Consider the following 287,146-nt stretch of genomic DNA (forward strand, 5'->3'; position numbering starts at 1 on the left):
AGGATGTCGCCTCACAATGACTGAAGTTCTGGTAAAATGTTTTTCAACCTTGGCAACTTTCTAGTTGGAGACTTCTCAGAGTTGAAGTCCACGTATCTTCAGGTTGCCAAGCCTGAAAAACCCTTTTCTAGCACAACACAACTGAAAGGCAGCAGAAAGTTTGTGACCTCTTTCCGGAGTTCCAACTTCAACAACCCAATTTCTGCATAAATATGACCTAAAACGTGATCTATTCTCCACATTAAGTCCTAAAGGTCGATGAAAAGAATTCCAGTGAAACGAGTTAAGTAAAAAAAAAAATCATACTCCTTCATTTATTTCTTTACTTGGATTGTTCATTCATTTATTTTGGGGGGGAAGGTTATCTAGTTTTGGGATTTGTTTGAACAGATGTTTTGGGTCCTATTTAAGTAAGGTAAAGGGAAAGATTCCCCTCGCACATATGTGCTAGTTGTTCCCGACTCTAGGGGGTGGTGCTCATCTCCGTTTCAAAGCCGAAGAGCCAGCGCTGTCCGAAGATGTCTCTGTGGTCATGTGGCCGGCATGACTCAACGCCAAAAGCGCACGGAACGCTGTTCCCTTCCCACCAAAGGTGGTCCCTATTTTTCTACTTGCATTTTTTACGTGCTTTCAAACTGCTAGGTTGGCAGAAGCTGGGACAAGTAACGGGAGCTCACCCCGTTACGTGGCACCAGGGATTCGAACCTACCTATTTAAGCAGTGGTGGGATTCAAGTAATTTAACAACCGGTTCACTGCCCTAATGATTTCTTCCAACAACCAGTTTGCCAAACTGCTCAGAAAGTTAACAACTGGTTCTCCCGAAGTGGTGCGAACTGGCTGAATCCCACCACTGTATTTAACTAGCAATACTGAAAATTCAAAAGGGGCCACAAAGCTTTAAATGCCACTGAATATTTCTTTGTATTATCTCAAAAGGGGAAATGTTTTTTAAACAAGTCGATACATAGTCGGATAAATTATTATCTGAAAGATATGAAAACTGCGAGAACAATATATTTAAAAAAAAACAACAACATAATCTTGAGAGACTGGGAATCCGGAGTGTTGCTAAATCCAAATAGAGGCAGATAAGGATAAACAGCAGGAAGTTTGGGGCCATCTTTTACAGAAGTTGTGAAGAAGACAAAACGATAACCGAGAATGTCACCATACTTAATGATCACTTTGCGTTTATTTGAATAAGGAGGGTAGTGTGTAGGGTTTTGTCAAAGGGAGGTTTATTCAAAATAGCTTGAAGAACAGGAAGGTACTGAATCTTAAGCAGGGGAAAAGGGCAAGGCAGCTTTGTGTAATTTATATCTCCAGAACTCCTCTGGTTATCTTGTTTTCCCTTCCTATTCATTATAAAGCAGAATTGCAATACTGTCAAAGAGATAATAGGCACATATACACACACACAAACATACACAAAGCATTGAGGAGGCAAAACATACATCAAATTACATCCAGCAATTATGAAAGTCATCTGTGTCAGGGCATCAGAAATAAAAAAGCCCAAAGTGACAGGTGTGATTCTGATTTAAGGTATTGTTCTTCAATTAAGGTGACAACGTAACTCAGCAAGACTCTTTGCGATACAGTAGATACCAAGCATAAACAGGTTGAAGGCCATATCTGAGGTTTGTTTTCAAACCCCAAGTTATTATTTGGCCTAAATGGAGCATAAGCAGACCGTCAGAATGAGGAAAACACACTTATTTTAGAGAAGTTTATTATTACGAACCCCCTCCCTCGAAGGAAGTTTGATCAGGAAACATTTCTTTCTTTTACAGGTGGGCCTCGGTTTAAGACCACAATCGGGAGAGGGAATCTCCATTGCTAAACAAGGCAGCTGTTAAGTGAGTCACATCAGATTTTATCATCTTTTTGCTAAGTGAATTGCCACTTTCCTAAATGAGTTATGCAATTGTTAAAAGTGAATCCAGCTTTCCCCGTTGACTTTTCGCTTACAGATTTATTTATTTTTATTTTTTATGAATCATATTTCTATGCCACCCACTCTCCGAGGACTCTGGGCGGCTTACAACAATCGACAGTATACTAAATAGCATATTGCCCCCAACAATCTGGGTCCTCATTTTACCCACCTCGGAAGGATGGAAGGCTGAGTCAACCTTGAGTCGGTGAGATTTGATCCGCTGATCTGCTGAACTAGCAGCCAGCTGAAGTAGCTGCAGTACTGCACTCTAACCACTGCGCCACCTCGGCTCTTACATCTGTTAATTTACAGATTAACAGAGCTGGAAGGGATCTTGTAGGTCACCCACTCTAACTCGCTGCCCAAGCAGGAGATCCTACACCATTTCTGACCAATGGCAGTCCAGTCTCTTGTGATTTGTGAGGATCAGCCGTGTGTTCCTTTAACATAGTCTTAACATTGGCCAACGTTAATGATAATGACAACGATAAACTCTATAAAAGTAGCATCGGGTATGGAATGTTTATTCAAGCAGTATAATTAGTCAGATTAACAAGAGTTGGAAGGGACCTTGTCGGTCATATAGTCCAACCCCCTGCCTAAACAGGAGACCTTACACCATTTCTGACAGATGGCAGTCCAGACTTTTCTTGAAAGCGTCCAGGGATGAAGCTCCCACAACTTCTGAAGGCAACTTTGTTCCATGGGTTGATTGTTCTCACTGTCAGAAAATTCCTCCTTATTTCCAGGTTGAATTTCTCCTTGTTCAGTTTCCATCCATTATTCCTTGTCTGGTCTTCAGGTGCTTTGGAAAATAGCTTGACCCCCCCTTCCTCCTCTCTGTGGCAGCCCCTCAAATATTGGAAGACTGCTCTCATGTCTCCCCTGGTCCTTCTCTTCACTAGACTAGCCAGGCTCAGTTCCTGCAACCGTTCATCGTATGTTTTATCCTCCAGTCCCCTCATCATCTTTGTTGCTCTCCTCTGCACTCTTTCCAGAGTCTCAACATCTTTTTTTATAGAAACTGGAATGCAGTATTCTAGGTGTGGCCTTACTAAGGCTTTATAGAGTGGTATTAATACCTTACTTGATCTTGATTGTATCCCTCTGTTAATGCAATTTAGGATTGCATTGGCTTTTTTGGCTGCCGCCACACACTGCTGGCTCATATTTAAGTGGTTGTCCACAAAGACTCCCAGATCCCTCTCAGAGTCACTATTAAGCCTGGTTTCACCCAGGCTTAAAGTATCTGTACTTTTGGTTTTTCTCAGAAGCTGGCTGGGAAAGTCACATATGGTGATCCCATGACCCAGGAATGCTGCAAACCATTGTAAATACATGCCAAGCGCCTGAATTTTGATCCTCGGACCACGAGGATACTATGACAGTCGTAAGTGCAAGGACTGGTGATAAGTCACTGTTTTCAGTGCCATTGTAACTTTGGGTGTTCACTAAGTGATTGGTTGTAAGTTAAGGACTGCATGTAGCTGTCCCAGTATATGCCAAAGGGTAGGTTATATATACATTTTTTTCAGAAAGTGTTAAGTCCACCACGGAAGGAGTTTTATTTCATACATTTATAGTCAATCAAAAGGGAAAGGAAATAATGCATTTGGAAGGGGAAAGGGAAGGAGAGACAGAAATGCTGGTATAGATTATGAGTGAGAAAAGGGTTGTTGTTTTTTTTAAAAAGAAACCAACAGTTTAATTTTGGCTTGACTATGTCTTCAACAGCCAAGTGTCATGGAGAAGGCATCAAAATGTCCCTTGCTATAGGAGTAAAATGTTTACAAAGGTCTCACTGGTTATCTTCAGAAATAAAACCTTTGCTTGTTTAATGTCTGTGGAGATTCAGTCATCCCAAAGGTGCTTTTTTCAAGAGGCAACTGGACTTTCTGGTTTTTCTTTGAAGACGTTTCGCTTCTCCTCCCAGAAGCTTCTTCAGTTCTCCCGCTTGCTTTCCTTCTTCGCGCCCAGACCTGCCGCCTCGGCTTCCTCTGCGGCTGGCCAAATTCCACCCCGGGGGCACCGATTCCACCCCAAAACTTTCAGACAGCCATTGGTCTAACTAACATGGTTGAGGGTTCCCCTGCTTGAGCAGGGAGGGGGGTTGGACTAGATGACATCTCAGGTCCCTTCCCTCCCCTCCTTCCTTCCTTCCTTTCTCTCTCTCTCTCTCTCTCTTTCTATCTTCTTCCCTCCTTCCTTCTTCTTTCTCTCTCTCTCTCTCTCTCTCTCTCGTCTTTCCCTCCCCCTTCCTTTTTCTGTCTCTCTGTCTATCTTCTTTCCCTCCCCTCCCCCCTTCCTTTTTCTTTCTTTCTCTCTCTCCTTTCCCTCCCCTCCTTCCTTCCTCACTCTTCTTTCCCTCCCCCTCCTTTTTCTTTCTTTCTCTCTCTCCTTTCCCTCCCCTCCTTCCTTCCTCTTTCTCTCTCTCGTCTTTCCCTCCCCCCTTCCTTTTTCTGTCTCTCTGTCTATCTTCTTTCCCTCCCCTCCCCCCTTCCTTTTTCTTTCTCTCTCTCTCTCCTTTCCCTCCCCTCCTTCCTTCCTTCCTCTTCCTCTCTATCTTCTTTCCCTCCCCTCCTTCTTTCCTTTTTCTTTCTTTCTCTCTCTCTCTCTCCTTTCCCTCCCCTCCTTCCTTTCTCTCTTCTTTCCCTCCCCTCCCACCCTTCTTCTTTCTCTCTCTATCTTCTTTCCCTCCCCTCCTTCCTTCCTCCCTCCCCTCCTTCCTTCCTTCCTCTTCCTCTTTCTCTTCTTTCCCTCCCCTCCTTCTTTCCTTCCTCTCTCCTTTCCCTCCCCTCCCCCCTTCCTTTTTCTTTCTTTCTCTCTCTCTCTCCTTTCCCTCCCCTCCTTCCTTTCTCTCTTCTTTCCCTCCCCTCCCACCCTTCTTCTTTCTCTCTCTATCTTCTTTCCCTCCCCTCCTTCCTTCCTACCTCCCCTTCCTTCTTTCCTTCCTCTTTTCTTTCCCTCCCCTCCCCCCTTCCTTTTTCTTTCTTTCTCTCTCTCTCCTTTCCCTCCCCTCCCCTCCCCTCCCTCCCTTCCTTCCTTCCTCTTTCTCTCTCTCCTCTTTCCCTCCCCTTCTTCCTTGCTCTCTCTTCTTTCCCTCCCCTCCCACCCTTCTTCTTTCTCTCTATCTTCTTTCCCTCCCCTCCTTCCTTCCTCCCTCCCCTTCCTTCTTTCCTTCCTTCCTTCCTCTTTCTCTTCTTTTCCTTCCTTCCTTTTTCTTTCCTCCTTTCCTCCCTTCCTTTCTCTCTCTCTCTCTCTCCTTTTCCTTCCTTTCTTCCTTTTTCTTTCCCTCTCTTTCTCTTCTTTCCCTGTCCTCCTTCCTTTCTCTTCCTTCCTTCGTGTTGCTCCAGGGCAAGGCTTTTTGCTGGGCGTCGGGCGCCCTTGCAGCCCGGTGCGATCTCCCCCCCATCCCCGGGGGAAGCGGCGAATTGAGTCGTGCAAAGCGCGGCCGCACGTACAGCGAACAAGCCCAAGGGAGGAGGGAGGACCCATCCCCGGCTGTTCCCTCCCGACCCCTCCATGGAGCAGAGCCAGCGCTGCCCTCCCGCTTCTCCTCCTTGCCTTCCAAGCGGCCGTGCAGCACCCAAAGGGTTAACAAACCAACGCGGCCGACCGGCCGCTCGCCCCGCCCCCTCCCCCTCCCTCGCTGTGACGCCGCTCGCCCCGCCCCCTCCTCCTTCTCCTCCTCCCTCCCTCCCTCCCTCCCTCGGGCTGCGCGTGACGTCGCCGCCGCCCCGTCCCGTGACGTCACGTCCGGGAGGCGGAGCCGAGCGCCAGGAGCTGCGGTTTCCGGCTGAGGCGCGGGACCGGAAGGGAAAGTATGAGTTGGTGAGTGGGGGGTCCCGGTGGGCGCCTCTTCCGTCGCCAGGGAGAAGCGCGCGGGGGGGGGGAGGGGCAGGCGGGCTGTGAGGTAGGTGTGTCGGAATAATGGCGGCCTCCTTGTTTCTGCTTCCAGTGGGGGAGGCTGAGGGAAGCTGTGTGCGGGGGGGGGGGGTTGCTAACTGGGGTCGGAGGCCCTGGAAGGGAGGAAGGGAGCAGGGCGGCCTAAGCGGTTGCAGGGAGCTGTGGGGGTGGGTGGGTGGAAAGAGGGGCTTTCGGACGTCCCCGCAGCAGGATTTGCCGTTTTGGTTGCCCCTGTTGCTGCTGCTGCTGCTGCTGCTGTCGTTGTTGTTGTTTTAATACAGTGTTGGAAGGGGACCTTGGAGGTCATCTAGCCCAACCCCCCCCCACCCCTGCCCACGCAGGAGGCCTGTCCTAGGGATTCGAACTGCCGAGCTTTCTGATGGACGAGCTCAGTGTCTTGGTCTCTGTTTCTGTTTCTGTCCTAGTCTCTCTTTCTCCCTCCCTTTTTCTCTCTCTTTCTCTCTCCCTCTTTCTCTCCCTCCCTCCTTCTTTCTCTCTCCCCCTCCCTCTTTCTCCCTCTTTCTCCCTCTCTTTCTCCCTCTTTCTCTCTTTCTCTCTCCCTCTTTCTCTCGCTCCCTCCCTCCTTTCTCCCTCTCTTTCTCCCTCTTTCTTTCTCTCTCCCCCTCCCTCTTTCTCTCTCTCCCTCCCTCCTTCTTTCTCCCCCTCCCTCTTTCTCCCTCTCTTTTTCCCTCTTTCTCTCTCTCCCCCTCCCCCTTTCTCTCCCTCCCTCCTTCTTTCTCCCTCTTTCTCCCTTCCTCTTTCTCTCCCTCCCTCCTTCTTTCTCTCTCCCCCTCCCTCTTTCTCCCCTCCCTCCCTCTTTCTCTCCCTCCCTCCTTCTTTCTCTCTCCCCCTCCCTCTTTCTCCCTCTCTTTCTCCCTCTTTCTCTCTCCCCCTCCCTCTTTCTCCCTCCCTCCCTCTTTCTCTGTCTTTCTCCCTCCCCCTCTTTCTCTCCCTCCCTCCCTCTTTTTTCTCCTCCCTCTTTCTCCCTCCCCTCTTTCTCTCCCCCTGCCTCCCTCTTTCTCTCTCTCTCTCTCTCTCCCCTGCCCTCTTTCTCCTTCCCTCTCTCTCCCTCCCTCTTTCTCTCTCCTTCCCTCCCTCTCTCTCTATCACACACACATACACTTTTGGGGGGGTCTACTTTTACACGTGAAAAGCACGTGAAAAAATGCAAGTAGAAAAATAGGGACCACCTTTGCTGGGAAGAGAACAGCGTTCCGTGCGCCTTTGGTGTTTAGTCATGCCAGCCACTTGACCACGGAGCATCTTCGGACAGCGCTGGCTCTTCAGCTTTGGAACGGAGATGAGCACCGCCCCCTAGAGTCAGGAACAACTAGCACATATGTGCGAGGGAAACCTTTACCTTTACTCTTAAATCAGGTTCTCCATCCTGTTACGCACCATTTGGCCTTGTGTGACCTGACTTTGTGTGTGTAGGCTAAAACATTGTTGCATGTTGTGCAGTGGTGCAAAGAACAACAAGCCTGTGGTTCCTCCCTCTCCTCTTGACATGCACAAATATTTATACACTGGCAGGGGTGGAAGAATCGCACCCCGCGTTCGTTCGTGGCGTGCAGAAGTTTTTTAGGGATTGAAAAAAAGTCTGTAGAGATTCTCAGTCATCCAGGTCGTGGTTGTCCCGAAGGTCCTTTTTTTTTTTTTTTTCAGGAGGCAACTGAAGTTTCTGGTTTTTTTCTTTTGAAGACTTTTCGCTTCTCATCCAAGAAGCTTCTTCAGTTCAGACTGAATGGTGGGGGATGGAAGGATTTATGTTCCTTGCAGACAGCTGGTCATTTGCATCCTTTGAGAGGGTCCTTGAAGCCCTTGGAGGTTTATCTGTGTCCTCAGGGTCACCTGAGTGGTGCAAATGGTTCCTGTAGTCTGCAATTTTTTCCCTCTGGAAATCCGTTCCTACTCCCACACCATTCAAAGGGTGTTCATCCCAAATTATATAGCTAAAAGTCTAGGGATTCTCAGTCATCCAGGTTATGGTTGTCTCAAAGGTGCTTTTTTCAGGAGGCAGCTGGACTTTCTGGTTTTTCTTTGAAGACGTTTCGCTTCTCATCCAAGAAGCTTCTTCAGCTCTGATTGAGAAGTTGGTGCTCCTGCAGGCTTGTCGTTTCCCAGGCATTGGGAATTCATCTCCGGAGAAGATGGAATCGCTCATGGTCTGGATGCTCCATTTTCTAGGTTCACGTTGGGTGGGCTCCCCCAGAAGGTGCAAGCATGGAGTTAGGAGGTGCTTCGGAATCCATCTCTCTCGGGGGTTTCCCAGACTATGCTTTTTCTAATCTTCTATCATCTTAGACTGATAGATTACCTATATATTTGGATGAATAATTTTAAAACCATGCCATTGATACAATCTGCCTTGCTTCCTGAGATGCCATTTATATGAGTAGCCTTCGCATCTAAACCCCTTGGTTAGTAAAGAATTCAACTGCCATGATGGTTTCTGGATAAATATTACGTCTGTGAGGAAGTCGTTTCACGAAATGTCACCTTGTTTCTGGGGTCATATAAACCATTGCTGATTCTTACCTTTAAACCCCTGCGTGGCCTGGGCCTGAATTATCCAAGCAGCTTCTTCTGTTTGATGTTGCTCCTAAGGCCGTGATGGCGAACCCATGGCACGTGTGCCAGAGGCGGCACGCAGCGCCTTCTCTGATGGCACGCAAGCCGTCGCCCCAGTTCAGTTCCGCTGCACACAGGGGTGAAATGCTCCCGGTTCAGACCGGATCGCCCGATCCGGTAGTGATGGCGGTGGGTGGTTCGGAGAACCGGTAGTTTTGTGTTCCCTTTAGTTGTTTGAGCAGTGTATAAATTACTGTATGTAAAGAAGAAAGTATTTAATAAGGCGATTTCATTCATTCAGATCTCGGATGTCTTCTGCTTCTGTTCCCTTTATTTTTTTGAGCAGTATATATTCTCTTTTTTAACAATCATTTCTTCGTGGTCTGCTTTCCACTGTAATTTCAGTTTCGGTTTCAGTTTTATTAAATTTTTATACCGCCCTTCTCCCAAAGGGACTCAGGGCAGTGTACAGCCAAGATAAAACCAACAATACAAAAGTTAAAAACAATTTAAAATTATTAAATAGTTTGGCCGATTCCCCTGCCCCCCAATGTCATTGTTTCGTTTCCTTCATTGTCTCTTTTTTGACCAATCAAAAGATGTTGATGCTGCTCTTGCATTATAATATTTCATTTCACTCTTTCAGGATGATTATTTTCCCCCCTCTATACAGCAATCATTCATGCAAAGAAATACAAGATAATTATGTTATTGGATCCATATATCATGCTAAAAATAAGTTTGTCTAATCATGGTTTATTGCAGGGGTCCCCAATTCCCCGGTCTGCGGCATGGCAAAAAATTGGGTCACACGAACAAAGTGATAACACATCCACAAAATGCAAGCAGAATGTGAAACCACATCCCCTCTGGTCTGTGGAAAAACCTCTCTCTACGGAACTGGTTCCTGTATCCAGCTGGTTGGGGGCCACTGGTTTATTGTAAATTATCTGGACCTTTATCAAAATGAAGCAAACCCTATGATGACTTAGTATAGTGTGAACCTAGTCTTCCCTAACTTACCGTACTTTTTGGAGTATAAGACACACTCCCCCCCCAAAAGAGGGTGGAAATGTCAGTGCGTCTTATACACCGAATACAGCCATTTTTTGCCTCCCGAAACCCCACCATTTTTGTGAAAAACAGGCCCATTTTTCAGAAAAATGGGTCATGCAGGGGCCTGCAGAGTGCTCCTGGGGGCTGGGGAGGGCAAAAACGGGATGTGTGGAAGGTTTGGGAGGCAAAAAAAACCAGGACCATTTTTCGCAAAAATGGGATGCACAGAGGGTTTGGATGGCTTGCAGAGTGCTCCTGGGGGCTGGGGAGGGCAAAATATTTTTTCCCCCTTCTTTTCCTCTTCAAAATCTTGGTGCGTCTTATACTCCGGTGCATTTTATAGTCTGAAAAATACGGTAGTTATTTGACATCTGGAGGAGTAATTGCTGTAATCATGGTCTGCATATAATCCTGAACTCAGGAACATTGTTTTAATTCTATTAAAATCAACTACAATTGCTATTGGTATGCATTTATTTTTTTATTGGTTCGATTTATATGCCGCCCTTCTCCGGAGACTCAGGGCGGCTTACAATGCGTTAAGCAATAGCCTTCATACTTTTGTATATACCTGCTTAGTAGGGCTTTCACCCTCCCCTCCCAAGCGGTGTTCTTTTTTTATACAAAGTCAGTTTATTGCTCCCACAATCCGGGTCCTCATTTTACCTACCTCGGAAGGATGGAAGGCTGAGTCAACCTTGAGCCTGATGAGATTCAAACTTGCAGTAATTGCAGGCAGCTAAGTGCTATTTAACAGCGCTTTAGTCCACTGCTCCACCAGGCTCCTGGTACGTGCATCCCACTCATTATTGCATATTTTACACTAACCATCTCAGGCATGGGAAAACAGCCAGACTCCGTGAGAAATGTTTAGATACAACTCCCATGGAGTCTCCAAATTGGGATGCTCTCTGGACTAATGAAACTTTGAACTCCAAAAGCCCAAGCCCTCAATGTCTTGATCACTGAATTTTATCCAGAAATATTTTTGCTTGTATTTCCTTCCTTTCCAGACCCAACCTTAGAAGAAGTATGGTCATTGCTTTCAATAAACCATAATACATTTTTTTTCTCTATATAGTATGAGACTTATCCTTAAATCTTTCTGCAGAGAATTGAAGAGATCAGGCTCCCAAGCAATCTGATCCCCAGATTACCTTGCATCAGAAGTGGGTTTCAGCAGGTTCTGACCAGTTCTGGAGAACCGGTAGCGGAAATTTTGAGTAGTTCGGAGAACCGGTAAATACCATCTCTGGCTGGCCCCGCCCCCATCTATTCTCTGCCTCCCGAGTCCCAGCTGATCGGGAGGAAATGGGGATTTTGCAGTAACCTTCCCAGGGAGTGGGGAGGGAATGGAGATTTTACAGTATCCTTCCTCTGCCACGCCCAGCAAGCCATGCTCACAGAACCGGTAGTAAAAAAAAATTGTATCCCACCACTGCCTTGCATCCTGACAGATTGCAGATCTGAGGCTGTTTACATACCCCAGCAAACTTTTGTTAACATGTTTTCAGATTACTCTTTGGCCTATTGATTTTGTATTTATAATGCAACTTGACTAAACACAGTTTTAAGTGAGTTGATCCATATTGAAACAAAGGAGAGCGTAACAAGTAAACAAAGTCATATTTCTATTCAAATAATAAACCAGTTCCTGTCCTGTGTCATCTTCATTTAAAAGGCTTGTCAGCGTGAGCCTTTTCTTTACTAGAGACCTTGGATTACTGCCAGATAGCTAATTTCTGACCTGACGGACTAATGTTCTAATCCTGCATGGGGGAACTTCAAAATCATTATATATCAGTTACAGGGAAATCCATTCGGGAACGGATCCCTGCTGACATTTCTCTGTTTGGAGGCCACCAGGTTGGATAAACATGGTTTACAGAATTAACTGCCTTTATTTTCTGATCCCTTCTTCCCTGGAAGTCCTTTTAAAATTAGCGACAGTGTTTTTCAGTTCTCAGATGAATCAAGCTAAATGCAGTGGAAGCAAACAACCTGCAGAACTCAAATTTAGCAGGCATTTGTGGCTGGGTTCCGAGCTGTAATATGGATTATTGGTTCCGGCATACCACAGTGTGGAAACCCAACTATTGTGACGAAGTGTGATTTACAGTTTACCATGTTGTATGGACTCGTCCAATTTGGGTTTATATATTAAGTCATGGTAAATACAATATATACTGCTCAAAAAAATAAAGGGAACAGAAGCAGAAGACATCCGAGATCTCAATGAATGAAATAGCCTTATTAAATACTTTGTTCGTTACATACAGTAGTTTTGTGTTCCCTTTAGTTGTTTGAGCAGTGTATAAACTATTGTATGTAAAGAACAAAGTATTTAATATGCCGATTTCATTCATTCAGATCTCAGATGTCTTCTGCTTCTGTTCCCTTTATTTTTTTGAGCAGTATATATACATTACAAAATATTCGTTGTGTTAACGTAGTCTAACACCCTGCCAACAAAAGTGCGTATAATCGAGGCTATGGTTTTCCTAGTTGCAATGGATGGCTGTGAAAGTTGGACCATAAGGAAGGCTGAGAAAGTCAAAGAATGGAGGACTTTGAACTCTGGTGCTGGAGAAGGCTCCTGCGAGTCCCTTGGACTGCAAGGCGATCCAACCGGTCAGTCCTAGAGGAGATCAACCCTGACTGCTCTTTAGAAGGCCAGATCCTGAAGAGGAAACTCAAATACTTTGGCCACCTGATGAGAAGGAAGGACTCCCTGGAAGGAAGAGTCTAATGCTGCGTGCCAAAAGCGGGGGAGGAGCGAGGGGGTCACTTACATGCATGCCCACACCCATAATTCAATGCCCCCCATGCATGCATGTGTGGCCCCCCTGTGCTCCCCCGCACATGCACGCACGACCCCCCTGCGCCCCGTTTTGGGCCTAGCAGGCCTACCTGAAGCCTCCAGAAAAACCTTAAAGGGTTTTTGTGCGTGTGGTCTTGTATTATCTCTGCTGGTTAACCCTTTGCCCCCACCCCTGCCTAGTATATCTTTAAAATAAAGGTTCCTCTTGCACATATGTGCTAGTCGTTCCCGACTCTAGGGGGCAGTACTCATCTCCGTTTCAAAACTGAAGAGCCAGCGCTGTCCAAAGACGTCTCCGTGGTCATGTGGCCGGCATGACTCAATGCCAAAGGCGCACAGAATGTTGTTACCTTCCCACTAAAGGTGGTCCCTATTTTTCTACTTGCATTTTTTACCTGCTTTCGAACTGCTAGGTTGGCAGAAGCTGGGACAAGGAACGGGAGCTCACTCCGTTACGCGGCACTAGGGATTCGAACCGCTGAACTGCCAACCTTTCGATTGACAAGCTCAGTGTATATCTTTTATTATTTATTATTATTTACTTATCTAGTATATCTTTATTTAGTATATCTTTAGCTTTTACAAAAAAAGCTTGGTGTGTTAATTCTCTTACTGGACAATCTATGCCTGCTGGAAAGAGATTGCAAACCAACCATGTTAAACACAGTGATAGATCATTCCAATCGTATCAGGCAATATATATCCTTGCCAGAGATGACGAGATTAATAGCCAAACGTATCTGGAGGATGCCAGATTAAAGAAAGTTGATCGGTAATCTCCTTTGGGGTGTTGATCTGGATTTTTAATTAGAGAACTAAAGCTGTCCAACTTTTTCTAAAGCCCTGTGAAGTTACATAGTACAATAAATCTATTCCTAGAATCCCACATATCAAATTAGAGCATGATGCAATAGATCATTTAAGGAAGTGATCTTGGCACACTTAAAAAAAATAAACAAAGAGAATATCGCCTTGAATGGATGTCTTAAAGACTTAAATATTATTTGTGCATTCTTCAGTTCCAAATACAGATGCGAATTATTATTTTTTTAAACGAAAAGATTGTTTTATCTCATCTTTGAGAAACAAAATCCCCAAGGGCCGCTGCTTATTTTAAGCATTACCACCCCCCCATCCCACCCCAGCATTTAAATCAAGACTTGCTAAAAGCCCGATGCTGCAATCTAGAATACCGATAATCACGAAATATATTTGCAGTTGCAGTACACAACACATTATAATAATGAAGTCGTTCTGAGTGTCTCAATGAAAAATAAATTATTCTAACAGTTACGATAATAACACAGCGGGAATGGGAAGTGCATCAAAATGGACCCTCTTCTGCCATGCTGCTTGGAAAAAAATCTTATTCTCCGCATTGATGTAATGTTCAGACACTAATTTGGGGTTTAAGTAACTCTTAGAACGTGAATGCATTCTAAGTGAGGTCGTTCCAGATACGTTATTGTAGACTTTGTGTATTGATAACTTTTAGGGTAGCTGGGTTAAGCAAGAAGCTCCAGTGCCCCTTTTCAATCTTCCTGTAGTCATAAAACTACGTAGCCCAGGGGTCTCCAACCTTGGCAAATTTAAGACTTGTTGTTCTGCCCCAGCTACGGACCCCAAAGAACGCAGCACACACAAAGTCTGTAAAAACCTTAATTTACTAAATTAAATCAGTCTTTTTCAAATAAAGGCTGTTAATTAACTTTCTTAACAGCCTCCAAGAATCCAAAGAATAAAATAATAATCGTAATCTTACTAGGGTTGGCAGAAAGCCCAGAAGCAATTTGCAGAGAACTAAGATCAAGACGCGAAGGAGAGTGAACTAAGTTGTTCCCTGCAAATTGCTTCAGTCGGCGTTCCTCCTTAAATAGGCTAAGGGAGTGGCCAATTAGCCCCAAGCCTTACTCTCGAGGAGACCTCCTCCTGAAGAGCCACTCCTGCCTTTTGGCAGTTCTGCGTGCCCGTGCATCGAGAAGAGGCTCCTCCTTTTCGTCCTCTTCACTTATGGGAGCTTCTGGAGGTTCTGAAGGCCCTGGCTGAATCCCCGCCTCTGGCACCACATCTTCTCCAGCCTCCTCATTGTCCGACTCAAGTGCCAGCTGCACAGGCTGCTGGCGCAGCACCACACCAGCCTCCTCGCTGTCGGAATCAGCTACTAGCTGCACAGGCCGCTGACGGGCCACAACACTTGTGGACTTCAACTCCCAGAATTCCTCAGCCAGTTGTAGCACCTAGTTGTATGACAGTTGTAGCACCCCAAGGTCACGTGACTGCCATTTGCCAGCTTCCCAGCCATCTTCCTGCAAGCAAAGTGAACGGGAGAAGCCGGGTTCACTTAATAGTCTCCTGATTCATTTAACAACTTCATTGATTCATTTAACCAAGCTTTGGCAAAAAAAAGAGTCATAAAACTGGGAGCAACTCCTTTAACAGAGGAACTTCTGGTCCCGGTTTGGTTGCAAATTGAGACTAACTGAAAACCATGGCTTATAGCTTATTGTCATGTGCAAACCAAGCCAGAGGAGAAGATTTGCAGCTCAGGGTTGACATGAGGGGGTCCTTGGTGCTCTCTGAGCTTGCTTGTGTTCTTGGAGACGTTTCGTTACCCAACTAGGTAAAATCCATCAGTCCTAGTCTAGTCATTAATCACTAGCACTGATGATTGATTCATTGATTGATTGATTGATTGATTCGATTTATATGCCGCCCTTCTCTGGAGACTCAGGGCGGCTTACAATGTGCTAAGCAATAGCCTTCATACTTTTGTATATTTTATACAAAGTCAGCTTATTGCCCCCACAAACTGGGTCCTCAATTTACCTACCTTAGAAAGGATGGAAGGCTGAGTCAACCTTGAGCCTGGTGAGAATTGAACTCGTAGTAATTGCAAGCAGCTGGAAGCTAAATATTACCTTTTAACAGTAGCATTAGTCTGCTGCGCCACTCAGGCTCTGCCGCCCTTCTCCGGAGACTCAGGGCGGCTTACAATGCTTTTAAGCAATAGCCTTCATACTTTTGTATATACCTGCTTAGTAGGGCTTTTGCCCCCCCCCCAAGCGGTGTTCTTTTTTATACAAAGTCAGCTTATTGCCCCCACAATCCGGGTCCTCATTTTACCTACCTCGGAAGGACGGAAGGCTGAGTCAACCTTGAGCCTGGTGAGATTCGAACTCGCAGCAATTGCAGGCAGCTGGCAGCTAAGTGCTACTTTAACAGCACTTTAGTCCGCTGCACCACCAAGGCTCCTATGATGTTACCTAGTTTGGGCAACGAAACATCTACAAGAAAACAAGCCAGCTCAGAGACCCCCAAGAACCCCTCAAGCCAATGATGCTTATTTTGTAAGCCCTTGTTCAAGAAACCAGTTTTAATGTTAAATATTTGAACCAGATCGTAGATAAGACACTTTCCTTACATAGGACCGTTGTGTATCAGAAACAGAGTGGCAGAGTCAGAAGGGACCTTGGAGGTCTTCTAGTCCAACCCCCTGCTCAAACAGGAGACCCTACACCAGTAATGGCGAACCTTTTCGGGACCGAGTGCCCAAACCGGAAGGCACATGCATGTGCACACGCCTGACCAACGGAAACCCGACGACCAGCTGGCTGGTGCACACATGCCTGTTTTTTGGCCATTTTCAGGCTGTTTTCAGGTTATTTTCCGGGCCATTTTTCAGGCTGTTTTCAAGCTGTTTTTCGGGCCGTTTTTAAGCTGTTTTTCAGGCTGTTTTTTGGGCTGTTTTCCAGGCCATTTTCAGGCTGTTTTTTGGGCTGTTTTCCAGGCTGTTTTTTGGGCTGTTTTCCAGGCTGTTTTTTGGGCTGTTTTCCAGGCCATTTTCAGGCTGTTTTTGGGCTGTTTTTTGGGCTGTTTTCCAGGCTGTTTTTTGGGCTGTTTTCCAGGCTGTTTTTTGGGCTGTTTTTCGGGCCGTTTTCCAGGCTGTTTTTTGGGCTGTTTTCCAGGCCATTTTCAGGCTGTTTTTCGGGCTGTTTTCCAGGCCATTTTTTGGCCTGAAAAATGGCCTGTAAAACAGCCTGGTTTTGGGGCATTTTCCGGAGATCTGGCGTCTGCAAAGAGCAGTTGGTGACGGTACGTGTGCCCACAGAGAGAGCCCCGTGTGCCAGCTGCGGCACGCGTCCCATACGTTTGCCCTACACCATTTCCGAATCAGCGGCTGTCCGGTCTCTTCTTAAAAGTGATGGAGAATTCCCAGCTGTTTTAAATCTGGGATGGCCGGCCGCGAGAAGCCGCTTCGTATCTTCAGGTGGCGGTTTGGCGAAGGATGACCTCGAATGTCCGGGCCCTTGGAGTGCACACGAGCCGCATTCATAAGCTGAGCATTCTTGGGAGGAATGGAGCGGATCTCGGGAAATGTATTTCATTGAAAAAAAAAAATAAGGGATCATTGTCAGAAGCGTTGCTTTTTAAAGATGGGCCATTCTTGCCTTCTCTCTGGCTGCCGGTTGCGCGTCAGTTTCCTTGTGCACATGGTGGCCTCCTTTTATTTTTTTGTACGTGAATGCCAGCGGGATCACACTGCGGAGATTTGTCAGTGTGTAAAAAGCACACAATCGCCCTCAGTTCAGTTTGTCAATAGCTGGCAGGGCCCGCCTTGACTTGCAACGGTCTCTCATTCATGCCGGGAGATGCATGCGGCCACTTGTTGAATGAATTGTCTTATTCATGGAGCGCCGGAATGCCCTACGTCTTCCGATGGGGAAAGGGTCCGGATGACGTACGGACCCAGTCTGTGGAAGGTCAGTCCCCTCGGCCAAAGATGCAGCAAACTCCGAAGCGAACAAGGCGGTTAAGCCATGAAATTGGGGTGGGGGTGGGTGGGGAGGTAGCCTCCATTGTCTACCCTTCTTCTGTTCCTCAAATGTCACTATAGAAAAAAAAAATCTTTTTTTTAATCGCTTTGTATTTTGGAGCGCTGCGCAAAAAAGAAGAACGAATGAACTTCGCTTCCTGTGTCCGATCCCCAATATTTTCTTTCTGCAGGAGGTTCGTCACCACTTAGTTTTAATCTGCGCCTTCCTCCAACTCTTGCTTCAGCTCCAGCAAAGTTTTGCATCTCAGAAACTGATGCTGGCATGGAGTAGTCCAAATATCTAGGCACTGTTCCTAACTATTTCTCTTTTCTTTTGGGTCTGGTTCCTGTTTGTTTGTTTCCATTGTCAATATTAGTACCGGAGAAATAGCAAAAAAAAAAAAAAGAGAGAGAGAGAGAGAAAGCATGGGAAAAAAATAACAGATGAAGGAAACTGATAATAATTGGGTAGTTTTTAAGACTTTAAAAAACGCCCAGAGTTTAAAATCTAAAACGGTTTTCAGCTGAGTTTCTAAAGAGCATTGATGTGGTTCACACTTTGGGGCTAAGCTATAAAATGTTTAGTTGAATTTGGCTTAATATGTTGTGTTAATTGGCCATGCGGTGTGTAACCATGATTTTAGAAGCGTTCTATTGGCAAGGCATTTTTGTGATTACGAAGCCGCCGGAGTGGAGCTTTTATGTTATGATGTTATTAATTTGTGATTTTTATTCCTTAGACTGTCGTTAGAGAAACTGTGGTTTGGCACAAACGTGAATTCAGATTTATCTATGGAGATTCTCAGGCATCCAGATCATGGTTGTCCCAAAGAGGCAACTGGACTTTCTGGTTTTTCTTTGAAGATGTTTCACTTCTCATCCAAGAAGCTTCTTCAGCTCTGACAGGATGGTGGGGAATGGAAGGATTGATATTCCTTGCAGACAGCTGGTCATTTGCATCCTTTTAGAGCAGTGTTTCTCAACCTTGGAAGCTTGAAGATGGGTGGACTTCAACTCTCAGAATCCCCCAGCCAGCGCTGCTGGCTGGGGGATTCTGGGAGTTGAAGTCCACCCATCTTCAAGCTTTCAAGATTGAGAAACACTGTTTTAGAGGGTCCTTGAAGCACTGGGGGTTTATCTGTGTCCTCAGGGCTATCTGAGTGGTGTTCCTGATTCCTGTAGTCTGCAATTTTTCTCTCTCTGGAAATCCATTCCTACTCCCACACCATTCCAAGGGCATTCATCCCAAATTGTATAGCTAAACGTCTGTAGAGATTCTCAGTCATCCAGGTCATGGTTGTCCCAAAGGTGCTTTTTTCAGGAGGCAACTGGACTTCCTTGTTTTTCCTTTTGAAGACGTTTCGCTTCTCATCCCAGAAGCTTCTTCAGCTCTGGCTGGATGGTGGGGAATGGAAGGATTGATACTCCTTGCAAGACGGCTGGTCATTTGCATCCTTTTAGAGAGCCATTGAGGTCACTTGCAGGTTTATCTATATCAGTGATGGCTAACCTTTTTGCTGTCGCGTGCCAAAAGCAGGGAGAGCGGGGGGGATTGCATGCGCGTCTGCCCACACCCATGATTCAATGTGCCCTATCCCCCCACGCATGCATGTGTGACCCCCCCGGCTTTTGGCACGTGATGGCCCTGTAGGCCCGGTAGGCCATTTTTTTGCCCTCCCCAGGCTCCAGAGGCTTTCTAGGAGCCTGGGGAGGGCAAAAACAGCCTTCCCCAACCCCCGGAGGCCCTCCGGAGGCCCAGAAACAGCCCGTTTCCCGACTTCCGGTCGGCCCAGAAGGCCTGAAAATCAGCTGGCCAGGGCACACATGCGTGCTGGACTGAGGTAAGGCAACGCTCGCGTGCCCACCGATATGACTCCGTGTGCCACTTGTGGCACCCGTGCCATAGGTTCGCCATCACGGATCTATATCCTCGGGGTCACCTGAGTAGTGCAAATGGGTGTGGAGCCTTCTTGAAACTGCCGAAAGGGCTGTATTGTAGACTGGAGATAGTTGGTGTCACATCCCTTCCCTTCTGTTGAGGGAGGGCTGTTCAATTTTGACACCGGTGGCCTCTTTGGCCCCTCTTTCAAACCAGCTATCCTCTCTGTCCAAAATATGGACTTTGCTGTCTTCAAAAGAGTGGCCTTTGTCTTTTAAATGCAGCTGGACTGCCGAATCTTATCCTGATGGGCTTGTTCTCCTGTAGGAGAACTCATTGTTGGCGTTTGACAAGCCTCCTAAGGAGAAACCTTCCCAAAACAACCACAAGGCTTCTGTTCTTACTGTCAGCTGTGCTCATCTCTGGCAAACAACTGTCTTACTTGTTCGGTTTAAGCCAGCTGAAAAACGGGATGGAGTGTTGCTTCACACGGTTTAAGCTGGATTAAGGTTTAATTAATGCCTGCAAGAGCACTTGATTGCAATTAGTAGATGGGTGTAACCGCCCTGAGATGCAGATCTTTGCTCCTCCCTTACCGCCTTCCCTCCTAAGACTTTCATCATCATCATCATCGTCATTCTCATAAAAGACCTTCCTATGTAAGTAGGCCTGGCTTGTTAACAGGGACGTAGATGGAGGATTGGTCTGGTTCAGGGGTGCGCAAATGTGGCCCTTTTACAACCTGTGGACTTCAACTCCCAGAATTCCCGAGACAACCAAGCTGCCAAGCTGTCTCAGGAATTCTGGGAGTTGAAGTCCACAGGTTGCAAAAGGGCCACATTTGCCCACCCTTGGTCTGGTTTAAGAACATGGTGCATTTCTGCCAAGGGTTTCAGTGCTTTTTCTCCAGCGTTTGGCTACCTTATATACTGGGAGAGGTGGCTTGCTCTTCAAGAACAAACTCTGGATCTGAAGATACCGTGTTTCCCCGAAAATAAGACCCTGTCTTATATTTTTTTGAACCCCGAAATAAGTGCTTGGCCTTATTTTCAGGGAGGTCTTATTATTTTGGGGCACATGGAGCAAGACGGGACTCCTCTTGCCGTCTGATTTCCAGCTCTGTCTTCCTAACCCTAACCAGAGGAAATGGTGGGGACCTGCTGTGCATGCGGTTAAATATTTTCGGGGAGGTCTTATTTTCGGAGAGGTCTTATTTTGGGGCGTGTGGAGCAAGACGGGGTCCTCTTGCCGTCTTACGTGATTTCCAGCTCTGTCTCCCTAACCCTAACCAGAGGAAATGGAGGGGACCAGCTGTGCATGCGTTTAAATATTTTTGGGAAGGGATTATTTTCGGGGAGGGCTTATTTTCAGGGGGGCTTATTTTAGTGCATGCTCTCAAAAGCCCGATTGGGCTTATTTTCAGGGGATGTCTTATTTTCGGGGAAACACGGTACATAAACAATTTTGAAAGGGTCTTGATGTAAAAACTACCTGTATTTTCTGGACCTGCTTCTAACTGGCGCATTGAAATCTCACAAAAGGTGCTTTTTTTGTCCCAAAAGCAACTGAACTTTCCTGGTATTTTTCCTTTGAAAGCATTTCGTTTGAGAAGCGTTTTCAAAGGAAATAACCGAGAAAGTCCAGCTGCCTTTTTGGGGAGGGCGGGGTGGGGTGGGGGCACTTTTGGGACAGCCATGACCTGGATGATTGAGAATCTCCATAAACGGGCATTGGAGTAGTTCATGGAAATAGTCGTGGGTTCACAGTCTTTCTCTAAGGCAGGGGTGTCAAACTCGATTCCATTGAGGGCTGCATCGGGGTTGTGTTTGACCTCGGGGCGGGGGGCAAGGGAGGCGTGGCAAGCTCGATGTCACTCGTGTCAGGGGCGCCTTGGCGGCTCGAGCGCTCTGCCAGCAAAAACGGGCTTCTGAGCTCTGTTTTTGGCTGCAATAGCTTCCTGCAACCCTCCGCCAGTGGTCCTCCCCAGCTCCGTTTCTGCTGGCAGAGGCACCGCGAGCCGGTCCTTTGCTGTTTCCAGGGCGGCCCTGTGGGCCAGATCTAAGCACCCCGTGGGCCAGATCCAGGCCTTGAGTTTGACGCCCATGCTCTAAGGCAGTGATGGCTAACCTTTTTGCCAAAAGTGCGGGGCCTTTTTGCCCCGCGTGCCAAAAGCGGGGAGAGTGGGGGGGTCGCGCGCGTGTGTCCGCACCCATAATTCAGTATGCCCCCCCTTCACACATATGCATACAACACCCCCACGCTTCCCAGGCTTTTGGCATGGCATGGTGGGCCCGGTAGGCCTGTTTTTCACCCTCCCCAGGCTCCAGCGGCTTTCTTGGAGCCTGGGAAGGGCGAAAACGGCCTTCCCCACTCTCCCCGGAGGCTCTCCGGAGGCTGGAAACAACCTGTTTCCTGACTTACGGTGGGCCCAGAAGGCCCAAAAATCAGCTGGCTGGCACGCGCATGCACTCTGGAGCTGAGCTAGAAAAACACTCGCGTGCCCACCAATATGGTTCCACATGCCACCTGTGGCACGCGTGCCATAGGTTCGCCATCACGGCTCTAAGGGATAAACTATAAGGTTACATATCATTTTCTGACATTTCATAAGGATGCAAAGTGGTGTTTCTTAAAAATCTCAGCAGTTTTAAGAGGCGTGGACATCAACTCCCCAAATTCTCCAGCCACCATGACTGGGAGTTGAAGTCCAGACGTCTTCATGTTGCTAAGAGTGAATGGCACTGCTCTAAAGCAGCTTTGCTGGCTGAGGAATTCGGGGAGTTGAAGTCCAAAAGTCTTAGAGTTGCCAAGGTTGGAGACCCCTCCTCTAGAGTATCTCACAATTAGAAAGTGAAGAGTTAGTAGTAGTTGCTGTATTTTTCTTGCATTAAGCATCTGGCAGCTTAATCCTGTGCAAAAAAAATAAAAATCAAAATCAACCACCAGGAGCCAAAAGGCTAAAATCTGGTTCCGTTCCCTGCAGAAACGCGAGCCAGTTCTTCATTTGCCAATATGAAAGGAAAATAACAGAAAATAATGGCTTCCTACCTACTTTAGGAGTCTATGGGTAATGCCTCTCCATTCCCAGAGGTAATAACTTCCTGTCACCGAAAAAAATTAATTCTAAGCCAGACGTGTAATTTGCTTTCCTGATATTGTAGGCTTAGTATCTATAACAAAAGTGACCTGGCCTGTTTCAAAAAGTCGTTTAGATTCGCTGGAAGAACTCTTCTGTTCTGGTGATTGGTCTTCCTTTCGAAGCTGCCCCTTCCTTGCTATTTTCCTGGGTGAATTCCAACACTAAATTGCTCTACCAGAGGTTATTATTATTTCCTCTTCTTCTTCTTGTTCTTGTTCTTCTTCTTGTTCTTCTTCTTGTTCTTGTTCTTGTTCTTGTTCTTCTTCTTGTTCTTCTTCTTCTTCTTCTTCTTCTTCTTCTTCTTCTTCTTCTCCTTCTCCTTCTCCTTCTCCTTCTCCTTCTCCTTCTCCTCCTTCTCCTCCTTCTCCTCCTCCTCCTCCTCCTCCTCCTCCTCCTCCTCCTCCTCCTCCTCCTCCTCCTCCTCCTTCTCCTTCTTCTTCTTCTTCTTCTCCTCCTCCTCCTCCTTCTTTTTCTTCTTCTTCTTCTTCTTCTTCTTCTTCTTCTTCTTCTTCTTCTTCTTCTTCTTCTTCTTCTTCTTCTTCTTCTTCTTCTTCTCCTTCTCCTTCTCCTCCTCCTCCTTCTCCTTCTCCTTCTTCTCCTCCTCCTCCTCCTTCTTTTTCTTCTTCTTCTCCTTCTCCTTCTCCTTCTCCTTCTCCTTTTCCTTCTCCTTCTCCTTCTCCTTCTCCTTCTCCTCCTCCTCCTCCTCCTCCTCCTCCTCCTCCTCCTCCTCCTCCTCCTCTGTGTACTATTGTCGTCGTCCTCCTCCTCCTCCTCCTCCTCCTCCTCTGTGTATTATTGTCCAGAAATGGGACATCTGTCAATCAAAATCACTCCATCTGCATAGCATGAAACCAAGTCAAAGTGTCTTTGTTCCAGGGCCTTCGTTCTTCCCATAGAAATATTTACTTCTTGCTGTTTAAGACCATTGGTTTCGGGTGTGTGTGTGTTTTTGAAGGAGCATTGCAACCATGTGCTTGGAAATTTTTATATAGCTGTCATGCCTCCAAGGAGGGAATTGGAAGCCAGTTGATTCACCCCAGCAGAGCTGGCAGCAGAGTCAGACAGTGAGGAGGTTGGGGAGGAATTTGGGCCAGTCCTGGGGGCTGGGGAAAACTCAGATGAGGGCTCTGCATCAGAGGCAGAGAGGGGGCCAAAGCCATCTGGTAGTTATGTGCAGCCTCCAGAGTCTGACAGCAGCAAGGCAGAAGAACAGCGGGAGCCTGTTCCCAGTGTGCGCATGCGCAGAGCTGCCAGAAGACAAGAACAATTAAGAAAACAGGGTCGACTTGGGAGTAAGGCTTGGAGATGATTGGCCCCTCCCATAAGACATAAAAGAAGAGCGAACGAGACGTGAGCTTTGGCAGGAAGCAATTAGTTCATCTGGCCGATTCAAGATTTGAAACTTCTGTTTGTGACTCTGTGCCAAGTTTGGCCTTGCCCTGCGTCTGGAAATTAGCTCTTTGGCAGCGTTCCCCGTGAGATAAGGTGGGTGTTGATAACCTTCCTCTGAAAGACTGTTTATCAAGCCTTGCAGGACTTTAAATGAAGGTAATTTACAGTCCGATAAGTAAAAAAAAGAGGTTTTGCGGGACTAAGACTTTGCTTCATGCTTTCTAAGGAAGCCTAGGTCATCAGAACACATTGGTGTCTTGCTTTTTAAGTTTTTGGTATTTTCTTGTCCTGAAAATACAAGGCTAACCTTGTGGGTTCCATTTTCCGTTTTCCACTCAAGTGGAGAAGCACTTAAAAAAACAAAACTGTTTCAAAGCGCCAGTTGCAGCCTGAGCACGGGGGAAACCTGCGAGGAGGAGCGTATAGCTTCTGCGGGGCGAGAAGGAGGCCGTTACTCTTTCTGTCACTTGCTCTACAAGTATCTAATAGCAGTGCACACTAATTTGAGTTTCCTGGAGTTATGGAATAAGTGCATTTAAAAAGCAAATGTTCAACCTGGATTAATTCTGTAGCTTTTCTACCTCCAGTAGGCAAAGTTAAAAGCTCTTTTTCAGAAAGGAAAAAAAAAAAAGGCAGCAGGAATCGAGATGAAAAAAAAAAAAGGTGGAGACAAGGAGAGATTTTAAGCACCACAACGGTGGGTTTTTTTTTTTTTGTATGCTTCCACAATGGCTGCTGTGTTTACTCTGGCAATAAAGCTGAAAATGCACACTGTGAATGTAGCTGTATTATATAAAGGCCTGTTCATGTAGCTCATTAATCAATAATTGGTTTTCATATTCTGTGGCTTGGGCTTTATCCGAGAGACCAGCTGGCAAGTTCTTATATAAACTGGAATGAATACTTGGCGTTAATTTTAAGATCAGGGGTGTATGTATATGGACAACTAGCATGCAGACACACTCATGCAACACTTTTTTCAAAGAATAGCATCTGGAATTCTTAAATTTGTTTTGATCTGCGTCGTTTTCTTTCCCCACTTCTGTGTATTCCCAAATATATATATACCAACAGATTAGTTGGAAGGGACCTTGTAGGTCATCTAGTCCAACCCCCCGCCCAAACAGGAGACCCTACACAGATGGCAGTCCAGTCTCGTCTTGAAAGTCTCAAGTGATGACGCTCCCACAACTTCTGAAGGCAACTTCTGTTCCATGGGTTGATTGTTCTCACTGTCAGAAAAATTCTCCTTATTTCCAGGTTGAATCTCTCCTTGATCAGTTATTCCTTGTCTGGCCTTCAGGTGCCTTGGAAAATAGCTTGACCCCCTTCCTCCTCTCTGCGGCAGCCCCTCAAATATTAGAACTCTGTTGTCCTGTCTCCCCCGGTCCTTCTCTTCACTAGACTAGCCATGCCCAGTTCCTGCAACCATTGCATCTGCCCATGAATTCTCAATGAGTCTCCCCCATGGGGTTATCGGCTTGTTAGGACCTGAAGGTAAATATTTCTTCGCTCTTACCTTGGTATTTTTGGCTAGAAAACAAAGGAGATGGAATATTTAGCCTGCAAAGTTCGTGGAGTGGCCCTTTCTTGATGAATCAGCTATCGCATCCTTGAGCCCTATCAGATTATATCGCATCCTGGACATAAACTGTTTCAACTCCTACCCTCAAAACGACGCTATAGAGCACTGCACATCAGAACAACTAGACACAAGGAGAGTTTTTTCCCGAACGCCATCACTCTGCTAAACAAGTAATTCCCTCAACACTGTCAAACTAGTTAGTAAGTCTACACTACTATTAATCATCTCATCGTTCCTATCACCCATCTCCTCCCACTTATGACTATATGACTGTAATCTTGTTGCTGGTAGCCTTAAGATTTATATTGACTGTTTCCCTATGACGGGTGTCAGCAACCTTAAACACTCAAAGAGCCACAAAGTCCTAACTGGAAGTACTCCGTTCAATTCTGGAGCCGACCGGAAGTCTGGTTCCCCCATGTCTCCTAGCGAGGCGTCCTTTTTCTTCTACCTGTCCTAACTGAAAGCCCTATCAATTATGGAGCCGACTGGCGACAAGGAGCCAAAGCAGAGGGATGAAAGAGCCACATGCGGCTCCAGAGCTGCAGGTTGCTGACCCCTGCCCTAAGACTATCATTAAGTGTTGTACCTCATGATTCTTGATGAACATCTTTTCTTTCATGTACTCCGAGAGCATATGCACCAAGACAAATTCCTTGTGTGTCCAATCACAATTGGCCAATAAAGAATTCTGTTCTGTTCTGTTCTATTCTATTCTATTCTATTCTATTCTATTCTATTCTATTCTATTCTATTCTATTCTATTCTATTCCCTTTTTAAAAAAAAAAAAAATCCATCATTTCATATTCTGTTCAGATAATGCTTGAGACCAAATAAGAATCCTCTATATTATCACCCAGAAGGAAATCCCAGATAATTTAGTGTCTCTTTACTTCTAAAGATGCTCATGTGAGTTCAAGGTTACAAAACTTGAAATAGGAGTTAAGCAGTTGTAAAAGCAGAGACATCACCCTGCCAACAAAAGTGTGTATAGTTAAGGCTGTGGTTTTCGCAGTTGCAATGTATGGCTGTGAAAGTTGGACCATAAGGAAGGCTGAGCGCCAAAGGATTTTTTTTTTAAGAATTTTTTTTATTTTTTAAGACAAACATTTAATACATTAATCTTCCCTTACGCCTCAGTGTTATCTTCTAGGCTTCTTTTCCATCTTCCATGAGTTTCTTCTATCTTCACATTCATCCAAACTATTCTAACATTTCATTTCTAAATCAATATTATAGTCATCATTTGTACACAATTATAGTATCAATCATTTATATCTCTTTGACCAACCAACTATAAAAATAATTCCATGTTTTAAAGTATTCTGATTCCTCCTTATCTTTTAATCATCAAAGTTAATCTATTCATTTCTGCACAGTCTAAAAATTTTTTTACTACTTCTTCTTCCAAAGGTATTTTCTCTGATTTCCAATTTTGAGCATACACAATTCTTGCAGCTGTTATTACTTGTATAATCAAATATACATTTTCCTTACTATTTTTTTCTGGAAAGATACCCAGTAGGAACAACTCTGGTTTAAATTCAATACGTTGTTCTATTTAAACCAGAGTTGTTCCTACCGAGCATCAAAGAATTGAGGCCTTTGAACTCTGGTGCTGGAGAAGACCATGAGAAATCGCTTCTTTTGTGTTGCCAACACAATACCGAGCCCTTGCGTTGAATCTGATTTGGGGTGTCCTTATCTTGGCGTGGATCTGTCCCTAGTCATTTATAATATATGACATTCAAGATGGACTCGGAGTTGTGATCAAACATCTAACATTAAAGTAATATTAGGCATTTAATCAGCCTTTGAACTCTGGTGCTGGAGAAGACTCCTGCGAGTCCCTTGGACTGCAAGGCGATCCAATCGGTCAGTCCTAGAGGAGATCAACCCTGACTGCTCTTTAGAAGGCCAGATCCTGAAGAGGAAACTCAAATACTTTGGCCACCTAATGAGAAGGAAGGACTCACTGGAGAAGAGCCTAATGCTGGGAACAATTGAGGGCAAAAGAAGAAGGTTACGACAGAGAAGGAGATGGCTGGATGGAGTCACTGAAGCAGTTGGTGTGAGCTTAAATGGACTCCAGAGGATGGTAGAGGACAGGAAGGCCTGGAGGAACGTTGTCCATGGGGTCGCGATGGATTGGACACGAATTCATGACTAACAACAACAACAAAGCAATACAATTATGTTCAAATGTACATGTTCACATAAAATGTACACTGAGAGCATATGCACCAAGACAAATTCCTTGTGTGTCCAATCACACTTGGCCAATAAAAAATTCCTATTCTATTCTATTCTATTCTATTCTATTCTATTCTATTCTATTCTATTCTATTCTATTCTATTCTATTCTATTCTATCCTATCCTATCCTATCCTATCCTATCCTATCCTATCCTATCCTATCCTATCCTATCCTATCCTAAAGCCATTATACTACGTTGGTTAAAGGAGCTCCAGTACTCTAATACAAAGGTTTTAGAAAGCAAAGTGGAGGTCCAGCTATTATCCCCTTTTCATCATATTATGGCATCTACCTAGCTAGACCAATTCTAGGTCTAGGTATATTGGGGATAAAAGGAGAGATTGGAAACTCTGTACAGCTCTGGTCATATCCAGCCCCCTAAATACTTTTTAAAAAAGAGGAATGAAATAGAGCAAAACGGGCCTTCTAGTTTTCTATTCTTTGCTCAGGATGCCACAAGTTGAAGCTAGGCAGCCTCTCTTCTTTCCCCTACGGAAAAGTGAAATAAAGTCACCCACCGTCGTTCGTAATGGGTGGGGGGAAAAAAATGTGGGTCATCATTTCACTTTCTTTGTTTCCAAACAGAGACGGTTAAAAGTTCCTCCCCTACTACCCGGTTTTTGAACAGGGTTATTTTTGTAGAAAAGTCAGCTAAAACAGCCCTGCAGATTTCTGCTTGCCCACATGTCCAGAATGAGTAATTTTCTTTTGAGGGTTGAATACAATATCATTAAGGCCTCCTTTTCCCCCACCTCCCTTTAATGACCAATTTGCAATAATTGGCTGCTTATTCAAATAATGTTTGAATAGCCCATAAAAGAAGAGGAGCCGCCCTGACCCCAACAAGCTGGTATAACAATTAACACAATGGATTAACCTGAAATAACAAGTTAAATAACAGATTATCCCACAATGGCTGGTTTAGGAATCTCCTTTGCTTGGAACCCCATCTCTTCCCCTCTCCCCCCCCTCCAACTTTCATATCTAAAATCCTGTCCCCCCCCCTTTTTTTTTTACATACAGCGTGTCAGATATCTTCTTTTATTAAGATATTTCTATACCATCTGACAGATATTTTTTTTTCCCCTCTCCAGATGGCATCCAGCATATTTTACCCCATTAAAAATGCAAACACATAAAACAATGCAAAGTTAAAATATAGTAAAACATAGAAAATTGCCTAAACTGGCGGCAGTGAGCAAGTAAGTCTGCTTCCATGAGCTGTCAAATGTCACGATAAATAAATCTCTTTATCGGATGATAGATCATCAGCATTTTTTTTTTCCTGGAGGCTGGTGGAAGAGATTTTGGAAAGATTTCTACTTTATCTCTCTTTTTTATTTATTTATTTATTTTGTCAAGCATGTATTGGATAACAGATATAAGTATAAACATGATTGTGAGTATGTGAGATGGATACGAATAAAAGGGGACAGTAGGACAAGGACGGTAGGCATACCCCTTACAGACCTCTTAGGAATGGGGTGAGGTCAACAGTAGACAGTCTTAAGGTTAAAGTTTTGTGGGTTTGGGCAGGGGTGAAATGTAAAATGTGTTACTACCGGTTCTGTGGGTGTAGCTTGGTGGAGTGGGGGGGTTTTAAAGTGACTGGGTAGGCGTGGCCGACTTTTTTTTTTTTTTTTACTTTTCAAAGCATTTTTTTCTAATGCTTTGAAAAGTCTCTGCCGATCAGGCAACTCAGCTGGGATCGTCAGAGATTTTTCAAAGCATTTTTTTTAAACCACCTCTTCGGCCAAGAGGTTGCAGAAAAAAATGCTTTGAAAAGCCTCTGAGGATCCCAGCTGAGCTGCGCGATCACCAGAGGCTTTTTTTTTTAACTTTTAAAAGCATTTTTTCGTCGGAAGAGGTTGTAGAAAAAAATGCTTTTAAAAGTAAAAAAAAAGCCTCTGATGATTGTGCGACTCAGTTGAGCATGCTGGAGTGGGGGGGGGGGGTGCAGGGATTTTTGCTACCGGTTCTCCGAACCACCCGCCGCCAATGCTACTGGATCGAGCGATCCGGTCCGAACCGGGAGCATTTTACCCCTGTTTGAAAAGCCTCTGAGGATTCCAGCTGAGCTGCGCGATCACCGGAGGCTTTTTTTTTTTTTAACTTTTAAAAGCATTTTTTTGTCGGAAGAGGTTGTAGAAAAAATGCTTTTAAAAGTTAAAAAAAAAAAGCCTCTGATGATCTTGTGACTCAGCTGAGCATGCTGGGGGGGCACAGGGATTTTTGCTACCAGTTCTCCGAACTACCTGCCACGATCGCTACCGGATCAGGCGATCCGGTCCAAACTGGGAGCATTTCACCCCTGGGTTTGGAGAAGAAACCACAGAGTCAGGTAGTGCATTCCAGGCACTGACCACTCTGGTGCTGAAGTCGTATTTTCTGCAATCGAGTTTGGAGCGGTTTACCTTCAGTTTGTATCTGTGGTGTGCTCGTGTATTGTTGCGGTTGAAGCTGAAGTGGTCATTGACAGGTAGGACATTGTGGCAGATAATTTTATGAGCTACTCTTAGGTCAGACCGAAGACGGTGTAGTTCTAAATTGTCTTAAGCCCAAAATTTCAATACTGGTGGCATAAGGTATTTTGTTGCGAGCAGAGGAGTGGAGGACTCTTCTCGTGAAATATCTCTGGACTCGCCCAATTGTATTAATGTCCTATATGCAGTGCGGGTCTCTTAACATTTATTACCTCTCTTAACATTTTTTACATGGTTTTTTTTTAATGTCAATAATGAGCTTGCATTGTTAGTATGGATCTCTTTATAAGAGAGGGGTAGGGAAGGACTTAAAAGTTTGCAGAAGCCTTTAGCAAAATCCTCAGAAATAGAAATTCACTTCTTCGAAGTGAATTAGGGTTAGGACTGAGCATGTCCATTGGCCAGGAAAAAAAAAAAAAGGTAATGGGCTTTTTTGGGGATGAGGGGAGAGAATTGAGGGACGACTAAGAAGAACATCAGTGATTGGATACCTAAACAGGAACTCTTGTTCTACGGCCAACTTGTCCATTGGCAAATTATTGCTGCCTGATTGCGGCCTTTCAGCTGACTTTCCTTCTCCAAACAGCCTAGGTGGTAAGAGAATTTAGATTGGCACTTCTGTCAGAATTAGCAGTTTGTGGCCTACTTCAATAATTATTTCCTCTGGTGCTTTCTCTGGTTGCTATATAAGGACGAGGAGTAGGATGGGATGGCTTATGCAGTTTCCATGGACACCACGAAGCACAGCGGCGAGAAACCCAGAAGGAGTGGGGAATCTGATTTCCACCATCTTCAGGTTTCCACTTGCTGCCCCAAAATAGTCAAAAAAAAAAAAAGTGGGGAGGGGGTTTGGACTTTACTTTGCTACCCCCCCCCCGTGAAACAAGTGAACTTTGCAGACATGTATCACCCACCAACAAGATTTATGATAGGAGGAAGAGGGGCTGGGTGACATGCAAAAATTCAGATAATTTTCCAAAGCTTTTTTGGCTTTTTGTTATATGGCAAAGCTCTTGATAAAAAGAGAAGGAAGGCTTAACTTTGTGTATCCTTTTAGCTTTGAACTCTGTGGTGAGGGATGCCCCCACGCCAGCCTTGTATTCCTGGCCTCACCTGCCAAATTCAAGGAATTCTCGCTCTGTCCGGCCAGCCAACGGACCGACAGGAATGAGGAAGGAGAAGAGCTGCGTAAAATTCCCTTTCATCGCCCAGAACTCCCTTTGAACCGGCCTATATCATTGTCGTGTATCTTAGTCAGGCTGGAGTAAGGGCAACAACATGTGTACGGCAGGCATGGGCATTTCGTTTTCCCGAGAGGAAACTGGGACCGTTATGGAGGGCAGCCAAACCAAGAGGCCGAGCTTAATTCTGTTCAGTTGCATGAGTGGCGTCCACTTTATTTACATTTAATTTCTAATTTTTGATTAACTTCGCACAGGTCGGACATGGGACAGCCAAAGGTCCAGATGTGGCTTGGGGGCAATAAAATGCCTAGGTCTGGTGTAGTGTAACACGGGGTCCCCGACCTCTGGGCCGTGGCCCATTACCAGGCTGTGGCCCGTGAGCGTACGTGCGTGTAGCTTCATTTGCATGTGTCACCATTCCAAGTAATGCACCCATAGAAAGCAGAACTCCGCGGCAGGCAATTTCCTCAAAGAACAATTCATTGGGTGCATCATATTGGCACAACTGGTAAAAGCCGACTCTGAAAGTTCCCACGGCTTTCACCTAATTAAAAAAGTAAAAAAGTTTCTTCTTTTCCGCCCAAGTCACTGGTCACGCTATCCAATCAAGGTGCTGGCCGGTTGCTTGGTTACTTCACTCCTCCCCTGGCCAAGCTACCTGTCGGAATGTCCTTGGTTCCCATAGGAAAACCTTCTTGTTTTGGCTACAACCCCCCCCCCCCAGCTATTTTCCACCCCCCACCCCCTTCCTGCCCTTTTGTCTGCTTTGTGGCAACCCGGAAGCCTCCCAAGATGGCCCCAGCCGGGTTTATTTATTTATTATTTATTTATTGGTTCGATTTATATGCCGCCCCCAGCAACATCTTCCCCACCCTGAGGAAAAAAAAGCATATTAACAGTAGCATTATTTATTTTTTTTCATTCTTCCCTAGCAACTGGTACTGAGGAGTATAACTGCTCTGAAAAAATAGAGGCTTCAAGTTTTTGTTTCTCAATTTCATTAGGCATCTTGAATATTCATAGCATAGAAAGAGGGTGTAAAAATCAAAGAAATAGATTAAATCCTTAGAGCCCATGGGACGTCTAGTTTCCTCTTTCCTAAAACGATTTCTCTTCGTTGTCATCCCCCCCCCACTACGTGTACAGTACAGGTAAGGCCCCCCCACATGTACGACCATAAACAAGCCCAATATTTCGGCTGCTTAGTGAAACATTCGTTAAGTGGATCCGCCCCATTTTAAGATCTTTCTTGCCACCGTGGTTAAGTTAAGTTTCTGCGACTGTTAAGTTAACAACACCGTTGTTAAGGGAATCGGGCTTCCTCGTTGACTTTGCTGATAAGGGGATTATGTGACCCCATGACCCCGGGGATGGTGCAGCGGTCATAAGTGTGAGAAAAACGGTCATAAGTCGCTTTTTTCAATGTCATGGTCACTAAGTGAACTGTCATAAGTCGGGGACCACCTGTAAATGGGAATATATCAGGGGTGCTATTCAGCAGGTTCTGACAGGTTTCTGGAGAACCGGCAGCGGAAATTTTGAGTAGTTCAGAGAACCGGCAAATACCACCACTGGCTGGCCCCAGAGTGGGATGGGAATGGAGATTTTGCAATATCCTTCCCCCAGGAATGGGGATTTTGCAGTACCCTTCCCCTGCCATGCCCACCAAGCCACGCCCACAGAACTGGTAGTAAAAAAAAATTGAATTCCACCACTGGAATAGATAGATGGTGGATGGATAGATGGATGGATGGATGGATGGATGGATGGATGGATGGATGGATGGATGGATGGATAGGCAGGCAGGCAGACAGGCAGGCAGGCAGATAGACTGCAGATTATAGATAGATTATAGATAGATTGTCTATCTAATCGATCTATATCTATATCTAATTGATCTATCATCTCTATATCTATCATCTATATCTAATTGATCTATCATCTCTATATCTATCTATCATCTATCATCTCTATCTATCTCTATCTATCATCTCTATCTATCTATCTATCTATCTATCTATCTATCTATCTATCTATCTATCTATCTATCTATCTAGGCAGGCCATACTTTGCAAAATGCATTTGCCCGAGTGAAGCACTTTTCCCAACCCTTTAAAGGAGCCGCTTCCTTTGGAAGGCTGCTATAGCTGCTTTCAAAGGCTGTTCTTGGCTATCGGTATGCATGGGAACATAGCAGCTTCACCTGCAGTCCTGGGTGGGCTTGGAAGGGTCCCTGGCATATCTATGCATTCAGTTCTGGGTGGGTTTCAGGGCATCTCCAGCAGGCTTCTGAAGGACACGGCTGCTTGCACACTCCGAGGACAATTGGTCCTGTGTGTTAGCTTGCTCACTCTCAAGCACCCCTTTTCAGTGTTTTGCACAGCTCGAGTTGGACACCTAACAAAATCCACCCTTTGAACTAGAGTTGTTCTCAGACATTTGGAAACTTGGACTGAATAGGAGCAACGCGTCAAATGCTTGCTCTTCTTTTCCCTTTTCCCATCATTTCTTAAAACAAAATACCGTATTTTTCGGACTATAAGATGCACTAGAGGAATCAGACGCACCAAGCGGTAAACAAGAAAAAAAAAAAGTTTTCGCCCTCCCCAGGCCCCAGGAGTACTCTGCAGGCCTCCCAAACCCTTTGCATGCCCTGTTTTTGGCGAAAAACGAGCCTGTTTTTGGCCTCCCACCCCCCACCACGCATCCCGTTTTTGTCCTCCCCAGGCCCCAGGAGCACTCTGCAGGCCTCCCAAACCCTTTGCATGCCCCTTTTTTGGTGAAAACGGGACGCATGGGGCGGGGTTTCGGGAGGCCAAAAATGGCTGTATTCGGTATATAAGACGCACCAACATTTCCACCCTCTTTAGGGGTGGAAAAAAGTGCATCTTATACTCCAAAAAGTACAATACCCTCTTTGTGAACTTAGCAGGCAGCAACAAGGTTGTCTTTGTTTTCAAAACATTCAGAAATGGTTAGGTGTTTTATCAATCTAATAACAGCAACAATAACAATTGGGAGTGCGGTAGCTACTTTATGCTGAATTAAACTATGGCTGTGTGTAATTTAGGACTGCTTCCAAGGTTAGATACAAGTGTTTTCAATATCAGCCTTGTTTATTTTCTTCCCAGTTTTAATCCTGTCCCTGCACTTGCTTTCTTCATAGACTTTTTTTTTTTAAAGCCAGCAATCTTGATGGCACTATTACTGAACATATCAATACAATTGATTTTTTTTTTAATGGGATGGGATGGGATGGGATGGGATAGAAGAATAGAATAGAATAGAATAGAATAGAATAGAATAGAATAGAATAGAATAGAATAGAATAGAATAGTGGAATGGATTAGAATAGGAGAGGAGAGGAGAGGAGAGAGAAGAGAAGAGAAGAGAAGAGAAGAGAAGAGAAGAGAAGAGAAAAGAGAGAAGAGAGAAGAGAGAAGAGAGAAGAGAAGAGAGAAGGGAAGAGAGGAGAGGGAGAGAAGGAAAGAGAGGGGGGGAGGAGAGGAGAGGCAAGAAAAGGAGAGGTGGAGAGAATGTAGAATAGAAATAGAATAGAATAGAATAGAATAGAATAGAATAGAATAGAATAGAATAGAATAGAATAGAATAGAATAGAATAGAATAGAATAGAATAGAATAGAACCACTTTTAAGATTAAAACCAAACTCTGTGAACGTAATTTCAATCGTTTTCTATCCTGAATTTAACTGTATGTAGTTCTGGCCTTCTGAAAGATAAGATAACTTTGATTGTCATTTTTTTTTACTGTAACTGCACTGCCCCATATTAAAAATGAAAACCGGTTGGTTAAGGTGCTGGACTTAGAAACCAGGACCTTGTGAGTTCTAGTCCTTCCTGAGGCATGAAAGCCGGCTGAGTGACTTTGGGCCAGTCCTTCTCCCAGCCCAACCCAAGTTGTGGTTATGCTCAGAATTGAGAAGCGCAAGCCTATTATTTATTGCACGCTTCCTTGAATTCTCAAATAAAGATGAATTTAAAAACAATAAGAATGTATTAATTCTCAGATAAATGCGGGATGCATTCCTGACGGGGTGGATTTGATTTAAATCGAGTTGATTTAAATCACGATTTAACTCATGATTTAAATCACTAGTAAAAAGGCTTGATTGAAATCCACTCGATTTAAATCATAATTTTTAAAGAGCAACTGTCATCTCTGCTACTCCTTTGACCCGCTGTTGACTCCCCGATAGTCCCAGTGTTGCAGAATATACAGCCTCCTGCTACATAACTTAAGCTCCATTTCATGCTGAATAAACTAAATTATTTATGTATCTTAAATAGAAAACTATCTTACGATAGATTTTTACCCCAAAAGTTTTTTATTAAAATAAATTCGATTTAAATAAAAAAAATCCGTTTAAAATCAAAAAAATCCGATTTAAATCAAAAAAATCATTGATTTTTATCCACCCTGATTCCTGATAAATACAAACGAAAAGTTTTCGTATGCCAGGTTTGCAAATTTTTTCTCTCTCTCCAAGATTGTGTTCGCGCTTCCAATTCCGATGCCTGCTTACGAACGGACTGTTGTGAAAAAGCGTTATCTGGGAGTCCCACGAGGTCTCCAGAACGATCTGTGCTCAGCCCTCAGCGCCCTCTTGAGGCAGATTAGGGATCACAGCCTCCGAAAAGCTCTTCTTTTAGATCAGACGAATAAAACATTGATAATGTTTTATTCAGTGATATTTGTTTTCTTTCTAGGAAGTCTACTTGGTGATAGCAAAGCCTCTGCCTGCCTTCCTTTACTTTTGCCTGTTTGCCAGCCTATTTTGTCAACTCTCTGAGAGCTGTATGCCACGAAATTTTCATTTTAATGTAGGCCGATGAGTGTACGTTCCAAGTGACAATAAAGTTACTCTAAGTTTAAGTCTAACTAACTGATGTCAAGTCATGTCATTGAACCTGCAAGTTTGTTTATTTATTTATTTAGAAATTTATATTGCTGCCCATTCCCACATGGCGACTCAAGGCGGCTTACAAGAATATCTATATCTATCTATCTCTCTCTCTCTCTCTCTCTCTCTCTCTCTCTCTCTCTCTCTCTCTCTGTATGTATGTATCTATCTATCTATCTATCTATCTATCTATCTATCTATCTATCTATCTATCTATCTATCTATGGACACGGTGGCTCAGTAGCTAAGACTCTGAGCTTGTTGATCGAAAGGTTGGCAGTTCGGCGGTTCAAATCCCTACTGCCACGTAACAGGGCGAGCTCCCATGACTTGTCCCAGCTTCTGCCAACCTAGCAGTTCGAAAGCAGGTAAAAAATGCAAATAGAAAAAATAGGGACCGCCTTTGGTGGGAAGGTAACAGCATTCTGTGCGCCTTTGGCATTGAGTCATGCCGGCCACATGACCACAGAGACGTCTTCGGACAGCACTGGCTCTTCAGCTTTGAAACAGAGATGAGCACCGCCCCCTAGAGTCAGGAACGACTAGCACATATGTGCGAGGGGAACCTTTACCTATATGTGTGTGTGTGTGTGTATAAACAATAACACTAATAAAAAAGAGAATCAATAAATTAATAAAATAACATCATAAAATAACCCCTCCATCCCACCCCAGCGACAACATATCACACAAGCCATTTAATGGGATCGATTCCATGCAGTGTTGTAGCCTGTAGCCAATTGACAAGAATGGGTAGGTCCAGTTACTGCTTAATTAGATCAACAGCATCCTTTATGCATGGCACTTAAGGCTTCAATTCTGATCCATGCAACTCTGGATTAGAAACCCAGTACGGTCTACTGGTTTCTAACCCAGAGTTGCATGGATCTAGTTTCAGTGCCACCATTGATCATAAAATACGGCACCTTTCTCCAGCCAGGTGCTTTCCAGACATGTTGAGACTATACAACACTCAATTTATATGAGCCTGGTGGCGCAGTGGACTAAGTGCTGTTAAAGTAGCACTTAGCTGCCAGCTGCCTGCAATTACTGCGAGTTCGAATCTCACCAGGCTCAAGGTTGACTCAGCCTTCCATCCTTTCGAGGTAGGTAAAATGAGGACCCAAATTGTGGGGGCAATAAGCTGATTTTGTATAAAAAAAGAACACCGCTTAGGGGGGGCCGAAAGCCCTACTAAGCAGGTATATACAAAAGTATGAAGGCTATTGCTTAACGCATTGTAAGCCGCCCTGAGTCTCCGGAGAAGGGCGGCATATAAATCGAACCAATAAATAAATAAAGAATAAAGAATTATCTGAGAATGGTTGGAATTCTGGTCTTAAGACATGTGCTAAAGTTTGATGTAGGATCTTCCAATGATAGCACAAGAGCAGATTCTTGAGTCTTTGGAAATTTATTGACATTGGGGCTTTTTTTTTTAAAAAAAAAAAATCTGTTAAATGTCTTTTGCTGAAACTTTTCACTGGGGCGCCAATGCCTTGGCTTTAGAAAGTGGCTCCAACGTTTTCCTTGAAAATAGCGTTGATTTAATTATTCTGTTAAACGCTCTGCTGCAATCTTCCTGCAGATGGAGAAGGTGCCGTTGAAAGAATCCTCCAGAACATTCTTCGTAGTTTCATAGATCGCCCTTTTATTTTCACTTCGTTTTGTTCCAAGTTCTTGGCTTTTTAATTTTTTTAAAAAAATCCTCTCTAAAATATCCGTTTTGAAGAAGAGAACTTTGTAACTTTGTATCCTACACACACACACACACACACACACACACACACACACACACACACACACACACATATATATATATATATATATATATATATATATATATATATATATATATATATACTTTCTTGCACTCTTAATTCACCTTTCCATTCATATACGGTATTGGGTGTCATAAAGAGAATGTGCTGGGTGATAGAGGATGGATGGGTTTCATTATCCCTTGGTTAATCGTTGAAGAAATTCTTGCCGTCTCAGGCTAAAATAGGAGCAATGCTATATAAACCCAGTCAGGCTACTCTAGAATTACTGACGTTCTGAAATACTAGCGTAATCTTCGATTTCATCTAAGCTTGCAAAAAATTGCTCAGCAACGGGCTTTTGCGAAGCTGTACGCTTGGTCTTGATCGGTATGAAGTGCTAAGGTCTAGGTCAAATGACTGCATCCCGCCAGAGAATGACCAATTAAATCACAGCTTTTTGCTACAGTTATTTCCATTCATTCGGCATGAATATGCATGTGTTCCGTGGGCTGCCTGTTCCAAAAGTTCCCATATTTGATTACATGCCTTTTGTTGTTGTTGTTAGTTGTGAGGTCGTGTCCAACTCATCGCAACCCCATGGACAACGTTCCTCCAGGCCTTCCTGTCCTCTACCATCCTCTGGAGTCCATTTAAACTCACGCCAACTGCTTCAGTGACTCCATCCAGCCACCTCCTTCTCTGCCGTCCCCTTCTTCTTCTGCCCTCCATCGTTCCCAGCATTAGGCTCTTCTCCAGGGAGTCCTTCCTTCTCATCAGGTGGCCAAAGTATTTGAGTTTCATCTTCAGGATCTGGCCTTCTAAAGAGCAGTCAGGGTTGATCTCCTCTAGGACTGACTAGTTTGATGGCCTTGCACTGTCTGTCTGTCTGTCTGTCTGTCTGTCTGTCTGTCTGTCTGTCTGTCTGTCTATCTATCTATCTATCTATCTATCTATCTATCTATCTATCTATCTATCTATCTATCTATTGTTGTTGTTAGTTGTGAAGTCCTGTCTGACCCATCGCGACCCCATGGACAACGTTCCTCCAGGCCTTCCTGTCCTCTACCATCCTCTGGAGTCCATTGAAGCGCACGCCGACTGCTTCAGGGACTCCATCCAGCCACCTCCTTCTCTGCTGTCCCCTTCGTCTTTTGCCCTCAATCGTTCCCAGCATTCGGCTCTTAAGTCAATCCAGACATGTATATTCACACATCACCTGATTTACTTATTTAAGAGAACATTGTTATGTGTGATGGGACCAATCTGGTACAATTTTCCAGCATGAAAACTGGTTTGCATTTTGTTGTTGTTAGTTGCGAAGTCGTGTCCGACCCATCAAGACCCCATGGACAACGTTCCTCCAGGGCTTCCTGTCCTCTGTCATTCTCTGGAGTCCATTTAAGCTCACGCCAACTGCTTCAGTGACTCCATCCAGCCACCTCGTTCTCTGCCGTCCCCTTCTTCTTTTGCCCTCCATCGTTCCCAGCATGAGGCTCTTCTCCAGGGAGTCCTTCCTTCTCATCAGGTGGCCGAAGTATTTGAGTTTCATCTTCAGGATCTGGCCTTCTGAGGAGCAGTCAGGGTTGATCTCCTCTAGGACTGACCAGTTGGATTGCCTTGCAGTCCAAGGGACTCGCAGGAGTCTTCTCCAGCACCAGAGTTCAAAGGCTGATTAAATGCCTAATCTTACTTTAATGTTAGATGTTTGATCACAACTCCGAGTCCATCTTGAATGTCATATATTATAAATGACAGATCCACGCCAAGATAAGGACACCCCAAATCAGATTCAACGCAAGGGCTCAGTATTGTGTTGGCAACACAAAAGAAGCGGTTTCTCATGGTCTTTTTCCAGATAACTTTCTTTTTTTTTAGTTTCCCACTCTGATCTTCAGAGCCCTTCTCTCATTCTAGTACTGCTGTAACTTGAATGGGTACACTTTGACCTGCCCATTAAGTTGCATTCATCAAATAGTTTGCAATTATAATGTAGGTGGCAGGCTCTTTTATTACTTTTCATCTAAATTTTAATTAGCATAACTGTTGAGGAGGTGTTTTTTTTTTGCTGCCTATGTTTTTTTTTTTAAAACATTTGGTTTTGTATGAATGGTACAATTTTATTTTTTTATCAGAAAGCATGCAAGTTTTATCAGAAAGCATGCAAGTAGCATGCAAGTAGAAAGCATTGCAACGCTGACACTTGGCTTGATATCATCTACGGTTAACGTGAATAAGCCAAGATCAGAAACTCTTATTTGTGGTTTTTTAAAAATTATTATTATTAATAATTGAATCCGTAGCTTTCTCTATTCTGTGTGCCAGGTATATTTCAAACCGAAAGCAACAAATGTAAGTTTTCTTTTCTTGCATAAAAGAATATTCACACGTGGATGATGAGATGCCAAAACTGGGCCTCTGACCTCAGTTATTGGGCAGAGGCCATATTGATGTCTTTTCTTTTTCTCAATCAATTATAAATTAAGCATACACACACATATAGCATCATCTTCTTCTTCTTTTAACGACCCCATAATCCCTTGCGGGGTTGAGTCTGGGCAATTGAATGGAGCTGAGTCTTTACTGGCCTGATGCCTTTCCTGTCGCCAGTGCGGAGTACTTTTTCCAGCAGATATATTCTCATTGTGCCCAGAGAGAGAAATAGCTGCCTCTACCTAGGATTGAACTCACAGCCTCCTGATTGTGAGGCGAGAGCTCCACCTCTAGGCCACCAAACCACGTATGTCTATGTGTATAAATATATCTCCAACCAGAAAAAGGCAGACACCATTGGATCACTAAAGCATAAGGATGAAAACAAAATATACAAAAAGGATGAAGGCTATTGCTTAGCGCATTGTAAGCCGCCCTGAGTCTCCGGAGAAGGGCGGCATATAAATCAAATTTAAAAAAAACCAAACACTGGATTTCATACTAGAATAGTAGTGCAAGATCAGAGGTGCGCGTGCGTTTTAAGAGCAATAATAAATGCCAATAGAAACTAAATGAGAAAAGATTTAGAGCCTTGGTGGCGCAGCGGGCTAAAGTGCTATTAAGTAGCACCAGCTGCCTGCAATTACTGTGAGTTCAAATCCCACCAGGCTCAAGGTTGACTCAGCCTTCCATCCTTTCGAGGTAGGTAAAATGAGGACCCGGATTGTGGGGGCAATAAGCTGACTTTGTATAAAAAAGAGCACCGCTTAGGGGGGACCGAAAGCCCTACTAAGCAGGTATATACAAAAGTATGCAGGCTATTGCTTAACGCATTGTAAGCCGCCCTGAGTCTCCGGAGAAGGGCGGCATATAAATCGAACCAATAAATAAACAATAAATAAATTAAAAATGAAAAAGAACAATTGAAAAGTATAAAGAAATAGCTTACGATCTTCTTCACAGCAGTTATAATAAGTACAGTTATATTTTAACCTCTCTCTCTCTCTTTCTCTCTCTAAAAGTTACATCATGACTCTCCTCTGGCTATAAACTAAGATCAGAGGCATTTGTTGATGTGCAGTCTAACCTGCTAGTTTCTTACTACTTTCCCACACTTCAAAGTATTTCAGCAGTGAGCCTGGCTCCAAATTATTGCATATATTAAAGCTCTTTCTTTCAACGTTGGGCACTTTCCATTACGAAATACCTTTAATCCTCTTTATCTTAATCTTCAGGGCTTTTTTGACCTGTCAAGGGCCCGTATAATACCTCCAACCTTCTCAGACGTTTTATTTTGCTCTATCTTTCACCCCAATCAGTCAGAAGACATAATCGCTTCCTTGCCGAAACATACCGTACTTGGAAGATACAACCAGAAGTATTTTTTTTAAAAAAAAAAAATTCTTGCATTCTCTTTAATTATCTTTTAATATCGTGGATCTCTGTCCTGTAACTTGGTGTCTTCCAAATGTCTTGGGGTTAAGTTTCCTGGAATTCTCTCTCAGACAGAATTTTGGGAGTTTGGGGAATTTTGGGAGTGATAATTCCAACATGTCTGAAGATTTCAGACTGGGGAAATTAGCTGTTTTTTCTCCCTCCCTCTTCTTCAGCGAAGAGGTGATAAAAATGCTTTCAAAAGGCTCTGACGATCCCAGCTGAGTTGCTTGATCGGCAGAGACTTTTTTTCTTTTAAATGCCTCCGACGATCAGGCAACTCAGCTTGGATCGTCAGAGGCATTTAAAAGAAAAAAAAGGGTTTTTTTTCTTTTAAAAGCCTTTGACGATTCCAGCTGAGTTGCCTGATCTTCAGTGGCTTTTTTTTTTTTTTTTTTTACTTTTAAAAGCATTTTTTCGGCCGAAGAGGTTGTAGAAAAAATGCTTTTAAAAGTTAAAAAAAAGCCTCTGATGATTGTGTGGCTCAGCTGGGCATAGGAGGGGGGGGGCAGGGATTTTTGCTACCGGTTCTCCGAACCACCTGCCTCCATCGCTACCGGATCGGGCGATCCGGTCCGAACCGGGAGCATTTCACCCCTGCCTCCCCTCTTCCTTTTGCCATAGATCTTTTCTAGATTTAGCTATTTTCTCATACCGCAGGATATTTCTATGGCTTATTATTCTACAGAATTCATTTATCACATCGGCAAGCAGATTTGCCTAAAACACGAAGACTTGGAAACATAATTTTTTTTAAAAAAAAAAAGCTGTCTCACATTCTGTAACACATACTTACCATAGTCATTTCATGGGGGAAGAATGTCAGAAAACAAACTGCTCTTGTAAGGTTTAATTAATTCCCTGTAAGAATAACTGTGGAACTACCTTAATTTCATGGCCCGTGTAAAAGAAAACTGGAAAGGATAAAAAAAAAAAAACCCCTTAGTATTTCTCGCGTCTAAAACCCCCCAAATTGTGTTGACGATGTCATTATATGCCAAACACTCGTCGTTAATGGAAGCCATGGAATTCATTGCTGTCGGGTGGGGGGGGGAGGAAAGCCAACAACCCTAGAAAGAGTTAAATGGACTAAAATTACATCAGCTTTCTTGCAGAACAATAAACAGGAAACGCAGCAAAAAATTAAATTTATACGTTTGTGACTAAGGCTGTTTGAGAGCTTCAGGCTCGGTTCGGAAGGGTCTGATTTTCAGCCCAGGTTTATTATTGGTGGCAAAATTATATACTTGGTTAGAAAACAATGGTGGAGACTTGGCAAAGCAGGAAAAAAATGACTCAAACCTTCATTTGTGACCCTTCTCTCTCTTCAGCCTCATTGGTCAGATTATATATATAGTGGTCACTGTTTCCTGTGGGGTGTAGTATTTGCGAAATGCGCCCAAAGTGTCCATGGCAGGTGGCTTCATGAGCAGACGGATCAAACGTCAAACGCATCATGTCAAATTTGGGCACCTGCTTGCTTGCCCAGGACAATTCTGGTTTTCCCTTTCAGAGCTGGTGTTAAGTACAGGTAGTCCTCGATTTGCGACTGCAATCGAGCCCAATTGCTAAGTAAGAACTAAGATTCTAAGATAAGGGGTCCACCTATTTTCCAAAGCACCCGAAGGCCAGACAAGGAATCATGGATGGAAACTGAAGAAGGAGAGATTCAACCTGGAAATAAGGAGGAATAAGGATGGTTGATGGTGAGAACCATCAACGCATGGAACAGAAGTTGCCTTCAGAAGTTCTGGGAGCTTCATCCCTGGAGGCTTTCAAGAAGAGACTGGACTGCCATCTGTCAGAAATGGTGTAAGGTCTTCTGCTTGGGCAGGGGGTTGGACTAGATCAGTGTTTCCCAAACTTGGCTATTTTAAGATGCATGGACTTCAATTCCCAGAATTCCCCAACCAGTATGCCTGGTTGAGGAATTCTGGGAGTTGAAGTCCATACATCTTCAAAGGGTCAAGTTTGGGAAACACTGGACTAGATGACCGACAAGGTCCCTTCCAACTCTGATAATCTGAATCTATCTAACATGATCAAAGTCCCAGAGACTAAAACATACGATGAACGGTTGCAGGAACTGGGCATGGCTAGTCTAGTGAAGAGAAGGACCAGGGGAGACAGGATAGCAGCGTTCCAATACTTGAGGGGCTCCTACAGAGAGGAGAAAGGGGGTCAAGCTATTTTCCAAAGCGCCAGAAGGCCAGACAAGGAACAATGGATGGAAACTGATCCAAGAAAGATTCAACCTGGAAATAAGGAGGAATTTTCTGACTGTGAGAGCAATCAACCCATGGAACAGAAGTTGCCTTCAGAAGTTGTGGGAGCTTCATCCCTGGAAGCTTTCAAGAAGAGACTGGACTGCCATCTGTCAGAAATGGTGTAAGGTCTTCTGCTTGGGCAGGGGGTTGGACTAGATCAGTGTTTCCCAAACTTGGCTATTTTAAGATGCATGGACTTCAATTCCCAGAATTCCCCAACCAGTATGCCTGGTTGAGGAATTCTGGGAGTTGAAGTCCATACATCTTCAAAGGGTCAAGTTTGGGAAACACTGGACTAGATGACCGACAAGGTCCCTTCCAACTCTGATAATCTGAATCTATCTAACATGATCAAAGTCCCAGAGACTAAAACATACGATGAACGGTTGCAGGAACTGGGCATGGCTAGTCTAGTGAAGAGAAGGACCAGGGGAGACAGGATAGCAGCGTTCCAATACTTGAGGGGCTCCTACAGAGAGGAGAAAGGGGGTCAAGCTATTTTCCAAAGCGCCAGAAGGCCAGACAAGGAACAATGGATGGAAACTGATCCAAGAAAGATTCAACCTGGAAATAAGGAGGAATTTTCTGACTGTGAGAGCAATCAACCCATGGAACAGAAGTTGCCTTCAGAAGTTGTGGGAGCTTCATCCCTGGAAGCTTTCAAGAAGAGACTGGACTGCCCTCTGTCAGAAATGGTGTAGGGTCTCCTGCTTGGATGGGGGGTTGGAGTAGATGACCTACAAGGTCCCTTCCAACTCTGATAATCTGTTAAATTTCTTAAGTGAGTTTTGCCTCATTTTATGACCTTCATTTGCCACTTTTGTTAAGCGAATCCCCGCAGTTGTTAAGTTAGTCACAGGGCTGTTAAGGCTCCCTCACTGACTTTGCTTATTAGAAGGTCACAAAAAATGGTCCCCGTGACCCCGGGACACTAAATATGAACCCAGTTGTCAAGCATTCGAATGTAAATCACCTGACCATGGGGGAATGCTGCAACGATCATAAATATGAAAAAAACCCGTCTTGTCAATTTTTTTTCAGTGCCGTTGTAACTTCGAATGTTCATTAAACGAACTGTTGTAAGTCAAGGACTACCTATAGAACGGTGTTCTACTGATAAAGGAGAATATTTGTTGCAATGAAGGGTCTTTGGTGCTCTCTCCCTCTTAACTTGGTTTTAGAAAAGGTGAGGAGTTAATCCACTATTCCTTCATCACGCTTTCATCCTCCTCCTCCAGTGAGGATGACAGAAGAGAAACTGAGGGCTCCTTGGTGCCCTCTGAACTTGGTTGATTTCTTGCTTGTTTCATTACCCAAACTAGCTAACATCATCAGTGCTAGAGCAAACCCCATTCCTTGCCAGCCCTGATGTTGTTACCTACTTTGGGTAATAAGGCAGCCGTGTGGTGGCGCAGAGGTTAGAATGCAGCATTGCAGGCATAGAAATAGAATAAAATAGAAATAGAAATAGAAATAGAATAGAATAGAAATTAGAATAGAATAGAATAGAAATTAGAATAGAATAGAACAAGAATAGAATAAAATAGAACAATGAATGGAATGGAATAGAATAGAATAGAATAGAATAGAATAGAATAGAATAGAATAGAATTATTATTATTATTATTATTATTATTATTATTATTATTATTATTATTATTTATTACTATTATTTATTGAATTTCTATACCGCCCTTCTCCCGAAGGACTCAGGGCAGTGAACAGAATAAGATTTCATATACATATAATATATATATATATATATTTATAAACAGTAAATAATAAATTGAGTCAACTTAGTGTATCTGCTAAGACCTTGGCATAGAATTAGCATAGAAATCTCCATTCGCACCCCACTCCAGGGGGAAGGATACTGCAAAATCCCCATTCCCACCTCACTCCAGGGGGGAAGGATACTGCAAAATCTCCATTCCCATCCCACTCCAGGGGGGAAGGATACTGCAAAATCCCCATTCCCACCCCACTCCAGGGGGAAAGGATACTGCAAAATCCCCATTCCCATCCCACTCCAGGGGGAAAGGATCCTGCAAAATCTCCATTCCCTCCCCACTCCAGGGGGAAAGGATACTGCAAAATCCCCATTCCCACCCCACTCCAGGGGGAAAGGATCCTGCAAAATCTCCATTCCTTCCCCACTCCAGGGGGGAAGGATCCTGCAAAATCCCCATTCCCTCCCCACTCCAGGGGGAAGGATACTGCAAAATCTCCATTCCCACCCCACTCCAGGGGGAAAGGATACTGCAAAATCCCCATTCCCACCCCACTCCAGGTGGTAAGATATTGCAAAATCTCCATTCCCACCCCACTCTGGGGCCAGTCAAGAGGTGGTATTTGCCGGTTCTCCGAACCGCTCAAAATTTCCGCTACCGGTTCTCCAGAACCTGCTGGATTTCACCCCTGGTTGGGTGTTTTTGGGGGGGTGGGTGCGTAGAGAGAGAGAGGATCTGTGTTCGCCAAGCAAAGACGGGAGCTCCTGTGCGATGCTCGGCTCCCAAATTATTATTATTTTTTAAATCCCCAATATCCCTTCTTGAAAAGGTTTATTTTTTTTTTATTTATTTATTTTTAAATTTGATTTATATGCCGCCCTTCTCCGAAGACTCAGGGCGGCTTACAATATGTTAAGCAATTTTAAACATGACATGCTGGCTTGTTTGCCCAGGATCTTATCTCTGCTGCTTTCTCTCCTCTTTTTTTCCACTCCAGGATTCCGTTCAAGATCGGGCAGCCTAAGAAACAGATTGTGCCCAAGACAGTGAGTAAACCAGTTTTTTTTCTCTCTCCCCCCCCCCTCCTCTCCTCTCCTTTTTTTTTTTTTTTAGGGAAAAAAAAAATCTTGTCTTTGATCATATGGCTGATGACTCAAGCCAAGCACACATTAACCAACCACGTTTTTTAATATGTTTATAGGCGTGTGGGTGGGAAAAAAACATGAGTGAGCTGAAATTGCTTCTGTCTTTGACCATGGCTCCCTTGACTGAGGGGGAGTCTCAGGCTTATTTTGGTACCTTCTGGATCTGTGTCCCTGCTCCTTTCTTAGCACCCCACTCCTCCCCTGCGTGTGTGTGTGTGTGTGTGTGTGTGTGTGTGTGTAAAGGAGGGGCTTTTGTCACTCTGGCATGGTTTTCCTAGGAGATGGTTGAGCAGGCTTCCTTCCTTCCTTCTTTCAGGCCTGGCTTGTTTGTTCCTCTTTTTTTTTTTCCTTCTTCTTCTGAGCAGATGGAGAAGGAGGCCTGCTTCGTATTACTGCATATAACTGTTTCCAAAGGCAGGCTTATTAGAGGAAGCTTGAAAAATGCTTAGTGCCCGGGTGTGAATTAATTTGGATGGCAGAGCATGTTGCTTTAAAAGGCATTTTAAGACACGCACATAACACCCAATGCCATTTCGTATTCTGGAGGCAGCCTAAAAGCATAAACGGGGATAGAATCAAGATCACGTGAAGTGTTAATACTCACTTTATAAGGCCTTGGTGAGGCCACACTTGGAATCCTGCATCCAGTTTTGGTCGCCACGATGTAAAAAAGATGTGGAGACTCTAGAAAGAGTGCAGAGAAGAGCAACCAAGATGATTTATTATTTATTTATTTATTAGTTTGATTTATATGCCGCCCTTCTCCGGAGACTCAGGGTGGCTTACAATGCATTTTAAGCAATAGCCTTCATACTTTTGTATATACCTGCTTAGTAGGGCTTTTGCCGCCCGCACCCAAGCGGTGTTCTTTTTTTATACAAAGTCAGCTTATTGCCCCCACAAACCGGGTCCTCATTTTATCTACCTCGGAAGGATGGAAGGCTAAGTCAACCTTGAGCCTGGTGAGATTTGAACTCGCGGTAATTGCAGGCAGCTGGCAGCTAAATACTACTTTAACAGTAGTTTAGTCCACTGCACCACCAGGCTCCTAATAAATTAGGAGACTGGAGGCTAAGGGGACTGGAGGCTAAAACATATGAAGAACGGTTGCTGGAATTGGGTATGTCTCGTTTAATGAAAAGAAGGACTAGGGGAGACATGATAGCAGTGTTCCAATATCTCAGGGGCTGCCCCAAAGAAGAGGGAGTCAAGCTATTCTGCAAAGCACCTGAGGGCAGGACAAGAAGCAACAGATGGAAACTAATCAAGGAGAGAAGCAACCTAGAACTAAGGAGAAATTTCCTGACAGGTAGAACAATTAATAAGTGGAACAACTTGCCTCCAGAAGTTGTGAATGCTCCAACACTGGAAGTTTTTAAGAAGAGGTTGGATAACCATTTGTCTGAAGTGGTGTAGGGTTTCCTGCCTAAGCGGGGGGGTTGGACTAGAAGACCTCCAAGGTCCCTTCCAACTCTGTTATCCTGTTCTTAATCGTCTTACCTTGAAGCACTGGGAGAGGGCATGGGGTATTCCCCTGCTCCCCACACCCCCCCCCCAGCTGATTGCAAATATGGAGCTTCGTGTGGTGTTTGTGCAGCAAGGAAATCTGTCTGTAGAGGAGGCATGGGAAAGCTGCAGCTTTCCAAATATTGCTCAGCTACATTAGTCATGCTGGCTGAGGCTGAATGTCAGGGTTCCAAGTAACACCCCCAACGAAAGAAGACTCCGAGGCTTGAAGTTCCTCAAAGTTCCATTTGATTAGAGATGTCATATTGGCACATCTGGGAAAACCTGAATCTGAAAGCTTCCAGGTTGTCCCCACCCAAAGGAAAGTTCAAGGCCCTGCCCACATGTCCATCACATGGCCCAATCAAACCCACTGTCCGAATGTTCTCACCTAGGCTTCTTGAGACAGTGAAAAGCACACGATTAGTCCCCAAAACCCTCTTTTTATCTCAACGGCTGTGAATTCTGTTCATTCACAGCCCGTAATGAGTCACAAATAGTTTGTAAAGAGTCCGACAGAAGTTTGCCACAGTCCTTTGGGATAAGGCTGATAAGCACCCACCTTTATCTCCCTTGACACCCTGCCAAAGACCTAATTGGCCATTAGCTTTGCAAGGCCACACGGAGCACAGAGTCAAAACGGAGCTTCAGAATTTAAACCGACCAGAACGAACAAAGTTGCTTCCTGCAAAGGCTCACGTGCCTTTGCTCCTCCTTTATGTCTTATGGAAGGGGCCAATCATCTCCAAGCCCTACTCCTGAGTTGTCCCTTTTGTTTTAACTGTTCTTCCTTTCTGGCAGCTCTGCGCATGTGCGCACTGGGAACAGGCTCCCCCTGTTCCTCTGACTCACTGATGTCCGACTCTGGAGGCAGCACATAACTCCCAGATGGCCCTGGCCCTCTCTCTGCCTCCGACGCAGAGCCCATGTCCGAGCCTTCCACAGACTCCAGGACTGGCCCATGTTCCTCCCCAACCTCCTCATTTTCCGACTCTGCTGCCAACTTCGCAGGCTGTCGGCGGACCACAGCAATACCTCCCAGTTCCAACCCTCCAGGTGCAAGGCAAGATGTCCTTGACTCCCTGAGAAAGGAATGTTATTTCTTCGGGCCTTCTGGCCTGCCACTGAAGTGGTATGAAGTTGTAGGACACCCCACCTCCCCCAGTTCTTCTGAAAAGAGCCTTGTTAGTACAGTGGTCTAAAGCACCCTGTTATTAAGACCAGCTGCCTGCAATTACTGCAGGTTCGAATCTCGCCAAGGCTCAAGGTTGACTCAGCCTTCCATCCTTTCTAAGGTAGGTAAATTGAGGACCCAGTTTGTGGGGGCAATAAGCTGACTTTGTATAAATATACAAAAGAATGAAGGCTATTGCTTAACGCATTGTAAGCTGCCCTGAGTCTCCAGAGAAGGGCGGCATATAAATCAAATTAAAAAAAAAAAAGGTTCCCCTTGTCCAACCCAGAATTAAGCTGGCATGTTCTGCCTGCACTCTTGAGTGTTTCTGAATTTAGCTCATAAAGTGGGTATAATAACTGAGTATCTAGCGAGATACTCTTTTCTACTTAGGAGCACCAAATTAATTCTTAATCACGATGCCTTGGAGAGCAAGTTTAGCTTACGTGGCTTCTGGAAATTGGGCAGGGTGAGAATAGCATGAAAGCTTTGGGGTGCTCCACTCTAATGACATTTTGTGGACAGGTAAGTGGCCTTGGGGTTTCATAACAGGAGAAAGCAGTTGTTGCCTCCTAAGGTTTTATATCTTATCCCAAAGGTGCTTTTTCTCAGGAGGCTACTTTCTGTTGTTGTTGTTTTTTCTTTTGAAGACGTTTCGCTTCTCATCCAAGAAGCTTCTTCAGCTCTGACAGGATAGTGGGGTATGGAAGGATTGATACTCCTTGCAGACAGCTGGTCATTTGCATCCTTTTAGAGGGTCCTTGAAGCACTTGGAAGTTTATCCGTGTCCTCAGGGGGTCACCTGAGTGGTGCAAATAGTTCCTGTAATCCAGTGGTGAAATCTGAACCGATTTACTACCGGTTCGCTGGCGCATTCACAGTGTGCACCACGCACCAAATGCGAGGTGCGCGTGCGTGCAGTGCACGCCAAAAGGAGACGTAGGGTAAGTAGAACAGCTCGCCGGGGGTGGGTGTGTGATCAGCTGTGGCGCGCGAATTTTTTTTTTACCTTTTAAAAACATTTTTTTACCACCTATTCAGCCAAATAGGTTGTTAAAAAAATGCTTTTAAAAGTTTTTAAAAAAACAAACCCAACGAATAGGCAGCTCAGCTGGGATCGTCAGAGCCTTTTTTTTTTTTAACCTTTTAAAAGCATTTTTTAAAACCATAGAACCCTAGAATTTTTATTGACCAAGTGTGATTGGACACACAAGGAATTTGTCTTTGGTGCACATGCTCTCAGCATACATAAAAGAAAAGATACGTTCATCAAAAATCATAAGGTACAACACGTAATGATAGTCATAGGGTACAAATAAGCAATCAAATCATACTAGGAAACAATAAACAGAAATACAGAATAGAACAGAACAGAACAGAACAGAACAGAACAGAATAGAATTTTTATTGGCCAAGTGTGATTGGACACACAAGGAATTTGTCTTTGGTGCATATGCTCTCGTCAAGAATCATAAGGTACAACACTTAATGATAGTCATAGGGTCAAAGTCAAAGAAGCGGCAAGCGGGCGACCGGGCGAATGGGAGGGGGGGGCAGGGATTTTTGCTACCGGTTCTCCGAACCACCCGCCGCCATCGCTACCGGATCGACCGATCCGGTCCGAACCAGGAGCATTTCACCCCTGCTGTAGTCTGCAATTTTCTTCCCTCTGGAAATCCATTCCTACTCCCGCACCATTTGAAAGGTGTTTATCCCAAATTGTATAGCTAAAATTTGTAGAGATTCTCAGTCATCGAGGTCATGGTTCTCCCGAAGGTGCTTTTTTTCAGGAGGCCACTGGACTTCCTTGTTTTTGTTCTTTTGAAGACATTTCGCTTCTCATCCAAGAAGCTTCTTCAGCTCTGACAGGATAGCTGAAGGAAGACAGCTCCTTCCATTCCCCGCTATCCGTTTTTTCTTTGGGGACGTCCCTGAGATATTGGAAGACTGCTATCATGTCTCCCCTAGTCCTTCTTTTCATTAAACTAGACATACCCAGTTCCTGCAACCGTTCTTCATATGTTTTAGCCTCCAGTCCCCTAATCATCCTGGTTGCTCTTCTCTGCACTCTTTCTAGAGTCTCCACATCTTTTTTTACATCGTGGCGATGTAAAAGATGATGCTAGAAGACTTAGATTCCCAGTAGGTGGAACAATTTAGGTCTGACAGGTTCCTCATCCTGTTCCCATATATAGGTACTTTCCTGACCACCAGTTGCTACCACATTTATGAAGAGTGTTTTATTTTAGGACAGGAAGATTGCCTGATGTCACTTTCAGTTCTGAGCTATGTATCTGTACCATCCTTTTAAAAAAAAATTCTTTGTTCTCCTCTTAAAGACCCCACTTGTCCATGATTTAAAACGGGAAGAAGCACATGGGAAAGGCTCGGTTTGCAACTGCCTTGTCCCACCTACCGTAAAGAAAAGAGAAGCTGGAATATCGTACATAGTTAAATGCTTTAGCCTCCGGTCCCCTAATCAAGTAGGGTGGGCTTGTCTTAGCATGACGAGATGGTTCATCGAGTCATCTGGACTTATGGCATAGTGGGCTTTAATGGTCCTAATCAACACATTTTCTGACAGTGAGAACCATCAACCCATGGAACAGAAGCTGCCTTCGGAAGTTGTGGGAGCTTCATCACTGGAGGCTTTCAAGAAGAGATGGGACTGCCATCTGTCAGAAATCGTGTAGAGTCTCCTGCTTAGGTGGAGGAGGGTTGGACTAGATGACCTCCAAGGTCCCTTCCAACTCGGTTACTCTGTTACAATATTAGGGGACTTGAGGCTAAAACATACGATGAACGGTTGCAGGAACTGGGCACGGCTAGTCTAGAGAAGAGAAGGACCAGGGGAGACATGAGAGCAGAGTTCCAATATTTGAGGGGCTGCCACAGAGAGGAAGGGGGTCAAGCTATTTTCCAAAGCATCTGAAGGCCAGACAAGGAATAATGGATGGAAACTGAACCAGGAGAGATTCAACCTGGAAATAAGGAGGAATTTCCTGACAGTGAGAGCAATCAATCCATGGAACGGAAGTTGCCTTCGGAGGTTGTGGGAGCTTCATCACTGGAGGCTTTTAAGGGGAGACTGGACTGCCATCTGTCAGAAATGGTGTAGGGTCTTCCGCTTGGGAGGGGGGTTGGATTAGATGACCTCCAAGGTCCCTTCTGACTCTGTTAATCTAATCTAATCTAATCTTGAATTGCACCCGGAAGCGAACCCGCAGTCAATGCAGCTCATGAAGCAATAGGTGTAACACTGTTACAGGTCCCAAAGACTGGTCATGCTGCCGATAAGGGTATACTTAACTGCCTTGAGTTTATTATTATTATTATTATTATTATTATTATTATTATTAATAATAATAATAATAATAATAATAATAATAATAATAATAATTTCATTTATATACCGCCCATTCTCCAGAAGGACTCAGGGCAGTGTATAGCCAGAATTAAAATACAAATATACAAATATACAATATCCTAGTTAAAATTAATTAAAATCATTAAATAGTTTTGGCCGAATTTTAAAACCCAAAATGAAAACCCTATTTAAAATCATTCAATTTGACAGCCCCGCCTGTTGGAACAGTAGGGTCTTGAGGGCACAGCGAAAATCCCGGAGGTCAGAGATGTTACGAATATCCGGGGGCAATTCATTCCAGAGGGCAGGAGCTCCCACAGAGAAGGCTCTCCTCCTGGGTGTCGCCAGCCGACATAAGTTGACCGACGGCACCCTGAGGAGTCCCTCTCTGTGGGAGCGAACTGGTCGGTGGGAGGCTGTTGGTGGCAGAAGGCGGTCCCATAGATATCCTGGTCCTATGCCATGGAGCGCTTTAAAGGTGGTGACCAACACCTTGTATTGCACTCGGAAGACCACTGGGAGCCACTGCAGCTCGCGCAGGAGAGGTGTTACATGGGCGTAACGAGGTGCGCCCATAACCACCCGCGCGGCTGCATTCTGGACCAGTTGGAGCCTCCGAGTGCTCTTCAAGGGGAGCCCCATGTAGAGAGCATGGGGCTCTCTACAATAATAAAGGTAGGATAAAAATAAATATAAAAAAACTGAAGCAAATACAGACAATCTGGATTTAGAACAGTTCATTTATGGACAGTTTGAAGTTATAACAGCACTGAAAAAAGCGATTTATGGCCATTTTTCCACACTACCATTGCAGCATCCCTAGGGTCACCTGATTAAAATTCAGACGCTTGACCACTGACTCCTATTTATGACGGTTGCTGTGTCCCTTTTGCGACCTGACAAGCTGAATCAATGGGGAAGTCAGATTCACTTAACGATCGCCTTACTAAGTTGAAACCGCACTGATTCACTTAACAACTGTGGCAAGCGAGGTTGTAAAACGGGGCAAAACTCACCGCAGACGTCTCACTTAGCAACAGAAAAGCTGGGCTCAGTTGTGGTCGTAAGTCGGGGACAACGCACGGAATGGGAATTGTGCAATTAACTTCTAAAATTCACTGGCCAACGGTACAGCGATGACCACTTAACAGCGGTGGCAAGCAAGGTCGTAAAATGGGGCAAAACTCACCACGGATGTCTCACTTAGCAACAGAAAAGCTGGGCTCAGTTGTGGTCGTAAATCGGGGACCGCACGGAATGGGAATTGTGCAATTAACTTCTAAACTTCACTGGCCAACGGTGCAGCGATGACCACTTAAGAACGGTGGCAAGCAAAACAGGGCAAAACTCACCATGGATGTCTCACTTAGCAACAGAAAAGCTGGGCTCAGTTATGGTCGTAAGTCGAGGACAATGGGAATCGCATGGGAATTGTGCCATTAACTTCTAAAATTCACTGGCAAACAGTACAGAGATGACCACTTCTTAAATATTTAAAAAAGGTTTGATTATGCACATATTTTGAAGGCTAAGGATCCGTCTGGCCAAGGCAACTCTGTCCTTAAGGCCGGGCCTTTTTGGCGAGGGATGGGGTGGGAACGTGCTTGTGGCCACTGCTGGTTTCCTGCCATTTGCAGAATAAATGGCCGGCAGTGGCAAACAGAGTGACATTTTTATTTCTTCTCACTGCGCTGCGTCTCGTCCTCCAGATGTTCGCCTTTAGATTATGTTTCAGGAAGTGGGAAGGTGAGGCATCTTTATGGCTGGATCCACTGTTGATCTGAGAGGGAAGTGGTTTGATGGAGAGGCTCACCCACTCGCCCGTCTAGATCACAAACATACACACACAGAGGGGAGCCTGAGTAGAAATTAACGGAGTAGAAATTAACTCTGGGCTATTTCCAGAGTCAGCTCCAACTATGGAGCGGCAGAGCGCGAGGGGTTTGGCTTAAACGGCAGGCAAGAAAAAAAGAAAATCTCATGCCAAGAGTGGCTTAGTAGCACTTTTAGGAGATGATCAGATACAGCTGAAAAAGACATTAGTTATATCTTTTAACGAGCCTCCTCAATTCCAGTCCTTCAAAGGAAGTCGTCGTGTCAATTGTATGGAGTCATTCCTAGTCAGAGTCCCCAGAGGTGCTTTTTTTCAGGAGGCAGCTGGACTTCCTTGGTTTTTCTTTTGAAGACGTTTCGCTTCTCATCCGAGAAGCTTCTTCAGCTCTGACAGGATGGTGGGGCATGGAAGGATTGATATTCCTTGCAGACAGCTGGTCATTTGCATCCTTTTAGAGGGTCGTTGAGGCTACTTGGAGGTTTATCTGTGTCCTCAGGGTCACCTGAGTGGTGCAAATGGTTGACCTACTCACGGGGGAGAATGTTAGGAAATGAGTATTACTTACCTTGTTTGGTTGGCAATATATAAACCATCAATATAGCTTTAAGATTGCTGTATTGCATCATACTGTGTCCTGATTGGTTAGCTCTGTAGCCAATGTCCTTAAGAGGGAGCTAGAAACATGGCTTCTTTCTCTTTGCTGTTCTTGCTCTCTGATATCTCTGTATGCTACTGTTTGCAAATCCAGAAGAACTGTTTATTGTGAATGACTACGACGACTGGTAAGAAGACTTTGTTATTGGATTATCCCTGGACTGTCGTTTTGCTATCTCCTGCTTTATATGTGTATGACCTGGACTGTTTATTGGACTGTGCCTTACTATTTCCTGAAAGTAAACACAACTCAGTGTATCTGTCTGTTGACTGTGTTTATTCGTATCTACTCTCAATCGCTTTCATGTGCACCCCCTTGCTACTCAAGGGTTACTCTGCGAATTCCTTAACACCGTAGTCTGCCATTTTTTTCCCTCTGGAAATCCGTTCCTCCTCCCACACCATTCCAAGGGTCTTCACCCCAAATTGTACAGCTAAAAGTCTGTAGAGATTCTCAGTCATCCAGGTCATGGTTGACCCAAAGATGCTTTTTCAGGAGACAACTGGACGTTCTTGTTTTTTTCTTTTGAAGATGTTTCGCTTCTCATCCAAGAAGCTTCTTCAAAGAAAAAAAAACAAGAAGTCCAGTTGCCTCCATAAAAAACACCTTTGGGACAACCATGACCCGGATGGCTGAGAATCTCCATAGAGTTCCGTTATGAGTTGATTTGACCTTCTCGGCCATCTCCTCCTAAACTGACTGGCTTCAATTCCAGACAGAATCATCTCTATACAGGCAATCCTCGACTTATGACCACAATCGAGCACAATCCAAATTTCTGTGGCTAAGTGAGACACTTGTAAGGTGAGTTTTGCCCCATTTTACGACCGTTATTGCCACAGTTGTGAAGTTAAATCACTGCAGCTGTTAAGTTAGTAACCATTGTGAAGGGAATCCGGCTTCTCCGTCGACTTTGCTTGTCAGGAGGTCACAAAAGATGATCCCGTGATCCAGGGACCGTCATCAATACATGCCAGTTTACCAAGCTTCCGAATTTGGATCACATGATCATGGGGACGCTGCAATGGTCGTAAGATTGGTTCGAAAGACAAAATCACATCTGGCTCTCTAGAGTCCCAAATAAAGCAAAAGAGTCCCAAATAGGGCAAAACGGGTCACGTCCTCCCTCTTTCCTCCTGGTTGGTGCAGTTGTAAATTGCTGATTACCGTATTTTTCGGAGTATAAGACTCACCTTCCCCCCTCCCCCCAAAAAGAGGCTGAAAATGTGGGTGCGTCTTATACTCCGAATGTAGCTTTTTTGAAGCTTTTTTTCAGCCCTCACAAGGCGCTAACAAGGGACTAGCAAGTGAAGCGAAGCGATCTTCCGAGCTTTGTCTGCTCCGACTCTCCGCTGTGCTTCAGAAGCTTTTTTTCAGCCCTAACGAGGCGATAGCGAGTGAAGCGATCTCCATGCTTTGCTCCGACTCTCAGCTGTTCTTCAGAAGCTTTTTTTCAGGCCTAACTAGGCAATAGCGAGTGAAGCGATCTCCCTGCTTTGCTCCGACTCTCAGCTGTTCTTCAGAAGCTTTTTTTCAGCCTAACGAGGCGATAGCGAGTGAAGCGATCTCCATGCTTTGCTCCGACTCTCAGCTGTTCTTCAGAAGCTTTTTTTCAGCCCTAACGAGGCGATAGCGAGTGAAGCGATCTCCATGCTTTGCTCCGACTCTCAGCTGTTCTTCAGAAGCTTTTTTTCAGGCCTAACTAGGCAATAGCGAGTGAAGCGATCTCCCTGCTTTGCTCCGACTCTCAGCTGTTCTTCAGAAGCTTTTTTTCAGCCCTAACGAGGCGATAGCGAGTGAAGCGATCACCATGCTTTGCTCCGACTCTCAGCTGTTCTTCAGAAGCTTTTTTTAGGCCTAACTAGGCGCTAGCGAAGCGATCTCCATGCTTTGCTCCGACTCTCAGCTGTTCTTCAGAAGCTTTTTTTCAGGCCTAACTAGGCACTAGCCGAGTGAAGCGATTTTCCCGTGCTTTGCCTGCTTTTCTCATTGCTGCTTCCTCTCAGCTGTGCCTTAGAAGCTGTTTTTTATCCCCAAGCAGGGGATAAGAAACCAGCAAACTAATGTGCTGAAGCTGACCAGGCTAAGGACGCTAGCCAGATGAATACCTGGTAGGCAGATTTCCCCCCCCCCTATTTTCCTCCCCCAAAACTAAGCTGCGTCTTATACTCCGGTGCGTCTTATACTCTGAAAAATACGGTATCTTCTACCAGAAGGTTCTGAGGAACGCAGCTAATAACAAGACTTCTTTCAGTGGCCCTTCTGCCACATAAATGGAATATGTACCTCTAGAGCAGGGGTCTCCAACCTTGGCAACTTTAAGACTTTTGGACTTCAACTCCCAGAGTTCCTCAGCCAGCAGTTGAAGTCCACAAGTCTTAAAGCTGGCAAAATTGGGGACCCCTGATTTAGAGTACTCATCATTTCATAACTAGAAACATTTCTGGAAAGAGATCAAAGAAGCCCATCATGGAAAGGACCTCAACTCTACACAGGAAGTCCCTGGGTGAAGAACAAGTTCTGTTTCTAGGTCAGGCTTGAACTCAACTCAATATGTAACTTGGAGGCAGCCACCTATGAATGGGCCGAATTATTTAAAAATAGTGGAAGGCATTCTCCTTCCTTGAGTCGAAGATCTGCTGAAGTTTTCACGAACTGCTGAAAACAGGTTGTACGTTGAAAAATATGTGGCTTCAGCAATGCAATGAAAACGTTTTGTTTTCTTCAGCAGTATCAATTCTTCAGCAATTTTTCGGCATGAGGAAGAAGAAGGAATTCTGGGAGTTGAAGTCGACAAGTCTTAAAGTTGCCAAGATTGGACACCCTTGCTCTAGCCTTCCAACCACGAGTAGGTGCAATAACCGATGTGTTTATTAGCAAAGATGTGAATATGGAAAGATAAAAGTAACTGTTCATTTGTTCCATGGAACAAATGCACACAGTCACTATTTAAATAATAGCCCTATTGGGAATAATCGAGAGGGCAGAAACCAACGTGCAAACTTTGTACAATGTGCAAAACAAGTTTTCCTGAACCCTCCGTTGTGAAAGAAGTTGCAAATGCAGGGATTGGGGGAAATAGCAGGAAAGTCACAAAATTAAACCAGCTGTTTCAGCCATGGGACCAGCAGCTCAAAATTAGCTTCAATTGGGATGGATATAATTTCTTTCTTTCTTTCTTTCTTTCTTTCTTTCTTTCTTTCTTTCTTTCTTTCTTTCTTTCTTTCTTTCTTTCTTTCTTTCTCTCTCTCTCTCTCTCTCTCTCTCTCTCTCTCTCTCTTCTTCCTTCCTTCCTTCCTCCCTCCCTCCCTCCCTCCCTCCCTCCCTGTTTTATTTATTTGAATTTGAATTTGTATACCGCCCTACTCCCGAAGGACTCAGTTTTCTACCAGGCCAAGAATTTGGGAGCTTTGTCTTTGCCAAGAGACAAATCTGTAAATATTTTCAGAAGTGGGTTAGATTATACAGTGACTTTCAGCTGGATTGATTTGCTCAAATGCATCCAGGTTACAATCCAGTTTAACCACTTTTAATTAAAAGTAGGCTAGACTAGACTAGACTAGACTAGACTAGACTAGACTAGACTAGACTAGACTAGACTAGAGAATAGAATAGAATAGAATAGAATAGAATAGAATAGAATAGAATAGAATAGAATAGAATAGAATAGAATAGAATAGAATAGAATAGAATAGAATAGAATTCTTTATTGGCCAAGTGTGATTGGACACACAAGGAATTTGTCTTGGTGGATACGCTCTCAGTGTACATAAAAGAAAAGATACATTCGTCAAGAATCATAAGGTACAACACTTAATGATAGTTATAGGGTACAAATAAGCAATCAGGAAACAATATCAATATAAATTGTAAGGATCCAAGCAACAAAGTTACAGTCATACAGTCATAAGTGGGAGGAGATGGGTGGTGGGAACGATGAGAAGATTAATAGTAGTGCAGACTTAGTAAATAGTTTGACAGTGTCGAGGGAATTATTTGTTTAGCAGAGTGATGGCTTTGTCTCCCATACTTTTAGGTATAATACATTATATTTTTAATCTGTACATTGCCCAAGGTTGGTATTGAGTTGACCAGCATTATAAATCTAAGCTGTAAACAATGAACCTGGTTTTCAAATACAGCCACAGATTTTTTCCCCCTATCATGCTATATACCGAGGCAGACAAATCACCTCAATGCCTGCGGAAAGACCGGCGAATTCAACCACGAAGTGGCAAACGGAAGGAGTTCAAAGCTGGTCAAAAAGTCAGCACTCTATTTGTGGGGGGAAAAAATCCCCGTGTCGGTACAAGTAATCCAATGCCACGGGTTTCTTTTGTTCGCCTGGGTCTGTTTCCTGCATTTTTACAGAAGTGGGTGTCAGGAACCTCCTGTGCGGACATGCCTGAGTAGGTGCTGGAATAAGATAATGCGTCTATTTCGAGCAGCACTGCAGATGTAGTGGGACCGAAAGGCATCTCTATCTCATTCACCCTGGGTTGACGTCAGGTGCTGCCACAAAGACCGACTTATCGGAAGTGGCGGGTGCTTAAAAAAAGACGAGGCTCACTCCTCCATCCAATGCTTAGAGACCTTGGGAGTCTCTCTTGTTTTTCCAAAGGTACAAATACAGGTTATTTGCGACACCTGGCTCAGAAACAGTCACTGTGAGAGGGACCTTGGAGTCCGAGTGGACAATCACTTAAACACGAGTCTGGCACATCAAGGACCCCATTTTGTTCCACGATTAATTATGCTGATTCAGTGAATCCATATGCATGAGACTGTTGCCTTTATGGTTGGGTATCGTAACAGTTAGATACATTAAAATCTGTTGTGGGAATTGTTTACTCTTAATTGTCTTTTTTTTTTTTAAGATTTTTATTTTTTAGACAAACAAACATTTAATCAATCAGTCATTCCTTCCATGTGACATTTCGGTGTTGTCTTCAAAAGTTCTTCTTTTTGTTGCTGCTTCTATCTTCCTTCTCGCCAAATCCATTACAACAATTCATCACTAGCACAATATTCTAATTATAGCATTTTTATACATAACTATTAATTACTTATTTGTATCTCTTTTCTAACCAATGGTAAAATTGATTCCATATCTTAAAGTATTCTGAATCCTCTCTTTCTTTAATCATCAAAGTTAATCTATTAATTTCTGCACAGTCTAGATTTTTTTTTAATTACTTCTCCTTCCAAAGGTATTTTCTCTGCTTTCCAATTTTGTGCGTAAACAATCCTTGCAGCTGTTACTACATGTATAATCAAATAGACATTTTCTTTAGTAATTTTTTCTGGGAGGATACCCAGTAGGATCAACTCTGGTTTTAAATCAACACGTTGTTGTATCATTTCTTCCAGCCATATCTTAATTTTATTCCAATAATTTTTAGCTTCTGAGCATTTCCACCACATACGATAATATGAACCTAGAATTTCCAATACCCTCATTCATTTCTCTAGAATCTAGGTGTGGGATTCGGCGTGTCCTTTATGACTCAGAGATTCCAGATTGTTATAATTTTTTTTTTGAGAAGTGTGTAGTAAATTGGAAATGTTGGTCTCATCCCTCCATGCAACAGAAATACTGTTAGGATAGAAATAGAATTTCTATAGTTTAGAATAAAATAGAATGATAGAGTTGGAAGGGACCTTGGAGGTCTTCTAGTCCAACCCCCTGTTTAGGCAGGAAACCCTACACCACTTCAGACAAATGGTTATCCAACCTCTTCTTAAAAATTTCCAGTGTTGGACCATTCACAATTTCTGGAGGCAAGTTGTTCCATTTATTAATTGTTCTAATTGTCAGGATATTTCTCCTTAGTTCTAAGTTGCTTCTCTCCTTGATTAGTTTCCACCCATTGCTTCTTGTCCTGCCTTCAGATGCTTTGGAGAATAGCTTGACTCCCTCTTCTTTGGGGCAGCCCCTGAGATACTGGAAGACTGCTATCATGTCTCCCCTGGTCCTTCTTTTCATTAAACTAGACATACCCAGTTCCTGCAACCGTTCTTCATATGTTTTAGCCTCCAGTCCACTAAATCAAGTGACAAATATTAGTGTGCGATTTGCTCATGCATTGTTTAGTTATTTGTAAATAATACATATATTACCAAGTCTGGGTAAAATCCTGGTGGTGATACTGGTGTCCTGGATATATTTTCCTTTTATATCACTTGGCCTCTCCAACTCGGTGCTGTTCCTTCTGGTTGCCAGCCGAGCTGCTCCAAATCCAGACATTCAGTTTTTCTTGGTCCTGTTACTGGCAGTTTCTTTTTAGCTCAAATGCTGGGAACTGAACCTTGGCGTTCGCTGCCCTCAAAATAATGTGCTCCTGCCATCAAGCTATGTATTTATTTTACTATATTTATATCCCTGTGCCTTCAGCAGCGCAGTGTTCCCGAGGCAGCCTACAATTAAAATGAAATTAAAAAACAACAACAAACATACAAAAACTAAACAAAACAGCAATAAAAATCCAGCAGATGAAAATGCGCCTGGGGATGGGGTTCCTTTAGGTGTCCTCAATTGCGGTGGGCAGAAGCGGTTGGGATCGAAAATGGACAGAGAGCCAAAATCGCTTGAAATTCTGAGAAGTGCTGTTTCCTTCATAGGTCAGTGATACAAGATGACGCAAAAGCCTTTTCTTTAGAGGAAGCAGAGTGTGTTAATACTATCTCTGGAGCTTCTAGATCGGCGTTTCCCAACCTTGTAACTTTAAGCAGCCTAGATTTCCAACTATCTAAAGTTTCCCAGCCGTACTTATTTCTTCCAGAATTCCGCATCAAATCAGAATTGGGAATTGCCTTTGCCAGCTTTGCAGCCTTCAACTGATGCTTTCAGAGGCCATCAAATTTCTTCTTTCAGAGGTTAAGGGGACACGGCGAGTTACTTTGAGATCCATCTGTGCCTTTGGGATTGGAAACTTAATGATGATCGCTTGGCGTAAATGACTAAAGGAAAGATTGTTAGAAATAATATGTAAACATTATTCAACTGATGCTACCTTTCAGATGTGTGCTTGGCAGACTTTGAAACTGGCTGAGTACGTAGAATCACCTTAAACGTGGAGGAGAAAACGGGAAGACACAAAATAGGCAGGGGAAAAAAAAATCTGTATGTACAGATGTGGGAAATCATTTTCAGCTGGAAGACTTTAATGTAGGGGTCAGCAACCTGCGGCTCTGGAGCCGCATGTGGCTCTTTGGGCCCTCTGCTGTGGCTCCCTGTCAGGTGATCCCACCATTGGCTGGCCCCACACCTCGCCTTCTCCTCCCAGTCACTCTCACCTCCTCCTGAGAAGGTAAGGGCAACGGCGGGGGATGGAGAAGCGGCCATGGCAGAGACAGAGAGAGAGGGAGAGAGGGAGGGAGTGGAGAGAGAGATATATCTTAGGACCTAGTTATCTATGGGACCGCCTACTACCACCAATAGCCTCCCACGGCCGGTACGCTCTCATAGAGAGGGGCTCCTCCGGGTGCCGTCGGCCAAACAATGTCGACTGGCGGCCCCCAGGGGGAGAGCCTTCTCTGTGGGGGCACCTACTGTCTGGAACGAGCTCCCCCCGGAGATACGGAGGATCCCGGATCTGCGCACCTTCCGCCGCGCTCTCAAGACCTTTTTATTCCACCAGGTGGGCCTGGCCTAATCTTTTCCCTCTTTTAAATTACGCAAATTTTAATTGGTTTTTAAATGATTGGGGTTTTAATATGTTTGGGCCAAATTTGTTTAATTCGATTTTACTTTGTTTTTAAATTTTATATCTATGTATTTTTACTGTTTGGCTGTTCACCGCCCTGAGTCCTTCGGAAGTAGGGCGGTATATAAATTAATTAATTAATTAAATTAATAATAATAATAATAGTGATAATAATAATAATAGTGATAATAATAATAATAATAATAATAATAATAATAATAATAATAATAATAGTAGTAGTAGTAGTAGTAGTAATAATATGATGTCAAAAGGGTTTTGTGGTTCCCAATGTTTTTTAACAACTGGTTCTCTGCCCTAATGACCAGCTGGGTAGGCATGACTGGGGGGGGGTGGGAATCATGTGACTGGTGAAAGTGAGTGACAGTTGGCCATGCCCATTGAGATTTTGTGGCTCCTGGTGTTTTCTTTTCTGTGGGAAATGGGTCCAAATGGCTCTTTGTGTATTTAAGGTTGCAGACCCCTGCTTTAACGGCTGATGGCAGTAATCTGAAAAATCAGGAAATTTAAAAGACAGATTGGTCGTTCCCGATCTCCTTCCAATGTTCTTTGCTCTGAATTAGATGACCAAAAAGTTTGGGAAACTCACACTCCCAAGTTTGACCTTGGTTGGTTGTAAAACCAACTTCAAACCAACAACCAAGAGATCTGAGATCTTTTGAAAAAAAGTCAATAAATTTCCCCCCTCAACTTTTGGTAGACCTGGCTGAACCCTTTTTCTTTCACACCTTTCTACGGGGAAGAGAAGGACCACCCAAGCAGGGAGATATTAAAACCAACCAAAAGTGCATTTCAATATGAGCCCGTCTTGACAGTATGATGCTCCTAGCAGTTTAATCAAGATGGGCTTAGAACACTGGAACGCACTAAATGCTACAAATTACTGAAAGCTTTATTAGTCATTCTTTTGATTTCTTCTTCTGTAGGCAAACAAGTGTAGGGAAATATATGCAAACAAAAATGAGAGCAATATAGATCAAAAGCAATCACGCCGATCGTAGTTTAGAGATGCTGCCTGAAGCGTCACGGATAATACTGTATTCATTTCCAGTCCTGCTGGGAAGATTCAGACTTCAGTTTTGAAACACAAAAGGTCGAACTTTGGCTAAGTCTTGGCTAGGACCAAAAAAAAAAAGCTCTTAGCAAATGGATCAAACAAGGATAGATTCTTTTGATGGGACAAATAGGAGCAACTGTCCAGAGTTCTGAAAGTTGGGGTCATCTCTACCAAATCCATTCAGGCAGAACATCATATTTCATCAGTGAAATGAAGCAAGAAAAGTAAACCAGAAAAGCAGAAGTTCATTGTTAGTAACAAAGCCTTCCCAGTTCTTTAACCAGCCTGTCAGCACTCCAAGCTGCATTCACTCCAGAGCTGACATAAGAAGGAGAAGGTGGGGGCATCTGGCAAGAGGACGCTTGACTTTTCACCTACTTATTTTCCCTGGAGATACTATCCCCTAGGAGATGGGTTGGGAGGGGGTAAATTCCTTTGAGCTGAAGTAGTAGATAACAGCAGAGTGACTTGGAAGATGGCCAATGAGAAGCAGAGCAGTGGGGAAAGGAAAGGGAGGGTTTGGACCAGGAAGTCAGTGTTGGCTGCAACTGAGTCGGAGTTTCGATTGTTGTGCCTAATAAATGAAAGATTTTGATCAAGGACTATTTGTTTGAAATGCAGTTTATTTGAGATGACACCGAATCCTGACACAGCCATTGTTTTGATCTGTTCAGAAGCCAAGCATCACCACTTCCTCTGGTCTTAACAGCATCCCAAAAGTGAAAAGGATGCTGGCCGGCCAAAGCTCTTGGATTAGTGTATAAACTTCCTAACTTTTCTGCCTTAAATGTCAAATATTCAGCCCCAAATATGATATTTGGAGCATGCTTGTTGCAAGTGAGCTTCTTAGTTATTCATTGAATGCAGCTCCTTGTAAAGCTGGCTTTGTCCCTGATTCTGCTAACTCTCTTTTAGATCCAAGACTTGAAGTCCATTAAGATTATAATATGATATCTAGTATCTGAAAGGCCTGACTTTTCCTAAGAGTAGAAAAGCATTTTTTTAGAACCAGGCTTTATAACTTCCTTCAACACTCCTGCAATAAATAGGTATGATGAAACTCTCAACAATTGAGAGAATATGTACACGTGGCAATGGGAAAGTTGAAGATATTTCACATGTCCTATTGCAAGTTCTACAGGGACCTCAGATCAACATACATTCTCCTTCTAGTAGATCCAGGAACTTCTACGTGAACCATCTCCTTCAAGGATTCCACCGCTCGAGCAGTAGCAAAATTTTGGGCTGCCGCAATGATCATAAGGGGAAAAACACTTAAAGAACTAAAGATCCTTATTCAGATAGCTATTTTTGCTTAGTTATTTTCCAGTCATTTTTAGAGAATGTATTTATTTTAATCTTTAACTTCTGTGCTGGTCTGTGACTGTAATAAAGATTGGTCCTGATTCTACTATCTGCTCTACTATCTACTGCTATCTACTTTGGTTCTGCAACCCAACAAGACAGACACAGACTTCAGAGGATAATTAGAACTGCAGAAAAAACAATTGCTACCAACCTGCCTTCCATTGAGGACCTGTCTACTGCACGAGTCAAAAAGAGGGCTGTGAAAATATTTACAGACCCCTCGTATCCTGGACATAAACTGTTTCAACTCCTACCCTCAAAACGACGCTATAGAGCACTGCACACCAGAACAACTAGACACCAGGACAGTTTTTTCCCGAATGCCATCGCTCTGCTAAACAACTTATTCCCACAACACTGTCAAACTATTCACTAGGGCTGCATTACTATTACTATTAGTTTTCTCACCGTTCCTATCATCCATCTCCTCCCACTTATGACTACATGACTATAACTTTGTTCCTGGTATCTTTGCAATTGATATTGATTGTTTCCTGATTGCTTATTTGTATCCTATGACTATCATTAAGTGTTGTACCTTATGATTCTTGACGAATGTATCTTTTCTTTTTATGTACACTGAGAGCATATGCACCAAAGACAAATTCCTTGTGTGTCCAATCACACTTGGCCTATAAAGAATTCTATTCTATTCTATTCTATTCCAGGCACAGGTAACATTTGGCTCTTTAGATGCTTGAAGTCCAAGTGATATTGTGCAGTGGTGGATCACGGTGGGAATTGAGGCCCAACATGTAGAGAGCCCCTAATACATGGCTGACTGTCGCTTAGCCTGTTCTTGCAGTTGGAAAAAAAAAAATCCTGAGTGCATTGGGTAGAATTCTTTTTTTAAAAAATAATAATTGCAACCCTGGATTTTTAGCATAATTTGGGTTCTTTTTCCTCTTGCAGGTTGAGAGGGATTTTGAACGGGAATATGGAAAGCTTCAACAGTAAGTATTCTTAGTCATTTCATTCGGGTGGGTGTTCTTTCTTGGCTCTTTTCTCCCGACGTTGCTTTCCTTCCTTCCATTTATGTTCCTTTTCAGACTGACAGGCTCTCTGAGCAGTTTACAGAATAATAAGAAATTGCCTGTAATCAAAAACGACATGATACCAGAGGAGAGGAAACAAGATAACTTAAGCACCAGTTCTTAAATGTTTACTGCTCCTGTACAGGCTAAATAGAATGAAAATGGGGCTACATAGAGAGACCTAGATGAAACCTTCACCCCCAGAGTTGATGATCTTCTCACTGACAGTTGTTTTGTTTAGTTAATTACAGGACTTGTGTGGCCGCCCATCTCGTACATTGACTCTAGGCCCGTGATGGTGAACCTATGGCACGTGTGCCACAGGTGGCACACAGAGCCATGTCGCCTGGCACGCCAGCTCAGGTCTGGCACGTGTTCGGGCCTTCTGGGCCCACCAGAAGTAGGGAAACAGGCTGTTTCCTGCCTCCGGAGGGCCTGGGAGGGTGGGGGGGGGGGAAGGCCAGTTTTTCTTTCTCACCTGGCTCCAGATCCTCTCTATGCATCTGGGGAGGGCGAAAACAGCCTTCCCCACGCCCTCCGGAGGCCCGAAATGGCCCGTTTCCCAACTTCTGGTTGGACAGGAAGTGACTTTTTTGCTGTCCCCAGCCTTGTATTTGAACAATACACAGGAAAATATGAATTTTTATTCATATTTCTCAACCTTGGAAACTGTAAGACGTGTGGACTCAAATCCCAGACTTCCTCAGCCAGAATTCCCCAGCATGGCTGGTTGGAAAATTCTGAGAGTTGAAGTCCAAGTATCCTACAGTTGTCAATGTTGAGAAAACCTGTTTATATTGATCAAGGTAAGAGTCAACTATCATCTTCCTAAATCATAATAATCATAATAATAAAGTATCATCTTCCTAAATCATAATAATTCCATAAGACACCATTGCTGTGTTCTCTGTGTGAAGGACAACAGACATACAATTTTATCTGAGGTGTGCCTTCCCTACATTAAATCAATTTACCTTTATTTAATGTTATAATGTCAGCAGTCTCCAAGATACAAAAGACTTACAGTATCGTTCTTTCTACTGTTCCCACCTAATTGACCAGTTTTCAGCAGTCTGAGGAGAAAAAGCTCTAGGAATTCTCTTTATTTCTTCATTGTTTGATGCATTTCCTGCTACTGGCTTGGTCGGACAGGAATTCTGTGACAGGAATTCTCTCCCAAGAAGAAGTTTGAGCCACTTCTTTTAACTCCTCACTTGGAAAATACTAATCTTTGTTTACATGCAAGGAGAATATAGAGAGGTCTCCCAAATCCATGTTGGTTTAATTAGTTAATTACGCACTAATTAATTCATCGGTTTAATTACATGGTGAATATGCAACAAATGCTTTTAGACAATGTATAGAAATGAACAGAATCCAGTGTCTTGGCACGAGATGGAAGTTAAGAGTTATGCAGGGGAAAAAAACCCCCCATATTTTTGTTAAGACGATACGGTAATGAGAGAAACTGCAACCACTTAGATCATATGCAGTTATTTATATGCTCACCTCCTGCATACTGAATTCCATTTGTGCTCTTACTTGATTTCTGTTCTGTAAGCTACTGGGGAGTATCCTTGGGAACAGGGATTTGCCTTGGTGCCTTTTCAGTGGTACATGTAGTCCTCAACTTACAGCCAGTTGCTTAGCAACCATTCAAAGTTACAAAGGATCTTCCTAGCAGGTATTTACAATCTGGATTCAAAGTTCTGACGGTCCTTCCACCAACACCACCATATTTATGAGGGTTTGTAGCATCACATTAGTGTATGTCTGTGGATAAGATAGATAGATAGATAGATAGATAGATAGATAGATAGATAGATAGATAGATAGATGATAGATAGATAGATAGATAGATAGATAGATAGATAGATAGATAGATAGATAGAATTGATAATAGATGGGTGGATAGATGATGATAGAGATGATAGGTGGATAAAAGTAAAGGTTCCCCTCGCACATGTGTGCTAGTCGTTCCCAACTCTAGGTGGCGATGCTCATCTCCGTTTCAAAGCCGAAGAGCCAGCACTGTCCAAAGACGTCTCTGTGGTCATGTGGCTGGCATGACATCAAAGGCGCACGGAACATTGTTAGCTTCCCACCAAAGGTGGTCCCTATTTTTTTACTTGCATTTTTTACGTGCTTTCGAACTGCTAGGTTGGCAGAAGCTGGGACAAGTAACGGGAGCTCACCCCGTTACATGGCACTCGGGATTCGAACCGATGAACTGCCGACCTTTTGATTGACAAGCTCAGCCACTGTCCCTTTTGATAGATGGATAGATGACGATAGATAGATAGATAGATAGATAGATAGATAGATAGATAGATAGATATAGAATTGATGATGGATGGATAGATGATGATAGAAAGATGATGAAGGTAGGTAGGTAGGTAGGTAGGTAGATAGATGATAGATAGATAGATAGATAGATAGATAGATAGATAGATAGATAGATAGATAGATAGATAGATAGAAATAGGATGATAGAGATAGGATGATAGAGAGAGATGATAGATAATGGATGGATAGATGATAGACAGATGGAGAGAGAGAGAGAGAGAGAGAAACTTCCCCACATTAGACTCATGTCAAAATGTGTTGAAAATACGGTTTTTCCAACCAACCTTTGGAAACCAGCATCTATACTTTGCTTTCTACAGTTGACAGTGGAGCTGCTTTGCGTTTTACTGATATGTTCAGAATTAGTATGATGCTTATGGGTTTTCCATTATTCATAGATTTGTAAGCCACCTCCAGACCTGTAATTGTGGAGGTGCAGAAATACTGTAAATTAAAAAAAAAGCAAAGAAGCAAGTTAAAGAAAGCAGGGCCAAGAAAAAAAGCCTGAACTGATTTACATTAACATAATGACTCCCCAGGTATGCAGGATGTTCCCTCTTCTGTCACATTAAGTATGATAGTTGCTTTGGGAGTTCTGTATGATTCTTTGCAAAGCATGTACAAAATAAATCTGCAGAAGCAGGGTATCCATAGGGAGATCAAAGGACCGCCTGGTTTTTTTTTTTTGTTTGTTTTTTTTTTACTGCAGTTCATTGCATGTGCAATTCATGTTAAAAAGGAACAAAGGATACAACTATACTGTCAACAGTCACCATCTGTGCATATACCTTTTCAGAGAAGGAACAATTTTGGTCCAAGTGTATTGGTCTTCCTGGGCTAAGGGCATGTAGTCGTTGAGTCCTCCATGACAAATGGATGGAAAAGTTAGAAAAAGCTGAATTCTTGTTTACTAAAAACTTCCATATCCGATGATCTCCAACAATTCTTCCAAATCATGGATTTATTTATTTAGCGTATGGCTGGTCACACACAGTATTATAATCCACATTCAGGAGCGAGATTGGTCTATAGTTCTGGATCAGAGTTTTATCTGTTTCAGGTTTCGGGATTAGGGAAATGTAGGCTTCCGTCCATGTAGATTCCGGGGTATTTTAGAGTATAGTAAAACCTCATTAAATAGATCTTTAATATGCAAACTAAGTGAGTCAAAGACTCCTTTATAAAATTCACTAGGAATCCCATCCGGTCCTGGAGTTTTGCCATTGGCTTGTTTCTTGATAGCTACTGCTATTTCCCCAACTGTAATTTCTGCATTTAAAATTTCTTTACAGTGATCCGGAATCAACTCCAATTGTAGATTCTGGAGATAACTCTTGAGTTTATCTTCCTGATAGATTTCTTGGCTATATAAGGAGGTATAAAAAATTTGCTTTTTGCTCTGTAGTACCTACCAAGTTTCCCATAGAGTCCTGTAAAAATTCAATCTTTCTAGATTCTGCCTCTTCTCTTAATCTATATGACAGCCACCAGCCCGGCTTGTTAGCATGCTCAAATTGATTTTGTCGACATTTCCGGATTTTATTCGCCAAATCGTTTTGGTCTAGGATAGATAATCATGGGAAAAAGTGCAAAGAGCAACCAAGATGATTAAAAGCCTGGAGACAAAAACTTATGAAGAACAGTTGCAGGAATTGGGTATGGCCAGTCTAGAGAAAAGATGGACCGGGGGGTGACATGATAGCAATATTCCAGTATTTGTGGGGATGCCACAAAGAAGAGGGGCTCAACTTATTTTCCAAAGCACCAGAAGGCAAGACAAGAAAGAATGAATGGAAAGTAACCAACGAAAGAAGTAACCTGGAATTGAGAAATTTCCTAACAGTGAGGGCAATGTTAACCAGCGGCTTGCCTTCAGAAGCTGTGCGTGCTTCACAGTGGTGAAATGTAAAATCTGTTACTACCGGTTCTGTGGGCGTGGCTTGGTGGTGGGGGTAATATGACTGAGTGGGCGTGGCCAACTTTTTTTTTTTTACTGTTAAAACCATTGTTTAAAAATGCTTTTAAAGCCTCTGACGATCCCAGCTGACGTGCCTGATCGGCAGACACTTTTTTTTTTTTAAGCCTCCCAGCTGAGCCGCGTGATCATCAGAGGCTTTTTTTTTTTTTTTAACTTTTAAAAGCATTTTTTCGGCCAAAGAGGTTGTAGAAAAAATGCTTTTAAAAATAAAAAAAAAAAGCCTCTGATGATTGCGCGACTCAGCTGGGCAATGGGGGGGCAGGGATTTTTGCTACCGGTTCTCCGAACCACCCGCCTCCATCGCTACCGGATCGGGCGATCCGGTCCAAACTGGGAGCATTTCACCCTTGGTGCTTCATCACTGGAGATGTTTAAGAAAAAACTGGACAGCCACCTGTCTGAAACGGTATAGGGTCTCCTGTTTGAGCCGGGGGTTGGACTAGAAGACCTCCAAGGTCCTTCCAGCTATATTCTGTTTGATATTGAGTGTGGTGTCGACTGCAATATCAGCTAGGCGAACCCAAGCATCATCTTCTGCAGCTTTGGCAAGGAAGTGTTTCCTTCCAGCACCCAGCCTTGTTTTAATATTAAATATGAGCCATTAAATATTAGCCGACAAGTGTGCAGCGGCAGCCAAAAAAGCCAGTGCAACCCTAAATTGCATTAACAGAGGGATACTATCAAGATCAAGGGAGGTACTAATACCACTCTATAAAGCCTTAGTAAGACCACACCTAGAGTACTGCATCCAGTTTTGATCACCTCAAGATGTTGAGACTCTAGAAAGAGTGCAGAGAAGAGCAATCAAGATGATTAGGAGACTGGAGGCTAAAGCATGTGATGAACGGTTGCAGGAACTGGGCATGGCTAGTCTAGTGAAGAGAAGGACCAGGGGAGACAGGATAGCAGTCTTCCTATAGTTGAGGGCTTGCCACAGAGAGGAGTGGGTCAAGCTATTTTCCAAAGCACCCGAAGGCCAGACAAGGAATAATGGATGGAAATTGAAAAAGGAGAGATTCAACCTAGAAATAAGGAGAAATTTTCTAACAGTGAGAACAATCAACCAGTGGAGCAGAAGTTGCCTTCGGAAGTTGTGGGAGCTTCATCACTGGAGGCTTTCAAGAAGAGACTGGACTGCCATCTGTCAGAAACGGTGTAAGGTCTCCTGCTTGGGCAAGGGGTTGGACTAGATGACCTATAAGGTCCCTTCCAACTCTGCTAATCTGAATCTTGTTGGCCATGGAATATATATTCCCTATGTTTGTCCCCTTCTGGTTGTCTCGGTTGGCTCCTACATCTCACAAACCAAAATCCAGCGACCGTCTTCTCACTTTTCCTCCCGTTCCTCCTTTCTTGTCATTTGCAGTTTGTTTTGCACTGAGAGAGAGAGAGAGAGCTTTAATTATATGCATTTTAAAACAAAACTATTTTTTCTATTTTTAGGCTGGAAGATCAAACGAAGAAGCTCCAAAAAGATATGAAGAAAAGCACAGATGCAGACCTAGGTAGGCGAATCTGCTGTACTGAGTGAGATTTGAACCAGTTTTGATTTTTTTTTCTGTGCCCTTTTTTTCCTAATCTATTTAGCCACAGTTCATTAAGCCTCTGTTGAGTTTTTTCACTGGTCAAAATGTCTATATATATATATATATATATATATATAATATATATGTAGGTCTTTGGTTATACGGGTTTTCTCCCTCGTAAAATTGGAGGTTTCTTGGCAACGTTTCGACGAAGTCTCATCCATCATCTTCAGGCTGGTGTCTTCGGCTTCGTGCTTCTAGGAGCAATGTGTGTGATCGCAGCTGTTTCTTCCTTTTAACTGCCAGAGTTGCCAAAGTAACCAAAGACCTACATACAAACACCCGCGAAAACCTCAGAAAACATATAAGATAGATAGATAGATAGATAGATAGATAGATAGATAGATAGATAGATAGATAGATATAGATATAGATATAGATATAGATATAGATATAGATATAGATATATAGATGATATAGATATAGGTATAGATATAGATATAGATATAGATATATAAAGTCTTCTAAACTATATCTTACAAACAGATTAGCACAAAGGAATAACAAATACTTTCCAACAGCCTGTAAAAGAAAAAAAATTATCCAGGGAATTCCTGATTAAGGCTGGATTTAACTTGGCTTTGGACACTGTGATCAGCGTAGGAAGCAGTGAGTAAACTGGCAGTCATTTCTTCTGTTTGTTCTTTTCCTACTGACACAGCTGTTTGCTTCTGAGATTTTGGAGAGAAACATCTGGACTCCAGGTGTTGATTTTCTCCTGCCCTTTTGTCCTTTCTGCGTTGCGTTCTGTGGCATCTCCAGTAGGAACTCAATTGTGTCCAATCCCATCCCATCGAACGTGGCGTCTGAGCGAACTGAAAGGAGAGGAATGTAGATCGAGAACCAATTAAGGGCCTTAAAATAATGGTAGAAATAGCCCAGCAGCTTTTTACAACTCCTAAAGTCGATAGTAGGTATTTTGCTGTAGCCGCAGATTGTAGAAAACAAAACAAAAATTATACTCCCATGCTCCTCTGATTCTAAAAAACGTCCTCGGTCTTTTTTGTCCTCACATTATTTTGAAGATAAAATTAATGCGGTACCAGAGCAAGCCAGGAATGAAATGAAATGAAAAGGCCAGAATGAGGGGGAAATGCATATTTTTCTCCTAGAGGAGAAAAAAACAATTTTTTTGTCATCAGTGGAACCATAAATGTCACTTCCCTAAATGAGAAAGTGAGGAACAGTTTTAAACTTCGGGGCAGTTCACTGTTTGCCTCCTGATAAAGGATAAAAACATTTAAATAAATGTTGTTTTCTTTGGTTTTCTTGGAAACCGAAAAAGCTTATGAGTCTGAATGTTTATGTAATTTTCTGAACACAGGAGTCAGCTATGCATAAATGCAGAATTTGAACTTCTTTCTGGTTCTGAGTTGACCCAGAAATTCTAGTAACTGCACAGCAATCATCTGTACCATTCTGGTTTTAAATATAAAAAGCTGGTTCTCTGCTTTTCCTTATAAATTAGCCCCCAAATTAGGAAGATTTTTTTTCCTTTCTCCTATTTTCTGTCTCCTTCCTTCCTTCCTTCCTTCCTTCCTTCCTTCCTTCCATCCATCCATCCATCCATCCTTCACTTCCTCCCTCCCTCCCTACGAATTCCTTTCCTTCTTTTCAAGGAGCATCGATAATGGATCAGCCCCAGAGGTTTTGTGGGAAGATGCTTCCCTCAGCCTGCTCCTTCTTCGGCTCTGAAGCATCATCACAAGTTTACCTATTTTACGACTTAAAACCCAAACATTATTTTGCATTTATAGATGTACCGTCCCGATCTCTGGAGCTGGGGCAACCATCTTCTAATTTGGTTTGCCCTTCTTGCTGGTAACAGAAACTGGAAACACTCAGATCTGTTCAAAGGGGGTTAGTTAGACAAATTCATCCAAGCCTTCCTTATAAGTAACTAACTGGACCCCCGTGCTTTGCTACGAAACTATGTGATCGGGCGTAATAAATTGACACTTAAAGCCCGAAACTTAATGTAGAATGTGTAACTCCGTAGCATCAGAGTGTGTTAATATAAGGCAACTGACAGTTGGAACAGAGGGGGAGGGGGAGTAGAATGTCCTAGCCCGCAGGCCAGATGAGTCACATGTTGGCCACGCCCATGCCCGGTTTTGCAAAGGGGTAGCATCGGAGCATGTTAACATAAGGCAACTGGCAGTTGGGACAGAGTTCTTTTCAGGTAGGGAGGGGGAGTGGAACGTCTAACTCCTTAGCATCAGAGTATATGGAATACTAATGATCCGATGGTCATTTCAAAAAATTGTTTCTTAGCGAGCACCTAGAAGCCAAGAGGAACATACATGCCAAATTTCAAGTTTGTAGGCTTTACCGTTCTGGAGTTTTCGTGATGAGTGAGTGGTATTTGGCTTTTATATACAGTATATAGAAGATTGAGAAATGTACCAATGTAAGCTGCTAATGTGCCTTTGCTAGAGCCAAGAAGTGAGGCAGAGACTCCATTCTATTCTCTCTTCCCTACTCTCTACTAGTGACATCAATTCCCTAATGTCATCAATGTCCAATGAAGGAAGATGAGCAGGAGAGCTTGTATCATTCTGGACAAATGGTTGTCCAATCTCTTCTTCAAAGCCTTCAGTGATGGAGCACCCATGAAGTTGTTCCATTCATTGATTGCTCTCACGGTTAGGAAATTTCTCCTTAGTTTTAGGTTACTTCTCTCCTTGGTTAGTTTCCACCCATTGCTTCTTGTCCTGCCTTCAGGTGCTTTGGAGAATAGCTTGACTCCCTCTTCTTTGGGGCAGCCCCTGAGAGATTGGAAGATGGCTATCATGTCTCCCCTAGTTTCTCTTTTTATCAAAAAAAATGTTTCTCGCCTTGCCTTTTGGTGCAAGTTTTGTGGGTTTGGTCAGGGGTGAAATGTAAAATTTGTTACTACCGGTTCTGTGGGCGTGGCTTGGTGGTGGTGGGGTAATGTGACTGGGTGGGCGTGGCCACCTTTTTTTAAAAAAAAAATTTTCAAAGCATTTTTTCTAATGCTTTGAAAAGCCTCTGCCGATCAGGCAACTCAGCTGGAATCGTCAGAGAGGCTTTTTAAAAAATGCTTTGAAAAGCCTCTCTGCTGATCAGGCAACTCAGCTGGGATCGTCAGAGACTTTTCAAAGCATTTTTTTTACCACCTCTTAGGCCAAGAGGTTGCAGAAAAAAAATGCTTTGAAAAGCCTCTGACGATCCCAGCTGAGCCGCACGATCATCAGAGGCTTTTTTTTTTTTTAACTTTTAAAAGCATTTTTTTGTCGGAAGAGGTTGTAGAAAAAATGCTTTTAAAAGTAAAAAAAAAAAAAAAGCCTCTGATGATCGTCTGGCTCAGCTGGGCATGGGGGAGGGGGGGCTGCAGGGATTTTTGCTACCGGTTCTCCGAACCACCCACCACCATCGCTACGGATCGGGCGATCCGGTCCGAACCGGGAGCATTTCACCCCTGTTGTTGGTTCAAATCTCTTGCTCTGTTTCTTACAGCAAATAAGTAGCTGTAACCCTAGTTCAGGAGCATTGTGATATGAATCTGAGAAACAAGTCCCACAATTTCTGAAGTCCATGTACTGTATCTCAAAATGACTGCAGGCCGCAAAATAATATTCACCAAAGGCAAAATAGTAAGAGTCCTCCTAGCCATCCCTTCTATCCCCCTGAGAATGTTCTCCCTGTCACTTCATCCTACATTTTCCTTTTTTTTTTCCTGGATAAGTGGATAACATCTGTAAACAAAACATTGTGCAATAGCTGACTTTTACATTTATTTTCCTGGAATGTCAATAGAGCTTAATGAAGCTCAAAAATCGATGGTGACAGAGGTCTTGCATACCAATTAATATTAATTCCCATTAATTTTAAGACGTAAAACTTATTTTTAAAACGTCTTAAGGGGCAGGGGCCCAAGGGCACCCAGAAAGGTGTACACATTTATGCCATAGCAACGTGATGGTGAATCTATGGCACGTGTGCCACAGGTGGCACGTGTAGCCATATCGGTGGGCATGTGAGCTCAGCTCTGGCACGCCCCAGCTGATTTTTATGGCCTTTTGGGCCTACTGGAAGTAGGGAAACAGGCTGTTTCCTGCCTCCAGAGGGCCTCGGGGGGTGGTGTGGAAGGCCTGTTTTTCTCTCTTCCCCAGGCTCCAGGGCCTTTCTAGGAGTTTGGGGAGGATGAAAACGGCCTTCCCCACTACCCCAGAGGCCCTCCTGAGGCCGGAAATGGCCCGTTTGCCAACTTCCGGAGGGACTGTAACAGTGGTGGGTTCCTTCCGGTTCGGCCGGGTTCCACCGAGTCGGTAGTGGTGACGATATGACATCACTGAACCAGTTCTGCGCCCCCCGCGTTATTCTTACCTTTTATTTGGCTCCACCCCCAATCTATTGCTGCCTCCTAAGTCCCAGCTAATCGGCTAGAAGGAAAAAAACTGTTTAAACTCTTGCCGCGGGGCTTCAAAGGGCCGCCCTACAGCTGATCAGTGTTATAAGGCAGTGTGGTGGTAGACCTGTGCCTCCAAAAACAAATGAGTAGACCGGTGCTTCCAAAAATAAATGGGTAGACCAATGCCTCCAAAAACAAATGGGTAGACCGGTACAGCTCTGCAAGCAGTTAAAAGCCTGGTAGACCAGTACCTCTGCTAAATCCTAAAGAATTGTCACATGACCATCAAGCCACACCCACAAAGTAAGCCACACGCACAGAACCGGTAGTAAAAAAATTTAGAACCCACCCCTGGACCGTAAGTTGGTAAACGGGCCATTTCCAGCCTCCGGAGGGCCTCCGGTGGGGTGGGGAAGGCTGTTTTCGCCCTTCCCACACTCCTAGAAAGGCCCTGGAGCCTGGGGAAGAGCAAAAAACGGAACCAGCATGCCAGGAGGGTGGGGGGGGAGCGGGGGGTCACATGTGCCGGGGCGGGGCGCATAGAATTATGGGTGTGGGCACGCATCTGCGCGACAAACCCCCCCTCCCTCCGCTCCTGGCACGCGATGTCCAAAAAGGTTAGCCATCACTGCCATAGCACCTGTGCAATTTGAACCCAGGTTCAGTTAAAATTCATCGACGCCCCTTGGTCCAACCTTAGTTCTGGGAAAGGATGCTCCTACGCTTTGACTCTGAAACTGTCCCCGGGACAAAATGTTCTAAAATGTGCTTACAAACACCTTAAGCGGCCTAAATGTTTTTCCCCCCGTATATAAACCTCACTGCATTCGTCGGGGTTTTTTACACCTTGCTAACTTTGCTTTGCCTTCATTATCTTGTCACAGCTGCCAGAGGATATATTTTTATTTTATTTTTTTATATTTTTTTATAAAAACTACCGAAAGCTGCGAAAGCTTAATCGGTTGCGATTTGTTAGCTTTGAAAGAGCTGCGGTGAAACTACGCAGCCCTTAACAGCGCTGAGAAAAGGCTGCCTTTCTGCTTGTCTAGCCACTTCTAGCCTCCGCTCGGGCACTTTTTTCTAAATGGCGCCTTTAAATAATGCGGACTTGATTACTTATGAGTGTTTATCCTGATGTTTGCACAAATTCATTAATAGCTCTTCTTCCAAGCCACCAGTTAGCGTTCCTGGAGAGTTTTCCCATTAGCATTTTATGCACTCCGGAGTGTCTCCGCTTTTATGTTTCAAGCTTATTGTGAGGTCGGGAGACAATGAATGAATTCCTGAAAAGCTGGACTGTGAATCCCTTGACCTGTCACCGGTTCAATTGAAGAAGCTAGCTTAAGAAAAGCAAAATTTGCATTCCAATCATTAAGCCGGCTGGCTCTGGGCAAGGAATAATATCAGACTCTTATTTTTGCATTAGGAAAATAGAAGTATGGTGAATGGATACTTTTTTATTTATTTATTTTATTTATTAAATTTTTATACCGCCCCCTCTCCCGAAGGACTCGGGGCGGTGAACAGCCAAGATTAAAAAACATACAATATAAACATTAAAATACATTTAAAACAAAATTAAATCCAAAATGGCTCCCCAATTTAAAACGCCTTACCCATAACCCTATAATTAAAACAAATTTAAAATTTCCACATTAAAAGGGGGAAGATTTAGGCCACTTTTTATAAGGAGAAATGTTTTGACCTAGGCTTCCCAAGAGCATGAAACAGACTCCCTGTCCTGACAAAATCCCCTTTTAATTAAGTGACTGTGAATTCTTCTCATTCACATCCAGCAACGTCTTTCAAGGGAGAATTTACAGTCACAGACCTTATCTGTCTTGGAGAGCTGCCAGGCCGATATCTTCAAAACTTGGCAAGGAGTCACGAACCAATTAAGCGAACTAATTGTCTCCTGCAAACTCCACTCCCCTTTTCGCTCCTCTTTTATTCCCTCTGGGAGGGGCCCTTCATCGTCCACCTGTGGCCTTACTCCCTAGTCGACCCTTGTTCTTTAGCTGTTACCTTCGTCTGGCAACTCTGCGCATGCGCACTCTGGGAACAGGGTCCAGCTATTCGTCTGCCTCACTGATATTTCACTCCGAAGGCAGCTGATAACTCAGACGGCTCTGGCCCCCTCTCTGCCTCCGACGCAGAGCCCTCATCCGAGCCTTCCCCAGACTCCAGGACTGGCCCATGTTTCTCCCCAACCTCCTTACTGTCCGAATCTGCTGCCAGCTCTGCTGAATTCTGAGAGTTGAAGTCCGCCAGGCTTAAAGTTGTCAAGGTTGGAGACCCCTGCTCTATAGCAGAGTTTAACCTTGGGGAATTCTGGGACTTGAAGTCCACACATCTTCAAATGGCCTGGGTTGAGAAACACTGCTGGGTAAGGCTACAGTCTGAAGTCACAGAGGTTAATTATGGCGCCAAATATTCTCTCTCTCTTTTTTCTTTTTTTTGCATCTCCCAAGGAGTCGTCTGATCACAATTGTTGTTTCATACAATTTTGAGGTAGGAAATTCAGGGGAGATCCTAATACAGGTAGTCCTCGACTTACGACCACATTTCTGCTGCTAAGTGAGACATTTGCTAAGTGAGTTTTGCCCCATGTTACGAACTTCCTTGCCACGGTTGTTAAAGCGAACCCCTGCAGCTGTTAAATTAGTAACACGGTTGTTAAGTGACTTTGGCTTCCCCGTCGACTTCGCTTTGTCAGTAAAGTCCCAAAAGGGAATCACATGACCCCGTGACACTGCACCCGTCGTAAATATGAGTCAGTTGCCCAAGCACCTGAATTTTGATCAGGTGGTCATGGGAGTGCTGCAACGGTCATAAGTGTGGGAAAACGGTCATAAGTCAAGGACTAACTGTATTGACTTAGTCCATTCTAAAAGAGGAAGGAGAATAGGGGAAGATCCAGAAGTCCATCTTTCAGGAAAAGCATATTTTTCCTTTCAGGAAAAGCCTACCGTACTTTTCGGACTATAAGACGCACTTTTTTCCCCCCTAAAAGAGGGTGGAAATGTTGGTGCATCTTATACACCGAATGCAGCCATTTTTGGCCTCCCGAAGCCCCGCCCTGCGTGTCCCGTTTTTTGCAAAAAACGGGTGTGTTTTTCGCAAAAACAGGGTGCGCAGAGGCTTTGGGAGGCCTGCAGAGTGCTCCTGGGGCCTGGGGAGGGCAAATTTTTTTTTTTTCTTGCTTACCTCTTTGAAATCTTGGTACGTTTTATACACCGGTGCGTCTTATAGTCCGAAAAAATACTGTATTTTCCAGCTCTATATTAATGGTGTTCCCCGACTACCAAAAAAAAAAAAAAAATTCCCCTTACACTTTCTACCATCTAAATCAACGTGTATCTCTTAATAGCATCAATCCTTAATCAATTTCTCCCTGAATTCTATCCCAAATATAGCCATGTCAAAGTCTGCTGTCAAAATCTCATCGGATCTCATGGCCAATCCTCTCTGTGAACAAGACCCTAAATTTCTCGAAATGGTGATGGCCCTGGACACGGCAATGAAACGAATGGATTCTTTTAACCAAGAGAAGGTAAGTTTTGCTCTGGATCGATTCCTGAGGAGGAAGGAGAAGTTCTTCCAAGTTTGACATCCTTCATTGTGAAGTTTTCCTTGATCGTTCCACACGGTTCTTGTCAAGGTTGTAATACTGACTTTATATATTAGAGGATGTGCAAAAGGGGGTACAGATGTTCATGACTGGTATTGTACAGCGCCAGCAGCTACACCAGCTGTGTACGCATCTTTCAGGATTTTAAAAATCACTTAAAGTTATTACGGAGTGAAATTTGAAATAATGACAAAGAACAAAACAGGCAATTAATTCTTAACAATTTTGAGATTTAGAATAGTAATTGCCACAGAACAGTAAATTCTCCAACCTGCGCTTCTCAGGCTGGGATCTGCAGCCAGGTGAATTTGCACAATTATTAGATGTAAATCAGAACTTCCTGAATTTATTAAATCTCAACTCTATCAGAGGTAATTCTTTTGGCTTACCTCTCGTGAGTGGCACAAGCTGCATCAACCCAACTTCTGTCGGGGTTCCCTGAGTTTGGTCAGGGGTGGACCGCAACCGGTCCACCGAGCACGCGCATACCTATTGCGCTTGCGCGTAGCATTCAAAATACCGCAATTTGAAGCTCAGCTGCTTACCTTCTAAGGCAGCCCGGTAAGTAAAACAGCGCAGAAATCAGCTGTGCTGAGCGAATCAGCTGAGCCAGAAAGGAGGAAATATAAGACAGGATAGGGCAGGGATGGGTGGGCGGGGCCATCTGATCATCGGAACTACCGGTTTGTCGGAACCCGTCGGAACCGGGAGCAGCCCATCACTGAGTTTGGTTGTTTTCCTGCACTGATGATGTTACCTAGCTTGGTATTTGAAATATCTTCAGGAGCCTTGGTAGTACAGTGGTTTAATGCACCCTGTAATTAACACAGCTGCCTGCAATTTCTGCAGGTTCAAATCTCGCCAGGCTCAAGGTTGACTCAGCCTTCCATCCTTTCTAAGGTAGGTTAAATGAGGACCCAGTTTGTGGGGGCAATAAGCTGACTTTGTATAAAATATACAAAAGGATGGAGGCTATTGCTTAACGCATTGTAAACCGCCCTGAGTCTCCGGAGAAGGGCGGCATATAAATCAAATAAAAATAAAATAAAAAATAAAATAAAATAAAATAAAATAAATAAAAACAACAAGCTCAGAGAGTACCAGAAAATCAGCGATTCAACCCTGAACCTCATCTGATCTCTATTGTTGGAATTCAACTTTTGCCTGGTATGCTTACTCGTAATGGCTTTTTTATATTTTGTTGTTTGTTTTTTTTAAAAAAACAATTTCATTCAAGGTTTTAAAAACAATGATTAAAAACTAATGCTAATGTAAAGTAAAAAAGAAAAAAAAAGATCAAAGGGAAAGCTAAAAGCACGAGAGAGAAAGAAAAACAGAAGAGCAAGAAAAAAAAATACAAAGAAGTGGCTTCCAATCTTCTCTAATATACCTCTTACCAGAGGTGGGTTTCAGCAGGTTCTGACCAGTTCTGGAGAACCAGTACCGGAAATTTTCAGTAGTTTGGAGAACCAGTAAATACCACCTCTGACTGGCCCCACCCCCATCTATTCTCTGCCTCCTGAGTCCCAGCTGATAGGGAGGAAATGGAGATTTTACAGTATCCTTCCCCTGCCACGGCCACCAAGCCATGCCCACCAAGCCATACCCACAGAACGGGTAGCAAAAAAATTAGAAAAAATGGGCATCAAACCCATAAATCATTGAGTTAATTTTGTTCTGTTTTTTCACAAAATCTACATAAAAGGTTTCCAGGCAGCTGTACAGATATTGTACTTTCTCTAATCACAGACGTCAATTTGGCCATCTCAGCAAGTTCCATCGTCTTCACCAACCAGCCAACCATTGTAGATATCGCTATATCTTTCCATCTTTGTGCACACAATACAAAAACAGAGTTCCATAACTTTTTCCCCCCAACTGATTGTCCATCATTCTTGGCTTTTTATATTTTGGATTAGTTTTAAGATTTTATGTTATATTATGAACCCCATTCCCGTAATAACAATCTCATAATATGAGTACCGAATATAATGAACACTGACAGAATTGGAGCAAGAGTAGATCCATTAAAAACCAAGTGAGCAAACACCAACGTATTTAAAGAAATCTTTACACTTAGCTGAACTGTTTTTTTTTTTGTTTTTTTTTTTGGTAAAATCCCAACAATTAAAAAGAAGGAAAATTCTGGTGAAGATTTAACATGCTCAGTAGCCACAGAATACTTAATTTAGCTGAAAATGAAAACATGGAAAGGAAACATGGAAACGACAAGAGTGGAAAAGAACATATTTGGAAAATACGGAGTTGGATATGAAGTTCCAATAAGTGCTTCTCAACCATGGCAACTTGAAGATGTCTGGACTTCAACTCCCAGAATTGAAATGGGGAATTCTGGCTGGGGAATTCTGGGAGTTGAAGTCCAGACCATCTTCAAGTCACCAAGGTTGAAAAACACTGGTTCAAGTGATCTGCCTTGCTGGTTATTGAAAACATTTCTTCTTGTTCTTCTTCTAACAGGTGAATCAAATCCAAAAAACAGTCATAGAGCCTCTGAAAAAGTAAGTTGTGATGTTTCCATATAAGCAACAATCTTTTGCAATCTTTTTTACAAACGAACGTGATTTAACATGGGAGCGAGAAACCTGCTTTCCCTCAAGGCTTATTGGGTGAAACCTACAGCTTGTGAAATTCTGCAGATCCCAACTTGTGTTTAGAAAAACAACAAACCCAGAATTTTTAGCCTTTGTTTTAGAGAGAATATGCAAGCAAAATAATATAAATTAGGAGTGAGTGTATATTAAAAAAAAAAATCACCAGCAAGGTATTACAACTCTTTTGCTCATTTGCTGATAGATTAAAACCTCTTCCATTATTTACTTATTTATTGTATTATTTATTTATTTATTCATTTTTCAAATTTCTATACCGCCCTTCTCCTTTCGGACTCAGGGCGGTGAACAGCCAAGTAAAACACTTTATATACAAAAGTTAAAATAGATTTAAAATAATTAAATAATTAGGCCCATAATTAAAACATTTCAATTTAAAACCAATTTCAAATTTTAAAAACCCCATCATAAAAATCATTGTATGGCATACAATGTCAGAGAATTCTACATAGAGTAGACACCCAATGTAGTCCTGACAGCCTAAATTACTAATTCATTTTGTTTGACACTTGCATGCCTATTCTTGGTGCACCATAGTGGGCGAACTAGGTTCATACCAGTTAACTCGTGGAGCTCGGGTTGCTCACTCTTCGGCTTGTCTCGCCTCGCCTTGTTTTGTAATATCTCACGTCTGGCCAGGTCCAGTGTCAGCTTCTGCTCTCCGCACAAATGAACGTAGCTAGATTTTTTTTCCTCCCACCGAAGTGGTACCCATTTATCTACTTGCAATATTGCCTGCTTTCAAACTGCTTTTGAACTGTTGGGTGAGCAGGAGCTACGGAACGAGTGACAGGAGCTCACTCTGTCTCACCGAGACGGACTCGAACCGCTGGAGTGCAGATCATTTCTGATCATTCAGTTCCAGCATCATTAAGCCTCTGAACCAAACACACCAAACCACAGTTTGGTTCAGTGATGTCAAGCTGGCCACGCCCTCTGGCCACGCCCCCACCCTCCCGAGGTCAAGAACAACCCTGATGCGGCCCACAATGAAATTGAGTTTGACACCCTTGCCCTAAGCTATTCCAAAAAGGGGTTGAACGTAACATATTCTATGTGAAAGATGTAGTCAGATTCATTTAATTAAAAGTACATTTTTGTTAAAAGGATTGAGTAAGTTTGAACAGATTTTGAAACTCAGTACACAATTCGTTTCCCTGCAAGCTATCCAGAGATCTCTTATTATTTGTCAGGCTTAAAATGGAATCAGTCATTCAATCCCTATCTAAATAAAGTTTCTTCCTCCTTTCTGAAACTGAAAAAAAAAAAAAGTAAAAATATTCTGTTTAAAAGTGCATTTTAGCCAGGCATATATTCAGATTTTTTTTTTAATTATTGCAAGTCTCTGAGCTTCTTTTTTCATGTTTCTTTTAAATCTTATTAGCATTTACTTGAGCTATAAGCCAAGCATCTGAGCCTCTTTATAGAGAACTTCTATTACTACAATCAAACGAGTGCCGAAATCTTTAGATTCACTTTGTTTTTATTACAAGGAAGTTGTGCGAGCGAGAACAAAATGACTTTAATAAGACAGCGAGTGAGGCAAATTGCTCCGTAACACCTTTTGTTTCACTTGACATTTTTTCCTGCTTCTAAATTAAAGTCTAAGGCAGTTATAGGGTTTATTGCCTGTTAGGAACGGATCGGGATTCGGGAGCAAGGTAGTTGAAAGTAGCTCTGGAATTTTGTTAGGATTTGTTTTTCCATCTTCTTCCTCCTCCTCCAACCGCTTGGTTGAAACCATAGACCGGTTTAGAAGCTTGCTAGGCAGAATTGACGGAAAGCTCCGGAGTTCACAAGAACAGTGCTGAGATTCAGCCGGTTCGGGCGAGCCGGTTGTTAAATTGCTGGCTGGCCCTGTCCCTTCCAGGAGTCCCCACGTGCCCCATTTTGGCTCCCAGGTAAGTGCAGGGAGGCCTACTAGGCCCAAAATGGGCCGCAGGGGGTGTGGTGCGCCCACCCCCTGCAGCCCAATTTTGCTCCCAGGAGGCTGCAGGGACGCCTACTAGGCCCAAAATGGCGTGCGGGGGGGAGCGCCACGCTGCCCCCCCATGGCATGTTTTTGCTCCCAGGGGTGTGCAGGAGGCCGAGTGCCGCCTGCCACACCCTCTGGCCACACCCACCATGGCCACGCCCACACAGCCGGTCATTAGGGCGGAGAACCAGTTGTTAAATTATTTGAATCCCACCACTGCAGAAGAGGACTTGTGTATGGCTTCTTGTCTGCCCTTAATGGCCTCCAATTGTCTTCTTCTATAGCGGTCTTCCTCCAGCTGATGTCCTTCAAATATGACGGGATTGGCAATTTCTAGGTAACGTAATTTTGCTGGTTAGGAAACTGGGAGAGCATCTTGTCTCCAGCCCCATATTTTATTGTGCTGTCAGCTCGAATATTTGATTCATTCATGGGAAGGCATTAAAACCGAACAAGTTGAAGCAGGTTGCCGATGTTGTACCGAATTGAGTACCAAATAATGTTTTTTTATTTGGGGTTTTGCAGTGAAGGGAAAAACCTGCCAGCATTTAACCAAAAGCTCATTATACTATCTGGAAAGGCAGATGCAAATGAAAAGGAATGGTCTGTGAAGCACATCTGGATGAGGAAACTATATAGAGTTTCCTGAGAATCATCCTGCAGATATAGCCAAGGTTCTGAACTAGAAAACATTTTTATCTGGTTGTGTGAAAAGATAGACCCTATAAGAGCTCTGAAAGAGGGACCCGGTGGCTCAGTGGCGAAGACGCTGAGCTCGTTGATCGAAAGTTCGGCAGTTCAGCGGTTCGAATCCCTAGCGCCGCGAAAGGGGGTGAGCTCCCGTTCCTTGTCCCAGCTTCTGCCAACCTAGCAGTTCGAAAGCACGTAAAAAAATGCAAGTAGAAAAATAGGCACAGAGATCAAAATAGGTCTTCGGACAGCGCTGGCTCTTTGGCTTTGAAACGGAGATGAGTACTGCCCCCTAGAGTCGGGAACGACTAGCACATATGTGCGAGGGGAACCTTTACCTTATAAGAAGGTAAAGGAAGGACACTTATACAGCTTCCTGTAGTTTTCTATATTGATTAGGACATATGATTGCGTGTGCAGACACAATAAAGAATTACGACGTGTGCCTATAAGAGGTACATTCTAACTGGATGAGCTATTGGCTGAGTTTTATGAAAATGGGCCATATAGCCAGAATGGGTTTAGCATTGGGGTTTCCGTGGGGAAGAAAGTTTAGAGTGGGATGGCTGCGTTCACTCTATCAACCTCTGAGTTGGGCATTTGCAGGGGGGAAAAGACCCCAGGCAAACATGATGCTGGCTTAGCTTTTCTCCCACTTCCCTACCCTGGTTTTTTGGGAGATCAGTAAATCTCAGAAATTATCAAATCTGAAACCTAATTCCCTACTGTTTATCTCCAGAGGCCTGCCTTCCTTCCTTCCTTCCTCCCTCCCTCCCTTCCTTCCATAACCGACTCCCTTCCTTCTCTCTTTCTTTCCTTTCTTCCTTCCTTCCTCCCTCCCTCCCTTCCATGACCGATTTCCTCCCTCCCTCCCTTCCTTCCATGACAGATTTCCTTCCTTCCTTCCTCCCTCCCTCCCTCCCTTCCATGACTGATTTCCTTCCTTCCTTCCTTCCTTCCTTCCTTCCTTCCTTCCTTCCTTCCTTCCTTCCTTTCTTCCTTCCTTTCTTCCTTCCGTCTGTCCATAATTTTTTTCTCTTCCTCTCTTCCTTCCTTCTCTTCCAATTGTCTTGTTCAGCTCCATCCAGTCATCCACATTTTATCCAAAATTAATTATTATAGCCCCCAAATTAGGATTTTTTTTCTCTTTCTCCTATTTTTCTTTCTTTTTCCTCCCTCCCTTCCTTCCATAACTGACTCCCTTCCTTCTTTCTTTCCTTCCTCCCTCCCTTCTATGACCAGTTTCCTTCCTTCCTTCCTTCCTTCCTTCCGTCCGTCCGTCCGTCCGTCCGTAATTTTTTTCTCTTCCAATTCTCATGTTCAGCTCCATCCAGTCACCCACATTTTATCCAAAATTAAGATATTATAGCCCCCAAATTAGGATTTTTTCCCTTTCTCCTATTTTCTTTCTCCTTCCTTCCTTCCTTCCTTCCTTCCTTCCTTCCTTCCTTCCTTGTCCTCCCTCCCTGCCTCCCTCCCTTCTTTCCATGACCGACTTCCTTCCTTTCTTCCATCCGTCCATCCATGATTTTTTTTTCTCCTCCAATTCTCATGTTCAGCTCCATCCAGTCGCCCGTATTCTATCCAAAATTTAAGATATTACAGAGTCATAAAAACAGGCCATTCTCATGTTTCTCTCTGCTTTGTGATCTTGCATCTTCTGTCTAGGCTGGCGGGAGAGGGAAGGAGTGGCGTCCAGACAGGGTTTGCTCTGCGTTCGAGTTGACTGTCCGCTTGGTTGCATCAATGGAGGATCTGGAAAGACAAGGGGGGGGGGGGAGAGGCTAAAGAGTATATTCATATTATCATCTATTTTGAAAAAAAGCTGCCGGAGCTATTTATCTGTTGCTGGGAAGCATTCTACTTCTCCCACCTAACACCCGGTAGGTCAGAGATGAGTGAGAATGGCCTTTTTTAAAATAAAATAAAATAAAATAAAATTAAGCATTGCTTTCCCCAGAGGAGATTCTCCTCCCAAGGCCTCACCCAAGCTTCCCGAGTCCAAGAAAGGATTTTTTAATTCCAACAGCTGCATTTCATTACTCCCCCTTCAATGGTGGTCCGTAGAATTTATTAGTTTTCTTTTTTTTTGTTGTTGTTAAAGATCAATGCAATTTGGGCCATTATCATCAGTGGCAATACAGCCTAATCAGAATCAGATGCAAAATCAAATGCTCTCCGCTCTGGCGCAGCCCCAGAAGCTGCGGGAGGGGCTTGGCCAGTTTGGAGGCTGAAACGGCTTTTCCTCCAAAGCTGCAGCGGCTGAGTGCGGGAGGGAGGCAGGCCCAGGTTCCCTACCTCTAACCATGATCAGAGACCCTTCTTAATCAAGCAGGACCATTTGAAGCAGGAACCAGGCATGGCTAGTCTTGTGAAGGGAAGGACCAGGGGAGACAGGAGAGCAGCGTTCCAATATTTAAGGGGCTGCCACAGAGAGGAGAAAGGGGGTCGAGCTGTTTTCCAAAGCACCTGAAGGCCAGGCAAGGATCAATGGATGGAAACCGAACAAGGAGAGATTCAACCTGGAAATAAGGAGGAATGCTCACAGATAGATACACAGACAGACAGGATGGATGGATGGATGGATGGATGGATGGACAGACAGACAGAGAAGATAGATACACAGACAGACAGACAGACAGGATGGATGGATGGATGGATGGATGGATGGATGGATAGATACACAATAGATACACAGACAGGATGGATGGATGGATGGATGGATGGATGGATGGATGGATGGATGGATGGATGGATAGATAGATAGATAGATACACAGATACACAGATACACAGACTGGATGGATGGATGGATGGATGGATGGATGGATGGATGGATGGATAGATAGATAGATAGATAGATAGATAGATAGATAGATAGATAGATAGATAGATAGATAGATAGATAGATCGATAAACAGACTGGATGGATGGATGGATGGATGGATAGATAGATAGATAGATAGATAGATAGATAGATAGATAGATAGATAGATAGATAGATAGATAGATAGATAGATAGATGATAGATAGATAGATGTGGGTGGATGGATGAATAGACGGACAGACAGACACATACATATTTTTTAAATATTTTTATATTTTCTAGACAGATAGATGGATGATAGCTAGATAGCTAGACAGACAGACAGATGATAGACAGAACAGACATATTTAGAAATATAGATACAGTCACTGTTTCAATCCATGCTCTGAAAGAATCTTGGATTGGCCTCGTGTATTTTCTAAACCTCAGCTGCCTCCCAAGAGCCTGGTGGTAGGAAGGAACTGTCCCGAAAGCTTGGTCTTAACTTCCGTACTTGCAGCCATTTCTGAAACCAAGGTGTGCCACAGGTCCGTGCATTGTCCTCCATCGTGTTTCAAGGCTGCTGCTGCTGCTTTAGAAACCCCCGAGGCTCTGGAGAGAACTTGAGAATAATACTAGACCCCCTTCCGAGTTCAGAGGACGGTGCATTAACGCCGAGGGGAAGGGGGCCAGGCTAGCAAGCTGCTTGACACAGTTGGCAGTTTTCCCTTAGAGATTCGGAACTGCGCTGGTCTCTGTGGGCAGAATTTATACCCAGGCCTGAGGCTGGATTGACAGTTCCATTTCTGAGGGTAACCATAGGAGACAGAATGGAAATAATAATAATAAAAAAAAACCTTTGCAGATGGGATATTTATCATATCTTGCACCCTTCTGGGGCAGCTGCTTCAAATCCAAGTGCATCTTAGCTGGTGTGGCTCATGATTTACGCTTGCTGTTTGTTAAGTAAACAGCAACATCGGCAGGAGAGGACTCCGAGAGTGAAGGAGAGGAGTTGCCAAGGCCTCCCTCTCCAGGACCCTCCTCTCTGGCAATGCCTTCGGTGTCCGCCGAAGGGCAAGAGATAGGGCCGGGGCCAAGCACGTCCACACAGCCACAGATGGACAGTGATGAGGGTAATGAGTCTTGGCTGGACCCACGCCAGCGTCGCAGAGATAAGCGCGCGCAACAGAAGAAAGGGCGTGCCCGAGATTAGGCTGAGTCACTGGACCACACCCCACAGGATATAAAAGGGAGTGTGGTGGCCAGTCAAACCTTGTGACGAACAAAGCTGAAAGCTTCCATGCCATTCTGCATTGCCGGACTTTTGGCTATAGACTTTGCTGGATTATCTCTGGACTTGATTAACTCCGTAATTATTGAGCTGTTTCTTTTGATGTATCAGAAGTGGGGAGAAATTATCTCTCCTCTTCATAAATAATAAACTCTTGGCAGGCAGCCACTAGGTTGTTGCCAAGTTCCGTTATCTTAAGGAAAAGGATTTTGCCGGCGGGTTTGGTCTTTAACTCTTGAACGTCTGTTGGTGTGTGTGCGTGTGGTTGGGGACAGAACAGGCTTAGCATAGGGGTCTCCAAACTTGGCAACTTTAAGACTTGTGGACTTCAACTCCCAGAGTTCCTCAGCCAGCCAGTGGTGGGATCACCTGACAGGGAGCCACAGCAGAAGGCCCAAAGAGCCACATGTGGCTCCGGAGCCGCAGGTTGCTGACCTGTGCTTTAGCCTTACTTTAGCCATCTTGAAATCCGTACTAAGAATTGTACTTAATACACACAGAGGTGAAGCGTGGATTGTTTTTTTTTTTTTTTCCTTCCTTTCATTCTCCAAAACCTCCTAAAATCTTCCATCAGTTCATCGGCACAGTCTTGGCCTGTGAATCTTTGACAGTGAAAACAGATGAGCCAACAGCTTGATTTCTCCCGGGACGGGGTGGGTGGGGGGGGTGAGGGGGGGGAGTTTGGAATTAAGAGACCGGAAGCTGCAAAAGCAGCTTTCCAATCCTTCGAGATCTTTAATGAGGATTTCGTACGGAAAGTTAGCCACTTGGCATTCATTGCCTTCCCCATCCGCTCATCCCGTTTGCTGTCTCTCTCTCCCTCCCTCCCCTCCTCCTCCTCCTCCTCCCTACTTTCTGGGAGCTCTTAGGTCTTAATCCCCGGCTCCCATTGGTTTGAGCTGCCCTCTTCTTTTTCTAGGGCTTTTTGCTGTAGCCTGGAAGGATGGTTTTAATTTCCCCTTCCTGGTGGGTGGACAGGCCTGCGACGGACGTGTGGGCATGGACTGTGGAATGGCATTCCTGAACGGAGACCAAATGCTTTGGCGTAACTCTGTACCAGCCTGTCTTTGTCCCAACCCTCACTTCCTCCTGTATATATTTTCCCCTGCTGCCTTTTCTGGCAGTTACTATTTTTTTCTTTCTCTTCTCCTTCTGATTCTCTTCTCCTCCTCCTCTTCCCCCTTTTCTCCCCTTCTTCTTCTTCTTCTTCTTCTTCTTCTTCTTCTTCTTCTTCTTCTTCTTCTTCTTCTTCTTCTTCTTCTTCTTCTTCTTCTTCTTCTTCTCCTCCTCCTCCTCCTCCTCCTCCTCCTCCTCCTCCTCTTCCCCCCTCTTCCCCCTCCTCCCCTTTTCTCTTCTTCTTCTGCTTCTTCTTCTCCTTTTTTTCTTCTCCTCCTCCTCCTCCTCTTCCCCCTTCTCCTCTTCTTTTTCTCCTTCTCCTCCTCCCCTCCCCTCCTCCTTTACTTCTCCCCCTCCTCCTTTTCTCTTCTTCGTCTTCTTCTTCTCCTTCTCCTCCTTCTCCTTTTTCCCCTTTTTCTCCTTCTTCCTCCTCCTCCCCTTCTCCTCCTTCTTCTTCTCTCCTCCTCCTCCTTCTTCTTCTCTCCTCCTCTTCTTCTCCTTCTCCTCCTCCTCCTCCTTTTTCTTCTCCTTTTCTCCTCTTCTTCCCCTCCTCCTCCTCCTCCTTTTCTCTTCTTCTTTTCTCCTCTTCTTCCCCTCCTCCTCTTCCTCCTTTTCTCTTTTTCTTCTTCTTCTTCTCCTTTTCCTCCTTTTCTCCTCGTCTTCTCCTCCTCCTCCTCCTTCTTCTCCTCCTCCTCTCCCTCTCCCCTCCTCCTCCTCTTCTTCTTCTTCCCCTCCTCCTTTTTCTCCTTCTTCCTCCTCCTCCCCTTCCAAATCCTCTCTCCACCCCGACCACCACAGTTCCCATATTAATGTCCTTTGAGCGACATCCATCCTTTGATTTCCTTTTGTGCTCCTCACCACATGTAACGCTTGCTCCAAATTACTCTGCACCCTGTTATATAGTTTATGGCTCTTTTTATTAGTAGCCTGAGGATGAGGGAGGGAAACACGTTCATTTTTGGAAACCACATAAAATAATTCCTTTTTTTTTTTTTTTTTTCTTTTTGGCCAGTTGAAACAATAAAACAACACTGTCTTTGTTTGAGTTGTTAAAAGCCAACCGTTTTCTGAGTCCACATGAAACCGGTAGACTTTGACTGTTCCAAAAATGTCTCATCCCATGAATTGTGCTTTCCAATTACATATAGTCCTCGACTTAATGATTACGATCAAGACTGGAACTTCCGGCATTAAGCAACTCGGGTGTGATTCTACAACTTTTTTTTGCCACCGTCGTTAAATGAATCACACGGTTATTAACCGAATCTGACTTCCCATTGACTTGGCCTGTCAGAAGCTGTCTAGGAAGGTTGCAAATGACAGTTATGTGATCCCGGAATGTCGCAACCCTTTTAAACGATGTTTGCTAAGCTTCCAAATTTTGACCCACACAACCACAGGTATGAGGACTGATAACGTTTTCCAGCAGTGTCATAACATTCACTAAACAAATGATTGTAAGTCGAGGATTACACATACTTTTTCAAACCACGATAAAAAAGAAACTCCTTAAAATCAGCAGAATGAAGACAACAGTTCTACAAATAAAGGTAAAGGTAAAGGTCCCCCTCGCACATACGTGCTAATCGTTCCTGACTCTAGGGGGCGGTGCTCATCTCTGTTTCAAAGCCAAAGAGCCAGCGCTGTCCGAAGACGCCTCCGTGGTCATGTGGCCGGCAAGACTAAATCACAGGTGAAATCTAAAATTTCTGGTTCTGTGGGCGTGGCTTGGTGGTGGGGTAATGTGACTGGGTGGGCGTGGCCAACTTTTTTTTTTTTAACTTTTAAAAGCATTTTTTCTACAACCTTCAGAGGTTGCAGAAAAAAATGCTTTAAGAAGCCTCTGATGATCAGGCAACTCAGCTGGGATCGCCAGAGGCTTTTAAAAGCTTTTTTTTTTTTTTACTTTTAAAAGCATTTTTTCAGCCGAAGACGTTGTAGAAAAAATGCTTTTAAAAGTAAAAAAAAACAGCCTCTGATGATCACGCGGCTCAACTGGGCATTGGGGAGGGGGGGGCGCAGGGATTTTTGCTACCGGTTCTCCGAACCACCCGCCGCCATCGCTACCGGATCGGGTGATCCGGTCCGAACAGGGAGCATTTCACCCCTGGACTAAACGCCAAAGGCGCACGGAACGCTGTTACCTTCCCACCAAAGGTGGTCCCTATTTTTTCTACTTGCATTTTTTATGTGCTTTCGAACTGCTAGGTTGGCAGAAGCTGGGACAAGTCACGGGAGCTCACCCCATTGGTGCACTTCCTTGGCACTGGGGATTCGAACCGCTGAACTGCCGACCTTTTGATCGACAAGCTCAGCCTCTTAGCCACTGAGCCACTGCGGCCCTTGTTCTACAAATAAAAGACATCTATAATATCTATATACATACAGACACACACAAACACATATTTATATCTCAGCCGAAGGCCAGATTCCATGCAGTTTTGACTCCATGCTGAATGCCTCTGTGAACATCAGCGGAGCGGGCTTCGGATAGTACATTATCATATTGGGAAAAGGCATCTGGCACGATTTCTCTCGCTTTTCACCGCTGCGTGAAGACACAAAGCGGCATTTTATCTACACCATCTACAGCTCGGTGGCACCGTCTCAAAGCCGCCGCGGAGAGCGTAAAGAATCTCTTCAACAAAGTGTGTTTTGGGAAGGAGAGGTAGCATTGTCAAGGAAGGCTCCCGAGTAAAGTGGCGAGGCCACTTGGAGCCCGCTAAGATAATGAGGGTACTTAAACATTTTGACGCAGCCCCTTGTGTTTTGAAAGTGTCAAGAAGTAGTTAGTCAATTCAGATTGCCCACTTGTGCTCTCGCTGTTCTCATCCCCATATTTAATGACGAGGGAATGTCTATTTTAGCAGGCCTCCTGGCTTTGAAGGCATCTTTATAGGAAAGGAGTTCCCAGCCTTTTTACTTATTATCTGCTTAGATAGGATGCTTGGGGCAGAGTCCCTATTCTCCCTGCATTACAGATGTGGATAAATTGATTGATTGATTGATTGATTGATTGATTGATTGATTTGATTTATATGCCGCCCTTCTCCGGAGACTCAGGGCAGCTTACAATGCATTAAGCAATAGCCTTCATACTTTTGTATATACCTGCTTAATAGGGCTTTTTGCCGCCGCCCCTCCCCCCCCCAGCGCTGTTCTTTTTTATACAAAGTCAGCTTATTGCCCCCACAAACTGGGTCCTCAATTTACCTACCTTAGAAAGGATGGAAGGCTGAGTCAACCTTGAGCCTGGCAATATTCGAACTTACTTTAATTGCAAACAGCTGAATGTTAATAACATTCATGTTAATAACAATGTGTTAATGTACACATTAACATTAATGTGTACATTACTCCCTGCATTACAGATGTGGATAAATGCTCAAGTAACATCCATACCCTTGTAAAGAAAGAAATACTAAGCAAAATATAGGAAGACACTTTAATGCTGTGAAGCCAGGTACCACCTATTCTATATCCGTGCATTTGGTTTTTCTTGCCTAAGTGTAAAACCTTACATGTCTCATCACCGAATTCCATTCCATACAGGGCCCAGTGTTCAAGTCTGTCAAGATCCTTCTGGATCTTGAACCTATCTTCTAAAGTGTAAAGTAGAATCTTTATCAAAATCTCAAAATCTAAAGATGTGGAGACTCTAGAAAGAGTGCAGAGAAGAGCAACCAAGATGATTAGGGGACTGGAGGCTGAAACATATGAAGAACGGTTGCAGGAACTGGGTATGTCTACTTTGATGAAAAGAAGGACTAGGGGAGACATGATAGCAGTCTTCCAATATCTCAGGGGTTGCCACAAAGAAGAGGGAGTCAAGCTGTTCTCCAAAGCACCTGAAGGCAGGAGAAGAAGCAATGGGTGGAAACTCATCAAGGAGAGAAGCAACTTAGAACTAAGGAGAAATTTCCTGACAGTTAGAACAATTAATCAGTGGAACAACTTGCCTCCAGAAGTTGTGAATCCTCCAACACTGGAAGTTTTTAAGAAGAGATTGGACAACCATTTGTCTGGAATTGTATAGGGCTTCCTGCCTAAGCAGGGGGTTGGACTAGAAGACCTCCAAGGTCCCTTCCAACTCTGTTATTCTATCCTATTCTAAAAGGTTGGCTATTCCCCCCCAGCTGGATGTTGACTGCACATTTCATGAGTTCCCCTTCTATCCCCTCATCTAAATCACTTATAAAGATGTTGAAGGAGTTGAAAGACTAAAGCTTAAACATAACAGATGGAAATGTTTTGAGTATGTCTTTAAATTCTTGCCTTCTGGCTGGTTTTAAGTATATTGTACTGGTAGATGTTTCTAAGCAAATTGATGCTTACTGATGCTCTATTTATTGTTGCTAATTGTCACAGACAGAATTATCTGTATATTTGACTGTACTTTTACCCAAAATATACCATATGCCAATGTTGGTAACAATTATAATAACAAAGCAGTAAGCAGTACATTCAAATTCAAAGCAATTGAATAATTCCACTTGATGAAAGTAGAATCGTTAAAATAATGGGGAAAGGTTAATTTGGCTCCAAAATGAACATGATGTCAGCATGACTCTCACAAGAAGGTGCTCTGAAATAGGTGTGCCACTACAGTGAAGGCCTCTATTTAATGCCAGCTTTAATGCACTTCCATAAATAGAATGTGGAAAAGAATCGTCTCCTCTGATTATTTTAATAGCGTGAACTGTGCAGTACTGAGTAGAGTTTTATTCTGGATATTTTGTAATTTAATTTTTGTTTTCTTCTTTCCTTGGTCTGTGCAAATAGGGAAAGATGCCTCTCCTTTGAATAATTGGAGATAACAGACGAGAATTTTCACTCTTATACTTTCCAAAACAGATGCAGTTTTGGAAATTTGCATCTGAAGCATTTGCACAGCCCAACTGTTTGGTAGGGAAGCTTTTCCTGATCTCTGGGTCCCAAAGTTTTTACAGATCCAGCAGCCTGAATTTGGTTCAGTAATAAATAGGCAGCCAATGTAGATTGTTCAAAACTGATGTGGTGTGGATATACCTAAGAAAGTCAATCAATTTAGAATTGACTTTAATTAAATCATTAAATTTAACTTAATGAAACATTTGGAATACTGCACTCAGTTTTGGTCGCCACGATGTAAAAAAGATGTGGAGACTCTAGAAAGAGTGCAGAGAAGAGCAACAAAGATGATTAGGGGACTGGAGGCTAAAACATATGAAGAACAGTTGCAGGAACTGGGCATGGCTAGTCTTATGAAAAGAAGGAGTAGGGCAGGGGTCAGCAACCTGCGGCTCTTTGGGCCCTCTGCTGTGGCTCCCTGTCAGGTGATCCCACCACTGGCTGGCCCCGCCTCTTGCCTTCCCCTCCCAGTCACTCCTCGCCTAGCCTGAGAAGGTAAGGGTGATGGCGGGGGATGGAGAAGCGGCCAGGGCAGAAACAGAGAGACAGAGATAGAGAGGGGGAGAGACATAGAGAGATACAGAGAGAGAGGGAGAGAGAGAGACATAGAGAGATACAGAGAGAGAGGGAGAGAGAGACAGATACAGAGAGAGAGGGAGAGAGAGAGACATAGATACAGAGAGAGAGGGAGAGAGAGACATAGAGAGATACAGAGAGAGAGGGAGAGAGAGACATACAGAGAGAGAGGGAGAGAGAGACATAGATACAGAGGGAGAGAGAGAGACATAGAGAGATACAGAGAGAGAGGGAGAGAGAGACAGAGAGATACAGAGAGAGGGAGAGAGAGACATAGAGAGATACAGAGAGAGAGGGAGAGAGAGACAGATACAGAGAGAGAGGGAAAGAGAGAGACATAGATACAGAGAGAGAGGGAGAGAGAGAGACAGATACAGAGAGAGAGGGAGAGAGAGACATAGATACAGAGGGAGAGAGAGACATAGAGAGATACAGAGAGAGAGGGAGAGAGAGACAGATACAGAGAGAGAGGGAGAGAGAGACAGAGATACAGAGAGAGAGGGAGAGAGAGACAGATACAGAGAGAGAGGGAAAGAGAGACATAGATACAGAGAGAGAGGGAGAGAGAGAGACATAGAGAGAGGGAGAGAGAGAGACAGATACAGAGAGAGGGAGAGAGAGACATAGATACAGAGGGAGAGAGAGAGACATAGAGAGATACAGAGAGAGAGGGAGAGAGAGAGACAGAGATACAGAGAGAGAGGGAGAGAGGGAGAGAGAGACATAGAGAGATACAGAGAGAGAGGGAGAGAGAGAGAGGGAGAGAGAGAGACATAGAGAGATACAGAGAAAGAGGGAGAGAGGGGCGAGAGAGATATGTCAAAAGGATTTTGTGGTTCCCGGTGTTTTTTAACAACTGGTTCTCTGCCCTAATGACTGGCTGGGTAGGCGTGGCTAAGGGGGGGGATCATGTGACTGGTGGAAGTGAGTGACATCGAGTTGGCCACGCCCACCCAGGGTTTGAGTCTCCCGGGGTTTTCTTTTCTGTGGGAAACAGGTCCAAATGGCTATTTGAGTATTTAAGGTTGCAGACCCCTGGCCTATGACAACATTCGGGGCAGGGGGCGGAGCCTCCCGCCGGTTTTACTACCGGTTCTTGCGAACCGGTCCGAACCGGGGGGCAACCCACCACTGTGCACTGCCCTGAAATACTCCCAATAGGTACAGTTGGATTCGGCAAATCCATCTCATGCGCCTTTTTTTTATTAGCATCCCAATGAACGATTGCCCTTGCTAAGAAACCTGCTCCTAGAATCTGTGCATACTGCAGACTTCAACTAACCCAGTTAGCCGGATCTCAGCTAAACGTACACTTGATAAATGGAAGGCAGGTAATTTGAATTGATGATGTCAGCTTTAAAGTGAATGGAAACGAAAGGCAGAAAGTGAATAAAAATAGAAATAATGATGATTATTATTATTCATTAGCTAATTATCGTGCAGTGATGAATGAATGAATGAATGAAAAGTTAACTGCCGCAGTTATTATACAATGGAGATATATTTTTTTTAATTCAGTACTTAACGGTGCCACGAAATATCAGTTATTATAACTGTAAGCTAAGTATACTTCCAAGATTTTTCTTAATTGTGTCTTCTGGCCAGAAGTCTCTGAGAGCTTACAGAAATATATCAGAAAGTAGGAGCTGAAGAAGCCATGGATCAAGTATACTCATTTGTCACAATTCCATTTCTTTTTGAAGGCTCGATCAAAGTTAGGCTTTAAAAGTTAGTTCACATCTGCGCTCCCTGGATTTGCCACTGTAAGCCTCCTAATCAAGATCTTTATTCTAGTTTAACTACTTGAAATTTTGGGAAGGCTAAGAAAGTGCTTGCCTGCCTTTAGACATTTTTGAAGGTGTAAAAGTTTTCTCTTCAAAGAGGGGAGACATATCCCTTCACCCAGGGGTGAAATCCAAAATTTTCCCCCTACCGGTTCTGTGGGAGTGGCTTGGTGGGCATGGCAGGGGAAGGATATTGCAAAATCGCCATTCCCGCCCCACTCCAGGGGAAGGATATTGCAAAATCTCCATTCCCACCCCACTCCTGGGGGAAGGATACTGCAAAATCTCCATTCTCATCCCACTCCTGGGGAAGGATACTGCAAAATCTCCATTCCCTCCCCTCCTGGGGAAGGATATTGTAAAATCTCCATTCCCACCCTACTCCAGGGGAAGGATACTGCAAAATCTCCATTCCCACCCCACTCCAGGGGAAGAATACTGCAAAATCTCCATTCCCTCCCCTCCGGGGGAAGGATATTGCAAAATCTCCATTCCCACCCCACTCCAGGGGAAGGATACTGCAAAATCTCCATTCCCACCCCACTCCTGGGGGAAGGGTACTGCAAAATCTCCATTCTCATTCCACTCCTGGGGAAGGATACTGCAAAATCTCCATTCCCTCCCCTCCTGGGGAAGGATATTGTAAAATCTCCATTCCCACCCCACTCCTGGGGGAAGGATATTGCAAAATCTCCATTCCCACCCCACTCCTGGGGGAAGGATACTGCAAAATCTCCATTCTCATTCCACTCCTGGGGAAGGATATGCAAAATCTCCATTCCCTCCCCTCCTGGGGAAGGATATTGTAAAATCTCCATTCCCACCCCACTCCTGGGGGAAGGATACTGCAAAATCTCCATTCTCATTCCACTCCTGGGGAAGGATATGCAAAATCTCCATTCCCTCCCCTCCTGGGGAAGGATATTGTAAAATCTCCATTCCCACCCTACTCCAGGGGAAGGATACTGCAAAATCTCCATTCCCACCCCACTCCAGGGGAAGAATACTGCAAAATCTCCATTCCCTCCCCTCCGGGAGAAGGATATTGCAAAATCTCCATTCCCACCCCACTCCAGGGGAAAGATACTGCAAAATCTCCATTCCCTCCCCACTCCTGGGGAAGGATATTGCAAAATCCCCATTCCCTCCCCACTCCTGGGGGAAGGATACTGCAAAATCCCCATTCCCACCCCACTCCAGGGGAAGGATACTACAAAATCTCCATTCCCTCCCCTCCTGGGGGAAGGATATTGCAAAATTTATTTATTATTTATTATTTATTAATTCAATTTGTATGCCGCCCCTCTCCGAAGACTCAGGTGGAAAATCTCCATTCCCACCCCACTCTGGGCTAGCCAGAGGTGGTATTTGCCAGTTCTACGAACTATTCAAAATTTCCGCTACCGATTCTCCAGAACCTGCTGGATTTCACCCCTGCCTCACCCCACGTAAATAGGTGGATAATACCACTGAGAAGTAATTCATAATTTCCGTCCCAGTAGTAGTCGTTTCCTCAGCGCCTAGTAAAAGCCATTAAGAAACAGAGACAAAAAAATAAATAAATACAACAAATCCAGATTTCTCAGGAGCAAAGAATCGGGACCATACGTTAAGTTGCAATTCAGAGATTTATTGCTCAAACCTATCCAAGAATCTAGTCAAGTAAAGTTCAACACTAAATTGGCGGATAAGAATCAATGGGATTCCAGAACAGTTCGGCTTTGTGGCAACATAACCACTCTAAGCTAATGACACGCTTAACTCCGCCCTCAGCTCTGCCTGCTCTTTTCCGACAAGACTGCTTTGAATAAGGGGGATAAGAATAGCTTGCTTTTAGAGGGTCTCCCATTCCTACCCCTAATCTTAAATGCCACCCCAGCCAGGTCAAAAGCAATGAGTAAAAACTATGAAGACCCTTCCAAATGCATGGAGATTTAACCTTTGAACTTCTTTACTTTTATGAAATCTATTCTGGTTGAGGGCATGAGCTGATCATTCAAGAGCCACGGTGGTGCAGTGGTTAGAGTGCAGTCCTGCAGGCTCCTTCTGTTGACTCCCAGCTGCCTGCAATTTGGCAGTTCGAATCTCACAAGGCTGAAGGTTGACTCAGCCATCCATCCTTCCGAGGTGGGTAAAACGAGGACCCAGATTGTTGGGGGGCAAGAGGCTGACTCTGTAAACCACTTAGAGAGGGCTGTAAAAGCACTGTGAAGTGATATATAAGTGCTATTGCTATTGTCCTTCCTTCCTTCCTTCCTTCCTTCCTTCCTTCCTTCCTTCCTTCCTTCCTTCCTTCCCTCTGCCCACTGCCAACAGTTCAATCCTGACTGGCTCAAGGTTGACTCAGCCTTCCATCCTTCCGAGGTGGGTAAAATGAGGACCCCAATTGTTGGGGGCAAGAGGCTGACACTGTAAACCGCTTAGAGAGGGCTGGAAAGCATTATAAAGTGGTATATAAGTCTAAGTGCTATTGCTCTTCCTTCCTTCCTTCCTTCCTTCCTTCCTTCCTTCCTTCCTTCCTTCCTTCCTTCCCTTCCCTTCCCTTCCCTTCCCTTCCCTTCCCTTCCCTTCCCTTCCCTTCCCTTCCCTTCCCTTCCCTTCCCTTCCCTTCCATCCATCCATCCATCCATCCATCCCAGCTCAAAGTTGACTCAGCCTTCTATCCTTCCAAGGTGGGTAAAATGAGGACCCAGGTTGTTGGGGGCAAGAGGCTGACTCTGTAAACCGTTTAGAAAGGGCTGGAAAGCATTATGAAGCGGTATATAAGTCTTAAATACTATTGCCCTTCCTTCCTTCCTTCCTTCCTTCCTTCCTTCCTTCCTTCCTTCCTTCCTTCCTTCCTTCCTTCCTTCCTTCCTTCCTTCCTTCCTTCCTTCCTTCCTTCCTCCCCTCCCCTTCCCTCCCATCCATCCATCCATCCCAGCTCAAGGTTGACTCAGCCTTCCATCCTTCCGAGGTGGATAAAATGAGGACCCAGATTGTTGGGGGCAAGAAGCTGACTCTGTAAACCACTTAGAGAGGGTTGTAAAAGCACTATGAAGTGATATATAAGTGCTATTGCTACTGTCCCTTCCTTCTTTCCTTCCTTCCTTCCTTCCTTCCTTCCTTCCTTCCTTCCTTCCTTCCTTCCTTCCTTCCTTCCTTCCTTCCTTCCTTCCTTCCTTCCCTCTGCCCACTGCCAGCAGTTCAATCCTGACTGGCTCAAGGTTGACTCAGCCTTCCATCCTTCCGAGGTGGGTAAAACGAGGACCCCGATTGTTGGGGGCAACTGGCTGATTCTGTAAACCGCTTAGAGAGGGCTGCAAAGCACTATGAAGCGGTATATAAGTCTTAAGTGCTACTGCTATTGCTCTTCACATTAGAAGAAGCATTCCCAAAATAACCCAAAGAGTCAGATGGTCTAAACGTGTTAAATACTGACAACTAGTAGAGTTTGGTTAGTCGCTCCCTATTTCAGCCGTCATGTCTGATCCATTATTCAAAGATCTTAAGAGAAGCGGTTGTCAGTTCTGCAAAATAACTTGCTGCTTCAAACTCTTATCCTGTTGCTATTTTTAAAGCAATCTGTTGTGCTTTGTCCCTCCATTAGTGACTGGAATAAACATCACTTTGATAAATCGAGGCTAGTTGCAGACTATAAAGAAGAGACACAAATACGCTAATTAGTTTTTAGGGACAGATACAACTCTGAAGGAGAAGGCTTTTCTGTACATTTTTATAATTTCTGATTTCTGACAAATTGATTTATTATGCATTTTGTGAAATGGGTTTCAGTTAGCAGAAAGTCTGGGTCTCGTTGCAGGTGTTAATTTTTAAGGTGCATGAGGACATTTCTGGTAGATTTTGCTAGCCGGGGACATGCGCAGTTTCCCCTCGGATAATTATTTCAAGAGCAGTATTAACATCTTTCTTTTTTTTTCTTTTTTTATTGAATAATATAATGAGGGGAAAAAAGATTTCTCCCTTTAGAAGGTTACAATTTAAATTTCATTTACCGCAGCAAATTCAAATGGGAACAGTCACTGATCTTTGAATTTTTATTATATTAAATTGTTGATTATACCGTTAAGATGCCATGTAATGAAACGTTGAGTAAAAAAATACTTGAGCTTCGTTTTGTCGAAGGTTGAAAGCTAAGCCAATAAATTCACAAAGAGAAAAAAAGATGCCACCAAATTAATTGATCTCCCGTTTTCCAAATACTGCATGTTCACATGTATAACTGAGCTCGGTATAGCATTGCAGATACAAACAAACAAGGAAAATTTCTTACAGGTAGTACAAATTTACAATTTGTATATCATACATTCAAGGTTACAACAGCATTGGAAAAAGTGACTTTATTTATTTTTTATTTTATTTTATTAAATTTCTATACCGCCCTACTCCCGAAGGACTCAGGGCAGTGAACAGCCACAGAGTAAAACACATAAATACAAAAATTTAAAATAGAATAAAACAGAATAAGAGTTGGAAGGGACCTTGTCGGTCATCTAGTCCAACCCCCTGCCAAAGTAGGAGACCCTACACCACTTCTGAGAGATGGCAGTCCAGTCTCTTCTTGAAAGCTTCCAGGGATGAAGCTGCCACAACTTCTGAAGGCAACTTCTGTTCCATGGGTTGATTGTTCTCACTGTTGGAAAATTCCTCCTTATTTCCAGGTTGAATCTCTCCTTGTTCAGTTTCCATCCATTGTTCCTTGTCTGGCCTTCGGGTGCCTTTATTATTATTATTATTTATTATTATTTATTAAATTTATATACCGCCCTACTCCCGAAGGACTCAGGGCGGTGAACAGCCAAAAAATAAAATACACATAGTACAAACGTTAAAAAGCCATTTAAAACATATTAAATACTTTGGCCCAGAAAACAAATTTAAAACACAAATTTAAGATTTAAAAGCAATTTAAAAGAGAAGTTAGGCCAGGCCAGCCTGCTGGAAAAGGAATGTTTTGAGGGCACGGCGGAAAGCGCGCAGATCCGGGATCCTCCATCTCCGGGGGGAGCTCGTTCCAGATGGCAGGTGCCTCCACAGAGAAGGCTCACCCCCTTGGAATATAGCTTGACCCCCCTCCTCTCTGTGGAAGCCCCTCAAATATTGGAAGACTGCTATCACGTCTCCCCTGGTCTTTCTCTTCACTAGACTAGCCGTGCCCGGTTCCTGCAACCGTTCTTCGTATGTTTTAGCCTCCAGACCTTTGATTATCTTAGATAGATTCAGATTAACAGAATGGGAAGGGACCTTGGAGGTCATCTAGTCCAACCCTCCACCCAAGGGAGACCCTGCACCGTTTCTGACAGATGGCAGTCCCGTCTCTTCTTGGAAGCCTCCAGGGATGAAGCTCCCACAACGTCTGAAGGCAACTTCTGTTCCATGGGTTGATTGCTCTCACCCTCACTGACTTGTGACTGGTCCTCACACTTGCATCCATCGCAGCATCCCCCCCACGGTCATGTGATCAAAATTTTGGTGCTTGGCAATCAGCATGTATATATGATGGTTGAAGCGTCCCCAGGTCATGTGATTGTTATTGGCAACTTTCCCAGACTAGCAAAGTCAATGGGAGAAAGTCACATTTGCTTAGTGACCGCATGATTCACTTAACAGCTACAGTCTAGGGTTTGAAGCCCTTCCAAATCTGTTATTCTTTTTGATTTTATTCTCTATTCTATTCTATTTGGTTCTATTCAGTTCCATATTCTATTCTATTCTGTTCTCTATTCTATAATTTTATTTTGTTTTGTTTGTTTTATGTTTGTTTTATTTGATTTGTATATCGCCCTACTCCCGAAAGGACTCAGGGCGGTGAACATCCACAAGATAAAAACACATTAGTACAGAAATTAAAACAGAATAAAACCGAATTAAATAATTTGGCTGAAGACCGATTTAAAACACCCCAATAAATTAAAACCAATTTAAAATTTGTATTTTAAAAGGAAAAAAGGGAAAAATTAGGCCAGGCCTAATTTTATTTTATTCTATTCTATCCTATTGTATTCTCTATTGTATTCCATTCTATTGCATTTTCTATTCCATATTCTATTCTATTTTAATTATACTGTTCTAAAATTTGATTTGATTTTTTATTCTATCTCTACTCTACTCTACTCTACTCTACTCTACTCTACTCTACTCTACTCTACTCTACTCTACTCTACTCTAATTGTCATTTGCTTAACCATGGCAAAAAAGATCATAAAATCAGGCACAATTCATTTAACAACAGCCTTGCTTAGCAATGGAAATTCTGATCCCGTGGTCGTAAGTCGAGGATTACCTTTACTCAGTTTTAGTAGTGCTGTTTTAGGTCCTATTGTCTCCTGAATGCAGCGGTGAAATCCCCCCCCAGTTCTATCCGGCTTGCTGAACCGGTAGCGCTGGCGGCAGGAAGCTCCGCCCACCCGCCGGGATGTCATTACATCCCGTTTTTTTACCATCTGTGCATGCGCAGAAGAGGCATGTGCATAGCATGTGTGCGCTCCTGCGCGCAAACCGATAGCGAAGGTAAGTGGATTTCACCACTGCCAGAAAGCGAGATGTTGGAGATCAACCATCCCTGTCCAGAGGAGGGGTCATGCAGGAAGAATAGAATAGAATGGAATAGAATAGAATAGAATAGAATACAATACAATACAATACAATACAATACAATACAATACAATACAATACAATACAATACAATACAATACAATACAGAACAGAACAGAACAGAACAGAACAGAACAGAACAGAACAGAATCAGGAATAGAATAGAATAATGAAATTAGAATGAAATAGAATAGAACAGAATAGAATAGAATAATGAAATTAGAATGAAATACAATACAATACAATACAATAACAGAATAGAATCAGGAATAGAACAGAATAGAATAATGAAATTAGAATGGAATGGAATGGAATGGAATGGAATAGAATAGAATAGAATAGAATAGAATAGAATAGAATAGAATAGAATAGAATAGAATAGAATAACAAATAGAACAGAATAGAATAGAATAATGAAATTAGAATGAAATACAATACAATACAATACAATACAATACAATACAATACAATACAATACAATACAATAACAGAATAGAATCAGGAATAGAACAGAATAGAATAATGAAATTAGAATGGAATGGAATGGAATGGAATGGAATAGAATAGAATAGAATAGAATACTGTTCTGTTCCGTTCTGTTCTGTTCTAACAGATTCCTGTGAAATAGGCACAGAACAATAAAGTAGTTAGTTGAACTTTATACATGTGGGTCTGATTATTCACTAACCTGCCACCATTGCATGAAATACGTACATAGAATGTGCAAAGCATTCATTAAGCATCTAATTTTTGTACGAGTCTGATCCCATGTCTTCGCATCCAGAGCAAAAAAAAAAAAAAGCAGTCAGTAAATCTTGGGCAGGAAATTGTCTCGCCCAGAGCTTGCTTGCCCAAGCAAAATTATGCAACGGGCTTATGGAATGTACTCCCTCTATAAGCAAATGTAGGCCAAAGCATCCTTCACGATCTGCCTTGCAAGAGAGTATGGGTAATAGGAAGGATTTAACAGGATCAAAATTCAGAGACTTGGCAACTGATTCGTATTTGACAGATTTAACGGATTAACAGAGTTGGAAGGGACTTTGGAGGTCATCTAGTCCAACCCCCCGCCCAAGCAGGAGACCCTACACCGTTTCTGACAAATGGCAATCTAGTCTCTTCTTGAAAGCTTCCAGTGATGAAGCTCCCACAACCTCCGAAGGCAACTTCTCTTCCATGGGTTGATTGTTCTCACTGTCAACAAATTTCCCCTTATTTCCAGGTTGAATCTCTTCTTGGTCAGTTTCCATCCATTATTCCTTGTCTGGCCTTCGGGTGCTTTGGAGAATAGCTTGACCCCCTTCCTCCTCTCTGTGGCAGCCCCTCAAAAAGTGGCTGACTCAGTTTTCACCTGCATCAGTCACATGAATTAGTAGCTTTAAGAAGGTTGCGTTTTGTTCCCTACAGCAGTGCGGCAACACTCTACCACTTCACTTCCCAGGCTATTGTGACATTCCTGGAAAATGTGCATGAAGCACTTTAACCCTTGAGCCTTGGTGGCGCAGCAGACTAAAGTGGTGTTAAGTAGCACCAGCTGCCTGCAATTACTGCGAGTTCAATTCTCACCAGGCTCAAGATTGACTCAGCCTTCCATCCTTCCGAGGTAGGTAAAATGAGGACCCGGATTGTGGGGGCAATAAACTGACTTTGTATAAAAAAAAGAACACTGCTTAGGGGGGGCCCTACTAAGCAGGTATATACAAAAGTATGAAGGCTATTGCTTAACGCATTGTAAGCCGCCCTGAGTCTCCGGAGAAGGGCGGCATATAAATCGAACCAATAAATAAATAAATAAATAAAAACCCTTCACCCCAGCCCAGAGTGCATAATGAATGCATTATTATGAATCTGTGATTGTTTCGGGAGAGAAACGACATGGCCTGGGCGACTGGCATCTTAACTCACATCAGCCCCACGTGCAATTTTCAACACCTTTCAGGCATATATGGTCTCAATTTTTCTCTGATTTAGACAGGATTTAGACTTAAATGTGTATCTGGTTCACTTTTGCTGCTTTTTGCCCCCACAATCCGGGTCCTCGTTTTACCTACCTCGGAAGGATGGAAGGCTGAGTCAACCTTGAGCCTGGTGAGATTTGAACTCGCAGTAATTGCAGGCAGCTGGCAGCTAAGTGCTACTTAACAGCGCTTTAGTCCGCTGCGCCACCAAGGCTCATCTATGACTATCATTAAGTGTTGTACCTTATGATTCTTGACGAACATATCTTTTCTTTTATGTATGCCGAGAGCGTGTGCACCAAGACAAATTCCTTGTGTGTCCAATCCCACCTGGCCAATAAAGAATTCTAGTCTATTTTAATGGAATAGATGACCTACAAGTTCCCTTCCACCTCTGTTAATCTGTTAAACAATGGCTAGTGAAAGTAGCAAGCAAGCATTTGAAGCCTTTTGATGAGATTCAGACTATAGGTGAGGACTCTTAAGATGAAATCACATTCTTTGCAGATCATTTCTCAACACTTAGAAAGCTACGGCATTAGTAAGAAGAGTGTATAGTTACCCCTTTCTTGCTAGCGTGCTAGTTAACTGCTTCCATCAGTCTCTCCATTAACGACACAAAAAGGAAGGGGGGAAAAAATTAAATTAACATAAAAGAAAAAGCCGGGGCAATCTACGTGCATATATGCAGCAGGACTCTTTCATAGTCTTTCATAGGCCTTAAATCTGCAGCATGGTATAAATCTATAGCAACGGTAGCTCAGCATGGGTCCTGTAGTTAGTCTGTGAAATCAAAGTCCTTCTCGCCACTGTGGAAATCTAAGTATAGAAGCCAATGTCAATAGCTCTTTGTGTTAAATAATACTGTGTTACCTTTCCCGCTGTTAATGTCTTTCGTACAGAGTATTTACAGGTGAGTCGGTTTTATAGATTAGTTTTTATGGCGCAGCAGCTTTTGAAATAGCTAAGAGCACAACATGGTGTACCAGCAAAGAAGTGGGAAGGAGTTGGGAGAGGGGGGGGGGAACTGTTAGCATAATGTTTGATATACTTAGATCTCCGCATTATAGAGGCTCAGTAAGAGCCTTATTAATGGGTTTTTATTATTATTATTATTATTATTTATAACTCCAGCTGTGGAATTCTAAGAGCAAATTTTCTGGGAAATTTCATTTTCAGAGGGCAATCTTCTTGAGAACATATATATTCTCTGCATTCCAGTTGCTTTGTATCAGTGGTGAAATCTACAATTTGTTACTACCAGTTCTGTGGACGTGGTTTGATGGTGGTGGGGTAATGTGACTGGGTGGGGGTGGCCAACTTTTTTTTTTTTTTTTTACTTTCAAAAACATATTTTTCTGCAACCTCTTCGGCCGAAGAGGATGTAAAATAAATGCTTTTAAAAGCCTCTGGCGATGCCAGCTGAGTTGCCTGATCGGCAGAGGCTTTTTTTCTCTTAAAAACATTTTTTCTACAACCTAAAAAAAAATGCTTTTAAAAGCCTCTGACGATCCCATCTGAGTTGCCTGATCGGCAGAGGCTTTTAAAAAGGAAAAAAAGCCTCTGCCCATCAGGCCACTCATCTGAGATCGTCAGAAGCTTTTAAAAGCATTTATTTTTCCTACACCCTCTTCGGCTGAAGAGGTTGCAGAAAAAAATGCTTTTAAAAGCCTCTGACGATCCCAGCTGAGCCGCGCGAAAAGCATTTTTTTCGGCTGAAGAGGTTGTAGAAAAAATGCTTTCAAATTTTTTTTAAAAAAGCCTCTGATGATCGCGCGGCTCAGCTGGGCATGGGGGCGGGGGGGGAGGGATTTTTGCTACCGGTTCTCCGAACCATCTGCCGCCATCGCTACCGGATCGGGTGATCCGGTCCGAACAGGGAGCTGCTTTGTATACTGCAGTGTTGGCGAACCTTTTTTGTGCCGAGCGCCGAAACGGGAGCAGGTGTGCATTTGTGCGCCCTGGAACCCGGTAGAGCAGCCGCCAAGTGCTGCTGAAGATGATCTTCCGGTTTCCGGCGTGCACATCCGCACCAGCCAGCTGGTCTTCCAGTTTCTGGTGCGCATGCGCACACAAAGACCAGCTGGCTGGTGCACATGTGCGTGCCGCAAACCAGAAGAGCAGCCGCCCGGTGTACATGCACATGCCGGGAAGATGATCTTCTGGTTTCCAGCGCACACATGCGCCCCGGCCCCCTGATCTTCCAGTTTCTGGCGCACATACGTGCGTGAAGACCAGCTGTCCGGGGCACATGCATATGCCGGAACCCAGAAAATCATCTTCCAGGCACGTGCATGCTGCTATTCCAGTTTCCGGTGCTCCCGCACACATGAAGATCAGCTGGCTGGCTCACCAGAACCCGGAAGAACAACGGGAACGTCTAGCACATATGTGCGAGGGGAACCTTTACCTTTATCTCGTTGCCTTGTCTTCCAGAACTAAACCAATTAATTGAATTTCACGAGATCGGGCTAATGGCCACACACTCAGTGCGTTAATGGAAACCATAGTTGGAAAGATTTGAAGTTGAGAAAGATTGGCTGAGATCCTTTTTTTTTTTTTTTGGCGGTTTCGGCAGCCGTAACATATTTGTACTTCTCTGCCACCTCTGCATCCATCCAGAATTATGCAAGGATTATTAATCTGGCTCCTGTTTGCAGCTAATGGGCTGCTTAATAGCTCATTGTGTCAGGGATGAGTCTCCCTCCCCGGACAAACAATGCAGCCTGTTATAGGCCCCAACCCTGAATGAGGCAAGATTAATATTTATGACCTGCTATGCTTTTTCGGGACAAGCCTGCTTCGTTCACACCCTGGCTAATGGTGTTTTTTTTTGTTTTTTTTTAAAGGCACCTAACCCTATTTAAAAGGGACGCTCAGTGGCAAAGACGCTGAGCTTGTCGATCGAAAGGTCGGCAGTTCAGCGGTTCGAATCCCTAGCGCCGCGTAACGGGGTGAGCTCCCGTGACTTGTCCCAGCTTCTGCCAACCTAGCAGTTCGAAAGCACATAAAAAATGCAAGTGGAAAAAATAGGGACCACTTTTTATTTTTATTTTATTTATTTTATTAAATTTCTATACCGCCCTTCTCCCGAAGGACTCAGGGCGGTGAACGGCCAGAAGATAAAACACAGGAAATACAAAATCTAAAATAAATTAAAACAAATTAAATAATTTAGGCTGAATTTTAAAATATCCCATAATTAAACAGATTAAAAATTTATGTTTAAAATTTAAATTTAAAAGAGGAGATGATTTAGGCCAGGCCAGCTTGATGAAATAAAAACGTTTTAAGCGCGCGACGGAAGGTGCGAAGATCCGGGATCCTCCGTATCTCCGGGGGGAGCTCGTTCCAGATCGTAGGTGCCCCCACAGAGAAGGCTCTCCCCCTGGGGGACGCCAGCCGACATTGTTTGGCTGACGGCACCCGGAGGAGCCCCTCTCTATGGGAGCGTACTGGCCGGTGGGAGGCTATTGGTGGTAGCACCAATAGCCTCCCACTTTGGTGGGAAGGTCACAGCGTTCCGTGCGCCTTTGGCGTTGAGTCATATCGGCCACATGACCACAGAGACGTCTTCGGAGGGCGCTGGCTCTTCGGCTTTGAAACAGAGATGAGCACCGCCCCCTAGAGTCGGGAACGACTAGCGCATAGGTGCGAGGGGGACCTTTACCTTTCACCCTATTTAAAATGGCATTCCTTGCAGCTCATATGTTATCTTGCCTTTTGCTTTATAACATGTGTTATAAAAGGAATGGTTGCAGCGCCTGTTGGCCTAAAGGAAAACATGTGCCTTTGATGGTAATTGATGGGGTTGGAGGATATTCAACACCAAACAAACAGCATCCTTAAATTGCCCTTGATTTGATTTTGTGGCTAGAACGGAGCGCCGTTTCCTGAACCGACTTGTCAAAATGGATGCAATTGAGAAAAATTGTGGGAAACATCCACTCGATTTGTGAAAACAACGATGCCGAAGTTTCGCAGTGGCAGGAAATTTTTCCGTGCCAGATAAATATCCATTCTGTGGGTTTCCCGTGGTTCTTTTATTTATCCTGAGAAGCAACACGCTATAGATTATTCTGGAACATGCTGGAAACCCATTGTTTAAAACCCCTGATTGGCATCCATGTTTCCTGTAAGCCAGCTTGAGCCAACTACTATCTTAAGTAGGTAGTTTTATGCGTAAGAGGGAAGGACACAGATTACTCCCAGTGTCTGAGATCCTAGGAGAGAAAAAAATAAGAGGAAAAACTTATTTCTTCTGTAGTAAAATGGTGGCGCATCAGACTAAAAGCACTGTTATTAACATCAGCTGCCTGAAATTACTGCAGGTTCAAATCTCCCCAGGCTCAAGGTTGACTCAGCCTTCCATCCTTTCTAAGGTAGGTAAATTGAGGACCCAGTTTGTGGGGGCAATAAGCTGACTTTGTATAAATATATACAAAAGTATGAAGGCTATTGCTTAACGCATTGTAAGCCGCCCTGGGTCTCCCGAGAAGGGCGGCATATAAATCAAATCAAATCAAATCAATCAATCAATCAATTAGTATTCAGCTTTTGTTCCTCAAAAAAATTTTTTTAAAAAAGTTGTCAGTGAAGAATTAACCTTAAATACTATACGGTATGGAGAATATCAAAATCGTTTTTGTTTGTTTTTTTTTTAAATCCCCACAGATTCAGCGGTGTCTTCCCCAGTCTAAATATGGCGGTAAAGCGTCGCGAGCAAGTCCTACAAGATTACAAACGGCTGCAATCCAAGGTGGAGAAGTATGAAGAAAAGGAGAAAACGGGGCCCATCCTGACCAAGCTACACCAGGTATTAAAGAGCATTCACAGAGCTTGCAAAAATAATCATAAGAACAACAACAACTGTGAGGGGGGTTTTTTGGGGGGCTGAAAGGAAACATTTGGATGCCGGTTCTAGAACTTTGCGTAGATGAAGGTGTGTGTCAGAAAAGAACACAAAGTTGATGTGATACCCTCTCACAACTAACACTATGAGAGTTTCAGTGAGGAGTAGACTGAGAAATGTCTATTGTTGTTGTTAGTTGCGAAGTCGTGTCCAACCCACCGCGACCCCATGGACAACGTTCCTCCAGGCCTTCCTGTCCTCTACCATCCTCTGGAGTCCATTGAAGGTCACGCCGACTGCTTCAGGGACTCCATCCAGCCACCTTGGGGGGTTGGACTAGATGACCTCCAAGATCCCTTCCAACTCTGTTATTCTATTCTATTTACAATCTATGCCCAGCGCGGAAGGAACTAACCAAGGAGGACAACTTTTCGAGGGCAGCTGAAGGACAACATTTTCAGATCTTCTTCTCCTCTTCACACCTTCTTTTCGGGTTTCTTCCAGGCCCGAGAAGAACTGAGGCCGGTGAAAGACGACTTTGAGGCCAAGAACAAGCAACTTCTGGAAGAGATGCCCAAGTTTTACAGCAGCCGCATCGATTATTTCAAGCCGAGTTTTGAATCTCTGATCCGAGCGCAGGTAAAATGGAGGGGCTTGTCACCTGTTTTCCCATTTTTTGCCTTTTGTTTTCCTAACTGTATCCTAAAAAAACTATTCAGGTTTTTTGGTTTTTTTTTACTTTTCTACAGGTAGTCCTCCACTTAAACAGTTCATTTAGTTCAAAGTTACAACAGCACCACAAAAAGTGACTTATGACCGTTTTTCACCCTTTAGACCATTGCAACATCCTCACATGACCAAAATTCGGATGCTTGGCAACTGATTCATACTTATGACCGTTCCAGTGTCCCCAAAGTCATGTGTGATCCCCTTTTGCGACCTACTGACAAGCAAAAGTCTATGGAGGAAGCCAGACTCACTTAACAACCGGGTTATTAACCTAAGCACTGCAGTGATTCCCTTAACTCTGGCGAGAAATGTAAAATGGGGCAAAACTCACTTAATAACGATCTCGCTTAGCAACAGAAACTGGTCATTAAGTCGAGGACTACTTGTATTGAACTGTTTGTCATGTTGCCTCATGACACGAGGTCAGGGGTGGGCTGCTGGGGGTTCGCAGGGGTTCGGGAGAACCTCTAGCTAAGATTCTGTGCAGTTCGGAGAACCCCCAAATCCGACTCCTGGCTGGCCCCGCCCACCCCACCCCACCCCTCCCAGGAGTCCCCACGCAGCCCGATTTGGATGCAGGTAAGTGCAGGGCATGCAGGGAGGTTCGGGAAGGGTGAAAAACGGACCTACCGGAAGTTCGGGAAGGCCAGAAATGGGGCTGTTTCCAGCCTCTAGACGGCCCCTGGAGCCTGGGGAGGCCGTTTTTGCCCTCTCGGAGGCTCGAGGAAAACCTCCGGAGCCCGGGGAGGGCAAAAATCCCCCACCACCACCACCACCATGATGCAGGAGGCCTACCCAGCAACTGGATCCCCCTTGCTAAAATTTTGAAGCCCACCCCTGCACGAGGTGACAGAAACACACAGATCGATGGAAGCTTGGCGATGTCCAATGCATAATTTCAATGCTTATTTGAAAAGGCTAACGTTTTATATGTTGATAGCTTTTCAACACATGGAATGATACAATTGCTAGAAAGCATGCAATATTCTTTATTTTTTTATTGTGGCAATAGTTCTTCTCTTCCTCACACGCGATCTCAGGGTTCTTTCCTCACACACCGATACATGTGGCTGTTTCTTTTCTTTTCTTTTCTTTTTTTTAAACTATCTTTACTAAATGTTTACAGTAAAATTAACACATAATAATGATTGGAAAACAATATAAGAAATAAAATGTAGGAACAAATAAACACAAGACTAAAACGAAACAACAAACATGACTAACCGAGAGTTAAGCTCACTCTCCAATTAATATTAACTAATATCATCCTAACCAAACATTTCAATAAAATCAAGTTCTTCTAATTATCTACAAAACAATTGGCCTGTTTTTTTCAAAATTATAAAGAATTATATAGCCTATTAAGTATCTATTTAATCTAATAAAACGATCTTATCACCTATCTCCTAGGTTTAACCTTTTTTTAAGAAACATGTGGCTGTTTCTTCAATGTTGTTTTACCCTTGTTCTGTGTCACTTTTTTTTCCCCCAAATAACATTTGGGTGACTATCAGAAAATAATCAACATCATTTTGCAAAGAGCAATTTTGCAAGAGTAAAAGAGGATACCGTACTTTTCGGAGTATAAGATGCACTTTTTCCCCCCTAAAAGAGAGTGAAAATGTTGGTGCGTCTTATACACCAAATACAGCCATTTTTGGCCTCCCCCCCCCACCCAACACGTCACATTATTGGTTTCCCTGGCCCCCAGGAGCACTCTGCAGGCATCCCAAATCCTCTGTGCGCCCCGTTTTTGTGAAAAATTGGGCGCACAGAGGATTTGGGAGGCCTGCAGAGTGCTCCTGGGGTCCGGGGAGGCCAAAAGCTATTTTTTTCCTTGTTTTCCTCTTCGAAATCTTGGTGCATCTTATACTCCGGTGTGTCTCATAGTCTGAAAAATACAGTATATTATAATAGCAATAATATAAATCCAAATGGAATATTAAAAGCATTAAAAGAGTTGCTGGCTGGGGAATTCTAGGAGTTGAAGTCCACAGGTCTTAATATCACCAAGATTGCCTGATCTAGACACTGGAAAACCTAGCTCTGTAAACCATTCAGACACAAAGAACATGCAACCAAAAATTGAAGTGTGATGATTTTAGGAAAAGTCTGAATAAACAAGAAATCTTCCTTCCTTCCTTCCTTCCTTCCTTCCTTCCTTCCTTCCTTCCTTCCTTCCTTCCTTCCTTCCTTCCTTCCTTCCCCCCTCCCTCCCTCCTTTCTTCCTCCCTCCCTCCTTTCTTCCTCCCTCCCTCCCTCCGTCCCTCTCTCCCTTCCTTCCTTCCTTCCTTCCTTCCTCCCTCCCTTCCTCCCTCCCTCCCTCCTTTCTTCCTCCCTCCCTCCCTCCTTTCTTCCTTCCTCCCTCCCTCCGTCCCTCCCTCCGTCCCTCTCTCCCTTCCTTCCTTCCTTCCTCCCTCCCTCCCTCCTTTCTTCCTTCCTCCCTCCCTCCCTCCCTCCCTCCTTCCTTCCTTCCTTCCTTCCTTCCTTCCTCCCTCCCTCCTTTCTTCCTCCCTCCCTCCCTCCTTTCTTCCTTCCTCCCTCCCTCCGTCCCTCTCTCCCTTCCTTCCTTCCTTCCTCCCTCCCTCCCTCCCTCCCTCCCTTTCTTCCTTCCTTCCTCCCTCCCTCCCTCCTTCCTTCCTCCCTCCCTTCCTTCCTTTTCTTCTTTTTCCTTCCCTCTTCATTCTCCTTTCTTCTTCCTTCCCTTCTTTCCTTATTTTTTTCCTTCCTTGCTCTCTTCCCATCTTCTTTTTCTTGATCTTTCCTCTTTCCCTTTCCCTTTCAAATGCAAAAGGGAGAAACATTTCTCTTTTTGTTATGTTTTGAGTTTGTTTTGCTAGCCTTCTGTCCGCAAAAAACAGAGGCACCGCAGACTGTTCCTTTGCTGTTTCCAGGCCAGCCTCACTGGCCAGATCTAAGCAATCCCACCCCCCACCCACCCCTGTGGGTGGGATCCAGCCCACGGGCCTTGGGTTAGACACCCCTGGTTTAAACTAACCCCCCCTCCTTAAAGAATTGTGCCCACGTTTCTAACACTGTGTTAAAACTATCTGGGTTAGGTGCTTCTTGAAGTAAGAAGCAGAGTGTTAAAAGGGAATTAGGCGAGCCAAGATTTAGCCTTTCTCCAGCAGGGAGAGGCACAGTTGATCTTCCAAATTACTGAACTACCATTCCCAGAAGTTCCAGACAGCATGGACGGCAATCAGGGTTTACAATCAGGGGAGTCATCAAATTCAGGCTGACCCTACCCAGATCGTTTTAACACACAGGGTTAGAAACGGGAGCACAATTCCTTGGGGGGGGGGCGGTTGGTGTTAGGGGGGTGGCGGGATTTATCTTAAATAAAGAAGCGTGTTTTAATCCTGCCGGAAGCTACCAGATCGGATCCTTCCAAAGGCTTTGAGATCAGAGCAAGGAGAGAAGGTCAGATCCAAAATTCCGCCCCCACCCTGCATTCTTTTTCCGGGTCTCTCTCTTTTTTTTTTTCAAGCCTCATTAAGTTTTAGATTTTGTTCTACGCGGGATCGTGTTACAGAGCAGGAATTTCTACATCTGCTCTCTTCCTCTTCGGTATTTTCTAAGACAGTAATGGCTAACCTTTTCCGGACCAAGTGCCCAAAGGGTGCCCGAACCCCCAAAATGAAATCTGCACACAGCCCCCACGCATGCGGCCCCACACACGCCCCCCCCTCCCCGCATGTGTGGCAGAGACCCGAAGACCGGCTGGCTGGCGGGAGAGGCACGCACATGCACAGCAGAGCTGAACTGGGGCGACGGCTTACGTGCCATCAGAGAGGGCGCTGTGTGCCACCTCTGGCACGCATGCCATAGGTGCGAAGTTTCTAAAAGATGCCCTACCATATTTTTTGGAGTATAAGACGCCCCAGAGTATAAAACGCACCTTAGTTTTGGGGGAAGAAAATAAGAGAAAAGCTGATTGGTGGGTGGGTCGGCCTCCTGGAATACCCTCAATCAGCTGTTCCCAGATGTGAATTTTAGCAACAGGTTCCTTGGTTGTGAGCTCTGTGCCTTGCTTTTTTTTTTTTTTTTTTTTTTGACTCTGAAATGTCTGAAACTCTGTTTCGGGAAAAACTTTTTTTCCTGCCTCTGAAAGCCTCCAAAACATCTTCAGAAAAAAAGCCTCTGAAGCTCTGTTTGGAGGCTTTTTTTCTGAAGCTCTGTTTGGAGGCTTTTTTTCTGAAGCTCTGTTTGGGTTTTTTTTTCTGAAGCTTCCTTTCTGATGCCTTTTTCAGCCTCTGAAACCTCCGTTTGAGAAGCTGGGCGGGACTACATTCAGAGTATAAGACACACTCAGATTTTCACCCTTTTTTGGGGGGGGAAAGGTGTGTTTTATACTCCAAGAAATATGGTAATTAATTCATGAGCCTCAAATCAATGTTGACTTGACAATAGGTTCACCATCACAGTTCTAAGAGATTTTTTTTTAAAAAAAAAATGATTTATATGCCGCCCTTCTCTGGAGACTCAGGGCGCCTTACAATGCGTTAAGCAATCACCTTCATACTTTTGTATATTTATACAAAGTCAGCTTATTGCCCCCACAAACTGGGTCCTCAATTTACCTACCTTAGAAAGGATGGAAGGCTGAGTCCACCTTGAGCCTGGCGAGATTCGAACTTACTTTCTTCCAGAAGGCAAATGGACTTTCTTGTTTGGCTAGAAAATGTTTCGCTTCTCATCCAAGAAGCTTCTTCGGTTCTGACGGAATGGTGGAGAATAGAAGGATGTACGTTGATGGGATTTATGGAAGGATGACTGCAAGGAATATAAATCCTTCCGTTCTCCACCATTCAGTAAGACCGTCTTGGATGAGAAGTGAAACATCTTCAAGGAAAAACCAAAAAAAGCATCTTTGGGACATTTAATAGGAAGACGACTCTGATCTCGGGAGCCACCAGAGGAGACTTTAAAAAGGCAGATTTTTGGCCAAAGCTGTTTTCTTTGCAATACGACAGATCTCTCTAGGGAGGCTTTTAAACTATTCTTAACAATTGTACCATTAGTGCGTTTGAATTGTTCCTGTTGTATGCTGTCAGCTACCTTGAGTGTTCAACAGGTAGAAAGGCCAGATATAAATTAAGGGAGGGGAAATTGGGGAGAACTTCCATGAGCAGATAAGATACTCAAGAAGAGATTTAGTCTGGGGTGCCTGGTTTATATTTTACCTCTGAGGTGGGTTTTTTTTTCCTCCTCCCAACTAGGTAGGATATTCTGTAGAAATACCCTTCCAGATTCCTTTTTTCTAAGGAAAGGGAAGGAGAAGAAAGGAAAGGAAAGGAAAGGAAAGGAAAGGAAAGGAAAGGAAAGGAAAGGAAAGGAAAGGAAAAAGGGAAGGAAGGAAAGGGAAGAAAGAAAGGAAAGGAGGAGAGGAAAGGAGAGGAGAGGAAAGGAAAAGGAAGGAAAGGAAAGGAAAAAAGGAGAGGAAAGGGAAGGAAAAAGGAAATGGAAGGAAAGGAAAAGGGGAAGGAAGGAAAGGAAAAAAGGAAAGGAAAGGAGGAGAGGAGAGGAAAGGAAAGGAAAGGAAAGGAGGAGAGGGAAGGAGAGGAAAGGAAAAAGGGAAGGAAAGAAGGAAAGGAGAGGGAAGGGAAGGAAAGGAGAGGAAAGAGGGAAGGAGGAAAGGAAAGAAGGAAAGGAAAGGAGGAGAGGAGAGGAAAGGAAAAGGAAAGAAAGGAAAGGAGAAAGGAAAGGAAAGGAGGAGAGGGAAGGAGAGGAGAGGGAAGGAAAAAGAGGGAAGGAAAAGGAAGGAAAGAAAGGAAAGGAAAAAAGGAGAGGAAAGGAAAAAGGGAAGGAAAGAAGGAAAGGAAAGGAAAAATGGGAGAGAGAGAGAGAAAACACACCCCATCATTTGGAAATATTTTCTTTTTTTTTTCTGGCTAATAGGTTTTTGAATCTTCAACAGCAACATATTGATATTCCAAAAAAGAAGTCTTCCCCACCCTCACACACCCTTTGCCATTTAACCAGAGAGCTTCATTGATCGAAGGTTTTAAGATCAAGTGCGTCACATCAGAATAAGAAGCACCATGAGACAAATAGATCAATTGTAGAGCTAGAATAGGGGCTCTCCTATATCAGGGGTGTCCAATCTTGAAAACTTTTAAGACCCTATGGACTCCAAGTCCCAGAATTCCCCAGCTGGCTGGGGAATTCTGGGAGTTGAAGTCCATAGGGTCTTAAAATTGCCAAGGTTGGACATCCCTGTCCAACTTTGAGTTCCTTCCAACACCAGTGGTGTGTTTCACATTATGTTGTTACTGGTTCGCCCCCGCCTGTGCACGCCTGCTTCAATGTGCGCATTTGTCTTCCGCGCATACGCCCGGCGTTCTGCTCATGCGCTTTGCTCACTCGCGTGCCTCCCGCGCATGCACCCAGCCTCAAAAACATGCCCAAATAGGATGGCATAGAGCCTGGGGTGGGGGGCGGGGCGGGCAGATTTCCGCTACCAGTTCGGCTGAATACCACCTCTGTCCAACACTATCTCACTTCGAAGGTCCCTCTGGGCTCAGTTGCAAAGAAATAGTCCATTACAGTGGTGAAATGTAAAATTTGTTACTACCGGTTCTGTGGGCGTGGCTTGGTTGGGGGGGGTGTAATATGACTGAGTGGGCGTGGCCAACTTTTTTTTTTTTTTTAATTTTAAAACCATTTGCTTTTAAAGCCTCTGACGATCCCAGCTGACTTGCCTGATCGGCAGAGGCTTTTTTTCCTTTTAAAAACATTTTTTCTATAACCTCTTCGGCCAAAGAGGTTGTAGAAAAAATGCTTTTAAAAACCTCTGACGATTCCAGCTGAGCCGCGCAATCATCAGAGGCTTTTTTTTTTTTTTACTTTTAAAAGCATTTTTTCAGCCAAAGAGGTTGTAGAAAAAATGCTTTTAAAAATTAAAAAAAAAAGCCTCTGATGATCGCGCAGCTCAGCTGGGCGTGGGGGGGGGACAGGGATTTTTGCTACCGGTTCTCTGAACCACCTGCCTCCATCGCTACCGGATCTGGTGATCCGGTCCAAACCGGGAGCATTTCACCGCTGGTCCATTATGGAGGAAATGCAGAGTCCCAATTACGTCCGGTTTGAAAGGCCTTTTTTGAAATTGGAATCGACTCAGGAGATGCATCGGTTTTATTTTTAACCCGCCCCCAAATCCCTCTTGGCCTCTCCATGAAAGCCTTCAAGCCCTTACCAAATATGTAACAGCTACGCTTGTTAAAAGAGCTTGTGGGATGACCTTCGCTTCTGAATCATTCTCCGTAGCTGGATTGTAAAAAATAATAATAATAACTCTTGAGGTTCCTCAGGGTTTCCCCACCTGTTGGAGCTTCTCCTAGGCCACCCCAGAAGTTTCCTGCTTTTCATTTATTTGCAATTAAATGTGAGCAAGAAGAGAATTGTGGTCACTCACCAAGCTTCTTAAAAACGTCTCTTCATCAGCAATCTTCACATTTTTATTTTTTATTTTATTTTTTTGGGGTTTCTAAACGCAGTTGCATTTCGCATTTGTTGCGCAACATTTAATTTACTAGGTAGGGTGTTCTCCCAGGACTTGATTCAGGCCTTGGCAGCTGTGGGAAAAAAACACAGCTCGAACTCTTTAAAAGCAAACATAAATCCAACCAGGAGTAAGAAAACAATTTAGGTAGTTAGTGGCCTCTGCATAACAGTTTGGTCAGCACGAAAACAGTGTAACTTCTTTATTTCTCAAGATTTCCAGGGTTTGTTTGTTTATTTATTATTATTTATTAGTCGCATTTTTATGCCGCCCAACTCCCGAGGGACTCTGGGCGGCTAACAACAAAGAATAAAACAATGCGAACAATATCCCATACAAAAGTTTAAAAAAACATTAAAATCTATACATTTAGTAGTAGTTTAATAGTAAGGATAGACGCTGCTCCATGAGTTAGTATCATCATAGAAGGTTTTTCTTAGAGAGAAAACTCCAGGGGAAGGATACTGCAAAATCTCCATTTCCACCCCACTCCAGGGGAAGGATACTGCAAAATCTCCATTCCCACCCCACTCTGGGGCCAGCCAGAGGTGGCATTTGCCGGTTCTCCGAACTGCTCAAAATTTCCACTACCGGTTCTCCAGAACCTGCTGGATTTCACACCTGGCCTGGAGGCATCTAACTGTTTAAGATTCTTAAGTTTTCCTAGCTCCAGCATGATCAGACCAGGAGACAGAGGACATTTTTTAAAATTTTCTTTTAATACAAACATTCCATCTTTCATTAAACAGTGTGCCATCTGAGTATAAGATTCTTTGTGTCTTAACACTTCAGTTTACCACCATATTCATTACCTACATTCATTCTTATATTAATACTAGATAATAATAATAATAATAATAATAATAATAGAGGCTATTAACCAGCCTCAAAGGCTGTGAATCTCACTAAAGATTAACCAATAAATATAATAATAATAATAATAATAATAATAATAATAATAATAATAATAATAATAATTAGAATAGAATAGAATAGAATAGAATAGAATAGAATAGAATAGAATAGAATAGAATAGAATAGAATAGAATAGAATAGAATAGAATAGAATTCTTTATTGGCCAAGTACGATTGGACACACAAGGAATTTGTCTTTGGTGCATATGCTCTCGGCATACATAAAAGAAAATATACGCTCATCAAGAATCATAAGGTACAACACTTAATGATAGTCATAGTTTACAAATAAGCAATCAGGAAACAATATCAATATAAATCATAAGGATACAAGTCATACAGTCATAAGTGGGAGGAGATGGGTGATGGGAATGATGAGAAGATTAATAGTAGTGCAGACTTAGTGAATAGTTTGACAGTGTTGAGGGAGTTATTTGTTTAGCAGAGTGATGGCATTTGGAGAAAAACTGTTCTTGTGTCTAGTTGTTCTGGTGTGCAGTGCCCTATAGCGTCGTTTTGAGGGTAGGTGTTGAAACAATTTATGTCCAGGATGTCCAGGATGCGAGCCCTCTTTTATAATAATGATAAAATAAGATAACCAACCTTTCTCTTCTTAACCTATCTGGTTTTGCAATACCTTACTCTCATATTTATTCTCTAACCATTGATAAAATAACTCCCACATATTATAATAATCTGATTCTTCCTTTCCTTGAATTGCAAGTGTTAATCTATTCATTTCTGCACATTCTAATATTTTCTTAATCACATTTTCATCCATAGGGATCTCTTCACTTTTCCAGTTTTGTGCAAATACAACTCTAGCTGCAGTTGTTACATGAATTAATCAGATATAAAGTTTTTTTTACAATATAAGTTCCCGAGGAGACGGAGGAAGTCGTGGGCCAACCCATCATGAAAGTTAACAGGTTTCACCCCACCGTCCAAAGATTGCAATAATTTTAGCAGAGAGATTGCTGGATTTTGATTTGGGGTTGAGTTCTCCAACCTGCCTCGGGCCAATGCTTGAAGCAATATCCCTCTTCCTCCTATAAATATGGAGTACGTGTTCTAATGTAAAAATACTTCTGCCCACCTGTAAGCTTCATCTGAATTTTTGGAACTGAATGTTTTTCCCCCAGCCACAGACTTTGACGTTCTCACACTAAGATGAAAGAGGTAGAGTCCATGCTTCCTTGTTGAAGGGGGCCTCTTAAGAACGCTCCCTTCTCTATTTGTCCTTATCGTTCTCTAGAAAAAAATACTATTTTTTTTTCCTGAATTTTTAAGATGTCTACGTAGGCATATACTGATGCTGCGTTTGCTCAGCAGGTGCATCAAGGCTTAAAACTCTTTGGGATCATTTTTCTTGTCACTATTATTCTTATGCACCTTGCTTCCCCAATCTCATCACTCTCTAGATCAGGGGTCTCCAACCTTGGCAACTTTAAGAAGGAGAATTCTGGGAGTTGAAGTCCACAAGTCTTAAAGTTGCCTGGGTTGGAGACCCCTGCTCTAAATTGTTCATTGACATCCTGGGTAGGATATCAAAAGTGGAGAAATGTTTCTAGTTATGAAATGATGATTACTCTAAATTGGGGGTCTCCAACCTTGGCAACTTTTAAGACTTGTGGACTTCAACTCCCATAGAGTGGGAGTTGAAGTCCACAAGTCTTAAAAGTTGCCAAGGTTGGGGACCTCTGCTCTAGATCAGGGGTGAAATCCAGCAGGTTCTGACAGGTTCTGGAGAACTGGTAGCGGAACTTTTGAGCAGTTTGGAGAACCGGTAGCGGAACTTTTGAGTAGTTCGAAGAACTGGTAAATACCACCTCTGGCTGGCCCCAGAGTGGGGAGGGAATGGAGATTTTGCAATATCCTTCCCCTGGAGTGGAGTGGGAATGGAGATTTTGCAGTAACCTTCTCCTGCCATGCCCACCAAGCCACACCACACCCACCAAGCCACGCCCACAGAACCGGTAGTAAAAAAATTAGGATTTCATCATTGCTCTAGATGGATGAATGTCATCTCCTAGCATTCTCCAACCATCATGGGTGCTGCTTTGAATTCTGGGAACCGAACCCCACACTCCTTCGCTCTAGAAGCTGCCAGGTTGACAAAGATTGTTGAGTCCTTCTTCTATCAAGTATGCCCTGTTTTAGTCAGACACGATGGCTTTCTGCTAAGTTCTATAAAAAAAATGTGACTCTTAATCATGGATCATCTCTATCTTAAATCCATAGCAGATCTTGGAGGGATGAGATTGAACAAAATAGGGATATTTTGTTAGATGATGCCTGCAGAAGCTACCTGCTACAAGAGAAGATGTCTAAAGCAGTGGTCACTAACCGGTGGTCCGTGGACCACTGGTGATCCGCGAGAAAATTTTGGCGGTCCGCAGAAAAATTATTTGCATCTTTATATTGTACTAAATACTATTTATCTTTTTTTAAAAAAATCATATTAGTGGTCCGCGGGATTTAAAATTATGAATTTCGTGGTCCCTGAGGTCCGAAAGTTTGATGACGCCTGCTCTAAAGCCCATCTGATGAAATAAGGCTAGGAAATTGAAAACAGGAAGGGTTTTTTTTTTTCAGTTCGTGTGTTAATTATTATTATTATTTTTTTGTTTAGCTATTTGTAGCTTGCCCTCTTGTCCTTCGATCTTCTGGGAGAAGGAATCTGTTGGAGCTTTACCCAGTAGAGTGTGGCATGTATATTTTCAAACCTACATATTAGGTTAAATGATGTGGCCAAATGCAGCCTTCCATGTTTGCAGAAGGGACGGAAGCCTGGTTAGGAGTGGGTGGTGTGAATTGTTTTATGACCTTTTTAGTTTCTATGTTTGGGGGGGGGAAGGGCAGTTAGTGAAGGTCTATCATAGATTCCTCTGTGATACCGAAAGTCGCACTGAAATTCCCACGAAGAAGTATGGAAATTTAGGTGAAACGTGTTTTCTTGGAGGGGGAATCAATAGCAATCAAATAATGCAAATGGGGGCTTATTTAACAGATTAACAGAGTTGGTAGGTCATTTAGTCTAACCCGCCACTCAAGCTGGATGTAGATACATCATTCTATATGCAGAATCCTTTTGTTCTTTCTTTATCAAAAAATAAAAAAAATTAAAGAGTTTAGAAAACAAAAGAAGATAGCATCTGCAAAAGCTCCGGAATTTAGAAAGAAGAATTTGTTCTTATATAATTGCTCCTTCCCTTATGTCCTTAGTTTATTTCTATTTCACCTCTTGTTTGCTCACAGTTTGTAATAATAAAAAATAGGTTTTACAAAAGTCTATAAACAATCAATTTGGAATGAAACCTGCAAATTGGGGACGTCAGCAAAATGTGCAAATGAACTTTTTTTTTTTCCTGAATTTTTTCAGGAGTTTTTTCCCCCTGCAAAATAACCAAACTCCAGAGTTTATTTTCGGAGACTATTCTTCTCATATGAATGGCCCATTCATGGTTTTTGCTATCTGGGTTGCCACGATTTCCCATATTTTCTTAGCCTTTAAGTTTTAACATTATTCAAAATGTACAAAATGTTAGAAAGATATGGTTTTGACTAATTTAATAATAATAATAAAGTGCATGTTTTCATTTTATTAATACAAGTGTAGAATGGAATGGAATGGAATGGAATGGAATGGAATGGAATGGAATGGAATGGAATGGAATGGAATGGAATGGAATGGAATGGAATAGAATAGAATAGAATAGAATAGAATAGAATAGAATAGAATTTTTTATTGGCCAAGTGTGATTGGACACACAAGGAATTTGTCTTTGGTGCATATGCGTTCAGTGTGCATAAAAGAAAAAATATGTTCATCAAGAATCATAAGGTAATCTAATACAAGTGGAAGAGGGACATGTACAGAATTAACCATTTCTTATTGAAATTAATAATATCTGCACTTGTGCATTTCGGTATAGGAATAAAAATTCTAGTTATAAATCAGATTACATGGAACTCATGCCCTGAGTTTGAAGACTGCTCTTCGAATGTAATTGTGTTTTATTTGCTTTTACTTTTACTTGAAAATAAAAAACCTTTAATGGAAATTATCTTAGCCCAGTTGGGGGGGAAAAAACCAGGCTGAGATTAGCATTATGTTACTCACGTAGGATGTGAAAATTGAAAAATATATATATATATGAGCGAAGTTTCTAAAAAGAGTTCAGGAAGGAAGTTTACTGAATTAAGCCAAAAGTTGAAGAATTATTTGTTGTTGTTTTTTTAGAGAGGAGTAAATTGATAAGTTGATAACTTTCAGTAGAGACTCTAATACTTTTCTTTCATACCTATTTATTTATTTATTTATTTGTTTAAATTTCTATACCGCCCTTCTCCAAATAGGACTCAGGGCGGTGCACAGCCTAAGTAAAAACAAAGCATACAAAATTTAAAAAACAGTATTAAAATAATTAAATATTCTGGCCGTAAATTAAAACTATTAACGGCGTAATGTCTTTATCTGTAGAACTTGTTAAAATACAGCAGTTGTGTTGCACCCTATCTTTGCTTCCAAAGACTCACACTAATAGGAACGTAGTGCCCCCACATGGATTAACTCCGTTCCTACTACTGCTCTTGATAGGCCCTCCTCCTCCTTCTCTTGAGGATGGATGGGTGTTGTAGGATCTGTCTTGTCTTGACCGCATTTTCAGATCCTTCTTTCGACGGACTGAGTTTGCTTCTCTAAGGAGAAGCCTTGGTTTCCTTTCACGTTTTTAGTTCTGTACTAATAAAAGTTTTCATTCAGGGTTCCATCTAGAATTCCATAAATTTTGTTAGAGTTGGACCTGGGAAATCCACCACAGCCATATATATTTCGATTTAAGTAAATTTCTCTGGATCTCCTCTGAATGTGTAATGCTGTAGTAAGCTTGTATTTTCTTCCGGGACAGAACAAACGTTAATTTTAAGAAATCACAATAAGGGGGTATGAAAATACCGCCTTTAAAATCTATTTCCCAACTGAGATTCTTTGGTTTTTCCAGAGAGGAAATCCAAATAGGTTTTTGTGTGATTTTAATTATGTGTTACCAAGCTTTAATATTCAACCATCCAGACATCATAACATCAGGAAAACCATATGGCAAACATTTAAAAAAGATGGGGCTACAATGAAATAGCTCTAAAGTTGCCCTTTGCCCTTTTCATATAGGACCCATGAAATTTCTCAGAGCTTTCCAGGGGGAGAAGGTATGTTGTTAAAAGAAATGGAACAGCCAAATTCCATCTCAAATTTCCTTCCTCGGTTCTGATCCACATTGTCCTATTTTATTTTTTTATATATAAATTTTATTTATACATTTTTCTTTAACATACATAAGTGCTTAGTAAACAGTGTGTTATCTGAATCAATTTACATATAAATAATAATAATAATAAAAATTATTATGGCCATCGAAACTACACAGCTAACATGTAACAGTGATACCCATTGTCATCGGGACTCTTGGTACCATGTCCAAGAATTTTACAAAACACATCAAGAAATTGCAGCTTCCTGCAATAACACCAGCGGAACTGCAAAAAACTGCGCTACTCAGAACATCATATATTTTAAGAAGATACTTGGTTGATACCTAGGATGCTGGCAGCAACCCGTATCAACCATCAGTGCCAGTTAATAATATTTGTGATACATTTTTAAATCTTCAATTGACTGAATTTCATGTTTAATGAATAAAGTATATAATAGTGATAATAATATTTACTTGTAAATAATGGTATTCTTCCAGCTTCTAATTTCTACCTCTAATATCTAACCATTGGTAGAACAAATCCCATGTTAAAAAAAATATTATGTATCTTCTTTATCCTTTATCTTTAATAGAATAGAATTTTTTATTGGCCAAGTGTGATTGGACACACAAGGAATTCGTCTTGGTGCATATGCTCTCAGAGTACATAAAAGATATGTTCATCAAGAATCATAAGGTACAACACTTAATGATAGTCATAGGTTACAAATAAGCAATCAGGAAACAATATCAATATAAATTGTAAGGATACCAGCAACAAGGTTACAGTCATAGAGTCATAAGTGAGAGGAGATGGGTGATGGGAACGCTGAGAAGATTAATAGTAGTGCAGACTTAGTAAATAGTTTGACACTGTTGAGGGAATTATTTGTTTAGCAGAGTGATGGCGTTTGGGAAAAAAACTGTTCTTGTGTCTAGTTGTTCTGGTGTGCAGAATGTTAACCTATCCATTTCTGCACAATCTAATATTTTTTTAACTATATTCTCGCACTGTCCTTTTTAACAGCATTCCAAATCTTAAGAGTTGAGGGGCACCATGGAAAGTCTATCTAACCCTAACCCTTCATTCAGGGTGCAGCATGCAAGGATAGCCTGCTCTCTCCTGTGGGCAATCCCAACCTTTTTCATGGCCAAATGCTCCTCATCTCAGAGAGGAAGACTGCCTGCTTTGGCCCTTCTTCCTCGAAGAGCAGTTGGCATCTCTGTTGGGGTTTAGTTTTGGGTTTTTTGGTAGTCATTCTTGTTTGGAGAATGGGCACATGCTGTCCGTCTCCAGTTGTTTTCCTTCTGCAGCATGAGAATGGCGCTCAAGGCAGCCTTGCTGGTACAAACCGTTCAATGGAAACGATTCCGTCGATTGTACGATGCCCCCCATTCAAATGGATTCCCCTCTGGAGCCCGTAATTCCTATAATTATTTTCTTCGAGCTGTAACCCCTACAGGTCGTCTGTATGCAAACTCCTTAGTCATGGTACAAGGGGGCCTTGATTAGTGCCGTTAATGAATTCCACAAAGTGGTTGCATCGATCGAATTTGCATTATTCAAAGTGATACTTCTATTTAAAAAAGAGAATACAGCAATGGGTTGCCACACGATGGAACTGGGCAAGGAAAATGTTCAAGTGTACATTTTTGTATGTATATTAATGAAATATTATAAAGTATAAAGAGAATATGCTTTAAATGTACGGTTAATAGCAATAGCAATAGCACTTAGACTTATATACTGCTTTACAGTGCTTTCCAGCCCTCTCTAAGCAGTTTACAGAGTCAGCCTCTTGCCCCACAACAATCTGGGTCCTCATTTTACTCACCTCGGAAGGATGGAAGGCTGAGTCAACCTTGAGCCGGTCAGGATCGAACCCCTGGCACTGGGCAGAATTAGCCTGCAATGCTGCATTCTAAGCACTGGGAAGGGAGGGAGGGAGGGAAATAGCAATAGCTCTTAGAACTTACCGTACATTTCAGAGTATAAGATGCACCTTTTTCCCCCCTAAAAGGGGGTGAAAATTTAGGTGCGTCTTATACACCAAATGTAGCCCCGCCCACCCACTGGCCCCCACCATTTGGCCTCTGCCTCCACCAGTTACCTCCTTCCAAGCAAACAGCAAGAAAAAACAGCTCCTTTCAGCTTCAGCATAGCCTAATTAGCACAAGTTGATTGGATCAGCCTCCGGACTCAGCTGTTTTGCTCTCAGCTGTTTTGCGCAGGGCTCTGCTGCTTGCTGCAGCAAAAATTGCTGCAAAAATTGCTATGAGCAGATTTTTTTTCCTTGTGCTAATCAAGCTATGCTGAAAACGAAAATGAAAGTAAATCTCTATCATCTCTCATCATCTATATATCTCTAGCTAAATCTATCTGTCTATATCTATCCATAACCTATCTATTTATAAATCTATCTCTAAATCTATCTGTCTATATCGCTCTATAATGTCTCTATCTACCAACCTAGCTAACTAGGTAGCTATAATCTATCATCTATATATCTCTATCTAAATCTGTCTAATCTGTCTCTATCTATCATCTATAAATCTATCTTTAAATCTATCTGTCTATATTGTTCTATAATGTCTCTATCTACCTATTTACCTAGCTAGCTAGCTATAATCTATCTATTATCTATATCTCTGTCTAATCTGTCTCTATCTATCATCTATATCTATCTATCATATATAAATCTATCTCTAAATCTGTCTATATATGCTATAATGTCTCTACTTATCTACCTATAATCTATTATTTATATATCTCTATCTAAATTATCTAATCTCTATCATCTGTATCTAACTATCATCTATCAATCTATCTATAAATCCATCTGTCTATATCATTCTTTCATGTGTGCCTGTCTGTCTGTCTGTCTGTCTGTCTGTCTGTCTGTCTGTCTGTCTATCTATCTATCTATCTATCTATCTATTATCTATCTATCTATCTATCTATCTATCTATCTATCTATCTATCTGTCTGTCTATCTATCATCTAGTATCCATTTTCTCATTAGCCTGGTAAGATACCCAACATGACCTGCACCAAATAAAAATGGAAGAATTTCTTCCCGCTGGTTGTCTGTTCCCTTTAGATGAAGAGCTTAAATAAGATGATCAAATGAGCCAACAGTTAGCCAACACTTGATTGTGGACACTCCCTCGTCTTTCACACCATTGCAGGAAGGGTGAAATACAAGGAGTTGTTATTTGTGGCTTCTACAGCAGCAGAACACCAAACTAAAATGGTAACAGACGTCTTCTCCAGCAGGAAAAGTGGACAATCGTAGGACAGCCCTCTTTGTCAACAGGTGTGCTTCTTGTGTAGAGATTGCGTTTGTCCATACTGAGCAGAAGGGCCCCCTGGCATTTTGGGGATCGCCCTCAGAGTTTGCTTGAAGCAGAGTGGATGATCCATAAGAGCCCCCCGATTCATTTAAGTTCCTTCCCCATTCAAGGAGGGGATGGTATCTCCCTCACAGAGAATGCTAGTGTTTGACATACTTTCTATGCATAGGTCCATCATGTAGAGTTTCTCAACCTTGGCAACCTGAAGTTTCCCCTTTCTGGGAGTTGGAAGTCCACAAGTCTTCAAGTTGCCAAGGTTGAAAAACTCTGATGCCACATTTACTACGATACGACTATGGCTTATTACAGGGGTCTCCAACCTTGGCAACTTGAAGACTTGTGGACTTCAACTCTGGGAGTTGAAGTCCACAAGTCTTCAAGTTGCCAAGGTTGGAGACCCCTGGCTTATTGTCACTAATTTTCAGGCATTTTTTTCCTTGGCAGCCAGAACATTGCATTATCACAAATGGTGTGTGCTTGGCATCCAAACTTCCTTATGCCGTATTCAAGACATGAAGTGAAATTGACTGCTAATAGTTTAATAATGAGCATGCGGAAAAGTGGCACCAAGATCAACTAATAAGTGTTGTAAAGTCAGAATGCCTTCCTTGAGTTCCTTAGCATTTCAAATACTGTAGAACCTGAAGAAGTGCACAGGATTCTCCATAGTTTGAATTCTGCAACCCAATGGGCTTAACCCCTGTTCTTTCAGGCTCCAGAATCGGAATAGAGCGGGAAGGGACCTTGGAGGTCTTCTAGTCCAGCCTCCTGCTCAAGCAGATCCTATACCATGAGCCTAGTTCACTTGTTCAGCATGAGCCTTGTTCTCTTAACTTCTAGTTGTATTCCCAGGCAGAAAAGAATCAGGGCTATATATTAAGTTTCAGTTCAGAATATTTATTACTCAAGCCTATATCCAAGAATCTAATCAACTAAAAGTAAAGGGAAAAGTTCCCCTCGCACATATGTGCTAGTCGTTCCCGACTCTAGGGGGCGGTGCTCCTCTCCGTTTCAAAGCCGAAGAGCCAGCGCTGTCCGAAGACGTCTCCGTGGTCATGTGGCAGCATGACTCAACGTCAAAGGCGCACAGAACGCTGTTACCTTCCCTATTTTTCTACTTGCATTTTTTCACGTGCTTTCGAACTGCTAGGTTGGCAGAAGCTGGGACAAGGAACGGGAGCTCACCCCGTTATGCGGCAGTAGGGACTCGAACCACTGAACTGCCGACCTTTCAATCGACAAGCTCAGCGTCCTAGCCACTGAGCCACCCCTGTCCGTTTAGCCAACTAAAGTTGAGCACTAAATGGGCACCAGGTAAGGGTCTGTGCCATTCCAGGTGGCTTGGACTTAAAACCATTTGTGGTAACGTAACGAGTCTAGGCTGATGACTCATTTTAATTCCGCCACCCAGCTCTGCCTGATCTTCTCCTAACGGGTATAGTTTTTCCAATTTTGGTTATTCTGCTGTTGTCGATCTGATTTCATTAGTCATTGGATAAGGCACCAGTCTCGCTGAATCACCACACTGCCAGCTTCATCATCTGCTGATTTGAAGAGATAGCAACACACCGGAGGGCTGACGGAACCTATGTCGGAATGAGATCCAGGGCTCTACGTTCCCGCTTCTAATCAATCTGACCAAAGGACAAGGACCAAGGCATTTGTAGGGTTCTTGAAACATAAAGAGATTCCCAGAAGAAGCTGCCTTCTTCCACTTAAAATAAAAAGCCAGTGCACTGTGATCGTGAGCAGGAGAGGCTGGTCTCCATGGAAATGATTTATATATCGGTACCCAAACAGTGCTCTTAAAGCAATGAGAACCCTTTGGATGGAGGGCGATAGTAGTCTTGTTGAACGCTATAGGCAAGGATGACCACTACTCTTGACATTTCAACATGTGATATTTGAGGGGCTGCAATAAAGAAGAGGGGGAGGGGTCAACTTATTTTCCAAAGCACCTGAAGACAACGGATGGAAACGGAACAAAGAGAACTAAGGAGAAACTTCGTGACAGTAAGGACAATTAACATGTGGAACAGCTTGCCTTCCGATGTTGTGGGTGCTCCCAACACTTGGAGGCTTTTAAGAAGGGACTGGACAGTTTGTCTAAAATCGTCGAGGGCACGGCAACCTTAAACACTCCAAGAGCCATTTGGGCCTGTTTCCCAAACAAAAGAAAACACCGGGAGCCACAAAACCCTTCCTGTGCCTGACTATTTCCTGAGTGACCACAAAACTAGCTTATGTCAGCAACCCGCAGCTCTGGAACCGCATGTGGCTCTTTCATCCCTCTGCTGTGGCTCCGTCGCTCAAAATATGAGTCACAACCGCCAATGTGCGACACTCGCCGGCACACGATTTATTGAGCTTTTCGACTTCCGGCATGCCAAGCATGGATAAACCCAAGAAAAGAAAAGTTTCAGAAGAAAACAGAATGTTTAATTCAACTACATATGCTAGTTTTGTGGCCACTCAGGAAATAGTCAGGGTTTTGTGGCTCCCGGTGTTTTCTTTTGTTTGGGAAACAGGTCCAAATGGCTCTTGGAGTGTTTAAGGTTGCCGACCGCTGGCATAAAGTTTGGCAACAAGGGTAACTGCTTAGGCATGCAGCAAAACCAGAATTGGTTGTTTAGAACGTAGCGTTAGATCTGCCTTGGTGCGATTCTCCTCCACGGAAGGTCTCTTTCCCCACGAGGTTAACTTTCTTAAGTTTGGCAAGGCCAACAACCCGGGATGATCCGGAACCGAAGAAGGAAAAGGCCATCTGGATCGATCTCGGATGGAGACCAGCTAGGTCCTGCGATCGAAGTGGGAATTCAACCAAGGAGGAAAAGTGGCGTGTATTGTGCCCGCTTGAAGGCATGGCGTTTACAGATGGGCATATTCATCCCCTGTGCCGGCTGTTGGGAGAGACTGTGGGGCTTCGAGCATCGCAGCGATGGAAAAGCTGGGATTCTGAGCATATGCTGTCGTTTTCGGTTGCCATGGTGATCGTGCATAAAAGGGAGAGCCGTCGCAAGGCAGTGTGATCTAGTGAGTTAAGCGCCAAGGCAAACGAGGCTAAGTACCCTCAGCTTTAAATCCCTGCTCTTCGCTCGCTCATGGTGACCTTGGGGGGAGGTGGGAGAGGGAGAGGTCCCTGCCCCTTTGGCGATCCATTTAGAATGCAAGATCTATGAATAGCTTTGTTGTGGGGGTGTTTTGACAGGATTAGCCAGCATTTGTGAAAATCCTATCATTGGCTGCCAGTGAAATCTTTCCGGAGAAACTCCCCAGTTAAGTTTCTCCCGGGGAATCAGCCCCTTCTCCCCGTAACTTTAAAGGTAGCTTGGTGCGGGGAGCGGGAAACACCCTTCTTCCCCCAGTGATGCACTAAAAAGGTCAGAGTTCACGACTCACCTGTCGCCTCCCCTCCACCGCTGGAGACAGCGGTGCAGGAAGAGGAGCTTCTACTTCTGCCTAAACCCAGCCAAGCAGACAGGTGCTTTCAGGTGTAATTTGGCAGGTGGGAGTGAGCCAGGGGTCTTCCTTCTCCTCCGTTTTCAGGAAAGGAGGCAGGGATGGAAAGCCAGCAATACTTGTGGCCCGCCAGCGGCCTGCGCGGATCGTGGCTGATCCCGATGAAGAGGAGGCTGGTGTGGGGTCGCGCCAGCAGCCTGCACAGCCAGCGCTCGCGTCGGACAGCGAGGCGGCCAAAGAGGATGTGGTGCCAGAGGCAGAGACTCAGCCAGGGCCTTCAGAACCTCCAGAGGCTCCTTCCAGTGGAGAGAGCGAAGTGGAGGAGCCTCTCCTCAATGCTCGAACACGCAGGGCTGCCAAAAGGCAGGAGTGGCTTCTCAGGAGGAGGAGGTCTCCTCGAGAGTAGGGCTTGAGGATAATTGGCCACTCAGCCTATTTAAGTCGCACGCAGCTAGTGCTTTCTTGCTGGAAACAACTTGTATTATTATCAGAGTAGTTTGGTTTATCATATCTTGTTTTCTGGGCTGGTTGCCAACCTTTGCCGGTCTTGTTTGTTCTTGTTACTTAATAAATTTGATAAGGACCATTGGTGTGTGTCAATATCCTCGGAAATCTGGAGCTGGGGCAGAACACAGTAGAAACGCAGAAGGTTCACACACACACACACACACACACACACACACACACACACACACACACGAGTGTGATGGAAACTAGCTGTCAACCCTGAAGCTGGCCTGGCCGAGGCCATCTAGGAGGCTTCAAGTGTTGCTGAGGGAGAGGGAGGGGGGGAATAGAGATAGCTGGGGTGTTGTAGCCAAAACAAATTATTTTCTACTGGGAACCAAGGTCATTCCCACAGACGGTCGCAAGAGAGGAGGAGTTACCAGGCAAACGGATGAGACCTCAATTGGCCCATGTGACTAGTTGGTTGGGGAAGGAGGAAAACTTTTATTTTTAGTTAGGTGAAAACCACGGGAACGTTCACAGAGTCGGTTTTCACCAGCCTGTGCCAATATGATATATCCAATAAAACTGTTGTTTGAGGAATTTACCTGCCTCGGAGTTTATTCATTTATTTATTATATGCCGCCCATTTCCGGAGACTCAGGGTGGCTTACAATGCATTAAGCAATAGCCTTCATACTTTTGTATATACCTACTTAGTAGGGCTTTCCCCCCCCCCAAGCGGTGTTCTTTTTTAAAGTCAGCTTATTGCCCCCACAATCCGGGTCCTCATTTTACGTACCTCGAAAGAATGGAAGGCTGAGTCAACCTTGAGCCTGGTGAGAATTGAACTTGCAATAATTGCAGGCAGCTGGTGTTACTTTAACAGTGCTTTAGTCTGCTGCACCACCAAGGCTCTTACAAGAGTTCTGCTTGTTATGGGTATGTTACTTGGAACCTTAACACTAACACTTTCAATTTGTCTAGTAAATTATTTTCTGGCAATGATGTTGAAAACGTAAAAAAAGCAATCTGCCTTCGCTTCCAATCGTTGCAATCGTTTGGCTAGGAAAATGGGCCAGTTTATTTGCAAGAAGTCATGTCCCAGATCACAACTTTTCCGTGGGGTTTTCGTAACAGTAGCTATATAGAAGGCTGAACGTTTGTCTTGCCTTCCAGCGATTTCAATGAGAAACCTTAGGCAAGACTCAACTGGTGTCCTAACAAATCATTTTGAAATAATTTTTTTAAAAAAAACCCTGATTCCAATCCCAAGTATTAAAATTCCACATGGGTGTTTTCTCAAGGCGAGGTAGGATGGCTAAAACAGATGCGATACACGTTTCTAAAGGATTCCTATTCTGTCCCTCCAGGTTGTGTATTACACCGAAATGTACAAAATCTTTGGCGAATTAACCGAACAGATTGACGAGCCCGACTTAACCGACGAGCAGAGAGAAAAAGAGAGCGAAGCCAAGCTCAACGAGTTGAGGGCCCTCTCCATTGTGGCTGATGACTGACTTCCAGCTTCTACGAATCCTTTGTGGTGACAGCTGCCAATGAAGTGGATGAAGACAGGAAGCTGAACATTACTTCTGAAGGCTTGAACCCTTTAAAGCAGGGGTCTCCAACCTTGGCCACTTGAAGACTTGTGGACTTCAACTCCCAGAGTTCCTCAGCAGAGGAACTCTGGGAGTTGAAGTCCACAAGTCTTCAAGTAGCCAAGGTTGGAGACCCCTGCTTTAAAGTCATATTGGTACCTGTTTTAATCTGGAACGTTGTTATTTGCTGCAGCTCTTTAAATCCTGAACGTCTTTTATCTCTTACTAATGACAACATGGTAAGATTCTCATACTGAGTCCTGCGGAGTTTGAAAAATCGGAAGAATTTACCCTTAAAAACGATAAGCAAACAAGCTTTTTAATTCAGTCTTTCCGAAATCAGAGTCCATCTGACAGCTGAATTGTGAGTGGTATCCTCAATGAGTGTAGTTACCCCCTCAAAAAAATATTATTACCGGTAACCTAATTTTTTTTTTTTTAATTTGATTTATATGCCGCCCTTCTCCGGAGACTCAGGGCGGCTTACAATGCGTTAAGCAATAGCCTTCATACTTTTGTATATTTATACAAAGTCAGCTTATTGCCCCCACAAACTGGGTCCTCAATTTACCTACCTTAGAAAGGATGGAAGGCTGAGTCAACCTTGAGCCTTGGAGAGATTCGAACTTGCAGTAATTGCAGGCAGCTGAATGTTAATAACAGGCTATTAGTCTGCTGCACCACCAGGCTCTTGCTAATTGGCTATTTTTTTTTTACTTCCGATGTTTAAAGAATGTCATCATTGCACTGAAGCCTCGTTCGGTGAGAGGCCCCTTGTCTGGTTTGTGTCTTTGTGGCATTAAAAGCTGTCTCAAAAATAATGGCATCCTTTAAAAACGGATTGGTATAGTAGCTTAATCCTACTGAATGTAATATACCGTATTTTTCAGAGTATAAAACAAACCTTTTTCCTCCCTAAAAGAGGGTGAAAATCTGGATGCATCTTATACACTGAATGTAGCCCCACCCAGCCTCTGAAATGGAGGTTTCAGAGGCTGATAAAAGCCTTGGAAACCTCTGTTTGAGAGGCTGAAAAAAAGCCTCTGAAACCTCTGTTTGAGAGGCTGGAAAAAGCCTCTGAAACCTCCGTTTGAGAGGCTGAAAAAAAGCCTCTGAAACAGGGTTTTCAGAGGCTGAAAAAAGCCACGGAAACCTCCATTTGAGAGGCTGAAAAAAGCCACGGAAACCTCCATTTGAGAGGCTGAAAAAAAGCCTCTAAAACGGGGGTTTCAGAGGCTGAAAAAAAGCCTCTGAAACCTCTGTTTGAGAGGCTGGAAAAAGCCCCTGAAACCTCTGTTTGAGAGGCTGAAAAAAAGCCTCTGAAACAGGGTTTTCAGAGGCTGAAAAAAGCCATGGAAACCTCCATTTGAGAGGCTGAAAAAAAGCCTCTAAAACGGGGGTTTCAGAGGCTGAAAAAAAGCCTCTGAAACCTCTGTTTGAGAGGCTGGAAAAAGCCTCTGAAACCTCTGTTTGAGAGGCTGGAAAAAGCCTCTGAAACCTCCGTTTGAGAGGCTGAAAAAAAAGCCACGGAAACCTCCATTTGAAAGACTGAAAAAAAAAGGCAAGGGACAGAGCTCATAACCAACAAACCTGTTACTAAAGTTCACCTCTGGGAACAGCTGATTGGGGGTATTCCGGGAGGCCAATCCACTGCCAATCAGCTTTTTTCTTATTTTCCTCCCCAAAAACTAAGGTGCGTCTTATAGCCTGAAAAATACAGTAATTCTTATGAGCATAAATCATGATTTTCAAAGAACAGGAAAGGACACAGATTATACTTTCCCTTGATACAATCTACATGAATATTATATCTCGCACTGTGCAGGTTTCTATGGAAGTGCACCACTAGTGAAATGTTATTTACAGAGAAAACCGTCTGCTTCCATGGCATGTTGGTGAAATCCTTTGGCCATCATATGCAGGTGGCTGCGATTTAAACTAATCAATATTCTTCTTATTGGTGGTGGTTAGCCAGGAATGCCAGTATTCCTTTATCTTTCTGGACTAACTCCTGGTTTGTTTGTACTGGTGCCTCCCAACTGTTGTCTTGCCTGTCTTTAATTATGATTAATGAAAATATTGTAGATGATTCTTTTGGTTCTTCTGTAACCCATACTTCTAATTTTATTTTTTCAAAAAAAAAACAAAACAAAAAAAACCCCAAAACTTTAGTGGATTATTTGACTTTTTCCCTCTGTGTATGAGAGTGGAGCTGCACCCGTTACTGATTACCGATGCATGGAAAAGCTGCCTAATTAATTTTGCAAAGCTGTTTGAAGGCAGCCGAAAATAACTTCACATTCTCTGTTTAAGTCACATTATATACATTTTAAGAGTTGAGGTACGGGCAACGTTTTATTAATTATGGTCAAACTCAACCACTCTCGTAAACATGAACACAAAACAGTCCCAAAGTTTTGTACTGCATTGGTTTTTCTTCCCCATACCGGTAAAGCAAACGACACCATAACATGGTCTCAAATATTATCCCAAAGGTGTTTTTTTTTTTCAGGAGGCAACTGGACTTCCTGGTTTTTTTCTTTTGAAGACGTTTCGCTTCTCATCCAAGAAGCTTCTTCAGCTCTGAGTAGTGGATGGTGGGGAATGGAAGGATTGATATTCCTTGCAGACAGCTGGTCATTTGCATCCTTTTAGAGGGTCCCTGAAGCCCTTAGAGGTTTATCTGTGTCCTCAGGGTCACCCGCGTAGTGTTCCTGAATGGTGGGGGAGTAGGAATGGATTTCCAGAGGGAAAATTGCAGACTACAGGAACCAGACTACAGGTGTTGGTTATCACCTTTAAAGCGCTCCATGGCATAGGGCCTAGCTATCTTCGAGACCGCCTGCTGCTACCGACGGCCTCCCATCGACCCGTGCGCTCCCACAGACAGGGCCTCCTCAGGGTGCCATCAGCCAAACAATGTAGGCTGGTGACCCCCAAGGGGAGGGCCTTCTCTGTGGGGGCACCTACCCTCTGGAATCAGTTGCCCCCAGGAGAATCCAAGACCTCAGCGCCTTCCGCCGTGCCCTTAAAACCCACTTTTTCCAGCAAGCCGGGCTGGCTTAAGAAGAAATTTTTAAATGTTTTAATTGGTTTCTGATTTTTAATTTTTGGGCCAAATTTATATATATTTTAATTGTTTTTTAATGTTTGTATTTCATGTTCTTAATTCTGGCTGTACACCGCCCTGAGTCCTCAGGGAGAAGGGCGGTATATAAATTGGAAATAAAATAAAATAAAAATAAAATAAATTTGCACCACTCAGGTGACCCTGAGGACACAGATAAACCTCCAAGTGCTTCAAGGACCCTCTAAAAGGATGCAAATGACCAGTTGTCTGCAAGGAATATCAATCCTTCCATTTCCCACCATCCAGTCAGAGCTGAAGAAGCTTCTTGGATGAGAAGCGAAACGTCTTCGAAACAAAACCCCAGGAAGTCCAGTTACCTCCTGAAAAGAGACAACCATGACCTAGATGACTGAGAAGCTCTACAGAGTTCTCAAATATTGTGCTTTTCCGGCTGCCTCCCTGAATCAAACCAAGCAACCCCCTTGAGCCAACAGCCGGCCAGCTGCGTGCGTGGAATGAAAGGCCGCCCAAGAGCTGCGCCTGGGTACAAAACAAAAAGAAGAGGCAGAGCTCGTTTCCAAGTGAGGAAGAGACTTTTATAAAAGTAACTTGGCCAGTTAAATACAAGTTGTTACCACATTTACAGACTAAAAGCAACACATTCAGAAGTGACAGACCACCTGAGGGTGGGGGAAGCAGGTGGCCTGGGCAAATGCAGCGAGTAACCTACTGGAGGGGGGGGGCTGAGCCCGGCCACTGCTTTGCATGGGCCCACCCGCTACTCTGCTAAAGTCTACACCGGGGGAGGGGGGGGACCCATGGCCTCCAGCTGTCCCAGCCCTCCAGCTGTGCGCTATGCCTTCCCAATGGAAGTTCAACGGACCGCAGGCCCCTCCCGCTGCCAAAATCCCAGTGATGAAAACTCAGTGGGTCCCGGAGCAAGTAAATGACATGGGGTTGAGGAGGAGGAGGAGGAGGGTCTCGCGGTGTTTATTTTTCCTTAAAATGGGCGAAACTGCTGGACCAAGTTATGCACGGTGTTGGCGCTCGAGCCACAGCACCAGAGCAGAGCTCGCGAGCCGCCCTGAATGCACGAGCCAGAAAAGGCAAGAGGCAGGAGGTGCTGGCCTAGAGCTAGTGGATGAAAGCTTGCCGACCACGAGGAGGTCGTTGCCGTTTCTTCCCCCCTCCCCGCAAGGCACCAGCTGGCCCAGCGTCCCCCTCAAGCTGGACGTAGAGGGGACGGAAAGTGGAGGGGGGGCTTAAAAACGTCTCCATGCAGCGGCACAAAGAGGCTAGCAATGCCTGGTCTTCTGGCGCCAATCAGGACCTGCACGGCTCTCGGTAAGGAGCTAACATTCCCAGTCCAAGACTCGCTGTTGGCCAACAGCCCGAAATACCTAACCTGTAGCTTCTCTCCTCGCACGCGAGACCATCAAAATGCCTACCTAACGGATATTCCTTTAAACAAGAAGGGGAGGGGGGTGGTTCCAGCAGATGAAACTGTGGTCTCCTAGTCATGCAGGACTAGGGACCCTTTCCCTCCCCGAAGCCTGGGGTGAGGGGGGTGGTCGAGGATGAAAACGAGCGGCAGCCTTTCACGTAAGTGGCCAAAAAGTTGACGGTTTCAAAGGCTTAACTCCCCCCCCCAACCGCTTAACTCACAGCCCCAAAATATCAAACGAAGTTGTACTGATCTTCCCCGCCAAGATGGTCTTCCTTCTCTAGGGAGCATCAGTTGCTGGAAACCGAGGGCGACGTAGCTTCCTTCTTCTCTAAGCAGTTATTGGTCTGAAAGGGAACCAACGGAAAATAGGAAGAGAGGACACGGAGGAGAGAAAGAGGATTAACGATCTGCAACCTGGCAAGTCAACCCGACTGGCGAGATTTCCTGACAATCAGAGCGATGGCCCGCCTCCGGAAGTTACGGACGCGCCATCGTTGGAAATCTTCAAGAGGAGATTGGACAACCCATTTGTCCAGGATGGTACAGGGCTTCCTGCTTGAGCAGAAGGTTGGACTAGAAGACCTCCAGGGTCCCTTCCCATTCTGTTATTTTATATTCTAACCCAATCAGTTTTGTCTTGAAGCTACTATAAATATCTTGCCATGCTTTTCTTAACCATAATCCTTGATCGTGGACCAATTCTGGACACACTAAACCAGGGATGGCTAACCTTTTTGCCATCACGTGCCAAAAGCGGGGGGAGCGCGTGTGTGTGCCCACACCCATAATTCTATGCGCCCTGCTCCCCTGTGCATGCGCGTGTGACCCACTCGCACTCCCCCCGCTTTTCGCACATGATGGCACAGAGAAGGCCCGTTTTTTGCCCTCCCCAGGCTCCAGAGGCTTTCTAGGAGCCTGGAGAGGGCGAAAATGGCCTTCCCTACCCCCACCCACCCCCCGGAGGCCAGAAATGACCCATTTGCCGACTTCCGGTGGGACAGGAAGGCCCATTTTTTTGTTTTTAATTTGATTTATATGCTGCCCTTCTCCGGAGACTCAGGGCGGCTTACAATGCGCTAAGCAATAGCCTTCATCCTTTTGTATGTTTTATACAAAGTCAGCTTATTGCCCCCACAAACTGGGTCCTCAATTTACCTACCTTAGAAAGGATGGAAGGCTGAGTCAACCTTGAACCTTGCCGAGATTTGAACCTGCAGTAATTGCAGGCAGCTGGTCTAACCAGCTTAATAACAGGGTGCCTTAGACCACTGTACTACCAAGGCTCCAAGGTTTTTTGCTCTCCCTGGGCTCCAGAGCCTTTCTAGGAGCCTGGGAAGGGCGAAAACAGCCTTCCCCACCACTACCCCTCCCCGGAGGCCCTCCAGAGGCCGGAAACGGCCTGTTTCTCTATTTCTAGTAGGCCCGAAAATTGGCTGGTTGGCGTGCACATGTGCGCCGGAGCTGAGCTTACATCCCCACCGATATGGTTCCACGTGCCACCTGTGGCACGCGTGCCATAGGTTCGCCATCACGGCACTAAACTGTATTAGTCAAAATCTTTGTTTAGAGCACTGACTGAACTGATTATCTATACGTTCCAAGTGGACACATGATGCAGCATAATTTCAGGCACAACTGGAGAAAGTCTGTAATTGAAAAATTCCCTCTCCCAAATCCCTTGGAAGACAGATTTTCATCTCTTTATCCCTCTTCTGTTGAGAGGCTATTTTAAAAAGAGATCAATCTCATAGTTGATTTTTCAGCTGCAGTGTGAAAAAACTTCGAGGCTTCTCTACAGGTGGAAATTCGCTCTCGGACAAAGGTGCACAGAGGGGAGAAAACATGAGCAGCAGGCCTAAAATCCTGGTTCCCCCCCATTTGGCATCCTTTGGTCTCCCCCAAACAATGTTGCAAAGCAAGGCACCAACTCAATCTACCGTATTTTTCGGAGTATAAGACACACCTTTTTCCCCCCTAAAAGGGGGTGAAAATTTAGGTGCGTCTTATACACCGAATGTAACCCTGCCCACCCACTGGCCCCCCACCTTTTGGCCTCTGCCTCCCAGCAGTTTACCTCTTTGCAGCAAGCAGAAACAGACCATTTCAGCTTCAGCACAGCCTAATTAGCACAAGTTGATTGGATAGGCCTCCCGACTCTCAGCTGTTTTGCGCTCAGCTGTTTTGCACAGGGCTCTGCTGCTTACTGCAAAGAGGTAAATTGCTGGGAGCGGTTTTTGTTTTTTTCTTGTGCTAATCAAGCTATGCTGAAAACGAAAATGAAAGTAAAGCAGGCTTTATTTTCCTAAGGTGCCTCTTATACTCCGAAAAATACAGTAAATGGAATTGACTTCTGGATAGATACACACCTGCTCTGGAAGCACAATTTGGATTATCTGTTCTTCAGAGAACCTGAATTCTCTTAGGTTCTCAAGGCGTCCTTCCAGAGGGACGACAGTTCTCCCACTCTCTACTAAGTGCTGCAGAGCTGCCGACACAGCCTAGGACTGTGATGGCAAATCTATGGCACATATGCCCGTTCTTTTGGGTTTCAGGTGTGCATGCACGCCTGATGATCAGCTGGCCTTCGTGCATGCAGCAGTGCCAGAAACTGGAACATCTGGTCTTCTGTTTTCTGGTGTGCGCATGTGCACCTGGCAACTGATCGTCACACGCACATGCGTGTCCAGAAACCGGAAGACCAGCTGGCCGGTGCACATGCATGCACTGGAAACCAGAAGTTTATTTCCCGGCATATGCATTGGCCCCTGGGCAGTTCCGGGTTATCTCCTCAATGAGCGTACGCACGCGCTCCCTTTTTGGCACTCAATGCCAAAAGGGTTCGCCATCATTGGCCTAGGACAGGAGTCAGCAATCTGCGGCTCTGGAGCCGCATGTGGCTCTTTTATCCCTCTGCTGCAGCTCCCTGTCGCTGGTCTGCTCCACAATTGATAGGGCTTTTGGTTAGGGCAGGTAGAGGAAAAAGGATGCCGCATTAGGAGAAGACTCTATGGTGGGGAAACTGGACTTCCGGTCGGCTCCAGAATTGAATGGAGGGCTTCCGGTTAGGACTTTTGTGGCTCTTTGAGTGCTTAAGGTTGCCAATTCCTGGCCTAGGAGTTTCTGGTTTAGCGCTCTCAGCAGATGTCCACTTCTAGATCTATCAAGCCATAACTGCTTGAAGATCCAATACTCCAGATTTACTATAAAAGCCCCACTGGGTACGATTGTCAGCTTTACCTTCTCTATTATCTTCTGGATTTCCAGCTGCAAAGGAACCAGGCGTTTCTTATTCTCCTGTAGCAGCCTTTGAAAATGGGATTTTTGCTTTTCGGATGCTTTTGACTGCTCTTCCACCTCAGTCAGGCGCTTCTGTAATTCCTGCACTTCCAGCGTCAAAGCCTTGTTGGAAGTCTCGGTGGATGAGAAGCGAAGCTGGGTCTCTTCTGCGGGTGCGGTCGGTGGAAATGGTTTTCCAAGCCAAAAGTTAACAAGAGATGAGAGAGGTATAAGCTCCTAGTCAGAACAAGGGAGAGCCAAAATTGGCAGTATCTCATTGGAGGGGAACCTATTTATGTAAGGGCCAATTACGGTAATCTGTAATTACGGTAATTACGGAATCTGCAAAGGGGCAGATTTCAGGGGAGGAACCTTTGACGTTCACAATTCCTAGGTACATTTTCTAAACCTCTGGATAGTATTTTAAATGCATGGGCCTGCCTGTTGTCTGCCATCCTCTGTATGCTTCCATCTAGGGGTGAAATCCAGCAGGTTCTGGAGAACTGGTAGCGGAAATTTTGAGTAGTTTGGAGAACCGGCAAATACCACCTCTGGCTAGCCCCACAGTGCGGTGGGAATGGAGATTTTGCAATATCCTTCCCCCAGGAGTGCGGAGGGAATGGAGATTTTGCAATATCCTTCCCCTGCCATGCCCACCAAGCCACGCCCACAGAACCGGTAGTAAAAAAAAATTGAATTCCACCACTGCCTCCATCCCTTTCTTTGTAAGCCGCCTAGAGTCGCTGTGAGCGAGTAGGCAGCTACATAAAATTTCTAAATAAATCAATCAATCTCCATTTTCTGGATGTTCATGCAGATAGAAGCATAAGCCACCTGTCTCAATTCCCCTAAAGGAGTCCCACTACTTTTTCATTCCACATTCGCTGCCCAGAATGGCAATTTAGTTCTTGCTCAGGAAGCCGTTCAATTCTACGAGGGGTACGTAATGTTTGGTACCCCTTGCACGCAAACAAGACCACGCCCGATAAATACAATATTTTGGGCTTGAGTCCTGCTTTCGTATATAACAGGGGTCAGCAACCTGTAGCTCTGGAGCCGCATGTGGCTCTTTCATCCCTCTGTTGCGGCTCCGTGTCACCGGTCGGCGCCACAATTTTAAGAGGACCTTCTAGTTTTCGGGGGGGGAAGCACGGCTCACCAGGAGGAGACTCTATGGCAAGGGGCAGGTTTTCCGGTCAGCTCCACAATTGATAGGGCTTTCAGTTAGGACAGGAAAAAGGACGCCGCGCTAGAAGGAGACTCTATGCTGGGGGAACCGGACTTCCAGTCAGCTCCAGAATTGAACGGGGGGCTTCCGGTTAGAAACTTTGTGGCTGTGTTTTTTTTTTTCTGTGGGAAACGGGTCCAAATGGCTCTTTGAGTGTTTAAAGTTGCCAACGCCTGGTATATAACAAGAGTTATCAGAATTAAGCTGCAAAATTCCACATGACCACTGGGTGGCAGCAAATACTTTAAAGTTTAAAGCACATCTCTTTGCTGCCATTCACTGGTCACCCAGATATTAGCAGACCAAATCTGGTTAACCCAGAATATACAGCTTATCGAACGAAGCAGTTCCTTCATTGGTACAGATGGTCATCAAGGTGAACTGCCAGGAATCACGGTGGCTGGTTGTAGATGAAACCTTAATTAAATTAAATTAAATTGAATCTATCAAGCCTCCCCCGCAAGCACTCACCCAATTTTAGCTCCAGGGTATGGATTTTATTTTCCAGGTAGAGTCGGCTGTTTTCTGTTTGCTCTGCCTTTTCCAGGAGTTTGCTCACGTTAAGGACAGCTCCATTGTACGGAATCAAATTGGTAGACTGAGCCTCTCGAGTAGATTTGGTAAAAGAGACCGATGAGCGCAAGAAACGAAGGTTGCCTGCAAGAACGAAGTAGCATTTATCCTGCTTAACAATCAAGAACACCTTGATTTGGGGAACAGTGAGAAAAAAGAGCAAAAAACATATGAATTCCATTGCCGCCATTCCCGCTGGTCTGAAGTATTATTCTCTTCCTCAGCAACTGACCGATCCTGAGAAAAAAATTACGCTTTCCAAAAGTGAGCCACATTTCAATGGGAGGAGAAGGAAATCCTCACATACCTGGAATACAGGTAAGTCCTCGGCTTACGACCACAATTTGAGCCCCCAAATTTTCTTGCTAAGCAAGACAGCCGCCAATGAATTCTACCCACCCACCCACCCCGCGTTACAACTGTTCTTGCCCCTGTTGTTAAGTGAATCGGGCTTTCCCCATTGACTTGGCTCGTCAGAACGTCGCAAAGGGGGAAATCACGTGACACACACACACACACCCCGGGGACACTGCGCCCGTCATAAATATGAGTCGGTTGCCAAGCGTTTTGAATTTTGATCACGTGACCAGACGGGGATGCTGCCACGGTCGCGAGCCTGAAAAAAAGGGGTCATTAAGTCGCTTTGTTCAGTGTCGTTGTTAACTTTGAACGGTCACTAAATGAAAGTCAAGGACTACCTGTATTTTGTTGGGAGGAGACAAAAATGTTAAGACGCACCCCCCGACACTCCATCCAGACCTCCTCCTGGCATACAGAGGGCTCAATGAAACCCGTAGCTGAACTGGAACGAGCCTAACTTAGAAAGCAAGCTACAGGGGCATCCCATCCCTAATGCCCCATAAAGTCCCTTCCCACCCCATACCTGCAACTCACCTGACAATTCTTCCTCTCCGAGGCCTGCCTCTGTCCCTTCCTGCCGGCTGTAGCGCAGGCTGCGGTAACGGCACACAAACTGAGTCACCACCCTGTTCACCAAGCGTTTCACCTACCAGCAGATGGGAGACACCCCCTTAGGAGTGGCCCTGAGAAACCCCCGTGCCCACGGTCCGGAGGGGCAGAGGCCAACTCATTCCAAATCGCCAACGGAACCCAGCAAGATGCTCACCTGCTCTTTACAGAGGTGCAGTCCCAAAGTGAGGAGGATCTTGTCCATATCCTTCCTATGCAGGTAGCCACAGAAATTCAAGTCGAAGTATATGAAGGCAAGGAGGGCATCCAAGGGCAACACAGTACTTGGGTCCAGCTCTCTGGGCTAAGCGTGGTATATATAGTAAAAAAAAAGGGGGAGGGGAGGGAAGGAAAGGGGGGCAGTTTCACTCCATGCTCTATTTCACTGGTCCAGAAATAGCAACAGCACTTAGATTTATATACCGCTTCATAGTGCTTTCCAGCCCTCTCTCAGCAGTTTACAGAATAGAATAGAATAGAATAGAATAGAATAGAATAGAATAGAATAGAATAGAATAGAATAGAATAGAATAGAATAGAAAATAGAATAGAATAGAATAGAAGAAAATAATCGAATCGAATCGAATCGAATCGAATAGAATAGAATAGAATATAGAATAGAATAGAACATAAGAAAATAGAATAGAAAATAGAATAGAATAGAATATAAGAAAATAATAGAATAGAATAGAATAGAATAGAATAGAATAGAATAGAAAATAGAATAGAATAGAATAGAAAATAGAATAGAATAGAATAGAAGAAAATAATAGAATAGAATCGAATCGAATAGAATAGAATAGAAAATAGAATAGAATAGAACATAAGAAAATAGAATAGAAAATAGAATAGAATAGAATATAAGAAAATAATAGAATAGAATAGAATAGAATAGAATAGAATAGAATAGAATAGAATAGAATAGAATAGGGGAGGGGAGAAAAAGAGAGAAGAGAAGGAGAGGAGGGGAAAGAGAGGAGAGGACAGGGGAGGGGTGGAGAGAATGTAGAATAGAATAGAATTAGAATTAGAATTAGAATAGAATAGAGAATAGAATAGAATAGAATAGAATAGAATAGAATAGAATAGAATAGAATAGGGGAGGGGAGAAAAAGAGAGAAGAGAAGGAGAGGAGGGGAAAGAGAGGAGAGGACAGGGGAGGGGTGGAGAGAATGTAGAATAGAATAGAATTAGAATTAGAATTAGAATAGAATAGAGAATAGAATAGAATAGAATAGAATAGAATAGAATAGAATAGAATAGAATAGAATAGAATAGAATAGAATAGAATAGAATAGAATAACAGAGTTGGAAGGGACCTTGGAGGTCTTCTAGTCCAACCCCCTGCTTAGGCAGGAAACCCTACACCACTTCAGACAAATGGTTACTCAACATCTTCTTTAAAACCTCCAGTGTTGGGGCATTCACAACTTCTGCAGGCAAGTTGTTCCACTGATTAATTGTTCTAACCGTCAGGGAATTTCTCCTTAGTTCTAAGTTGACTACAGGGGCTGACTACAGCGTCAGCCTCTTGCCCCCCAACAATCTGGGTCCTCATTTTACCCACCTCGGAAGGACGGGAGGCTGAGTCAACCTTGAGCCTGGTGAGATTCGAACTGCCAAATTGCAGGCAGCAGAAGGAGCCTGCAGTACTGCACTCTAACCACTGCGCCACCGTGGCTCGGAGATCCCAACTTTATAGACTTGAGGTCCCCAAGCCACCAGCGGCAACATCAAAACAGGTGCCCAATGCATATTTATCACGGATCCCACAGCTGCAATAATCTATAAAATGATTCTCCGTCAGCAGCAACTATCAGGGTTCAGTCACGTTACTGGGGCATCCTATAATTTACATTGGAAAACGCACTACCTATCGGATGCTACCCAGGAGGAAGCTAGATGGGACTGAGAGCATAGTTCTGAGGATCGCAGGGAACATCTTATTCTGGCCTTCTAGCAAAAAGTCACAAATTACCCTAAACCAGGATTTCTAAAATCATTTGCTAAGATATTGAGAGCCTTCTCTGTGGGGGCACCTACTATCTGGAACGAGCTCCCCCCGGAGATACGGAGGATCCCTGATCTGCGTACCTTCCGTCACACGCTCAAGACTTTCCTATTTCATCAAGCCAGCCTGACCTAAATCTTTCCCCTTTTAAATGGAAATTTTAAATCTGGTTTTAAATTATTGGGGTTTTAAATTTGTTCAGCCAAATTATTTCATTCGTTTTAATCTATTTTAAATTTTGTATTTATATGTTTTATTCTATGGCTGTTCACCGCCCTGAGTCCTTCGGGAGTAGGGCGGTATACAAATTCAATAAAATAAAAAATAAATAAATAATATTAGACAGCATTGTGCACATCATCAAAAGAAAAAGAAGACGAAAAGAAAAAGCCAAAGCAAGCTACGGTTTAACATGCTATGAAGCAGATCAACGCAAATTAGGAAGCATATTGAGCTGGGTGATAAATGAATAAAGATATGGGAGGCCCTTGATAAGTGTCTTTACGGTGTTGAAAAATATTTTATTTACTTATTTATTTATTAAATTTATATGCTGCCCCTTTCCGGAGACTCAGGGCGGCTCACAATACATTTTAAAAAATCATTATAAAAAACATTTAAAAATTAAAAACATTAAAAACTCATTCACACCATTCATGGCCGGATCGCGCCAGATCGCAAAGCGAGATCAACGGCCCCAGGCCTGCCGGAAAAGCCAGGTCTTCACCGCTTTTCGGAAGGCCAATAGGGTGGGGATGGTCCAGACCTCAGGAGGTAACTGGTTCCAGAGAGCTGGGGCAGCCACAGAGAAGGCCCTCCCCTGTGGGCCCGCCAGCCGGCATTGTTTAGCTGACGGGACCCTGAGGAGACCAACTCTGTGGGATCTTACCGGTCGCTGGGAGCTATGCGGTAGAAGGCGGTCTCGAAGATAACCTGGCCCTGAGCCATGTAGGGCTTTAAAGGTAATAACCAACACCTTGAATTGTGCCCGGAGACCAATAGGGAGCCAGTGCAGCTCGTGGAGAATTGGTGTATATACCATGTTTCCCCGAAAACAAGACATGTCCGGATAATAAGCCCAATCGGACTTTTCAGCGCGTGCGATAAGATAAACCACCCTCGCAAAATAAGCCCCCCCCCCAACTACTTACACGCATGCACAGCTGGTCCCGCCATTTCCTCTGGTTGCTTTCCGCGCAACCAAAATGAGTTGAGGAGGTGAGGCCGAAGGGGGGGTTAAAAGGGGGGGGACATGCCCTCCCCTCCCTGTTCTTTGCGGCGGTCGAGCGTCCCAACACGTCCCACCCCGCCCAATGGCAACAGCAGTCTGGCTGCTTCCCTTCCCCGCTGTCTCTTTATCGAGAGGGGTGGCAGGCGGGGTGGGGGAGAAGCGAGATCCGTGGAGCGAGACGTGGCTCCCCTTGCCGTCTCTTCACACACCCCCTCAGCGGGCATAGCTGCCCCTTGCTTAGCCACCCGCTCCCTTTAGGGATGCAATACTTCTTGGTTGGACTACTGTAACGCCCTCTACATGGGGCTGCCCTTGGGATGCACCCGGAGGCTACAGCTAGTCCAGAATGCGGCCACGCGGGTTGTTACGGGGGCTTCTCGGTACTCCCGTGTGACACCTTTCCTGCGCGAGCTGCACTGGCTGCCGGTGGTCCTTCAGGTCCGTTTCAAGGTGCTGGTGCTCACCTATAAAGCCCTACATGGCTTAGGTCCGGGGTACTTGCAGGATCATCTCCTGCCATCCTCCCATCGTCCCGTGCACTCCCACAGAGCGGGCCTCCTCAGGGTGCCGTCAGCCAGACAATGTCGGTTGGCAGCCCCCAGGGGGAGAGCGTTCTCTGTGGGAGCCCCGACTCTCTGGAACGGTTTGCCCACCGGGGTTAGGACAGCCCCTGACCTCCTCTCCTTCTGCCGCGAACTGAAGACGTGGCTCTTTCATCAAATGGGCTCACCCGTTGGGGGATTTTTACACTGAAATAATTTTAAGTAATTTTTAATTAGATTTTAATTTTTTATGTAATTTTCGAATTTGTTGAATGTCTCTTTGTAAGCCGCCCTGAGTCCTTCCGGAGAAGGGCGGCATATAAATTACATACATACATACATACATACATACATACATACATACATACATACATAAATTTGGGGTGGCAGGTGGGGCGGGGGAGAAGCGGGACACAGATCTTACCTTTTCCAGCTCCGTCGCTTTCCTCGCCGTTGTGTCCTGGGAAACAGGCTGTAAAAGAAAACCTTCTCGCGAGTTGAAGAAGTTTGAGTGAACTCGCGAGAAGGTTTTCTTTTACAGTGTGTTTCCCTGGGCACAACGGCGAGGAATGCAACGGAACTGGAAAGGTAAGACGGGCGTCCCGCTTCTCCCCCATCTCCCGTCCCACCTGCCACCCCTCTTGATAAAGGGACAGCGGGGAAGGGAAGCAGCTGTTGCCATTGGGGTGGGGTGCGATGTGTTGGGCCGCTTGGCTGGCACGAAGAACAGGGAGGGGAGGCGATGGCAGGGATGGGGCATCCAGTCCCACACTCGCCGCCTCCTGCACCCCCAAAATAATAAGACCCCCCCAATAATAAGACCAAGCCCTTATTTGGAGGGGTCAAAAGAAAATAAGACCCTGTCTTATTTTCGGGGAAACACGGTAAAATATACCGACATTCCAGAATTTGGGGGTTTACACCGCTCAGTCCCCTGGAGCTTTCCCTCAATTACCTAGCCTGGCCTAGCCTAGAATGAAAAAAATCCAATTTCTGAGAAAATAATTTTGCCACCATCTACATTGTACCCGTGTTTCCCTGAAAATAAGACCCGGTCATATATTTATTTTCGGAGAGGTCTTATTATTTTGGGGCGCATAGAGCAAGACGGGGCTCCTCTTGTCGTCTTACCCGACTTCCAGCTCTGTCTCCCTAACCCTAACCCGAGGAAATGGCAGGGACCGGCTGTGCCTACGGTTAAATATTTTTGGAGAGGGCTTATTGGGGGGGGGGATTTATTTTAGCACATGTGTGCAAAAGCTTAATTGGGCTTATTATCCAGGGAGGTCTTATTTTCAGGGGAAACACGGTATATAAATTCATGCAAATCTGCCTGCTAAAGATGGTTTTGGAATCAAGTCTCAGCGCCAGAATTGGTAAGTCGGCAACGTTTCCAGAAAAATGTACTCTGGTTTATCTGGTCTTCCCAAGCTAATTAAAAAGCAGGAGACATCCGTTAAGAAAATTCAGATATAAACAAGCAAAGCAAACTTTGAAGAAGAGCTGGCCACTAACCACATCAGGGAGGGAGGAAAGCTCAATTTCCGACTGGTTGGATGCAACGGATCTCACTTCGGCGTCTTCCAACTTGACACCTGTGGATAAGGCAACATGACCTGCTTCAGAAGCCGACTGTCAACTCTGAAGCGAGCCTGACCGAAGCCATCTTGTGCTGCCTCGTAGTTGCCACGAAGCCTGAGAGGGGGGAAGGGAGCGGGGAAGTAGATAGGCCGGCTAACAGTCAAAACAAAATGTTTTCCTGTGGGAACCAAGGTCATTGCAACAGGTGGCTGTTGAAGGAGGAGAGGTGTCAGACTGCGGTACTGTCTCAAGATGAAAGGAATCTCCAAACTGCCAATCTTTAAGGAAATCTTTCTTTAATTGAGCTCAGCCACTGGATCATGACTCCGCGCGGACAAGACTGACCTTTTGCCTCCCAATCCCTCCCTTTCCGACCCCCAAGTCTCTGCTTCTCATTGGCTGTCTTCCAAGTCATTCTTCAGACTTCTTTTCCCCGTCATTTCTCAGGAATGTGCCCCTCCCCACTTATCTCCACGACAACCAGGCTTCAAAGGGATTTTGCAGGCAAAAGTTTCAGAGTTTATCTTTTACTGTCCTCTGCTCTCTCTGTCTATGCCAGCAATGCAACGCTGACAAGAGGAGCCTGCCATCCATCCTAATTGGACAATGTGACCGGTGACACCTGGGAGGGGGGATTTTACTCTCTTAATTAGGTGAAAACCGTGGGAACTGTTAAGAGTTGGTTTTCACCGGCTGTGCCGATATGATGTATCCAATAAACATGTTCTTTGAGGAATCTACCTGCCTCCGAGTTCTGCTTCCAATGGGTGCGCTACTTGGAACGCTGACACTGACTGGATCCATTCAGCGTACTTAGCCAGACGAAGATATCTTGAGTGCGCAACAAATGCCTTTCAATACCCATCGCAGTCTGGAGACAGCCCTCAACCAAAGGCCGCGAAAAGGAACTTGGGAAGCCTGATTTTCCCAGAGAGAAAAGCCAAGGGACTTTCGTCTCGTCTACAGCTAAGGGTAGTGATAAGGGCAACTCTCTGCAGCTAATGTGTGTCCCCACCACGCAGGCAAGATTAAACCGAACGGGGTTGCCATTTCCCAGACTGCTTACCAAAATCCTCCTCTTCGTCCTCTCTTAGCAGCAAGAGGTCGTCTTCCATGCTCAGCTCACAGAGGTCGTCGGTGGAATCCTTCGCTTCGGCTTTGACATTCCCGCTCACCTTCTCTTCCTTGGTTGAATTGGCCCCATCTTGATTCAGGGGCTTCTTCTCGGCCTCCCCAGTCCCCTCTTTCTGCACGAATGAAAAGGACAATATCTGTGCCTTACCCAAAAAAAGAACCCCTCTTATTATCCTTTGCAATTGGAAGAAAATGCAACGTAAGACCATGTGAGTAACTGGCCAAACATGAGGGGGCCAACCGAGAGTTGTATAGACGTACTTGAACTTCCTTCTGGTTACTATCGGGTGCATCTTCTGCTCCGGGTTTCTCCTGAGGTTCCTCCTTCACTTCGTTCTCTGCTTCCTTTTCAGATTTTGGCACTTTTTCTGAATCGGGATTCTTGGCCTCCGGCGGCTGCTCCTTTTCTGGCAGGGCCAGCAACGCTTTATAAAGCTTGTAGCCGAAATCCCGCTGAAGCATCTCCTGGAAAGTCTCTGCCACCACTGCCACCTCAGGGGGGGGAAAGAAGGAGCGAAAGAGATCAGAGGGCAAGAAGCTGGGGCAGATCTCGAGGCCTAAACTATGGAACTGTGAGCATCCACATGCCTATACAGTTTACGCCTGATTTAACAGGTTGGGGATTCAACAGATGGAAATCTGCCGAAAGGGGATACGCTCTGATAGGATGCTGGCATCGGAGGCTGAGAAGAACGAGAAGGTGTTGAGAGGGTTGGTGAGACGTTGGCACTGGCGGAGACAGCACTGGGAAGCTGGGAGGCTTCCCACCCACTGGCCCCCACCCTTTGGCCTCTGCCTCCCAGCAATTTACCTCCTTGCAGCAAGCAGAAACAGCTCCTTTCTGCTTCAGCACAGCCTAATTAGCACAAGTTGATTGCCCATTGGATCGGCCTCTCGACTCTCAGCTGTTTTGCACGGGCCTCTGCTGCTTGCTGCAAGGAGGTAAATTGCTGAGAGAAGTTGTTTTTTTTTCTTGTGCTAATCAAGCTCTGCTGAAAACGAAAATGAAAGTAAAGCAGGCTGTTTGATGCAACGAGGCAAAATTGCTGGGAGGCAGAGGCAGATTTCTTTTTCTTGTTTTCTTCACCAAAAAAGGTAGGTGCGTCTTATACTCCGGAGCGTCTTATACTCCAAAAAATACGGTACCCTCTCACAATCCACCTCTACTCTTTCAATCTTCAAAGGTTCCCCACCCGCCACCCCCTGGTTTGTATTCATCCTATTCTGCTGGTAATTCATACAGGGCTGCTTCTTCCAAGCTCTTTTGATACAGCCCTATGGCTGGGACAGAAGAGAGGGAAAACCTAAATGCAAAAGGCCACAGGGAGCTTCTCTTCATGTTGGTTTTTAGTACCAGTAGCCAATAATTGGGCTAGAACAATAATTGGGCAAGAACAATAATAATTGTTCTTGCAGATGTTTCATTACCAAACCAGGTACCATCATTTAGCACTGATAATGTCACCTAATCTGGTAATGAATCTGCAAGAAAACAAAGCCCAGAGACCACCAAGGTAGAGACCCTCAGCTACGAATATTCTCTTCCATCTTAATCATCCCTCAAGAATGTCCATCTGAGAGACACAGAACCTACCTCAAAGGAGAGTTTCTCCCGCTGCCTTCTGTACTCGAGCAAAGTGTAGAGAGAGAGGTTGGTGCAACTCGGCTGCCCGTTTTGCAGTGCCAGATGAGGAGAAACAATTATGGCTGGTTCCAGTGGTGGAGCTGGGGTCTCTGGTTCAGAAGTCGACGTCTCCAGAACCGGCTCGGGGACCGGTTCAGCTGCCTCCATTTCCTGCTCACAGGACTCCATTTCTTGCTCCGGAGCCGGTTCAGAGGGCTGTTCATTTTCTTCCACCTGTTGTCATCGTTAGAGGGCAAAACATCAGAGATACTGTTCTGTCCCCCTTCCCCACACGGGCAAACACACAACCAGGCACGCCTGCCAAGATTTTATTAAGCAATCAGACTAGAAATCCTTGCAGATAAGAGTTTTGGCAGTAAACTGCGAAATGCCTGCCAAGTCAGTTTTCACTCACAGTAAGCAAGAGAGAGTTTATCCTCAGTCTGGTTCAGTAGCAAAAAGTAATCCACGAAGCAAGAGTTAGCCAAGGTCCAATCCAAATATGCACAAGCCAGATTTCAGGTAACGCGATGTGACTCTCAGGTTTTTAACTTTGAACGTCACAAAGCCTGAAGAGCAATCACACCCACTTTTATTCCTTGTGGGGTGTGGCTCAATGACTCAGCTCAATCTCTGGCCCTCCCACACCTCTTTCGTTTCTGCGCACGCTTCTCCCTCCGACGCTGCCTGGGATCAAGCCAGGATTCATCATCCTTGCTCCCTATCTGTTGTTGTTCCGATATGCTTTCCTCCTGGCATATCCCAGGCTTGGCCTCTTGGCCTTTGGATGGAACCTGAGGCATTGCCAGAGAGGAGGGTCCTGGAGAGGGAGGCCTTATCAGTTCCTCCCCATCACCTTTTGAGTCCCCTTCCTCTGTTAGGACAGGCTCAGGAGTCGGGGTCACAACAGATACATAAGTTGAAGATCCAAAGACTTCAGCTAAAATCCTTCCACAAGTGGCCACCTTACTGTAATTCAGCAAGAAACTACAACGATTTTTGAAGAGGAGAACCAATTAAATCAAATTTAGTTTTTCGCTGGTTCCCACTGACTTTTTGGCCCTGATCTGGACAACTTTTAAGGTGTTCTGCTCAAAAGCCAACTTTGACCCACAGCAAAAAGTTTCTATGTCTTGAATCTATGTCAGGGGTCTCCACACTTGGCAACTTTAAGACTTGCGGACTTCCACTCCCAGAATTCCCCAGCCAGCTACTATCTACAGGTCTTAACTCTACCCTCAAAATGACGCTATAGAGCACTGCACACCAGAACTACTAGACACAAGGACAGTTTTTTCCCAAATGCCATCACTCTGCTAAACAAATAATTCCCTCAACACTGTCAAACTATTCACTAAGTCTGCACCACTATTCATCTTCTCATCGTTCCTATCACCCATCTCCTCCCACTTATGACTGTATGACTGTAACCTTGTTGCTGGTATCCTTACAATTTATATTGTTTCCTAATAAGATTTGATTGCTTATTTGTACCCTATGACTATCATTAAGTGTTGTACCTTATGATTCTTGACGAATGGATCTTGTCTTTTTATGTACACTGAGAGCGTATGCACCAAAGACAAATTCCTTGTGTGTCCAATCACACTTGGCCAATAAAGAATTCTATTCTACTCTAATCTGAAGTTGCCAGACTCTGGAGACCTCTGATCTAGTTAAACAGAAGTCTGCTCTCAGGAGCCAAGAATGTCTAATTTCAATTAAAGGCAAGACCAACAATCAAATCACAGCTGTCCATTTAAACTAACGGAGGTCGCAATAAAGCTAAGGACACAAAACATGCCATCCGTGGAAATCTCAATGAGGCAGGCTATAAAACACAACAAGTCCATGTATAAATGGAAAGAAATGGATTAGGTCAGGGGTCGGCAGCCCACGGCTCTGGAGCCGCATGTGGCTCTTTCATCCCTCTGCCGCGGCTCCTTGTTGCCGGACAGCTCCACACTTGATAGAACTTTCAGTTAGGACAGGTAGAGAGAAAAGGATGCCGTGCTAGGAGGAGACTCTACGGTGGGGGAACCGGACTTCCGGTCGGTTCCAGAATTGAACGGGGGGCTTCTGGTTAGGACCTTTGTGGCTCTTTGAGTGTTTACGTTGCCGATCCCTGGATTAGGCGCTTTCTTCACTTCTACCCATCATCTGAGAGTGACCCCCAATTCCTTCCTGCTCAAATTAAACTTTAGATCCAGGTCGAATTAACTCTTACCGCCTCGTTTTTTCCTTCCGAAGGTGCTGCAGCTTTTTCCGCTTTCTGTTTGCACAAGGCCTCCCACTCTTCAAGAGATGGCATCAGACTCCAAATATCTGGCAAGAAAACCACGGTCTGCTCCTGGTAAGATGGGTTTCCCTCACGCAGGTATCTGAACTCAGCAAACCGGTACCTAACGAACATCAAGCGCAGAGAATTCAGATAAACCCCCCCCTAAAAAATGATTATTCCCCAAAAGGTATCAGTCCCACCCACGGAAGTTCAACCGCAGGCTGGATGCAGAGCTGTGTGCTTGAAAGTGCCTATAAGTGGTTGAATAGCATCATATGGCTGGAAGGGACCTCGGAGGTCATATAGTCCAACCCGCCAGCCCAGTCAAATAGCTATCTATTTTTGAAAACCTTCCGTGATGGAGCAGCCACAACTCTGGGAGGCGAACTATTCCACTGATTGTTCTGTTAGAAAATTGTCTTGGGCTACATATAAAATATAGTTAACATACTTAAGTAACAAACTTCCTTTATTTTTATTTTTTTATACTATCTTGTGGGGCCACATTACCAACTGTCCAGGGCCACACGTGGGCCACGGGATGACACACCTGTAAACGTAGAATGATACTTTGCTGTACATCTACCTCAATGAGACTCAACTACTGGGGAGAAAAATGTTAGTTATTTAGCCAAGATGACAATAATTGCAAAGTTCCAGCCCCAAAACCAATCTGCCATCCGGAACTAAATACACAAAAATTAAGCGCCTGCAATTCCTGCCCTAACGTTGCACTGCAGGATCTTCGGTCGTTCGTTCTGTTAACTCCTTGCCTTTCTTATGGCTGAACTTCTGCCCGGGTAGAATTAACTTCAGTTCAACAGGCTCTACTACAGAACGAAGAGCGTGGATTTCTGAGGAACGACCACATCCCAATCTAGACCCCACACGTGGCAATGCTTCGCAAGGCCCCCCAATTCCTTTCTTCCCAAGTCTGATGCTTCCCCAACAAGTCACGTGTGCAGCCTGATTTACACAAAATAAGTTTGGTTGCCATGGTTATCTAGCACAAGGGAGCTATATATAACCATACTCCTTTCAACTAAGCCAATGCACTCCAAGTTCCGGCTTTTTTCCTCATTGCTGATTGGGTGAAGGCAAGAGCGTGTGAAGCCTTCTCTGGCTCCTAAGAGCTCATGCACAAAAGCATGTGCAAGAACTCCAGAAAACCAGAAGCCCAGGGTTCTTGATTATAAGGAGTCTTCTCTGAAAAGCCCACAGGGACCCAAAACCAGCCAAAATCCTCATGCCTGGGCATCGTCAGAAAGCTCAACTCCTACTTGGTACCCATATCCTTCTTCTCTTGGCAATGGGGCTTCCTCTAGTGATGGCTCCTCCAAGGGAGAACTTCAAGAGCCTGGATAGCTCTGCAGACTAAAGCACTGTAATTTAACACCAGCTGTCTGCAATTAAAGTAAGTTCGAATCTCGCCAGGCTCAAGGTTGACTCAGCCTTCCATCCTTTCTAAGGTAGGTAAATTGAGGACCCAGTTTGTGGGGGCAATAAGCTGACTTTGTATAAAAATATACAAAAGGATGAAGGCTATTGCTTAAAGCACTGTAAGCCGCCCTGAGTCTCCGCAGAAGGGCGGCATATAAATCAAATAAAAAAATAAATAAAAAAATAAAAATAAAAGATGAAGTGAAATAAGCCAGGAAAGAAATAAACAGCAGGTGGCAAAAATAAATGATGTCCTTGGCTCACAGAAAGACAATCTTACAATTAAAGAACAGGATATGTGGTTTATGCCAAGGGGATCCTCAATTCTGTGCAAATCAAAGGTCGTTTTTTAACTTTTGGGCAACATGCTACGCTCCAAGAAGCAGGCACTGTAAGGTGGGAATCAGGTTTTGATCTGTTTCAATTGAAACGCAATTTAAATAACACAAGGTAAGCACTACGGATGGGATTACTCCCAGTTTATTTCCCTACATTCCCTTACACCAATTAAATATTATAATTCAACAAAAAAAAATTCTACAAAAAAAAAAAGATTTCAGTAAGTCTGCTTTACAGGCTTGCAACCTCTGTTTCCTAGACCCTGTATCTCTCTACTCATCTACAGATTCCTGCTGATCTTATTTTCTAATAAAAATGTTATTTATTTAATGTAATTTGTTCCAGGCAATCGGAATATACATTAATCTGACCCTCTAATCTCAGAGGTACAAATTATCCTCTAAAGCAGAGGTCTTCAAACTTGGCAGCTTTAAGACTTGTGGACTTCAACTCCCAGAATTCTCCAGCCAGCATAGCATAGCATAGCATAGCAGGCTGGAGAATTCTGGGAGTTGAAGTCCACAAGTCTTAAAGCTGCCAAGTTTGAAGACTTCTGCTCTAGAGTGTCTAGAGTCTTAAAGCTGCCAAGTTTGAAGACCTCTGCTGTAAAGCAACCCCAATCTTCTCTTTATACAAATTAAGGACACTTAAGAGAAATTCTTCCTTTTTTTTTTCTTTTTTTTTTGAGAGGGGGGCGGGATGTCCAGTCATACAGATCCAACTCAATGCTGCAAGATTTTGGCACAGAAGCGTTCAAAGAAATCCCTCCACATCTCTTTCTTGTGGAGTGTCATGCAATAACACAATTTGTTACAAAATGCACCATCTAGTGGCCCAGCTGGCTATTTATTCTTACCTTTGAGGCTATTGAAGAAGGTAAATGACTCTAATCCTTGGAAGTCAAAATAAAGGGAAACAAACATTTGCAAGTCCGATAAATGCATTGCCACTTCAGCATCCATGGACTCGAGTCCCTCAAAAATCACGGCTAGTAATGGCTTAACATCTGGATGCCATGCCAACATTCTTGCTTATATGTCTACGGAGTTTCTCCGTCATCCAGGTCACGATTGTCCCAAAGGTGTTTTTTTTCCAAGAGGCAACTGGACTTTCTGGTTCTTTTTTTGAAGATGTTTCGCTTCTCATCCAAGAAGCTTCTTCAGCTCTGACTGAATGGTGGGGAATGGAAGGATTGATACTCCTTGCAGACAGCTGGTCATTTGCATCCTTTTAGAGGGTCCTTGAAGCCCTTGGAGGTCTACCTGTGTCTTCAGGGTCACCTGAGTGGTGCTCCTGATTCCTGTAGTCTGCAATTTTTCCCTCTGGAAATCCATTCCTACTCCCACATCATTCCAAGGGCGTTCACCCCAAATTGTACAGCTAAAAGTCTGTAGAGGTTCTCAATCATCCAGGTCATAGTTGTCACAAATGAGCCGAGGTGGCGCAGTGGTTAGAGTGCAGCACTGCAGCTACTTCAGCTGACTGCTAGTTCAGCAGATCAGCGGATCAAATCTCACTGGCTCAAGGTTGACTCAGCCTTCCATCCTTCCGAGGTGGGTAAAATGAGGACCCAGATTGTTGGGGGGCAATACGCTATTTAGTATACTGTCTTTGGTGTAAGCCGCCCAGAGTCCTCGGAGAGTGGGCGGCATAGAAATATGACTAATAAGAAATATGACTAATAAAATAAAGGTGCTTTTTTCAGGAGGCAACTGGACTTTCTTGTTTTTTACTTTTGAAGATGTTTCGCTTCTCATCCAAGAAGCTTCTTCAGCTCTGACTGAATGGTGGGGAATGGAAGGATTGATATTCCTTGCAGACAGCTGGTCATTTGCATCCTTTTAGAGGGTCTTTGAAGCCCCTGGAGGTTTATCTGTGTCCTCGAGGTCACCTGAGTGGTGCTCCTGGTTCCTGTAGTCTGCAATTTTTTTCCCTCTGGAAATCTTTTTTGTTTTGAAGACGTTTCGCTTCTCACCCAAGAAGCTTCTCCAGCTCTGACTGGATGGTAGAGAATGGAAGGAGTTATATTGCATAAGGCAAGCTGCCTGCAAGGAGTATCAATCCTTCCATTCCCCACCATCCAATCGGAGCTGAAGAAGCTTCTTGGATGAGAAGCAAAACGTCTTCAGAGAAAACCCAGAAAGTCCAGTTGCCTCTTGGAGAAGCACCTTTGGGACAACCATGACCTGGATGATGGAGAATCTCCATAGACATTTAGCCATGTGCTTTGGGGATAAACGCCCTTCAAATTGATGCAGGAGTATGAACGGATTTCCAGAAAAATTGCAGGCTACAGGAACCATTTGCGCTTCAGTTGGAGATGCAGGCAGCAGAGACTCATCCCCCGTAGCCTGCGCCTGGGTTCAACAAGGAAGGGACCCAGGGGAGAAAACATCCTCCAACTTCTCAATGAAAAAATGAGACAGATTAATTTCACAATTGAGGTACAGAACTGAAGGGGCTTCTTGGATGAGAAGCGAAACGTCTTCAAAAGGAAAACCAGAAAGTCCAGGTGCCTCTTGAAAAAAAGCACCTGTAGGGACATTCTTGTGTCAACTTGCAAAGCTTTCAAGTTGCCATGAGCAGGAGGGAGGGAGAACTGATAAAGCTGATTGACTTCCCTAACTGAAGCTGCATTCCATACATTCTTCCTGACCGCAATCAGAAGGAGGGTGTTGGGTTTCACAGCCAGCCAAAGTGGTTAATTGGAGAATGTGATTTATGACATGGCCAGAGAGGAGGGGAGAGACAGGGTCATAGGGGAACGTAAATCTATGTGAGATTAGTTCTAACTGCATCCCAATATTGCCGAAATGGTGCTCCTAATAAATGACTGTATTTCTTTTGAAGTTCGGCTCATGGCTCATGAATTAATTAGGGCATCTTTCGGAAACTTCACATCTTGCTTATATTTGCTTGAATGAGCTAGGACTCAAAGGATAAAGCCTCTTGCTCCATCATTTCAGGAGCACCTTTTCCAACTACCAAAAGGCATTAAAAAGGCGGAAGGGAATGTGAGCTGCAGCTCACTCACAGGTGCACGGAGCGGTGGATGACGTTGCCCCAATTTGCTCCCTGCATCGTCAGTTCACAACGAATCTCCAAACTCTTATCTCAACAACAACAACAACAAATGATGGGGATGGAAGGCCCAGCTCAACGGCAGAAAACTCACCACTTCGTGCAGGGGCTCAAATCCAAGCCGATCTGGGCTTTGACGCAACGAATGGCTGTGCGGATGAGGACCGTGGGGCTTGTAGCTGGGTCAGCACCATCCAGAGAGGGCGACCACTCTCCTCCCAGAAGCACCAGCTCATCTGCCTTCTTTCCCAGCAGGAACTAAGGAAGGAGAAGATGGTCAGGAAAAAGACGGACCGGCCCTCTGATTTAGATTTCGGGGAGTGGGGGTGGAGCTCCCAGGGAAGCTTTCCACACAGAACTGCAAAGAATGCACTGCTCTGTCGATTAAACCCCAAGAAGTACAGAGAAGACGTGGAAGTGACTAGATTAGATTAGATTAGATTAGATTAGATTAGATTAGATTAGATTAGATTAGATTAGATTAGATTAGATTAGATTAGATTAGATCAGATCTAACTTTATTGTCACTTTGGATGTAGACTAATCGGCATACATTAAAATGAAATTTCGTTGCATACAGCTCCCAAACTGTCACCACCTCCAATATACACTACATAAACATGACACAATAAATAAATACAAAATTACGCATGTACCCACATATATTATATGACACAGAGAAACAACACAGTCTAGTTCGGATGTATACATGTACATGGTGAGAAAAACGAATCTTGCGAGTTTACCAGACGGGTGGCATAAGGAACAAAAAGCTGTTACAGAATTTAATAGTCCTGCTATAGATACTTCGAAACCTCCTCCCAGAGGGGAGCAACAGAAACAGACCGTGGAGTGGGTGTGTGGGGTCTCTAACAATGCTTCGAGCTCAAAGCACAGGGCGCTTATAAGCAATATACTGAATAACAGGAAGTGAGCTTCCTATGATCTTCTCGGCTGCCCTCACCACTCTCTGTAGGGACTTTCTATCTGCTACCACCAAACCAAACAGGGATGCAGTTTGTTAAAACGCTCTCAATGCTGCCTCTGTAAGTGGCCAGGAGAGAAGGCAAAAGATGTGCTCTCCTCATCCGATGCGGGAAATGCAGACGCTGGTTTGCACGCTTCCCTAAGGGTGACGCGTGCAGACACCGGTTCCGATTGTTAGTTATCTGCACCCCCAGATACTTAATACTATTGACCACCTCTGCAGCTGCATCCTTGATACTGAGTGGAGTATGACTATGCCGGCTCTTTCTAATATCTAAAATGACCTCCCTGCTGCTACCGACGACCTCCCATCGACCCATGCGCTCCCACAGAGAGGGCCTCCTCAGGGTGCCATTAGCCAAACAATGTAGGCTGGTGACCCCCAGGGGAAGGGCCTTCTCTGTGGGGGCACCTACCCTCTGGAATCAGTTGCCCCCAGAGATAAGGAGAATCCAAGACCTCAGTGCCTTCCGCCGTGCCCTTAAAACCCACTTTTTCCAGCAAGCCGGGCTGGCTTAAGAAGAAATTTTTAAATGTTTTAATTGGTTTGTGAATTTTAATTTTTGGGCCAAATTTATATATATTTTAATTGTTTTTTAATATTTGTATTTCATGTTTTTAATTCTGGCTGTACACTGCCCTGAGTCCTTAGGGAGAAGGGCGGTATATAAATTGGAAATAAAATAAAATAAATAAAATAAATTAACATTTAGAACCAGGTTAATTTTACTGCACCAGTTCACCAGAGCCTTCAGACACTGCTTTTCACAAGGATGGTCTAGATATCCGCCAGCCCCAATGCAAAATGTGGATCCAGGGAAAAAGGCTGGCCGTCAAAAACAATTCTATGTGGAAGACACACCGAGGGGAAAAGGATGCACGAAGGATGCCTGATTCTACATCCTTGCTTGACGGTGAAGCCGAGAGTTGTTTCAGTTGGGGGCTGCACTCTTTTTTCAGACTGAAGGATACACTTCTAGGGTCACACTCCAAAAGTGGGAGGGGCCCGTGGCTGATATCCATATTACCGATTGCTTTTCGGAAAATGTATCTGGAATGAATCCGTTGGCAGATGAACTCAGAACTACTGAATTATGGACAGTAATTTCCTTCTCTGGTGAGGAGACCTTCAACTTATTAGCTTAAGACTTCTTAGCTGCCTATAGTTAAAGGTTTTACACTGGGTGAAACAAAGTTGATATTGTATATGATAACAGCAGCGAGATTACTGATAGGTTAATACTGGAAAAATGAAGCTACGCCCACTATTGAGGAATGGACTTTGAAGATGGACAGCTTTGCAGAGATGGCGAAGATTTCAGCATATCTAAAAGATCGCTCACAAGAGACTTATGAATGGGAGTGGAAAAAGTGGATAGATTATGTGCAGAATAAATATCAAATTAGGAAGTATCAGATAGCTTTTAACTGAAAGTATTATATAAAGATAGAAATATTTGAATTTTGTGAAGATGTGAAAAATATACAGGGGGTGGAGGGGTTCAAGTTTTATAAAAAGGGGATTTTGATTTGGATTATATTCTGTGGAAGTCCGGGGGGGAGGGGGGGTTAGGGGGGGTTAGGGAGGATAGGGAGGGTTGGGGGGGGGAAATGGGGAGAAAATGTAATTGTAAAACTTTTTCAATAAAAAAAAAAAAAGATTTCTTAGCTGCCCAAGATAAAAGACATGACGGTGAAGCCTACAGAACGAAAATGAAACTTAACTTCCAAGCAACTTTAGTCCCCATGATTACTCCTTCCTTATTAAACGCCCCGTTCGATCAATATGATCATCAAAACGTGGAGGCAACACTGCATTTGGGCACAAATGCAGCTCATTTACATTTACTTCCAGTGAACGTTGCTTACCTTAATTTGCTTTGTGGGATGTTCAGGGATTTCCCTCTGATCGCTGGGCTCCTCAATATAGAGCAGACAATTGCGGTAGAGTTCCTCAATGCCAGGAGAAGAAAGCAGCAGAACCTACGTGGGAGAGGTGTTCCAGAGCAGCATGAGTGCAGCTGCGATGCATGCAGAAAATTCCCCCCAAAAATCCACTACCAAAAGTTCTTCAAACAAAAGACGACGTCGATGCCAGAGATCACAGAGAGGCATCGCAATTTACAGAGGATGATGGTGGATTTAATTATGACATTTAAAATATATATCATGGCTTTTGTTTCATCTGCAAAAGAGAGTACCATATTTTTCAGAGTATAAGACACACTGGACTATAAGACGCACCTATCTTTTTTGGTGAGGAAAACAAGGAAAAGAAATCTGTCTCTGCCTCCCAGCAATTTTGCCTCATTGCAGCAAACAGCAAACAGCCTGCTTTACTTTCATTTTCGTTTTCAGCATAGCTTGATTAGCACAAGAAAAAAAAAATCTGCTCCCATCAATTTACCTTCTTGCAGCAAGCAGCAGAGGCCCCCGCAAAACAGCTGAGAGCAAAACAGCTGAGAGTCAGGAGGCCAATCCAATCAACTTGTGCTAATTAGGCTGTGCTGAAGCTGAAACAAGCTGTTTCTTCTTGCTGCAAGGAGGTAAATTGCTGGGAGGCAGAGGCCAAAGGGTGGGGGCAAGTGGGTGGGCGAGGCTACATTCAATGTATAAAACGCACCTAAATTTTCACCCCCTTTTAGGGGGGAAAAAGGTGTGTCTTATACTCCGAAAAATACGGTAGATTGTTGGTCAAGTAGGAGCCAACAATGAATTATCTGCCTAGCCGAGTGAGAATGTCCACATTCTTACTCTGTTTTAAGGAGGTACTGAAACCATTTAGTACAAACCTTTTCCCTGAATGATTCTATTCTCTGATTTTGAGATTTTTTTTTAAAGCCTGCTTTTCAATCTGTGTTTATTTTAACACTTGTTATCTAAAAGCTGTGATTGTACAGATAAAAGGGAGCGAGGGAGACAGGCGGTTAAGAAGTGTGAAAAATAAACAAAAACGAGGAACATGTCGTAACATAACCACCTTTATAAAACAGGCAAGGTTTTACTAATCCAGGCGGCTTCCATGCACACCTAGTAGTAATATTATCGGTGCTCCCAAAAAGGAATCTGGCAGAACAGATCATGCAAACAACATATAAAGCACCTTCCCATTTATTTCCTTGCTAACTATTGCACTTTGAATATTTAAAAATAAAGACAAAAACAGAAAGGGATTTTAAAGGGGGAGGACCTTCTCTGTGGGGGCACCTACTATCTGGAACGAGCTCCCCCGGAGATACGGAGGATCCCGGATCTGCGCACCTTCCGCCGCGCTCTCAAGACCTTTTTATTCCACCAGGCGGGCCTGGCCTAATCTTTTCCCTCTTTTTAATTATGCAAATTTTAATCGGTTTTTTTAAATGATTGGGGTGTTTTAATCTGTCTGGGCCAAATTGTTTAATTCGATTTTACTCTGTTTTTAAATTTTGTATCTATGTATTTTTACTGTTTGGCTGTTCACCGCCCTGAGTCCTTCGGGAGTAGGGTGGTATATAAATTAAATAAATAAAATAAAATAAATAAATGGATTTAAACAAATAAAATGCAAAGGAACAAACACTATAGCAGGGGTCATGTTCACCCAACAAATTCAACCACAGGATAAATTTAGGGAGCAGAATTTAGGTAGCAGAATTGCTCCAGAAGAGGGAACAAAGCATTAAGTGAAATGTGCTTCTAATTTCTGCCCAAACAGCCCTGCAGAATTCAGCTCAGCTCATTAAAATTCTTTGTCAGCTGTGAAGGCCCTGCTGTTGAACAGAACAGGGTCCCAAAAGTGTTCACCTTGGCACTGAATGCGGGATTTGCGTCCTCCAGCTGAACCTCCTGCCTGGTATCCTCTCCCGTCTGAGACAGTTCTTCAGCAGGACTGGCCACTTGGACGCGACTAGGGTGCTTCAGAGTCAACGGCTGGCTAAGAGGGAAGGTGTCCAACCAGCAAAGGCGGACATCATAGAATTCCTTGGGCAACTGGATGCTGCAGTAGCGCCTCAAGATTTCCATGGCATCACAGGAGGAGCTGGCGAGACACAGAAACCAAAACAATGGATCCCCTTTAACAGGATGCCAAGACTGCCCAGCTTGTCCGATTCAGAGCAGGTGGACGATTGATTTTGCTCATTGATTGGAGCACTGAACCAATACATTTAAGTCAACGTTGACTAGGCTGGAGGTGTTTGTTCTCCGTATCTGAACCAAACAGTTCCCGAACATTTACCAAGCGTTTCCCCAACACCAACACCATTTCTCTCTTTTACAGGAAACCAAACCAGATGTCAGCACTTCAAGCTGCATTTACTCTAGTGCTGACGTAAGAAGTGGAGGCGTCTGGAAAGGGACGTTTGACTTTTCACCTACTTATTTTCCCTGGAGATAATATCCCCTAGGAGATGGGATGGCAGGGGGGAAATTCCTTTGAGCTGGAGCAATAGATTAGGGGTAGAGTGACTTGGAAGATGGCCAATGAGTGCAGGGGAGTGGGGAATGGAAAGGGAGGGTTTGGGGTCTAGAAGTCAGTGTTGGCTTCGATGGAGTCGGGTTTTAGAATGTCGTGCTTAATAAATAGGAGTTTTTCTTCAAAGACTTTGTTTGAAATGCAATTTATTTCAGACGAGCTCGAAACTTGACACCAGACCTTTGATGTGTTACTAACTTGACCTCGGGGCCCTAATAGTGAAATAATGCATTGCTCTTATCTTGATCAATGTTGAACTCTCCTCAACTTAGCGCCTCAAAAGTTTTGATCCTGAAGATTCTGGGAGTCGCAGGCCAGCAACTTCTGTCCATCAATGGAGATATTGGAGGAGAGAGAGTGTGTGGGGGCAGACAGCAGAGTGGTGCCGGGGCCTAGAGGTAGAGCTCTGGCCTCACAATCAGGAGGCTGTGAGTTCGATCCTAGGTAGAGGCGGATATTTCTCTCTCTGGGCACAATGAAAATATATCTGCTGAATAAAACTCATTGGCGACAGGAAAGGCGTCTGGCCATTAAAATACTCTGTTCGCTCCATTCAGTTGCCCAGACTCTACCCCGCAAGGGATTATGGGGTCATTAAATGATGATGAGAGTGTGGGACAGACACTTGTCCTGATATAACTCATGAAAAGCAGCAATATCTTTCCATCCCGCCTTTCTGGCCAATCACAAGGCTCCCATTTGCGCTTACCTATTCACAGTATAGCAAGCCAACTGGACTCGGTATTGGGGTGGCTCGTGCCGAGGCTTCTTTGCCCCCCAGGGTTCATTACCCTTCTGCTTCCTCTTCTTGGAGTCAAAGTCATCCCTAAAAGGGAGAACAACTTGTTCGCATCAGCCACAGTTATAATGCTGCACTGAAATCCTAAATTTTTCCCAGTTTGGTTCTCGACAAACACAACATCCGGTACAACTTGGGAGAGAGAGAGAGAACGTGGATATCCAACTATCCATGGAAAATGAACTCCCTTCTCTGAGGAAAGTAATCATTACAGGACATGTAATGACTGCACCCCACACAAGTGTTATTTTTGGTCAGAATTTATGCTTTTTCTGGGGGCTGGAGATTTCCTCTGTGAATGACTTTTCCCAGACTGGTTTCCTATCCTATCGAATGGTTTCCTTCATTTCGGCGTTGACCCAAAGGGAGGTTTTGCTCAGTTGCCACCGCAGTTTTAAATAATAGGAGAACCAAAGTCCAACCCTGATGGACCATTCTGTGAAGTCTACCTTGGCCAGCATTCTGGGTTAGCTGTGGCCATCTGTAAAGCCCACAGGGCAGAGATGGAGTTTTAACAGGTCCTCCTTAGTCTTTGGTCTACCCTACCTTAAATTTGTTTTCGGCCAAAATATTTAATAATTTTAATGGACTTTTAATGTTTGTATTATATCTTGGCTGTTCACCGCCCTGAGTCCTCCGGGAGTAGGGTGGCATAGAAATTTGATAGATAGATAGATAGATAGATAGATAGATAGATAGATAGATAGATAGATAGATAGATAGATAGAGAGATAGAGAGATAGAGAGATAGAGAGATAGAGAGATAGATAGAGATAGATAGATAGATGATAGATAGAGAGATAGATAGAGAGATAGATAGAGAGATAGATAGAGAGATAGAGAGATATAGATAGAGAGATAGAGAGAGATAGAGAGAGATAGAGAGAGAGAGAGAGAGAGAGAGAGATAGATGATAGATAGATAGATGATAGATAGATGATAGATAGATAGATAGATAGATAGATAGATAGATAGATAGATAGATAGATAGATGATAGATAGATAAATAAATACCCACCCCTTTGTGAGACCCACTCATCTATCCTGCCTGGGGCTCTGTGTAGCAGCCGTTGCCGTATGGGGACAAGAAATGTACGGAGACCCATGTGAAGCAAGGAAAAGCAGGGAGAAATCTCGGAAGTACCATTCTGCTCCTTCTCTCAAGTAGAAAGTGGGTGGAAAAGACCAAAGAAATGCCAGGGACGAAGAGAAAAGCTTGGACCATGTGAAACAAGGAACCTGAGCTCAGTGGCACAGAATAGGCTCCCTCTGCATATAAAAGATCCCAGGATGGATCCCTTAAAACGTCCATTGAAATGCGTCAGGCAGCAATGTGGCAAGGGATCCTGGATTGCTGCTAAGAAAAGCAGACTATCCTGCCTCTAGAGTCGGGGTGTCAAACTCGATTTCATTGAGGGCCGCATCAGGATTGTGTTTGACCTCGGGGGGCAGGGGGGGGGCTGGCCGGCTCAACATCACTCATGTCGGGGGCACCTGTGGTGGCCCGAGCGCTCTGCCAGCGAAAACGGGCTCCCAGGTTCCATTTTCAGCTGCAGAGCCTCCTGCAACCCTCTGCTAGTGAAAACGGAGCTTGGGAGGGCCGCACAAGTTCCATTTTCACTGGTTGTAGGAGGCTGTGGCAGCCAAAAATGGAGCCTGGGCAGCCCATTTTCACTGGCAGAAACACCATGGGCCAGTCCTTCTGCGGGCGAGATCTGAGCACCCCGTAGGTCGGATCCGGCCCCCGGGCCTTGAGTTTTGACACCCCTGATCTAGAAGGACAAATATTCTCCCCAGGAAATTGGGAAGAGTGCTAGATTTGCTTTTCTGCTGAGTGGCAAGGGGCAGCTAAGTAACAGAAAGCTGCGCCCCATGGACTGAGAGACCAGCTGAAAAGGCAAAACGTGGGGGGGGGGGAAAGGGAGCAAGAAATGCTCCTTGGGAAAGTGGGAACTCACACTATGTGGTGTGACCGGCAGGATGCTGTGTCAACCCAAAATGACCCACTGTGATGCTTACCATCTGCCCGACTCCTGCCTGCCTTTAGGACCTCGACTGGCGTATCTCCCGAGGTGGCCCAAGTGGAGCGATGGAGATGTCTGGAAGAGGCTCATTGCTGGAGAAGAAACAGATTCAGCCTTATTTTCTCCTCCTCCCAGGACAACCCATTTGCTTCTAGGCCTTATATCACGCCAGATACGCTATCGCTGGTCCCAGGTTACACACACAACTGTGTAACCAGGTTACACACACAACTGTATCCACCTCATAAGGAGAAACCAGGATGACAGAAATCATAGGGCCTGGTGGCTCAGCAGACTGATAGCATTGTGATTAACACCAGCTGTCTGCAATTACTGCAGGTTCGAATCTCGCCAGGCTCAAGGTTGACTCAGCCTTCCATCCTTTCTAAGGTAGGTTAAATGAGGACCCAGTTTGTGGGGGCAATAAGCTGACTTTGTATAAATATACAAAAGGATGAAGGCTATTGCTTAATGCATTGTAAGCTACCCTGAGTCTCCAGAGAAGGGCGGCATATAAATCAAATTTTAAAAAAAAATCACACACTTCCCAAAATGCCATTCCATTTCTTTCTTTCTTCCTTCCTTCCTTCCTTCCTTCCTTCCTTCCTTCCTTCCTTCCTTCCTTCCTTCCTTTCTGCAACCATGGCATCCAAATAACACCAGAGCCCCATCTAGACGATTTGCCAGGATTACAGACTTCTCTCATGGTCTAGAAAAACTGCTTACATTACTCCCTTCCATGAATCAGAATGAATAGGGAAAAACTATTTAGAAAATCAGCCATGGCTTCAAATTTCCCATCTGGTTTCCAAAAGAATTTGTCTCTCTAGCTTTCTTCACAGTGTAACGAATCTCGGGTTCAAGATTTTAACATTTAACGCTCCACCTCCATGTCCGATGCTGCATGTAGTAACACTTACGTTTCTGGGGGAAGAGAGGGGGGATCCGGTGAGGCTGGAAGAGCAGCTGGGGCTGAGCTCCCAGAATGCCTTGCTTCTGTCCCAAAGAAGCTACATGGAGCAGAGGAGTGGGGGGCTTCAGAAGAGGCTGGGGGGGGGAAAGGTATTAATAAAGAATTCGTAACAAAAATAACTTTTCTTACCGAAAAACGTCCAAACCATGAGTGAACAAATGTTTCATAAATAACATTCCTTCCTTGGTGGCGCAGCAGACTAAAGTGCTGTTAAGTAGCACCAGCTGCCTGCAATTACTGCAAGTTCAAATCTCACCAGGCTCAAGGTTGACTCAGCCTTCCATCCATCTGAGGTAGGTAAATTGAGGACCCGGATTGTGGGGGGCAATAAGCTGACTTTGTATAAAGAAGAACACCGCTTGGGAGGGGGGGGCGAAAGCCCTACTAAGCAGGTATATACAAAAGCATGAAGGCTATTGCTTAACGCATTGTAAGCCGCCCTGAGTCTCTGGAGAAGGGCGGCATATAAATCGAACCAATAAATAAATAATAAATAAAAAGATGATTTTCGTCCTGCCACAACTTAAATCTCTAAATGGAAACAACCCCTGGCTCCATTTATTGAAAAAGGTATAGTTTACTAGAGATCAAGGGTATTGCAACAGTCCAAAACCAGAACTGGGAACAATGAGCTAAACTCCCTAACTTCTACTTTTCCCTCCCTTAGCCGTCTCTCATTGCCCACCCTGGTGTAACCAGTCAGGTTCAGGCAAGATGTTTTCATAACAGATGGTCCAAGCGCAGTTTGATATGCGGCCCTCTCCTCTTTCCAGCTGGATGACCTTGAGGCAGTGCCTCAAGAAGTGCACAGCCGTTAAGTTTTCCCAAGCATGAGCCAAGGTTAACCAGTGGTTAGAGGTGCAGTCCTGCAGGCTACTTCTGCTGACTGCCGGCTGCCTGCAATTTGGCACTTCAAATCTCACCAGGCTCAAGGTTGACTCAGCCTTCCATCCTTCCGAGGTGGGTAAAATGAGGGCCCAGATTGTTGGAGGCAAGAGGCTGACTCTGTAAACTGCTTAGAGAGGGCTGTAAAAGCACTGTGAAGTGGTATATAAGTCTAAATGCTGTTGCTATTGTTACTGCTATTCTCCCCCCCTTCATTACCCCTCCCCACAGTTCATGGCACTCTGCCACAAGCAAGCATAAGGTGGCAGCTGACAGATGGGCTTATTAAATTCCTCTGCCTTACCCACAATAACATTCCCCTCCGTCTGATTTCTCTGCCGTTTCAACTAGGATATCTTCCACTGCTTTCCCACAAGTCACAGCAAAGTGCTAAATAAAAGCGTGAGGCCCCTTGTTGAATGCTTTTCTATTTTCCCACCTGTGCCATGCATTGGGTTCTTTGAATAAAGATCACTATGTCCAGGAAAGGGAGGCGATAACAGAAAGAATGGAGGAAAAGGTAGAACAGACAAACCAGCAAATAAAGCAAGAAGGAGAAGACAAGTAAAAGTAGAGGAGAATACAAGGAGAAGTAAAGATAAAAATGACTGATGAAATCAAGGAAGGAAAAAGTATTCTAAGAGATTTAAAAATGGATTGGGATAAGCAGGACGGTACTTTCGAAAGGGAGAGAGGAGAGACAGAAGCTTGGGCAGACACCCTAGATCAGAAGTCTTCAAACTTGGCAGCTTTAAGACTTGTGGACTTCAACTCCCAGAATTCTCCAGCCTGCTATGCTATGCTGTGCTATGCTATGCTGGCTGGAGAATTCTGGGAGTTGAAGTCCACAAGTCTTAAAGCTGCCAAGTTTGAAGACGGACTGGCAGTATAAGATAGGAGAGATGGAAGAAATATATAGACTGAATAATAAAGATGTAGAGGTCGATAGAGACAAAGATCCAAGAGAGAAGTATGGGAGGCAACCCAAAAAACAAATAAGAACTGAAGCATTAAAACGGGCAAGAGATGATGGATAGAAAGGAAAGGTCTTTTAATATAATGGTGGACTGACTGAGGCCTGTCTAAAAGTTAGAACAGAGTAGGAATAAGAGATAGAGGGAGTATTAGTATACACATTTTTATGTAATAGAATAAAAGTAATAACGAGATGGGAAGATTAGAGGTTGGAAGAGGATATTACTATGTATGTTCAAATAATATTGTGATCAGCATTAGAATGACACATTGAAACAGTAAACAACTAAATAGTGAATGAATATCTTAATACAAAACTGGCTGCTACCTGATTTGACAAGGTCTGGACCTTCAAGGCATTCCAGGGCACCGACTGGCTGGGGTTGTAAACAGCTTTCACCAGCACTTTCTCACCAATTTGTGGGATCCGGCCTTTAACAACGCTTAAAGGAAGAAAAGACAGGAGGAGGAGAAGTTCATTACTTCTGCTGGCCCAGCCTCTGAGAAACCTCACGGTACCACTTCGTAAGAAACTGCTTAAGACTTCAGTATTGATTTGCCTTATTGAGTCTGTCATCTGCACCTCTGTAACTGTCTGGTTTGGTTCTGCAACCCAACAAGACAGACAGAGACTTCAGAGGAGAATTAGAACTGCGGAAAAAACAATGGCTACCAACCTGCCTTCCATTGAGGACCTGTCTACTCCACGAGTCAAAAAGAGGGCTGTGAAAATATTTACAGACCCCTCGCATCCTGGACATCAACTGTTTCAACTCCTATCCTCAAAACGACGCTATAGAGCACTGCACACTAGAACTAGACACAAGGACAGTTTTTTCCTGAACGCCATCACTCTGCTTAACAAATAATTCCCTCAATACTGTCAAGCTATTCACTAGGTCTGCACTTCTATTAATTTTTTCATCGTTCCTATCACCCATCTCCTCCCACTTATGACTGTATGAGTGTAATTTGTTGCTGTATCCTTACGATTTATATTGACTGTTCCCTAATATGATTTGATTGCTTATTTGTTCCCTATGACTATCATTAAGTGTTGTACCTTATGATTCTTGACAAATGTATATTTTCTTTTTAGGTACACTGAGAGCATATGCACCAAGACAAATTCCTTGTGTGTCCAATCACACTTGGCCAATAAAAATTCTATTCCATTCTATTCTATTCTTCTCCAACTGGCACTAGTCCTCTGACCTCAGGCCAAGTTCCTTCCATCACCTACTCTCTGATCAATCTTTTCACTGGAGGTATATCAAGTGTGCTTCCTTCACAAACACACAAAGAAGTGAGAAAAATCACATTTCAACGTTCTAACTTTATAATGACTTTATAATGGGTAAACAGGTCCTGAAACCAGTTCTGTGTATACCAGAGGTCTTCAAACTTGGCAGCTTTAAGACTTGTGGACATCAACTCCCAGAATTCTCCAGTCAGCACAGCTGGCTCCAGCAGCACAGCTGGCTGGAGAATTCTAGGTGTTGAAGTCCACAAGTCTTAAAGCTGCCAAGTTTGAAGACCTCTAAATTCTAAAGTTTTGCAGGTAGAAGCTGGCACAGGAAAAGCTTAGTTGGAAACCTTTTTCCAGGGTGGTATTCACTTCCTTTCCCTACCGGTTTGCAAATGTGAGCGTGCGCGCGGCCACTTCCGCACCTGCTTACAGCCTTCCGTGCACGTGCTTTGCTCGTGCGAGCACCTTTCACGCATGCGCTCGGCCTCAAAAATGTGCCTAAATAAGACGGCATAGAGACAGGGCGGGTGGGCGAGCCCACCCGCGAGTTCCGCTACCAGTTCACATGAACCTGTCTGAACCGGCTCTGCCTTTTTCTCTAGAATACTTGCATTTTTCTAGCAGGATGCATCACAATCTGTAGTATAATGGATTACACCCAATTCCAACAGAAGAAGCAGAACCTATAAGCAGCCAGGCTTGGGTGATCCTCAGGCCTGAGAAGCAGCCCCTTTACTGCTCTTCCAAGGCTCAGGTAAGGTTGAAGAGCGGCGAAGTTACCCTGTCCGCGTGGAGCCGTTTGCAGCCCACTTCTGTCCCTGCTGCTGCTCAGCAACCCTCTACTCACCTTAATTGGAAAAAAACTTCATCATCCACCACGCCAAAATAATCGTGAAGACTGGTGACAATGCCAGTAAAAACCCGCTGCTTCTCTCCTCCCTAAAAGCAGAGAAAATCACTGTCATTACTTTGCTCAGAATAAACTCAAATGATCCTCATCTGATCATTACCACACTCAACCGGTACCTTCATTAATGCTGCAGATGGTACCTTTGTATGAGCCTAGTTCACTTTCTTTATCATTCTTTGGAACTCTGAACCATCCAGCGGGCTATTTAAGCTTTTACCCAGTTGCTATTTAGTGATCTCTACTTAATGCACTGGTGCTGGAGAAGACTCCTGCGAGTCCCTTGGACTGCAAGACGATCCAACCGGTCAGTCCTAGAGGAGATCAACCCTGACTGCTCTTTAGAAGGCCAGATCCTGAAGAGGAAACTCAAATCCTTTGGCCACCTAATGAGAAGGAAAGACTCCCTGGAGAAGAGCTGGGAAAGATTGAGGGCAAAAGAAGAAGGAGACGGCAGAGAACAAGGGGGATGGATGGAGTCACTGAAGATCTATTCTAAGGAAGGAAAGAAGGAAGGAAGGAAGGAAGGAAGGAAGGAAGGAAGGAAGGAAGGAAGGAAGGAAGGAAGGAAGGAAGGAAGGAAGGAAGGAAGGAAGGGTCAAGTCCACTACCCATTCACTCTAGGACCTTGGACAAGTCACTGTGGTAGTGTGCCTTAGTTCCCCATCCTAGAGGAGATCAACCCTGACTGCTCTTGAGAAGGCCAGATCCTGAAGAGGAAACTCAAATACTTTGGCCACCTAATGAGAAGGAAGGACTCCCTGGAGAAGAGCCTCATGCTGGGAACGATTGAGGGTAAAAGAAGAAGGGGACGACAGAGAACGAGGTGGCTGGATGGAGTCACTGAAGCAGTCGGCGTGAGCTTAAATGGACTCCAGAGGATGGTAGAGGACAGGAAGGCCTGGAGGAACATTGTCCATGGGGTCATGTTGGGTCGGACAGGACTTCACAACTAACAACAACAATAGATAGATAGATTGATAGACAGACAGACAGACAGAGCAAGGCGATCAAACTGGTCAGTCCTAGAAGAGATCAACCCTGACTGCTCTTTAGAAGGCCAGATCCTGAAGAGGAAACTCAAATGCTTTGGCCACCTAATGAGAAGGAAGGACTCCCTGGAGAGGAGCCTAATGCTGGGAACGATGGAGGGCAAAAGAAGAAGGGGACGGCAGAGAACGAGGTGGCTGGATGGAGTCACTGAAGCAGTCGGCATGAGCTTAAATGGACTCCAGAGAATGGCAGAGGACGGGAAGGCCTGGAGGAACGTTGTCCATGGGGTCGCGATGGGTCGGACGCGACTTCGCAACAACAATTTAATGCACTCTGCATCGCCTCTTTAACACTGGCTCTAAATGCCATGGACAATTAAATGCTAAGCCACTACTTAGATGTACAACTGTTCCTTTTAGGGTTGAATAACCCAACTTCCAACTTCCTTTTTCTGACACACTTGAAGCATTTTAAGCAGGCTAAGTATAAACATGCACCTTCTGCAACAATGCGCGCGAAGACCTGCACGACGAGTCTTGTGGCAGCCTTGAGAGAGAAATAAAGCATGGAAAATGAAGAGTTCAGGCTGAGCTCTTTGCGCTGCGAGACTCCCCCCTCTCTCAGGCCTGGCCCTCCATGTTATCGAGGGTCTATCTTGATGACGGGTTTTGGAACCCCGAGAGATGGCATGTAGCGAAGAGGAGGTTGAGGGTTTTTTTTATCTAAATTTTTAATGAAAATTTTAAGGGGACCCGGGAGGAAGGGAGGGGGTTGTAAAGGTGGACCTGGGGGGGGGGGGGTCCAGATAGCCACTGAGCGGGGTAATGCGTCAATTGGCTGCAGCAGAAGGGTCGTGGAAGGAAATTTAACCGGGGAGCAGGGGGGCGACAGGAAGGGCAATGTAATTGAAATAATGAGTGGGAGGGGCAGGTATGACGGGCGCAGGGGGCCATATCATGTGTCGGGGGTGCGCACACGCTGTTTACGAGCAATTGCGCACTCCGGCCCCCAATGCGCGACTTGTGTCCTGGGTTGCGCAGAGTCTCAGGCCCAGGGTCCACGGCTGATGTTGTGTAATGCCAGGTTGGTTGTTAATAAAGCCCCCCTCATTTGTGATCTTATTATAAAGGGGGTTGCGGACCTGGTAGGTATTACGGAGACCTGGTTGGGCTAAGAGGGGGGGATGTTCCCCCTCGTTGAAATGTGTCCACCAGGTTTCCGTGCATTTCATCAGCCGAGGGCCCAGGGGAGGGGTGGGGGGGTGGCGGGAAGACCCCTTACAGGGTCGAGCTGAGGATTTTGTGCAATTCCTGCATGATAAAGTTGCTCGGATTCGGGAAGGCTTGGACTCTGATTGGATGAGTCCAGGGGAGGAGACGAGGGCAGGTCTTGAGAATATTATCTGGGAGGAATTTGATCCTATGGCTCCCAAGGATGTGGACAGGGTTCTGGATAAGATTAGTGCTGCCAAGTGTTTATTGGACCTGTGTCCCTCCTGGTTGGTACTGGCCTCCCGGGAGGTTACACGAGGCTGGCTCCAGGGATTGTAAGTGCTTCTCTGAGTGAGGGTGCCTTTCCTGCCGCCTTGAAAGAGGCGGTGGTGAGGCCCCTCCTCAAGAAACCATCCCTGGACCTGGCTGAATTAGCTAACTACCGTCCGGTCTCCAACCTTTGTTTTGTGGTGAAGGTTGTTGAGAGTGTGGTGGCACGATAGCTTCCCCGGCACCTGGATGAAGCTATCTATCTGGACCCATACATGCTGCAGTGGTTGAGGGGGTTAGGAATAGAGGGCACCGTTTTGCGGTGGGTCTCCTCCTTCCTCTCTGACCACTCGCAGTTTGTCAGAGGGGGTCAGAGGTCGACCTCAAGGCGCCTCGCATGGGGAGTGCTCTCTACATGGGGCTCCCCTTGAAGAGCACTCGGAGGCTCTAACTGGTCCAGAATGCGGCCGCGCGGGTATTATGGGCGCAACCCGTTGTGCCCACGTGACACCCCTCTTGCGCGAGCTGCACTGGCTCCCAGTGGTCTTCCGGGTGCGATTCAAAGTGTTGGTCACCACCTTTAAAGCGCTCCATGGCTTATGACCCGGGTACCTTCGAGACCAACTTCTGCCACCAATAGCCTCCCACCGGCCAGTCCGCTCCCACAGAGAGGGTCTCCTCAGGGTGCCATCGGCCAAGTTATGTCGGCTGGCGACACCCAGGGGGAGGGCCTTCTCTGTGGGAGCCCCTGCCCTGTGGAACGAACTGGCCCCGGAAGTGCGTAAGATCTCCGACCTCAGGGTATTTCGCTGTGCCCTCAAGACCCTGCTCTTCCGCCAGGCCGGGCTATCAATGTAATTGATTTTAAATTGGATGTTTTAAATTTTGGGGGGTTTTAATATTGAGCCAAAATTATTTAATAATTTTAAATTATTTTAATTGTTGTTTGTCCTTGTGCTTTTAATAGGCTGTACACCGCCCTGAGTCCTTTGGGAGAAGGGCGATATAGAAATAAAAAAAAAATCAAAAAAAATAATAATCAAAAAATCGTATGTTTGTGGTGTTTCTCCTTTGCCATGGCTGCAGCTTCTCCCTATTAACTAGAAATCCTCCTGCTTCATCTGTGGCTCCCCTTTTATCAAAGCCAGAAGGAGTTTATTTATTAGATTTTATTAGATTTTTTTTATTTATTAGATTTAAAGCCACATGCCTGAAATATCAGACGAGCTGTGGAGATTTCCAGTGGGTTTTTACCTCACCTCTGGCTGAGATTCGGGCTAAGAGAGTCCGGGAATTGCTGTCCTGTTTCCAAAATACAAAATTCTTGGCATGATATCAGAAGTGACCAGAATCACCTTGTAACTTGAACAGTTCTACACAATCCTTTTGTCGAGGTAAAATCCGCAAATTGTCCCATATCAAGAGAAGGGAAGAATATCAGGGTATCACCACCTGGCAACTAAGAAACCCATAAGAGAAAGCCAATTAATTCTCTACCTGAAGATGGCGTGTTGCTTGAATGATGTCTGCTGAAATGGGAGGATTTAACAGACCCGGCGCAGGTCCTAGTAGAGAGGCTGGCTGTGTTCCTAGGAAAAAGGACTGGGTGTCAGCATCATTTGAATCCCAGTTGAAATAAAGTATGAGGAGGCAATGGATAAATTTTATTTACCAATAAATACTACTCTGTAATCGTTCTAACCACGTTCTTTTCCATACAACTACAACATCATCCTTGTTACCGTATTTTTCGGAGTATAAGACGCACCTACCTTTTTGGGTGAGGAAAAGAAGAAAAAGAAATCTCCCTCTGCCTCTGAGCAATTTTGCCTCGTTGCAGCAAACAGCCTGCTTTACTTTCACTTTCGTTTTCAGCATAGCTTGATTAGCACAAGGGGAAAAAAAAATCTGCTCCAGCAATTTACCTCTTTGCAGCAAGCAGCAGAGCCCTGCGCAAAACAGCTGAGAGCAAATCAGTTGAGAGTCCGGAGGCAATCCAATCAACTTGTGCTAATTAGACTGTGCTGAAGCTGAAAGGAGCTGTTTTTTCTTGCTGTTTGCTTGCAAGGAGCTAAACTGCTGGGAGGCAGAGGCCAAAGGGTGGGGGGCCAGTGGGTGGGCGGGGCTACATTCGGTGTATAAGACGCACCTAAGTTTTCACCCCCTTTTAGGGGGGAAAAAGGTGCGTTTTATACTCCGAAAAATACAGTATATTTCTTTCCCAGTGAAGTAATAGAAGACTGAATACAGGGATCAGCCTACATACATATTTCGTTATTAGATCTGACCACAGATCCAACCCTATGTAGTAATCGCTGACTTCACAATAGTAGTGGCAGCCACATGAAAGGACTCCATGCTTATAGTTCAGTTTAGCAAGCATACTCTACTCTTCCCGATGTATTGTCCCATTTGGGAATCATAGGAGTTTGGCTCTCAACTGAGAGCCAGTTTGGTCTAGTCGTTAAAGCATCAGGCTAGAAAGCAAAAGATTGTGAGTTCAAGTCCCGTCTTAGCCATGAAAGCCAGCTGAGTGACCTTGGGCCAGTGGCTCTCTCTCAGCCCAACTCATTTCACAGGGTTGTTCTTGCGGGGGGAAAATAGGAGGAGGAAGATCTGTTGGATATTTTCACCACCTTGAGTTGTAGTCCTTGACTTACAACCATTCATTAATGACCGTTCTACGTTAACAATGGCACTGGAAAACTGTTTTTACATTTACGATCTTTGCAGATCCCCATGGTCATATGATCAAAATGCAGGTGCTTGCAACTGTCATGTATTTATGAGAATTTCACTGTCCTGGGATCATGTGGTCATTATTTATAAGTTTCCCATCTGGCTCCCGACAAGCAAAGTCAAAGCAAAGTCTGGGAGGCCAGATTCACTTAACAACTGCATGACTCACTTAACAACTGCAGTGATTTGTTGAACAACTATGGCAAAAAAATATCCTAAATATGGGGCAAAACTCACTTAACTGCCTTGCTTAGCAACAGAAATGTTGGGGTCCCTGTGGTCATAAGGACTACCTGTATTTGTAAAAATAATAAAGGCGGGCTAAGTAAACAAATAAAAATAAAAAGCATACTTTGTCTCATTTGGGAATCAAGAGTTGAAACCCAGATATGAAAACGTATCTGAAGGGCAGCAGTAAAAACAAAACAAAAAGAGCTTTAAACACAAGTGTCTTGAATTCCTCTTTCATTTAGCCCTCATGTCATCAACCTCTTAAATCACAGTTCATAAAAATTGCTGGAGTTGTGTTTCGTTACTTCAATATGAGAAATTTACACCACTAAACAGACTGAAAGACAGTTTCCAATCCAAGTCCAATCCAAACCTCAAGGAAGTAAAACAGAAATTCCCATTTCACCCGCTTTGCCTAATTCTGGCCTCCTGCTTTACTGGCAGGAAAGGAAAAGGGAAAGGAAAGGAAAGAAGGAAAGGACAGGAAAAAGGAAAAAGAACTGTTAAGAACTCTGCTGCGGTTTCTTTGCTTCTGAGGGAGAGGAGACTTGATGGAAGCTCCTGGGTGCTGTAATATCGCACCCTTCCTCTTTTGCAGGGTTAGGGTTAAGGAAAAAGGAAAGAAGAAAGGAAGGAAAGAGGAAAGGAAATAGAGAAAGGAAGGGAAAGGAAAGGAAAGAAAGGGAAAGGGAAAGGGAAAGGGAAAGGGAAAGAAGGAAAGGAAAGGAAAGGAAAGGAAAGGAAAGGAAAGGAAAGGAAAGGAAAGGAAAGGAAAGGAAAGGAAAGGAAAAAGACAAGGAAAGGAAAGGATAGGAAAAAGAACTGTTAAGAACTCTGCTGAAGTTTCTTTGCATCTGAGGGAGAGGAGACTTGATGGAAGCTCCTGGGTGCTGTAATATCACACCCTTTCTCTTTTGCAGGGTTAGGGTTAAGGAAAAAGGAAAGAAGAAAGGAAGGAAAGAGGAAAGGAAATAGAGAAAGGAAGGGAAAGGAAAGGAAAGAAAGGGAAAGGGAAAGGGAAAGGGAAAGGGAAAGAAGGAAAGGAAAGGAAAGGAAAGGAAAGGAAAGGAAAGGAAAGGAAAGGAAAGGAAAGGAAAGGAAAGGAAAGGATAGGAAAAAGAACTGTTAAGAACTCTGCTGAAGTTTCTTTGCATCTGAGGGAGAGGAGACTTGATGGAAGCTCCTGGGTGCTGTAATATCACACCCTTTCTCTTTTGCAGGGTTAGGGTTAAGGAAAAAGGAAAAAGGAAAGAAGAAAGAAGAAAGAAAGGAAAGAGGAAAGGAAAGGAAAAAGGAAAAGGAAGGAGGAAAGGAAAGGAAAGGAAAGGAAAGGAAAGGAAAGGAAAGGAAAGGAAAGGAAAGGAAAGGAAAGGAAGGGAAGGGAAGGGAAGGGAAGGGAAGGGAAGGGAAGGGAAGGGAAAGGAAAGGAAAGGAAAGAAAGGGAAAGGGAAAGAAGGAAAGGAAAAGGAAAAGGAAAGAAGGAAAGGGAAAGGAAAGAGGGAAAGGAAAGGAAAGAAAGGGAAAGGAAAGAAAGAGAAAGGGAAAGAAGGAAAGGAAAAGAAAGGAGGAAAGGAAAGGAAAGGAATGGAAAGGAAAGAAAGGGAAAGGAAAGGAAAAAAGAAAGGAAAAAAGCAAAGAAAAAGACGGAGAACCTGTCTGAAGGCTGAAATCCTCTTTTTTCCTCCCCCAAAAGAGAGGCCATCCCAGGTGAGGGGGAGGGGAAGTGGGGGGGGGGAGGGAGACCCACCTGAGAAGGACCCTCGCGGGGCTCCCTGGAGGCTGCTGGTCCGCAGGGGCTTCTGGCGCTTGAACTGGGCCATGACGCTCCGAGGCTGTGGGCGGAATCCCCGCTTCAGAAAGTCGCACAAAAGACCCCCCACCCTCCCCCACGCAGAACAAAGCCCCGCCCACAAACCCCAGGCCCCTCCCACCCACCTCAGGCCCCGCCCAAAAGGAGGCGGAGGGAGGGGGGAGAAAGATGAGCCCGTCTAGATGCCCTCAGGATGTTTCCCCCCCCTCACACAGCCCAGGGGCTGCAGAGGGGGGCCCTCCCTTCCTTCCTTCCTTCCTTCTCCCCGGGGCCACTTCGGGAGAGCCAGCCGGGCGAGGCTGCCGGAGGGAAGGAGAAGCGACGCCTCTTTCAACCCACCCGCCTGGCCTGGCCTACTCTGCGGGGTCGTCGTGACCCTCCCGCCACACACACACACACACAGACCCACACAGAGCGGAGTGGGGGGGCCGGGGGGGGGCTTCAGCGGGCGCCTCCGACGCTTCCACGGGGCCGGGAGGCGAAGGCGGCCAACGGGCGCTGAGAGGAGTCGAGAGGCGGATTCCTAGCGCGGCCCTCCCGGCCCGGCTCGAGAAGCAGGCCGTGGGGGGTTGGAGGACCCACCTGAGGCGGCGGGGAGGGCGCCCGGCTGCGACCCCGGGGACAAAGGAACCCGGATGTGCGCCTGAGCGGAAACGCCTCCTTCTGCCCCCCCCCACGCGCTGGAGGAACCGGAAGTGCCCGGAGTGAAGCACCACCCGGAAGCCAATGGGAACGGCGAGTCTCGGTCCTCCCAGAGGGGAAAGAGCGTCGCTCCTCGAAGATGGAGTGGGGGGGAAGGGAGAGAGGGAGGATGCTCCTCCAGGTGTGCCTGGGTTACATATCCCAGCATCCTGGGCTGCTTGGGGCGGGAAGGATGGAGCCTGCCCTAGCCCCTAGCAGCGCCTCCCAGAATTCCCAGCCCTTGGGAATTCTGGGAAATGTGGTCCAACGCCTCTGGGTGCACCTGCTAGCCAAAGGAAGGGTCCCACTAGATATGATCTGGGAAGGGTTGCAGCAAAAAAAAAGCATCCAGCATCATGAAATGCTGGAATAGGAATTTGGTGTTTTTCGAGTTTTGAAACTTTGCGTGGACAAAATCCCGTCTTTTAAGGCGGTGTGGAATAAATCACAGGCTCCCCAGCTCTGGAATTTTATTAATTCAATTTAATTCAATTATTAATTCAATTTTAATGAAATAACCAGAGCTGCCGCCGGTCTGCTTCATCTTTTTTTACAAGGGTGTGTTTTGCCACCCGGTGGCACGTTCGAGAACTATTTGGAGCCTCTTTTCTTTTCCAGCCCCAAGTTTGTACATTTGTAGGCGTGCTTTTATTTTGCTCGCTTCTTCATGTCTTCTCAGCGTGCAGAAATGAGAATTCGAGAGCGGAAAATGATGTTTATATAATAAGCATAGAAATATCAAGATATGATTAAATATGGAAAATGAATATTTTGGCAGAATTTGTAACTATGTAAAATATATTTGGATATGACAAGCTGTATAAGATATGATATGGTCAATACTCTCTTGATAAAATATGTGGGGGAGGTGGAGAAAAAAAATCAATAAAACTTGATTCCAAAAAAAAGAGAGAGAGAGAAAATGCTGGTCTTCGTGGCACCAAGGAGCTCAGTGTTTCCCTTTCCAACATTTAAGCCGTGGTAAATTAAGTTTTCAGGATAGCCAGGAGGATCCATCATACATTGGAATCAGCTCAGTCTCCTTCAGCACCAGCCACCAATGTCTGGGGATTATGGGCATTGGAATCCGATGTATCTGGGCGACATCAGATTGTGAGAAGCTAAATCACCATTCTAAATTCATGCAATTGAAAACATTGATACAAGCATCCTAGTCGATGCAACATTTATTTATTTATTTATTTATTAGTTTGATTTATATGCCGCCCTTCTCTGGAGACTCAGGGCGGCTTACAATGCTTTTAAGCAATAGCCTTCATACTTTTGTATATACCTGCTTAGTAGGGCTTTCGCCCCCCCCCCAAAGCGGTGTTCTATTTTATACAAAGTCAGTTTATTGCCCCAACAAACCGGGTCCTCATTTTACCTACCTCGGAAGGATGGAAGGCTGACTCAACCTTGAGCCTGGTGAGAATTGAACTCGCAGTAATTGCAGGCAGCTGGCAGCTGAAAGTCAGCTGCTCTCCAATTCAACCACTCGTCCCCCCTGGGAAACAGGGTGGGAGATTAGATCAGGGGTGTCAAACTCATGGCCCGCGGGCCGGTTGCGTCACATACTGGCTCTGCCCCCGCCCGGTTTAGCGAAAAGGAAAAAAGTCCCAAAACATCATGTGACAATGCGAGTTTGACACCCCTGGTTTAGATGGATCCCTCGTATGATCCAACAGGTCTCCGCCTGACTCATGACTTGCTACTTCTCTACCGCAAAGGATTCCATATATCTCCAGAAACGTTTTCAATCTTCCATGCGGCATGAAATGATACATCCCTGGAAAGCTATGGTACCACGTTCCACAGAATTTAGATTGTCAAACAAATTTTCTGTACTCTAGGGTTCAGATTTTTAAAAGATTGCAAAACGTTTTATTATCCTTAAATAAAATACAACAAATGCAATAGTACAATAAATACTATAAAGATAATAAATACAAACTCCCAGCTGCATATATATAGTTGTAATTCGTTAAAAATACTAAAAAATATACTATACAATTTATAGCCTTGGTAGTACAGTGGTTTAATGCACCCTGTTATTAACACAGCTGCCTGCAATTTCTGCAGGTTCGAATCTCCCCAGGCTCAAGGTTGACTCAGCCTTCCATCCTTTCTAAGGTAGGTAAATTGAGGACCCAGTTTGTGGGGGCAATAAGCTGACTTTGTATAAATATACAAAAGTATGAAGGCTATTGCTTAATGCATTGTAAGCCGCCCTGAGTCTCCGGAGAAGGGCGGCATATAAATCAAATTTAAAATAAAATAAAATATTTTAAAAATACAATTTCATCTTTGACGTTACACAGTTACATGCACCAAATGGGGGAAGAGAAAGGGAGGGGCAGAGAGAGAGAGAGAAAAAACAAGAGAACATCAGATTTGTTTAATTAAAAAAAAATACTGAACAATGAAACAAACTAAACAGCAAGACATTTCACATTCTGCAAAGCAGGGATTTCCCAATGGACACGAGGAAACAGAAGATTGTTCTGTTTGCACCATTTTTTTCTGGGCTGCAAACTATTGCTTTTAGGGACTTTGAAGTGATCAAAGCACCTCAAGCTTTCTTTAATAGTTGCAACACATGCAGCCTTCCATTGTTGCATCAAATAAGCACCCCTTTCAATTTTGCTGCAATAATCAGCAAGTTCTGAACGTTTTTTTTTTGCGGTGCCTTAAGTCAGCGTTGTTGACCCCTGGCAACTCCCCTGAAGTTTTCTGGGCATGATTTTTTCAAAGCGTTTTGCCATTGCTCCTTCCTAAGGCTGAAGGGGGAGTGACTGGCCCAATGCCATCCAGCTGGCTTTCTTCCTAAGGCAGGGAACAGACCTCATGGGCTCCTGGTGTCTAGCTTGATGCTAGAAGCTCTGCAGCAAACTTAGACTAAAATCTTTATTTTTAATTGCATAGGTCCCCTGCAAAGAGAAACAACCTCAAATCCTTTGGACAATGCATGCTGGAAAGCCATTAAAATGCTTACAGAATAAAGAGAAGAGACGAAAGGACTTCTTGTTCTCGTGTTATGAAATAACAACCAAAACAATTCCTTTGCAGCTGGCCTTGTTTGCTTTTTCTCCCGTCTAGGCCAAGGAGAGCAAGCAAACCAAAAAGGTGAGAAAACAAGGCGACGTAGCTTTTCAGAAGTTGATTAGGCGTTTTTTCTTCGCAAACAAGCTATCCCAAATCAGCTCCCATATCTGAGTTCCTTGGTCCTTCTTTCACGACTGGTGGGAGCATCAGCAAGGATAACTGTTGAGCGATTTCATCTAAAAATGAAATCAGCTGGTCCGCTTTTTAGTGAGTTATATTTCTTTTTCTTAATTAGTGCTTTGGATGGTATGTTTTTATCGCGCTTTGCAAAGCTACTTCGTGTATTTTTACAGTTCAAAACTGTAGAGTTTTGGTAGAGAATAGTTATTCTTGGAAGCTAATCTACCAAGACCTCCACAAAGCTCACTTCTAGCAAGACAATCCAGACCCACTGATGATTTAAACCAGGCTGTATTTTGAATTCTGTTAGCCGCTGGGGCAACAAAAAAAAAAAAGCTTTTGAAGGAATCCATTTGAAGGTTGCTGAGGCCAGCAGCCCAGGTGCCTCAATCTGCTTTTCTCTTACCCCTATTATTATCTCACCCAATAATTTGCGGCTGATTGAAAATGGGAACAGTTGCAGCCAAGGTCTCCGGAGGAGGCGCATTTGCCTTAGCCATCCCATGCGCGTCTCCCCCGCTTCTCCCACTGGTCTGCACGGAACTGCCTTCCCACATAGCCTGCCTTTATTCACGATAGATAGATAGATAGATAGATAGATAGATAGATAGATAGATAGATAGATAGATAGATAGATGGATATGGGTAGATAGATGGATAGATAGATGGATAGATAGATGATAGATGGATAGATACATAGATACATAGATACATAGATGGATAGATAGGTAGACAGATAGATGATAGAGAGATGACAGAGAGATAGAGAGATAGAGAGATAGATAGATGGATAGATGGATGGATAGGTAGATAGGTAGATAGGTAGATGGATAGATAGATAGATAGATAGATAGATAGATAGATAGATAGATAGATAGATAGATAGATGATAGATAGATAGATGAATGGATGATAGATGGGTAGATAGATGGATGGATGATGGATGGATGGATGGATAGATAGATGAATGGATTATAGATGGATAGATAGATGGATGGATGGATAGATAGATAGATAGATAGATGGATAGATGATAGATATATGGATGGATGGATGGATAGATAGATAGATAAATGGATAGATGGATAGGTAGATGGATGGATGGATGGATGGTAGATGCATAGATAGATGGATAGATGGACGGATAGCTGGATGAATGGATCCTCCTCCTCTCTCTTCTTCTTCCTCCTCTTCCTCCTCTCTCCTCTTCCTCCTCTCTCCTCTTCTTCTTCCTCCTCCTCCCTCCTCTTCTTCCTCCTCTTCCTCTTCTCTCCTCTTCCTCCTCCCTCTTCTTCCTCCTCCCTCCTCCTCCTCTCTCCTCTTCTTCTTCTTCCTCCTCTTCCTCCTCTCTCCTCTTCTTCCTCCTCCTCTTCCTCCTCTCTCCCCTTCCTCCTCCTCCCCCCTCCGCTTCTCCTGAGCCCGCGCGGGCAGCCCGGAATCCCGGAGAGGCGCCCTTCCCTCCGCCGCTTTGCCTGGCCTGGGACTCTCCCTTCGGCTTCCCTCCTTTTCCTGCGTCGGCCAAGAGACGCGGCTCAGGCGGAGCTCCAGCCCCAGAAGAAGCCGCCGCCGCCGCCGCCCGGACCAAAGAGACCCCGCGCGTGTCCCGCCCTTGGCTGCTCCCCCTTGCGAGGCTGCGGAGCGGAGCGCCCGAGAGAGGCGGGGAAGCGTTTCCAGCTGTTTCCATCGGACTAGAGCCGGAAGGGACCTTGAGAGGTCCTCTAGTCCAACCCCCTCCTCAAGCGGGAGACCCTCCAAGATTTCAGCCAAAGGCTCCTCCAACCTCTTCTTCCCTCCGGCGATGAAGCGCCCGCAGCATCCTTTGCAAACTGACTCAAACGTTTCTAATCCGTTTCTTCCTAGTAAGATTCAGATCAGCAGAGTTGGAAGGGGCCTGGTAGGTCATCTAGTCCACCCCCCTGCCCAACCAAGGGACCCTTACACCATTTACACACATTCCACTTTCCACCCCTCCATAAACCCTCCCTGCCTCCTTCTACCTTCCCCTGAAACTCCCTTTGACACAACCCAACATCCTACTGACTATAATCCCCATCGTCCCCAGCTAAAGGCGGGAAGGGAAAGGCAGCGATTGAGGCCTTCCAGACTGGGGGAAATGCAGCCCTTCTTTCTGGCCACCTTCAGCAGAACTGGGGGAAACTCCGATTCCCGTTCCAAGGCAGTCAAGGGCAGGATAGAAAGCAGGAACCTTGAGTTCAAATCCTGCCTTCGGGGTGAAAGCTGCCTGGGTGACGTTTGGGCCATTCAGTCTTTCTCAGCACTTATGGGGTTGTTGTGGGGGAAATAGGAGAAAGGAGGAGGATTAAATCTGTTTGCCACCTTGAGTTATTTCTAAAAATGAGAAAGGCAGGTTTTTTACTCTCTCTCTTTCTCTCTCCCACAAACAGACCATCTTTAAGCTTGAGTTGCTCTGCTTCCCTCTTCATCTGGGAAGTTCAGGTGCCCTCCAAGGCCTGTTGTGTGAACATTGCCAATATTTTCCTTATTATTAAGGAAAGGGAAAGCACTTCTAGGCAACCCACTCTTCTTCCACTCAATTAATCCCTTATTCCACTACACACAAAGCCTTCAAGTAAACTGCCCATGAACTTAGTCTAAGAATATTGTACTCTTTAAAATGGCCTATCATCCCCCTTTGCAAAGCCCTGCCCCACTCTTTCCAACAGAACCATCCCCATTTTTTTTAATTTTTTTTTTATTATTCAAATTTCTATACCGCCCTTCTCCTTTCGGACTCAGGGCGGTGAACAGCCAAAATAAAACATTTATACATAAAGTACGATTAAAAATAGATTTAAAATAATTAAATTTGGCCCATAGTTTAAAATTTATCAATTTAAAATCCATATCAAAATTTAAAATCAACCATAAAATCATAAAATCAAGAGAATGCAGACAAGCAGAAAGACTACAGAGAGAGAGAGAGAGAGAGAGAGAGAGAGACAGACAGACAGACAGACCGACCTCAAAGGACTCAGTTATAGAGATGGAGTCAAGTATAACCCTTTGCGTTCCAATATTTCCATCTGGGAAGATTTCTCTGCAGTTGATCTCCAAAAACTGAACCTGCTTTTCCCTCCTGCTTTCCCAGAGGTGGCTCAGTGGCTAAGACCACTGTCCATTGAAAGGTCGGCAGTTCAGCGGTTCGAATCCCTAGAGCCGCATAATGGGGTGAGCTCCCATTACTTGTCCCAGCTTCTGCCAACCTCGCAGTTCGAAAGCACATAAAAAATGCAAGTAGAAAAATAGGGACCCTCTTTGGTGGGAAGGGAACAGCGTTCCATGCACCTTTGGCGTTGAGTCATGCCGGCCACATGACCATGGAGGCGTCTTCGGACAGCGCTGGCTCTTCGGCTTTGAAACGGAGATGAGCACCGCCCCCTAGAGTCAGGAACGACTAGCACATATGTGTGCGGGAAACCTTCACCTTTACCTTTTTCCCAGCCTTGGGCCTGCTTTAAAGGGACCAGAGCCCACCAGATGCTTTTCTAGGATTGCTCCTAAAAATTAGGGGGTTTCAAATCACTGCTTGGGCTGCTTTTTGCAGAAAAAGCCTATTCGCCGGCCTGATCTGACTCCAGGGTAATTTATTTGGCCTTGTCTTGTAGAGGCAGGAAGGCTCTAAATAAAAGAGCTTCAAAAGTCTGCTTGGCTACAAAGCTTTCCCTTGGCTAAGTCCAAACACAGACATGAGGCTTGGTTGGAGTTTAGTGTCTTGAGGAAACCCAGGGAAATGGGGACATCCTAACAGCCCCCGTCTGCAAAATCTGGCCATGAGAATCAGAGGGCAATTACTACTGCTGATTAATTTCCTCTACACAATTACTGCCAGATTTAAATGGGAGGGGAAGTGATAAGGGCAATAAATACATATATTTAGTTCCTCCTGCCCTACAACAGCACAACTGACTTTGTCAATTGGGGAAAGATTCTTCTGCATGGGGGTCTCAAAAGATTGTCATGAAAAGGCCAAATAAAAAAGTCCAGAGCTCTGTAGGAGCTCTTCCTTTGCAGACTTGAGTTTAACATCTGGCTCCAGGAAAGTCTGGGTTGCAAGACTCCAGATGTGGCCCCAAAATACCATTTTTCCTCCCCCTGGAATGTTAGCAATCCAGTCCTTCAAGAAAAGGCTGCCCTTTGAAAGCCACAACGAGCAATTCTGACCCAGATCGAATGGCCACCTGAGGTATAAGGAAGCAACCCACCCCACAAAGTCAACAGCAGTTAAGAGATAATACATGAAATTAAAATCCTTTCCTGCATGTTGTGCAGTGCCTTTGCCCCATTTTATGACCTTTTCTTGCCACCATTGTTAAGGGAATCACCAGAGTTGATATCAAGTTAGTAACATAGTTTTTAAGTGAATCTGGCTTCCCCATTATTTTTGCTCATCAGAAGGGTGCAGAAGGGGATCATGTGACCTGTTTGGGGGTCAACAAAGGTCATAAGTTTGAGTCAGTTGTCAAGCCTCTGAATTTTGATCCTATGATCATGGGGATGCTACAAAGGTAAGCGTGAAAAATGGTCATAAGTCACTTTTTTCAGTGCCGAGGAGGAGAAGGTGAAGAGGAGGAAGAAGAGGAGCTAGATAGAGAATAAGGAAAAGAGAAGGAGGAGGAAAATGAGGAGGAGGAAGAGATAGACAATGAGGAGGAGGAGGAGGAGGAGGAGGAGGAGATAGACAATGAGGAGGAGGAGGAGGTGATAGACAACGAGGAAAAGAGAAGGAGAAGAGAAGGAGAAGGAGAAGGAAGAGATAGACAATGAGGAAAAGAGAAGGAGAAAGAAAATGAGAAGGAGGAGAAGATAGACAAGGAGGAGGAGGAGGAAGAGATAGACAATAAGGAGAAGGAGAAGAAGGAGAAGATAGAAAGAAGGAGGAGAAGGAGGAGGAAGAGAGACAATGAGGAAAAGAGAAGGAGAAGAGAAGGAGAAGGAAGAGATAGACAATGAGGAAAAGAGAAGGAGAAGGAAAATGAGGAGAAGGAGGAGAAGATAGACGAGGAGGAGGAAGAAGAGATAGACAATAAGGAGAAGGAGGAGAAGATAGAAAGAAGGAGGAGAAGGAGGAGGAAGAGATAGACAATGAGGAAAAGAGAAGGAGAAAGAAAATGAGGAAGAGAAGGAGGAGGAAGACAATGAGGAAAAGAGAAGAAGAAGGAAAATGAGAAGATAAACAAGGAAGAGGAGAAGGAGGGGGAAGAGGAAGAGATAGACAATGAGGAAAAGAGAAAGAAAAGGAGAAGAAGAAGAAGATAGAACGAAGGAGGAGAAGGAGGAGGAAGAGATAGACAATGAGGAAAAGGAGAATGGTCACTAAATGAATGGTTATAAATTGAGGACTGCCTATACAAATTATGAGACAGCTGAGCAGGCCTCTTGGACGAGTCCATCATGGTTCCATTAAAGTTGAATCATGCGTCTCTCGCCTTCCCTCCAGTTCTTTGTTCCCTGGATTATCTTGGCAAATTGATAAGGTGACCTTGAGACACAATCTCTATTTGAACTCCAGGAACGGTCTGTTTCTAAATTATATCAAAAAAAAAACCCCAAGGTACACGTTCGCTTGAAATACACAGACAGTCCTTGACTTGTGACCACAACTGGGGCCCGAATTTCAATGGCTAAGCAAGGCTTTTGTGAAGTGACGCCTGATTTTATGGCTTCTTTTGCCGTCTCTGCAGTTGTTCAGTAAATCATGTGGTCATTGAGCAAATCTGGCTTTTCCCCATGGACTCTGCTTATAGGAAGCCAGTCGGGAAGGTTGCAAATGCAGATCACGTCACCCCAGGATGCTGCAACCATCATCAATGTATGTTGGTTGCCAAGTGCCTGAATTCTGATCACATGGCTATGGAGAATACTGCAACGGTCGTAAGTGTGAGGACTGGCCATACGTTACTTTTTTCAGTGCCCTTTTAACTTAGAATGGTTGTAATCTGAGCACTACCTTCAAAGGGCCTGCTTCCAAAGAAAAAAAATCAATTTATTGCTGGTCTGCAGAAAATTCCTGCTTCTATTTGCGTTCCAAATTCCTCCTTCCGATGGAGGGAGCCAGGATGGATAGGGCTGCAAGAGGGGAGGGAATTAGCTACAGAATAATATGCCGCCTCCCAAAACTTTGGAAAAGAAATTACAAACTAACGATGTCAACAGCATACAAAGAAAACCTTTACAAAATGTTCTACAGATGGAATTTCCCACCAGCAAGAATGGCAAAGATGTTCCAAAATATATCGCCAGAGTGCTGGAAATATAAACAGGGTCCTATTATCACATGTGGTGGCCTTGTCCAATGGCAAAACAAAAAATTGGTTAAAGATAAAAAGGTGGTTAGAAGAAATGATAGCACAACAAATAGATTTAAAACCAGAATTGTTCCTACTGGGTATATTACTGGGGAAATACAACAAAAGAAGCATATATTTAAATGTTACATGTAATAACAGCAGCGAGAATTATCTATGCACAAAACTGGAAAAGCGAAAGTGTACCTATAGGTGAAAATGTAACAAAGAAAATATTAGACTGCGCCGAAATGGACAGGTTTTGATGAGAATTAAGGACAAAGTGGTTTGGAGAACCAGTAGCAAAAATCCCTGCCCCCCCTCCCCCCCGCCCGATTGCCCAGCTGAGCCGTGCAATCATCGGAGGCTTTTTTTTTTATTTTTAAAAGCATTTTTTCTACAACCTCTTCCGCTGAAAAAAATGCTTTTAAAAGTAAAAAAAAAAAAAGCCTCTGATGATCGCGCGACTCAGCTGGGATCATCAGAGGCTTTTAAAAGCAAAAAAAGTGTTTTTAAAGGGAAAAAAAGCCTCTGCCGATCAGACAAGTCAGCTGGGATCGTCAGAGGCTTTAAAAGCATTTTTTTTTTACAACCTCTTCAGGTTGTAGAAAAAATGGTTTTAAAAGTAAAAAAAAAAAAAAAGTTGGCCACACCCACTCAGTCATATTACCCACCACCACCACCAAGCCACGCCCACAGAACCGGTAGTAACAAATTTTACATTCCACCATTGCTTGTGGCCCTGTTTATCCAGGCTGCATCCATCTTCTTCCTCCCCTCCCTTTCATTGCTGGGTGGAGGAATTCACGGAAGATGTGGAAGCTAAGACACCGAGCGTGTCGATCAGAAAAGTCGGCAGTTTGGCGGTTCGAATCCCTAATACAGGTCTCCTGGCGTGAGCAGGGGGTTGGACTTGATGACCTCCATCCAACTTTCTTACTGTTAAGGAAGCTTTCAGATCGGTCTTTTCTTGGAGACTTTTGGGCCCCTTTCCCAGCCCATTCATCCCTGTTTTGAGGTTTTTGGCGTGTCTGGAATGTTGTGGGGGGTATCGAAAATGGAGTGGGTGGGAGTTCTCACTGCCTGGAAAAGACAAAAAAAAAAAGAGGACATCCATCCTTTTTGAAGGAGACAAACAAAGGCCTTCTGGGTACCACCCAAACTGTTCTAGCAGCATTCCTGCCGTGAAGGCACCACAGAAACGAGCAAGACGAGCGTGTTTGGGAAATGCAGCCGGCACATTCAAACCTTGCAAGCAAAGGGAAGAGATCAGAATTCACTCGGGTGAATGGTACCGACTCCCTCAGCTTGCACAACTAGAGTTTCATCATAGACTTTGGAAAGACCACCGTATCTCTACCCCTGCCGATCTCGTGACTTGCTCCCAAACAATCCTTAGGATGTGCAGTTGGTGAGTGCAGACTTGTTGGCTAAGATTTTGTGCGGGTTGCCCCCACTCCTTAGGTCACCAACTGGTGGTCCACGAGAAAATTTTGGTGGCCCGCAGAAAAATTATTTGCATTTTTTTTTATATTGCACTAAATCAGGGATCCTGAAACTACGACCCCTGGGACGGATACGTGCAATGAACGTTTGTGTTGCTCTGCAGAGAGTCTCCCCCTTTGGGGTCTTTTTGTGACCATGTAAGCATGGCTTATTTTGTGGGTGTGGCTTGGTGGGGGGGGTAATGTGACTGGATGGGCGTGGCCAACTTTTTTTTTTTTACTTTTAAAAGCATTTTTTCTACAACCTTAAGAGGTTGCAGAAAAAAATATGCTTTGAGAAGCCTCTGACGATCAGGCAACTCAAGCTGGGATCGCCAGAGGCTTTTAAAGGCATTTTTTTCCCTACAACCTCTTTGGCAGAAGAGGTTGTAGAAAAAATGTTTTTAAAAGCCTCTGACGATCCCAGCTGAGCCGCGGGATCATCAGAGGCTTTTTTTTTTTTACTTTTAAAAGCATTTTTTTGGCCAAAGAGGTTGTAGAAAAAATGCTTTTAAAAGTTAAAAAAAAAAAAGCCTCTGATGAGGTGGGCGGGGTAAGCGAGCAGCGACCGGGCTGGGGACTGGTTTGGGGGCGTGGCCAGCCAATGTTCTCCGAACTACTACAAATTTTTACTTACCGGTTCTTGCGAACCGGTGCGAACCAGGAGCAACCCACCACTGATTGAGACGCCTTCTGGACAAAGATGCAGTTTGGCATTGGCTCCCCAAGGATGAGCAGGCAGTGCAGGAGATAAAACGCTTGGTCACTATTGCTCCAGTGTTAAAATATTACGATATTACAAAGAATACAGAATCCTGCCAAGACTGCAGACATAACCCTTGTAACACTTCTCTCCGGTACAAACAAGACTTAAGTCTGGTGCATAAAAATCTGTGATATGCAACATGAGCCAGTATGAACCAACCCATCAAGAGAAGGTAATGGTAACAAGAGTTGGAAGCAGTGGTGAAATCCAATTTTTTTTTTACTACCGGTTCTGTGGGTGTGGCTTGGTGGGCATGGCAGGGGGAGGATGCTGCAAAATCTCCATTCCCTCCCCACTCCAGGGGAAGGATACTGCAAAATCCCCATTCCCTCCCCACCCCTTGGGGAAGGATATTGCAAAATCTCCATTCCCACCCCACTCTGGGACCAGCCAGAGGCGGTATTTGCCAGTTCTCCGAACTGCTCAAAATTTCCGCTACCGGTTCTCCAGAACCTGTCAGAACCTGCTGGATTTCACTCCTGGTTGGAAGGGATCTTGGAGGTCTCTAGAACCCCCTGCTCTCACAGGAGACCTATTGATTTTAATTGGTTTTAAATATGGGATTTTAAATTTGGGGGTTTTATAATTGAGCCAATTATTTAATAATTTTAATAATTTTTCAATTTTGTCTGTCTTTGTGCTTTTAATCAGGCTGTACACCGTCCTGAATCCTTCGGGAGAAGGGCAGTACAGAAAATAAATAAATAAATAAATAAATAAATAAATATGCAATTTCTTTTTTTTTTGAAAAAAAATTCATTTTTATTTCTTATACACATAACATAAAATGTACGTTTTCTTATACATAATTAATCATACATATACATGTTTTCCTTAAAGAAACATTAAAATAAGGCATTTTAATTTACATTCGGTGTTGCTTTTCTACTCTTTCTTCCCTCATTTCACAACAACCCCTCTTCTTCTCCTCTTTCCCTTCCCTTCCCTCCCTCCCTCCTCTCCTCTCCTCCTTTCTCCTTCCTCCTCTCCTACCTCATCTTACTTCGCCTTCCTTTCCTCCACTCCTCTCTTCTTTTCCCCCTTCTCACCTTTTCCACCTATACGATTTCTGATCGATGGCTGTCCCGTCTTTTCTTATAAATCTCCAGTATTGGAGCATCCATAATTTCCAAGGCAATTTGTTCCACTGGTTAATTGTTTTCAGTGTTATAAATTTTCTCTCCTTAGTTCTAGGTTGCTTCTCTCCTTGGCTAGTTTCCACCCATTGTTTCTTGTCCTTTGGAAAATAGGATGGCTCCCTCTTCCTTGCGGCAGCCCTTCAGGCAGGGGTGAAATGCTCCCGGTTCGGACCGGATCGCCCGATCTGGTAGCGATGGAGGCGGGTGGTTCGGAGAACTGGTAGCGAAAAAGCCTCTGCCGATCAGGCAATTCATCTTGGATCGTCAGAGGCATTTAAAAGAAAAAAAAGCCTCTGCTGATCAGGCAACTCAGCTTGGATCGTCAGAGGCATTTAAAAGAAAAAAAGCCTTTGCCGATCAAGCAACTCAGCTTGGATCGTCAGAGGCATTTAAAAGAAAAAAAGCCTTTTTTTCTTTTAAAAGCCTCTGATGATCCAAGCTGAGTTGCCTGATCGTCAGAGGCATTTAAAAGAAAAAAAGTCTCTGCCGATCAGGCAACTCAGCTGGGATCGTCAGAGGCATTTAACAGAAAAAAAGCCTTTTTTTCTTTTAAAAGCCTCTGATGATCCAAGCTGAGTTGCCTGATCATCAGAGGCATTTAAAAGAAAAAAAGTCTCTGCCAATCAGGCAACTCAGCTGGGATCGTCAGAGCCTTTTGAAATCATTTTTTTACAACCTCTTCGCCGAAGAGGTTGTAGAAAAAATGGTTTTAAAAGTTAAAAAAAAAATGGCCACGCCCACCCAGTCATATTAAACCCCCCCCCCACCAAGCCACGCCCACAGAACCGGTAGTAACAAATTTTACATTTCACCACTGCCTTCAGGTATTGGAAGACTGCCATCATATCACCTCCTGGTCCTTCTTTTCACTAGACTAGATATATCTAGTATATAAACCTATAGTAGGTATATCTAAAGTTGCTAAATTTGTCCACTGGTCATTATGTAAAAAATATGATATACCTCTATCCGAAAAGTCATGGGAGCACAAAGTAGAAAAAGTTATCGAAAATGAGACAGTGAACTAAGACAATGGATGGAGGAGATATTAATGCAAAATATAGAAGCAAAACCAGAATTCTTTTTGCTGGGTATTATCGAGGGTAAATACAACAAGAGCACAATTTACCTAATGTTACACATTTTAATAGCAGCAAGATTAGCTTTTGCACAAAAATGGAAAAACAAAGAGACCCCCCCACAGAAGAAGAAGTGTTAGCTAAAATATTAATTTGCACGGAAATGGGCAGACTGACCTTGGAACTTAAAGATAAGAATGAATCAGAGTATTATGAAATCTGGAACAAATTTTATTATTGGCTGGAAAGGAGGAAGAATGCTGGGATATAGGACCATTGATGAGTAAAATGTTTGGAAGTATTTATGCTAATTTGTTATGATAGATACGACAGAATTAGATATCGAAATAATCTATATGGATGAAAGAATATGCGTATTTGAAATGTGATAATTAGTGGAAATATATGTATTATTTACATGACAAAATTTGATGGAAATGTTTAAACCGGAGATGTCACGCTATGTCCATTGTTTTTAATTTGTATTATAAATAAAAAACTTCTTTAAAAAAAAAGAAAATGAGACAGTGAAGATCTTGTGGGAGTTTCAAATACAGACAGATTATCATTTGGAACTTAACACACCTGACGTCACAGTTGTCGAGGGCCAAAGCGTACAGTTTATTGATATCACTGTACCAGGAGATGCCAGAGTCGAAGAAAAAGAACTGGAAAAAAATCACGAAATATCGCGACCTGGCCATCGAAACTACACAGCTGTGGATGAAACATGTAACAGTGATAGTACCCATTGTCATCGGGGCACTTGCTACCATGTCCAAGAATTTTACAAAACACATCAAGAAATTGCAGCTTCCTGCAATAACACCAGCGGAACTGCAAAAAAACCTGCACTACTCGGAATATCCTATATTTTAAGAAGATATTGGTTGATACCTAGGATGCTGGCAGCATCCACATATCACGTATCAATTAGCACCACTCAATGGTATTTGTGACACCTTTTTAAATGTTCAGTTGACTGAGTTCCGTGTTTAATGAATAAAAGAGAACAATAATAAAATAGTACTGCTTAGTCTCCATTCCATGGACCAGTACAGCCAGTTCTCTCTCTCTCTCTCTCTCTCTCTCTCTCTCTCTCTCTCTCTCTTTCTCTCTCTCTTTGTTTATTTATTTATTTATTTATTTATTTATTTATTTATTTATTTATTTATTTATTTATGCTGGAGGGCCTGGTGGCTCAGCAGACTGATAGCATTGTGATTAAGACCAGCTGCCTGCAATTACTGCAGGGTTCGAATCTCGCCAAGGCTCAAGGTTGACTCAGCCTTCCATCCTTTCTAAGGTAGGTAAATTGAGGACCCAGTTTGTGGGGGCAATAAGCTGACTTTGTATAAAATATACAAAAGTATGAAGGCTATTGCTTAGCATATTGTAAGACGCCCTGAGTCTCCGGAGAAGGGCGGCATATAAATCATTTTTTTTTAAAAAAAAGAATTATTTATTTATTTATTTATTTATTTTTATGTTTGTCAAGCATATATAAGTATATATAAATAATTTTTTAAAAAATTTATTTATTTATTTATTTATTTTTATGTTTGTCAAGCATATATAACAGCTAAAGGTATAAACATAATTTGCATACACGAAAAGGGTAAGAGGAAAAATAAAAAGGAATATTAGGACAGGGACGGTAGGCAGGCTGGTGCGTTTACACATGCCCCTTTTCTCCCATGGAATCAAAGGAATTTGGGGAGGGGGGCGGATTTGAGATCTCTCTTTCATCAAGTCTACAAGGAGGAAACGCAGCTGGTTATAAAAGTGGCACTTCAATAATCCAAGTTAAGAACAGGAGGCATCTTAAGGCGGGGTTTTATGATGGATTGTATTGTATGGCAGGATTCCCATTCTGCTCCTGGATTGCCCCTTATCCCTGGGGGGGGGTCTGTGAATGAGGAACGGTGTGCTTTGTCATGAATAGGAGGTGGGGACAATGGCACTCTTCTGACAGTCAAAGGGAATGCTTTATCAGGTGTTGCTTTGAAAGTAGCTAAGTTCTATTTACACAGGAGGCACAATGTGGATTGCCCATTTACCTTAAAGTCTTGAGACGCTTCCTTCTTTGCAGACTGCCTTCATTAGGGCGCAAGCTTGCATTAAGTCATCTCTACTCAATAGAATGAAGTCATCTTTTCCATCTGCACAAACTCACCTGATACTTTCTAAGCGGCATGTTCACCAACAATATATATTTATGCACTTCAATATAGGATTGCCAGATTGGTCTACTTTAGTGGTTAATGCACCCAGGCTAGAAAGCAGGAGATTGTGACTCTCTGTGGAGATTCTGTCTCCTGTCTCAAAGGTGCATTTTAAAAAGCACTTTTATTTTTTTTTTGTCCCCTTAAAAACATTTAGCTTCTCATCTGCAGCTCCTTCAGTTCAGAACTAGAACTGAAGAAGCTTCTCAGATGAGGAGTGAAAGGTTTTCAAGTTTGAAATGTTGAAATGAAATGTTTTAAATTATGGGCCAAACTTATTTAATTATTTTAAATCTATTTTAACTTTTGTGTACAAATGTTTTACTTTGGCTGTTCACCGCCCTGAGTCCGAAAGGAGAAGGGCGGTATAGAAATCTGAAAAATAAGTAAATAAATAAAGTGCAGCGGGGAAGAGAGAAACAAAAAGGAGGAGGTTTGGGAGGGAAGAGAGAGGGAGAGAGAGGGATGGAGTGTGAGGGGAGGAAGGAGGTTCTGACTGAAAGAAGAAAAAAAAAGCGAGAAGGTAAAGATAGGGAGGGAAGCCTTTTTAAAAAGGGAAGGAAAAAAAGAGGCCCGATAGGATAGCCGAGGCGTCTGTGGGGTAACCCTGTGGGGGAGAAGGGGTATCATCAGGGGTGAAATCCAGCAGGATCTGACAGGTTCTGGAGAACCAGTAGTGGAAATTTTGAGTAGTTTGGAGAACCGGCAAATATCACCTCTGGCTGGTCCCAGAGTGGGGTGGGAAGGGAGATTTTGCAATATCCTTCCCCCAGGAATGGGGAGGGAATGGGGATTTTGAAGTATCCTTCCCCCAGGAGTGCGGTGAGAATGGGGATTTTGCAGTATCCTTCCCCCAGGAGTGGGGAGGGAATGGAGATTTTGCAGTATCCTTCCCCTGCCACGCCCACCAAGCCATGCCCACAGAACAGTAGTTTTAAAAAATTGAATTTCACCACTGGCTGAATCCCAGGTAAGTTGTTTGCTTAGATTATCTAAAACCCTCTTGTTCCGAAAGTTTCTTGCTGCTCTCTGAGCTTAGTTGTTTGCTTGCTGATTTTTCATTACCCAAACTAACATCATGAGTGGCTAGTTAAGGAATGGGCTTTGCTGTAGCATTGATAATGTTACCTAGTTTGGGTATTGAAATGTCTGCAAGAAAGCAGAGAGCACCAAGGACTCCCTGATTTCAACCCTGAGCTACAAATATTCTCTTTTATTGCCTTTGGAAGGAGCAGGGAAGAAACCCTTAAATAAAAATAAATTAAAAGCCAATGGGTCAGTTCTTTTCTGGTGGTATTTAATAGAAACACTGGTTGTGAATCTCAGAAGTTAAATAAACCAGCATTGGCTTCCTTTGTGCAAGGAAAAGAGCCTTGGTGGCGCAGCAGACTAATGCACCGTTAAAGTAACACCAGCTGCCTGCAATTACTGCAAGTTCAAATCTCACCAGGCTCAAGGTTGACTCAGCCTTCCATCCTTCCGAGGTAGGTAAAATGAGGACCCGGTTTGTGGGGGCAATAAACTGACTTTGTATAAAAAAGAACACCGCTTAGGGGGGAGCCGAAAGCCCTACTAAGCAGGTATATACAAAAGTATGAAGGCTATTAACGCATTGTAAGCCGCCCTGAGTCTCCGGAGAAGGGCGGCATATAAATCGAATAAATAAACAAATAAACAAACAAACAAACAAACAAACAAACAAACAAACACAAACCATGGTTTAAAAAGCCCAGTGGCTGGGACAGCAAGACAAAAGGAAAGGCTTAATCCAGGCAGTGCTCCAGAGCAGTGGTAAGTTTCAAAATTTTTTACTACCGGTTCTGTGGGTATGTGTTGATGGGCGTGGCATGGCTTGGTGGGTGTGTCTTGGTGGGCGTGGCAGGGGAAGGACATTGTAAAATCTCCATTCCCTCCCCACTCCTGGGGGGAAGGATATTGCAAAATCTCCATTCCCACCCCACTCGGGGGCCAGACAGAGGTGGTATTTGCCGGTTCTCCGAACTACTCAAAATTTCCGCTACTGGTTCTCCAGAACCTGCTGAAACCCACCTCTGCTCCAGAGGTGGAGGACGACTTTGCGAATCCTGAAACTTTACTCCAAGCTGCTAAAAATGAAGTTTCCAGACCTTCTGTATCTCAACCTCTTTTTTCTGCCTGGAGCAGATTCCTGTTTCTCAGCGTTGGCCAGAGAAGGCAAGGAGGCAGGTGGATTCCAGCACGTCTTCTCTCCCTTATCTTATCTGCTCCTCTGCCTGTCTCCGCTCCCCACGCTCTTTCTTTGAAACATTTGCTAAACAGAAGACTGAAGAAACCAAGACTCTCCCTGGCCTTCTCCAGGCTCCCGAAGGAGTTCCATGTTGCTCAAAATACAGATAAGCAAACTATCATCAGAAACAGGCTTCCATTGGAACAGCTGAGAAATCTCTTATTCTCAAAAGAGTTTCTTTTTTTCCCCCTGCGCTTTCTCTCCTTAACTCCTTTGCCCTGTTTTTATTTTTATTTTTTTTTTGTTCTGTATGTTTTTCTGCCTGGTTTTTAAAGCCGGTCTCTATTGAGGGTTTAGCTTGCTGTACAGTTAGGAAGGAATAGAATACCAAAATTAATAACAATAACAACAATAATTCCTATTCATCATTTATATTCTGACTTTGCAAAAAACCCCAAAAACCACGTTACTCAGAACTGCCATACAGGTAGTCCTTGATTTACGACCATAATTGAGCCCCCCCCAATTTTTATTTTTTTTGAATCAAGTTTTATTGATTTTTTTCCTCCACATCACCCGTATATTTTTCTTCAGGATCTGGCCTCCTAAAGAGCAGTCATCTCTTGGTTGATGACTGCTCTTTAGTTGATTGGTTGATCTCCTCTAGGATGGGGAATTAAGGCACACTACCACAGTGTCTTGTCCAAGGTCCTAGAGTGAATGGGTAGTAGACTTGATCCTTCCTTCCTTCCTTCCTTCCTTTCCTTCTTTTCTTCCTTCCTTCCTTCCTTCCTTTCCTTCTTTCCTTCCTTCCTTCCTTCCTTCTTTCCTTCCTTCCTTCCTTCCTTCCTTTCCTTCTTTTCTTCCTTCCTTCCTTCCTTCCTTTCCTTCTTTCCTTCCTTCCTTCCTTCCTTCCTTTCCTTCTTTCCTTCCTTCCTTCCTTCCTTCCTTCCTTCCTTCCTTCCTTCCTTCCTTCCCTTCTTTCCTTCCTTCCTTCCTTCCTTCCTTCCTTCCTTCCTTTCCTTCTTTCCTTCCTTCCTTAGAATAGACTAGAATAACAGAGTTGGAAGGGACCTTGGAGGTCTTCTAGTCCAACCCCCTGCCCAGGCAGGAAACCCTACACCTCTTCAGACAAATGGTTATCCAACCTCTTCTTAAAAACTTCCAGCATTCCCAACTTCTGCAGGCAAGTTGTTCCACTTATTAATTGTTCTAACTGTCAGGAAATTTCTCCTTAGTTCTAAATTGTCCTTCCTTCCTTCCTTCCTTCCTTCCTTCCTTCCTTCTTTCCTTCCTTCCTTCCTTTCCTGCCTTTATTACTTTCACAAATAACTCAAGACAGAGAACATATCCACGCCTCTTCCTCCTCCTATTTTTCCCACAACAGTCCTCTCTGGGTTGGGCAGAGAGAGAGAGAGAGGGAGAGGGAGAGGGAGAGGGAGAGAGAGAGAGAGAGAGAGAGAGAGGCACTGGACCAAGGTCACCCAGCTGGCTTTCCCAGCTAAGGCAGGACTTGAACTCATGGTCTCCTGATTTCTAGCCTCAAGCTGGAAATCTATGGGAGTATGCTCCCATAGAGAGGGGCTCCTCCGGGTGCCGTCGGCCAAACAATGTCGGCTGGCGGCTCCCAGGGGGAGAGCCTTCTCTGTGGGGGCACCTACGATCTGGAACGAGCTCCCGCCGGAGATACGGAGGATCCCGGATCTGCGCACCTTCCGTCGCGCACTTAAGACTTTTTTATTTCAGCAAGCTGGCCTAGCCTAAATCTTCTCCCCTTTTTAAATGTAAATTTTAATTTGTTTTTAAATGATGGGGTATTTTAAATTTGTCTCAGCCAAATTATTTAATTCGTTTTTATTCTATTTTAAATTTTTTGAATTTATGTGTTTTATCCTGTGGCTGTTCACCGCCCTGAGTCCTTCGGGAGTAGGGCGGTATAGAAATTTAAATAAATAAATAAATAAATAAATAAATAAATAAATAAATAAATAAATAAATAAATAAATAAATAAATAAAAATTAACCACTAGACCCAATGGGCTCTCCATGCAGCCCTTAGGCAGTCATATTTAACATGGGCAGGGAGTCAGGAGAATTCAAAGTGGTGATACCACATAGGTGAGGTCCCATTTAAGGAGAAAACAGGATTTTCTGGTTTGGTTCTTCTTCTTTTTTTTAGTTTGTGGGTTTCTTTGTGGAGAGAGGAGAGAGTTTTTATAAACAATGCTGTTAAGCCTATTTTGGGATAGACACCGTGTGTTTCCTTTTCAGAATGCAGCAATTGTCCTGCAGTTTTACTAGTGGGTGATGTCTGGGGTCTTCTTTCTTTTTTTAACAGCAAATAGCTGTTCAATGTGTGGGGACAGAATGGCTAAATTTAAGCAGCTCCTTTGCTCAGCATTTTTGGGGGGGAAGAAAAGGGGATAGAAGGGTAGGAACAGCAATGGGGTATCATCAGGGGTGAAATCCAGCAGGTTCTGACAGGTTCTGGAGAACTGGTAGCGGAAATTTTGAGTAGTTCGGAGAACCAGCAAATACCACCTCTGTCTGGCCCCAGTGGGGTGGGAATGGAGATTTTGCAATATCCTTCTCCTGGAGTAGGGTGGGAATGGAGATTTTGTAATATCCTTCCCCGGGATTGGGGAGGGAATGGAGATTTTGCAATATCCTTTCCCCGGGAGTGGGGAGGGAATGGAGATTTTGCAGTATCCTTCTCCTGGAGTGGGGTGGGAATGGAGATTTTGCAGTATCCTTCTCCTGGAGTAGGGTGGGAATGGAGATTTTGCAGTATCCTTCCCCCAGGTGTGGGGAGGGAACGGAGATTTTGCAGTATCCTTCTCCTGGAGTGGGGTGGGAATGGAGATTTTGCAATATCCTTCCCCCAGGAGTGGGGAGGGAATGGAGATTTTGCAGTATCCTCCTGGAGTGGGGTGGGAATGGAGATTTTGCAATATCCTTTTCCCGGGAGGGAATGGAGATTTTGCAGTATCCTTCTCCTGGAGTGGGGTGGGAATGGAGATTTTGCAATATCCTTCCCCCAGGAGTGGGGAGGGAATGGAGATTTTGCAGTATCCTTCCCCCAGGAGTGGGGAGGGAATGGAGATTTTGCAGTATCGTTCCCCTTGAGTGTGGTTGGAATGGGGATTTTGCAATATCCTTCCCCTGCCACGCCCACCAAGCCACACCCACAGAACCGGTAGTAAAAAAAAATGGAATTTCACTACTGGTTTGAAGATCCGGAGATGCCCTTCTGCAGTTGTTTTACCTAAATAAAGAGCCTTGGTAGTACAGTGGTTTAAAGCACCCTGTTATTAACACAGCTGTCTGCAATTACTGCAGGTTCAAATCTCCCCAGGCTCAAGTTTGACGCAGCCTTCCATCCTTTCTAAGGTAGGTGAAATGAGGACCCAGTTTGTGGGGGCAATAAGCTGACTTTGTATAAATATACAAAAGTATGAAGGCTATTGCTTAACGCATTGTAAGCCGCCCTGAGTCTCCGGAGAAGGGCGGCATATAAATCAAATTAAAATAAAATAAAATAAAATAAAATACCCCTGCTCTTTTCCCAGGGCTTCCGGCTTCTCTCAACAATTCCGAACTGCACATCCCTTGTAAAAGTCTAACCAGAAAAACAATGCCCGTATAAATAGAACAGCAGGAATGGAAAAAGGAAGGAAGGAAGCAAATGTGGCATGGATAATCGGAGGCGGCTCTTGAAAGTATCAGCCAAAGCTCAGTTTTGACCGCAATCTATAATTTGCTGGGGCAAAGAGATAGTTACGGTTACTACTTTAGTAGGTTTTAGAAAGCGATTAAAGCGATTGAGGCAGGGTGAGGGAGAAGGTTTTAAAACCACTTGCTTCCTGAACATTTTAAGGATCAATTAATCCAGTTTATCCCAGGGATTTTATGTTTAGATTTTGGGCCCTAATACACAAATCTGATCTTTAATTATGGTTGATAAGAAAAGTGGAAACTTTCCCTCCGTCTGTTTCCCACTTTTTCTGGCAACAAAGAACAGGTGATATTAAGTCAAAAAAATAAACCTTTGATCACATCTTTTTTAAAAAAAGTTTTTTATGTTTATTTCTCATAAACACATTTACCTGAACAGTCATTTCCATCATTTTTCATTCATCTTTTTTTTTTTTTAACTTTCATTTTTCATTTGTACTTTTTCGGGACTGCTCTTTTGCCCTTTACCTTTACTCCAACCTTTCTTCTCCTCCTCCCCTTCTCTTCCTTCCTCTTCCTCCTCCTACTTCCTTCGTTCTTCCTCTCCTTCTCTTTCCTACTTCCCTTTCTCTTTCCCCACTCCTCTCTTCTTCCCTCCTTCTAACCTGTGATCACATTTTGAAGTTACTTGTTCAGCTGTCTTGAGTCTCTCTCTCTCTCTCTCTCCCCCTCCCCCCTCCCTCCCTTCCCCTCCCCCTCTCTCTTCTTCTTCCTCTCCCTCCCTCCCTCCCCCTCTCCCCTCTCTCCCTTTCCCTCTCCCTCTCCCTCTCTTTCCCTCTCTCCCTCCCTCTCCCTTCCTCCCCTTCCCCCCTCCCTCCCTCCTCCCTCTCCCTCCCCTTTCCTCCTGCCCGCCTCCCGCCCTCCCTCCATCCCTCCCTCTCTCTCCCTCCCGCTCCTTCCTTCTCTCTCCCCTCCCTCTCTCTTCATCTTCCTCTCCCTCCCTCCCTCCTCCCTCCCCCTTTCTCTCCCTTTCCCTCTCCCCCTCCCTCTTTCCCTCTCTCTCCCTCCCTCCCCTTCCCCCCTCCCTCCCTCCTCCCTCTCCCTCCCCTTCCCTCCTGCCCTCCTCCCGCCCTCCCGCCCTCCCTCCATCCCTCCCTCTCTCCCTCTCCCTCCCACTCCTTCCCTCTCTCTCCCCTCCCTCTCTCTTCATCTTCCTCTCCCTCCCCCCTCCCTCCCCCTCTCTCTCCCTTTTCCTCTCCCCCTCCCTCTCTCTCCTTCTCCCTCCCTCCCTCCCTCCCTCTTTCTCTTTCCCTCTCCCTCCCTCCCCTTCCCCCTCCCTCTCCCTCCCTCTCCCTCCCCTTCCCTCCCTCCCCCCCTCTCTCTCTTTCCATGTTTCTAGACCTCCCATGTCCCTCAATCATTTAGAAGTCAGAAATCTCTAATGCAGAGGTATCCAACCTTGCCAACTTAAGACTTGTGAACTTTTAAGTCTACAACCTGGCTGGGGAATTCTGGGAGTTCACAAGTCTTGAAGTTTGCCAAGGTTGGACACCCCGAATGCATCAAAAGTAGTGCAGGGATTCAGCCCCATTTGCAGATTCCGGTCAAAAAGGATTCAGGAAATAATGGCAAAGGGAATTCAACCTTTCCTTGGTGGTCCTTCCCCCTCTGCTTATGATACGTGCCTTGTGTGCAACTCCTTGGCAGGTTAATCCCTGCCTTGATTTATTTGCAAGTCTTTTTGCAGCCCTGCAGTTTCGTTTCCTTAGGTATGTAGTTAAGAATTTAGTCCACCGTGTCTTTAAAAAAACAACAACACCTTAAACTTTGGACTGTCCTTAACCTCAGACATAACGCCAGAGTTTCAGGCTATTTGTCAAAGCAAAAGAGAACAGAATTGTGACTCTCCCTTAAACTGTCCAGTCCAGTCTGAGCCATTCCTCCTCCTAGCTTTGATTCCTTCTTCAGCAATATTTAGAGAACGATACCTGGATCTCCGTAATGCAGGGGTCTCCAACCTTGGCAACTTTACGAGTTGTGGACTTCAACTCCCAGAATTCCTCAGCCAGCGCAAGTGGTGGTGACTATTTTTCACATTTACAACCATTGCGGCATCCCCATGGTTCCATGAACAAAATTTAGATGCTTGGCAACCGACTTGTATTTATGACCGTTGCAATGTCCCAGGGGTCATATGATCCCCTCTGACGAGCAAAGTCAATGGGAAAGCCAGATTCACTTAACAACCGTGTGTCTAATTTATCAGCTGCAGTGATTCACTTAACAAATGTGGCAAGGAAGGTCATAAAATGGGGCAAAACTCGCTTCACAAATTTTCACTTAGCACCAGAAATGTTGGGCTCAGTCCTGGTCGTAAATACAGGGGGATTTGAGCTGGTGAGCTGCGTTGTTGTTGTTTGGCTTCGTGTTTGTGGCCGTGCGAGCTCTTCATGGTGGGTGTCAGTCTGCTTCATGTATGGATTGGAGGGGTTTAAAGTGGCTAATGATGCAGCTGCGGTCTGGCTTCTGGTCCTTGGTCGTGGCTCATTATCCGTGTGGGTTTGAGTCTGCTTTCTGCATGGATGTGTGGTGGTGACATCCTGTGTGGCTCTCGTGAGTGAGGGTCTGGTGTCATTCGTCGTGTTAGGGACTCGTTTGGCCACAAACACGAAGCCAAACAACAACAACGGAGCTCACCAGCTCAAATCCCCCTGCAACTCAGACTAAGCTGAGCACAACCAAGCCCCCACCCAAACAGAACACACCCCCAGCCAATCAGAGCACAACCAACCCCCCATCCAATCAGAGCACAGCCAAGCCCCTAACCAATCAGAACACACCTCCACCCAATCAGAACACAGCCAAGTTCCCACCCAATCAGCTCACATCCCCACTAGCAGTTAAAAGGAAGAGACAGCTGCGATCTCACATTGCTCCTGGAAGCACGAAGCCGAGAACACCAGCCTGAAGATGACGAATGAGACTTCGTCGAAACGTCGACAAGACACTTCCAATTTTACGTGGGAGAAGACCCGAATAACCAAAGACCTACATACAAACACCCGCGAAAACCTGAGAAAACACACACACACACACACACACACACACACACACACACACACACAAAAGATCTTTTTTCTCAGATACAACCACTCCCAGCTCCTGCCCCCTTGCCCCTTTCCTCCAGTTCACCAGACAAGGTGAAACAATCTGTGTGCAAATTGAATTAGGAGATCTCAGCCACACGGACTTGCATTTATTGGCTAGGAGCAAACAGACTTCAGACTTGCAAGATGTACTTTGTCTTTGAGTAGACAAGTAAATTAGCAACTACCAGCCAGGGCAAAAGAGAGGGTGAGGTGGGGAAGCATAGCATATGTGTTTCCGCTTGCATCCTGGGTTCAGGAATGGAATCAGACTACTACGATAGTTATTTAGCGTATGGCATATTTATATATTTATATTAAGACTTATTAATCCAGTAACAGTTGAATTGGAATTGCCAAAAACGTTGAGACGGATACACCCTGTGTTCATGTTAGTTTGTTGAAACCAGAACACTTGTCCCCTTTACGACCAGACCAAGATTCCCCTCTGGTTCCCATACTGATAGAAGGGGAGCAACATTTCGAAGTCAGAGAAATTTTAGACTCTAGGAAGCACCATGGTAAGGTGCAATATTTGGTGGCTTGGAAACATTTCCCTTTGTCTCAAGCTGAGTGGGTGAACAAACGTGATGTCCGGGCGCCAAAGAAAGTACAGTTGTTTCGTGACAAATATCCTGATAAGCCTTAATGTCTATATTGCAATCTCTTTTTTCCCCTTCTTTCTCTTTTACCTATTTAGGACTAATGTCTTTTCTCTGGAGGGGCCGAATGTCAGCCTCCGACTTTCTGCTTTGGCTGCCATAAGAAACGGGGGAGGGAAGAGCGTGGGGGAGGGAAGCGAGCTGGTGGATTTTGAAGAAACGAAACCTAAGCACCGAAGTGGCTATCGGGTCAACCGTCATCGCGTTCCTGATTGATGACGATGCCAGACGTGCTTCCACCTGACCTCTGGGAGACCTTTGAATTGGGTGATTGATGATGGACAGTGGGAGGGGATGCTTTCTATATGCAACTTTCGCGCCTACTGTTTTAGTTTCAGCTTTTCCTTGGTAGCGTTCATTTCATTTTCCAGTAAAAGTACATACTCTATAAAATATGGAGTTTGGCTCATTCTTTCCTGGACTTTGAAGGAAGCACACCTGACATTTGGACTAGCAATATATGTACTACCCTGTTTCCAGTGGTTTCCAGTGGTTTCACAGGTTTGGCTAATTGAGCCATACAGGCAGGTAGACAAGACAGGTGCCAAGGCAAAGACAGAAAATATTTCAATTTTTATATACTCCACGAGTATATAAAAAAGAGGGCTGTGAAAATAGTTACAGACTCGTCACATCCTGGATATAAACTGTTTCAACTCCTACCCTCAAAACGACGCTATAGAGCACTGCACATCAGAACAACTAGACACAAGGAGAGTTTTTCCCCGAACGTCATCACTCTGCTAAACACATAATTCCTTCAACACTGTCAAACTATTTACTAAGTCTGCATTACTATTAATCTTCTCATCGTTCCCACCACCCATCTCCTCCCACTTACTGTATGACTATATAACTGTAATTTTGTTGCTTGTATCCTTACAATTTATAGTGATATTGTTTCCTGACTGCTTATTTGTACCCTATGACTATCATTAAGTGTTGTACCTTATGATTCTTGATGAACGTATCTTTTCTTTTATGTACACTGAGAGCGTATGCACCAAGACAAATTCCTTGGGTGTCCAATCACACTTGGCCAATAAAAAATTCTAATTCTAATTCTAATTCAATCTAATGTCTACGGAGATTCTCAATCATCTAGGTCATGGTTGTTCCAAAGGTGTTTTTTTTTCCCAAAAGGCAACTTGCCTTCCTTTTTGTTTGTGTTTGAACTGAAGAAGCTTCTTGGATGAGAAACAAAATGTTTTCAAAGAAAAAATAAAAACCAAGGAAGTACAGTTGCCCTTGGAGGGGGGGGAAAAGACATCTTTGGACAATATATGAATTGTCTACCATCTCAATAAAAATAGCAACAGCACTTAGACTTATATACCACTTCACAGTGCTTTGCAGCCCTCTCTAAGCGGTTTACAGAGTCAGCATATTTTCCCCCAACAATCTGGGTCCTCATTTTACCCACCTCGGAAAGATGGAAGGCTGAGTCAACCTTTAGCCGGTCAGAATCGAACTGCTGGCAGTCTGCAGAGTTAGCCTGGCGTACTGCCATCTAGCAACTGTAACCCTAATGCACAACATGCAGGAAAGGATTTTAATTTAATTAACCAGGAGCCTGGTTTAGCTCAACAGACAGAAGCACTGTAGTTTAACACCAGCTGTCTGCAATTAAAGTAAGATCGAATCCCGCCAGGCTCAAGGTTGACTCAGCCTTCCATCCTTTCTAAGGTGCGTAAATTGAGGACCCAGATTGTGGGGGCAATAAACTGACTTTGTATAAATATACAAAAGGATGAAGGCTATTGCTTAACGCATTGTAAGCCGCCCTGAGTCTCCAGAGAAGGCCGGCATATAAATCAAATTTTTTTAAAAAATCACTTAATAACTGCTGTTGACTTTGTGGGGTGGGTTGCTTCCTTATACATCAGGTGGCCATTCGATCTGGGTCAGAATTGCTCGTTGTGGCTTTCAAAGGGGAGCCTTTTCTTGAAGGACTGGATTGCTAACATTCCAGGGGGAGGAAAAGTGGTATTTTGGGGCCACATCTGGAGTCTTGCAACCCAGACTTTCCTGGAGCCAGATGTTAAACTCAAGTCTGCAAAGGAAGAGCTCCTACAGAGCTCTGGACCTTTTTATTTGGCCTTTTCATGACAATCTTTTGAGACCCCCGTGCAGAAGAATCTTTCCCCAATTGACAAAGTCAGTTGTGCTGTTGTAGGGCAGGAGGAACTAAATATACGTATTTATTGCCCTTATCACTTCCCCTCCCATTTAAATCCGGCAGTAATTGCGTAGAGGAAATTAATCAGCAGTAGTAATTGCCCTCTGATTCTCATGGCCAGATTTTGCAGACGGGGGCTGTTAGGATGTCCCCATTTCCCTGGGTTTCCTCAAGACACTAAACTCCAACCAAGCCTCATGTCTGTGTTTGGACTTAGCCAAGGGAAAGCTTTGTAGCCAAGCAGACTTTTGAAGCTCTTTTATTCAGAGCCTTCCTGCCTCTACAGGACAAGGCCAAATAAATTACCCTGGAGTCAGATCAGGCCGGCGAATAGGCTTTTTCTGCAAAAAGCAGCCCAGGCAGTGATTTGAAACCCCCTAATTTTTAGGAGCAATCCTACAAAAGCATCTGGTGTGGTCTGGTCCCTTTAAAGCAGCCCCAAGGCTGGGAAAAAGGTAAAGGTGAAGGTTCCCCTCGCACATATGTGCTAGTCGTTCCTGACTCTAGGGGGCGGTGCTCATCTCCGTTTCAAAGCCGAAGAGCCAGCGCTGTCCGAAGACGTCTCCGTGGTCATGTGGCCGGCATGACTCCACGCCAAAAGCGCACGGAACGCTGTTCCCTTCCCACCAAAGGGGGTCCCTATTTTTCTGCTTGCATTTTTTTAAATGTGCTTTCGAACTGCTAGGTTGGCAGAAGCTGGGACAAGTCACGGGAGCTCACCCCGTTACGCGGCACTAGGGATTCGAACCGCTGAACTGCCGACCTTTTGATGGACAAGCTCAGCATCTTAGCCACTGAGCCACCTCTGGGAAAACAGGAGGGAAAAGCAGGTTCAGTTTTTGGAGATCAACTGCAGAGAAATCTTCCCAGATGGAAATATTGGATCGCAAAGGGTTATACTTGACTTCATCTCTATAACTGAGTCCTTTGAGGTCTGTCTGTCTCTCTCTCTCTCTGTGTGTGTGTAGTCTTTCTGCTTGTCTGCATTCAAATGGGGATGCTTCTGTTGGAAAGAGTGGGGCAGGGCTTTGCAAAGGGGGATGATAGGCCATTTTAAGGAGCACAATATTCTTAGACTAAGTTCATGGGCAGTTTACTTGAAGGCTTTGTGTGTAGTGGAATAAGGGATTAATTGAGTGGAAGAAGAGTGGGTTGCCTAGAAGTGCTTTCCCTTTCCTTAATAATAAGGAAAATATTGGCAATGTTCACACAACAGGCCTTGGGGGGCACCTGAACTTCCCAGATGAAGAGGGAAGCAGAGCAACTCAAGTTTAAAGATGGTCTGTTTGTGGGAGAGAGAAAGAGAGAGAGTTAAAAACCTGCCTTTCTTATTTTTGGAAATAACTCAAGGTGGCAAACAGATCTAATCATCCTCCTTTCTCCTATTTCCCCCACAACAACCCCATGAGAGCTGAGCAAGACTGAGTGGCCCAAACTTCACCCAGGCAGCTTTCACACCGAAGGCAGGATTCGAACTCAGTTTCCTGCTTTCTATCCTGCCCTTGGCTGCCTTGGAACGGGAATCGGAGTTTCCCCCAGTTCTGCTGAAGGTGGCCAGAAAGAAGGGCTGCATTTCCCCCAGTCTGGAAGGCCTCAATCGCTGCCTTTCCCTTCCCGCCTTTAGCTGGGGACGATGGGGATTATAGTCAGCATGACCAGAGGATGTTGGGTTGTGTCAAAGGGACTTTCAGGGGAAGGTAGGAGGAGGCAGGGAGGGTTTATGGGGGGGGGGGTGGAAAGTGGAATGTGTGTAAATGGTGTAAGGGTCCCTTGCTTAGGCAGGGGGGTGGACTAGATGACCTACCAGGCCCCTTCCAACTCTGCTGATCTGAATCTTACTAGGAAGAAACGGATTAGAAACGTTTGAGTCAGTTTGCAAAGGATGCTGCGGGCGCTTCATCGCCGGAGGGAAGGAGAGGTTGGAGGAGCCTTTGGCTGAAATCTTGGAGGGTCTCCCGCTTGAGGAGGGGGTTGGACTAGAGGACCTCTCAAGGTCCCTTCCGGCTCTAGTCCGATGGAAACAGCTGGAAACGCTTCCCCGCCTCTCTCGGGCGCTCCGCTCCGCAGCCTCGCAAGGGGGAGCAGCCAAGGGCGGGACACGCGCGGGGTCTCTTTGGTCCGGGCGGCGGCGGCGGCGGCTTCTTCTGGGGCTGGAGCTCCGCCTGAGCCGCGTCTCTTGCCCGACGCAGGAAAAGGAGAGAAGCCGAAGGAGAGTCCCAGGCCAGGCAAAGCGGCGGAGGGAAGGGCGCCTCTCCGGGATTCCGGGCTGCCCGCGCGGACTCAGGAGAAGCGGAGGGAGGAGGAGGAGGAGGAGGAAGAAGAGGAGAGAGGAGGAGGAAGAGGAGGAGAGAGGAAGAAGAGGGAGGAGAAGAAGAGGAGGAAGAGGAGGAGGAGGAAGAAGAGGAGGAGGTAGAGGAGTAGGTAGGGGAGGGAGGAGAAGGAGGAGGAAGAAGGAGGGAGGAAGAAGAGGGAGGAGGAGGAAGAAGAGGGAAGAGGAGGAGGAAGTAGAGGAGGAGGAGGTAGAGGAGGAGGTAGGGGAGAGAGGAGGAGGTGGAAGAAGAGGACAGAGGAAGAAGAGGGAGGAGGAGGAGGAGGAAGAAGGGGAGGGAGGAGGAGGAAGAAGAGGAGGGAGAAGGAGGAGGAGGTAGAGGAAGAAGAAGAGGAGGAGGAAGGGGAGGAGAGGAGAGAAGGAGAGAGGGTGTGAGAAAGGGGAAGAAGGAGGAGGAAGAAGAAGAGGGAGGAGAAGGAGGAGGAAGAAGGAGGGAGGAAGAAGAGGAGGGAGGAGGAGGAAGAAGAGGGAAGAGGTGGAGGAAGAAGAGGAGGAGAAGGAAGGAGAAGAGGAGGGAGGAGGAGGAGGAGGGAGGAGGAAGGAAGAGGGGGGAGGAAGGAGGAGGAAGAGGAAGAAGAGGGAGAAGGAGGAGGAGGTAGAGGAGGAAGAAGAGAAGGAGGAAGGGGAGGAGAGGAGAGAAGGAGAGAGGGTGTGAGAAAGGGGAAGAAGGAGGAGGAGGAAGAAGAGGGAGGAGGAGGAGGAGGTAGAGGAGGAAGAAGAGAAGGAGGAAGGGGAGGAGAGGAGAGAAGAGAAGGAAAGAGGGTGTGAGAAAGGGGAAGAAGGAGGAGGAAGGGGAGGAGAAGGGGGGAGGGACGCTCGCCGCAGAGCGAAGACCCCGTTGAGACCCGGGGCGGAGGCGTCCTGCGGGAGTTCCTTGGGCATTCCCCCCTCCCGCCCGGGCCGGCTGGCTTGGCCTCCTGCAGGGCAGGGCGGGGCGGGGGTCTCCTGGCGGCCCCCGGGAGCCGCCTTGGCAGCGTCATCGAAGGCTCCGCGTGGCTGTGGAGCGGCCGGACGGGCGGCTGGAGGCGGCGGAGGCGGCGGGCGAGGAAGGAGCCTCGGCGGCGCAGCGCTGGTGGCGGCGATGTTTGCCAGGCGGGGCGTCTACTGGCTGCCTCCTTGCAGCCCCGGCGGTGAGTCTTCGCCTTCGGGGCAGCCTTTGCCTCCTTCCCGGCTTTAGCCTGCCGGACTCCCGGCTCTCCCCCTCCCCGGAGGGCGCCCCAAAGCCCCCGGCTATCCCCCCCCCCCGATTCCCTGGAAAGGCTCGTGGGAGCGTTTGCTGAACGGTCTCGGGTTTCTTTGAGCCGCGCGGGGCGGCTCGGTTCCGAGATGGGCGGCATATATATACTGTATATTCAATAAGTGACTAAAGGCATCTCTCTCCTATCTGTCTGTCTGTCTGTCTATCCATATCTATCTATCTATCTATCTATCTATCTATCTATCTATCTATCTATCTATCTATCATCTATCATCTATCAATCTATCCATATCTATCTATCTATCTATCTATCTATCTATCTATCTATCTATCTATCTATCATCTATCATCTATCAATCTATCCATATCTATCTATCTATCTATCTATCATCTATCATCTATCAATCTATCCATATCTATCTATCTATCATCTATCTATCTATCTATCTATCTATCTATCATCTATCAATCTATCCATATCTATCTATCTATCTATCTATCTATCTATCTATCTATCTATCTAATCTATCTATCCATCCCTATCTATCTATCATCTATCATCTATCTCTCTATCCATATCTATCTATCTATCTATCTATCTATCTATCTATCTATCTATCTATCCATCCCTATCTATCTATCTATCTATCTATCTATCATCATCATCTATCTGTCTATCCATATCTATCTATCTATCTATCTATCTATCTATCTATCTATCTATCTCTATCTATCTCTATCCATCCATCCATCCCTATCTATCTATCTATCATCTATCATCTATCTGTCTATCCATCCATATCTCTATCTATCTATCTATCTCTCTATCATCCATCCCTATCTATCTATCTATCTATCTATCTATCTATCTATCTATCTATCTATCTATCTCTCTATCATCTATCTCTCTATCCATACATCTCTCTCTCTCTCTCTCTCTTCATCCATCCATCTCTATCTATCTATTTATCTATCTATTTATCTGTCTATCAATCCGTCTCTGTCTCTGTCTCTGTCTCTGTCTCTGTCTCTGTCTCTGTCTCTGTCTCTCTCTCTCTCTCTCTCTATCTATCTATCTATCTATCTCTCTGTCATCTCTCTATCATCTATCTGTCTATCCATCCATATCTCTCTATCTATCGTGAATAAAGGCAGGCTATGTGGGAAGGCAGTTCCGTGCAGACCAGTGGGAGAAGCGGGGGAGACGCGCATGGGATGGCTAAGGCAAATGCGCCTCTTCCGGAGACCTTGGCTGCAACTGTTCCCATTTTCAATCAGCCGCAAATTATTGGGTGGGATAATAATAGAGGTAAGAGGAAAGCAGATTGAGGCACCTGGACTGCTGGCCTCAGCAACCTTCAAATGGATTCCTTCAAAAGCTTTTTTTTGTTGTTGTTGCCCCAGCGGCTAACAGAATTCAAAATACAGCCTGATTTTAAACCATCAGTGGGTCTGGATTGTCTCGCTAGAAGTGAGCTTTGTGGAGGTCTTGGTAGATTAGCTTCCAAGAATAAGTGTGCAAAGGGTGGCCTTGAGATCAAAGCATAGGATGTGAAATGTGATTGGTTGGTTTGCTGGATGGAGATTCACTTTTCAGTGCCTGATTCACACATGTATGCTTTGTACTGCAGGATGCAGAAATCAAATGTAACCCCCTTCCTCAGCACATCCGCTCCAGGATTGAATGGGGGGGGGAGACACCTAAAATCCCCTAAAATAGGACAAAGATGCTATAGTGTGTGAGCAGAGATTTGATAGATTTATTTCATGTTTAAATGCCCCCCTGCCCCATCTCAGGAAAACTTGAATCTGGGTGGCGTACAACAACTATAAAAAGAAATCCAAAGAATTAAAAATTGTGTTTAAAAGGCAAAGAGAGAGCAGCAGATCTTAACTACAATGGAGTCTCCACAACAACTCACCATTTCTTATGTCACCCCCCGACATAGCCCCCCAAACCTGATGGCATAGTCACATTTCTGGAAAATCAGCAGGGATGGAGCCTCCCTCATTTGGGGGGGGCAATGATCTATATGGTGGGTGCCTTGGCAGAAAAGGCCCATCTTCTATGTCCCACCCAATATAGCTCTTTTGACAGATGGGATTTGGGGCATGTTTTTCCTGCCGGACTTGCTGGGTTCAGCTGGAAAACATCTGATTTTTTTTTTTAAAAAAAGTGGGAATACAAACATTTCATTTTCATTATCTAATATGGAAAGAAACGCCCTTTCCAAAACAGTTTGTGGACAGAGGAAAAAAGGGTGGGAGATTAGGCCACAATCGATCAATGATCAACAAAGTTGATCTAACTGCTGCCTAGAAATATGGATAAATCTGGCTCCAAGTTCATCTTCCTCCTTCTATTTTCTCCACAAACACCACCTTGTGAGGTGTGTTGATCTGAGAAAAATTTGACTGGCTCAAAGTCACCCAGCTGCCTTTTATGGCTGAGGCGGGACTAGAACTCACGGCCTCCCGCTTTCTAACCTGACGCCTTTAAACTGGCTTTCAAAGCTGTCAAGAAATCTGGATAAATCTGGCTCCAAGTTCAAATGGGAAGCCAAGTGGGACTTCCAAAACCATTATCCTTCCACCTCTCCTATCTTGCAGACTGGGTAGTGCTCTTTAATACTTAAAGTTTAAATTGGTTTTTAAATTGATTGGGGTTTTAATCTGTCTGGGCCAAACTATTTAATTTGATTTTATTTCTGCTTTTTAAATTTTGTATGTATGTGTTTTATTGTTGGCTGTTCACCGCCCTGAGTCCTTCGGGAGTACGGCGGTATACAAATCAAATAAAAGTAAAGTAAAGTAAAGTAAGGCAGGGGGTATCCTAACTTGGCATCTTAAAGATTTGTGGACTTCAACTCCCAGAATTCCCCAGCCAGCATGAAATACTGTGAGCTGAAGTCCACATGTCTTAAAAGTTGCCAAGTTTGGAGATCCTTGCTTATAAGGCAGTCTTTCTCAGTTGTGACAATTTTAAAATGTGTGGATCTTCAACTCCCAGAATTCTCTAGCTGGCAGGCTGGCTGGGGAATTGTGGGATTTGAAGTCCACACTTCTTAAACTTGCCAAGATAGAGAGAAACATTGCTCTCTCCGTTAAAAGGATAATCCTTTTAATAACATCCTGAACAGTTTGGGAATTCTACAAGATAGTTTTAATATGCACAAACTTATTCTGGGAGCAACGTAGCCACATTCTTAAGGAGAACCCACAGTAGTCTCTCTCTCATCTTACTTTTCTGTTTACTTTAAAATTAAACACTGGTTAAGAATGCCTTCATAAGGTAAAGGTAAAAGTTCCCCTCGCACATATGTGCTAGTTGTTCCCGACTCTAGGGGACAGTGCTCATCTCCGTTTCAAAGCCAAAGAGCCAGCGCTGTCCAAAGACGTCTCCGTGGTCGTGTGGCCGGCATGACTCAACGCCAAAGGCGCACGGAACGCTGTTCCCTTCCCACCAAAGGTGGTCCCTATTTTTCTACTTGCATTTTTTCACGTGCTTTCGAACTGCTAGGTTGGCAGAAGCTGGGACAAGTCACAGGAGCTCACCCCGTTACGCGGCACTAGGGACTCGAACCGCTGAACTGCCGACCTTTCGATTGACAAGCTCAGCGTCTTAGCCACCGAGCCACCATATCCCAATGCCTTCATAAAACAAGCTAATTGCTAATAAACTTCACTGTTCCTTGAATGTAAACGCCCTTGAGCTTTTCAGGTTCAGCTTGTAAAAGCTTTAACCAGATGCTTGGATTGGTGTTACTAGTTGAAAACCGGTATAGTAGCGTAAAGTTCTCACAGCAGGAATTTATGAAAAAACTTCCAGGGTTTTTGCTTATTTGTGTTCCTCATTCTCTGACTTCTTTATGCTAACTTATCACATATACTACTAAAGCTTGAAAGCATTGTTATCGCTTGCTAACAAAAGGGTGAATATTCACCCTTTGGGGATAGTTTTATTATTCCTTTTCATCTCCTCCTTACATTATACCATAGACTGGTATCAGGGTAACTAATTTGATTAAAATGGGTAAAACTAGTCTTGAGAAATGAATTGAGATGGTCTTCCCATCCCATTCATAAACGAGCCCCCAAGTTTGGAAAATCTGTTTACTCTAAAATATAGGATTCTATAAAGCCATAGTAAGACTACACCTAGAGTACTGCATCCAGTTTTGGTCCCCACACTATAAGAAAGGTGTTGAGACTCTAGAAAAAGTGCAGAGAAGAGCAACCAGGATGATTAGGGGACTGGAGGCTAAAACATACGATGAACAGTTGCAGGAACTGGGCATGGCTAGTCTAGTGAAGAGAAGGACCAGGGGAGACAGGAGAGCAGAGTTCCAATATTTGAGGGGCTGCCACAGAGAGGAGGAAGGGGTCAAGCTATTTTCCAAAGCACCCGAAGGCCAGACAAGGAATAATGGATGGAAACTGACCAAGGAGAGATTCAACCTAGAAATAAGGAGACATTTTCTGACAGTGAGAACAATCAACCCATGGAACAGAAGTTGCCTTCAGAAGTTGTGGGAACTTCATCACTTGAGAATTTCAAGAAGTATACGGTCTCCTGCTTGAGCAGGGGGTTAGACTAGATGACCTATAAGGTCCCTTCCAACTCCGTTACTCTATTATGAAGATGCATAGATAGCTTGTGTGCCTGTATTTAAAGTAGTAATTTTTACAAAAAGTTCTTAAATTACAGGAAATCTGCACTGGGCCCCTTCTAACCAGCATGTATTGTAATGCTTGTTAGAAGCGGACGAGTGCAGATTTCCTGGTTCGATTTTTAGCATTCACTTTCTGCACCGCATTTGCGCATTGCTGACTAATAGTCTCTTACAGGTTATCCAGCCATCGACGGGACCATTGTAAGATCTGAATTCATTCCTGGCATATCAGAACAGTGTTTTTGCTGCATGACACTAGAAGTTGCAGCATGGAAGTACAAAGAAGGAACTCGGGCTGTGAACTTTGCTATTCGCCAGAAATAGCTGTTCCCGCATGAAAATTTAACTGATGGATCATAAATGAGTGTTTGGGAACCGTCTTGCGGGGAAGACTGCCCTTAATGGTATTTTAAGGTCTGCGTGCAAAAATATTATTTATTTATTAGTTTGATTTATATGCCGCCTTTCTTGGGCGGCTTACAATGCTTTTAAGCAATAGCCTTCATACTTTTGTATATACCTGCTTAGTAGAGCTTTTGGCCCCTCTTAAGCGGTGTTCTTTTTTATACAAAGTCAGCTTATTGCTCCCACAATCCGGGTCCTCATTTTACCTCCCTCGGAAGGATGGAAGGCTGAGTCAACCTTGAGCCTGGTGAGAATCGAACTCGCAGTAATTGCAGACAGCTGGCAGCTAAATATTACTTTAACAGTAGTTTAGTCCACTGTGCCACCAGGCTCCTCCGGTGCAAAATAGAATACAAGATCCTTTGATACCAATCTGATATTCTGTATACCTCCAAGGGGTGCTCTTACTGCCAGCTGGTGGGCTTCGGGGACCTGCTGATGCCCTTGCAGTATGTCTAGAAGCCAAGTTCTCCTTAGATTCAGTGCCTGGAGCTGTTTCACGTTTTGGGAGGGGATTCCAGCCAGGTAACGTTAATTTTGGGGAAGGCGTGAGCCCCTAATATTAAAATATTTGGAAAAGCTGACTTTTGACAGAGGCGCTTTGCAAAAGCCAGCCCTTTTCCACTTGGATGTGGAGTAGCCTCCTCGAAAAGTTTGCAGCCTTTCCTCATTTTTCATTTCCAATTATGAGAAATCTGGAATTTGACCAAACGATGTTTTTGCGTTAGTTTGAACCTGGCTGTTTCTTCATATTAATGCAAGGGCTTAACTGTTCCTGGGAATGTTTGCTCTGCTTTGAGGGGGGCTCTGCTCTTTGCAGCATGGCCCATATCGCTGCTACTGCTCAGGAAGCGTGAGCCTTTCCTGTGTGTATCTCTTCCTGTAGGGAGGGGGAATGGGGGAGGGAGGGAGAGAGAGAGGGATAAAGAGAGAGAGAGAGAGAGAGAACAGAGACAGAGAGAGAAAACAGAGGGAGAGAGGGATAGAGAGAAATAGAGAGAGGGAGAGAAAGAGGGAGGGAGAACAGAAGGAGGGAGGGAGAGTGGGAGAGAGAGAGAACAGGATGGGAGGGAGAGAGAGAACAGAGAGAGAGAACAGGGAGGGAGAGAGAGAAAGAAAGAGGGAGAGAAAGGGGGAGAACAGAGGGAGAGAGGAATAGAGAGAGAAAGAGAGGGAGAAAGAGGGAGGGAGAACAGAGGGAGGGAGGGAGAAAGTGGGAGAGAGAGAGAACAGAGGATGGGAGGGAGGGAGAGAGAGAAAGAACAGAGAGAGAACAGAGGAGAGAGGGAGAGAGAGAAAGAGAGAGAGGGAGAGAGGGGGAGAACAGAGGGAGAGAGAGAGAAAGAGAGAGGGGGCAAGAACAGAGAGAGAAGGAGAGGGAGAGGGGGTAGAACAGAGGGAGAGGGAGAGAAAAAGAGGGAGAGAGGGGGGGAGAACAGAGGGAGGGAGAGTGGGAGAGAGAGTGGGTGAGAGAGAGAGAACAGGATGGAAAGGAGGGAGAGAACAGAGGGAGGGAGGGAGAGAGTGGGAGACAGAACAGAGGGAGAGAGAGAAAGAGGGAGAACAGAGGGAGAGAGAAAGAGAGAGGGAGAGAGGGGGAGAACAGATGGAGAGAGAGAGGGAGAGAGGGGGAGAACAGGGAGAGAGAGAAAGAGAGAGGGAGAGAGGGATAGAGAGAAATAGAGGGAGAGAAAGAGGGAGGGAGAACAGAAGGAGGGAGGGAGAGTGGGAGAGAGAGAGAACAGGATGGGAGGGAGAGAGAGAACAGAGACAGAGAGAACAGAGAGAGAGAACAGGGAGGGAGAGAGAGAAAGAAAGAGGGAGAGAAAGGGGGAGAACAGGGAGAGAGGAATAGAGAGAAAGAGAGGGAGAAAGAGGGAGGGAGAACAGAGAGGAAGGAAGAGAGTGGGAGAGAGAGAGAACAGAGGATGGGAGGGAGGGAGAGAGAAAGAACAGAGAGAACAGAGGAGAGAGGGAGAGAGAGAGAAAAGAGAGGGAGAGAGGGAGAACAGGGAGAGAGAGAGAGAAAGAGAGGGGGCAAGAACAGAGAGAAGGAGAGGGAGAGGGGGAGAACAGAGGGAGAGAGAGAAAGAGAGAGGGAGAGTGGGGGCGAGAACAGAGGGAGAGGGAGAGGGTGGAGAACAGAGGGAGAGGGAGAGAGAGAAAGAAGAGGGAGAGAGGGGGAGAACAGAGGGAGGGAGGGAGAGTGGGAGAGAGGGAGAGGGAGAGAGAGAACAGAGGATGGGAGGGAGGGAGAGAGTGGGAGACAGAGAACAGAGGGAGAGAGAGAAAGAGAGAGGGAGAGGGAGGGGGAGAGCAGAGGGGGAGAGAGAGAAAGAGAGGGAGAGGGGGGAGAACAGAAGGAGAGAAAGAGAGAGGGAGAGAGAGGGGGGAGAACAGAGAGAGAGGGTGAGGGAGAGAGACAGAACAGAGGATGGGAGGGAGGGGGAGAGAGAACAGAGGGAGGGAGGGAGAGACGAGAGAGAGAGATTTTGTAGGCTAGCTTTCTGCCTGCAGAGCATTTGTGATCATTCCCCCCCACCCCCGCCATGGGATATCTGCTTTCGCACATAGAAACCTAGATGCAAGTGGAGGGGATCGTAGATTTCATACCTTGTGGTAAGGCAGGTTTAGTCAATGAACTAGGATTTATTGACTAAACCTCCATTAGCTAGATCAAACACACTAAGCCCAAACAAACAAGCCACATTTATGGTGCAGTGTGTTATGTTAACCAAGCCAGTGACTGGGATTGTGGTTGCTTTGTTATTTGTTAGATTTATAGCCTGGGTTTTTTTGCAGGAGCTCAAGGCAGCATATACGGTGCTCCCTCTTCCTTTTTCTCCCCGACAACCCTGCTGTTTATTTCTTTATTTGTATCCTGCCTTTACTATTTTATTTTTTTTACAAAAAAACCAAGATGGTGTACATGTCCAATGCATCTTCCTCAGTGGTGAAATCCAAATTTTTTTACTACCGGTTCTGTGGGCGTGGTTTGGTGGGCGTGGCAGGGGAAGGATACTGCAAAATCCCCATTCCCTCCCCACTCCAGGGGAAGGATACTGCAAAATCCCCATTCCCTCCCCACTCCAGGGGACGGATACTGCAAAATCCCCCTTCCCTCCCCACTCCTGGGGGAAGGATATTGCAAAATCTCCATTCCCACCCCACTCCAGGGGAAGGATACTGCAAAATCCCCATTCCCTCCCCACTCCTGGGGGAAGGATATTGCAAAATCCCCATTCCCTCCCCACTCGGGGGCCAGCCAGAGGTCATATTTGCCGTTTCTCCAAACCGGTTGAGTAAACTTTCCGCTACTGATTCTCTAAACTGCTCAAAATTTCTGCTACCGGTTCTCCCGAACCTGTGAGAACCTGCTGGATTTCACCCCTGATCTTCCTCCTTCTATTTACTCCTCAACAACCATCCTGTGAGGTGTGTTGATCTGAGAAAAATTTGACTGGCTCAAAGTCACCCAGCTGTCTTTCATGGCTGAGGCGGGACTAGAACTCACGTCCTCCCGCTTTCTACCCTGGCGCCTTTAAACTGGCTTTCAAAGTTGAACAAACTGGCAGTTGTAGGTTAGGCTAAGAGAGAAGAGCCAACATGGCAGAAGAGAGATTAAAACTTTCATCTTCTTCTCCAACACCTTCATCATTGTGCCACGACATCATTTGAGGAAAATATGATTACAAAATACAACAAAACATTGTTATTTAAATTGTTATTCTCATTTAAAAAAGAAGGCTGGGCTCAGTTTCTTGAAATTAGCCGAGGTAGTTGAGCAATCGTAGTTGCCCTTGGAAGTAAATCTTCTCTAAAATCAATGTCAGTGTGAAATCTTCCCCAGTTTACCACCGATTTGCTGCCCACGCATGCACATGTGCGCTTCATGCGGGAAAAGGCTTGGGAAGGTAAGTAGAACAGGGAGGAGGAAACAGTTGTGTCGCGCAATTTAGATTTACTAGAAAGCAGGATTTCCTGCTTTTAAATAATGCAGCACAGCTGATCGTCGGAAATCCTCCGAACCGATAGCTTTTTTTTTTTACTACCGGTTCGCCCGAATTGGTAGTTTTTATCACTACCAGTTTGTCCGAACTGATGCGAACCGGTAGCATTTCACTGCTGGTCAGTGTCCTTTACTCCTGGGTAAAAGCGTGCAGAACTGCGGCCTCTAAGAGCATTTCCCAACTCCTGGGGTGTCCGTGTTGGATTTTCATGCAGTCGGAGTGGACGGAGCAGGCCGTAACTGTAATTTTTTGTTGCCGGGAAAGACTTCACAATCCCTGGCGGCAGCCCAACTGAGCGAGGATCAAAGCACGAATCTCGGCTTTCTGAGGGGTTTCTGTTTCCTTTCTTCCCCTTTTAAGTATTTGGCTGCCTTTGGGAAGGAAGGCGGCTGTTCAAACAGGGCCCAGGACAACGTTTGATGGGCCCGTACTGGTTTTACTGGTTGCAGTTATGTTCCAAATTGTAAAGTGATGGCAGATGTTTTCCTTCCATAAAGAGCTATGTGAGAGCTGGAACTCTCAGTGAACAGTGCAGTTTTCTACACTTCAGTGAGGCTGCCCAGCTGGGGAAATTTGTACGAGGGGCTACATAGATGCGTCTGGATGCCAAAAAGAAGATGGGGAAGTAATAGCTTAGATGCCAGTGGCTTTTTAAAATATCATTTACCGATGAGTTCTGAAGGCTTTTAAATTGGTTTTCTGGGCAAACTTCTCCCCAGGTTGTTGAATGGAACCAAAGCATAAAAATAAAGGGAAACTTTCGGCCTTAAAATAACGCCTACTTCAATGTACTTTAGATCAGTCTTTCTCACCTTTGGCAAGTTTAAGATGTCTGGACTTCAACTCCCAGATTCCCCAGCCAGCGTAGCTGAGAGCAGGGGTGAAATCCAGCAGGTTCTGACAGGTTCTGGAGAACCGGTAGCGGAAATTTTGAGTAGTTCAGAGAACCGGCAAATACCACCTCTGGCTGGCCCCGGAGTGGGGTGGGAATGGAGATTTTGCAGTATCCTTTCCCCAGGAGTGGGGAGGGAATGGGGATTTTGCAGTATCCTTTCCCCAGGAGTGGGGAGGGAATGGGGATTTTGCAGTATCCTTCCTCCAGGAGTGGGAAGGAAATGGGGATTTTGCAGTATCCTTCCCCTGGAGTGGGGTGGGAATGGAGATTTTGCAGTATCCTTTCCCCAGGAGTGGGGAGGGAATGGGGATTTTGCAGTATCCTTTCCCCAGACGTGGAGAGGGAATGGGGATTTTGCAGTATCCTTCCTCCAGGAGTGGGAAGGAAATGGGGATTTTGCAGTATCCTTTCCCCAGGAGTGGGGAGGGAATGGGGATTTTGCAGTATCCTTTCCCCAGAAGTGGGGAGGGAATGGGGATTTTGCAGTATCCTTCCTCCAGGAGTGGGAAGGAAATGGAGATTTTGCAGTATCCTTCTCCTGCCACGCCCACCAAGCCACGCCCACAGAACTGGTAGTAAAAAAAATTGGATTTCACCACTGGCTGAAAGTTAAAATCCAGACACCTTAAACTTGCCAAGAATGAGAAATATTGCAATAGAAAAATAGTGTTTTTATCATTACGGTCAGGCTAGAGTTATAGACAAAAGCACATTAAAAAAATAAAAACGAGTAAAAACGAAACAGGACAAGTAATTAAAATTGATAAGCAAAGTCTGTCTCATTTTTACAAGCAATATTTAGTTGGTATCTAGGCAACGTGCCTCATTGGGTCATTTTTTTCAGTGATATTTCCTTATTAAACAGAAACAAACCATCACTGAATATTGAAAATCAATTTGATCGCATGACTGCAACAGCAGCCCAGTAATGCAGCTACCACTAATAGCTACAATTCCCCAAATTTCATTTCTTCCTGGATTCTGGGTGCATTCTTTATTTTAGCCCATTTGAGGTAGCTTGGTTCAAAAATTGTTGCCCTCTGATACATTTTCACCTGGTTAAAAAGCCATGAGAGTTTTAGATAAATAGCATTTCTAGAAAAACAGCAATAAAGCTTCAAGAAAATGGCTCATAACTTAAAAGTAATTTGAAAGAGGTAGGATTTTGAATTTTGATTCCTGCCGAATAGATGGGGAAGAAATGGAGGTAGCGACATATTCTATTTTCCTGGGCTCCAAGATCACCGCAGGTGGGGACTGCAGCCAAGAAATTAAAAGACACTTGCTCCTGGGGAGGAAAGCTACGGCAAATCTAGACAGCGTACTAAAAAGCAAAGACATCACCCTGCCAACAAAAGTGCGTATAGTCAAGGCGATGGTTTTCCCAGTTGCAATGTATGGCTGTGAAAGTTGGACCATAAGGAAGGCTGAGCGCCAAAGAATGGAGGCCTTTGAACTCTGGTGCTGGAGAAGACTCCTGCAAGTCCCTTGGACTGCAAGGCGATCCAGCCGGTCAGTCCTAGAGGAGATCCACCCTGACGGCTCCTTAGAAGGCCAGATCCTGAAGATGAAACTCAAATCCTTTGGCCACCTAATGAGAAGGAAGGACTCCCTGGAGAAGAGCGTAATGCTGGGAACGATGGAGGGCAAAAGAAGAAGGGGACGACAGAGGACGAGGTGGCTGGATGGAGTCACTGAAGCAGTCGGCGTGAGCTTAAATGGACTCCAGAGGATGATAGAGGACAGGAAGGCCTGGAGGAATGTTGTCCATGGGGTCACAATGGGTCGGACGCAACTTAGCAACTAACAACAACAACAACAAAGGATTTTGAAAGTCTTCCCAGAGAGTGGAATCAGGCTTTGTCATGAGGATGGATAGGAGAGCTTATGCCAACCTGCCCTCTAGGCTTGCTAAGAGATGTTGGGATTGAAGTCTCAGACATCTGGAGGATATTCGACTGAGAGTGGTTGCCTGGTTGTAAGGACTTTACTGTCAAAAGGAGCAGAGATGGCGAAACAGAAAGAAATAACTCATCACTTCAGTCAAAACTGAAGAAGCTTCTTGGATGAGAAGCAAAATGTCTTCCAGGAAAACAAAGTCCAGTCGCCTTTTGGGAACGAAAGCACCTTTGGGACAACCATGACCTGGATCAGTGGTGGGATTAATCCGGTTCGGGAGGCTCTTCCCACCCACCCAGACGTCATCATGGACACTCTGTGCATGCACAGAGGTGGCGCGCACACTCACATTTGCAAACCAGTAGCGAAGGTAAGTTGTGGCCCGTATGCGGCCTGTGCAGCTAGTAGCTGATTCAGACAGCGAGGAGGCTGGTGTGGTGCTGCGCCAGCAGCCTGTGCAGCTGGCACTCGAGTCAGACAATGAGGAGGCTGGAGAAGATGTGGTGCCAGAGGTGGGGATTCAGCCAAGGCCTTCAGAACCTCCAGAAGCTCCCATAAGTGAAGAGGAAGAAGAGGAGGAGCCTCTTCTCGATGCACGGGTGCGCAGAACTGCCAAAAGGCAGGAGTGGTTCCTCAGGAGGAGGTCTCCTCGAGAGTAAGTCTTGGGGCTAATTGGCCACTCCCTTGGCCTATTTAAGGAAGAACGCCGACTGAAGCAATTTGCAGGGAACAACTTCGTTCACTCTCCTTCGCGTCTTGATCTTAGTTCTCTGCAAATTGCTTCTGGGCTTTCTGCCAACCCTAATAAGATTACGATTATTATTTTATTCTTTGGATTCTTGTAGGCTGTTAAGAAAGTTAATTAACAGCCTTTGTTTGAAAAAGACTGATTTAGTAAACTAAGGTTTGTACAGACTTTGTGCGTGCTGCGTTCTTTGGGGTCCGTAGCTGGGGCAGAACAGTAAGTGAATATCACTACTGACCTGGACGATTGAGAATCTCCCGAGAACAGAAGGAAATAGCCTTTCTTTGAATGAAGGAATGCAGGTTTTTTAAAAGGCCGAGATGGAGCACAAATAAATGTCGTGTTTCCTCATCCCAAATGGGTTGAGCACTGTGCATTCATTCTCTTTATAGACATGAGGCTGATGTTTTTGAGTAGGCAAGTGTCACTTCTGCTCACTCAACCACTCTTGGTATTCCTGTCTGTTGAGGTGGGAAGGAATGCTGAATGCCTTTTTTAAAAAAAAAAAAGAAAATCAGACCTGAACTGATGCAATACTGGAGTGTTCATTGCTAAAAAGGTTACACAGCGGTTGAGATCTTCAAATATTTGAAGAGCTGTTGCATAGTTAGAGGAGTGCGTGGCTCTCTAGAAAGTAGCATTGGGTTGAAATTACAAAAATAAGGATTTCAGAAATTCCTGCTGGAGAAGTCATCTGATTGGAATTGAGATCGGGTTCTCCCTGTTTTAAAAAAAACCTGATTTTATGTAGACGGTTCAGCAATGGAGGAAATCCTTTTGTAGGGTTTGGATTAAAGGATCGTTTGAAGTCCTAGTAGTCGTTGTAATTTTGTAAGCACGTCACTAAAAGCTGCACTCAAAATTCAACTCTTCTCTGTTGCAGTTATTTTCAAAGGATCTTCAACGTCTTTTTTATTTTTCCCCATAAATATCATCCACAAGTTTCTCAGTTTTGTTGAATTGTAGGCAGTGGTGGGTTTCAAAATTTTTTACTACTGGTTCTGTGGGTGTGGCTTGGTGGGCAGGGCATGGCTTGGTGGGTGTGGCAGGGGAAGTATACTGTAAAATCTCCATTCCCACCCCACTCTGGGGAAAGGATACTGCAAAATCTCCATTCCTTCCTCAATCCAGGGAAAGGTTACTGCAAAAATCCCCATTTCCTCCCGATAAGCTGGGACTTGAGAGGCAGAGAATAGATGGGGGCAGGGCCAGTCAGAATTTTTACTACCGGTTCTTCTGAACTACTCAAAATTTCCGCTACCGGTTCTCCAGAACTGATCAGAACCTGCTGAAACCCACCTCTGATTGTAGGTCTACAGGTTCAATGTGAACAACTCTCCTGTATATTTTGATAAAAATGATAACTCTTAGGTCATGATTTGTTTTATAACTGTTGTGGAATTTGAATTTATGAAGAATTCTAAAGTCTTAATGAAAAGGATTTGGGGAGGAGGGTGTTGACTTTTCTGCCTGCTTTCTCAGTGAGGACGCTTATTTTAGATCCACGCTAAAGATATTAATGCAGTAGAGAGGCTTTGTCACCTTTCTGTGTGATTCTTATTCGTTCCCTAAGACTATAATTAAGTGTTGTACCTTATGATTCTTGATGAAGGTATCTTTTCTTTTATGTACTCCGAGAGTGTATGTTCCAAGACAAATTCCTTGTGTGTCCAATCACACTTGGCCAATAAAGAATTCTATTCTATTCTACTCTACTCTACTCTACTCTGCTCTGCTCTGCTCTGCTCTGCTCTGCTCTGCTCTGCTCTACTCTGTTCTACTCCACTCTACTCTACTCTACTCTACTCTACTCTACTCTACTCTACTCTTCTCTATTCTACCCTACTCTACTCTACTCTACTCTATTCTTCTCTATTCTACTCCACTCCACTCCACTCCACTCCACTCCACTCCACTCCACCCTACCCTACCCTACCCTACCCTACCCTACCCTACCCTACCTTACCTTACCTTACCTTACCTTATCTTACCTTACCTTACTTTACCTTACCTTACCCTACCCTACCCTACCCTACCCTGTTCCGTTCCGTTCCGTTCCGTTCCGTTCTGTTCTGTTCTGTTCTGTTCTGTTCTCAATTTATCTGTCATACCTGGGAAATGTCTAGGGAGGTATTTTAGGATCATTTAGATAACATTTGTAGAACAGACTGTACTCTGTTATTATTCACTTCTTTTATCTAAGAAATGACACTCAATCTGGATTGCCAGAAAGTATTCAAAAAACAAAAACAGACAGAAAAGAAAAATGGAGCTGCGTAGAAAAGAATTGAAATAGGTCTAGTGCAGGGTAGGTAGAAGGTGGACTAGAGGAGTGTAGAGAAGTGGTTCTCAACTTGAGGATGTGTGGACTTCAACTCCCAGAATTCCCCAGCTATAGCCATTGCCAAGGTTGGGAAACACTGCTCTTAAAGATCGTAGGGTATTTCTAACTGGGTTTATTTCAAGGCCTGCTTCAAGTTTGAAGACATGGAACATGTTTTGAATGATAGCATCTGCAGGTTAACAGCAATGCTGGATTTCCAAGGAGCGTCAAAAGATAATATCAGTAGCCTGAAATATTTGGGTGGGGAAATGCCTTGAATTGAGAGTATGTCTAGGAGAGAAGTCTCACTGCTTCACTGGGATGGTTGTATTGGAAAGTTTGCATGAGACTCTTCTTCTTATAACCATCACGCCTATATTTTAAACAAAGGACTCAGCAACCCCGGAGCCCTTAATTTCAAAAACAGCCTGTAGGCAGTCTATGCAGACATTGAGTGAAGACTTCTGCTCCTTCCCCATAACCCATTCTGCAAGCATAGAAGAAAAGGAGTGGGGGAGAGGAAAGGAGAGGAAGAAAGATTTAAGATGCACATTGTACCTAAATCCTGGTTTCATCAACTGACTTGTTTAATAAGCACCGTCAGGAGAGTTCATACAGTACCTAGTAAGCCACACTACAGTTTCCTTATGGAAATGCATGAGTAGCCAGAAAGGAAGAAGGAAGCTATTTCCCATCTATTTTCTCTGCCTTTTTTCCTTCATCCCTGTTTGAGACCAAATGGTAGAGTGCAGTGCAGTGGTGAAATCCAATTTTTTTTTACTACCAGTTCTGTGGGCGTGGCTTGATGGGCATGGTGTGGCTTGGTGGGCATGGCTTGGGCGTGGCAGGGGAAGGATACTGCAAAATCTCCATTCCCTGCCACTCCTGGGGGAAGGACATTGCAAAATCTCCATTCCCACCCCACTCTGGGACCAGCCAGAGGTGGTATTTGCCGGTTCTCCGAACTGTTCAAAATTTCCACTACTGGTTCTCCAGAACCTGTCAGAACCTGCAGGATTTCACCCCTCGTGCAGTGGTGAAATTCATTTTTTTTTACTACGAGTTCTGTGGGCGTGGCTTGATGGGTGCGGTGTGGCTTGATGGGTGTGGCTTGGGCGTGGCAGGGGAAGGATATTGCAAAATCCCCATTCCCTCCCCACTCCTGGGGGAAGGATATTGTGCAAAATCTCCATTCCCACCCCACTCTGGGGCCAGACAGAGGTGGTATTTGCCGGTTCTCCAAACTACTCAAAATTTCCGCTACCGGTTCTCCAGAACTTGTCAGAACCTGCTGAAATTTCACCCCTGGTAGAGTGGAAAGAGAAGAGACAGAATCTGTTGCATTCTAAGGATACGGTACAATTATCTAGAAGCACTTTGCCAGAGATAATTTCTCCGGAACCTCCCCAAGCTGCCTTCTCCACTCTTCTGGCCAGACCTGGCTGCTGCCTGAGTCACGTACCTGTGAGGAATATTGCTGGAATGCAAATGTGGCAAGGAGGTTTCTTCAGGTGTTGATCCCAAGCTCTTGGGGATCATTAGCATGGGGAGGAGCTGAGGCGGAGCTATTACCTGGTTAGCCACTCTATTTACATAGTTTCTGTGCAACCTTGATGGAAGGGGAATGGCTTCTATTCATCGGTCTCCATTCTCATTTGCAGATAATGTCCGGAGACCAGCTGGGAACCCTGTGGTATTAACCTCAGTCAACATGTCCTGGAACCTGCAGATCACTCAACCCCAATCTCAGCTCAGCCTGGTTCTTGAAGACCAAACGAGCATAGGGAATGATCGATTGGCTGAGGCTGGATCTCCAACGGATGCCGTCCCCCACCAGCTGGGTTTCTTGCCCATGAGCGGACGGCTTCTGAAATCTGAATCGGAAGATTCCGGTGTGGAGTTGGCCAGCGGCGATCACGTCCCTTTGACTCCGGTGGAATCCGAAAAAAGCTTTTCTTTGGATTGCCTAGATGGAGATGATTCTGTTCCAGCCATTCAGGAGGGTTGCCCCGAAGAAAGGCCAGAAGCACTGGATTGTACTTGGCAGGATTTCTGTGTCAAAAGGAAGCCCGGCGATGTGGTCCAGAGATTCCAGAAGAACCTCGTGTCTATGCCCAAGAAGCCTCCTCCAGATTTGGAGGAGTTGAAGTCCTGCCACTACCCATGTGAGCCAGTGAGTATTGAAGTGGTTCTGGATGAGGCTACCTCAGACGGCAGCACCCTTGAGGAGAAAACAAAAGAAGAGGTGAGTGTGGGAAAGATGCCAGTTGGACCAAGTTGACCTGAGGAGTCTTCTGAAACTGCTCTGGTGGAGCAGGGACAGCTAACTAATATAAGTTGCAGATACTTAGACTTGGTTTAAACATAAGGAAATCTTTCTAATGATGAGAGCTGTCCAACAAGACAACAGTCTACCAACCAAGGGAATGGGGTTTCCAACAGGTCAATAGTCTTCTAAATGTTGTGAGTTTCCCATCTCTGGAGAGGTTGAAGTAGTTGGATAGTTTAATTGGTTTTCCCACACATTATGTGAGAGCAGTGGTGGGTTCCTCCCGGTTCGGTCCGGTTCGGCCGAGCCGGTAGCGGTGACGATATGACGTCACCGAACCGATTCTCCCCCCCCGCCCTCCCCCCCCTCCCCCCCCACATTATTCTTCCCTTTTATTTGGCCCCACCCCCAATCTATTGCTGCCTCCTGAGTCCCAGCTGATGACTAGAGGGAAAAAAACTGTTTAAACTCTTGCCGCGGGGCTTCAAAGGGCCATCCTACAGCTGATCAGTGTTAAAAGCAAACAAATGAGTTGGGTCGTAAGTGCGAGGACTGGTCGTAAGCGCGAGGACCTTCCAGAAATGACTCTGACCAGCTAGCCACGCCCACCTAGTCACATGACCCCCCCAAGCCACACCCACAAAATAAGCCACGCCCACAGAACCGGTAGTAAAAAAATTTAGAACCCACCCCTGTGTGAGGGCCAGAGAAAGTATTATTTGTAGAGAGCGTGCTGATTCTACAATTCTGCATGATGTTCATTTTCTAGTCACAACAGCCGGCATCCCATCCCGTGCCAGGACCGGGTCTCCGCTCCCTGGAGAACCTCTCCAAAATTATGGAAAAAATGGCGAAACTGCAGAAAGCCAATAAGGAAATCCAACATGAACAACAAGTATTGGAATGTCGAATCCGGACCTTGGAAACCCGGGTCTGCACCCTGGGACAGGAGAAGGTAAGAAAGAGCTATAGCTAATCAATGGTAATTTATAGAAGCTGGTCACCCTTGGAGAGACAGAATAGAGGGGGGAGACAGAGAGACAGAGACAGAGACAGAGAGAAACACACACACACACACACACACACAGACACACACACACACACACACAGAGACAGAAAGAGACACACACAGAGAGAGAGACAGAGACAGACAGAGACAGAGAGAGAGACAAAGAGACACACAGAGAGAAAGACAGAGAGACACACACAGAGAGAGAGAGACACATACAGAGACAGAGAGACAGAGACACAGAGAGAGACAGACAGACACAGAGAGAGACAGACACAGTGAGAGATAGACAGAGAGACAGAGACACAGAGAGAGAGAGACACACACACAGACAGAGAGACAGAGAGAGACACACAGAGAGAGAGACACACACACAGAGAGAGACACACACAGAGAGAGAGAGAGACAGAGAGAGAGAGACAGAGAGAGACACACAGAGAGAGAGAGACAGAGAGAGAGAGACACACACACACAGAGAGACAGAGACACACACAGAGAGAGACAGAGAGAGAGACAGAGAGAGACAGAGAGAGACAGAGACAGAGAGAGACACACACAGAGAGAGACAGAGACACACACACAGAGAGAGAGAGAGAGAGACAGAGAGAGACACACAGAGACAGAGAGACAGAGAGAGAGAGACAGAGAGAGACACACACACAGAGAGAGACAGAGACACACAGAGAGAGAGAGAGACAGAGAGAGAGAGAGACAGAGAGAGCCACACAGAGACAGAGAGAGACGCACACAGAGAGACAGAGAGACAGAGACAGAAAGAGACACAGAGAAAGAAAGAGAGACAGAGAGATAGAGAGACACACAGAGAGACAGAGAAACACAGAGAGAGAGAGAGAGAGAGAGAGAGACAGACAGACAGACAGACAGATACAGACAGAAAGAGAGACAGGAAGAGACAGAGAGAGAATTTTTTTTGAAGAGCAACCAGTTGAGTTTCAGGGCCTGGTATGGATTTGAATCCATTTCTGATACTTCTGTTCCATTATGGGTAATTCCCAATTTACACCCATTCATTTAGCGACTATTGGAAATTACAAGGGCACAGAAAAAAGTAACTTACGGCCATTTTTCACACTTATGATCATTGCAGCCTCCCCATGGAGAGGTGATCAAAATTCAGGCACTTAGCAACTGGCTCGTATTTATGACGGGTGCAATGTTCCAGGATCAGGTGGTTACCTTTTGGGACCTTCTGACAAGCAAAGCCTCTCCTCCTAGTCCCTACCAGTTGGAATTCTTTAACCTCAGGTATCCAATCTCGGCCACTTGTGGACTTCAACTCCCAGAATTCCTCAGCCAGCCATAGTGGCTGGGAGTTAAAGTCAACAAACTTCTTGCCTGACCAGGAATGAAGTCATATAATCATTGAGATTCAACTTTTGCTGACATGTTTAGATGCCACGAATATTCTGAAAAGTTCTGAATGGTTTCCAAAAAGTTTGATCTTTTTCTCCCAGGAAACTCAACCAGTGTTTAACTATGCTGGATAAAAGTTCCGGAAACTGAAGTCCAAAAGCGAAGGAGGACAGAAAGTTCAGGAAGGCGGATCTGCACCTTTGTGGAAAACTGTCTTTTTAAGGCTATGTCCCTCAACCTCAGCACTTTAAGAAATGTGAATTCCCACAATTCCCACGGCTGAGGAATTCTGGAAGTTGAAGTTCACCTATCTAAAAGTTTGCTGAGGTTGAGAAACCCTGAAATTCTGAGGCAAACACGTTGATCTTTGCTTGTGTTCCTCAAAAGCTGCTACTCTGCTTCGGTTACTCTCAGCTGCCTGGAACAGGAATTGACAGCCAGGGAGTCAATAATATCCCTTGTCCAAAGTAAAGTGTTTGCCAGTGGCAAAATACAACACAATCCAGGGAGTGACTAATATTTGGCAGTGAGGAAAGTGCTGGAGAGGTAATAGAGCACACAAGGTAATATTAGGTGTGGGAAGCTGAATTCCAGTCTGATCCAAAATTACATTTGGAGAAATTGTGTTCCCGTTCTGCATAGCTTTTGAGTTACATCATCTTATTTAATCCGCATGTATCGCCACCGAAGTTCCTCCTCTCTCTGGTTGTATTTTGGATGGATGGGGGAGTGGCAGGATGAAAGGATGATTAATTAGTCATGAGCAAAACATGTACTTGGCTAGCAAGGAAATAATAATTTCAGGTTTCTGGGGTAATCCTGGTCTCTTTATTTGTTATATGCCTGCTGATGAAATCCCACACGTGTACAGCATAGATTTACAAATAGTTGCTTTTGATTTTCAAATTTAAAGAGGGGAGGTTTTTGATTCTACAATAAGTACTGTATAATATACCGTATTTTTTGGAGTATAAGACGCACCTTCCCCCCCTCAAAAAAGACAGTAAAAATCTAGGTGCATCTTATAGTCCGAATGTAGCCCCGCCCAGCTTCTCAAATGGAGATTTCAGAGGCTGAAAAAAGCAACAGAAATGAAGCTTCAGAAAAGAAGCCCCCAAACAGAGCTTGAGAAAAGAAGCCCCCAAACAGAGCTTGAGAAAAAAGCCTCCAAACAGAGCTTGAGAAAAGAAGCCCCCAAACAGAGCTTCAGAAAAGAAGCCCCCAAACAGAGCTTCAGAAAAAAGCCTCCAAACAGAGCTTCAGAAAAGAAGCCCCCAAACAGAGCTTCAGAAAAGAAGCCCCCAAACAGAGCTTCAGAAAAAAAGCCTCCAAACAGAGCTTCAGAAAAGAAGCCCGCAAACAGAGCTTCAGAAAAAAAGCCTCCAAACAGAGCTTGAGAAAAGAAGCCCGCAAACAGAGCTTCAGAAAAAAAGCCTCCAAACAGAGCTTCAGAAAAGAAGCCCCCAAACAGAGCTTCAGAAAAGAAGCCCCCAAACAAAGCTTCAGAGGCTTTTTTTCTGAAGCTGTTTTGGAGGCTTTCAGAGGCAGGGGAAAAAAAAAAAAGCGAGGCACAGAGCTCACAACCAAGGAACCTGTTGCTAAAATTCACCTCTGAGAACAGCTGATTGGGGGTATTCCGGGAGGCCGATCTACCTGCCAAACCGCCTTTTTTTTATTTTCCTCCCCAAAAACTAAGTATAATTAATTATACTCTGAAAAATATGGTACTTGTAAAGCATTGGGTTTAAATTTGCTATTCAAACACTACTGATAAATTCCCCTGTTTTAAATAGCTGCAAACTACATTATTTCAAGTCCTTTTTTTCTATAGAAATGCTATTACTAAGTAGTTACTAAATCTGCACTACTATTAATCTTCTCATCGTTCCTATCACCCATCTCCTCCCACTTATGACTGTAACCTTGTTGCTGTTATCTTTACGATTTATATTGACTGTTTCCTAATATGATTTGATTGCTTATTTGTTCCCTATGACTATCATTAAGCGTTGTACCTTAGGATTCTTGACGAATGTATCTTTTATGTACACTGAGAGCATATGCACCAAGACAAATTCCTTGTGTGTCCAATCACACATGGCCAATAAAGAATTCTATTCTATTCTATTCTATTCTATTCTATTCTATTCTATTCTATTCTATTCTATTCTATTCTATTCTATTCTATTCTATTCTCTCTTCTATTTGGTTACTTTCTTAAGAGCCTACACTCCAATTTCTACATTGTCATGCTGGTTATCATTGTGCAAATCAGGCCATTAATGCTTGTTCAATAAATTACGTTTTACTGCAGTGTGTGAATCCATTGAGTGTTGAAGGGGTTCTCGATGAGGCTTCTGGAGGATGCAGTCAAGCTACCTCAGGCGGCAGCATCCTTGAGGAGGAGAAAACAAAAGAAGAGGTGAGTGTTGGAAAGAACAGAAAGGGAAACTCCAGAAAAAGTGCACAGGAATTATTCTCCATTACCACAGGAACTAGGACCAGAAATGATAGCTGTAATAGTAATAACTGGTATAAGTTGCAGCTACCTAGACTTGGTTTAAAGGTCCTGACAGGTTCTGGAGAACCAGTAGTGGAAATTTTGAGTAGTTCGGAGAACCAGCAAATACCACCTCTGGGTGGCCCCAGAGTGCGATGGGAATGGAGATTTTGCAATAGCCTTCTCCCAGGAGTGGGGAGGGAATGGGGATTTTGCAGTATCCTTCCCCTGGAGTGGGGTGGGAATGGAGATTTTGCAGTATCCTTCCCCCAGGAGTGGGGAGGGAATGGGGATTTTGCAATATCCTTTCCCCAGGAGTGGGGAGGAAATGGGGATTTTGCAGTATCCTTTCCCTGGACTGGGGTGGGAATGGAGATATTGCAGTATCCTTCCCCCAGGAGTGGGGTGGGAATGGAGATTTTGCAGCATCCTTCCCTTGCCACACCCACCAAGCCACACCACGCCCACCAAGTCACGCCCACAGAACCGGTAGTAAAAAAAATTGGATTTCACCACTGGGCGATAGTCTACCAAATAAGGTTGTGAGTTTCCCATCTCTGGAGCTGTTGAAGAAGTGGGATAGTTTAACTGGTTTTCCCGCACATTATGTGAGGGCCAGAGAAAATATTATTTGTGGAGAGCGTGCCGATTCCAGAATTCTGCATGATGTTTATTTTCTAGGCACAACAGCCGGCATCCCGCTCCATGCCAGGACCGGGTCTACACTACCTGGAGAACCTCTCCAAAATTATGGAAAAAATGGTGAAACTTCAAAAAGCCAACCTGGAAATTCACCATAAATGTCAAATACTGGAGTGCCAAATCCGCATCCTAGAACAGGAGAAAGTAAGAAAGAGCTATAGCTAATGAACTGTAATTTATAGAAGTTGGTCACCCTTGGAGAGACAGAATAAAAGGGGGGGGGAGAGAAAGAGGCAGGGAGACAGAGAGAAAGAGTAAAACAGAGAGATAGAGGGAGACAGAGGGAGAGAACGAGAGCTTTGTTCAAGATCAACCAGTTGTTCTGTCCCCGTCTCACACACGCACACAAACAGATAGTCAGGGGTTAAATAAAACTGGCAGACAACAAATTCTTTCGATAAGAGGATTGGCAGCAACCCAGTAGCTGCTTGCCAAGAACTTTACTCATAGAGGGAGGGGTTGTTCCTCTGACAGATAAACCCAAACAAGATACACACAGTTCAAGAATTGACAAGTCCAGTCCGTATTAAATCCAAGGCAGATAACGTTGTTTCAAAGATACAATGTGACTCGCTAGTAGTTAGTTTTGTCCATCATAGAGTCTGAATGGCCACCTCACCTCCTTTTATCCCCTGTGGGGTGTGGTCCAGTGACTCAGTTTAATCCCTGGCACGCCTCCTTTTCTGCACACGCCTGTCTCTCCGACGCTGGCGTGGATCCAGCCAAGACTTATCTCCATCACTGTCCGACTGCGAGGAGATACCTGGCTCCCGGTCAATCTCTTCTCCTTCAGGAGACACCTGAGGCATTGCCAGAGAGGAGGGTCCTGGGGAGGGAGGCCTGGCCAACTCCTCTCCTTCATGTTCGGAGCCTTCTCCCTCCGATAAATCGGCCTCAGGGGTCGGAGTCACAACACCAGTTGAGTCACAGCCGATCTGAAGCTCCCCGAGTCGGAGGAGGCTGCTCTGAGACGAGTCCTTGTGACTAAGGGAAGAATTGTGTCTCAGCCTTCATTTCCTTTTGGCTGCATCCTCTCTCACGGTGTGTCTCTCTCCTCCAGAATGACCGATCCCTCTGGGGAAGATTGAAGGGGTTGTTTAGAATGAGAAGGAAATCTGGACAGCCTAAAGAAGTCATCCAAGTCACAGTGACAAGGAACACCAGTAGTGACACCACATCCCAAAGCCGGCACCGTTGGTAAGTAAGGACATGATGCTGGGATTATTCAGGCATAGGACTGCCCCGCAATCAAGGGTTGAGTCTTGGATACTGACCCCTGAAAGAATGTGGGGCCTGCTCCTGTTTCTGATAGATGTGAGATGTAATAAGAAACCCTTTAGCTCTGCAAACTACTGGATTCAGTTCAGATATAATAGGAATTAACCCAATAGGAATCATCTTGCTAGACAATCAAGGCTCAACGTGTTATTGCAGGGAAAAAAAAACAATGCAACATCCGGAGAGCAGAGTTTGCTTGCTTACCTGTCTGTGTATTTATTTATTTATATCCTGCCTTTATTATTTTTATAAATACCTCAAGGTAGCAAACATACCTAATACTTCCTCCTCCTCCTCCTCCTTTTCCCCACAACAACCTGAGAAGGTTTGGGATGGGGGGAGAATGCCATTCAGTTGGCTTTCATGCCTAGGGCGGGACTAGATTTTTCAGTCTCTTGATTTCAAGCCTAGTGCCTTAACCACTATCTATTTACCCAATTTGCTGGCCGGGGAATTCTGGGAATTGAAGTCGATGCATCTTAAAGGTTTCCGAAATTGAGAAATGCTGTGTTAGAGTTTAACGATTTTGCCAATTAAAGGAAATAGAAACCATAGAGCCAAGCCTTTGATTTAATACAGCTGCTCATTGCCACATACAAAGGCACAATAAGTGCATTTTTGTAGGGGGGGTAACCACTAGGCGATGGTTGCAACGCTCTGAAAAATAGACCTTGCACGATGCAGTTTTGTAGCTGTTGATTCTCTTTCACACCTGTTTTTCCTCTCTGCAAAGATGGGTTTGAATTTTACTAAGAGCCACCACAAAGGACAGGACCCCCCCAAAAAAACAGTTTTGAACTGTAAAAATACACGAAGTAGCTTTGCAAAGCATGATAAAAACATACCATCCAAACAGAAGCGGGGTTTCAGCAGGCTCTGACCAGTTCTGGAGAAACGATAGCGGAAATTTTGAATAGTTCGGAGAACCGGTAAATGCCACCTCTGACTGGCCCCACCCCATCCGTCCCAGCTGATCAGGAGGAAATGGGGATTTTGCAGTAGCCTTCCCGTGGAGTGGGGAGGGAATAGAGATTTTACAGTACCCTTCCCCTGGAGTGGGGTGGGAATGGAGACTTTGCAGTATCATTCCCCTGCCACGCCCACCAAGCCACACCCACCAAGCCATACCCACAGAACTGGTACCGTAGTAAAAAAATTTGAAACCCACCACTAGATCCAAAGCACTAATTAAGGGGGAAAAATATAACACTGTTAGGAGTCTATTTAAAAAGCAGACAAGCTGATTTCATTTTGAGATGAAATAGTTCTCCCAGCACCGTCCCATCCACCCCAAATTTCAGCACGGGTGGGGGAGAAATGGTAGATTGCTCTTCCTAGGCTTGGAAACATTATATTTGAGTGGGGTGGGTGGCCTTTCAGGGACTGGGGGGGGTTCAAGTGATAAAAAGCATTTTGGTTAAATAACATAAATAAAACCCGTGCTTGAAACTTTAACGCTGCTGTGTTAGGAAAAGAGTGACATTTTTGAGACCTACAAAGGTAGCTTGTTGTGCAAACTTGGTCCCTCTCCCACATGTTTTTCTTGAGTCCCCCAACTTCCCCGCAGGCATCACTAAGAGTCATGGGCTCTGAATATTCTTCAGCAGAATATCGACAAGGCCCGAGAGATATTCAGAGAAGAACCAAAAGAAGGCAGATGAGATCTGCTTTTGTTTTCTTGGAATTGAACTGAAATGAAATGAAAGGCCTTGGGATTCTTCCTAGCAAAAAGGAAGGGATAAAAGCCAGATATTGCTAATATATTCATTCCCATGAATCTTTTTTTTCTGTCCTTTTGCGGACAGAAAAAAATGGTGCAACCAGAACAATCTCGTGTCCATTGGGAAATCCCCGCTTTGCAAAATGTGAAATGTCTTGTTGTTTAGTTTGTTAATTGTTCAGTGTTTTTTTTTTAATTAAATAAATCTGATGTTCTCTTCTTTCTCTCTCTCTCTCTCTCTCTCTCTCTCTCTCTGCCCCTCCCTTTCTCTTCCCCCATTTGGTGCATGTAACTGCGTAACTTCACAGATGAAATTGTATTTTTTCATTGAAATTGTATTTTTTTAGTATTTTTAAGAGATAACTATATATGTGGCTGTGAGTTTGAATATATTTATTGTATTTATTGTATTGTATTTAAATAAGGAAAATAAAACGTTTTGCAGACTTAAAAACCTGGACCTGAGAGTAAATTGTTTGAAAAGGTAAACTCAGTGGAACTGAGTTTTCCAGGACTGTATTATTTCATGCCGCACGGAAGGATGTTTCTGGAGATATATGGAATTATTTGCAGTAGAGAAGTAGCATGTCATGAGTCAAGCAGAGACCTGTGGATCATACCAGGGATCCATCTAACCTCCCACCCTGTTTCCCAGAGTATACGACAGTTAAATTTGGGAGCAGCTGACTTTCAGTTGCACCAACTAGGATGCTGGTTTTCAATTGCATGCATTTAGAAAGGCGATTTAGCTTCTCACAATCTGATGTCGCCCAGATACATCGGATTCCAATGCCCATAATCCCCAGTCATTTGTGGTTAGTGCTGAAGGAGACTGACCTGATTCCAGTATATGATGGATCCTCCTGGCTATCCTGAAAACTTTTTTTTTTTAAATTTGATTTATATGCCGCCCTTCTCCGAAGACTCAGAGTGGCTTACAATGTGCTCAGCAATAGCCTTCATCCTTTTGTATATTTATACAATGTCAGCTTATTGCCCCCACAACTGGGTCCTCAATTTACCTACCTTAGAAAGGATGGAAGGCTGAGTCAACCTTGAGCCTTGGCGAGATTCGAACCCTGCAGTAATTGCAGGCAGCTGGTCTTAATAACCAGCTTAATAACAGGGTGCCTTAAACCACTGTACTACCAAAGCTACGTAATTTACCATGACTTAAATGTTGGAAAGGGAAACGCTGAGCTCCTTGGTGCCATGAAGATCAGCATTCTCATCCCTAAATAAATAATTGTTGGGTAGGGCCATCCATCTAGTCAAGGCAAACACCAAGGACAGAAGAGATATCGGGGAGCAGCTCTCTTATGATAGCCTGCTAAAGTAGAAGATCTTTAAGGAAATGCAGAGTCCCAAAACTTTAGAACGTGATCCTGTTTCTGCTTGAAATTGAGATGTTTCACCCTTATGCCTTGGGATTTAGAATGGAGAACAGGCAATAGTGGGTGCATCCATGGGAGTTTAAGATATGTGGAAATCCCGGAGTGAGCAATTCATCAATGAATTCAAGATGGAAAGAATTTGGGCTTTGCTGGTGGGTGCAGGTGATATTTTGTTTAGCTTGGAAAGTATCTGCTGTACCCCCTGCTGGTTGCGCATCTCCTCCTGCAGAGTAAGGGAATGTGCTTCTTAAATGTAGAGAATTGTAATCCAAATGAGGTTAGGTTGCCACTCTGATTTAAAAAACCCAGGGATTTAAAGTAACCTTTGTATTGTGATGCTACCCAAGCTGAGAGAGCCTGATTTAAAATATGCATTGTGACGTGGAAAAGGGAGTACATTCATTCCTATTCTCCCTCTAACGAAGATGGGAGTTTGTGAGAGGAAATACTGGCGTGTGTATTGATTTCAAGGATTTGTACATGATCTATGAAGGCCGGGACAAAAGATTGCAACACGGAAGGATGTAAGCGGCCCATCTCTGAACTCCCCACTTTGATAAAAAAACAAGACCAGGTCAATGAATAACGCAGAGAATATAAACAGTCTAAATCACCTGGCTGGCTAACGGAGATGCCTGGCAGCTGTTAATTTATTGCGGTTTAGTGATTCCTACATTAAACCATCAAAAGGATCCGCTTGTGCCTGATCAATTTCAGCTGCACGCTGAGAAGACATGAAGAAGCGAGCAAAATAAAAGCACGCCTACAAATGTACAAACTTGGGGCTGGAAAAGAAAAGGGGCTCCAAATAGTTCTCGAACGTGCCACCGGGTGGCAAAACACACCCTTGTAAAGAAGATGAAGAGGACCGGTGGCAACTCTGATTATTTCATTAAAATTGAATTAATAATTGAATTAAATTGAATTAATAAATTTCCAGAGCTGGGGAGCCTGTGATTTATTCCACACCGCCTTAAAATACGGGATTTTGTCCATGCAAAGTTTCAAAACTCGAAAAACACCAAATTCCTATTCCAGTATTTCATGATGCTGGATGCTTTTTTTGCTGCAATCTTTCCCAGATCATATCTAGTGGGACCCTTCCTTTGGCTAGCAGGTGCACCCAGAGGCATTGGACCACATTTCCCTGAATCCCTAGCGAGGCCGCCCAGGGGCTGGGAATTCTGTAGGGTTGCCAGGTCTGCTTCTAAAAAATAGCGGACAAGTGGGAGGGGGGGGGTTAAGTAGTAAAAAAAAAATTACAATTAAATTATATATTTTCTTACAAACATTTTAACACGTATTAAAATAATCACTTCAAAACTTTATTTAAAATTCAAAACATCAAATATATTATAATAATATGTAAAATATTAAATTACCTTTTACTTTGCTGTCGTGTGTATTTTTTATTTGACTGCACAGCTTTGATCAATTCTTTGTGTTTAAGGAATAATTCTTTAATTTCAGTACAACGTTGAGAAATATTAAAAAATATACAAAGTTCACTTCGAACTGATACAAGCAGTCGGTTACGTTCGTCAGTCCACTGTTTAAAAATCGAGCCTTTTTGGTGCCTGGGGAAGAAAACGCGTGACTCCGCGGTCAGGAAAAATGCTGCCCAGGAACCAAAATGTTTTTGAAGCCAGTTTTTTTTTTTTAAAGCCAAATGCAAAAACGGACACCAGGATGAGTTTCGGGATGAAATTCCATGTCTAAAAATGGTGTTGCTTCCACTTTTTAAAAATCGAGCCTTTTTGGTGCCTGGGGAAGAAAACGCGTGACTCCGCGGTCAGGAAAAATGCTGCCCAGGAACCAAAATGTTTTTTGAAGCCAATTTTTTTTTTGAAGCCAAATACAAAAACGGACACCAGGATGAGTTTCGGGATGAAATTCCATGTCTAAAAATGGTGTTGCTTCCACTTTTTAAAAATCGAGCCTTTTTGGTGCCTGGGGAAGAAAACGCGTGACTCCGCGGTCAGGAAAAATGCTGCCCAGGAACCAAAATGTTTTTTGAAGCCAATTTTTTTTTTTGAAGCCAAATGCAAAAACAGGCCCCAGGATGAGTTTCGGGATGAAATTCCATGTCTAAAAATGGTGTTGCTTCCACTTTTCAAAAATCAAGCCTTTTTGGTGCCTGGGGAAGAAAACGCGTGACTCCGCGGTCAGGAAAAATGCTGCCCAGGAACCAAAATGTTTTTTGAAGCCAAATTATTTTTTTTAAAGCCAAATGAAAAAACGGACACCAAGATGAGTTTCGGGATGAAATTCCATGTCTAAAAATGGTGTTGCTTCCACTTTTTAAAAATTGAGCCTTTTTGGTGCCTGGGGAAGAAAACGCGTGACTCCGCGGTCAGGAAAAATGCTGCCCAGGAACCAAAATGTTTTTTGAAGCCAATTTTTTTTTTTGAAGCCAAATACAAAAACGGACACCAGGATGAGTTTCGGGATGAAATTCCATGTCTAAAAATGGTGTTGCTTCCACTTTTTAAAAATCGAGCCTTTTTGGTGCCTGGGGAAGAAAACGCGTGACTCCGCGGTCAGGAAAAATGCTGCCCAGGAACCAAAATGTTTTTTGAAGCCAATTTTTTTTTTGAAGCCAAATGCAAAAACGGGCCCCAGGATGAGTTTCGGGATGAAATTCCATGTCTAAAAATGGTGTTGCTTCCACTTTTCAAAAATCAAGCCTTTTTGGTGCCTGGGGAAGAAAACGCGTGACTCCGGGGTCAGGAAAAATGCTGCCCAGGAACCAAAATGTTTTTTGAAGCCAATTTTTTTCTTGAAGCCAAATGCAAAAACGGGCCCCAGGATGAGTTTCGGGATGAAATTCCATGTCTAAAAATGGTGTTGCTTCCACCTTTTGAAAATCAAGCCTTTTTGGTGCCTGGGGAAGAAAACGCGTGACTCCGTGGTCAGGAAAAATGCTGCCCAGGAACCAAAATGTTTTTTGAAGCCAATTTTTTTTTTTGAAGCCAAATGCAAAAACGGACACCAGGATGAGTTGCGGGATGAAATTCCCTGTCTAAAAATGGTGTTGCTTCCACTTTTTAAAAATCGAGCCTTTTTGGTGCCTGGGGAAGAAAACGCGTGACTCCGCGGTCAGGAAAAATGCTGCCCAGGAACCAAAATGTTTTTTGAAGCCAATTTTTTTTTTTGAAGCCAAATGCAAAAACGGGCCCCAGGATGAGGTTCAGGATGAAATTCCATGTCTAAAAATGGGGTTGCTTCCACTTTTTAACAATCGAGCCTTTTCGGTGCCTGGGGAAGAAAACGCGTGACTCCGCGGTCAGGAAAAATGCTGCCCAGGAACCAAAATGTTTTTTGAAGCCAAATTATTTTTTTTGAAGCCAAATGCAAAAACGGACACCAGGATGAGTTTCGGGATGAAATTCCATGTCTAAAAATGGTGTTGCTTCCACTTTTTAAAAATCGAGCCTTTTTGGTGCCTGGGAAAGAAAACGCGTGACTCCGCTGTCAGGAAAAATGCTGCCCAGGAACCAAAATGTTTTTTGAAGCCAAATTATTTTTTTTGAAGCCAAATGCAAAAACGGACACCAGGATGAGTTTCGGGATGAAATTCCATGTCTAAAAATGGTGTTGCTTCCACTTTTTAAAAATCGAGCCTTTTTGGTGCCTGGGGAAGAAAACGCGTGACTCCGCGGTCAGGAAAAATGCTGCCCAGGAACCAAAATGTTTTTTGAAGCCAATTTTTTTTTGAAGCCAAATGCAAAAACGGGCCCCAGGATGAGTTTCGGGATGAAATTCCATGTCTAAAAATGGGGTTGCTTCCACTTTTTAAAAATCGAGCCTTTTTGGTGCCTGGGGAAGAAAACGCGTGACTCCGCGGTCAGGAAAAATGCTGCCCAGGAACCAAAATGTTTTTGAAGCCAGTTTTTTTTTTTAAAGCCAAATGCAAAAACGGACACCAGGATGAGTTTCGGGATGAAATTCCATGTCTAAAAATGGTGTTGCTTCCAGTTTTTAAAAATCGAGCCTTTTTGGTGCCTGGGGAAGAAAACGCGTGACTCCGCGGTCAGGAAAAATGCTGCCCAGGAACCAAAATGTTTTTTGAAGCCAATTTTTTTTTTGAAGCCAAATACAAAAACGGACACCAGGATGAGTTTCGGGATGAAATTCCATGTCTAAAAATGGTGTTGCTTCCACTTTTTAAAAATCGAGCCTTTTTGGTGCCTGGGGAAGAAAACGCGTGACTCCGCGGTCAGGAAAAATGCTGCCCAGGAACCAAAATGTTTTTTGAAGCCAATTTTTTTTTTTTGAAGCCAAATGCAAAAACAGGCCCCAGGATGAGTTTCGGGATGAAATTCCATGTCTAAAAATGGTGTTGCTTCCACTTTTCAAAAATCAAGCCTTTTTGGTGCCTGGGGAAGAAAACGCGTGACTCCGCGGTCAGGAAAAATGCTGCCCAGGAACCAAAATGTTTTTTGAATTATTTTTTTTGAAGCCAAATGAAAAAACGGACACCAAGATGAGTTTCGGGATGAAATTCCATGTCTAAAAATGGTGTTGCTTCCACTTTTTAAAAATTGAGCCTTTTTGGTGCCTGGGGAAGAAAACGCGTAACTCCGCGGTCAGGAAAAATGCTGCCCAGGAACCAAAATGTTTTTTGAAGCCAATTTTTTTTTTTGAAGCCAAATACAAAAACGGACACCAGGATGAGTTTCGGGATGAAATTCCATGTCTAAAAATGGTGTTGCTTCCACTTTTTAAAAATCGAGCCTTTTTGGTGCCTGGGGAAGAAAACGCGTGACTCCGCGGTCAGGAAAAATGCTGCCCAGGAACCAAAATTCCATGTCTAAAAATGGTGTTGCTTCCACTTTTCAAAAATCAAGCCTTTTTGGTGCCTGGGGAAGAAAACGCGTGACTCCGCGGTCAGGAAAAATGCTGCCCAGGAACCAAAATGTTTTTTGAATTATTTTTTTTGAAGCCAAATGAAAAAACGGACACCAAGATGAGTTTCGGGATGAAATTCCATGTCTAAAAATGGTGTTGCTTCCACTTTTTAAAAATTGAGCCTTTTTGGTGCCTGGGGAAGAAAACGCGTAACTCCGCGGTCAGGAAAAATGCTGCCCAGGAACCAAAATGTTTTTTGAAGCCAATTTTTTTTTTTGAAGCCAAATACAAAAACGGACACCAGGATGAGTTTCGGGATGAAATTCCATGTCTAAAAATGGTGTTGCTTCCACTTTTTAAAAATCGAGCCTTTTTGGTGCCTGGGGAAGAAAACGCGTGACTCCGCGGTCAGGAAAAATGCTGCCCAGGAACCAAAATGTTTTTTGAAGCCAATTTTTTTTTTTGAAGCCAAATGCAAAAACGGGCCCCAGGATGAGTTTCGGGATGAAATTCCATGTCTAAAAATGGTGTTGCTTCCACTTTTCAAAAATCAAGCCTTTTTGGTGCCTGGGGAAGAAAACGCGTGACTCCGCGGTCAGGAAAAATGCTGCCCAGGAACCAAAATGTTTTTTGAAGCCAATTTTTTTCTTGAAGCCAAATGCAAAAACGGGCCCCAGGATGAGTTTCGGGATGAAATTCCATGTCTAAAAATGGTGTTGCTTCCACCTTTTGAAAATCGAGCCTTTTTGGTGCCTGGGGAAGAAAACGCGTGACTCCGCGGTCAGGAAAAATGCTGCCCAGGAACCAAAATGTTTTTTGAAGCCAATTTTTTTTTTTGAAGCCAAATGCAAAAACGGACACCAGGATGAGTTGCGGGATGAAATTCCCTGTCTAAAAATGGTGTTGCTTCCACTTTTTAAAAATCGAGCCTTTTTGGTGCCTGGGGAAGAAAACGCGTGACTCCGCGGTCAGGAAAAATGCTGCCCAGGAACCAAAATGTTTTTTGAAGCCAATTTTTTTTTTTTGAAGCCAAATGCAAAAACGGGCCCCAGGATGAGTTTCGGGATGAAATTCCATGTCTAAAAATGGTGTTGCTTCCACTTTTTAAAAATCGAGCCTTTTCGGTGCCTGGGGAAGAAAACGCGTGACTCCGCGGTCAGGAAAAATGCTGCCCAGGAACCAAAATGTTTTTTGAAGCCAAATTATTTTTTTTGAAGCCAAATGCAAAAACGGACACCAGGATGAGTTTCGGGATGAAATTCCATGTCTAAAAATGGTGTTGCTTCCACTTTTTAAAAATCGAGCCTTTTTGGTGCCTGGGAAAGAAAACGCGTGACTCCGCTGTCAGGAAAAATGCTGCCCAGGAACCAAAATGTTTTTTGAAGCCAAATTATTTTTTTTGAAGCCAAATGCAAAAAGGGACACCAGGATGAGTTTCGGGATGAAATTCCATGTCTAAAAATGGTGTTGCTTCCACTTTTTAAAAATCGAGCCTTTTTGGTGCCTGGGGAAGAAAACGCGTGACTCCGCGGTCAGGAAAAATGCTGCCCAGGAACCAAAATGTTTTTTGAAGCCAATTTTTTTTTGAAGCCAAATGCAAAAACGGGCCCCAGGATGAGTTTCGGGATGAAATTCCATGTCTAAAAATGGTGTTGCTTCCACTTTTTAAAAATCGAGCCTTTTTGGTGCCTGGGGAAGAAAACGCGTGACTCCGCGGTCAGGAAAAATGCTGCCCAGGAACCAAAATGTTTTTTGAAGCCAATTTTTTTTTTGAAGCCAAATGCAAAAACGGGCCCCAGGATGAGTTTCGGGATGAAATTCCATGTCTAAAAATGGTGTTGCTTCCACCTTTTGAAAATCAAGCCTTTTTGGTGCCTGGGGAAGAAAACGCGTGACTCCGTGGTCAGGAAAAATGCTGCCCAGGAACCAAAATGTTTTTTGAAGCCAATTTTTTTTTTGAAGCCAAATGCAAAAACGGACACCAGGATGAGTTTCGGGATGAAATTCCATGTCTAAAAATGGTGTTGCTTCCACTTTTTAAAAATCGAGCCTTTTTGGTGCCTGGGGAAGAAAACGCGTGACTCCGCGGTCAGGAAAAATGCTGCCCAGGAACCAAAATGTTTTTTGAAGCCAATTTTTTTTTTTGAAGCCAAATGCAAAAACGGGCCCCAGGATGAGTTTCAGGATGAAATTCCATGTCTAAAAATGGTGTTGCTTCCACTTTTTAAAAGTCGAGCCTTTTTGGTGCCTGGGGAAGAAAACGCGTGACTCCGCGGTCAGGAAAAATGCTGCCCAGGAACCAAAATGTTTTTTGAAGCCAATTTTTTTTTTGAAGCCAAATGCAAAAACGGGCCCCAGGATGAGTTTCGGGATGAAATTCCATGTCTAAAAATGGTGTTGCTTCCACCTTTTGAAAATCAAGCCTTTTTGGTGCCTGGGGAAGAAAACGCGTGACTCCGTGGTCAGGAAAAATGCTGCCCAGGAACCAAAATGTTTTTTGAAGCCAATTTTTTTTTTTGAAGCCAAATGCAAAAACGGACACCAGGATGAGTTTCGGGATGAAATTCCCTGTCTAAAAATGGTGTTGCTTCCACTTTTTAAAAATCGAGCCTTTTTGGTGCCTGGGGAAGAAAACGCGTGACTCCGCGGTCAGGAAAAATGCTGGCCAGGAACCAAAATGTTTTTTGAAGCCAATTTTTTTTTTTTGAAGCCAAATGCAAAAACGGGCCCCAGGATGAGTTTCAGGATGAAATTCCATGTCTAAAAATGGGGTTGCTTCCACTTTTTAAAAATCGAGCCTTTTCGGTGCCTGGGGAAGAAAACGCGTGACTCCGCGGTCAGGAAAAATGCTGCCCAGGAACCAAAATGTTTTTTGAAGCCAAATTATTTTTTTTGAAGCCAAATGCAAAAACGGACACCAGGATGAGTTTCGGGATGAAATTCCATGTCTAAAAATGGTGTTGCTTCCACTTTTTAAAAGTCGAAACTTTTTGGTGCCTGGGGAAGAAAACGCGTGACTCCGCGGTCAGGAAAAATGCTGCCCAGGAACCAAAATGTTTTTTGAAGCCAATTTTTTTTTTGAAGCCAAATGGAAAAACGGGCCCCAGGATGAGTTTCGGGATGAAATTCCATGTCTAAAAATGGTGTTGCTTCCACCTTTTGAAAATCAAGCCTTTTTGGTGCCTGGGGAAGAAAACGCGTGACTCCGTGGTCAGGAAAAATGCTGCCCAGGAACCAAAATGTTTTTTGAAGCCAATTTTTTTTTTGAAGCCAAATGCAAAAACGGACACCAGGATGAGTTTCGGGATGAAATTCCCTGTCTAAAAATGGTGTTGCTTCCACTTTTTAAAAATCGAGCCTTTTTGGTGCCTGGGGAAGAAAACGCGTGACTCCGCGGTCAGGAAAAATGCTGCCCAGGAACAAAAATGTTTTTTGAAGCCAATTTTTTTTTTGAAGCCAAATGCAAAAACGGACACCAGGATGAGTTTCGGGATGAAATTCCATGTCTAAAAATGGTGTTGCTTCCACTTTTTAAAAGTCGAGCCTTTTTGGTGCCTGGGGAAGAAAACGCGTGACTCCGCGGTCAGGAAAAATGCTGCCCAGGAACCAAAATGTTTTTTAAAGCCAATTTTTTTTTTGAAGCCAAATGCAAAAACGGGCCCCAGGATGAGTTTCGGGATGAAATTCCATGTCTAAAAATGGTGTTACTTCCACCTTTTGAAAATCAAGCCTTTTTGGTGCCTGGGGAAGAAAAGGCGTGACTCCGTGGTCAGGAAAAATGCTGCCCAGGAACCAAAATGTTTTTTGAAGCCAATTTTTTTTTTGAAGCCAAATGCAAAAACGGACACCAGGATGAGTTTCGGGATGAAATTCCCTGTCTAAAAATGGTGTTGCTTCCACTTTTTAAAAATCGAGCCTTTTTGGTGCCTGGGGAAGAAAACGCGTGACTCCGCGGTCAGGAAAAATGCTGCCCAGGAACCAAAATGTTTTTTGAAGCCAATTTTTTTTTTTGAAGCCAAATGCAAAAACGGGCCCCAGGATGAGTTTCAGGATGAAATTCCATGTCTAAAAATGGTGTTGCTTCCACTTTTTAAAAGTCGAGCCTTTTTGGTGCCTGGGGAAGAAAACGCGTGACTCCGCGGTCAGGAAAAATGCTGCCCAGGAACCAAAATGTTTTTTGAAGCCAATTTTTTTTTTGAAGCCAAATGCAAAAACGGGCCCCAGGATGAGTTTCGGGATGAAATTCCATGTCTAAAAATGGTGTTGCTTCCACCTTTTGAAAATCAAGCCTTTTTGGTGCCTGGGGAAGAAAACGCGTGACTCCGTGGTCAGGAAAAATGCTGCCCAGGAACCAAAATGTTTTTTGAAGCCAATTTTTTTTTTGAAGCCAAATGCAAAAACGGACACCAGGATGAGTTTCGGGATGAAATTCCCTGTCTAAAAATGGTGTTGCTTCCACTTTTTAAAAATCGAGCCTTTTTGGTGCCTGGGGAAGAAAACGCGTGACTCCGCGGTCAGGAAAAATGCTGCCCAGGAACCAAAATGTTTTTTGAAGCCAATTTTTTTTTTTTGAAGCCAAATGCAAAAACGGGCCCCAGGATGAGTTTCAGGATGAAATTCCATGTCTAAAAATGGGGTTACTTCCACTTTTAAAAAATCGAGCCTTTTCGGTGCCTGGGGAAGAAAACGCGTGACTCCGCGGTCAGGAAAAATGCTGCCCAGGAACCAAAATGTTTTTTGAAGCCAATTTTTTTTTTTTGAAGCCAAATGCAAAAACGGACACCAGGATGAGTTTCGGGATGAAATTCCCTGTCTAAAAATGGTGTTGCTTCCACTTTTTAAAAATCGAGCCTTTTTGGTGCCTGGGGAAGAAAACGCGTGACTCCGCGGTCAGGAAAAATGCTGCCCAGGAACCAAAATGTTTTTTGAAGCCAATTTTTTTTTTGAAGCCAAATGCAAAAACGGACACCAGGATGAGTTTCGGGATGAAATTCCATGTCTAAAAATGGTGTTGCTTCCACCTTTTGAAAATCAAGCCTTTTTGGTGCCTGGGGAAGAAAACGCGTGACTCCGTGGTCAGGAAAAATGCTGCCCAGGAACCAAAATGTTTTTTGAAGCCAATTTTTTTTTTTGAAGCCAAATGCAAAAACGGACACCAGGATGAGTTTCGGGATGAAATTCCCTGTCTAAAAATGGTGTTGCTTCCACTTTTTAAAAATCGAGCCTTTTTGGTGCCTGGGGAAGAAAACGCGTGACTCCGCGGTCAGGAAAAATGCTGCCCAGGAACCAAAATGTTTTTTGAAGCCAATTTTTTTTTTTGAAGCCAAATGCAAAAACGGACACCAGGATGAGTTTCGGGATGAAATTCCATGTCTAAAAATGGTGTTGCTTCCACTTTTTAAAAGTCGAGCCTTTTTGGTGCCTGGGGAAGAAAACGCGTGACTCCGCGGTCAGGAAAAATGCTGCCCAGGAACCAAAATGTTTTTTGAAGCCAATTTTTTTTTTGAAGCCAAATGCAAAAACGGGCCCCAGGATGAGTTTCGGGATGAAATTCCATGTCTAAAAATGGTGTTACTTCCACCTTTTGAAAATCAAGCCTTTTTGGTGCCTGGGGAAGAAAACGCGTGACTCCGTGGTCAGGAAAAATGCTGCCCAGGAACCAAAATGTTTTTTGAAGCCAATTTTTTTTTTTGAAGCCAAATGCAAAAACGGACACCAGGATGAGTTTCGGGATGAAATTCCCTGTCTAAAAATGGTGTTGCTTCCACTTTTTAAAAATCGAGCCTTTTTGGTGCCTGGGGAAGAAAACGCGTGACTCCGCAGTCAGGAAAAATGCTGCCCAGGAACCAAAATGTTTTTTGAAGCCAATTTTTTTTTTTGAAGCCAAATGCAAAAACGGGCCCCAGGATGAGTTTCAGGATGAAATTCCATGTCTAAAAATGGTGTTGCTTCCACTTTTTAAAAGTCGAGCCTTTTTGGTGCCTGGGGAAGAAAACGCGTGACTCCGCGGTCAGGAAAAATGCTGCCCAGGAACCAAAATGTTTTTTGAAGCCAATTTTTTTTTTGAAGCCAAATGCAAAAACGGGCCCCAGGATGAGTTTCGGGATGAAATTCCATGTCTAAAAATGGTGTTGCTTCCACCTTTTGAAAATCAAGCCTTTTTGGTGCCTGGGGAAGAAAACGCGTGACTCCGTGGTCAGGAAAAATGCTGCCCAGGAACCAAAATGTTTTTTGAAGCCAATTTTTTTTTTGAAGCCAAATGCAAAAACGGACACCAGGATGAGTTTCGGGATGAAGTTCCCTGTCTAAAAATGGTGTTGCTTCCACTTTTTAAAAATCGAGCCTTTTTGGTGCCTGGGGAAGAAAACGCGTGACTCCGCGGTCAGGAAAAATGCTGCCCAGGAACCAAAATGTTTTTTGAAGCCAATTTTTTTTTTTGAAGCCAAATGCAAAAACGGGCCCCAGGATGAGTTTCAGGATGAAATTCCATGTCTAAAAATGGGGTTACTTCCACTTTTTAAAAATCGAGCCTTTTCGGTGCCTGGGGAAGAAAACGCGTGACTCCGCGGTCAGGAAAAATGCTGCCCAGGAACCAAAATGTTTTTTGAAGCCAAATTATTTTTTTTGAAGCCAAATGCAAAAACGGACACCAGGATGAGTTTCGGGATGAAATTCCATGTCTAAAAATAGTGTTGCTTCCACTTTTTAAAAGTCGAGCCTTTTTGGTGCCTGGGGAAGAAAACGCGTGACTCCGCGGTCAGGAAAAATGCTGCCCAGGAACCAAAACGTTTTTTGAAGCCAATTTTTTTTTTGAAGCCAAATGCAAAAACGGGCCCCAGGATGAGTTTCAGGATGAAATTCCATGTCTAAAAATGGGGTTGCTTCCACTTTTTAAAAGTCGAGCCTTTTTGGTGCCTGGGGAAGAAAACGCGTGACTCCGCGGTCAGGAAAAATGCTGCCCAGGAACCAAAATGTTTTTTGAAGCCAATTTTTTTTTTGAAGCCAAATGCAAAAACGGGCCCCAGGATGAGTTTCGGGATGAAATTCCATGTCTAAAAATGGTGTTGCTTCCACCTTTTGAAAATCAAGCCTTTTTGGTGCCTGGGGAAGAAAACGCGTGACTCCGTGGTCAGGAAAAATGCTGCCCAGGAACCAAAATGTTTTTTGAAGCCAATTTTTTTTTTGAAGCCAAATGCAAAAACGGACACCAGGATGAGTTTCGGGATGAAATTCCCTGTCTAAAAATGGTGTTGCTTCCACTTTTTAAAAATCGAGCCTTTTTGGTGCCTGGGGAAGAAAACGCGTGACTCCGCGGTCAGGAAAAATGCTGCCCAGGAACCAAAATGTTTTTTGAAGCCAATTTTTTTTTTTGAAGCCAAATGCAAAAACGGACACCAGGATGAGTTTCGGGATGAAATTCCATGTCTAAAAATGGTGTTGCTTCCACTTTTTAAAAGTCGAGCCTTTTTGGTGCCTGGGGAAGAAAACGCGTGACTCCGCGGTCAGGAAAAATGCTGCCCAGGAACCAAAATGTTTTTTGAAGCCAATTTTTTTTTTGAAGCCAAATGCAAAAACGGGCCCCAGGATGAGTTTCGGGATGAAATTCCATGTCTAAAAATGGTGTTACTTCCACCTTTTGAAAATCAAGCCTTTTTGGTGCCTGGGGAAGAAAACGCGTGACTCCGTGGTCAGGAAAAATGCTGCCCAGGAACCAAAATGTTTTTTGAAGCCAATTTTTTTTTTTGAAGCCAAATGCAAAAACGGACACCAGGATGAGTTTCGGGATGAAATTCCCTGTCTAAAAATGGTGTCGCTTCCACTTTTTAAAAATCGAGCCTTTTTGGTGCCTGGGGAAGAAAACGCGTGACTCCGCGGTCAGGAAAAATGCTGCCCAGGAACCAAAATGTTTTTTGAAGCCAATTTTTTTTTTGAAGCCAAATGCAAAAACGGGCCCCAGGATGAGTTTCAGGATGAAATTCCATGTCTAAAAATGGGGTTACTTCCACTTTTTAAAAATCGAGCCTTTTCGGTGCCTGGGGAAGAAAACGCGTGACTCCGCGGTCAGGAAAAATGCTGCCCAGGAACCAAAATGTTTTTTGAAGCCAAATTATTTTTTTTGAAGCCAAATGCAAAAACGGACACCAGGATGAGTTTCGGGATGAAATTCCATGTCTAAAAATGGTGTTGCTTCCACTTTTTAAAAGTCGAGCCTTTTTGGTGCCTGGGGAAGAAAACGCGTGACTCCGCGGTCAGGAAAAATGCTGCCCAGGAACCAAAATGTTTTTTGAAGCCAATTTTTTTTTTGAAGCCAAATGCAAAAACGGGCCCCAGGATAAGTTTCGGGATGAAATTCCATGTCTAAAAATGGTGTTGCTTCCACCTTTTGAAAATCAAGCCTTTTTGGTGCCTGGGGAAGAAAACGCGTGACTCCGTGGTCAGGAAAAATGCTGCCCAGGAACCAAAATGTTTTTTGAAGCCAATTTTTTTTTTTTTGAAGCCAAATGCAAAAACGGACACCAGGATGAGTTTCGGGATGAAATTCCCTGTCTAAAAATGGTGTTGCTTCCACTTTTTAAAAATCGAGCCTTTTTGGTGCCTGGGGAAGAAAACGCGTGACTCCGCGGTCAGGAAAAATGCTGCCCAGGAACCAAAATGTTTTTTGAAGCCAATTTTTTTTTTTGAAGCCAAATGCAAAAACGGGCCCCAGGATGAGTTTCGGGATGAAATTCCATGTCTAAAAATGGGGTTGCTTCCACTTTTTAAAAATCGAGCCTTTTCGGTGCCTGGGGAAGAAAACGCGTGACTCCGCGGTCAGGAAAAATGCTGCCCAGGAACCAAAATGTTTTTTGAAGCCAAATTATTTTTTTTGAAGCCAAATGCAAAAACGGACACCAGGATGAGTTTCGGGATGAAATTCCATGTCTAAAAATGGTGTTGCTTCCACTTTTTAAAAGTCGAGCCTTTTTGGTGCCTGGGGAAGAAAACGCGTGACTCCGCGGTCAGGAAAAATGCTGCCCAGGAACCAAAATGTTTTTTGAAGCCAATTTTTTTTTTGAAGCCAAATGCAAAAACGGGCCCCAGGATGAGTTTCGGGATGAAATTCCATGTCTAAAAATGGTGTTGCTTCCACCTTTTGAAAATCAAGCCTTTTTGGTGCCTGGGGAAGAAAACGCGTGACTCCGTGGTCAGGAAAAATGCTGCCCAGGAACCAAAATGTTTTTTGAAGCCAATTTTTTTTTTTGAAGCCAAATGCAAAAACGGACACCAGGATGAGTTTCGGGATGAAATTCCCTGTCTAAAAATGGTGTTGCTTCCACTTTTTAAAAATCGAGCCTTTTTGGTGCCTGGGGAAGAAAACGCGTGACTCCGCGGTCAGGAAAAATGCTGCCCAGGAACCAAAATGTTTTTTGAAGCCAATTTTTTTTTGAAGCCAAATGCAAAAATGGGCCCCAGGATGAGTTTCGGGATGAAATTCCATGTCTAAAAATGGTGTTGCTTCCACTTTTTAAAAATCAAACCTTTTTGGTGCCTGGGGAAGAAAACGCGTGACTCCGCGGTCAGGAAAAATGCTTCCCAGGAACCAAAATGTTTTTTGAAGCCAATTTTTTTTTTGAAGCCAAATGCAAAAACGGGCCCCAAGATGAGTTTCGGGATGAAATTCCATGTCTAAAAATGGTGTTGCTTCCACTTTTTAAAAATCGAGCCTTTTTGGTGCCTGGGGAAGAAAACGCGTGACTCCGCGGTCAGGAAAAATGCTGCCCAGGAACCAAAATGTTTTTTGAAGCCAATTTTTTTTTGAAGCCAAATGCAAAAACGGGCCCCAGGATGAGTTTCGGGATGAAATTCCATGTCTAAAAATGGTGTTGCTTCCACTTTTTAAAAATCAAACCTTTTTGGTGCCTGGGGAAGAAAACGCGTGACTCAGGAAAAATGCTGCCCAGGAACCAAAATGTTTTTTGAAGCCAAATTATTTTTTTTGAAGCCAAATGAAAAAACGGACACCAAGATGAGTTTCGGGATGAAATTCCATGTCTAAAAATGGTGTTGCTTCCACTTTTTAGAAATCGAGCCTTTTTGGTGCCTGGGGAAGAAAACGCGTAACTCCGCGGTCAGGAAAAATGCTGCCCAGGAACCAAAATGTTTTTTGAAGCCAATTTTTTTTTGAAGCCAAATGCAAAAACGGGCCCCAGGATGAGTTTCGGGATGAAATTCCATGTCTAAAAATGGTGTTGCTTCCACTTTTTAAAAATCAAACCTTTTTGGTGCCTGGGGAAGAAAACGCGTGACTCCGCGGTCAGGAAAAATGCTGCCCAGGAACCAAAATGTTTTTTGAAGCCAATTTTTTGTTGAAGCCAAATGCAAAAACAGGCCCAAGGATGAGTTTCGGGATGAAATTCCATGTCTAAAAATGGTGTTGCTTCCACTTTGTAAAAATCGAGCCTTTTTGGTGCCTGGGGAAGAAAACGCGTGACTCAGGAAAAATGCTGCCCAGGAACCAAAATGTTTTTTGAAGCCAAATTATTTTTTTTGAAGCCAAATGAAAAAACGGACACCAGGATGAGTTTCGGGATGAAATTCCCTGTCTAAAAATGGTGTTGCTTCCACTTTTTAAAAATCGAGCCTTTTTGGTGCCTGGGGAAGAAAACGCGTGACTCCGCGGTCAGGAAAAATGCTGCCCAGGAACCAAAATGTTTTTTGAAGCCAATTTTTTTTTTGAAGCCAAATGCAAAAACGGGCCCCAGGATGAGTTTCAGGATGAAATTCCATGTCTAAAAATGGGGTTGCTTCCACTTTTTAAAAATCGAGCCTTTTCGGTGCTTGGGGAAGAAAACGCGTGACTCCGCGGTCAGGAAAAATGCTGCCCAGGAACCAAAATGTTTTTTGAAGCCAATTTTTTTTTTGAAGCCAAATGCAAAAACGGACACCAGGATGAGTTTCGGGATGAAATTCCATGTCTAAAAATGGTGTTGCTTCCACTTTTTAAAAATCGAGCCTTTTTGGTGCCTGGGGAAGAAAACGCGTGACTCCGCGGTCAGGAAAAATGCTGCCCAGGAACCAAAATGTTTTTTGAAGCCAATTTTTTTTTTGAAGCCAAATGCAAAAACGGACACCAGGATGAGTTTCGGGATGAAATTCCATGTCTAAAAATGGTGTTGCTTCCACTTTTCAAAAATCGAGCCTTTTTGGTGCCTGGGGAAGAAAACGCGTGACTCCGCGGTCAGGAAAAATGCTGCCCAGGAACCAAAATGTTTTTTGAAGCCAATTTTTTTTTTGAAGCCAAATGCAAAAACGGACACCAGGATGAGTTTCGGGATGAAATTCCATGTCTAAAAATGGTGTTGCTTCCACTTTTTAAAAATCGAGCCTTTTTGGTGCCTGGGGAAGAAAACGCGTGACTCCGCGGTCAGGAAAAATGCTGCCCAGGAACCAAAACGTTTTTTGAAGCCAATTTTTTTTTTTGAAGCCAAATACAAAAACGGACACCAGGATGAGTTTCGGGATGAAATTCCATGTCTAAAAATGGTGTTGCTTCCACTTTTTAAAAATCGAGCCTTTTTGGTGCCTGGGGAAGAAAACGCGTGACTCCCCGGTCAGGAAAAATGCTGCCCAGGAACCAAAATGTTTTTTGAAGCCAATTTTTTTTTTGAAGCCAAATGCAAAAACGGGCCCCAGGATGAGTTTCGGGATGAAATTCCATGTCTAAAAATGGTGTTGCTTCCACTTTTCAAAAATCAAGCCTTTTTGGTGCCTGGGGAAGAAAACGCGTGACTCCGCGGTCAGGAAAAATGCTGCCCAGGAACCAAAATGTTTTTTGAAGCCAAATTATTTTTTTTGAAGCCAAATGAAAAAACGGACACCAAGATGAGTTTCGGGATGAAATTCCATGTCTAAAAATGGTGTTGCTTCCACTTTTTAAAAGTCGAGCCTTTTTGGTGCCTGGGGAAGAAAACGCGTGACTCCGCGGTCAGGAAAAATGCTGCCCAGGAACCAAAATGTTTTTTGAAGCCAATTTTTTTTTTGAAGCCAAATGTAAAAACGGGCCCCAGGATGAGTTTCGGGATGAAATTCCATGTCTAAAAATGGTGTTGCTTCCACCTTTTGAAAATCAAGCCTTTTTGGTGCCTGGGGAAGAAAACGCGTGACTCCGCGGTCAGGAAAAATGCTGCCCAGGAACCAAAATGTTTTTTGAAGCCAAATTATTTTTTTTGAAGCCAAATGAAAAAACGGACACCAAGATGAATTTCGGGATGAAATTCCATGTCTAAAAATGGTGTTGCTTCCACTTTTTAAAAGTCGAGCCTTTTTGGTGCCTGGGGAAGAAAACGCGTGACTCCGCGGTCAGGAAAAATGCTGCCCAGGAACCAAAACGTTTTTTGAAGCCAATTTTTTTTTTGAAGCCAAATGTAAAAACGGGCCCCAGGATGAGTTTCGGGATGAAATTCCATGTCTAAAAATGATGTTGCTTCCACTTTTTAAAAATCGAGCTTTTTTTGTGCCTGGGGAAGAAAACGCGTGACTCCGCGGTCAGGAAAAATGCTGCCCAGGAACCAAAATGTTTTTTGAAGCCAATTTTTTTTTTGAAGCCAAATGCAAAAACGGACACCAGGATGAGTTTCGGGATGAAATTCCATGTCTAAAAATGGTGTTGCTTCCACTTTTTAAAAATCGAGCCTTTTTGGTGCCTGGGGAAGAAAACGCGTGACTCCGCGGTCAGGAAAAATGCTGCCCAGGAACCAAAATGTTTTTTGAAGCCAATTTTTTTTTTTGAAGCCAAATGCAAAAACGGACACCAGGATGAGTTTCGGGATGAAATTCCATGTCTAAAAATGGTGTTGCTTCCACTTTTCAAAAATCAAGCCTTTTTGGTGCCTGGGGAAGAAAACGCGTGACTCCGCGGTCAGGAAAAATGCTGCCCAGGAACCAAAATGTTTTTTGAAGCCAATTTTTTTTTTGAAGCCAAATGTAAAAACGGGCCCCAGGATGAGTTTCGGGATGAAATTCCATGTCTAAAAATGGTGTTGCTTCCACCTTTTGAAAATCAAGCCTTTTTGGTGCCTGGGGAAGAAAACGCGTGACTCCGCGGTCAGGAAAAATGCTGCCCAGGAACCAAAATGTTTTTTGAAGCCAAATTATTTTTTTTGAAGCCAAATGAAAAAACGGACACCAAGATGAATTTCGGGATGAAATTCCATGTCTAAAAATGGTGTTGCTTCCACTTTTTAAAAGTCGAGCCTTTTTGGTGCCTGGGGAAGAAAACGCGTGACTCCGCGGTCAGGAAAAATGCTGCCCAGGAACCAAAATGTTTTTTGAAGCCAATTTTTTTTTTGAAGCCAAATGTAAAAACGGGCCCCAGGATGAGTTTCGGGATGAAATTCCATGTCTAAAAATGGTGTTGCTTCCACCTTTTGAAAATCAAGCCTTTTTGGTGCCTGGGGAAGAAAACGCGTGACTCCGCGGTCAGGAAAAATGCTGCCCAGGAACCAAAATGTTTTTTGAAGCTAAATTATTTTTTTTGAAGCCAAATGCAAAAACAGACCCCAGGATGTGTTTCAGGATGAAATTCCATGTCTAAAAATGGTGTTGCTTCCACTTTTTAAAAATCGAGCTTTTTTTGTGCCTGGGGAAGAAAACGCGTGACTCCGCGGTCAGGAAAAATGCTGCCCAGGAACCAAAATGTTTTTTGAAGCCAATTTTTTTTTTGAAGCCAAATGCAAAAACGGACACCAGGATGAGTTTCGGGATGAAATTCCATGTCTAAAAATGGTGTTGCTTCCACTTTTTAAAAATCGAGCCTTTTTGGTGCCTGGGGAAGAAAACGCGTGACTCCGCGGTCAGGAAAAATGCTGCCCAGGAACCAAAATGTTTTTTGAAGCCAATTTTTTTTTTTGAAGCCAAATGCAAAAACGGACACCAGGATGAGTTTCGGGATGAAATTCCATGTCTAAAAATGGTGTTGCTTCCACTTTTCAAAAATCAAGCCTTTTTGGTGCCTGGGGAAGAAAACGCGTGACTCCGCGGTCAGGAAAAATGCTGCCCAGGAACCAAAATGTTTTTTGAAGCCAAATTATTTTTTTTGAAGCCAAATGAAAAAACGGACACCAAGATGAGTTTCGGGATGAAATTCCATGTCTAAAAATGGTGTTGCTTCCACTTTTTAAAAGTCGAGCCTTTTTGGTGCCTGGGGAAGAAAACGCGTGACTCCGCGGTCAGGAAAAATGCTGCCCAGGAACCAAAATGTTTTTTGAAGCCAATTTTTTTTTTGAAGCCAAATGTAAAAACGGGCCCCAGGATGAGTTTCGGGATGAAATTCCATGTCTAAAAATGGTGTTGCTTCCACCTTTTGAAAATCAAGCCTTTTTGGTGCCTGGGGAAGAAAACGCGTGACTCCGTGGTCAGGAAAAATGCTGCCCAGGAACCAAAATGTTTTTTGAAGCCAATTTTTTTTTTGAAGCTAAATGCAAAAACGGACACCAGGATGAGTTTCGGGATGAAATTCCCTGTCTAAAAATGGTGTTGCTTCCACTTTTTAAAAATCGAGCCTTTTTGGTGCCTGGGGAAGAAAACGCGTGACTCCGCGGTCAGGAAAAATGCTGCCCAGGAACCAAAATGTTTTTTGAAGCCAATTTTTTTTTTGAAGCCAAATGCAAAAACGGGCCCCAGGATGAGTTTCAGGATGAAATTCCATGTCTAAAAATGGTGTTGCTTCCACTTTTTAAAAATCGAGCCTTTTTGGTGCCTGGGGAAGAAAACGCGTGACTCCGCGGTCAGGAAAAATGCTGCCCAGGAACCAAAATGTTTTTTGAAGCCAATTTTTTTTTTGAAGCTAAATGCAAAAACGGACACCAGGATGAGTTTCGGGATGAAATTCCCTGTCTAAAAATGGTGTTGCTTCCACTTTTTAAAAATCGAGCCTTTTTGGTGCCTGGGGAAGAAAACGCGTGACTCCGCGGTCAGGAAAAATGCTGCCCAGGAACCAAAATGTTTTTTGAAGCCAATTTTTTTTTTGAAGCCAAATGCAAAAACGGGCCCCAGGATGAGTTTCAGGATGAAATTCCATGTCTAAAAATGGTGTTACTTCCACTTTTTAAAAATCGAGCCTTTTTGGTGCCTGGGGAAGAAAACGCGTGACTCCGCGGTCAGGAAAAATGCTGCCCAGGAACCAAAATGTTTTTTGAAGCCAAATTATTTTTTTTGAAGCCAAATGAAAAAACGGACACCAAGATGAGTTTCGGGATGAAATTCCATGTCTAAAAATGGTGTTGCTTCCACTTTTTAAAAGTTGAGCCTTTATGGTGCCTGGGGAAGAAAACGCGTGACTCCGCGGTCAGGAAAAATGCTGCCCAGGAACCAAAATGTTTTTTGAAGCCAATTTTTTTTTTGAAGCCAAATGCAAAAACGGGCCCCAGGATGAGTTTCAGGATGAAATTCCATGTCTAAAAATGGTGTTGCTTCCACTTTTTAAAAATCGAGCCTTTTTGGTGCCTGGGGAAGAAAACGCGTGACTCCGCGGTCAGGAAAAATGCTGCCCAGGAACCAAAATGTTTTTTGAAGCCAATTTTTTTTTTTTGAAGCCAAATGCAAAAACGGGCCCCAGGATGAGTTTCAGGATGAAATTCCATGTCTAAAAATGGTGTTGCTTCCACTTTTTAAAAATCGAGCCTTTTTGGTGCCTGGGGAAGAAAACGCGTGACTCCGCGGTCAGGAAAAATGCTGCCCAGGAACCAAAATGTTTTTTGAAGCCAATTTTTTTTTGAAGCCAAATGCAAAAACGGGCCCCAGGATGAGTTTCGGGATGAAATTCCATGTCTAAAAATGGTGTTGCTTCCACTTTTTAAAAATCAAACCTTTTTGGTGCCTGGGGAAGAAAACGCGTGACTCCGCGGTCAGGAAAAATGCTTCCCAGGAACCAAAATGTTTTTTGAAGCCAATTTTTTTTTTTGAAGCCAAATGCAAAAACGGGCCCCAAGATGAGTTTCGGGATGAAATTCCATGTCTAAAAATGGTGTTGCTTCCACTTTTTAAAAATCGAGCCTTTTTGGTGCCTGGGGAAGAAAACGCGTGACTCCGCGGTCAGGAAAAATGCTGCCCAGGAACCAAAATGTTTTTTGAAGCCAATTTTTTTTTTGAAGCCAAATACAAAAACGGGCACCAGGATGAGTTTCGGGATGAAATTCCATATCTAAAAATGGTGTTGCTTCCACTTTTTGAAAATCAAGCCTTTTTGGTGCCTGGGGAAGAAAACGCGTGACTCAGGAAAAATGCTGCCCAGGAACCAAAATGTTTTTTGAAGCCAAATTATTTTTTTTGAAGCCAAATGAAAAAACGGACACCAAGATGAGTTTCGGGATGAAATTCCATGTCTAAAAATGGTGTTGCTTCCACCTTTTGAAAATCAAGCCTTTTTGGTGCCTGGGGAAGAAAACGCGTGACTCCGTGGTCAGGAAAAATGCTGCCCAGGAACCAAAATGTTTTTTGAAGCCAATTTTTTTTTTGAAGCTAAATGCAAAAACGGACACCAGGATGAGTTTCGGGATGAAATTCCCTGTCTAAAAATGGTGTTGCTTCCACTTTTTAAAAATCGAGCCTTTTTGGTGCCTGGGGAAGAAAACGCGTGACTCCGCGGTCAGGAAAAATGCTGCCCAGGAACCAAAATGTTTTTTGAAGCCAATTTTTTTTTTGAAGCCAAATGCAAAAACGGGCCCCAGGATGAGTTTCAGGATGAAATTCCATGTCTAAAAATGGTGTTGCTTCCACTTTTTAAAAATCGAGCCTTTTTGGTGCCTGGGGAAGAAAACGCGTGACTCCGCGGTCAGGAAAAATGCTGCCCAGGAACCAAAATGTTTTTTGAAGCCAATTTTTTTTTTGAAGCTAAATGCAAAAACGGACACCAGGATGAGTTTCGGGATGAAATTCCCTGTCTAAAAATGGTGTTGCTTCCACTTTTTAAAAATCGAGCCTTTTTGGTGCCTGGGGAAGAAAACGCGTGACTCCGCGGTCAGGAAAAATGCTGCCCAGGAACCAAAATGTTTTTTGAAGCCAATTTTTTTTTTGAAGCCAAATGCAAAAACGGGCCCCAGGATGAGTTTCAGGATGAAATTCCATGTCTAAAAATGGTGTTACTTCCACTTTTTAAAAATCGAGCCTTTTTGGTGCCTGGGGAAGAAAACGCGTGACTCCGCGGTCAGGAAAAATGCTGCCCAGGAACCAAAATGTTTTTTGAAGCCAAATTATTTTTTTTGAAGCCAAATGAAAAAACGGACACCAAGATGAGTTTCGGGATGAAATTCCATGTCTAAAAATGGTGTTGCTTCCACTTTTTAAAAGTTGAGCCTTTATGGTGCCTGGGGAAGAAAACGCGTGACTCCGCGGTCAGGAAAAATGCTGCCCAGGAACCAAAATGTTTTTTGAAGCCAATTTTTTTTTTGAAGCCAAATGCAAAAACGGGCCCCAGGATGAGTTTCAGGATGAAATTCCATGTCTAAAAATGGTGTTGCTTCCACTTTTTAAAAATCGAGCCTTTTTGGTGCCTGGGGAAGAAAACGCGTGACTCCGCGGTCAGGAAAAATGCTGCCCAGGAACCAAAATGTTTTTTGAAGCCAATTTTTTTTTTTTGAAGCCAAATGCAAAAACGGGCCCCAGGATGAGTTTCAGGATGAAATTCCATGTCTAAAAATGGTGTTGCTTCCACTTTTTAAAAATCGAGCCTTTTTGGTGCCTGGGGAAGAAAACGCGTGACTCCGCGGTCAGGAAAAATGCTGCCCAGGAACCAAAATGTTTTTTGAAGCCAATTTTTTTTTGAAGCCAAATGCAAAAACGGGCCCCAGGATGAGTTTCGGGATGAAATTCCATGTCTAAAAATGGTGTTGCTTCCACTTTTTAAAAATCAAACCTTTTTGGTGCCTGGGGAAGAAAACGCGTGACTCCGCGGTCAGGAAAAATGCTTCCCAGGAACCAAAATGTTTTTTGAAGCCAATTTTTTTTTTTGAAGCCAAATGCAAAAACGGGCCCCAAGATGAGTTTCGGGATGAAATTCCATGTCTAAAAATGGTGTTGCTTCCACTTTTTAAAAATCGAGCCTTTTTGGTGCCTGGGGAAGAAAACGCGTGACTCCGCGGTCAGGAAAAATGCTGCCCAGGAACCAAAATGTTTTTTGAAGCCAATTTTTTTTTTGAAGCCAAATACAAAAACGGGCACCAGGATGAGTTTCGGGATGAAATTCCATATCTAAAAATGGTGTTGCTTCCACTTTTTGAAAATCAAGCCTTTTTGGTGCCTGGGGAAGAAAACGCGTGACTCAGGAAAAATGCTGCCCAGGAACCAAAATGTTTTTTGAAGCCAAATTATTTTTTTTGAAGCCAAATGAAAAAACGGACACCAAGATGAGTTTCGGGATGAAATTCCATGTCTAAAAATGGTGTTGCTTCCACTTTTTAGAAATCGAGCCTTTTTGGTGCCTGGGGAAGAAAACGCGTGACTCCGCGGTCAGGAAAAATGCTGCCCAGGAACCAAAATGTTTTTTGAAGCCAATTTTTTTTTGAAGCCAAATGCAAAAACGGGCCCCAGGATGAGTTTCGGGATGAAATTCCATGTCTAAAAATGGTGTTGCTTCCACTTTTTAAAAATCAAACCTTTTTGGTGCCTGGGGAAGAAAACGCGTGACTCCGCGGTCAGGAAAAATGCTGCCCAGGAACCAAAATGTTTTTTGAAGCCAATTTTTTTTTAAGCCAAATGCAAAAACAGGCCCAAGGATGAGTTTCGGGATGAAATTCCATGTCTAAAAATGGTGTTGCTTCCACTTTGTAAAAATCGAGCCTTTTTGGTGCCTGGGGAAGAAAACGCGTGACTCAGGAAAAATGCTGCCCAGGAACCAAAATGTTTTTTGAAGCCAAATTATTTTTTTTGAAGCCAAATGAAAAAACGGACACCAAGATGAGTTTCGGGATGAAATTCCATGTCTAAAAATGGTGTTGCTTCCACTTTTTAGAAATCGAGCCTTTTTGGTGCCTGGGGAAGAAAACGCGTGACTCCGCGGTCAGGAAAAATGCTGCCCAGGAACCAAAATGTTTTTTGAAGCCAATTTTTTTTTGAAGCCAAATGCAAAAACGGGCCCCAGGATGAGTTTCGGGATGAAATTCCATGTCTAAAAATGGTGTTGCTTCCACTTTTTAAAAATCAAACCTTTTTGGTGCCTGGGGAAGAAAACGCGTGACTCAGGAAAAATGCTGCCCAGGAACCAAAATGTTTTTTGAAGCCAAATTATTTTTTTTGAAGCCAAATGAAAAAACGGACACCAAGATGAGTTTCGGGATGAAATTCCATGTCTAAAAATGGTGTTGCTTCCACTTTTTAGAAATCGAGCCTTTTTGGTGCCTGGGGAAGAAAACGCGTAACTCCGCGGTCAGGAAAAATGCTGCCCAGGAACCAAAATGTTTTTTGAAGCCAATTTTTTTTTGAAGCCAAATGCAAAAACGGGCCCCAGGATGAGTTTCGGGATGAAATTCCATGTCTAAAAATGGTGTTGCTTCCACTTTTTAAAAATCAAACCTTTTTGGTGCCTGGGGAAGAAAACGCGTGACTCCGCGGTCAGGAAAAATGCTGCCCAGGAACCAAAATGTTTTTTGAAGCCAATTTTTTGTTGAAGCCAAATGCAAAAACAGGCCCAAGGATGAGTTTCGGGATGAAATTCCATGTCTAAAAATGGTGTTGCTTCCACTTTGTAAAAATCGAGCCTTTTTGGTGCCTGGGGAAGAAAACGCGTAACTCAGGAAAAATGCTGCCCAGGAACCAAAATGTTTTTTGAAGCCAATTTTTTTTTGAAGCCAAATGCAAAAACGGGCCCCAGGATGAGTTTCGGGATGAAATTCCATGTCTAAAAATGGTGTTGCTTCCACTTTTTAAAAATCAAACCTTTTTGGTGCCTGGGGAAGAAAACGCGTGACTCCGCGGTCAGGAAAAATGCTTCCCAGGAACCAAAATGTTTTTTGAAGCCAATTTTTTTTTTTGAAGCCAAATGCAAAAACGGGCCCCAAGATGAGTTTCGGGATGAAATTCCATGTCTAAAAATGGTGTTGCTTCCACTTTTTAAAAATCGAGCCTTTTTGGTGCCTGGGGAAGAAAACGCGTGACTCCGCGGTCAGGAAAAATGCTGCCCAGGAACCAAAATGTTTTTTGAAGCCAATTTTTTTTTTGAAGCCAAATACAAAAACGGGCACCAGGATGAGTTTCGGGATGAAATTCCATATCTAAAAATGGTGTTGCTTCCACTTTTTGAAAATCAAGCCTTTTTGGTGCCTGGGGAAGAAAACGCGTGACTCAGGAAAAATGCTGCCCAGGAACCAAAATGTTTTTTGAAGCCAAATTATTTTTTTTGAAGCCAAATGAAAAAACGGACACCAAGATGAGTTTCGGGATGAAATTCCATGTCTAAAAATGGTGTTGCTTCCACTTTTTAGAAATCGAGCCTTTTTGGTGCCTGGGGAAGAAAACGCGTGACTCCGCGGTCAGGAAAAATGCTGCCCAGGAACCAAAATGTTTTTTGAAGCCAATTTTTTTTTGAAGCCAAATGCAAAAACGGGCCCCAGGATGAGTTTCGGGATGAAATTCCATGTCTAAAAATGGTGTTGCTTCCACTTTTTAAAAATCAAACCTTTTTGGTGCCTGGGGAAGAAAACGCGTGACTCCGCGGTCAGGAAAAATGCTGCCCAGGAACCAAAATGTTTTTTGAAGCCAATTTTTTTTTAAGCCAAATGCAAAAACAGGCCCAAGGATGAGTTTCGGGATGAAATTCCATGTCTAAAAATGGTGTTGCTTCCACTTTGTAAAAATCGAGCCTTTTTGGTGCCTGGGGAAGAAAACGCGTGACTCAGGAAAAATGCTGCCCAGGAACCAAAATGTTTTTTGAAGCCAAATTATTTTTTTTGAAGCCAAATGAAAAAACGGACACCAAGATGAGTTTCGGGATGAAATTCCATGTCTAAAAATGGTGTTGCTTCCACTTTTTAGAAATCGAGCCTTTTTGGTGCCTGGGGAAGAAAACGCGTGACTCCGCGGTCAGGAAAAATGCTGCCCAGGAACCAAAATGTTTTTTGAAGCCAATTTTTTTTTGAAGCCAAATGCAAAAACGGGCCCCAGGATGAGTTTCGGGATGAAATTCCATGTCTAAAAATGGTGTTGCTTCCACTTTTTAAAAATCAAACCTTTTTGGTGCCTGGGGAAGAAAACGCGTGACTCAGGAAAAATGCTGCCCAGGAACCAAAATGTTTTTTGAAGCCAAATTATTTTTTTTGAAGCCAAATGAAAAAACGGACACCAAGATGAGTTTCGGGATGAAATTCCATGTCTAAAAATGGTGTTGCTTCCACTTTTTAGAAATCGAGCCTTTTTGGTGCCTGGGGAAGAAAACGCGTAACTCCGCGGTCAGGAAAAATGCTGCCCAGGAACCAAAATGTTTTTTGAAGCCAATTTTTTTTTGAAGCCAAATGCAAAAACGGGCCCCAGGATGAGTTTCGGGATGAAATTCCATGTCTAAAAATGGTGTTGCTTCCACTTTTTAAAAATCAAACCTTTTTGGTGCCTGGGGAAGAAAACGCGTGACTCCGCGGTCAGGAAAAATGCTGCCCAGGAACCAAAATGTTTTTTGAAGCCAATTTTTTGTTGAAGCCAAATGCAAAAACAGGCCCAAGGATGAGTTTCGGGATGAAATTCCATGTCTAAAAATGGTGTTGCTTCCACTTTGTAAAAATCGAGCCTTTTTGGTGCCTGGGGAAGAAAACGCGTAACTCAGGAAAAATGCTGCCCAGGAACCAAAATGTTTTTTGAAGCCAAATTATTTTTTTTGAAGCCAAATGAAAAAACGGACACCAAGATGAGTTTCGGGATGAAATTCCATGTCTAAAAATGGTGTTGCTTCCACTTTTTAGAAATCGAGCCTTTTTGGTGCCTGGGGAAGAAAACGCGTGACTCCGCGGTCAGGAAAAATGCTGCCCAGGAACCAAAATGTTTTTTGAAGCCAATTTTTTTTTGAAGCCAAATGCAAAAACGGGCCCCAGGATGAGTTTCGGGATGAAATTCCATGTCTAAAAATGGTGTTGCTTCCACTTTTTAAAAATCAAACCTTTTTGGTGCCTGGGGAAGAAAACGCCTGACTCCGCGGTCAGGAAAAATGCTGCCCAGGAACCAAAATGTTTTTTGAAGCCAATTTTTTTTTTTGAAGCCAAATGCAAAAACGGGCCCCAGGATGAGTTTCGGGATGAAATTCCATGTCTAAAAATGGTGTTGCTTCCACTTTTTAAAAATCGAGCCTTTTTGGTGCCTGGGGAAGAAAACGCGTGACTCCGCGGTCAGGAAAAATGCTGCCCAGGAACCAAAATGTTTTTTGAAGCCAATTTTTTTTTTGAAGCCAAATGCAAAAACGGACACAAGGATGAGTTTCGGGATGAAATTCCATGTCTAAAAATGGTGTTGCTTCCACTTTTCAAAAATCAAGCCTTTTTGGTGCCTGGGGAAGAAAACGCGTGACTCCGCGGTCAGGAAAAATGCTGCCCAGGAACCAAAATGTTTTTTGAAGCCAAATTATTTTTTTTGAAGCCAAATGAAAAAACGGACACCAAGATGAGTTTCGGGATGAAATTCCATGTCTAAAAATGGTGTTGCTTCCACTTTTTAAAAGTCGAGCCTTTTTGGTGCCTGGGGAAGAAAACGCGTGACTCCGCGGTCAGGAAAAATGCTGCCCAGGAACCAAAATGTTTTTTGAAGCCAATTTTTTTTTTGAAGCCAAATGTAAAAACGGGCCCCAGGATGAGTTTCGGGATGAAATTCCATGTCTAAAAATGGTGTTGCTTCCACCTTTTGAAAATCAAGCCTTTTTGGTGCCTGGGGAAGAAAACGCGTGACTCCGTGGTCAGGAAAAATGCTGCCCAGGAACCAAAATGTTTTTTGAAGCCAATTTTTTTTTTGAAGCTAAATGCAAAAACGGACACCAGGATGAGTTTCGGGATGAAATTCCCTGTCTAAAAATGGTGTTGCTTCCACTTTTTAAAAATCGAGCCTTTTTGGTGCCTGGGGAAGAAAACGCGTGACTCCGCGGTCAGGAAAAATGCTGCCCAGGAACCAAAATGTTTTTTGAAGCCAATTTTTTTTTTGAAGCCAAATGCAAAAACGGGCCCCAGGATGAGTTTCAGGATGAAATTCCATGTCTAAAAATGGTGTTGCTTCCACTTTTTAAAAATCGAGCCTTTTTGGTGCCTGGGGAAGAAAACGCGTGACTCCGCGGTCAGGAAAAATGCTGCCCAGGAACCAAAATGTTTTTTGAAGCCAAATTATTTTTTTTGAAGCCAAATGAAAAAACGGACACCAAGATGAGTTTCGGGATGAAATTCCATGTCTAAAAATGGTGTTGCTTCCACTTTTTAAAAGTCGAGCCTTTATGGTGCCTGGGGAAGAAAACGCGTGACTCCGCGGTCAGGAAAAATGCTGCCCAGGAACCAAAATGTTTTTTGAAGCCAATTTTTTTTTTTGAAGCCAAATGCAAAAAGGGGCCCCAGGATGAGTTTCAGGATGAAATTCCATGTCTAAAAATGGTGTTGCTTCCACTTTTTAAAAATCGAGCCTTTTTGGTGCCTGGGGAAGAAAACGCGTGACTCCGCGGTCAGGAAAAATGCTGCCCAGGAACCAAAATGTTTTTTGAAGCCAATTTTTTTTTTTTGAAGCCAAATGCAAAAACGGGCCCCAGGATGAGTTTCAGGATGAAATTCCATGTCTAAAAATGGTGTTGCTTCCACTTTTTAAAAATCGAGCCTTTTTGGTGCCTGGGGAAGAAAACGCGTGACTCCGCGGTCAGGAAAAATGCTGCCCAGGAACCAAAATGTTTTTTGAAGCCAATTTTTTTTTGAAGCCAAATGCAAAAACGGGCCCCAGGATGAGTTTCGGGATGAAATTCCATGTCTAAAAATGGTGTTGCTTCCACTTTTTAAAAATCAAACCTTTTTGGTGCCTGGGGAAGAAAACGCGTGACTCCGCGGTCAGGAAAAATGCTGCCCAGGAACCAAAATGTTTTTTGAAGCCAATTTTTTGTTGAAGCCAAATGCAAAAACAGGCCCAAGGATGAGTTTCGGGATGAAATTCCATGTCTAAAAATGGTGTTGCTTCCACTTTGTAAAAATCGAGCCTTTTTGGTGCCTGGGGAAGAAAACGCGTGACTCAGGAAAAATGCTGCCCAGGAACCAAAATGTTTTTTGAAGCCAAATTATTTTTTTTGAAGCCAAATGAAAAAACGGACACCAAGATGAGTTTCGGGATGAAATTCCATGTCTAAAAATGGTGTTGCTTCCACTTTTTAGAAATCGAGCCTTTTTGGTGCCTGGGGAAGAAAACGCGTGACTCCGCGGTCAGGAAAAATGCTGCCCAGGAACCAAAATGTTTTTTGAAGCCAATTTTTTTTTGAAGCCAAATGCAAAAACGGGCCCCAGGATGAGTTTCGGGATGAAATTCCATGTCTAAAAATGGTGTTGCTTCCACTTTTTAAAAATCAAACCTTTTTGGTGCCTGGGGAAGAAAACGCCTGACTCCGCGGTCAGGAAAAATGCTGCCCAGGAACCAAAATGTTTTTTGAAGCCAATTTTTTTTTTTGAAGCCAAATGCAAAAACGGGCCCCAGGATGAGTTTCGGGATGAAATTCCATGTCTAAAAATGGTGTTGCTTCCACTTTTTAAAAATCGAGCCTTTTTGGTGCCTGGGGAAGAAAACGCGTGACTCCGCGGTCAGGAAAAATGCTGCCCAGGAACCAAAATGTTTTTTGAAGCCAATTTTTTTTTTGAAGCCAAATGCAAAAACGGACACAAGGATGAGTTTCGGGATGAAATTCCATGTCTAAAAATGGTGTTGCTTCCACTTTTCAAAAATCAAGCCTTTTTGGTGCCTGGGGAAGAAAACGCGTGACTCCGCGGTCAGGAAAAATGCTGCCCAGGAACCAAAATGTTTTTTGAAGCCAAATTATTTTTTTTGAAGCCAAATGAAAAAACGGACACCAAGATGAGTTTCGGGATGAAATTCCATGTCTAAAAATGGTGTTGCTTCCACTTTTTAAAAGTCGAGCCTTTTTGGTGCCTGGGGAAGAAAACGCGTGACTCCGCGGTCAGGAAAAATGCTGCCCAGGAACCAAAATGTTTTTTGAAGCCAATTTTTTTTTTGAAGCCAAATGTAAAAACGGGCCCCAGGATGAGTTTCGGGATGAAATTCCATGTCTAAAAATGGTGTTGCTTCCACCTTTTGAAAATCAAGCCTTTTTGGTGCCTGGGGAAGAAAACGCGTGACTCCGTGGTCAGGAAAAATGCTGCCCAGGAACCAAAATGTTTTTTGAAGCCAATTTTTTTTTTGAAGCTAAATGCAAAAACGGACACCAGGATGAGTTTCGGGATGAAATTCCCTGTCTAAAAATGGTGTTGCTTCCACTTTTTAAAAATCGAGCCTTTTTGGTGCCTGGGGAAGAAAACGCGTGACTCCGCGGTCAGGAAAAATGCTGCCCAGGAACCAAAATGTTTTTTGAAGCCAATTTTTTTTTTGAAGCCAAATGCAAAAACGGGCCCCAGGATGAGTTTCAGGATGAAATTCCATGTCTAAAAATGGTGTTGCTTCCACTTTTTAAAAATCGAGCCTTTTTGGTGCCTGGGGAAGAAAACGCGTGACTCCGCGGTCAGGAAAAATGCTGCCCAGGAACCAAAATGTTTTTTGAAGCCAAATTATTTTTTTTGAAGCCAAATGAAAAAACGGACACCAAGATGAGTTTCGGGATGAAATTCCATGTCTAAAAATGGTGTTGCTTCCACTTTTTAAAAGTCGAGCCTTTATGGTGCCTGGGGAAGAAAACGCGTGACTCCGCGGTCAGGAAAAATGCTGCCCAGGAACCAAAATGTTTTTTGAAGCCAATTTTTTTTTTTGAAGCCAAATGCAAAAAGGGGCCCCAGGATGAGTTTCAGGATGAAATTCCATGTCTAAAAATGGTGTTGCTTCCACTTTTTAAAAATCGAGCCTTTTTGGTGCCTGGGGAAGAAAACGCGTGACTCCGCGGTCAGGAAAAATGCTGCCCAGGAACCAAAATGTTTTTTGAAGCCAATTTTTTTTTTTTGAAGCCAAATGCAAAAACGGGCCCCAGGATGAGTTTCAGGATGAAATTCCATGTCTAAAAATGGTGTTGCTTCCACTTTTTAAAAATCGAGCCTTTTTGGTGCCTGGGGAAGAAAACGCGTGACTCCGCGGTCAGGAAAAATGCTGCCCAGGAACCAAAATGTTTTTTGAAGCCAATTTTTTTTTGAAGCCAAATGCAAAAACGGGCCCCAGGATGAGTTTCGGGATGAAATTCCATGTCTAAAAATGGTGTTGCTTCCACTTTTTAAAAATCAAACCTTTTTGGTGCCTGGGGAAGAAAACGCGTGACTCCGCGGTCAGGAAAAATGCTTCCCAGGAACCAAAATGTTTTTTGAAGCCAATTTTTTTTTTTGAAGCCAAATGCAAAAACGGGCCCCAAGATGAGTTTCGGGATGAAATTCCATGTCTAAAAATGGTGTTGCTTCCACTTTTTAAAAATCGAGCCTTTTTGGTGCCTGGGGAAGAAAACGCGTGACTCCGCGGTCAGGAAAAATGCTGCCCAGGAACCAAAATGTTTTTTGAAGCCAATTTTTTTTTTGAAGCCAAATACAAAAACGGGCACCAGGATGAGTTTCGGGATGAAATTCCATATCTAAAAATGGTGTTGCTTCCACTTTTTGAAAATCAAGCCTTTTTGGTGCCTGGGGAAGAAAACGCGTGACTCAGGAAAAATGCTGCCCAGGAACCAAAATGTTTTTTGAAGCCAAATTATTTTTTTTGAAGCCAAATGAAAAAACGGACACCAAGATGAGTTTCGGGATGAAATTCCATGTCTAAAAATGGTGTTGCTTCCACTTTTTAGAAATCGAGCCTTTTTGGTGCCTGGGGAAGAAAACGCGTGACTCCGCGGTCAGGAAAAATGCTGCCCAGGAACCAAAATGTTTTTTGAAGCCAATTTTTTTTTGAAGCCAAATGCAAAAACGGGCCCCAGGATGAGTTTCGGGATGAAATTCCATGTCTAAAAATGGTGTTGCTTCCACTTTTTAAAAATCAAACCTTTTTGGTGCCTGGGGAAGAAAACGCGTGACTCCGCGGTCAGGAAAAATGCTGCCCAGGAACCAAAATGTTTTTTGAAGCCAATTTTTTTTTAAGCCAAATGCAAAAACAGGCCCAAGGATGAGTTTCGGGATGAAATTCCATGTCTAAAAATGGTGTTGCTTCCACTTTGTAAAAATCGAGCCTTTTTGGTGCCTGGGGAAGAAAACGCGTGACTCAGGAAAAATGCTGCCCAGGAACCAAAATGTTTTTTGAAGCCAAATTATTTTTTTTGAAGCCAAATGAAAAAACGGACACCAAGATGAGTTTCGGGATGAAATTCCATGTCTAAAAATGGTGTTGCTTCCACTTTTTAGAAATCGAGCCTTTTTGGTGCCTGGGGAAGAAAACGCGTGACTCCGCGGTCAGGAAAAATGCTGCCCAGGAACCAAAATGTTTTTTGAAGCCAATTTTTTTTTTAAGCCAAATGCAAAAACGGGCCCCAGGATGAGTTTCGGGATGAAATTCCATGTCTAAAAATGGTGTTGCTTCCACTTTTTAAAAATCAAACCTTTTTGGTGCCTGGGGAAGAAAACGCGTGACTCAGGAAAAATGCTGCCCAGGAACCAAAATGTTTTTTGAAGCCAAATTATTTTTTTTGAAGCCAAATGAAAAAACGGACACCAAGATGAGTTTCGGGATGAAATTCCATGTCTAAAAATGGTGTTGCTTCCACTTTTTAGAAATCGAGCCTTTTTGGTGCCTGGGGAAGAAAACGCGTAACTCCGCGGTCAGGAAAAATGCTGCCCAGGAACCAAAATGTTTTTTGAAGCCAATTTTTTTTTGAAGCCAAATGCAAAAACGGGCCCCAGGATGAGTTTCGGGATGAAATTCCATGTCTAAAAATGGTGTTGCTTCCACTTTTAAAAAATCAAACCTTTTTGGTGCCTGGGGAAGAAAACGCGTGACTCCGCGGTCAGGAAAAATGCTGCCCAGGAACCAAAATGTTTTTTGAAGCCAATTTTTTGTTGAAGCCAAATGCAAAAACAGGCCCAAGGATGAGTTTCGGGATGAAATTCCATGTCTAAAAATGGTGTTGCTTCCACTTTGTAAAAATCGAGCCTTTTTGGTGCCTGGGGAAGAAAACGTGTGACTCAGGAAAAATGCTGCCCAGGAACCAAAATGTTTTTTGAAGCCAAATTATTTTTTTTGAAGCCAAATGAAAAAACGGACACCAAGATGAGTTTCGGGATGAAATTCCATGTCTAAAAATGGTGTTGCTTCCACTTTTTAGAAATCGAGCCTTTTTGGTGCCTGGGGAAGAAAACGCGTGACTCCGCGGTCAGGAAAAATGCTGCCCAGGAACCAAAATGTTTTTTGAAGCCAATTTTTTTTTGAAGCCAAATGCAAAAACGGGCCCCAGGATGAGTTTCGGGATGAAGTTCCATGTCTAAAAATGGTGTTGCTTCCACTTTTTAAAAATCAAACCTTTTTGGTGCCTGGGGAAGAAAACGCCTGACTCCGCGGTCAGGAAAAATGCTGCCCAGGAACCAAAATGTTTTTTGAAGCCAATTTTTTTTTTTGAAGCCAAATGCAAAAACGGACACCAGGATGAGTTTCGGGATGAAATTCCCTGTCTAAAAATGGTGTTGCTTCCACTTTTTAAAAATCGAGCCTTTTTGGTGCCTGGGGAAGAAAACGCGTGACTCCGCGGTCAGGAAAAATGCTGCCCAGGAACCAAAATGTTTTTTGAAGCCAATTTTTTTTTTTGAAGCCAAATGCAAAAACGGGCCCCAGGATGAGTTTCAGGATGAAATTCCATGTCTAAAAATGGGGTTGCTTCCACTTTTTAAAAATCGAGCCTTTTCGGTGCTTGGGGAAGAAAACGCGTGACTCCGCGGTCAGGAAAAATGCTGCCCAGGAACCAAAATGTTTTTTGAAGCCAAATTATTTTTTTTGAAGCCAAATGAAAAAACGGAAACCAAGATGAGTTTCGGGATGAAATTCCATGTCTAAAAATGGTGTTGCTTCCACTTTTTAGAAATCGAGCCTTTTTGGTGCCTGGGGAAGAAAACGCGTAACTCCGCGGTCAGGAAAAATGCTGCCCAGGAACCAAAATGTTTTTTGAAGCCAATTTTTTTTTGAAGCCAAATGCAAAAACGGGCCCCAGGATGAGTTTCGGGATGAAATTCCATGTCTAAAAATGGTGTTGCTTCCACTTTTTAAAAATCAAACCTTTTTGGTGCCTGGGGAAGAAAACGCGTGACTCCGCGGTCAGGAAAAATGCTGCCCAGGAACCAAAATGTTTTTTGAAGCCAATTTTTTGTTGAAGCCAAATGCAAAAACAGGCCCAAGGATGAGTTTCGGGATGAAATTCCATGTCTAAAAATGGTGTTGCTTCCACTTTGTAAAAATCGAGCCTTTTTGGTGCCTGGGGAAGAAAACGCGTGACTCAGGAAAAATGCTGCCCAGGAACCAAAATGTTTTTTGAAGCCAAATTATTTTTTTTGAAGCCAAATGAAAAAACGGACACCAAGATGAGTTTCGGGATGAAATTCCATGTCTAAAAATGGTGTTGCTTCCACTTTTTAGAAATCGAGCCTTTTTGGTGCCTGGGGAAGAAAACGCGTGACTCCGCGGTCAGGAAAAATGCTGCCCAGGAACCAAAATGTTTTTTGAAGCCAATTTTTTTTTTTGAAGCCAAATGCAAAAACGGGCCCCAGGATGAGTTTCAGGATGAAATTCCATGTCTAAAAATGGGGTTGCTTCCACTTTTTAAAAATCGAGCCTTTTCGGTGCTTGGGGAAGAAAACGCGTGACTCCGCGGTCAGGAAAAATGCTGCCCAGGAACCAAAATGTTTTTTGAAGCCAAATTATTTTTTTTGAAGCCAAATGAAAAAACGGACACCAAGATGAGTTTCGGGATGAAATTCCATGTCTAAAAATGGTGTTGCTTCCACTTTTTAGAAATCGAGCCTTTTTGGTGCCTGGGGAAGAAAACGCGTAACTCCGCGGTCAGGAAAAATGCTGCCCAGGAACCAAAATGTTTTTTGAAGCCAATTTTTTTTTGAAGCCAAATGCAAAAACGGGCCCCAGGATGAGTTTCGGGATGAAATTCCATGTCTAAAAATGGTGTTGCTTCCACTTTTTAAAAATCAAACCTTTTTGGTGCCTGGGGAAGAAAACGCGTGACTCCGCGGTCAGGAAAAATGCTGCCCAGGAACCAAAATGTTTTTTGAAGCCAATTTTTTGTTGAAGCCAAATGCAAAAACAGGCCCAAGGATGAGTTTCGGGATGAAATTCCATGTCTAAAAATGGTGTTGCTTCCACTTTGTAAAAATCGAGCCTTTTTGGTGCCTGGGGAAGAAAACGCGTGACTCAGGAAAAATGCTGCCCAGGAACCAAAATGTTTTTTGAAGCCAAATTATTTTTTTTGAAGCCAAATGAAAAAACGGACACCAAGATGAGTTTCGGGATGAAATTCCATGTCTAAAAATGGTGTTGCTTCCACTTTTTAGAAATCGAGCCTTTTTGGTGCCTGGGGAAGAAAACGCGTGACTCCGCGGTCAGGAAAAATGCTGCCCAGGAACCAAAATGTTTTTTGAAGCCAATTTTTTTTTGAAGCCAAATGCAAAAACGGGCCCCAGGATGAGTTTCGGGATGAAATTCCATGTCTAAAAATGGTGTTGCTTCCACTTTTTAAAAATCAAACCTTTTTGGTGCCTGGGGAAGAAAACGCCTGACTCCGCGGTCAGGAAAAATGCTGCCCAGGAACCAAAATGTTTTTTGAAGCCAATTTTTTTTTTTGAAGCCAAATGCAAAAACGGACACCAGGATGAGTTTCGGGATGAAATTCCCTGTCTAAAAATGGTGTTGCTTCCACTTTTTAAAAATCGAGCCTTTTTGGTGCCTGGGGAAGAAAACGCGTGACTCCGCGGTCAGGAAAAATGCTGCCCAGGAACCAAAATGTTTTTTGAAGCCAATTTTTTTTTTTGAAGCCAAATGCAAAAACGGGCCCCAGGATGAGTTTCAGGATGAAATTCCATGTCTAAAAATGGGGTTGCTTCCACTTTTTAAAAATCGAGCCTTTTCGGTGCTTGGGGAAGAAAACGCGTGACTCCGCGGTCAGGAAAAATGCTGCCCAGGAACCAAAATGTTTTTTGAAGCCAAATTATTTTTTTTGAAGCCAAATGCAAAAACGGACACCAGGATGAGTTTCGGGATGAAATTCCATGTCTAAAAATGGTGTTGCTTCCACTTTTTAAAAATCGAGCCTTTTTGGTGCCTGGGGAAGAAAACGCGTGACTCCGCGGTCAGGAAAAATGCTGCCCAGGAACCAAAATGTTTTTTGAAGCCAATTTTTTTTTTGAAGCCAAATGCAAAAACGGACACCAGGATGAGTTTCGGGATGAAATTCCATGTCTAAAAATGGTGTTGCTTCCACTTTTTAAAAATCGAGCCTTTTTGGTGCCTGGGGAAGAAAACGCGTGACTCCGCGGTCCGGAAAAATGCTGCCCAGGAACCAAAATGTTTTTTGAAGCCAATTTTTTTTTTGAAGCCAAATGCAAAAACGGACACCAGGATGAGTTTCGGGATGAAATTCCATGTCTAAAAATGGTGTTGCTTCCACTTTTTAAAAATCGAGCCTTTTTGGTGCCTGGGGAAGAAAACGCGTGACTCCGCGGTCAGGAAAAATGCTGCCCAGGAACCAAAATGTTTTTTGAAGCCAATTTTTTTTTTTGAAGCCAAATGCAAAAACAGGCCCCAGGATGAGTTTCGGGATGAAATTCCATGTCTAAAAATGGTGTTGCTTCCACTTTTCAAAAATCAAGCCTTTTTGGTGCCTGGGGAAGAAAACGCGTGACTCCGCGGTCAGGAAAAATGCTGCCCAGGAACCAAAATGTTTTTTGAAGCCAAATTATTTTTTTTGAAGCCAAATGAAAAAACGGACACCAAGATGAGTTTCGGGATGAAATTCCATGTCTAAAAATGGTGTTGCTTCCACTTTTTAAAAGTCGAGCCTTTTTGGTGCCTGGGGAAGAAAACGCGTGACTCCGCGGTCAGGAAAAATGCTGCCCAGGAACCAAAATGTTTTTTGAAGCCAATTTTTTTTTTGAAGCCAAATGTAAAAACGGGCCCCAGGATGAGTTTCGGGATGAAATTCCATGTCTAAAAATGGTGTTGCTTCCACCTTTTGAAAATCAAGCCTTTTTGGTGCCTGGGGAAGAAAACGCGTGACTCCGCGGTCAGGAAAAATGCTGCCCAGGAACCAAAATGTTTTTTGAAGCCAAATTATTTTTTTTGAAGCCAAATGAAAAAACGGACACCAAGATGAATTTCGGGATGAAATTCCATGTCTAAAAATGGTGTTGCTTCCACTTTTTAAAAGTCGAGCCTTTTTGGTGCCTGGGGAAGAAAACGCGTGACTCCGCGGTCAGGAAAAATGCTGCCCAGGAACCAAAATGTTTTTTGAAGCCAATTTTTTTTTTGAAGCCAAATGTAAAAACGGGCCCCAGGATGAGTTTCGGGATGAAATTCCATGTCTAAAAATGGTGTTGCTTCCACTTTTTAAAAGTCGAGCCTTTTTGGTGCCTGGGGAAGAAAACGCGTGACTCCGCGGTCAGGAAAAATGCTGCCCAGGAACCAAAATGTTTTTTGAAGCCAATTTTTTTTTGAAGCCAAATGTAAAAACGGGCCCCAGGATGAGTTTCGGGATGAAATTCCATGTCTAAAAATGGTGTTGCTTCCACCTTTTGAAAATCAAGCCTTTTTGGTGCCTGGGGAAGAAAACGCGTGACTCCGTGGTCAGGAAAAATGCTGCCCAGGAACCAAAATGTTTTTTGAAGCCAATTTTTTTTTTGAAGCTAAATGCAAAAACGGACACCAGGATGAGTTTCGGGATGAAATTCCCTGTCTAAAAATGGTGTTGCTTCCACTTTTTAAAAATCGAGCCTTTTTGGTGCCTGGGGAAGAAAACGCGTGACTCCGCGGTCAGGAAAAATGCTGCCCAGGAACCAAAATGTTTTTTGAAGCCAATTTTTTTTTTGAAGCCAAATGCAAAAACGGGCCCCAGGATGAGTTTCAGGATGAAATTCCATGTCTAAAAATGGTGTTGCTTCTACTTTTTAAAAATCGAGCCTTTTTGGTGCCTGGGGAAGAAAACGCGTGACTCCGCGGTCAGGAAAAATGCTGCCCAGGAACCAAAATGTTTTTTGAAGCCAAATTATTTTTTTTGAAGCCAAATGAAAAAACGGACACCAAGATGAGTTTCGGGATGAAATTCCATGTCTAAAAATGGTGTTGCTTCCACTTTTTAGAAATCGAGCCTTTTTGGTGCCTGGGGAAGAAAACGCGTGACTCCGCGGTCAGGAAAAATGCTGCCCAGGAACCAAAATGTTTTTTGAAGCCAAATTATTTTTTTTGAAGCCAAATGAAAAAACGGACACCAAGATGAGTTTCGGGATGAAATTCCATGTCTAAAAATGGTGTTGCTTCCACCTTTTGAAAATCAAGCCTTTTTGGTGCCTGGGGAAGAAAACGCGTGACTCCGTGGTCAGGAAAAATGCTGCCCAGGAACCAAAATGTTTTTTGAAGCCAATTTTTTTTTTGAAGCTAAATGCAAAAACGGACACCAGGATGAGTTTCGGGATGAAATTCCCTGTCTAAAAATGGTGTTGCTTCCACTTTTTAAAAATCGAGCCTTTTTGGTGCCTGGGGAAGAAAACGCGTGACTCCGCGGTCAGGAAAAATGCTGCCCAGGAACCAAAATGTTTTTTGAAGCCAAATTATTTTTTTTGAAGCCAAATGAAAAAACGGACACCAAAATGAGTTTCGGGATGAAATTCCATGTCTAAAAATGGTGTTGCTTCCACTTTTTAAAAGTCGAGCCTTTATGGTGCCTGGGGAAGAAAACGCGTGACTCCGCGGTCAGGAAAAATGCTGCCCAGGAACCAAAATGTTTTTTGAAGCCAATTTTTTTTTTGAAGCCAAATGCAAAAACGGGCCCCAGGATGAGTTTCGGGATGAAATTCCATGTCTAAAAATGGTGTTGCTTCCACCTTTTGAAAATCAAGCCTTTTTGGTGCCTGGGGAAGAAAACGCGTGACTCCGTGGTCAGGAAAAATGCTGCCCATGAACCAAAATGTTTTTTGAAGCCAATTTTTTTTTTTGAAGCCAAATGCAAAAACGGACACCAGGATGAGTTTCGGGATGAAATTCCCTGTCTAAAAATGGTGTTGCTTCCACTTTTTAAAAATCGAGCCTTTTTGGTGCCTGGGGAAGAAAACGCGTGACTCCGCGGTCAGGAAAAATGCTGCCCAGGAACCAAAATGTTTTTTGAAGCCAATTTTTTTTTGAAGCCAAATGCAAAAACGGGCCCCAGGATGAGTTTCGGGATGAAATTCCATGTCTAAAAATGGTGTTGCTTCCACTTTTTAAAAATCGAGCCTTTTTGGTGCCTGGGGAAGAAAACGCGTGACTCCGCGGTCAGGATAAATGCTGCCCAGGAACCAAAATGTTTTTTGAAGCCAAATTATTTTTTTTGAAGCCAAATGCAAAAACAGACCCCAGGATGAGTTTCGGGATGAAATTCCATGTCTAAAAATGGTGTTGCTTCCACTTTTTAAAAATCGAGCCTTTTTGGTGCCTGGGGAAGAAAACGCGTGACTCCGCGGTCAGGAAAAATGCTGCCCAGGAACCAAAACGTTTTTTGAAGCCAATTTTTTTTTTTGAAGCCAAATGCAAAAACGGACACCAGGATGAGTTTCGGGATGAAATTCCATGTCTAAAAATGGTGTTGCTTCCACTTTTTAAAAATCGAGCCTTTTTGGTGCCTGGGGAAGAAAACGCGTGACTCCGCGGTCAGGAAAAATGCTGCCCAGGAACCAAAATGTTTTTTGAAGCCAATTTTTTTTTTTGAAGCCAAATGCAAAAACGGACACCAGGATGAGTTTCGGGATGAAATTCCATGTCTAAAAATGGTGTTGCTTCCACTTTTTAAAAATCGAGCCTTTTTGGTGCCTGGGGAAGAAAACGCGTGACTCCGCGGTCAGGAAAAATGCTGCCCAGGAACCAAAATGTTTTTTGAAGCCAAATTATTTTTTTTGAAGCCAAATGCAAAAACGGACCCCAGGATGAGTTTCGGGATGAAATTCCATGTCTAAAAATGGTGTTGCTTCCACTTTTTAAAAATCGAGCCTTTTTGGTGCCTGGGGAAGAAAACGCGTGACTCCGCGGTCAGGAAAAATGCTGCCCAGGAACCAAAATGTTTTTTGAAGCCAAATTATTTTTTTTGAAGCCAAATGAAAAAACGGACACCAAGATGAGTTTCGGGATGAAATTCCATGTCTAAAAATGGTGTTGCTTCCACTTTTTAAAAATCGAGCCTTTTTGGTGCCTGGGGAAGAAAACGCGTGACTCCGCGGTCAGGAAAAATGCTGCCCAGGAACCAAAATGTTTTTTGAAGCCAAATTATTTTTTTTGAAGCCAAATGAAAAAACGGACACCAAGATGAGTTTCGGGATGAAATTCCATGTCTAAAAATGGTGTTGCTTCCACTTTTTAAAAGTCGAGCCTTTATGGTGCCTGGGGAAGAAAACGCGTGACTCCGCGGTCAGGAAAAATGCTGCCCAGGAACCAAAATGTTTTTTGAAGCCAATTTTTTTTTTGAAGCCAAATGTAAAAACGGGCCCCAGGATGAGTTTCGGGATGAAATTCCATGTCTAAAAATGGTGTTGCTTCCACCTTTTGAAAATCAAGCCTTTTTGGTGCCTGGGGAAGAAAACGCGTGACTCCGTGGTCAGGAAAAATGCTGCCCAGGAACCAAAATGTTTTTTGAAGCCAATTTTTTTTTTGAAGCTAAATGCAAAAACGGACACCAGGATGAGTTTCGGGATGAAATTCCCTGTCTAAAAATGGTGTTGCTTCCACTTTTTAAAAATCGAGCCTTTTTGGTGCCTGGGGAAGAAAACGCGTGACTCCGCGGTCAGGAAAAATGCTGCCCAGGAACCAAAATGTTTTTTGAAGCCAATTTTTTTTTTGAAGCCAAATGCAAAAACGGGCCCCAGGATGAGTTTCAGGATGAAATTCCATGTCTAAAAATGGTGTTGCTTCCACTTTTTAAAAATCGATTCTTTTTGGTGCCTGGGGAAGAAAACGCGTGACTCCATGGTCAGGAAAAATGCTGCCCAGGAACCAAAATGTTTTTTGAAGCCAAATTATTTTTTTTGAAGCCAAATGAAAAAACGGACACCAAGATGAGTTTCGGGATGAAATTCCATGTCTAAAAATGGTGTTGCTTCCACTTTTTAAAAGTCGAGCCTTTATGGTGCCTGGGGAAGAAAACGCGTGACTCCGCGGTCAGGAAAAATGCTGCCCAGGAACCAAAATGTTTTTTGAAGCCAATTTTTTTTTTGAAGCCAAATGCAAAAACGGGCCCCAGGATGAGTTTCGGGATGAAATTCCATGTCTAAAAATGGTGTTGCTTCCACCTTTTGAAAATCAAGCCTTTTTGGTGCCTGGGGAAGAAAACGCGTGACTCCGTGGTCAGGAAAAATGCTGCCCATGAACCAAAATGTTTTTTGAAGCCAATTTTTTTTTTTGAAGCCAAATGCAAAAACGGACACCAGGATGAGTTTCGGGATGAAATTCCATGTCTAAAAATGGTGTTGCTTCCACTTTTTAAAAATCGAGCCTTTTTGGTGCCTGGGGAAGAAAACGCATGACTCCGCGGTCAGGAAAAATGCTGCCCAGGAACCAAAATGTTTTTTGAAGCCAATTTTTTTTTTTGAAGCCAAATGCAAAAACGGACACCAGGATGAGTTTCGGGATGAAATTCCATGTCTAAAAATGGTGTTGCTTCCACTTTTTAAAAATCGAGCCTTTTTGGTGCCTGGGGAAGAAAACGCGTGACTCCGCGGTCAGGAAAAATGCTGCCCAGGAACCAAAATGTTTTTTGAAGCCAATTTTTTTTTTTGAAGCCAAATGCAAAAACGGACACCAGGATGAGTTTCGGGATGAAATTCCATGTCTAAAAATGGTGTTGCTTCCACTTTTTAAAAATCGAGCCTTTTTGGTGCCTGGGGAAGAAAACGCGTGACTCCGCGGTCAGGAAAAATGCTGCCCAGGAACCAAAATGTTTTTTGAAGCCAATTTTTTTTTTTAAGCCAAATGCAAAAACGGGCCCCAGGATGAGTTTCAGGATGAAATTCCATGTCTAAAAATGGGGTTGCTTCCACTTTTTAAAAATCGAGCCTTTTCGGTGCCTGGGGAAGAAAACGCGTGACTCCGCGGTCAGGAAAAATGCTGCCCAGGAACCAAAATGTTTTTTGAAGCCAAATTATTTTTTTTGTAGCCAAATGCAAAAACGGACACCAGGATGAGTTTCGGGATGAAATTCCATGTCTAAAAATGGTGTTGCTTCCACTTTTTAAAAATCGAGCCTTTTTGGTGCCTGGGGAAGAAAACGCGTGACTCCGCGGTCAGGAAAAATGCTGCCCAGGAACCAAAATGTTTTTTGAAGCCAATTTTTTTTTTTGAAGCCAAATGCAAAAACGGACACCAGGATGAGTTTCGGGATGAAATTCCATGTCTAAAAATGGTGTTGCTTCCACTTTTTAAAAATCGAGCCTTTTTGGTGCCTGGGGAAGAAAACGCGTGACTCCGCGGTCAGGAAAAATGCTGCCCAGGAACCAAAATGTTTTTTGAAGCCAAATTATTTTTTTTGAAGCCAAATGCAAAAACGGACCCCAGGATGAGTTTCGGGATGAAATTCCATGTCTAAAAATGGTGTTGCTTCCACTTTTTAAAAATCGAGCCTTTTTGGTGCCTGGGGAAGAAAACGCGTGACTCCGCGGTCAGGAAAAATGCTGCCCAGGAACCAAAATGTTTTTTGAAGCCAATTTTTTTTTTTGAAGCCAAATGCAAAAACGGACACCAGGATGAGTTTCGGGATGAAATTCCATGTCTAAAAATGGTGTTGCTTCCACTTTTTAAAAATCAAGCCTTTTTGGTGCCTGGGGAAGAAAACGCGTGACTCCGCGGTCAGGAAAAATGCTGCCCAGGAACCAAAATGTTTTTTGAAGCCAATTTTTTTTTTTGAAGCCAAATGCAAAAACAGGCCCCAGGATGAGTTTCGGGATGAAATTCCATGTCTAAAAATGGTGTTGCTTCCACTTTTCAAAAATCAAGCCTTTTTGGTGCCTGGGGAAGAAAACGCGTGACTCCGCGGTCAGGAAAAATGCTGCCCAGGAACCAAAATGTTTTTTGAAGCCAAATTATTTTTTTTGAAGCCAAATGAAAAAACGGACACCAAGATGAGTTTCGGGATGAAATTCCATGTCTAAAAATGGTGTTGCTTCCACTTTTTAAAAGTCGAGCCTTTTTGGTGCCTGGGGAAGAAAACGCGTGACTCCACGGTCAGGAAAAATGCTGCCCAGGAACCAAAATGTTTTTTGAAGCCAAATTATTTTTTTTGAAGCCAAATGCAAAAACGGACACCAGGATGAGTTTCGGGATGAAATTCCATGTCTAAAAATGGTGTTGCTTCCACTTTTTAAAAATCGAGCCTTTTTGGTGCCTGGGGAAGAAAACGCGTGACTCCGCGGTCAGGTAAAATGCTGCCCAGGAACCAAAATGTTTTTTGAAGCCAATTTTTTTCTTTGAAGCCAAATGCAAAAACGGGCCCCAGGATGAGTTTCGGGATGAAATTCCATGTCTAAAAATGGTGTTGCTTCCACTTTTTAGAAATCGAGCCTTTTTGGTGCCTGGGGAAGAAAACGCGTGACTCCGCGGTCAGGAAAAATGCTGCCCAGGAACCAAAATGTTTTTTGAAGCCAAATGCAAAAACGGGCCCCAGGATGAGTTTCGGGATGAAATTCCATGTCTAAAAATGGTGTTGCTTCCACTTTTTGAAAATCAAGCCTTTTTGGTGCCTGGGGAAGAAAACGCGTGACTCCGCGGTCAGGAAAAATGCTGCCCAGGAACCAAAATGTTTTTTGAAGCCAAATTATTTTTTTTGAAGCCAAATGCAAAAACGGACAACAGGATGAGTTTCAGGATGAAATTCCATGTCTAAAAATGGTGTTGCTTCCACTTTTTAAAAATCGAGCCTTTTTGGTGCCTGGGGAAGAAAACGCGTGACTCCGCGGTCAGGAAAAATGCTGCCCAGGAACCAAAATGTTTTTTGAAGCCAATTTTTTTTTTTGAAGCCAAATGCAAAAACGGACACCAGGATGAGTTTCGGGATGAAATTCCATGTCTAAAAATGGTGTTGCTTCCACTTTTTAAAAATCGAGCCTTTTTGGTGCCTGGGGAAGAAAACGCGTGACTCCGCGGTCAGGAAAAATGCTGCCCAGGAACCAAAATGTTTTTTGAAGCCAAATTATTTTTTTTGAAGCCAAATGCAAAAACGGACCCCAGGATGAGTTTCGGGATGAAATTCCATGTCTAAAAATGGTGTTGCTTCCACTTTTTAAAAATCGAGCCTTTTTGGTGCCTGGGGAAGAAAACGCGTGACTCCGCGGTCAGGAAAAATGCTGCCCAGGAACCAAAATGTTTTTTGAAGCCAATTTTTTTTTTTGAAGCCAAATGCAAAAACGGGCCCCAGGATGAGTTTCAGGATGAAATTCCATGTCTAAAAATGGGGTTGCTTCCACTTTTTAAAAATCGAGCCTTTTCGGTGCTTGGGGAAGAAAACGCGTGACTCCGCGGTCAGGAAAAATGCTGCCCAGGAACCAAAATGTTTTTTGAAGCCAATTTTTTTTTTGAAGCCAAATGCAAAAACGGACACCAGGATGAGTTTCGGGATGAAATTCCATGTCTAAAAATGGTGTTGCTTCCACTTTTCAAAAATCAAGCCTTTTTGGTGCCTGGGGAAGAAAACGTGTGACTCCGCGGTCAGGAAAAATGCTGCCCACGAACCAAAATGTTTTTTGAAGCCAAATTATTTTTTTTGAAGCCAAATGCAAAAACGGACACCAGGATGAGTTTCGGGATGAAATTCCATGTCTAAAAATGGTGTTGCTTCCACTTTTTAAAAATCGAGCCTTTTTGGTGCCTGGGGAAGAAAACGCGTGACTCCGCGGTCAGGTAAAATGCTGCCCAGGAACCAAAATGTTTTTTGAAGCCAATTTTTTTTTTTGAAGCCAAATGCAAAAACGGGCCCCAGGATGAGTTTCGGGATGAAATTCCATGTCTAAAAATGGTGTTGCTTCCACTTTTTAGAAATCGAGCCTTTTTGGTGCCTGGGGAAGAAAACGCGTGACTCCGCGGTCAGGAAAAATGCTGCCCAGGAACCAAAATGTTTTTTGAAGCCAAATGCAAAAACGGGCCCCAGGATGAGTTTCGGGATGAAATTCCATGTCTAAAAATGGTGTTGCTTCCACTTTTTGAAAATCAAGCCTTTTTGGTGCCTGGGGAAGAAAACGCGTGACTCCGCGGTCAGGAAAAATGCTGCCCAGGAACCAAAATGTTTTTTGAAGCCAAATTATTTTTTTTGAAGCCAAATGCAAAAACTGACTACAGGATGAGTTTCAGGATGAAATTCCATGTCTAAAAATGGTGTTGCTTCCACTTTTTAAAAATCGAGCCTTTTTGGTGCCTGGGGAAGAAAACGCGTGACTCCGCGGTCAGGAAAAATGCTGCCCAGGAACCAAAATGTTTTTTGAAGCCAAATTATTTTTTTTGAAGCCAAATGCAAAAACGGACACCAGGATGAGTTTCGGGATGAAATTCCATGTCTAAAAATGGTGTTGCTTCCACTTTTTAAAAATCGAGCCTTTTTGGTGCCTGGGGAAGAAAATGCGTGACTTCGCGGTCAGGAAAAATGCTGCCCAGGAACCAAAATGTTTTTTGAAGCCAATTTTTTTTTGAAGCCAAATGCAAAAACGGGCCCCAGGATGAGTTTCGGGATGAAATTCCATGTCTAAAAATGGTGTTGCTTCCACTTTTTGAAAATCAAGCCTTTTTGGTGCCTGGGGAAGAAAACGCGTGACTCCGCGGTCAGGAAAAATGCTGCCCAGGAACCAAAATGTTTTTTGAAGCCAATTTTTTTTTTGAAGCCAAATGCAAAAACGGGCCCCAGGATGAGTTTCGGGATGAAATTCCATGTCTAAAAATGGTGTTGCTTCCACTTTTTAAAAATCGAGCCTTTTTGGTGACTGGGGAAGAAAACGCGTGACTCCGCGGTCAGGAAAAATGCTGCCCAGGAACCAAAATGTTTTTTGAAGCCAATTTTTTTTTTGAAGCCAAATGCAAAAACGGACCCCAGGATGAGTTTCGGGATGAAATTCCATGTCTAAAAATGGTGTTGCTTCCACTTTTTAAAAATCGAGCCTTTTTGGTGCCTGGGGAAGAAAACGCCTGGCTCCGCGGTCAGGAAAAATGCTGCCCAGGAACCATAATGTTTTTTGAAGCCAAATTATTTTTTTTGAAGCCAAATGCAAAAACGGACACCAGGATGAGTTTCGGGATGAAATTCCATGTCTAAAAATGGTGTTGCTTCCACTTTTTAAAAATCGAGCCTTTTTGGTGCCTGGGGAAGAAAACGCGTGACTCCGCGGTCAGGAAAAATGCT

General features: G+C 44.0%; 3 protein-coding genes and 2 long non-coding RNA genes across 8 annotated transcripts; 2 read left to right on the top strand and 3 right to left on the bottom strand.

Moving 5' to 3' along the window:
• Positions 1-1,794: 1,794 nt before the first annotated feature.
• On the top strand, positions 1,795-136,944 carry BIN3 (bridging integrator 3). 2 transcript variants are annotated; one of them, XM_087875875.1, is made up of 9 exons: positions 1,795-1,861; positions 46,571-46,619; positions 66,316-66,356; positions 72,205-72,266; positions 80,139-80,275; positions 82,832-82,872; positions 111,340-111,481; positions 112,022-112,156; positions 134,551-136,944. In XM_087875875.1, the coding sequence occupies exons 4-9, from the start codon at positions 72,239-72,241 to the stop codon at positions 134,695-134,697; spliced, it is 630 nt and encodes a 209-aa protein (XP_087732001.1). In that variant the 5' UTR covers positions 1,795-1,861; positions 46,571-46,619; positions 66,316-66,356; positions 72,205-72,238; the 3' UTR covers positions 134,698-136,944. The 2 variants fall into 2 exon arrangements, with proteins under 2 accessions (XP_087732001.1, XP_034277962.1); XM_034422071.3 differs by lacking the exon at positions 1,795-1,861 and adding an exon at positions 5,654-5,772.
• On the bottom strand, positions 109,700-120,268 carry LOC148112464 (uncharacterized). Its single transcript, XR_015729400.1, has 2 exons — positions 119,664-120,268; positions 109,700-110,888 (listed from the first exon to the last, which is right to left on the bottom strand). It is a non-coding gene; the product is annotated as an uncharacterized LOC148112464 (long non-coding RNA).
• Positions 136,945-138,422: 1,478 nt separating the features above from the next.
• Positions 138,423-181,789, bottom strand: CCAR2 (cell cycle and apoptosis regulator 2). Of its 3 annotated transcripts, none has more exons than XM_060693579.2 (21): positions 181,694-181,789; positions 181,049-181,133; positions 177,829-177,920; positions 173,798-173,889; positions 172,030-172,144; positions 169,789-169,915; positions 168,864-168,960; positions 166,755-166,871; positions 165,376-165,610; positions 163,462-163,575; positions 160,700-160,863; positions 155,692-155,866; positions 153,435-153,698; positions 152,102-152,332; positions 151,773-151,953; positions 150,641-150,720; positions 145,499-145,645; positions 145,267-145,378; positions 144,271-144,456; positions 142,533-142,738; positions 138,423-139,639 (listed from the first exon to the last, which is right to left on the bottom strand). In XM_060693579.2, exons 2-21 carry the CDS (start codon positions 181,119-181,121, stop codon positions 139,583-139,585), a joined length of 2,865 nt encoding a protein of 954 aa, XP_060549562.2. In that variant the 5' UTR covers positions 181,122-181,133; positions 181,694-181,789; the 3' UTR covers positions 138,423-139,582. The 3 variants fall into 3 exon arrangements, with proteins under 3 accessions (XP_060549562.2, XP_087732000.1, XP_087731999.1); XM_087875874.1 differs by having other exon boundaries at positions 181,451-181,739; XM_087875873.1 differs by having other exon boundaries at positions 181,521-181,703.
• A 31,237-nt stretch (positions 181,790-213,026) lies between these two features.
• Positions 213,027-239,666, top strand: C9H8orf58 (chromosome 9 C8orf58 homolog). Its single transcript, XM_087875876.1, has 7 exons — positions 213,027-213,342; positions 230,022-230,605; positions 231,399-231,584; positions 235,327-235,434; positions 236,194-236,358; positions 237,275-237,411; positions 239,521-239,666. Coding segments are annotated over exons 1-7 (1,230 nt in total). The 5' UTR covers positions 213,027-213,293; the 3' UTR covers positions 239,522-239,666.
• LOC148112465 (uncharacterized) lies at positions 236,604-244,316 on the bottom strand. Its single transcript, XR_015729401.1, has 2 exons — positions 241,989-244,316; positions 236,604-237,288 (listed from the first exon to the last, which is right to left on the bottom strand). It is a non-coding gene; the product is annotated as an uncharacterized LOC148112465 (long non-coding RNA).
• Positions 244,317-287,146: the final 42,830 nt, after the last annotated feature.

The sequence above is a fragment of the Pantherophis guttatus genome, chromosome 9 (assembly GCF_059756535.1).
Source record: "Pantherophis guttatus breed Tessera chromosome 9, ASM5975653v1, whole genome shotgun sequence".
Classification (NCBI taxonomy): domain Eukaryota; kingdom Metazoa; phylum Chordata; class Lepidosauria; order Squamata; family Colubridae; genus Pantherophis; species Pantherophis guttatus.

Coding starts and splice junctions, on each gene's coding strand:
- BIN3 (XM_034422071.3), top strand. Junction 46,620..66,315: donor AACAGATTGTGCCCAAGACA/GTGAGTAAACCA, acceptor TTCCTCTTGCAG/GTTGAGAGGGATTTTGAACG. Junction 72,267..80,138: donor AAGCACAGATGCAGACCTAG/GTAGGCGAATCT, acceptor TCCCAAATATAG/CCATGTCAAAGTCTGCTGTC.
- CCAR2 (XM_060693579.2), bottom strand. CDS start 181,121: ATGGCCCAGTTCAAGCGCCAGAAGCCCCTGCGGACCAGCAGCCTCCAG. Junction 165,611..166,754: donor GCTTGCTATACTGTGAATAG/GTAAGCGCAAAT, acceptor GTGTCTCGCCAG/CTCCTCCTGTGATGCCATGG. Junction 145,379..145,498: donor TGCACCTCTGTAAAGAGCAG/GTGAGCATCTTG, acceptor ATCTGCTGGTAG/GTGAAACGCTTGGTGAACAG.
- C9H8orf58 (XM_087875876.1), top strand. CDS start 213,294: ATGTTTGCCAGGCGGGGCGTCTACTGGCTGCCTCCTTGCAGCCCCGGC. Junction 213,343..230,021: donor GCCTCCTTGCAGCCCCGGCG/GTGAGTCTTCGC, acceptor TCTCATTTGCAG/ATAATGTCCGGAGACCAGCT. Junction 230,606..231,398: donor AGGAGAAAACAAAAGAAGAG/GTGAGTGTGGGA, acceptor TTCATTTTCTAG/TCACAACAGCCGGCATCCCA.